The sequence below is a fragment of the Phocoena sinus genome, chromosome 9 (assembly GCF_008692025.1).
Source record: "Phocoena sinus isolate mPhoSin1 chromosome 9, mPhoSin1.pri, whole genome shotgun sequence".
NCBI lineage: Eukaryota > Metazoa > Chordata > Mammalia > Artiodactyla > Phocoenidae > Phocoena > Phocoena sinus.
In genome coordinates, this window is record NC_045771.1 from 100,713,263 (window position 1) to 101,001,620 (window position 288,358).

At 39.5% G+C, this 288,358-nt stretch overlaps 1 protein-coding gene, 1 long non-coding RNA gene and 1 other non-coding gene across 5 annotated transcripts; 1 reads left to right on the plus strand and 2 right to left on the minus strand.

Annotated features, from left to right (window-relative positions):
* Positions 1–9,011: 9,011 nt before the first annotated feature.
* LOC116759934 lies at positions 9,012–9,172 on the minus strand. The gene has a single exon (XR_004351596.1). It is a non-coding gene; the product is annotated as a U1 spliceosomal RNA (small nuclear RNA).
* Positions 9,173–22,236: 13,064 nt separating this feature from the next.
* LOC116759305 lies at positions 22,237–146,697 on the minus strand. Of its 3 annotated transcripts, XR_004351412.1 has the most exons (8): positions 146,424–146,697; positions 141,425–141,557; positions 136,730–136,839; positions 136,326–136,488; positions 129,602–129,690; positions 124,972–125,056; positions 28,826–28,933; positions 22,237–26,469 (listed from the first exon to the last, which is right to left on the minus strand). It is a non-coding gene; the product is annotated as an uncharacterized LOC116759305 (long non-coding RNA). The 3 variants fall into 3 exon arrangements; XR_004351414.1 differs by lacking the exon at positions 136,326–136,488; XR_004351413.1 differs by lacking the exons at positions 22,237–26,469; positions 28,826–28,933 and adding an exon at positions 92,181–93,701.
* A 41-nt stretch (positions 146,698–146,738) lies between these two features.
* On the plus strand, positions 146,739–154,611 carry SEC61G (SEC61 translocon subunit gamma). The gene is made up of 4 exons (XM_032642893.1): positions 146,739–146,854; positions 148,406–148,504; positions 149,801–149,903; positions 154,441–154,611. Exons 2-4 carry the CDS (start codon positions 148,411–148,413, stop codon positions 154,448–154,450), a joined length of 207 nt encoding a protein of 68 aa, XP_032498784.1. The 5' UTR covers positions 146,739–146,854; positions 148,406–148,410; the 3' UTR covers positions 154,451–154,611.
* The last annotated feature ends 133,747 nt before the right edge of the window (positions 154,612–288,358 follow it).

Consider the following 288,358-nt stretch of genomic DNA (forward strand, 5'->3'; position numbering starts at 1 on the left):
GCCTCCCCACTTCCTTGTGATGATTCCTTCTCTTACTATTTCTTGTGGATTTCTCCTTTCTGAAATAACATTGCTTTTGTCTGAGACAAAGTTTGAAAGAAGGAGGAAACTTATTTTGAGTTCTTAATATATGTTTTATGCCCTTCAGCCTCATTTGATGGGGAGTGTCTACCATTTTCTTACTATTTATGAGTGTCTTTTATCTGCAAAGAATATTAACCACTTGTGTTTTACATGGATCACATATGTTCTCTCCTTTTATTTCCCTTTTAATTTTGTGGATAGATTTTTATAGTGTACATAAGATTTAAATTATATATAATTATATCTAGTTATATATAGTCCCTTACCATTTCTTCTAGCATGTTTATTCTTGTTTTTTTTCTTAGACATTTTCAGGTTACTCAGACATTAGTTTAGAGCTGTGTATTCCTCACTTATTTTTGAATGTATTTTTTTGTGTACTAGTGTATGTCAAATGCTGTTTAAACCACATATGTATAATTAAGTAAATGAATAAATAATCAAGTAAAAATATAGTTTGTTATCCCAGATGCTATGCTCACTTTTACACTCTTGGCACCTGAAGGAGAGCCAGGCCTGCCTCAGACGCTCGGTGGATGCTGGTTGAGTCAACAGTGGGTGATCATACTGTACTACAAGGTTTATGGAGGATGTCCTTGCTGTTCTTATAGGTTGGGGAAGAAACTTTTGTTGAGCTGATATGGTAGGCCAGTCAGGCAGTAAAAGTTATCTGTATTCTTCCCGTCTAGCCAAAGAACGCCCATTTTTCATATATGAAGGAGAGAGGCAGCTTCTTTTTCCATTAAGGTTTGTATACAAGTGCCTAAGTAGAAAATGATTTTGTTGGCTTTCATTGAGACTTGTGTTCCTATCTGGAAAAGTCATACAGAAATGAAGGTTTCAGTCATTTTTATATATCCAAAAGGTAAAGTTGGATATTTAGCAAATAAAAATACAGGATATCCAATTAAATTTGAAAAATAGCTCTAACTGCCAAATTTTTGTAATTTATTGGCAAAAGCTGAATACAGGACATTTAGGGCATCCTGATGAAGTCAGTACAGGAAGCAAGAGAAATATGCAGGATGCCTGGCAAACTTACCATGAAGATTACCATCCTCCCTCAGCCCTCCCCTCAGAAAAAGGTCCCATACACAGATGGTCCCTGGCGGCCCTGCTCCTCCCATGCTCTGGGGCAGGCCCTACTAATGCCTGCTTTTGATGCTCCAAGATGGTTCTTTGTGAAGCATTAAGTCAGTCATACTTATTGAAGACTTACTAGATGGGAAGAGCTTGCTGAGCTCTGAAAGATATAAAAATGATGGAGAAATAGTACAATTGTGGACTGCATGTCTATGCCCCCACTACGGGATTAATGTTTTTATGGGAAGAGGAAGAGAGACCAGAGCTTTCTCCCATCTGGAGCACACAGAGAAGAAGCACACAGGGAGATGGTGGCCGCCCTCCAGCCCAGAGAAGAGGCCTCAGAGTGGAACCCACCTCACCATCACGTTGATCTTGGACTTCTGGCCTCCAGAACTGTGAGAAATAAATTTCTACGGTTAAAGCCACCCAGTCTATAGTATTTCATTATGGCAGCCAGAGCTGACTAGTACACCATTACCCTCAACAAGTTTAAAAGGAGACAAGTGTGTAAACACCCTAAGTATCATAAAAATACCATATTAGAGATAAAATGTTGTGTTATGGGTGTACTTATTAATTTAAAAAAAAATTTCCCTTTCCCCACTTTTGCATCTCATAAGAATGTAAGCTCCATGGGACAATGATTTTTATTTTGCTCACAGTTGTAGCTCCAGTACCTGGCACAGAGTAGGCACTGTCCAAATGTTTGTCAAATAAAAGAAAGGCTTGGTGAATGACAAAAAGGAAATGTAACTGAACTCTAACAGAAAGGATTAGAGATAATTCTGTGAAGAAGGGTTATGAAGTTCCATGCAGTGGAGATGGAAGCACGGTTAGTTCCGTCTGAGAGAGCAGTGTAAACAAATACGGGAAGTCGTGAATTTTATGAAAAGTCTGAAACAGGTGATAACTGGCATATATAGACTTAAAAAGTCGTTTGTATTATATTGTAGAGAAACTTGAAAGTCATGATGAAGCTTTTTGAACTTTATTCTATAAGCTACTATTTCTCCATGGAAGCAAGATGATAGTAGGTATTCCATGAAAATGATGCTCTGTAGCACATTAATTTGAAACATATTATTTTTATATGCCTCTCTTAAAGATCAATTCAGATATAAAGGCCCTAAAGACACCTGTAGTAAAACCAACTAACCAACTTACCAACCAAACACGAAAGTCTGTTTACCCCTAGTTAATGCAATCAATTCTCAGACTTATTTGACAATGGAATCTTTATCTCAAGGGCCATTTTTTTTTTAACTTGTGGATTGAATGGTCTGGATTACCAGTCCCTGGAATCTGTGGAGACTTGAATTTTGCTGTGGCATCACCCATTCTTTCTACACTGTCCAATGACGAGCTCATAAAGTAGGGTTTAATGCAGAGACTTGCATTCTAGTCTAGCTTTGCAACTAATTCAGGTTATTTACTCAACCTCCATGAGCATTATTTTGCAGCCATAAAATGAAGAGATTGAAAAAAATCATCTTTAATTTCTATGATTTTATGCTCAATTCCCTTGAGAAGCCTAGATTTCAGCTCAGTGAGAAAAATGTCCTTGAGATCTGAGGACAAGATGACCTCAGATACGGGATGATGTTGCAATTTCCTCAGAGACCTGCTTCCAGGCTATAACTTCTTCCTCTCTGGACACATCATTTATATTCTAACATTTAACAGTTGAATCTGCCTTCCATCCTGGACTTATTTCCCTGGAGAAGCAGGTGGAGCTCTCGGGTATCAGCTTGGTCATAAAATTTTGCCCATTAGTTTGGAACAAAACTGTTGAGGTCACAATTCACCAGATGATGAGGTTTTTCCACACTCTAATCTAATTTGTGGAATCTTTGCGGTTGTTCAGTCCTGATTATTATGATTAACATATAAATATGAGCATAATAAACATTATAAGAAATGGTACTAGACAGTTTGATCAATTGTTTAAAAAGTGACTGATTTAAATTGCTTAAAATAAGCCCTTATGCTTGACCATACAGTCAGAGGACATAAAATAGCACAAGAGCCCTTGTCTGTAATATAATTAAACAAATAATTATTCTCTGCTCCTTATAACCCACCAACCTGGCAAAGTGTGAATTTTGTGTTTATATATGAGGATAAGTCATATTTCCCACCAGTCAAAATTCAAAATGGAAGAAAGGAGAAATCATAACAAGTGTTCTCCCTACATCATCCCTCCAGCTACTTATTTCTCTTTCCAAATAAAACCAATGTTTAGTTTTGCCTTAAGTGAGAGCATCTTATGCTTGTATATACAAACAAATAATTATTTATTGCTCCACTTCTTTGCCCAAATTCTGTCATTTGTTCTGAGCCTTTGGCAATGTGCGTATTGATTCTTTTGAAAAGGTAGCAGTCATGACACTGCAGAGTACCATGCATCTTAGAATTGCCTTGAGTTCTGACCCGTATATCTGTTGACCTACAGGCAGCCTCATACCCTCGGGTGCCATACTAACATCTTCAAATTTTTGTGAGTGTTAGGACTGAAGGAGGTTGAGAAGGTCTAAACAGTACAACGTGTAGTTTCCGAAATCCACCTGATTCTCAGTTGCCTCTTTCTCTGTACAGGTGGCTCCATCTTCAAGCGTCTCCTTCTTCTTTCTTCACGTGTGTGACTCTTACCCCAGCACTAGGACAGCTCTCCCCGTGTCTCCTTCAGGATATACATACACGCACGCCCCAGTCCAGTCGACTTAGGAGTTCTGCCTCTGTGCTCCCATGGCCGCTGAGCCACCTTGTCACATTGTGTTGTCATTGTCCTTTCACCTGTTTCCTCACTAATTTGAGGGCACGAATTAGATTTTTCATATGTGAATTTTTATCTAACTCAAGGCCTGATAAATACAAGGTTACTCAATAAATAAAGATTGAATAAATGGGAATAGAAAATATTAAGTTATCAGTGGAGAAAATGGGTTCCACAATTAATTTATTTGCCTCTAACCCCAAGACTTGTTAGGAAAACACACACACGTACACACCACTGAACAGTACAGTCTAGTGGTTACCAGTGCTGTCTAGAGTCAGATTCTTCTCTTCCCTGCACCGACACTAAGCTGTGGGTCCTCGGGAAGTCTAATTAACCAGTCTGTGCCTCTTTTAAGAAGCATAAAATAAGAATAATAATAGTCCTTAATTCATAAGTGTCTTATGAGGAATAAATGAAAAAAAAATATATGTGTGTATGTGTGTGTGTAGGTGAGAGAGAGAGAGAGAGAGAGAGGGCTTGAATAAGAGTTTAATAAATATTAATTATTATTTACTAAGTAATAATAGGGATTCAGAATCCAGAGTAATTTGGCTCAGATAATTTGACATAATGAACAAATTCATGTATAAATAAATAAATGGCTACTCTTAAATGTGTTCCTTCCATATTTCAGTGAAAAGTCATAACTTACTCATTTGCTCAAGACAAAAATCTGGGGATGATCCTTGACTCATCTTGGTGTCTCACCCACCTCCTCCTTCCAACTAATCTGTCACCCAGTTGTGATGATTCCATCTTTTAAATATCTCACAAATCTCTTCACTTCTCTCCAACCCTCTTGTTAGCTGCCCTATTCAAGGCCATGTTATATCTTCCCTGGACTACTTCCAGAGCCCCTAATCTAATCTTGCTGTTTCCAGGCTTGTTCCTTTTCTATTCTATTTCCATATTGTAGGCAGAAGGGATTTCCAAAAAGGCTAGTTTTAAATTATATCACTCCCCAGATGAAAACCCTTCCAGGATTCTTCCTGAGGTCTTAGTTCCTTAACTTGTATTGTAGGATCTGGAAATGTGTGGGTTTTGCCCATGTCTCCAATTTCCTGTCATTCTCAACCTTGTACTCTACACTTCATCCATACTCTCTGTTGTTGCCTTGGGCTGGACTCCTCTTGAGTCTAGTCTTCTGCTGAAACAATTTATCTTTTCTCCTCCACTCCCTATTCTTCTGAAAACCTCATTGGAATTCTCAATTATATTCACAAGGGTAAAGAGATTCTGATACCAAAAAATTGGATAACTGCTTCCCTAAGGTAGTGACCTGGCCAGGATAACCTAGAGTGAGCCTACAACCAATATGCCTACATGTGCTATAGGAGGTGTCCTGCTAGTCAGAAGGACAGAAACTTCAAAGGTGGCTACCATTAATATCCTCTGAGCGATAAAGTTAATGAATGCATGAAACACATAAAGAGATACTATTAAAAAATAAAGGTGAAAAAGAAGAAGATATTCAAAGTACAAAAAGAGCTCTTAGAAGTTAAAAATGTGACAACAAAATTGAAAGGTAGAAGGAATGAAAGATAGAGCACAGGAACTCTCTAAGACAGCGGAACATAAAGAAGACAAAAGGTAAGAGACCAGAAATTGAGAAGATTTTCTGAGACATCCAACAGCTGAAGAATAGAAATTCCAAAAGAAGGAAGAAACATATTAAACAGAAGAGAGGAAATAATGAAAGCAACGATTCAAGAAATTTCTCAAGACTGAAGGATATGAGTTTCTAAGCTAAAGGCACACCTGAACACCAGTGTGCCCGGCACCAGCATGCATCGTTGCAAAACTTGAGGAAGAAATAGTTTCCAAACAAACAATTAAGAATCAAAATAGCATTGAACTTGTCAGCAGCAACACCGGAACACAAATGGAGCAGTGTCTGGAGGGAACGTCAATATCCTGAGAGAAACAGCAATACTTGAATCTATAATTCCCAGTTGTCTTTATGTAATACTTGATTTTTCTTACTGTTTCCTGGTTCTTTGGTTGCAACAACTAAATAATATAAAGCAGCCAAAATCCTGATGATTAAAGAGAGCAGAAAGCCAACATAATGGAAGGGTAAAGATGACAGCACTGTCCTCTCCAGGGTGGCCTTTATGGAGTTCAGCATTACAGTTAACTCAGGACAGTCTTAGACATTGTATAAAGACACGGTAATGGGATAAACAGTCTCTGACTTACAATGGTTCGACCTAGGATTTTTTGACTTTACAGTGGTGTAAAATTGATATGCTTTCAGTAGAAGTTTCACTTTGAATTTTGATCCTTTCCCTGGTGAGCATGATGCAGTCTGATCCCCTCTCCTGATGCTGGGCTGTGGTAGCCACAGCTCCCTCTCAGCCCAGGATCATGGGGTGATAACCATTCTATACCCAGACAACAATTCAGTTTTTCACTTTCAGTACAGCATTCAATAAATTATTTGAGATAGTGCACACTATATTATAAAATAAGCCTGTGTTAGATGATTTTGCCCAACTATAGGCTAATGTAAATGTCTGAGCATGCTTAAGGTAGACAGGCTAAGCTATGATGTTCTGTAAGTTAGGTGTATTAAAGGTACTTTCAACTTACAATATTTTCAATTTACAGTTGGTTTATTGGGTTGTAACCCCATTGTAAGTCAAAGAAGATTTGTACTTTCAGCTGGTAATCGTTTTTCCTCTTTGTTCAACAGTGAATCTCTATCTAATTAATCCTTTACTCTGGAAGGGACAGGTCATGCATGATTAATTTTTAAATTATATAATAGTTGATTTTTAAAATACATGCAAAATACAGTAAGTAATGAAGCATAGCAACAAGACGAAAAGTTGGGAACCCAGCTGCTAACTTAAAAACTAGAGTATCATTTATACCATTGCATCATCTTTCATACTCTTTCTCAGTCCCATTCCCCTGACACCATACAGAAGTAGCCACTACCCTGCATTTTGTTTTTATTATTCCCTAGTTTTAAAACATCTAAAGACTAAATACCCATATGATACAATTAAGGCATTTTTCTATATCCCATTTCTAAAATCCAATTCGAATTACAAAGAATGAAAATACAGGGAAAAAAACCCACTCATCTTTAATAAAGCAAAGAAGTAGCTATAATAGAACATTAAACACACATTATGAAGCCTAATCATGTGAAATCAAGACCCAGGGAACATAAGGGAGCTGAAACCTAGCACCTAGTGCTTCAGACTTAAAGCAGGAGGCAGTTTCTTTAAGAGTGTTATCTAGGAAGGGTGGCCAAGATGGCGGAGTAGAAAGACTCAGAGCTCACCTCCTCTCATGGGCACACAAAAATCACAATTTTCTGTAGAACAACCATTGATGAAAAAGACTGGAACCTACTAGAAAATATCTTCTACATCTAAAGACGTAAAGAAGGAACCACAATGAGGTGGGGATGAGGGACAAACTTGCAATATAATCAAATCCGACACTTGTAAGGTGGGTGACCCACAAAATAGAGAATAATTATATTGCAGAGATTCTCCCACAGGAGTGAGAGCCTCCCCATGTGAGGCTCCCCAGCTCAGGGGTCTGGCACGAGGAAGATGAGTCCCCAGAGTATTTGGCTTTGAAGGCCAGCAGGGCTTAATTTCAGGAGCCCCACAGGACTAAGGGAAATAGAAACGTCACTCTTAAACTGCACACACAAACTCTCACATGTGCCAGGACTCAGGATAAAAGCAGTAATTTGATAGGAGCCTAGGCCAGACCTACCTGCTGGTCTTGGGGAGTCTCCTGGAGTGGCAGTGGGGTGGCTGTGGCTTACCCTGGGGGCATAGACATTTGTGGCAGACATATTTGGGAACATTAAACCACATGAACACTGCTGCTGGTGGCTACCATCTTGGTGGCTCATTATCACCGAGACCTGACCCTACCCAACAGCCTGTAGGCACCAGTGCTGGGAAACTTCAGGCCAAACAACTAACTGGGTGGGGCTGTGCCAGCAGACAGCCTGCCTAAAGACTTCCTGAACCTAGAGCCAACTCTAGACATGACCCTAGACATGGCCTTGCCCACCAGAGGGACCAAGACCCAGCTCCACCCTCCAGTGGGCAGGCCCCAATCCTTCTCTCCAGGAAGCCTGCAAAAGCCTCTAAACCAGCCTCACTCACCAGGGCTGAGATGCATAGGATGCCTCCTACAGAGGACCACTCCCCCAAGGTCAAGAAACATAACTAATTTACTACAAACATAAGAATACAAATAACAACTTAGACAAAATGGGGTGGCAGAGGAATATGTTTCAGATGAAGGAACAAGATAAAACCCCAGAAGAAGAACTAAGTGAAGTGAAGATAGGCAATCTACCTGAGAAAGAGTTCAGATTAATGATTGTAAAGATGATCAAAGAACTCAGGAGGAGAATGGATGCACAGAGCAAGAAGCTAGAAGTTTTTAACAAAGAGTTAGAAAATATAGAGAACAACCAAACAGAGATGAAGAATACAATAACTGAAATGAAAAATACACTAGAAGGAATCAATGCTAGACTAAATGATACAGAGTAACAAATCAGTGAGCTGGAAGACAGAGTAGTGGAAATCACTGCTGCTGAATAGAAAAAAGAATTAAAAGAAATGAGGACGTTTTAAGAGACCTCTGGGACAACATCAAGCACAGTAATGTACTCATTATAGGGGTCTGAGAAGGACAAGAGAGAGAGAAAGGGCCTGATAAAATATTAGAAGACATAAAAGCTGAAAACTTCCCTAACCTGAGAAAGGTTATAGTCACCCAAGTCTGTGAAGTGTAGAGAGTCCTGTACAGGTTGAACCCAAAGGGGAAGACACCAAGAGTCCATGCAATCAAAATGACAAAAACTAAAGGTAAAGAGAAAATATTAAAAGCAGCAAGGGAAAAGCAACAAATAACATATAAGGGAACTCCCATTAAGCCATCAGCTGATTTTTCAGGAGAAAGCCTGCAGGCCGGAAAGGAATGGAACAATTTATTTAAAGTGATGAAAGAGAAAAACTTACAACCAAGACTACTCTACCCAGCAAGGCTCTGTTTCAGATTTTTTTTTTTTTTTAACCAGGGGAGAGTGTGAATGCAGTCCCCCACTACCACAAATTATGCAGTCAAATTTCCATTTGGGGAACTTGCAGGGGTCAGCACATCCAGAGTACAATGGATAAGCCTTGCCCTGGGAAAACCACCTTCATGATCATGGTATCTCCCTTGTCAGGTAAGTATATTCTCTTTCAGATTTGATGGAGAAATCAAAAGCTTTATAGACAAGCAAAAGCTAAAAGTGTTCAGTATCACCAAACCAGCTTTACAATAAATGTTAACTTCTCAAGGTGAAAAAGAAAAAGCCACAACTAGAAATAAGAAAATTACAAAATAAAAAAGCTCACTGGTAAAGGAAAACATAAAGTAAAGGCAGGAAATCATCCACACACAAAGCTAGTAGGGAGGTTAAATACCAATGGCATTTTTCACAGAACTAGAAGTAATAAATTTACAATGTGTATGGAATGACGAAAGACCCTGAATAGCCAAAACAATCTTGAGAAAGAAGAAGAGCTGGAGGAATTACACGTCCTGACTTCAGACTCTACTACAAAGCTATAGTAATTTTAATTACAGTATGGTATGGCACAAAAACAGAGACATAGATCAACGGAACAGAATAGAGAGTATTAAAAAAAAGAGAGAGAGAGAGAGAGGAGTGGAGAGTAACTCTGAAGTTTGGCTGGAGCAACTGGAGGGCTAGAGTGACCATTGCCTGTAATGGAGAAGATAGTGGGTGTGTCAGGTTTTTTGGGGAAGACCAGAAGTGTGCAGTAAGGTCATAGTGCATAGATGGTATTAGAAGCAAGACCTGGGGTAGAATCACGAAGGGAGTGAAGGTGAGTAAAGAACAAACAGGTTTAAAGATGGAGCCCAATATTGAGAATTTAGTGATATAAAAAAGAACAAACAAAAGAGATAAAAAGATAACCCAAGAGTAGAAAGATGTGCACTCACTCCCTCTTGCGAGAGCACCAGAATCACAACTAAACAATCATCTGAACAATGATTGATGTCATTGATCAATGTCGAGCTGAACAATCATTGACAGGAAGACCCTGGAACTCACCAAAAAAAGATACCTCACATCCAAAGACAAAGGAGAAGCCGCAATGAGATGGTAGGAGGGGCACAATCACAATGAAATCAAATCCCATAACCACTGGGTGGGTGACTCACAAACTGGAGAACACTTATACCACAGAAGCCCACCCACTGGTGTGAAGCATCTGAGCCCCACGTCAGGCTTCCCAACCTGGGGGTCTGGCAATGGGAGGAGGAATTCCTAGAGAATCAGACTTTGAAGGCTAGTGGGATTTGATTGCAGGATTTTGACAGGTCTGGGGGAAACAGAGACTCCAGTCTTGGAGGGCACACACAAAGTAGTGTGCTCATCAGGACCCAGGGGGAAGGAGCAGTGACCCCATAGGAGACAGAATGAGACCTACCTGCTAGTGTTGGAGGGTCTCCTGCAGAGGAGGGGGTGGCTGTGTCTCACTGTGAGAACAAGGACACTGGCAGCAGAAGTTCTGGGAAGTACTCCTTGGCATGAGTCCTTGCAGAGTCCGCCATTACCCCAACCAAAGAGCTGGGTAGTCTCCAGTGCTGCTCAACTCAGGCCAAACAACCAACAGGGAGTGAACCCAGCCTTACCCATCAGCAGACAAGCGGATTAAAGTTTTACTGAGCTCTGCCTACTAGAGCAACACCCAGCTCTACCCACCACCAGTCCCTCTCATCAGGAAGCTTGCACAAGCCTCTTAGATAGCCTCATCCACCAGAGGGCAGACAGCAGAAGCAAGAAGAACCACAATTCTGCAGCCTGTGGAAAGAAAACCACATTCAGAGAAAGAGAGACAAAATGAAAAGACAGAGGAGGACTACGTACCAGATGAAGGAACAAGATAAAACCCCAGAAAAACAACTAAATGAGGTGGAGATACGCAACCTTCCAGAAAAAGAATTCAGAATAATGATAGTGAAGATGATCCAGGACCTCGGAAAAAGAATGGAGGCAAAGATTGAGAAGATGCAAGAAATGTTTAACAAAGACTTAGAATAATTAAAGAACAAACAAACAGAGATGAACAATACAATAACTGAAATGAAAACTTCACTAGAAGGAATCAATAGTGGAATAACTGAGGCAGAAGAACGGATAAGTGACTTGGAAGACAGAATGGTGGAATTCTGTGCTGCGGAACAGAATAAAGAAAAAAGAATGAAAAGAAATGAAAACAGCCTAAGAGACCTCTGGGACAGCATTAAATGCAACAACATTCACATTATAGGGGTCCCAGAAGGAGCAGAGAGAGAGAAAGAACCCAAGAAAATATTTGAGGAGATTATAGTTGAAAACTTCCCTAACGTGGGAAAGGAAATAGCCACCAAAGTCCAGGAAGCACAGAGGTTCCAGGCAGGATAAACCCAAGGAGAAACATGCTGAGACACATAGTAATCAAATTGACAAAAATTAAAGCCAAAGAAAAATTATTAAAAGCAACTAGGGAAAAATGACAAATAACATACAAGGGAACTTCCATAAGGTAAACAGCTGATTTCTCAGCAGAAACTCTACAAGCCAGAGGGAGTGGCATGATATATTGAAAGTGATGAAAGGGAAACACCTACAACCAAGATTACTCTACCAGGCAAGGATCTCATTCATATTTGATGGAGATATCAAAATCTTTACAAACAAGCAAAAGCTAAGAGAATTCAGCACCACCAAGCCAGCTCTACAACAAAGGCTAAAGGAACATCTCTAAGTGGGACACACAAGAGAAGAAAAGGACTTACAAAAACAAATGCAAAACAGTTAAGAAAATGGTAATAGGAAAATACATATTGATAATTACCTTAAATGTGAATGGATTAAATGCTCCAACCAAAAGATACAGGCTTGCTGAATGGATACAAAAACAAGACCCATATATATGCTGTCTACAAGAGACCCACTTCAGACCTAGGGACACACAGACTGAAGGTGAGGGGATGGAAAAAGATATTCCATGCAAATGGGAATCAAAAGAAAGCTGGAGTAGCAATATTCATATCAGACAAAATAGACTTTAAAATAAAGAATGTTACAAGAGACAAGGAAGGACACTACATAATGATCAAGGGATCAATCCAAGAAGAAGCTATAACAATTATAAATATATATGCACCCAACATAGGAGCATCTCAATACATATGGCAAATGCTAACAGCTATAAAGGAGGAAATCAACAGTAACACAATCATAGCAGGGGACTTTAACACCTCACTTACAGAGGAGGTGGAAGATCATCCAGACAGAAAATTAATAAGGAAACAACATAAAATGACACAATACACCAGATAGATTTAATTGATATTTATAGGACATTCCACCTGAAAACAACAAATTACACTTTCTTCTCAAGTGCACACAGAACGTTTTCCAGGATAGATCACATCTTGGGTCACAAATCAAGCCTCAGTAAATTTAAGAAAATTGAAATCATCAAGCATTTTTTCTGACCACAATGCTATGAGATTAGAAATCAATTACAGGGAAAAAAAAGTAAAAAACACAAACACATGGAGGCTAAACAATACGTTATTAAATAACCAAGAGATCACTGAAGAAATCAAAAAATACCTAGAAACAAATGATAATGAAAACCTGATGATCCAAAACCTATGGGATGCAGCAAAAGCAGTTCTAAGAGGGAAGTTTATAGTAATACAAAAGCAAGAAAAATCTGAAATAAACAATCTAAGCTTACACCTAAAGCAACTAGAGAAAGAAGAGCAAAGAAAACCCAAAGTTAGTAGAAGGAAAGAAATCATAAAGATCAGAGCAGAAATAAATGAAGTAGCAACAAAGAAAACCATAGCAAAGATCAATAAAACTGAAAGCTGGTCCTTTGAAAAGATAAACAGAATTGATAAAACTTTAGCCAGACTCATCAAGAAAAAGGGGGAGAGGACTCAAATCGATAAAATTAAACATGAGAAAGGAGATGTTACAACAGACCCCACAGGAATACAAAGCATCCTAAGAGACTATTACAAGCAACACTATGCCAATAAAATGGACAACCTGGAAGAAATGGAAAAATTCTTAGAAAGGTATAACCTTGCAAGACTGAACCAGGAAGAAATAGAAAATATGAACAGACCAACCACAAGTAATGAAATTGACACTGCGATTAAAAATCTTCCAACAGACAGAAGTCCAGGATCAGATGGCTTCACAGGTGAATTCTACCAAACATTTGGAGAAGAGCTAACACCCATCCTTCTCAAACTCTTCCAAAAAATTGCAGAGGAAGGAACACTCCCAAACTCATTCTATGAGGCCAGCATCACCCTGATACCAAAACCAGACAGATACTACAAAAAAAGAAAATGACAGACCAATATCACTGATGAAAATAAATGCAAAAATCCTCCACAAAATACCAGCAAATGGAATCCAAGAACACATTAAAATGATCATATACCATGATCAAGTGGGATTTATCACGGGATGTAAGGATTCTTCAATACACGCAAATCAATCAATGTGATACACCATATTAACAAATTGAAGAATAAAAATGATATGATCATCTCAATAGATGCAGAAAAAGCTTTTGACATAATTCAACACCCATTTATGAAAATACTCTCCAGAAAGTGGGCATAGAGGGAAACTACCTCCACATAATAAAGGCCATTTATGACAAACCCACAGCAAAAATCATTCTCAATGGTGAAAAACTGGAAGCATTTCCTCTAAGATCAGGAAAAAGACAAAGGTGTCAACTCTCACCACTATTATTCAACATAATTTTGGAAGTCCTAGCCATAGCAATCAGAGACAAAAAAGAAATAAAAGGAATACAAACTGGAAAAGAAGAAGTAAAACTGTCATTGTTCACAGATGACATGGTACTGTACACAGAGAATCCTAAAGATGCCACCAGAAAACTAGTTGAGCTAATCAATGAATTTGGTAAAGTTGCAGGATACAAAATTAATGCACAGAAATCTCTTGCATTCCTATACACTAGCAATGAAAGATCAGAAAGAGAAATTAAGGAAACACTCCTATTCACCCTTGCAAGAAAAAGAATAAAATACCTAAGAATAAACCTACCTGAGGAGGTAAAAGACCTGTACTCAGAAAACTATAAGACACTGATGAAAGAAATCAAAGATGACACAAACAAATGGAGAGATATACTATGTTCTTGGGTTGGAAGAATGAATATTGTGAAAATGACTATGTTACCCAAAGCAATCTACAGATTCAGTGCAATCCCTATCAAATGACCCAGCATTCCCACTACTGGGCATATACCAAGAGAAAACCATATTTCAAAAAGACACATGCACCCCAATGTTCTTTGCAGCACTATTTCCAATAGCCAGGTCATGGAAGCAACCTAAATGCCCATCGACAGATGAATGGATAAAGAAGATATGGTATATAGATTCAATGGAGTATTACTCAGCCATAAAAAGGAATGAAATTGGGTCATTTGTAGAGACGTGGATGGACTTAGAGACTGTCATACAGAGTGAAGTAAGTCAGAAAGAGAAAAACAAATATTGTATATTAATGCATACATGTGGAATCTAGAAAAATGGTACAGATGAACTGGCAGAAATAGAGACACAGATGTAGAGAACAAGGTTTCCTTAGTGGGAAATGGGGATTCGAGTGGCCAGTTGAATAAAGTCAGGATTCTTCTAGGCCCATGTATACCTTCTAAGTTAAAAAAAAAAAAAAGGATAAAGAGGAAAATCTTCAAAATAAAAATAAGTATTAATTGTAAAAGAACGTTTATTTAGAATAACACAGCACTCGTGTATCTGTGCTTCTGTGTGTGTGTGTGTGTGTGTGTGTGTGTGTGTGTGTCTGTCTTAGGGAAACAAAGGTACCAGCCTTAGTTAAGGACCTCATATCTTGCACTACTGGGTTGGGTCATTTGTGGGCTGAGGCTGCCCAGTAAGAGGAAGGAGGAGAGCCCAGCTGGGGGCATTCATTCTCTGCCCTTACAGCTTCTTTCAGGATGTTCTTTAAAGGACACATATTATGCTTTTCTTGAAAAAAAAAAAAACCGTAAAGGTAGTTTTCTTTTTGAAATATGATTTTGTGTTTCATAATGCAATAGAGTAAGAATTTTTATCGTCTCATTTATTTATTGCCTTGAAAGGAGCATTCTCTTGCTATAGGGAGCCCACTGTAATTTGACAAAATGTTATCATACATATTTTTAAATTACATTCAGCTTAAGTGTAATACCAAACAATGTATCTGCCACTTTCTATCATGGAATATCCAGCCTCTATGAATCCTGTTGGTGTATATATTTTACCTTTACTTGCATATGAATATCTCCATTTAGTGGTATTCTGAGTTTGCATATGATTTTATATCTTAGTTTTCAAACTTAGTACATTATAAGCTCATATTTATGTGTTCCTATAGGATTTCAAAACTATAATATTGCAGTGCTGCGTTCCATGTTATATTGATCAGATGGGGTTATATGAAGTTCCCCGTGTTTTAATCTAAGTCCCCCATGCCTGCACCCTGGAAAGGAAAGATTGTGAATTCTGCTGAGATGTTTCCAAGATTCAAGACACACCACTACACCAGTGTGTGCTCTGATGGGTGTTTTGTTGTGTTTTGTTTCTCTCGGTTAAAAAAGAAATCAAGTCCGGGGCTGAGTTCAAGGCATTCATGGCTCGGAACGCAGCCAGGCTGTCTTTGGAAGTGGGCTCCTGCCTGGGGAGGGACTGAGGCCCCGCGCGCAGCTCGGCGCAGACCCTGCGCCTTCGGTGCCAAGTCCGCCGCGCTCTCCATTGAGCCGGCGAGGACCCGGCGCAGCTGCTGATGTTGCGGTGTCAGCTCTGACACCGGGTCACCATAGCGACGGAGGCGGCTGCCAGAGAACCCTGGGGGCGAAACCCCGCCTGAAAGGACAGGAAAGTGACACTGGCCAGTTCGTGCCCAAATACCGGTTAGGTAGGAGACAAAGCGGGTTACAGATCAATATAAAAAGAGAAAAAATGCAAATTGGTGTCCTCGAGCGACTAAACAAATTATATTAAACCAACAAATAATTACCGGTCCCCAGTATTTCCAGGCGGGAGCCAGAGGGCAGGCTGGGGAGGGGATGAGGTTGGGGTTTAAATCCCAGCTCTAAGGTTTGATGCAAAATTTGGCAAAGCTACAATGCTAATTTGTAAAGTGCATAAAATAATGTTTACCTTAAATGAAGTGTGGAGAAAATTAATGAAAATATCAGGTGTAAAGTGCTAGGGACTTAATGAACAAGCCAGCACCCCTGGGAAACAAGAGACAGTTAAGAAAGAGATTAAGACACTTCGAAGGAATGACAATCGATGTTCCTAATTATGACCCTCAAAAAGTGTAACAGTTGAAGTTCCCTACGAATCATAACAGAAAAGCTGATTTCTGTTTGTGTAGTTTTGTTATTAGGTTTATTTTACTATGTATTCCTGAAAGGCACTCTATTTGGAGTATACATCCTATCATAAATATTTAATTATCTGAAAAATTAAACCAACCAACATTCTCTATCTTATCCTGGATAATTTACTATTATTAATTTTAATAAAACTACATTCTCTTTTTTCCCCCTGTTATTTCTGATTGTAAAAGAATTGCCCACTCAGTAGAAAATTTGAGAAGCAGTTGAAGCTATAAAAATGCAGAGAAGACAATATCTATAACTCCTTGCCCAGGAAAGCGATTTTAACATCTGGAATATTTTTTCAAGAGTTTTCCTTTATGCATACTTTTGAGTAATTGAATTCATATTGTACATAGTTTAAATTTTGCTTTTGACTTAGTGGTATTTTAAGGCATTTTCCCAGGCCTTTAAATTAAAGGGAAATTAAATTAAATTTTTTAAGTTGCGTTTTATTTCTTTGATATATTATGATTTAATTATCTATGACTATATTTCAGAGAGTTTTAAATGCTTTCTTTTTTTAAAAAAAAACCCTAAGTTGAATATATTTGGCTTAAACACCTGTCCACATTTTAGATTATTTCCTTAGAATAAATTCCTCAGAAGTAGAATTACTGTGTCAATATGTATGAAAAATTACATCATTTTTGTTAATATTGCCAAAATTCCTTTCAGAAAAGTTTCTGCTTGACTCTTGCTAGCAATATCTGAGGGCACTCAATAACTTCTGTTTACTTCATCTTTGTACCTTAACATTTGAAATCATCTCATTTTTAATTGGAAAGTTTTTATAATTAGGAAGCTGATATTTTTCAAATGCTTACTAACCATTTGTAATTTATTTTATGCTGTGGTTTATTGGTTCATGACCTTTGTTTAAAAGATGACTTTGTTTATGTGAAATGGATGGGTAAGAAACTTGGAACAACTCATCCACTAAAAGCAACTAGAAAATGTGACAAAACACCTGCAAGGTAGCATCAGAGACCTAATAACTCAGTGAACCACGGATTCAGGAGACAGGGGAAGAGTGAGGTCAGCTAGACAACCTGAGATTTAATGGTCTTTATCCCTTTGCTGCAACGTGGGCAGGTTCACGGGGACAGAGGCTCCAAGACCTCCCAAGAGAAAGGATGAATCTGGTAACCCCCATCATTTCTGATCGGACCCTGGAAACCTGCTCTCCAGTAGGGAACTAAGAGGCAATAAGACTTACAGGGACTTCAGCTCAGCTGGGAATCACCTCCGTTACTCACACTGGATGAAGGGCAACAGGAGCTAGTGCCCCGTCACCTGCAGAAGCAAATGTAAATCATACTTGGTCCAACCTTGTTTCAACAGACAGTTGTCCAAATATCTGTGTTGAATATTTCTTTTATGTCACTCAAATTGAATGGAAAAAGATGGTAATTAAAAATTGGCTTTTGTTAGCTGCTTTGAAAGCCTGGAAAACAAGACAGTGATATGCTTGTACCAGCTATCATTCAAAGCACTCCGAGATTCCAAGGGTCTCTAAGGCAGTGTTTGTGCAGCCCCTTATCTCCTGAGGGCACAAGGGCCCAGCAGCTAATGGCTAAGGTTGCAGAGCTGCAAAGGCGGGTGAATGAGCACACAGCCTTAACAGGGGTCCTACTGGGAGGGCCCTAAGAGGAAACGAATGGAATCTGAGATCGGGTGTATGTATGTGGATGAGCTCAGAACCCGGACCCCTAGATTCCCCTGAACCTTCCGGGCCAACAGAAGCAACATCCTCCCTCTTTGAACAGGAGCACAGACTCCTTGTGCTTGCAGCCCCCACCTCTTGGAGCCCTCCCCTGAGAGGCACCTCACGAGATGACCTTAGATCCATCCTCACCACCCTCACCATCTCAGACAGTTACAGTCAAATCTCAGCACAGTCTGAGCGAGAAAACCCAGTCCCTGCTCCAGGAGGAATAACTTGGACACAGAAGTAATTGTCCTTGAGTTACATATACCAGCTGCACCTGGGAGGCCCCATGTGGGAGTGGATCTTGAGAGAAGCAAAAGAGAATATGAGACTCAAGAGACTCAATGGGGAAAGTTCACTGGCCTGGCAACACTCTCCCAGGACTTGGGCTCAACCACCTTCCTTGACCACTGCAGCCAGTCCTAGCACACTCCTGGGATGGCTCCTTGAAGCTTGGACGGGAAAATCAGATGGAGCTGCCCCACTGCTTCAGGGTAGTATTGAGGAAGGGATCAAAAAACTCAGGAAGGTGGAAATGAAGAAATGTATTTATCAGGTAAGAGGAAAAGATGTAGCATCTCAGCAGGCTTCCCAGGGGCTCCGTGAGGATGTTCATCTCACTGAGGCAGTAAGGGATATACCGTGAGGGGGAGGTAGCAGCCTCTTTGGGAATTTCCGTGGTGGTTATTCTCTGGAATTGATGGTAGGACGTAGGGGTGCCTAGAATCGGTAGGGAGAGTGGTAGTGTGGATGGAAGGCACTTGGCCACCGCAGGCAGACATGGTGGATACAGCTACAGTAACCATGGTAATTAGCAGCAGTGCTGGAGTGTGATTTAGGACGCCTTGCCTGTAAGAATCTCTTCTGAGGAGAGAGATAGGTGGATAGCTTGATTTTCTCCAAACTGTGAAAAACACCAAATATCCATCAAGTATCAGACGGATGAATAATTGGTGTTAAAATCATATAATGGAATTCTCTTCAGCAATGAAAATGAACAATCCCAGCTACACGCAATAATGCGAATGACTACACTTAATGTTGAGCAATAAAGTCAGATGCAAAGATCACATATTAAATGGTTCCACGTACATCAAGTCCAAAGAAAAGCAAATCAGAATTATGACAAAATAAAGGAGAAAAATACTATGATTATCTCAATAAATGCAGAAAAACCATGTGAAAAAGTGTAACATTCCCTAGCAAGGAATAAATGGAACCTATAGCAATGAACTAATAAATACATTAGTGAAATATTGAAAGTTTTTCTTTTACATTAGATGACCACTACTGTAGGTCTCTAGCCAGTAAAATAAGGCAAGGTAAATGAATAAAATATGTAAGGATTGGAAGGGAAGAAGTAAAACTGTCATCATTTGCCAACAACATGACTGTGTATGTAGAAAATCTAAAAACTTTACAGATGAACCATTGGAATTAAAGAGTGAATTTAACACAATGGCTTGGTAGAATTAAATACAGTAAGTCCGCTACATATGAACCTTCGAGTTGCAAACTTTCAAAGATGTGAACGTGCATTCACACGTCCAATCACGTAAGTTAGTTCACGTGTCTGGCATATGTTGTCATGTGTGTGCATCCTCTGCAAATGGCTGTGCTTTTGTGTACTTTACCGTGTAGTACTGTACAGAGTACGGTAGCACAGTATCTTTATTTCAAGCCCAGGATGTCTGAAAGCAAGCGTAAAAGCAGCGGTGATGTAGCTGGTGCTGCTAAGAACTGCCAGTTGTTGTCCTGTACTACTGTACTTTTCAAGATACTGTCCTGTAAGATTCAAAATGTTTTCTTTATTTTTTGTGTTTGTTTTTTATGTATTATTTGTGTGAAAAGTATTATAAACCTATTACAGTACAGTATTATATAGCCGATTGGGTTAGTTGGGTACCTAGGCTAACTTTGTTGGACTTACGAACAAATTGGACTTACGAATGCACTCTTGGAATGGAACTCGTTCGTTTGTTGGGGACTTACTGTATGCAAAACACAAAACACAATTTTACTCCTATGTATCATCAAGAATTAGAAAATGAAATTAAAATTATACTATTCGCAATAACATCATAAAACATCAAATATCTAGGAGCAAATCTAATATAAAATGCACAAGCCTTCTACACTGGAAACTTTAAATCAGTACTGAGAGAAGTTAAAGAAGACCTAAATAAGTAAAGCAATATATTTTGTTCTTGGAGTGGAAGATTGGGTGTTATTAAGATGCCAATTTTCTGAGTTGATTTAATTGATAAAATCCTTATTTTAAAAAAGCTAGCAGAGTCATGGACATATACACACTAACAAACGTAGTAAGGTAGATAGCTAGGGGGAAGCAGCCGCAAGGCACAGGGATTTTAGCTCGGGGCTTTGGGACAGCCTGGAGGGGTGGGATGGGGAGAGTGGGAGGGAGGGAGACGCAAGAGGGAAGACACATGGGAGCATATGTATATGTATAGCTGATTCACTTTGTTATAAAGCAGAAACTAACAAACAAACAAAAAAAGCTAGCAAGTGTGTGTATATACCTAGGTGCAAACTGATGGGCTAATTCTAAAAAACCATACAGAATTTTAGTCCCAAGACAAATTGGAAGAAGAATTTAAGAAGTTGAAAGATTTATACTCTGGATATCAAGACTTATGATTAAGCTAGAGTAATTAAAAGTTGCATCATTTGTGCAAAGATGGAGAAATGGACCACTGAACAGAATAGAGAGCACAGGAACAAGCTCAATACATGCAGTCACTTGATTCATGACAAAGATATTATTGGAGAGCAATGGGGAAAGGACAATAAATAAATGGTGCTGGATAGGCATAAAACCCGCATATCCATAAGAAAAAGATTTAATCTTAATCTTTAACTCACATTATAAAATAACAGAAACTACACAGATTGGTCTTTGCTCTGCTTCCTGCCACAGAGTTCCTAAAACCCTTGTAATTTCCTATGTGATAAAAGCACCAGGAGCATCTTTTGTTCTGATATTTAGTCTTTGACCTTGGTTCCTGACACAGAGCTCCTAAGTCTCTTGGATTTTCCTGAGTGATAGAGTGTCTTTTGTTTTAATGAGGTGACCTTTGGTGGGCTTCAGGATGGGGGCCGGTCACCAGAAAGACTAAGCCATGATTAGAAGTTTGGAACTTTCAGCCCCACTCCCGTCCTCTCAGAAAAGGAGAAGTGGAGTTAACAATTGATCATGCTTACATGAAGAAACCTCCTTAAAAATTTCAAAAATACGGGGCTCAGGGAGCTTCCAGGTTGGTAAACACATCTATGTGCACCCCAAATCCATGGGGACAGGAGCTGTTGTGCTGGGGACCCTTCCAGACCTCACCCTATATACCTCTCACCCTATATACCTCTTCATCTGGCTGTTTATCTGTAGCCTTCACATCTTATTCTTTATTATATAATAAACAGGTAAACATAAGTGAGTGTGTTCCTGAGTTCTGTGAGCTATTTCTAGCAAATAATCAAGCATGAAGAAGGAGGATTCTTCAATTTGCAGCCAAGTCAGACAGAAGTTGTGGGTAACTGGGGGACCTCCTACTTGCAATTGGCATCTGAAGTGGGGGAAGGCTTGTGGGACTGAGCCTTTAACCTGTGGGATGTGCGCTCACTCTAGTCACTGTCAGAATTGAACTGAAATGCAGGACACTCAGCTGGTGTCAGAGAACAGCCTGGTGTGGAAAACCCGCACATCTGGTGTCACAAGTATTGCGAGTATGAGAGTAAAGGAAAACACAATGAGTTTTTTTCTCAGACACATGCCCTACACAAAAATAAATCCAGATGGATTGTAGAGATAATTGTGAAAAATAAATCAATAACATTTCTAAGGCGATAACAAGAGAACATGTATGTCTTTAGGAGTAGGGAAAGTTTTCTTAAATGTCAAAAGTATTAACCAATAAGAAAAAAAAAGATTACGGAAAGAACACATTAACACTAAGACACATTAAGAGAGTGAAATACAAGCCACTGAATTGGAGAAGATATTTGCAACACATTTAATTGAAAAGAACTTGTATTAAAAACAAAAAACTCCTAAAGATCAATAAGAAAATGACAACCCAATAAAAAAAAAGTGAGCAAGAGATTTTAACAACAGCTTCACCAATGGAAATACAAGTGATTAATAAACATATGAAAAGAATGAACACTCATTAGTCATCTGAGAATGCAAATTAAAACCACAATTAGATTCTGCCACGTACCTACCAGAATCACTAAAATCAAATAGGCTGCCAATAGCAAGTATTCGCAAGAATGGAAAGCTCTCATACAACCCTGGTGGGAGTATAAATGGGTACAGTCACTTTGGAAAACTGTTTCCCATTATCTATTAAAGCTAAACTTACGCATACCCCCGATCCTGTAATTCCACTCCTAGGTTTCAACTCAACAGAAATACATACATATGTGAAAATATGTGTACAAGAATGTTTATTGCATATTATCTTTAATGGCTAAAGACTGAAAACAGATAAAAATTTCATCAACATTATAATGAAGAAATAATATTCAGTGTATGAAATATCTTCCTACAATGGAATGCTATCCAGTAATTAGGATGAATTAATTACAGCTGCACACAATATAACACTATAAATCTTGCAAACATGATGTTGAGAGAAAGAAGCCAGACACAAGAAATGTGTGCTGTGTGATGCCATTATATGAAGTTAAAGTTCAGATAAATCTAATCCGCGATGTTAGAAATCAGTATGGTAGTTACCTTCGGAGATGACTCTAGGAGTACTGATTCCAAGGGGGCTAAAGGGGCACTTGAGGGGCTGGCGTTTTTTTTTTTTTCTGCGGTACGCGGGCCTCTCACTGTTGTGGCCTCTCCCGTTGCGGAGCACAGGCTCCGGACGCGCAGGCTCAGTGGCCATGGCTCACGGGCCCAGCCGCTCCGCGGCATGTGGGATCTTCCCGGACCGGGGCACGAACCCGCATGCCCTGCATCGGCAGGTGGACTCTCAACCACTGCGCCACCAGGGAAGCCCGGGGCTGGCGTATTTTAACTCTTGATCTGGCCTCTGATTTCATGATGTGCTTTTTGTATGTGTGATAATTCATCATGCTTTGCACTTACATAATTCACTTTTCTGAATGTATGTTATTCTTCAGTCAAGGTGTTCCTAAGACAGGAAAGAAAAGAAGTACTTTACTGGTGTAGAAAACTCAAACATTCAGGGGCAGAACTAGCTTCAAGCTCAGTCAGATTTCATTGCTAACAAATCTTTATCAAATGTGCAAGTGTCTTATTGGCAGCAGCGCTAGGATGACAAGCCAGGATATGGCTGAGTGCCTTGAATGTATGCAGTTGCTTCTCCTTCTTGGCCTTCCTTTCTTCTACCTCTACTTCCACCCCATGAGTCATTTCCTCCAGGCCTACGGGGTTAACGCCTGCCTGTGTGTCTAAGTCTGTGCAACAGGTGTTCACTGGGCAGTGTTCAGTCCTATCTAGTTAAGGTGACATTTCACTTTTATGGGAAATAATTTCTTGTAGTTTCCCATTATCTATTACATTCACATGAAATTGCATAAGAAATATTGTTTGGTTGGTGAATGGTCCCATGGATTGCGATTAAGTTAGTTACTAGCCTACCCTCTCCAAGTATGGATCAAATCTATTTCTCTTATCCCTTGAGGACCATTCTTCCAAGCAGTCTAGTGCCCAACCTCTCCTCTCAAGGATGTTTGTATAGCAAACAGCCAGGCTAGGTAGAGATAGTGAACCAAGGGCAGATGTGTTTACTGTCCAGTATAATAGAGATAATGCCTCCCTGGGGAAAAGGGCAGGCAGGTCTTACAGTTGCCTTAATAAAAGATTGGGGTTTCCTAAGCTTGGGGTTCTTTGGCTATGATGAAAACCCATGGCCAGCACAGCAACCTCTTGGTCACTTCCTCATTACCCAGCGGGACTTGGGGGACAAGGGGAGCTGATGCATACATGAAGTTCATGCTGCCTGCTGTGCCCTGAGGAATAAAAATTCTCTGTCTCTGACCAGGAATCGTGTGTCTTCTCTCAGCATCATGAAACTGTGGCAGGCTAACTTATTAGCTTGCAAGTAGGATAAATTCTCAGACCTCTTGTAATTCTTGAAAGAGATATACTTGGCTTCCTCTAGTGTTGCTACTAGGTTTGCAATACAAACCAAAACTGATATTCTGAGTTTAACAGCGTTAAATAATGAAAAGTCAATTGAGTAAAATGTAGAGACCACATTGTCTTTATCAAATGATTCATGAATCAGGCAGGCAGCATCTCATCCAAGTTCTTAAAGGCAGAAAGAGGGTGAAACAAGGAACTTATTAGCGAAGAATGCATTGTTTCCAGGAAGGTCGACCTCCTGAGGGGAACAGAAGGGTCCTATCAGGAGGATCACCTCACTAGTGCTGACCAGTTAAGATTGCATTCCTGAGAGTTTGAAACTGCAATTAGGTTGGGTATTAAGTCTTGGCTTGCAATCGTGGGGCTTAGCACAAATGACTCCATTTTGAATGACTCTAGTTTGGGCCTGTTGTTTTTTCTTTTTAACAGAAGTATCCCAGATAAGTTGCCAAATATAGTAGGCAAAAATTGTGTGAGTTAGATAGTGACAAAATGGTTCAATTTAGTCTAGGGGTGTGGGCTTAACGATATCTCCTCCAAAGTTATCCAGAAGCTTCTTCTTCTTTTTGGGAGTAGTTCATGCCCTTGGCCTGAGCTCGTCTGCAGGAGAGGAGGTTGTGCTGTCTCCCAGACATGACCAGTGTGACCCCAAACCAGACACGCAGTGAGTGAGGGATGAGTCGCTGATTTTCCTCCAAAGATGGCTGGAAGGGTGACTCGCTCTGAGGAATCTTCGAGGCACTCCCAAGAAATGTTTTTGATCAGCTTCCAACACTGAAGAATGGAGGGTCTCCATTTCTTCCTCCCCATAATCTTTCTCCTCAAGCTTTGATCCAATTTCTGACACAGAGAAGAAACTTTGCTCTCCAAGTATGCATCCCAGTCACAGCATTTGTTTCTGTTTTTACCCAATAAACTCACTTCTTGGGTGCGTGGTGAGGGTGTGACAGAGAGAGGAGCCCCTGGGGTGTATTTGAAAGAATTTAATGTATTTCTGTAGCAAGGGAGGATGCACGTACACATCTGAGATGCATTTTCCAGCCGCATTTGTATTTCCAGTCCAGAGTCTTCTTCTGACCTGCGTTCAGCTGCACGGTGCCCCTCTTCACGTGAATCCCTGCAGGAGTCTAAAGCTCACAAGTTGGAAACCAGCCCCTTGTCTCCTCTCTTTGTGGTCTCTGTCCCAGGAATGGACATTTAGTCCCATTCAAAACACAGTGCGGTCAGCTCCTGCTGAAGGAGGGTGATTCGAATGCTAATGTCAGCCCCCTTTGAATCGTCTGAGTACAAGAGGGAACTGAACAACAACTGTGGTCATCAGTGCCCAGAACTTTGTTTTCAGTGACTGAAAAGGAAAGACACCCACAGCGAATATTTTTCCACTTGAGAGGATTTATGCATATTTTACTTATCTCAAGTTTCAACTAATAGTATTTGTGGCTCTTATTGTAATTCTCCTCAGTGACTGTGGCCAGGATTAGAGGATGAGGCTATTTTGATTTTTAGAGGTAAAAGGGAAAGATTTGACATAACAAACATTGTGTTCATCACCACTTATCTCTACTTGTAACTCATGCCATTGACAACATTAAAAGTCACATGTATTTGCAGGTTTCAGGCAAAGAATAGACCTGTTAGAAATTCCACTCCCTAAAATATATTAAGGAATTATCTGCATTGATTTGAATCCTGCCATAAATTCTCTTTTTTTTTTTTTTTTTGCAGTACACGGGCCTCTCACTGTTGTGGCCTCTCCCGTTGCAGAGCACAGGCTCCGGATGCGCAGGCCCAGCGGCCATGGCTCACGGGCCTAGCCACTCCGCGGCATGTAAGATCTTCCCAGACCGGGGCACGAACCCGTGTGCCCTGCGTCGGCAGGCGGACTCTCAACCACTGCGCCACCAGGGAAGCCCACATAAATTCTCATCTTTGAGTGTGGTCAGCATAGTATAAATTGGGAAGGCTGTTTGATCCTTGCCTTTACTAACACTGGCTGATGGACATTGTCTTTGTTTCTGATAAAAGAAAAATCTTTCTGCAAACAAGATATTGTGAATATAAAAAGTGTCACACTAAAGGTGTGCTGGCCTCAATGTAAAGGTGATCAAACAGAAGAGACTGGAGACACATTAGGTCAGAAACTTGTACTTTGCTCTTCAGGGACGAACTCCTATCAAAGGAAAGAAAGAATGAAAGCCAAATAAATTCTACATGGTGATTCCTCTTTCTTAATGCTACAAAAGTCACTCTTAAAATTTTGCTAAAATGTCATTTATAAAAGTTGACACTTCTAACTAAACAGATTTCTTTTTGCTGCATGGAACTTTCTATACTGGTCTTCAAGGTGAGACATTTATAACAGTGTTGGAAGAAAAATGCAAGAGGTATCTCTCCAATGTCATCCTCAACAGCAGAGCACTGTCTGGTACACTGACTTCCTATCCGGTCTCTTATTTTCTAGTTTTAAATCCCTTCAGTTCTTTCTCTATGTGATCACTGAGCTGGGCTTTCTAAATGCAGAATTTACCATGTCACTCCTCTACTTACAAACTGCTGTGAGTCTCCATTGGTCTTAAACTAAAGAGCAGCTCCTTAGTCTGTCACTCAAAATCATTCTCAGTCCAGGGCCAAACTCTATTCAGCCACATCCTCTGACACCACCTCCACCCCACCCCTCTTCATCGCCTCCACAGTTACACATTTGAGTCTAACCTGTCTGAACACACCCCGCCTCGCCTGCCAGCTCTGAGCCTCTGCACCTTTGTCCTGCTGACCTGGATTGCCCTGATCTCCCTTCCTCGGTTACAAACTGTCACTGAAGATCTAAAAAGGCTCAACTCAAGTGTTACCTCTCAGCTAGGTATTCCTCCTCAAAGAAGAGTAAATTTCTCCATCTTTTAACTTCCCTTGAAATTTCGCATTTCCTACTAGTGAAGTGTGTATATCACATAGCATTATTGTCATTTGTCACTTGTTTGTACTGTGAGTTGTGTTTCCCACTGGCTTATAGTCTGTCTCCTAGAAGGAATTTTTGTTTCTTGTTCACAAGGTATAAATTTGTTTTTATATAAAAAAATTTAATAAGTTATAATGCATTTATTGAATATTACCAGACAGAGTCATTCTTCAATCATTGATCTGTCCCTGCTATACTTGGAAATCAAGCTAAGCCTTAGACTGTGTTCGGACTCTACGTTTGTAATGATGGAGAGAATAGTAAGAGTTTGAGACATTAATAAATGAGATATAATATGTGATCGGAGCATGGGTGGAAGCAAAGGAGATGTTAGAAACTTGAAGTTCCCCAGGATAATGGCAGAACACAGAGTGAGAGTAAACTTAAACAAATAAATAAAAGGACGGCACTGGAAAACAGTAAGATACTTCTTCCAAAAAATTAAGCATAGAATTACCATATGATCCAGCAATTCCACTTTGGGTATATACCCCCAAAAATTGAAAGCAAAGACTCAAATCAATATTTGTACACCAATGTTTATAGCAGCATTATTCACAATAGCCAACAGGTGGAAACAACCCAAATGTCCACTGGTAAATGAGTGATGAATAAAATATGATATACACATACGATGGAATATTATACAGCCTTAAAAGGAACGTAATTCAGACACATGCTACAACATTTTGCTAAATGAAATAAGCCAGACCCCAAAGGACAACTATTATATGATTCCACTTATATGAGGTACCCAGAATCGGCAAATTCATATAGAAAGAAAGTAGAATTGTGGTTTCTGGGGACCTGGAGAGGGGTGAATAGGGAGTTACTGTTTCGTGGGGGTACAGAGTTCGAGTTTGGGGTGATGAAGGAATTCTGAGGATGAATAGTGGTGATGATTGTACAACAATGTGAATGTACTTAATGCCACTGAACTGTACACTTATAAATGGTTAAGATGGTAAATTTTATGTTATGTATATTTCACTTTACCACAATAATAAATTAAGGAATACTTCTTGTATCTGGGAGCATATTCTAGAAACCTACTGTATTTAATACACTTATGCCTCTGCTAAATAGTAGTAATGTCTTAAAAAAGTTGGCTTCCTCCACTTATTTTCATTGACATACATCTTCATGGTTGCACTTCCATCTGACTCATTAGCCCAAACCAAATTATCAACCAACATTCATGTTGAAACTACCCTTTTTCTGACAGTATGAATAATTTCTTTGCTGATTAGACAGTAATCTAGCATTTATTCATCATCTGATTTTGTTACCTTGTTCTTGAGCAGTAGAAGTATAGGTTGCATTTTGCAAGAAATAGCAAGTCACACTGAAGTTATAGGTTATGGAATTAAGATAAAGAATATATATCTTTTATTATTATTTGTAAATTATGTGGGCATCTCCTTTGGGTCAGTAAAAATTATACTAAACAGATGTACATATATACTTGCCTACAGTTTCTTTTTGGAGGGCTGGTTGTTAAATATTTTCCACACACCACTGCCTTGGGCCCTAAACAGACTTTCCTAAAAACACACACCACAATAGATACCTGTAAAAGTCTCATTTCTCTGTATGGTAGTTAAGATTACGGGCTCTGGAGTTCAGCTCTGTCATACAAGCTGGCTGACTTATCCGTTCCAAGCTTCCATTTTCTCATCTGCAAAACAGAAATAATAAATACCTAGTTCATATAGTTATTAAGAGAACTGAATGTAAATATTTATGTGTTTATGTAATATATGTAAAATTCATAAGACTATGCCTGACACATAGGGTGTTCTTACCAGATGCTAATTATTATTATAATTCTGTTCCAATAGTTTGGGTTTTATACTTGTTTGGAAGTTATCACAAAATAATTTTATCATAATATATATATTGGTGTACTGCTGAGGAAATCACTCAACCTGATTTTGAATTTCTGTATTAGAGTTTTCTAAATTTTTTGATCATACAATACATTATTAAAAGGAATTTGAGGGGCTTCCCTGGTGGCGCAGTGGGTTGAGAGTCTGCCTGCCGATGCAGGGGACACGGGTTCGTGCCCCGGTCCGGGAGGATCCCACATGCCGCGGAGCGGCTGGGCCCGTGAGCCATGGCCGCTGAGCCTGTGCGTCCGGAGCCTGTGCTCCACAACGGGAGAGGCCACAACAGTGAGAGGCCTGCGTACAGCAAAGAAAAAAAAAAAAAGGAATTTGAAGAGAATCCCATTATGTGACTACTTATTTATAAATTACATGCATATTCTACTGAAATGCATACATTATAAACAAATAAAATAGAATTTAAAAAAGAAAGGTGAATTATATTTTAAATTATTTAAAAGTTTTATATTTCCTAACAATAAATAGCAACCTGTTAGCTTTTACCCCTGTTGCAGGTAGTATTTTCCCAAAGCAGCCATACCAATGCATCCCATCCCATGCATTCTTCTCCAGTTCTACTGTTGACACTCCTTCCAGAAGAAATTTTGTCTGTGTTACCCCCTATTTTTTTTTTTTCCGGTACGCGGGCCTCTCACTGTTGTGGCCCCTCCCGTTGCAGAGCACAGGCTCCGGACGCGCAGGCTCAGTGGCCATGGCTCACGGGCCCAGCCGCTCCGCGGCATGTGGGATCCTCCCGGACCGGGGCACGAACCCGTGTCCCCTGCATCGGCAGGTGGACTCCCAAACACTGCACCACCAGGGAAGCCCTGTTACCCCCTATTGAATCTGGTGGGCCTCTGACTACTGCATGGCTTCCAAGGCTAGATCATAAAAGGTCATAGAGCTGCCACCTGACTCTCTCAAGACACATGTCTTAGAAGCCCTCAGGTGATATTTAAAAGGTCAGCTACGCTGAAACATACTGAAGCATACATGGACAGGCCACAAATATACACAAGATATAGAGAGATACCCCCAAAGCCCCAGCTATTCTAGCCTCCAACATCACCCATCAGAAATATGAATGGGTAAGCCCTTAGATTATTCCAATTCCCAAGCTTTGAGGAACCCTAGCTGACATGGAGTAATGCAAAAATGAATCCCTATGGAGCCCTGTCAAAATGCAGATTCATAAGCAGAATGAACGTTGTCATTAGACACTTAGTTTTGTTGTGATTTTTCAATGCACCAATAGATAACTAATACATAAAAATAAAACTATTATTGCATATATATGTTTTTTATTGAGCACAATGTATATGCTTCACTAATTTTGAAGCTCTTGACTTAAAATCATATGATATTAGGAGACAATTTCCAGAATGGTGGCATAAGGACCTCCATGGACCCCCTCCCCAGTGAAATAACCTACCTGGTAAAAATTAGAAAAGAAACTCAACCATTTTAAATCTCTGGAAGCACACACAGAAAGGAAGAAGCATTTGTTTAAGAATATCTACTTGGTAAGAACAGTAGAAGTCTGTGGCATTGGAGCCGTGACTCGCTCTTTTTCCTTGCTCTAGCTCAGCAAAGTGGAAGCTTCACTCTGCAGAGCTGTAGCCAAGAACATAGTGCTCCCTTTTCCATCAGCTCCCAGTCAAGGGCTGTGGTGCCTCTACTTGAGGGGCAGGCCACCAGCTCAGTGTTGCAGAGGCTGTATTTGAAGCAAGAGCAGTGAGAAGTCTGGGGATCCCTTCCTCCACCTAACTGCTACTCACAGGACAGAAACTACCCAGGCATGGCAGACCAAGAATACTGGGACCCCAGTTGCCTTCACCTCAGCATATAGGCCAGAGTCTGTATCCCAGGGGAGGAAAGCAGAGAAGTCCAGAGGCAGCTGCCCCAGCCCAGTGACCTGTTTGTGAAGCAGAGTATCAGTCTGAGAGAAGTGGGCCACTGAGCTGGTCCCCACCTCCAGAGCAGTGACACAGAGGTTTTGCCCAACAGGATATGTAGGTCATAAGAACACAGAGCTTTAAAGCTCTACCCAAGGGAACTATTTAGAACAGAGTGTGGGGAAATTCAAGCCTAAGGGTGCTCTGGAAAACAATGGAGGTAAGCAGTGATAATAAGCAATTAAAAGGAGGCTGGAAGCTTCATGAGAGCAACAGGCTACAGTGTAAACAAGCTAGAAGTTTATCAGAGAAAGCCAGGGAAAGAGACAGTGAAAAAGAGCCCTCCTGTGGTCAGAACAAACCTCAACAAGTGGGCTCAAGGATTTGGGTCAGAATAGGTAGCATTTTATGCCCAAAAGCTTATTGAAAACAGTCAGCCAGCAATTAATGGAGACTGAGAGCTGGATGTGATACCAAGGTAGGCAGACAGTTTAACATAATCACAGGGAAGGAGAAAGTCAAATGGAACCCTGCTAAATCCACTACAATTGCAGAGTAACTGCACATGCTCCAGGCTGCACCTTCTGAGGAGTGGCATCAGAAGTTGTACACTGCAGGGAATTATACGTCATTACATAGTTCAGCAGTCACTAAACAAACAAACAAACAAAAAACATTAGCAAAGCAACAAGAAGCCTTACAAAGAGTATGGGAGCAGGGTGGGAGGGATCAGCATCCATTGTTGCTAGAATAGTGTGTTCAAAATGACCAGTTTTAAACAAAAAATTACAAGATTTCCAAATAAAAAGGAAAATGTGTTCCATACACAAGAAAAAAAGCAGGCAACAGAAACTGGCTTTGAGAGTGTACGGATTTCAAACTTAGAAAGACTTCAAAGAAGCAGTTAAGACTTCAAAGAACTAAAATAAACAGTGCTTAAAGCAATAAAGGAAGTTATAATATGACTCATCAAATAAAGAATAACAATTAAGAGAGATAAATTATGAAAAGAACCAAATGGAAAATATGAACTTGTAAAATACAATAACTAAAATAAAAATTTTACTAAATGGGCTCAGCGTAGACTTGAGCTGGCAGAACAAAGAATCACTGAATTTAAAGTGAGAGGGATCATGCAATCTGAACAACAACAAAATAATTTAAAAAAAGATGTACAGAGCTTTAGAGAAAGTGGGATACCATAAACTACAACAACATATGTGTAATGGGATTAAAGAGTTAGAGGAAAGATAGGAATAGAAAAATGTTTTTAAAAATAATGGCTGAAAACTCAAAATTTGATGAAAAACAATCTAAAATTCATCCAACTGCAAGTAGTATAAACCCAATGAGATTCACATGCAGACACATCACAGTGTAAGACAAACTCTTGAAAGCAACAACCTTCGTGTTTTCAGGAACTCCAATAAAATGAACAGCTGACTGATCGCTAGAAACAATGGAGGCCAGAAGGCAATGGCACAACGTATTCAAATTCCTAAAAGAAAACTGTCAAAAGAGAATCTTATCTCCACCAAAACCATATTTCAAAAATGAGGGTAAAATAAAAACATTTCAAGATACACAAAGTTTTAGAAAATTTATTATTAGCAGACCTGCTGTGTAAGAAATACTAAAATAAGTTTTTCAGACCTAGAGCAAGTGACCCCATACAGTAACTTAAATTTATACAAAGAAATAAACAGTACCAGTAAAGATAATTATGTAATTGTGAAAGGCAGTATAAATTCATAGTTTATCACTTAATTTATATAACAATCAACTGTATAAAGCAGTATACACATATATGTATTGTTGGGCTTGTAACATATAGAAATGTAATATATTTGACAATACCAGCATGAAAGAGGTGAATGGGAGCAAAGCTATATTGGAGTAAGGAAATGACAGCAGAGAACAATTCAAATGTACAAGAACAAGAAGAGAACCAGAAATTGCAAAAAGGAAGGTTAATAGAACAAACACTAGAAATATATATTTTCTTTCCTTTATTGTCAACTTTAAACATAACATAAAGTTATATAAGTTAATAATTATCACAATGTATTGCAAATTTTGTAGCATATATAGAGGTCTTAAAAAAAGGGGAAGAGGAAAAAGAGGAAAACTGAAATACCATTTCTATATCTCACTGGAATTATTTAATATAAATCTGAAGTACATTCTGACAACTTAATATATATATGGTAAGCCCAAAATACATAAAATAACAAAATAAGAATATTATAAAAGGAATTAAATTTACACAACTTATTAAAGGAATTAAAAGTTACACTAAAAAACGCTTGATGCAAAAGAAAACAGTAAGTGAGGAAGACTGGAACAAAAATGACAAGATACATATAGAAAATAAAATGTGAAATGTCAGACATATTTCTAATTATATCAATACTAACATTAAGTGTGAATAGATTAAACACTCCAATCAAAAGGCAGAGATTGGCAGTGTGGATAAAGAAACACGATCCAGTTTTATGACGCCTACAGGAAACACCCTTTAAATTCAAAGATTCAATTTGGTTGAAAGTAAAAGGATGAAAAAAATATGTAAGCAACAAACATAAGAAAGCTGGAGTGGTTATACTAATATGAGAAAAATGTACTTGAAAACAAAAAAATATTACTAGACATAGAGACATTTTATACATATTAAAATTCTATAAATTTTATAAAAGGACCAATCCAACAGAAAGCTATAACAATTATAAACATACATGCACCTAACAATAGAGTAACAAAATAAATAAAATTGATAACAGAATTGATAAAAGAAATCAACAATTCAATAATAATAGTTGAGGACTTTAATACTCCATTTTTAATAATGGATAAAACAACTAGACAGAAGAACAGGAAATAGAAGACCTCAAGTCTAGTCTACTAGACCAAACAGACATCTGTAGAACACACACTCAACAACAGTAGAACACACATTTTTCTCAAGTATACATGGAATGAACTCCAGGATATACTAATGTGCTAGGCCATAAAACAAGCCCCAGTAGAATTAAAAGGACTGAAGTAAAACAAAATATGGTTTCTGACTGCAAAAAAATAAAATTCAAAATAAAAAACAAATAAATTTGGAAAATTAAGAAATATAGGGATATCAAGCAACACACAGCTAAATATCTGAAGAGGAGATCACAAAGGAGATTTAAAAATACTTTGTGATGATTGAAAATGAAGACACAAAATACCAAAACTATGGAATGCAGCTAAAACAGTGCATAGGGCAAAATTTGCGGCTGTAAATGTCTATACCAACAAGATCTCCACTCAAAAACCTAATATTCCACCTGAAAACACTGGAAAAAGGAGAGCGATCTAAAGCCAATGCAAACACAAAGGAAAAAAATAGCAAAGATAAAGTTGAAATTTATTATTTAGGATATAGAAGACAATAGAGAAATTTTTAAAAAAAGGAATTGGTTTCTGGAAAAGATCAACACTAATAACAAACCTTTAGCTAGACCGGCCAAGGAAAAAAAGGGAGAAGGCTCAAGTTACTAACATCAAGGATGAGAGAGAATATTACTATCAACTTTATAGAAGCAAAACAGAGTATGAGGAAATATTATGAACAACTGTGGTAGTTTCTGACTTAAAGTCTGACATAAATATAGCTACCTTTGCTCACTTTTTTAGTTTCCATCTGCATGGAACATCTTTTTCCATACCTTCAGTTTCAATCTGTGTGAGTCCTTAAAGCTGAAGTTGAGTCTCTTGTGGGCAGCATATAGTTGGATCTTTTATTTTTTAATTTTTATTTATTTATTTATTTATTTATTTATTTGTGGTACGTGGGTCTCTTACCATTGTGGCCTCTCCCGCTGAGGAGCACAGGCTCCGGATGTGCAGGCTCAGCGGCCATGGCTCACGGGCCCAGCTGCTCCGTGGCATGTGGGATCCTCCTGGACCGGGGCACGAACCCGTGTCCCCTGCATCGGCAGGCGGACTCCCAACCACTGCACCACCAGGGAAGCCCTGGATGTTTTATTTTTAAATCCAATCAGCCACCCTATATCTTTTGCTCAGATAATTTAATATATAATTTACATTTAAAGTAATTATTTATAGTTATGGACTTACCATTGCCAATTTGTGAATTGTTTTCTGGCTATTTTGTAATTTCTTTCTTCCTCTCTTTCTGTCTTCCTTTGTGATTTGATGATTTTCTGTAGTGGTATGCTTTCATTCCTTTCTCTTTATTTTTGTGTACTTACTATAGGTTTTTGCTTTGTGGTTACCATGAGGCTTACAAAAAACAACTTACAGTTACAACAGCCAACAAATTAACTGCATACAAAACTATAAAAAATCCCACATTTTATGTTTTTGATGTCACAATTTACATTTTAATGTGGTACAAACATTAATACATTATTATAGCTAAAGTTATTTTTAACGGTTTAAAAAACTTTTATATTAGATTTTTAAGTTATTTTCACACAATTACTGTATCAGAGTACTCTGAATTTGACAATATGCTTTCCTTACAGGAAAAGTGAGTTTTATATTTTCACGTTTTCATGTTGCTAATTAGTGTCCTTTTGTTTCAGCTTGAAGAACTCCCTTTAGCATTTCTTGTAAGGTAGGTCTAGGGGTGATGAACTGCCTCAACTTATTTTGGTCAGGGAACTTCTTTATCTCTTCTTCTTTTCTACAGGAAATCTCTGATGCATAATTTTAAATGACTTGCCTTTGAGTTCATGAATTCTTTCTTCTACTTGATCAAATCTGTTTTGACACTCTTTACTGGTGAATTTTCACTTCATTATGTTCTTCAACTCTTCTCTTAGGTTCTTTTTTAATAGTTTCTGTCTCTTTATTGCACTTCTCATTCTGTTCATGTGTTTTTCCTGATTGTGATGAGTTGTCTGTGTTCTCTTGTAGCTCGCGGAGCTTCCTTAAAACAATAATTTGGAATCTTTGCTGGACCATTCACACATCTCCATTTCTTTGGGGTTGGTTATTGAAATAATACTGTCTTCCTTTGATTCACAATACCAAAGGAGTTTTCATGTTTTTTGATGTCTTGAGTCTTGTCTTGCTGTCCTCACATTTGAAGATGCAGTCACCTCCTCCACTCTTTACTGACTAGCTTTGGGAAAGAAATGCCTTCACCAGTCAGCCTGGTTAGGGATTCTGAGGGTCTCTCAGACCTTCTCTATGGATTCATCTATTCCACACCTCTTGTTCCCTCTGAGGAAGAATTCTTAAGAGCCTTCTTTTGATCCTGCAAAGCCAGACTTGGTGCTTCCTGTTGGTTTTCCTTAAGGTAGTGTCCTGTATGTGGGCCTTCATCTAGTCCTGCTATCTGTGTGAAATATTTGCACTCACTGTCTGCACAGGTGCTTTTGGGGACTCAGCCAGAGGAAAAAGGGAGTGAGGCATGTGGAGTGTTTGGGTGCCCTGGGCCATTTGGGGATCAATAAGAGAGGCATCACAGGTGGATCATGGCAGTCTTCCTGATGGAGATTGCAGAGCAGTTGGTAGGATATGGGCCTCTCTTTCCTACTCCCAGGCTGTCTCAACCTCTCAGCTGTGCTGATCACCTCAGTAATCTGGGAGAGACAATAAAGAAGTGGGCCTCTTGAACAGCACTTCACATGTCTGGGGTAGCTGTGTGCTCACTCAGTATGCTCTCACTTTCCCACATGGGAGACACTGTGGGCCAAGGGGGGCTCTCTTGGCACTGAACTGTGCCTCCTCTGGAGAGAAATTACATGGTTAAAGTGAAACTATCTTTTTTCTTTCTTCAGTGCATCTATTCTAGGATTTCTTCTCTGATGATGTGCTGGAATTTCTCTGCCAAAATCCTGGAGTCCCACAGAAGTGCTCCTGTCCGTGGGTAGTTGTCAAATGTGACACTTCTATGGGGGGATGATGGTAGAAAACTCCTATTCCATCATCTTGCTACACCACTCACAACATCTCTTTGAACTTTCTAGTGGTTGCTCTAGAGTTTAAATGTACATCTTTAACTCATCACAGTCAATTGGAAATTATAAGTTCACATATAGTGTAAAAACCTTACAACCATAAGGTTTATTCTCTTGCATTTTTTGTGCTATATTTGTCATAGATTTTAATTCTCTATATATAATAAACCCCACAATACATTATTTTTCGCTTTAGGAAGTCAATTATCTTTTAAAGTAATTTAAAATAAGGAATAATATACTTTATATATACTCTTGTATTTACCATTTATATTTATAGCACTTTTCATTCATTTCTGTACTTTGGTGTTTTGATTTATTGTCATCCTTATTTGGCCTAAAGAACTTCCTTTATCTTCAGTTTATGTTGTTTTTCTGAAAAATTTTTCAGTGGCCTTTATTTTTGAAGTATATTTTCACTGAGTATAGAATTCTGGATGGATTTTTAAAAAATATTAATACTTTAAAGATGTCAATCTTTGGGTGGGAGCAGAGATGAATAGGCAAAGCACAGAGGATTTTTAGGGCAGTAAAAGTTTTCTGTATGATATTATAACAATTGGTATATATCATTATACATTTGTCTAAACTCATTGAATATACAATATCAAGAGTGAAGCTCTAGGTAAGCCATGGGCTTTGGATGATTATGGTATGTCAGTGTAGGTCCATTCTTGTTTTAAAAAAATGTACCATTCTGCTGAGTGATATTGATGATTGGGGAGGTTACACATGTTTGGGATGGTGGGGTATATGGGAGATCTCTGTACCTTCCTCTTGATTTTATTGTAAACCTAAATCTGCTTTAAAAAAAAATTAAGTCTAAAAAATTAGTAGACCATTTGTTGAAAATCTTGCATGCTTCTTAAAACAAAGAAAGCACTTCAAGAAAATTGTCAGTCCATTGTCTTCCAGGTTGCATATTTTGGGGAAGTCTGTTGTCATCCTTGTATTTGTTTTCCTGTGTGTCATGTGTCTTCTCCTTCCTCTGATGCTTTCAAGATTTACTCTGTATCTTTGTTTTTCAGCAATTTGACTGTAGTGTGTGTGTGTGTGTGTGTGTGTGTGTGTGTGTGTATCCTAATTGGTGTTTGAGTTTCTTAGATTTATATGGTTTTTTTTCCTTAATTTTGGAAGATTCTTGGCCATTATTTCCTAAAGTATCTTTTTTGTCATGTTTTCTCTTTCTTCTTCTTCTTTGGAGACATCAATTTCATGTATGTTATACAGTTTGATGTTTTCTCACAGCTCATGGATACTCTATTTTTTTCACCCTTTTTTCTCTTTGTGTTTCGGTTTGGATAATTTCTATTGACCTAGTGTGTTCACTGATTCTTTCTTCAGCTGTGTCCTGTCTGCTGATAAACCCACTTAAGGAATTCTTCATTTCTGATATTGTGTGTGTGTGCATTTTTCTACCATCTACATTTGAACCTTTTTATAGTTTATATTTATCTGGTAAAATTCCCCTTATTTTCTCTGTGTTGTTTGTCTTTTCTGTTAGATCTTTTAGCACATAAGTCATAGTTATTTGAAATATCCATCTGATAGTTTCAGTGTCTGGATCTTTTGTGGTTCTGACTTCGTTGCTTCCTTTTTCTCTTAAGGTTGATTTTATTTGTGTTTGTTCTGCTTCATAATTTTTGAGTGGATCCTGAACATTGTGTGTAGAACAGTAAACACAAAAGTAAATAGTATTTACTCCCCAAATGGATATACCTATTTTTAGGCCATTGAAACCATACATCTATGTTATTTCATTTTAATAAAAGATGCCAAGCTAACCTAATGAGGGAAAGGGGTAGTATTAAAAAAAAGGTACTGGAGTAATTGGATATCAATATCCAAAAAAAAAAAAAAAAAAGTAACAGAGTGTAAGAAAGAAAGAGAAAGAAAACAGAAGGAAAGTAAAGAAAAAGAAACTCAACACTTACCTTGCCCTACATAAAAAAAAATTAACACAAAAATGTATCATAGGGGCTTCCCTGGTGGTGCAGTGGTTGAGAGTCCGCCTGCTGATGCAGGGGACATGGGTTCGTGTCCCGGTCCAAGATCCCACATGCCGCGGAGCGGCTGGGCCCATGAGCCATGGCTGCTGAGCCTGCGCATCCAGAGCCTGTGCTCTGCAACGGGAGAGGCCACAACAGTGAGAGGCCCGTGTACCGCAAAAAAAAAAAAAAGTATCATATACATGTACCACAATGTTCATTGCAGCACTATTTACAATAGCCAGGACGTGGAAGCAACCTAAATGTCCATCGACAGATGAATGGATAAAGAAGATGTGGCACATATATACAATGGAATATTACTCAACCATAAAAAGGAACAAAATTGAGTTATTTGTAGTGAGGTGGATGGACCTAGAGTCTGTCATACAGAGCGAAGTAAGTCAGAAAGAGAAAAATATTGTATGCTAATGCATATATATGGAATCTAAAGAAATGGTACAGATGAACCTAGTGGCAGGGCAGGAATAAAGATGCAGACGTAGAGAATGGACTTGAGGACACACTGGTGGAAGGGGAAGCTGGGATGAAGTGAGAGAGTAGCATTGACATATATACACTACCAAATGTAAAACAGATAGCTAGTGGTAAGCTGCTGCATAGCACAAGGAGATCAGCTTGGTGCTTTGTGACCACCTAGAGGGGTGGGATAGGGAGGGTGGGAGGGAGGCTCAAGAGGGAGGGGATATGGGGATATATGTATACATATAGCTGATTCACTTTGTTCTACAGCAGAAACTAACACAGCTTTGTAAAGCTATAATACTACAATAAAGATGTAAAAAAAATGTATCATAAACCTAAATATAAGACCTTAAATTCTAAAACTTTAAGAATGAAGCAAATGCAAAAATCTTTAGAAGCTTAGGTTAGGCAAATATTGCTTAGAGCTTGAGCATAATCATAAAATGAAAAATACTGATAAACTGGATTTTAACAAAATTTAAGCTGTGCTTTCAAAACACACTGTTAATAAGATGAAAAGACATATTGGAAGAAAATCTTTAAAAACTTGATATAAGGTAAAAGAATTATACCCAGAATATATAAAGAATACTTACAATCCAATAATAAGAGATAAGCAACTCAATTTTTAAATGGGCAAAAATTGGACACTTCAGAAAAGAATGTATGTGGATGGCAAGTGAGCACATAGAAAGATGCTTCATATTATTATTTATTAGGGAAACGTAAGTTAAATCCACCACTACTACATACCTACTAATTGCCTAAAATGGAAAATATTTTTTAACACTAATTCCTGGCAAGAATGTGGAGAAACTGGAACACCTGTACGTTATCTATCAGAAGTCAAAACAGTACAAATAGATTGGAAAATATTTTAGCAGTTACTTGTAAAGTTAAACATACAGTTAACATACGACCCATCCCTACCCTAGGTATTTACTCAAGAGAAATGAAAACATTTGCCTACACAAAGACCTGTAGGTGAATGTTTGCTTCAGCTTTATTCATAATAGCCCCAAACTGGAAACAGTCCAAATGTTTATCAACTAGTAAATGCATAAACAATTTGAGATACAACCGTCAATGTACTCAGTGATAATAATGAAGGAACTATGGATACATGCATCAATAAGTTAAAAAACATTATGCTAATGGAAAAAAGCCAGATACAAAGGTTACATATTCTAGGATTGATACTGTATGATTATATTCATATGACATTCTGGAAAAGGCACAATTATAGGGACATAAATGAAATTAGTGGTTTCCAGGGGCTGGGATGGGGAGAAGAGGGCTGACTGCAAAAGAGGCAGGAGGAGGCTTTTAAGTGTGATAGAAATGCTCTATATATTTGATTATGGGGGTGGTTACATGACTAAAATTTCATTTAGAAACTATTGTTTATACATATTTTTTAGAAAAATTTTAAGTTTACAGAAAAATTGTAGAGTATGGAGGGTTGCCATCTACCACATTATTAACATCTTATACTAGTGTGGTACATTTGTTACAGTAATAAACTGATATTGAAACATTTTAATAAATAAAGTCTATACTTTTTTCAGATTTCCTTGGTTTTTATCTAATGTCCATTATATTTAGTTGTCATGTCTTCTCAAGCTCCTCTCGGCTCTGATGGTTTTAGAAGTTTTTCAAACAGATTAAAATTTTGTTTCTAATTTCAAGATTTTTGAGACATCATTTCTTTTAATAGAAATCATACATTTCTATTTTAATAGAAATCATACAATAAATAACAAGTAAAAATATGACATAAAATCATGACATACTAACAATTAAAAAACATCACTTTCAACTTTCAAATGAGCTGGTTTTGTAATATACTTACAAATTATCTGCTAGACAACATACTACTCACACAACAATGTATAATGTCATCAAATGCATAACTCATTTTCAATTTTAGAAGTTCAAGAAATACTTTGGCGTGAAATACTTGTGGCAAAGTGTGTATCTGTCTTGCCTAAACATTTTCATTTTCTCTCTTCATGTCATAAATTATTGTGAAGATTATTCTTTGTCTTAAAGGTAATTTTTGTAAAAGTAATGCCAACTGAAAAAACAATTGCACAATGTCTGAGTTGTGAGTTAAGTTTTAAAGCTTTATTTGGGGCAAAATGAGGACTATAGCCCAGGAGACAGCATTTCAGTTTCTGGAGAAACTGCTCCAAAGAGGTAGGGGAAAGGTCAGTATATATCAATATGTGATTTTAGTGAATGGGGAGTATATGCAGTCAGCAGATTTTTTTTTCTCACTGCTGTGGCCTATCCCATTGCAGAGCACAGGCCCCAACCGCACAGGCTCAGCGGCCATGGCTCACGGGCCCAGCCGCTCCGTGGCATGTGGGATCTTCCCGGACTGGGGCACGAACCCGTGTCCCCTGCATCGGCAGGCGGACTCTCAACCACTGTGCCACCAGGGAAGCCCACCTCCAGTGAACTTTTATGCAAAGCAACCATCTCCAGGTTCCTCCTAAAACCTAAAAAGGCTGACTTTCCCTTGGTCTCTTTGGACTTGCCTTTGGCTCCCTGTAGCTTGCATGTCCCGAATTGCAGTTCTTTGCAATTCCCAAATAACTCATCTTGCCTTCTTTAAAAACAAAACAAACAAAAAAAACCCACCAAAAAAACAATGTTATTTCATTTTTAAGGTTGACACATTCAAATGTCTTTATTTGTTCAACATAAATATTTCCTATGTCATTTGTCTTTAAAAGCAACCTTTTATGTAGCTGCTTAAAATACCATATTAATGAATAGTATGGCTGAATATTTAAGTTGTTTCTAATTATTCGTTACTATAAATAATGCTGTAATGAAGACCTTGGTACATAGATTTTGCCACATTCTTATTATCAGACTTTTCTCAGTTTACAGTTTAAGATTGGAGAAGCATCACCAAACTGCTCTCTATGGGACCTCAAAACATATCACCTTATAAGCCCCAAAGTAGCTTTCCTGCATAGTTTCATTTCATCTGAACCAAGAGAATGAAATTACTGATTTCATGCTGGCTAACTCAAAGAGCTGTCTGCCCAGAAGGGAAGGTTGTCCAGCACCAAGACATATTTGTCCAGGCCAAAGTCAGCTCTGCAGTCCAGTCTGTGGTTCTGGTCAGCTCTAATATAGGTGCAAAAAAATTATCTCACCAAACTGCAAGGAGCATTCAAACACAAAAAAAGTTCTAAGGTTAATTCATAGAGCGATATTTTTTACTAACAATATCATTTGATACCATGTAAAATATGTATTCTTATAAATAAGGAAAAACCAAAAATATAAACGTCTGTTTTCCTAGGGTGGAAGAATCATAAAACATTTGAAATAGTATAATAATATAACTTCTAATAAACACAATATATATTACCTTATGTGCTATTATTTCTTGGTAAATTAATTTTTTTCTTAATAGAAAGCTATATGATAATCTTCTGTTGCAACTACTGGTTGATGAATACCTCTGTCATCCAAGAGTAGCCTCTTAGTTTAAAGGAAACCACAAATTAACTTTTAATGGTACATGGTTTATATTAACGATACAGGCAAGCCTTATCTCCATACTGTAGTTCTAGCAGCTGTGTGTACAGAATCAATTAGTCATTTGTCAATGGTAGGGCAATTAGTTCACTGCAGCTTCTAATTCAGTCCCTTTCCTGCTGTCAGAGCTTTGCTGTCCTCAAAATATTTGCAATAGACCTTGAAATCTACCTTATTTTACTTAAATACTGAAACCCAAGAGGCCTGAAGTTATCAGTAAACAAGAAAAGAAATTCCATCTTGTGCCTGGAAGCAAGGTCCTGATTCACGTTTGATGACTCACTCAAAGAATGTTTTGCATTCCCATCCACCCATCAGATGTATATAAAATGAACAGCATGCTTATGTTTGGATCTCTCTCAGAATTTACCATGTTGAGTCTCTATCTGCCCTGTTCGCTGAAGAAAGCCATGTGGTGTGGGGAATGTGGGTGAAGCAATGAACTCAGAATCGAAAAGGTCTGGTGCTTGGCCTGTGAAGAGGAAGCTGGGAGATCTTGGTGAATAACCTCACCTCATTGGCCCTCAATTATTTCACCCAGAAAACAAGCTAGTTGGGCTTCCCTGGTGGCGCAGTGACTGGGAGTCCGCCTGCCGATGCGGGGGATGCGGGTTCATGCCCTGGTCTGGGAAGATCCCACATGCCGCGGAGTGGCTGGGCCCGTGAGCCATGGCCGCTGAGCCTGCGCGTCCAGAGCTCCACAACGGGAGAGGCCGCAACAGTGAGAGGCCCATGTACTGCAAAAAAAAAAAAAAAAAAAAACAAAAAAAACAAAAAAAACAAAAAAAACAAGCTAGTTACGCTAGATGGCCTCTAGGAGTGGGGCCTTTTTAGGTTGACTAGCTTTTGTAAAGAATGACATTGATGAATCCACGATGTGGTCCCAACAGAAAAGCCGTCTTCCTACCATCAGCACCTCAGCCAGCTCTGTCAAAAGTGTACGCCCGCTGCTCTGAAGTGAGCTGGGGGAAAGGGAGTGACAGGCTTATAATGGAACTACTGCAGAAACAGCCTGGCGTACAGGTCCCAACAACACAGGATTAATAACTATGTCCTTATAAACAAAGGAAAGGGTTTGTTTGTTTGTCTGAAACACTGCCTTAATGGAATCTCTGTTTTCCTTTTGTATTAAAGATGGGAGAAACAAGCCTCAAAGATAAACCCAGAATAAATTTACTTCAAGAGTACATTTAAATACATTCAACTTGAAAGAAGAAAGAAGAAGGATTTGTCTTACTAGATACTGACACAGCATTAAAACACAGCAGAACTGGCAAAAGAACAGACAAATAGACCAAGGCGATTTAACAGAGACCTGGGAGAAAGGCATTTGTATAAATGGGAACTTAATATACCATATATCAAATGGGGAAGAATGGACTGTTTCATAGATTCTATTGGGAAAACTGGCTCACTCTATGGAGAAAAACAAAACTGAATCACTCCTTGACACCAGGTGAATTAAAGACCCAAGTGCCAAAGGTAAAATTACAAAGTCAATAGAGAAAAATATAAAAGGATATTCTTTCAACTAGGGACAGGAAAAGTCTCCTTGAACAAAAATTTAAAAAGCAGGCTCAAAGGCAAACATACTGGTGATGTTTTGACAGACGAATTAAAGATTTTCATTCCATGAAATGTAACTATGGGTAATTGGAACATGACAGAATTAGAAAAGCATTTATGATATCTAAAAGTGACATGCAACTTCTGGTTTCTAGTCCAACATATAAAGACGTTGGAAGTCAGAGCTCCCATTCTCAGAACAAGAAAAAGAACTTAAACAAAAATCAACTTTTCTCAGATCTATCAGAGAACTGATCTCAGGGCAAACTAGCATGCCCCAAACTAGAGAGACAGCTGGGCAGATACAGAGAATCACAGCTTACTGGGAGCAAAGCTGCTGTTGGAAAGAGCAGCTGGAAGATGGGAGCTTAAGCCTGGGCCAGCTTGCAAGATAAGAACTCCTGGAGACCCAGCTCTAATTTTACCTCCAGAAGCCCTACCAGGTTCTCAGGGTAAAGATAAGAGAAAAAACCCTCATGCTTCTCGGCAGGGAGAGGAAACATTACCATTTTGAAACACACCCAGGGCATTCCATTCTCCTTAACAAAGAACTGCCCTCAAGAAAAACTATTTTGACAGAGTCTAAGCAACTTGGGTTTTACCACAGCCTAACCAAGGGGGACTGCAGGGGAGGGAAATACCCAACTCCAGCCTTCTCCAGCCTTCCACATCGGGATGGAATATACCCAATTCTACCTCTTTCTAGCCTTCCTGTCTTACTTAAGGTCTTAAGGGTGGGGAGGTGGCAGGAAACTGAGAGTCACTTGTGGAGGTCACAGCCCAGGAGCACAGACTCACAAAAAGACCGAGATGGGATAATAGAATTCTAGAATGCTTTCCCCCCTCCACACCACCACATCAGGTGGCCACATCAGTAGCTCTCTGGTGTAATAATGGGAGTTTACAACTGAACTGGCTGCGAGGCTCAGCCTCTAGAAGGAGTATCTAGGAAAACACAAAGAATACAGGTGAGCAGCTTTTTTCCTAAAAATTCTCAGAGAAGATTTAAGTTTCTGACCTCTACAAACATTAAACACAGTCTACCTCCTACCCAGATAAATATAAAACCTTATATTATATATAAATATACATATAAATATAAAGGCCTGTTAACCTTAGTTCTTTTACCCAGCTATTTTCATGTCCAGCTTTCAACAAAAAATTACACAGCTTGATAAAAGGAAAAAATACAATCCAAAGAGGCAAAGAAAGAATTCCAGACTCAGATATGGCAGGGATAGGGATTTTGGAATAATCAGACTGAGAATTTAAAATAACTATGATTAATATGCTAAGAACTCTGATGGGAAAATCGTCCACATACAAGAATCGGTGAGCAATGTAATTAGAGAACATGTAAACTTTTAGAAAGAATTAAAAGGAAATATGAGAATTAGAAACTCTGAAGCAAAAATAAAGACTGCCTTTCATGGGCTCACCAGCAGCCAGACACATCTGAGGAAAGAATCAGTGCAACAGAAACTTCCCAGGGGACTTCCCCGGTGGCGCAGTGGTTAAGAATCCACCTGCCAATACAGGGGACACGGGTTCAAGTCCTGGTCCGGGAAGATCCCACATGCTGCGGAGCAACTAAGCCTGTGTGCCACAACTACTGAGCCAGCTTGCCACAACTACTGAGCCTGTGCTCTAGAGCCCGCGAGCCACAACTACTGAGCCCGCATGCCACAACTACTGAAGCCCGTGTGCCTAGATCCCATGCTCCGCAACAAAGAGAAGCCACCTCAATGAGAAGCCCGCGCACCGCAACGAAGAGTAGCCCCCGCTTACCACAACTAGAGAAAGCCCGTGCACAGCAACGAAGATCTAATGCAGCCAAATAATAATAATAATAATAATTAATTAATTAAGAAAAAAAAGAAACTTCCCAAATGGGAAAACAAAGAGAGAGAGAGAGAGAAAAACCCCACACATCAGAATATCCAAGGACTGTGGGATAATTATAAAAGGTGTAACGGTGATACACAATTGCTATCTAGAATGCAAAAGAAAATACTGCCAATCAGTAAAAACAGCAATAATAATAAAACATTAATCTCTATTTTCAAGAAACCAGTAAACTCTAGAAACTAGAAAGAGAAGAGGAAAACAAAGCCAAGCTAGGATATGAAGAGATGCTTAAACTCATTCAAAATCATTAAAACAAAAATTTTAAAAAAATGAGGTATCACTTAATACTTCTAGATTGGCAAAAATTAGAATGCTGCATAATGCCAATTGGCAGAGATGTGAGGGTTTGGGAGTGTCCATGCACAAGTGAATGGAGGGTAGACTGGTAGCCACCTTGGGGCCATCTGCTACGTCAGGTGAAGAATGTGTACAGTATGTATACTATGCATCTACCTATACATTCTAAAGAAATTACTGCAAAGGATACAGGGGAGGTGTGTGCAGAGCTCACTGTGAGAGTGAAACAAGAAGAAACAGGGCAGGACACAACCTTTAAAAGAACGACGTAGCCTTGGATATGACATAAACTGGTTAGAACCAACTAGGTCCAAGATGGCAGAAAATTCAACTTCTAGTGGACCTTGAGCCTTATTATACACTCATTGTAATGGATTAACATATGCTAAATAACACACCCACAGGCGCCATGACAGGCCAGAAAGTGTGCGGTGGCCCAATTCCTGGAAGTCCCTGCCTCTTCCCCGAAATAGTTGGAATAATCCTCCCACTCATTAGCCTATGAAATTACCAAGCCCATAAAAACTAACCACGCCATATTTCGGGGCCTCTTGCCTTCTGAGATGGCCCACACTCTGTCTCTGGAGTGTGTATCTCTCTAAATAAATCCACTTCTGGGGCTTCCCTGGTGGCGCAGCGGTTGAGAGTCCGCCTGCCGATGCAGGGGACACGGGTTCGTGCCCCGGTCCCGGTAGATCCCACGTGCCGTGGAGTGGCTGGGCCCATGAGCCATGGCCGCTGAGCCTGCGCATCCGGAGCCTGTACTCCGCAACGGGAGAGGCCACAACAGTGAGAGGCCCGCGTACCGCAAAAAAAAAAAAAAAAAAAAAAAAAAAAAAAAATCCACTTCTTACCTATCGCTTGTTTCTCACTGAATTCTTTCTGTGCATAAAGAGCCTGAACTTTAATAGGTCCTCAGACCAAGTGTGTGATTTTAATTAAAAGACAGTGGGTTCAGGTCCTAATCTGAGTTTTGGCTGGGTTCGAGTCCCGGCCCATGAATTGAAGTCCCCATCTGAGTTGTGGGGTTTCAATAGTAGGAAGCAGGAATCAACCTGGATGGCATCACCAAAAAACAGATGGGAAAACTGCTGTCTGTACCATGCAGAGTCACGCGTGAAACACAGTGAAATATAGTACAGTATTGCTTACCTCAAAACTCACGAGCCCTCGAAAATACATGTCTTGAAAGAATACGAACAAATGGAAATGTATATGTTAAATACATTAGAATGGTTGATCATGGGAAAAGTGGGAGCTGGCAAGTGGCAGTGGAGGATGGAGATAAAAGAAAATTCAAAAGACACAAGAGAGAGAGGACATTCAAGGATCAATGATGGTAATGTGGCCTAAGATGAGCTCTCATCCCTCTGCATCTGTGTTAAGGAGAAAAAAAAGCTAACAAAAAGTTCATGATCAGGACTTCCCTGGTGGTGGTTAAGAATCCGCCTAGCCAATGCAGGGGATACGGTTCGAGCCCTGGTCCAGAAAGATCACACATGCTGTGGAGCAGCTAAGCCCATGCGCCACAACTACTGAGCCTGTGCTCTAGAGCCTACGAGCCACAACTACTGAGCCCGTGAGCCACAACTACTGAAGCCCACGTGCCTAGAGCCCATGCTCCGCAACAAGAGAAGCCACTGCAATGAGAAGCCTGCGCACCACAAGGAAGAGTAGCCCCTGCTCGACACAACTAGAGAAAGCCCACGCGCAGCAACAAAGACCCAATGCAGCCAAAAATAAATAAATAAATTAAAAAAATTTATTTAAAAAAAAAGTTCATGATCAAGGCCATTGAGCATATGGAAAGATTGTGCAAGTGACGGGGTCCCCGTGGTCTGGAAGGGAGCTCGGCCGACTATGTGTGGCAATTCATCTCCCCCCCCCACCTACCTTTTTCTTAATGGGCCAAACTTATAGTGGCCATTTAGGGAAAAGGAAAAGATTAACATTCTCTAAGATTCAGCTATTAAAGCGACTTACTTCAGTGCTATCCAAACTCCAAACATATATTTCCAAGAACCTACTGCCTGTTGTCACATGGATGTCCTGAAGGAACTTCTGATTCAAAAATCAGACACTTTCTCAGCTCTCCTGAAGCCTCTCTTCCCCTGTGCATTGGGGGTGTGCCGCTACCATTGACTCACAACTCTTCCCACTGACCACAATCTCCCACTGCAGGTCACTGAAATCCACCCCTCCTGTACCCTCACTGCCCTGCACTGTCACTGAGTTAGTCCTCAGAGACTCTTCTCTGGATAATTACAACGCATCCCTGTAGGCTTCCTTCCCACACTGTATAAACCAGATCTGCTCATTTCTGCTCCTTGGTTAAAAGCCCTCACTGGGACTCCACTGGCTATGGGTTAGGAGACTCTATGACAGGATTCTATCCCACCTCCATCAGTGCCTCAGTCAGATACAGGCTGGAGTGCTAGGTTCTGCTGTGCTCACAAATCTTAATGGGTGATAGAAACGAAGGTTTATTTCTCACTCACGCTACGTGTCCTTCAAGAGACAGCTGCTGCTCTGATTCATGTCATCTTCATTCTGGAACGCAGGCTGATGGGGCTGCCTCTCGGGATCCTTTCTGGTCAGAGAAAATAGAGAGCAGGGCAAACACACCAACCAGGCTACTAAAGCTTCCCCCAGAAGTGCCTGGAGCCATTCCTGTTCACATTCCATGTGGTCAAGTCTGGCTTTAGTGAGATAGGGAAGTACACCCAGTGCTCTAGGGAGGGACTGCAGATATTCGAGATAAACAGTAAGAGCCCATCACACATAGGTGATTTCCTTTTGATTGGAATCTCTGCCTGGTGCATGCCCAGACATTCTCTAAGGCATATCTTAACTTTTACTTCCTCTGCATTTATATCTCTGACTTTGCGGGTAGAGTTTATTGTTCCTGTAGCATTTGGGACGTGCCTCTACACTCACACGTTCATGTTCTGTGGTAATTGCATATTTCCATGTTTGTCTTCTCATTAGATTTTGAACTCTGTAAATGTAAGGATACAGTCTTTACCATTTTGGGGTTTGGAGCATGTGTACTTTTTTGTGTGCTGAGTGTGGCACTGGGTGCTTAGTTGCTTGATAATTGATTGCTGACTTCATATTTATTGACCACTGTGGTGGCCATGAGACTGTATCTGACAGACCAGCTACAGAACGCGTAACTGACCCAAGGGCTTTAGCTGCCATGCTCTGAAATTTACTGCTGAGTTTTCACAGATGCATACCTCCCATGCACACCTCCCAGCCCATGACTTAGTGCAGGCCGGTTCCTGGGAGATGCTGGACCCCTCTACTGGCCGACGTTGTCTCTAGGACTCCCCAGCAGCCTGACAAAACTTGCAAGTACAGCACAGCATTCTGGGACGCTTCCACCCCTCCCCCCTTCTCCTTCACTTTGAGTAAGACTTGCGTCATGTCTGCCCACACTCCCAGCCGCCCCGCCCCCTCCCCACGTTCTCTCACAGGTGTTTCCCCATCATAACATTCTTGCACGTTTCATCCCTTCTTGGCATCTGCTTCTTAGAGGACTTAGACTAACATAAGAAACGTTCATTGTTATAATCACTAGCGGCAGAATATGATTAAGCTTCTTTGCCAGCTTTAAAGAGAGAAATGCAACAGTTAAAATCAGGAAATTGCTTCCTAGCAGAGGTGGATGTGAATCAGGCTTTGTAAGTGGGTTTGCCTGTGGTGTTGCGGGGGGAGGTCCGTGGGGGGAGGAGGAAGTGGGGTGGGAAAGGGACTCCTCCCCAGGGACATCCCTTCTCATCCCTGCACAACGTGGTGAGTTTGCTTTTGAAATCTCCAGACTCAGGTTTCTTTTAAATATTGGGGAAAGATTCTTCCAGTACACATTAGCTTCTTTTCTTTTCTCTATTTTCCTTTGAGTTATTTATTCTGTTTCTTTTGTGCGGCTTTCTCCTCTGGGGAGGCTGATTATTCACAATTTGGCTTTGCGACTCTCTCTAATACCTTGGTCAGCACTTTCATTCCTTGCCTCCATGTCCTGGGATCACTTCTCAGATTCCTTCCCCATGTCAACAGTAGGACGGTCTGCAGCATCAGATTTGCTGTTCTGTCTCCAACAAACATTTCAGTCTGGCTCTCTTGTGATTTTGGTTTCCATGCAGTCTCTTCTTGCCTCAGCTCAAGTTTCTGTTTTTTTAAGAGTATGGAACAAATATATTTTAAAATGTTCTTCTGTTTCCTGCAGCAAATCTATTTCAGGGAAAGTTTTCCATTCAAGTCCTGAGGCATTGTTCCCCCTCTCTAATGTGGCAGATCTGTCCTTATTGGCTTGCTCTGTGTTGTCCTGCCTTGCTAAGAACGGGGTCTGTAGCTCTGGACCTTGGCTGGATGCAGACAGGAGTCTGTGAAAATCCCCAGAATGAAGTTCTCTTGTTCACAGACGGTAGTGCGGGAAGCCAGCTGGGAAGAGACATGTGAGAAGTCACGTGATGAGATGGGTCCAGCACCACGGGTTAGGAAGGGGGTGTATCCGGTTATGAGCCTCTGGGACAGAAACCAGATGGAGGAGCAACAGAAAGTGGGCAGCGGAGCCTGGAGAGTTCCCCGGAGCCAAAGAGTTTGTCAACAGTGACTTTTCACAGAGGGCTGGCAGCCCTGGCAGGGGCAGGAAGGAAGCTATTAGAAATACCAGTCTTGTCTAGACATGCATGTTGATTATTTAGGTTTATTTATCCGAGAATGAAGAGAAACTCTTCCAGACCTTTTATTTATTTATTTATTTTTTTAACAGTCGTCATACACTGAGTCTCCTTAGCGCCCTCGGAGAGTACGTGGATGTGGCTGAGACCCTGGCAAGTATTAACCACGTGTCTAAGGATCCCTTAAGGCATGCAAGCAGGTCCACTCAGGTCTGAGGGAGGGAGGGCACTGCAGGTGGGCTGTGGTCCAGAGAGACAGAGGCAGGGGAACATTATCCAGGCCGTTTCCAGGCTTTAGAACTCCACCAGGAGCCTAAGCTCCGCCATCCGCCCTCAGCTACACAAAGGAAAGGAGGAGCTTTGCAGAATTGCCCTGCACCCTTTTCCCCACTTGCCTCCCGCCCCCTCCGCCTCCTCTGTTAGTTCAGCTCCAATAATGTCCACGTGGGTCTCTCTTTAGACCCACTGTCTAGTTCTCAGATTGCTTCAGCTCGGTTCTGCTCTTTTAAGAATTTTCCTACATTTATATTGATGGCAGGGTTTTTACGACAGTAGTTTGCGGAGACAAAAAGAAGCCCCAAGGGGCGTGGGCTGGGCCCTGGTTGCCTGCTTCCCAGGGCGGGAGCTGGGGTCGGAGGGACGGGCTTGGTCAGGGCTCCACCTTCTTCCGAATCGGGCTGCTTTGGCTCACGGAGCAAAGCATATGTTATCCATTAATTGTGTTTTTAAATCTGGTCCCAGTGATGATTTATTTAGTAAAATGGCCTCCGATTTTTGGTATGTGTTGACTATTATCCTTAATTTTCAATACTGATGCAGACCTTTTCCTATTTGTTTTCATGAATATTTTAATGGAAATTGAGTGACACCTTTTACTTCTGTTTCTTAGGATTTTTTTTTTTTTTAATGACAACTAAGAAACAAATCTACTGCTTTTGAATTTGGTTTCTCTGAGTGTATTTTTCAAAGAACTCTCAGTGCTTTGTACAATTATATTAGAAATTATTTGAAGGCAAGTGTTGAATCTTGGGCAGCTGACGACTAGTGGAAACACTTCTCGTTATATTAGGCGACCTAATTCTAATCTTTGTTGTAAGACTCTTAACTCTTAGTTTTCTCAAGTAAAGGGTGAAAGGTATGGGATAAAGGGTTTAAATTTCATCTTTTAAGTTTCTCTATCAGACTGGCTGTCAAAGCAACAAAAAGTTAGAGAATATATTTGAAATAAAGTTATGTAATATTCTATTTTTATTATACCTCAAGAAGAAAAAGACCACAGTCCTGTGTACTGATTCTCAAAGTGTGTTCCAGGGAAACTGGGAGAGTCCGGGAATCCTCTGAATCCCCTTCAGAGGGTCCACAAGGTGAGAATAACTTTCATAATAGCACTACGATGTTGTTGGTCTTTTTCCCTCTCATTTTCTCATGAGTGTATGATGGAGTTTTTCAAAGTCTGCATGATGTGTGATATCACAATAGATTAGTGTAAAAGCAGATAAAAGAATCCAGCTCTCTTCTATTAAGCAAGACATTAAAGAGACTTGCAAAATTATGAAACACTACTCTTCTCACTAAATTTTTTTGTTAAAAATAGAGCTTTTAAAAATAAAAATGTTTTTTTATTTTAAAGTGTAGTTGATTTATTATTGATATTTTTAATGAATTAAGTTTATAAAGTTATGCTTTTCTTTTAAATACCAAAAATACCGATAGACATAACCCACAAAAGTATAGGCTCTTTGGAGTCCTCAATAATTTTTAAGAGTGAGAAGGAGTCTTAAGACCAAAAAATTTGAGGACCACTGACCAAAGCGTCAGTCTTAGTATTAAATAGCAGATAGTTACGCAGCCTCCACCCCTTCTAAAAGACCAAAGGCCAGTTCATTCCCATGTTTTAAAAATTAATGTTCATCAGACATCATTTTTCAAAACTAGTTGTTTATAATAACTAAGAGGGGGATGTCTTGTCTTTCAGATAGTTCTCAGGCTCTCTGTGTTTTTTAAAGATTGTGTTTACTTCCACAAATAGTTGTTATTTATTGAGCAGTTATTTTATATCGAACATTTTACATGTGTGAACTCATTTAATCGTCATGACAACAGTCATGAAACAGGCACCACAGCTTTCATTATTTTATATGTGAGAGAACTGAGGATTAGATGCCAAAGTGCCTTGTCCAAGGTCACTGGGCTGGGAAATGGTGCAACCGGGCTTCTAACGAAGGCCTAGTGGGCTTCAGAGCCAGGGCCCATTTCTACCGTTGTATCTTACCTCCTTTAAAGCCAAAAATGCTGATTCTGAATGCCAGTTCATTTTCTACGATCATCGTTTGCCTTTAGACCAATGCCTTGTGCAAATATTGATTAAATTGAATGTTCGTGTTCAATCATAGAAGCGTGGTTTGGCTATTGGCATTAAAGCATTCATTCACTCACTTGTTCCTTCAATAAACATTTACTGAGTGCCTTGCTTAGAGCTGACATTCTAATCAGGTGATGTAGATAATAGACAGTGAACAAGAAATAGTAAAATAGGTAAATTATGTAGGATGTTGGAGGATCTAAATGCTATGGAAATAGCGTGGCAGGCTGAAGGGGCTTTTATGTGTGAGGGTAGAGGTGGTGAGGTGACGTTGGCATGTTTTAACGACAGCGAGAAGCTAGTGGGTTGGATTGGAGTAAGCGAGGAGGCGGGTGGGAGGACATAAAGAAAGAGGTGTCACAGGGAACCCGATGACCTGAGGTTCTCTGAGTGAGATAACAGTAGGGTTTTGAGAAAGGGAATTTACACTTTCTAAATGGAATTACGTGTTCTAAGGCTCATTCTGGCTTGCAAGTTGAGAATAACACAGGGGTAGAAATCTGGAAGACAGTCTGGGGGCTATTGCTGAAGTCCAGGTGGTGTGGACCAAGATTCGAGTTCAGAGCCAGGGGTTTGATTTTAGAAGTGGTGAGAAGTGGCTGCATACTGGATATGTATTAAAGGTAGAGCCATGGCACCAAGTTTCACCAAGGGATAATTCCAGGTATCATAGAGTAATTGATTATGACTAAATCATCCTTGTTTTATGTCACCCACCCTAAAATAAAAGTGAAATGTCTCCTTTCCACTTGCATTGTCTAACTTTCAGAAGTGCTCTACTTGGAATCATTTAAAAGTAGCTAGTCTGGGCTTCCCTGGCGGCTCAGTGGTTGAGAGTCCGCCTGCCGATGCAGGGGACACGGGTTCGTGCCCCGGTCCGGGAGGATCCCACATGCCGCGGAGCGGCTGGGCCCGTGAGCCATGGCCGCTGAGCCTGCGCGTCCGGAGCCTGTGCTCCACAACGGGAGAGGCCACACAGTGAGAGGCCCGCATACCGCAAAACAAAAAACAAAAAAAAACCCAGCTAGTCTGAAAGCAATAGGAACTGGTAAATAGCTTTCAATGAGTCATCACTACATTATTCATGGATTAAAACAAATGTGTGGCTTAGGACAACTTAGCTAGATAGTAAATGACTACATACATGTGATTGCCAACTGACCTAGGAAACATTTCAGTCTGATAAAGCACTTTTCCTAGGACTTAAAATTGAGGTGTCAGCAATTCTTACATCTACTCAAATCCAAGTGAAGTTGTTAGCCCTGTCTAGAGGAACGTCTATTGCTCAATGTCAAAGGCAGTAAATACATAATTTAATTGTTCATCTTTGCTCTGAATGTTTTTAAAGGAGAGCTCCATGTATATTTGAATTAATTAATGAGCATCTCACTTGAAGAGAGGACCTATAGTATGAAAAGTAATATTTAGAATTCCAGGAATTAAACCACTAGGATTTGAATCCTTATACCATTACTGGTTATGACCTTCAGCAAATTACTTAACCTCTGTCTCGATTTCTTCTTCTGAGAAATGGAGGTGCCCTAAGCTGAAAGGACCAAGCCACCCAGCCACATTTTGGTAGTTACAATTCACTTATTATCTGAAAAATTTCCCTATCACCGAGACTATTTTACACATATATTGGAGAAAAAGTACTATTGCAGTCATAACTCTAGTGAGTGTCAAAACAAGTATTTCTTCCATAGGTGGAAAAACCCTTTAGGGAACCTAGTTAATAGAAAAAAAATACAAGAAATTTGCAGAGGCCCATAATTTCCTATGTCATTCTTTTCTACCTAGTTCCACATTTGCTTCCCCTTTGAAAATACTCTTTGCTCAAACCTTGTCAGCTCAAAGTAATATTTCTAGAGAAAACAAATCTTTACAAAGCAAATACAGACTCCTCTTCATATTAGAATTAGTTGTGAATTTTTAAAAGTTTTTTTTCTGGTTGCATAAATATTGTTCACCCCAAACCACAGAGAAAACTCTTAATGAGACCACACGTTTACATATGGTTAAAAAATTTAAATTCCCTGGAAATTCCGAAGTATATATATAACTGTGTTTCTGCTGTAAATATCTAGATATAACACAACATGCTTTGACATGCTTATATATAAGATGTCATTATATATCTAGCAATATTATAGAAATTATTCTGGAATAATAAAAAAGGAAAATAGCTAAACAAAAACAAAAATGACGGTTATGAATGATTAATACACTCACATGGGGCCAAAGAAAATTGCAGCACAGTAAAATCGTGATCAGGAAAGAAAACACACCCATCCTAGGAGACCCGCTGTAATGCAGAACATCACGGTGGAGATCTTCTTTTAATTACTGGTGGTGCCGTGAGCCAAAAGATTCCAAGTTTGTTTGAACAAAGCCACAGAGGAACTGCTGTTGGGAATTAATTTCAGGCCCTTCAAAAGCCAGGAATTCTGTCTCACGCAGGGTGTGGGATTTTGAAGGCATATTTTGTAGTGTGGGAATGGCTGTACACCGAGAAAGGAAATGGGAATAAGTAAAGTGCTGTTGCCTGTCCCGTGCACGGATGGCAACTCAGCACCCGCTGCTCTTACACATCAGTCACACACAGCATCCTGTTCTCTACGTACCTGTCTCTATTAGATGATTAGCCCGCCTCACCAAATGGATTTGAGTTTTAAAATGCAGTAAGTCTTAGGTCAACTCGGTGGCAGCAACCAGGCTTTTTATGTCATCCCAGCCTTGCAGGCAGCCTTGGTTCCTCATTCATCTTGTTGCAGCCAAGCTCTTCTCATTGTGAAAGACCAGCAATTTGAGAGAGGGACGGGCAAACAGTATTGCTTTTGCTAGATGGTTATCCTTTGAAAAAGTCAGTCTCATTTCCAAGAATAGCCATTTCCCTCTTCCTGCAGGGAAGCCTGAGACCCTCCTGGCGCCCTTTAAGTTTTGGCAGACATCCTGGTTTGTTTTGAATCCCCAGTACACTTAGGAAATGGAGAAAAGAGAGTTGAAAGTGTTTCTGTTAAGGCTTCAGCAGACAAAAGCCATAGACTCCCAAGACCTTGTCCTGCAGCCCTCCAGTGGGTGTGACGTGCAAATCTCAGTGTGAATGATTGATTTGCAACGGTTATAATTTGAAATCCTGAAAATGCATAGCATGTGTATGACAGATAAAAAACTATTTTTAAATGGAGTGAAAACTAATTGAGATATTCTAAATGATCATGCATTAGTATACTAGTGACTTTATTTTTTTCCTCTATAGAAATTCTTAGACATTGCAAGTATCTAGGAGAGAATTCGTGGTGTTTCCCCCAAACCAACGTCCTTCTCGTGTGGAGTATCACGAAGGATTAATGCCCAAGGAATATTCTTTGGGAAACACTGTTATCAGAATTCATAACCTTAAACACAAATGAATACCGATGCAGAAATGCACCGCTAAGTTAATCTTTCAAGAAATTAGATATCTCCAGGAGAAGCAGAGTCAAAGCAAGACGTATAACAAAGCATTGGGTTAACTGTGCAAAAAACTCACTTAAAATATCTCTTTCCCTTATGATTCTCTAGAGAACTCAATCCACATGTCTGCCAATTTTATGTTAAATCCTTCCTCTAAAATCACAAACTTTGTATCTTTTTATCCTGAGTTAAGGTGAAAAGTAAAATATTATTGGATGATGGAAGATTGCGCTTCTCAAGGTGTCTCCACCACACTAAGTCCATTAAAATGCTAAGTAAAATATTTGAAGGAACATCTTCAATGATAACATAAAAGCACAAAATAGAAATATCAACATGAAGAAGCAAAATCAAGAATTCAGAAAACGCCATTGTGAACCAGGCTCCTCTTCCTGTCACCTCGCGTCTATACAGACGTTCTTAAATTTATTCTTGTTATCTCTTGGAGTATTAATTTTTAAACTTGAAGTACTAATGATTTTTATTTTGTTTTCCCCACTTTTATTTCAGTTGTTTCAATGAACATTCATTTTGTATAATTGTATGTAGATTGTATTTCTAAGCAACATCATATAAAATGTATATCGTAACAATTTTATATATCTCAGTTAGATACCATATAATATAACAAAAGGTAAATAGTAGCTCTCCATGTGATGGGGATATGATTCCATTAAAAATTTTTTTTGCCATTTTTTTCATATTTTATACATTTGTTTATATTAAATTTTTAATAGGAAAACATATTTTAACTTTTAAATATGTCATAATCATTGTGTGCATGGGTTGTGAAGCCCAGATCACTGGGGTTTGAATCTTGGCTTCTCCACTTCCTTCCTGTGTGATCCCGGGTAAGTTACTTAACCCTTCTGTATCTCAGTTTTAACATCTGTAAAATGAGGGAAAATAATAGAATCTATTTCCATAGGCTAGTGTTTGGGATAGATGAATCAATGTGTTGAAAGTATCCAGAACATGGTCTGTAGTATGAAAATGTTAGCTATGACAGAATTATTATTATTTTAAAAATTTTATTGAAGTATAGTTGATATACAATATTATATGTTATAGTGATTCACAAGTTTTAAAGGTTACACTCCATTTATAGTTATTATAAAATATTGGCTATATTCCCTGTGTTGTACAATACATCCTTATTTTATACACAATAGTTTGTACTATATTGCCCCTCCCCGCTTCTTCTCCCCAGTGGTAACCACTAGTTTGTTCTCTGTATCTGTGAGTCTGCTTCTTTTTTGTCATATTCACTAGTTTGTTGTATTTTTCAGATTCCTCATATAAATGATATCATACACTATTTGTGTTTCTCTGTCTGACTTATTTCACTTAGCATAATACCCTCCAAGGTTATCCATGCTGTTGCAAATGGCAACATTTTATTATTTTTTATGGCTGAGTAGTATTCCATTGTATATATATATATACCACTTCTTCTTTATCCATTCATCTGTTGAGGGACAGTCAGATTGCTTCCATATCTTGGCAATTATGAATAATGCTGATATGAACATTGGAGGGCATGTAACTTTTTGAGTTAGTGCTTTTGTTTCTTTTGGATATATACCCAGGAGTGGAATTGCTGGGTCATATGGTAGTTCTATTTTTATTTTTTTGAGAAACCACCACACTTTTTTCCACAGTGGCTATACCAATTTACGTTCCCACCGATAATGTGCAAGTGTTCCCTTTTCTCCACGTTCTTGCCAATATTTGTTATTTGTTGTCTTTTTGCTGATAGCCATTCTGACAGGGGTGAGGGGATATCTCATTGTGGTTTTGATTTCCATTTCCCTGATGATTAGCAATGTTGAGCATCTTTTCATGTGCCAGTTGGCCATATGCATGTCCTCTTTGGAAAAATGTCTATTCAGGTCTTCTACCCATTTTTGGATCAGGTTGTTTGTTTCTTTGATGTTGAGTTGTATGAGATGTTTATATATGTTGGATATTAACCCCTTATCAGAGATGTCATTTGCAAATATTTTCTCCCATTCTGTAGGTTGTCTTTTCATTTCATTGATGGTTTCCTTTGCTGTGCAAAAGTTTTTAGGTTTTATTAGGTCCCATCTGTTTTGTTTCTTCTTCTTAAATCTCTTTTACTTTAAGAGACAGATCCAAAACAATATTGCTACCATTTGTCAGAAAGTGTGCTGCCTATGTTTTTCTCTAGGAGGTTTATGGTTTCTGGTCTTACATTTAGGTCTTTAATCCATTTTGAGTTTAGTTTTGTATGTGGTGTTAGAGAATGCTCTAGTTTCATCCTTTTACTAGAATGTAGCTGTCCAGTTTTCCCAGCACCACTTGTTCAAGAGACTGCCTTTTCTCCATTTTATATTCTTGCCTCCTGTGTTGTACATTAATTGACCATAAGTGTGTGGGTTTATTTCTGGGCTCTCTATTCTGTTTTATTGATCTATGTGTCTGTCTGTCTTTGTGCCATACTATAAGGTTTGTTTTGTGTGTGTGTGTGGTATGCAGGCCTCTCACTGCTGCGGCCTCTCCCGCTGCAGAGCACAGGCTCTGGACGCACAGGCCCAGCAGCCATGGCTCACGGGCCCAGCCGCTCCGCAGCATGTGGGATCTTCCCGGACCGGGGCACGAACCCGTGTCCCCTGCATCGGCAGGCGGACTCTCAACCACTGCACCACCAGGGAAGCCCTCCAAACAAATTTTAAAATTATTTGTTCTAGTTCTAAGACAAATGCTATTGGTATTTTGATAGGGATTGCATTGAATCTGTAGTTATAAGGAATCTGCAGTTACATATAATATCAAATTTTAGAGTTACCACAATTTCAAGCTCATGAAGCACTTGGAAAATTCCTTGCTTCACCTCCTAATTTAGAAATTACTTCCTGCAGAAAACTGTCCAGACTCCCTGAGCTTGGATCAGGTATCCCCTCTTCCCTGTGGTCCTACAGCTTCCTGATGGGGCACAAATCAATTCATTGCAGTTGCCTACTCGATGGCCTGTGACGCTCTGTGACTGTAAGGTCCAAGAGCCCTGGTCATGATTCTTGGTCCCCACTTGGTTGCACCTAGCATTGTGTACATAATAAATATTTGTTAAATAAAGGGATGCCTTTAACTTCACCTTTAGAAATGAGTTTTCTGTCTCTGCCTTAGTAGTTCTTCAACACTCCCTCACTGAAGCACCTTTCTGTTAACTGGTGGGTCTAGAGCTGTGGTTTGCCAATGGGGTCCCTGCCTGCAGCCTCAGCAGCACCTGTGAACATGTTAGGAACACAGATGCCCAGACTGTGCCACACACGGACAGAATCAAAGCCTCTGTGGTGAGGCATGACAAGCTGCATTCTAACAAGCTCCTCAGGTGACTGTGACCCAGCTGTGGCCCCAAGGACTCTGATTCAGAAGGTCTGCTTGGGTCCTGACTGAGTCAAGCTAACAGGGGTGGATCACTGTGCCACCAGAGGGAAGCAAAGGGCAGCAGAGCAGAGGTGGACCTAGTGGGAAAGGGGAACACCCAGCAGGCTCTGGCCAAGGATGTCCCCGGCCAAGTGCAGATCAGATTCCAGAGGGAGGTGATCCCCAGGGTGGAGCCTGGATTACTCAGATGCCAGGTCAAGCTGGGGACACAGAGTGTAGGTGGATCAGTGGAAGCAGAGGGTGAGGAGTTGAAGAGGAGACCAAATTACACATAGATGTCAGCTAATCAGGCAAAGCACAGTCATGATTGAAGGATGCATTTGGGACCCAAGCCAGACCTGCTACAGCTATCTCTTCAGGGATCAGCTTATGAGGCTCCTAAGACCAGCTGTAGGACCTGTATTTCTTTCTATCTTTTTTTAAGTTTGAATCATTTCCAACATTTTATTCTTAGAACTTTCTTTTTTTAAATTTAATTAATTAAGGTTTTTTTCCTTATTAGTCATCCATTTTACACACATCAGTGTATACATGTCAATCCCAATATCCCAATTCATTACACCAGAACCCCCACCCCTTGCCGCTTTCCCCTCTTGGTGTCCATACATTTTTTCTCTACTTCTGTGTCTCAATTTCTGCTCTGCAAACCAGTTCATCTGTACCATTTTCTAGTTCCCACATATATGTGTTAATATATGATAAATGCTTTTCTCTTTCTGACTTACTTCACTCTGTATGACAGTCTCTAGATGCATCCACATCTCTACAAAAGACCCAGTTTCGTTCCTTTTTATGGCTGAGTAATATTCCATTGTATATATGTACCACATCTTCTTTATCCATTCATCTGTCGATGGACATTCAGGTTGCTTCCATGACCTGGCTATTGTAAATAGTGCTGCAATGAACATTGGGGTGCATGTGTCTTTTTGAATTATGGTTTCCTCTGGGTATATGCCCAGTAGTGGGATTGCTGGGCCATGTGGTACTTCTATTTTTTGTTATTTAAGGAACCTCCATACTGTTCTCCATAGTGGCTGTATCAATTTACATTCCCACCAACAGTGTAAGAGGGTTCCCCTCTCTCCACACCCTCTCCAGGATTTGTTGTTTGTAGATTTTCTGATGATGCCCATTCTAACTGATGTGAGGTGATACCTCATTATAGTTCTGATTTGCATTTCTCAAATAATTAGTGATGTTGAGCAGCTTTTCATGTGCTTCTTGGCCATCTGTATGTCTTTGGAGAAATGTCTATTTAGGTCTTCTGCCCATTTTCGGATTGGGTCCCTTGTTTTTTTAATATTGAGCTGCATGAGCTGTTTATATATTTTGGAGATTAATCCTTTGTCCGTTGATTCATTTGCAAATATTTTCTCCCATCCCGAGGGCTGTCTTTTCATCTAGTTTATGATTTCCTTTGCTGTGCAAAAGCTTTTAAGTTTCATTAGGTCCCATTTGTTTATTTTTGTTTTTATTTCCATTACTCTAGGAGGTGGATCAAAAAAGATATTGCTGTGATTTATGTCAAAGAGTGTTCTGCCTCTGTTTTCCTCTAAGAGTTTTATAGAGTCCGGTCTTACATTCAGGTCTCTAATCCATTTTAAGTTTACGTCTGTGTATGGTGTTAGGGAGTGTTCTAATTTCATTCTTTTACATGTAGCTGTCCAGTTTTCCCAGCACCACTTATTGAAGAGACTGTCTTTTCTCCATTGTATATCCTTGCCTCCTTTCTCATAGATTAGTCGACCATTGGTGCATGGGTTTATCTCTGGGCTTTCTATCCTGTTCCACTGATCTATATTTCTGTTTCTGTGCCAGTACCATATAATCTTGATGACTGTAGCTTCGTAGTATAGTCTGAAGTCAGGAAGTCTGACTCCTCCAGCTCTGTTTTTTTCCCTCAAGACTGCTTTGGCTATTCGGGGTCTTTTGTGTCTCCATACAAATTTTAAGATTTTTTGTTCTAGTTCTGTAAAAAATGCCATTGGTAATTTCATAGGGATTGCATTGAATCTGTAGATTGCTTTGGGTAGTATAGTCATTTCCACAATATTGATTCTTCCAATCCAAGAACATGGTATATCTCTCCATCTGTTGGTATCATCTTTAATTTCTTTCATCAGTGTCTTATAGGTTTCTGCATACAGGTCTTTTGTCCCCCTTGGTAGGTTTATTCCTAGGTATTTTATTCTTTTTGTTGCAATGGTAAATGGGAGTGTTTCCTTAATTTCTCTTTCAGATTTTTCATCATTAGTTTATAGGAATGCAAGAGATTTCTGTGCATTAATTTTGTTTTTCCTGCTACTTTACCAAATTCATTGATTAGCTCTAGTAGTTTTCTGATAGCATCTTTAGGATTTTCTATGTACAGTATCATGTCATATGTAAACAGTGACAGTTTTACTTCTTTTCCAATTTGTATCCTTTTATGTCTTTTTCTTCTCTGATTGCTGTGGCCAGGACTTCCAAAACTATGTTGAATAATAGTGGTGAGAGTGGACATCCTTGTCTTCTTCCTGATCTTAGAGGAAATGCTTTCAGTTTTTCACCATTGAGAAAGATGTTTGCTGTGAGTTTGTCATTTACGGCCTTTATTGTGTTGAGGTAGCTTCCCTCTATGCCCACTTTCTGGAGAGTTTTTAACATAAATGGGTGTTGAATTTTGTCAAAAGCTTTTTCTGCATCTATTGAGATGATCATATCATTTTTCTCCCTCAGTTTGTTAATATAGTGTACCATATTGATTGATTTGTGTATACTGAAGAATCCTTGCATTCCTGGGATAAAACCCACTTGATCATGGTGTATGATCCTTTTAATGTGTTGATGGATTCTGTTTGCTAGTATTTTGTTGAGGACTTCTGCATCTATATTCCTCGGTGATATTGGTCTGTAATTTTCTTTTTTTGTAGTATCTTTGCCTGGTTTTGGTATCAGGGTGATGGTTGCCTCACGGAATGCGTTTGGGAGTTTTCCTTCCTCTACAATTTTTTGGAAGAGTTTAAGAAGGATGGGTCTTAGCTCTTCTCTAAATGTTTGATAGAGTTCACCTGTAAAGCCATCTGGTTCTGGAATTTTGTTTGTTGGAAGATTTTTAATCACAGTTTCGATTTCATTACTTGTGATTGGTCTATTCATATTTCCTATTTCTTCTTGGTTCAGTCTTGGAAGGTTATACCTTTCTAAGAATTTGTCCATTTCTTCCAGGTTGTCCATTTTATTGGCATAGAGTTGCTTGTAATAGTCTCTTAGGATGCTTTGTATTCCTGTGGGGTCTGTTATAACTTCACCTTTTTCATTTGTAATTTTATTGATTTGAGTCCTCTCCCTCTTTTTCTTGATGCTTCTGGCGAATGGTTTATCAATTTTGTTTATCTTCTCAAAGAACCCGCTTTTAGTTTTATTGATCTTTGCTATTGTTTTCTTTGTTTCTATTTCATTTATTTCTGCTCTGATCTTTATGATTTCTTTCCTTCTATTAACTTTGGGTTTTGTTTGTTCTTCTTTCTCTAGTTCCTTTATGTGTAATGTTAGATTGTTTATTTGAGATTTTTCTTGTTTCTTGAGGTAGCCTTGTATAGCTATAAACTTCCCTCTTAGAACTGCTTTTGCTGCATCCCATAGGTTTTGGATCATTGTGTTTTCATTGTCATTTGTCTCTAGGTATTTTTTGATTTCCTCTTTGATTTCTTCAGTGATCTCTTGATAACGTATTGTTTAGCCTCCATGTGTTTGTGTTTTTTACATTTTTTCCCTGTAATTGATTTCTAATCTCATAGCGTTGTAGCCAGAAAAGATGCTTGATATGATTTCAATTTTTAAAAATTTAATGAGGTTTGATTTGTGACCCAAGATGTGATCTATCCTGGAGAATGTTCCGTGTGCCCTTGAGAAGAAAGTGTAATCTGCTGTTTTTTGATAGAATGTCCTATAAATATCAATTCAATCTATCTGGTCTATTTTTTTTTTTTGCGGTACACGGGCCTCTCACTGTTGTGGCCTCTCCTGTTGTGGAGCACAGGCTCTGGACGTGCAGGCTCAGCGGCCATGGCTCACAGGCCCAGCCGCTCCATGGCATGTGGGATCTTCCCAGACCGGGGCACGAACCCGCGTCCCCTGCATCGGCAGGCGGACTCTCAACCACTCTGCCACCAGGGAAGCCCCTATCTGGTCTATTGTTCCATTTAAAGCTTGTGTTTCCTTATTAATTTTCTGTTTGGATGATTTGTCCATTGGTGTAAGTGAGGTGTTAAAGTCCTCCACTATTATTGTGTTACTGTCGATTTCCTCTTTTAGAGCTGTTAGCAGTTGCCTTATGTATTGAGGTGCTCCTATTTTGGGTGGATATATATTTATAATTGTTATATTTTCTTCTTGGATTGATCCCTTGATCATTATGTAGTGTCCTTCCTTGTCTCTTGTAACATTATTTTAAAGTCTATTTTATCTGATATGAGTATTGCTACTCCAGCTTTCTTTTGATTTCCATTTGCATGGAATATCTTTTTCCATCCCCTTACTTTCAGTCTGTATGTGTCCCTAGGTCTGAAGTGGGTCTCTTCTAGACAGCATATATATGGGTCTTGTTTTTGTATCCATTCAGCAAGCCTGTGTCTTTTGGTTGGAGCATTTAATCCATTCACGTTTAAGGTAATTATCGATATGTATGTTCCTATTACCATTTTCTTAATTGTTTTGGCTTTGTTTTTGTAGGTCCTTTTCTTCTCTTGTGTTTCCCACTTAGAGAAATTCCTTTAGCATTTGTTGTAGAGATGGTTTGGTGGTGCTGAATTCTCATAGCTTTTGCTTGTCTGTAAAGCTTTTGATTTCTCCATCGAATCTGAATGAGATCCTTGCTAGGTAGAGTAATCTTTGTTGTAGGTACTTCTCTTTCATCACTTCAAGTATATCATGCCACTCCCTTCTGGCTTGTAGAGTTTCTGCTGAAAGAACAGCTGTTAACCTTATGGGGCTTCCATTGTATGTTATTTTTCCCTTGCTGTTTTCAATAATTTTTCTCTGTCTTTAATTTTTGCCAGTTTGATTACTATGTGTCTCAGCATGTTTCTCCCTGGGTTTATCCTGTATGGGACTCTCTGCACTTCCTGCACTTGGGTGGCTATTTCCTTTCCCATGTTAGGGAAGTTTTCGACTATAATCTCTTCAAATATTTTCTCGGGTCTTTTCTCTCTTCTCCTTCTGGGACCCCTATAATGCAAATGTTCTTGTGTTTAATGTTGTCCCAGAGGTGTCTTAGGCTGTCTTCATTTCTTTTAATTCTTTTTTCTTTATCCTGTTCTGCAGCAGAGAATTCCACCATTCTGTCTTCCAGGTCACTTATCCATTCTTCTGCCTCAGTTATTCTGGTATTGATTCCTTCTAGTGTAGTTTTATTTCAGTTATTGTATTGTTCATCTCTGTTTGTTTGTTCTTGAATTCTTCTAGGTCTTTGTTAAACATTTCTTGCATCTCTTCTATCTTTGCCTCCATTCTTTTCCTGAGGCCCTGGATCATCTTCACTATCAGTATTCTGAAATCTTTTTCTGGAATATTGCCTATCTCCATTTCATTTAGTTGTTTTTCTGGAGTTTTATCTTGTTCCTTCATCTGGTACATAGCCCTCTGCCTTTTCATCTTGTCTATCTTTCTGTGAATGTGGTTTTTGTTCCACAGGCTGCAGGATTGTAGCTCTTCTTGCTTCTGCTGTCTTCCTTTTGGTGGATGAGGCTTGGGACCTTTACTTCTAATTCTTAAATTTATAGGTTATATTGGGGCAGGGTTTTGCCATAATGTTCTGCCCCTGATCTCTGTCACTGGGTCCTTTATTTGGCCATTAGTTTTTCAGCACTAAGAACTGTAAAGTTTGTGAAGAATAAAGAGTACTGGTAATTTGAAATTCTGCATTCTGTACATTAACAAGTCACCTCTCAAAGTTAAGGTACTACTGCTTTTATTACTGCTTTGCTTTTTTTAAAAAATAAATAAATTTATTTATTTATTTATGGCTGTGCTGGGTCTTCATTGCTGTGCGCAGGCTTTCTCTAGTCGCGGCGAGCGGGGGCTACTCTTCATTGCAGTGCACGGGCTTCTCATTGTGGTGGCTTCTCTTGTTGTGGAGCACGGGCTCTAGGCATGTGGGCTTCAGGAGTTGTGGTGCACAGCCTTAGTTCCTCCATGGCATTTGAGATCTACCAGGACCAGGGATCAAACCCATGTTCCCTTGGCAGGTGGATTCTTTACCACTGCACCACCAGAGAAGTCCTGCTGTGCTTATGATATAATGGATGTGAAAATCCTTTGCAAACTGCACACTATACAGATGTAGTCTACTATTCTTTACTAGGGCTTCAGTGACTAGATTTTGTTTACCTATGCCCCCACAATCAGATGATCAGCCTTCTAAAAGATTCATTTTTTTTGTGAAAGGCAGTGTGGTTATTAGATTGTGCCTGGCCTTTGGACTATAATAGGCTGGTTTAATCCTAGGCCAGTTAATTACTTTCTACGTGACCCTGGGATGGTCATTTACTCTTGTTAGACTCTAGAATAAAACTGAGATAACAAAATCCATCACTAGGATTAAATGGTATCATGTACTTGGTAGGTCTGGCACATGACAGGCACACAACTATATCACTTTTTCTTTTAAAGACAAGACAACTCAGACCACGAAAGGGTTCAAAACAGTGGACAATGTGATAAAGTTAAAATATTGCCAATCCTCTGTTCCGAATCCTCTGGTGACTCCCCATCTTAGAGTAAAAGCCAAATCCTTGAAAAGGCCCTTTAAACCATGTCCTTACAGAATCTGGCCCCTGTTATCCCTGCCCTCCTGCTTCTTTCTCCTCACTTAGATGCTGCAGCTACGCTGGCCTCTCAACCTTACTCAAATGGCACATCAGGGGAAGGCCTTCCCTGTCACCTCACTGAAAATTCCAACCCTCCCCCTGCTGTCTACCCCTCCTTCTTGTTTTAATTTTCTCTTTGAACTTCTAATTATCTAACATGAAATTTATTTTTCTTATTCATTTTCCTTATTTTCCTGCTGCCTCATTAGAAGGTCCAGGAGGTTAGGAATTTTGTCTCTTTTGCTCACCGTTCTATATCAGGGGCCCACAATGCTGCTTGGCATGTGGTAGGCACTTATTTTGTTGAATGAAAGAATGAAATACAGTTCTTATGACTCAAGACTAGAACTCTGCTGATTGTAATAATAACTAAGATGTATGTAGCTCTTTGCATTGACAAGTGTTTTACATGCATTATCTTGCTTTATCCAAGGGCAGATGTTCAATTGTTTTTGTACAATTTTGGACTAATTTGGTCTGCAATTTTCTCCAAGACATTTTCTGGTGATGCATGACATTACACTGGTCTTTTTGATGGGAGAAACATGCTTGAATTTCAGGAATAATTAGCAATGGCTGCTGGTGTCTCACTTTGTACTGTAGAGCAGGGTGGGATGTTGACCAAGGACAGGCCCCCAGAACTGATTTGGGAATTGGCATTCACTTGGGGGCGGGTTCAGTTAGCCATATTTCAAATCCCTAACTCTGTCGTAACTTCCATGTAACACCCAGGACACACTGAAGAGTGAGGTAGCTCAGAAGCACGCTCACCTAAGATCCTTCTTGTAAGTCATGAAACTCTACTCCATACCAACCATTGAATTGGTGGTTGGAAACTTCAACTCCAGCTTGGCCTGGATGCCTAATCCATTTGTTTAGGATCTGTGACACCCACCACATGCATGGAAGGGAGGGTAGTGCAGGGCGGTTCTGCAGAGAAGCACTGTCTTTGGGAAACAAGGATGGACGAGCATCCTTCAAGTGGTAAAAAATAAGTATATATTGTTTCTATTTTGAAACATAGAGATTTATTTCAGTGGGAAATCCCCACATATTTAGCTGGCTTTAATCTTTAGCATTATAAAAAGGCAAAGAAACAACTAAAGCAAGACAGACCTCATCACTCTGAACCTGCTGGCACATAGATTATTAGAAACTCAAAATTCATCATGTGCCTGAAAAAACTTCCCAACCCAAGGCAGATTGGGAAGTCAGCTGCCCCCAGTGAACAGGTGTGAGTCTGGGCGTGTCAATGCTGTGAGCCACTGGGGTTTCATCAGTGAACAAAAGAGGTGAAGATCCTTACCCTCACAGAAGCTGGGTTCTATCTGTAGAAATTCTGTGACTTTTAAAAAATATTTTTAGGCAAAGGGTCCTGCTTAGTGCTTTGTGCAAGTTTCATTCAACATCTATTTTTGAGGACTTACTTTGTGCCAGACAAGGTGTTAGATGCTGGGTACTGGAGTTGGCCCCTTGGAACTTCTAGTCTAGTAGAAAGGCAACCAAAGAGATCTCACAAGTGCAATGTCAACGTCTGTAACTTCCATCTGTGATAAATGTTATGAAGAACTGCCGCATGGCATTATGAGACTGTATGATGAAAGGATTTGACTTAGAGAGGGGAGGAGGTGGGAATTGAAATAGGATGTGAAGGTAGAGGCGGTGATGAGGGCAGATGCAGAGGTGTGGATGCAGAGCCTCTGTGTCTGAGGGCAGCATGGCAAGCCTGTGGATGGAGAGAAAGTCCCCTGAGTGGAGCACACAGGGGAGGCAGGAGCCGGGGCAGATGTGGGGCTGAGGGGAGGAGCTCTGAACTTCATCCAAACGTCAGCGTGGGAGCAGGCTGTGTGAAGTGGATAAGGAGATTTGGGTTCTGAAATGACTAAAGGACGTATAGGTAAATCAGTTATGAGACTCTGCCTGCTATTAAAACATTGTCTTTTGCCTCCAAACCCACCTGTCTACACCTTGCTTTTGTGACTTTTGGGGACATGTGCAAACTTTCTCCTTTGCCAGTTGGTCCTCCTAGGTTTTGCCACTGGGGGTCCTAGAAGGGGACCTGGGAAGCAGGAGGGAGCAGAAGGGACTCACTGCTGTGGCTCAGAGGTGACACCCTGGTAATGACACGGCACCCAGGAAGCAGTAGTTGGTGTCGAGTTTCATCTGCTTCCAGCCTTCCCTGAAGCAGCCTCACTTCTGTCCCCCAGAAATCCCAGCCCCGCAGGGAGCCAGACTTGTTAAAGTGGCCTCAACCACAAAGGGCCACACTGGAGAGGCTGACAGGCCATGAGTCTGACCTGGGGTCTCCGCTTTAGCTGCTGCCTGAGTCCTGGGGAGCTTTGGAAAATCCCAGTGCCCGGACCACCTGGGGCCCAGAACCAGACACAGGTGTGAGAACCCCTGCAGCCCTAGGATCCCTCTGCAGCCCAGGCTGAGACGCTCCCCGGGGGTCGCTGGGTCAGGATCCAGGTCAGCCGCCCCTCGGGCCACGGTGAAAGGCACTGTTGGGAGTTTCCCTGGGCGTGTTCTGTGCCGATTCCACCTTGTCTAGACCTGTGGGTGCAGAAACCCAGTTTGAGGAGCCATCAGAGTGAAAGATTTTAGGGCCAGCCAGCATCACCGCAGCAGGAGCTTCCAGAAGCATCCATCACCGCTGCCCTCGTGGCTGGTGATGATCTCCTCACAGACGCAAGGGCTGAAGCCAGTGGGCCGCGTGGAGGGGGAAGCTCACTGCCACCGGGGCCAGGCCTCCTGGCAGTCAACTGGCGAGGTCTTAGCCGCGCTGTGCTGGCTCCAAGCGAGATGCACGTTGTTTTTGGAAAAGAAACACGCCCCTCACTCATCCAGACAGGCACCCTGGCACCCCAGCTTCGGCTTGTGTTCAGCTGGGAGCCCCCACCTGCATCCCTGCCCGTGGTCCACCTGCATCACAACAGGGTCCTCCCCACCCCGTGGGTCATGGGAACCGCTGGGCACCAGTGGGCTGTGACAGGTCACAGCCGTGATCTCTCTGCTTCACTGTGGATGGTCAGCCCACCTCGCTGCCCTTGATTGTACACCTACAGCCCCGCCAGGTGCCGCGAGAAGGTCCCGGGATGCTCCCTGAGCGCCTCCAAGGGGACAGCTCTAAGGAGCAGCTCCTCGATTGCGTTCCCAGGAAGACACTGGACCAGAAGTGGGGATCTGTGTCTATTTCGTTTGAAATAGCACTACAGCTTTTCCTATTGTAGAAGTAAGACATTCTCATTGCTAGAAACTCAATACATAGAGAGGAAAATAATTTGTCATCTCAAATCCTAAAGATAATTTCTGATAATACTTTGTTGTATGTCCTTTCAGATACACATATACACAGAGAGAGAGAGATTTTTAAAACAATAATGATTTAATCCTTTTTTCATGGCGTTTAATTACTATAAGTGATTCCATCTGCTATAATCTTTTAAATACTGTTTTGCAAAAATACTCATGATAGCTCCTAACATCTTTTCTCCTTTATACCTTCTTTTGAATTGAGTCTTTGATGGTTGTGTCCTGTACTTTGACAGATGTGGAGTGTATATATATTTTTAAAAAATAAGTTTTTAATCAAATAGCTTCCGGAAATCATTTACTTGTTTTTCCTCTTGGATTGTTTGCTGGTCAAGTGTTTTCCTTATTTTCTCCTCTTAAATGCATACTGCCTTCCCCATAAATCAATTAAGTTGAGACTATTGAGGAAATCTTTTCTCCAAATTAGTAATGAGTGGTTTCCTTTTTTTTCTCCCCCTCTTCCCCCTTTCCTGAGAGCTCATTTAGTTTCCTGAGTTGTCTGTGACTTTTATTCCCCTCTATCAGAAGAACAAAGAGCAAAAAGACTTAGAATTGGCATGAGACATTTCAGCATTTTAAACAGGCTCCTAGGCTCCCTCTTCCTCACTTTTCTCATTGTGGCAAAATATACATAACATAAAATTTACTGTCTTAACCATCTTTAAGTGTAGAGTTGAGTGGCATTAAGTACATTCACATTGTTGTGCAACCATCGCCACATCCAGCTCCAGAACTTTTCTCATCCTGCAAAAGTGAAACTCTGCCCCAATTAAACAATAACTCCTGGTTCCCCCTTCCCAGCCCCTGCACCCACCATTCTATTTCTGGTTCTATGAATTTGACTCCCCTAGGGACCTCATACAAGTGGAATCATACAGTATCTGTCTTTTTGTGACTGGCTAGTTTCATTTAGCATAATGTATCCGAGGTCCATCCACATTGTTGCATGTGTCAGAATATCCTTCCTTTTTAAGGCTGAATAATATTCCATTGCATGGATATACCACATTTTGTTTATCCATTCACCCATCGATGGACACTTGGCTGCTTGCATCTTTCAGCTGTTGTGAATAATGCTGCTATGAGCATGGGTGTATAAATATCTGTTTGAGTACCTGCTGTCACTTTTTGGGGTATATACTCAGAAATGAAATTGCTGGATCGTATGATATTCCTATGTTTATTTTTTTTGAGGAAACTCCATACTGTTTTCCACAGTGGCTGTACCATTTTACATTCCCACCAACGGTGTACAACTGTGTTCCAATGTCTCCACATCTCACCAACACTCGTTATTTTCTGTTTTGTTTTTGTTTTTTGACAGTTGCCATCTTAATGGGTATGAGGTGGTTATAAGATGTTTTTGAGCTAGACTAGTCTCATCTGTTGAAGTGGGCAGAACATAGATAGCTGTCTAGAGGCTGATGTTAGTTTAAGTCCCCAATCTTGCCGTGTTTTCCTCCTGACCCCTCCAGGTGTCCACTTGGCTCAACAGAAACTGTCTTTGCAGCATCCCCTTCTCTGTTTTACTCCAGGTTAGAATTGGTCAAAAGAGAAATTTGAGTGAAATCCGGAAGGCAAAGTGAGTAGTTTAGCTGTCTGAGAGATGCAGGCAGAGGGGTGGTGGTTCCAGCATGGCCACCCTCGCCTTGGCTCTCAGCACCTCCCCTCCTGGCTGTGGTCCCTCTGAGCAGCAGCCACCAGACCCAGCAGCAGGTGCAGCCTGCTCCAGCCTCTGCCCTTCCAGCCTGGCTCTGCAGCCTGGGGTGGGGGGGGTGGTGGGGGGTGGGGTGGGGTGGGGGGTGGGGGAGGGATGGCTTCCCAGGTGTCCCTGCAACCTCCAACTTGACCACTCACACCAGGGCTTCTGGAGACGAGTAGTTATTTTCCTCTGACCCCACAACTTTCATTTTTGAACTTCCCCAGCTCCTCCCACAATATGTAAAGTCTAATAGCGAATAATAAATCTCTTTTCTGTAATATGCAGTGGATCTATTTCCCTTTCCTCCAGTGACCTTGGCGGAAACAGTATCTCCTTTTTTTAAATTACTTATCTCTCTTGATAAGAGACAAAGGATTAGAGCTAGGCTTTAGGTTGGTGACTCTCAATCCTGTACATGAAAATCACACAGAATGTTTTTAAAAATACTGATGCTGGGCACCATCCCAGACAAACCAAATCAAAATATTTAGGTGTGGGGGGCTCAGGTATAGGTAGATTTTAAATGATCCTTATATGATTTCAATAAGCAGTCAGAATTGAGACCTACATTTTTGAGTTAAATATGTTTAGAACCAAGACACCATGGATTTAAATTCATACAGAAGTAGAAATGATTGACATAAAAATCTTGCTTTGAATGTGGGCTGTGCTGGTAAGTTGGAAGAGAAAAGCATGATTCTAGGGGTCTGGGAGGAAGTAGGTTGGGGACCAGGGAATGTAAAGCAAAGGCTTGTCTCTCTTTTTGGAGATGCTGAATATAGCAAGCCCAGAAATGGATGAAAAAGAAACTTCAATTATTTCTTTATTTCAAGTTTGGACTTGGGCAAGTTCTATTCCAGGCATAAGAGATTATGTGAGGGAAAAATAGTAAGTCAGAGGACAAGAAATACATAAAGTAAAATGAAAGGGGAGAGATTCAGTGGAGGCAGTATTCAAAAGGTTTCAGATTGCTGTTTAGCAGTTCATCCAACGGCTAGCTGTTGGCACCAGACACAAGATCTAAGTTCATTCCACAGGTTGATCTCTTTTGTATGACAAACAAGACTTTGCTAAGGACTTCAAGGCATGTCACTTCACCAGCAATGGGACTCTGTCACAAAAAGCTATAATTTGGAAAGAAATTTGGCTTTTGGGGGAGAAAATTTATGATGAGAGAGTAAAATTGTCCTTAGAAGCAGGCCCCAAATATGTCTCACTGGGTTTGACTCTCAAAGAGTCTCTTTTCTTTCCCAGAAGTTTAGCATCTAAAATAAGTTCTGGGGCTTCCCTGGTGGCACAGTGGTTAAGAATCTGCCTGCCAATGCAGGGGACATGGGTTCGAGTGCTGGTTCGGGAAGATCCCACATGCCATGGAGCAACTAAGCCCGTGAGCCACAACTACTGAGCCTGCGCTCTAGAGCCCGTGAACTGCAGGTACTGAGCCTGCATGCCACAACTACTGAAGCCCGCGTGCCTAGAGCCCATGTTCCACAACAAGAGAAGCCACCGCAATAAGAAGCCCACGCACCTCAACGAAGAGTAGCCCCCACTTGCGGCAACTAGAGAAAGCCTGTGCACAGCAACTAAGACTCAATGCAGCCAAAAATAAATAAATAAAATAAATTAAAAAATAAAATAAATTCTGATCTTTCCCATATTCAACAGGTTTCAACTAGATTGAAAATGTATTGCTTATGAATGTGAGAAGTTCAAACATGGAAAAACTGTAATACTCTCTCAAATGACATATTGAAAGTTACTTTTCTACCTAACATATTACTTCCTAAAATTAATAACTTTCTGACTTACCTAGAAGAATGTAATTTCTTTCTTAACTTTTAACTTTATATTTTTCCTTATCTTATCCAATTTTTTACCTTACCCATCAGATTCATGTCTATCATGGCTAATACCTCCCAAACTTTCTTCTGCTTCTCCTCTCGGCTCTGTTTTGTCTGGGTTTTGATCATTATTTGAATCATTTTCTCATTTGTACAACTTTCACAACATAGAGTGCCTACACGCTACAAAACCTTGTCCCTAATTTCATGGAGGAGGGAGAGGCTGTGAATAATAAACAATGAAATTAACAAGGTGATTTCAAACCATGGTTGGTATCAGGAGGTGGATAAGCAAGGTGACGTGATGAAGAACGACTTGGCAAGGGATGAAGTTTAGATAGAATGGTCTGGAAAGATCTCTGCAGAGGTGGTATTTGAACCAAGAGCTGAAGATAAGAAAGATTCAACCATTGAAGAGGCTTAAACATTTACAGGAATGGAAAGGGGGCCGAGTGGGCTGGAGTGAATGAAGTAAGTGTGTGTGTGTGGTGTGTGTGTGTGTGTGTGTGTGGTGTGTGGTGTGTGTGTGTGTGTGTGTGTGTGTGTGAGAGAGAGAGAGAGAGAGAGAGAGAGAGAGAAGCTGTAGAGACAAGGGCTAGAGAGAGCCTATTATTTTAGGTAAGATAAATGTTTGAAAAGTTTTAAGCTTAAGAATGATAGAACAGAGGGGGTGCCTTCAAGATGGCAGAGGACTAAGATGTGGAGATCACCTTCCTCCCCACAAATACATCAAAACTACATCTACATGTGGAACAACTCCTACAGAACACCTACTGAACTCTGGCAGAAGACCTCAGACCTCCCAAAAGGCAAGAAACCCCCTACGTACCTGGGTAGGGCAAAAAAAAAAAGAATAAACAGAGACAAAAGAATAGGGACGGGACCTGCACCAGTGGGAGGGAACCATGAAGGAGGAAAGGTTTCCACACACTAGGAAGCCCCTTCACTGGCAGAGATGGCAGGTGGGTGAGCAGGGAAGCTTCGGAGCCGTGGAGGAGAGCGCAGCAGCAGGGGTGCAGAGGGCAAAGCAGAGAGATTCCCGCACAGAGGATCGGTGCCGACTGGCACTCACCAGCCCGAGAGGCTTGTCTGCTCCCCCGCTGGGGCGGGTGGGGCTGCGAGCTGAGGCTCAGGCTTCGGAGGTCAGATCCCAGGGAGAGGACTGGGGTTGGCGGCATGAACACAGCCTGAAGGGGCTAGTGTGCCACAGCTAGCCGGGAGGGAGTCTGGGAAAAAGTCCGGAACTGCCTAAGAGGCAAGAGACCATTGTTTCAGGGTGTGCGAGGAGAGGGGATTCAGTGTACCGCCTAAATGAGCTCCAGAGACAGGCGCAAGCTGCAGCTATCAGCATGGACACCAGAGATGGTCATGAAATGCTAAGGCTGCTGCTGCCGCCACTAAGAAACCTGTGTGCAAGTACAGGTCACTATCCACACCTCCCCTCCCGGGAGCCTCGGCAGCCTGCCACTGCCAGGGTCCTGTGATCCAGGGACAACTTCCCCGGGAGAACACATGGTGTGCCTCAGGCTGGTGCAACGTCACACCAGCCTCTGCCAATGCAGGCTCTTCCTGCATTCCATACCCCTCCCTCCCCCCTGCCTGAGTGAGCCAGAGCCCCCTAATCAGCCGTTCCTTTAACCCCATCCTGTCTGGGTGAGGAACAGATGCCCTCAGACAAACTACACGCAGAGACGGGTCCAAATCCAAAGCTGAGCCCCAGCAGCTGTGCAAAGAAAGAAGAGAAAGGGAAATGTCTCCCAGCATCCTCAGGAGCACAGATTAAATCTCCACAATCAACTTGATGTACCCTGCATCTCTGGAATACCTGAATAGACGAGTCATCCCAAAATTGAGGTGGTAGACTTTGAGAGCAACTATAGACTTGGGGTTTGCTTTCTGCATCTAATTTGTTTCTGGTTTTATGTTTATCTTAGTTTAGTATTTAGAGCTTATTATCATTGGTAGATTTGTTTATTGATTTGGTTCTCTCTTTTTATATATATATATATATTTTTTTTCCTTTTTCTCTTTTTGTAATTGTGTATGTGTATGCTTCTTTGTGTGATTTTGTCTGTATAACTTTGCTTTTGCCATTTGTCCTAGGGTTCAGACTGTCCTTTGGTTTTATTTTCATTTAATAGTTTTTAGCTCTTGATATCATTGGTGGATTTGTTTTTTCGGTTTGCTTGCTCTCTACCTTCTTTCTCTCTTTTTTTATTACTTTTTTATTTTTAATAAGTTATTTCCATTTTAATAAGTTTGTTTAATTAATTAATTATTATTATTATTTTTCTCCCTTTCCTTCTGAGCCGTGTGGCTGACAGAGTCTTGGTGCTCCGGCCAGGTGTCAGGCCTGAGCCTCTGAGGCGGGAGAGTCAAATTAAGGACATTGGTCCACCAGAGACCTCCTGGCTCCATGTAATATCAAATGGTGAAAGCTCTCCCAGAGATCTCCATCTCAACACTAAGACCCATCTCCACTCAATGACCAGCAAGCTACAGTGCTGGACACCCTATGCCACACAACTAGCAAGACAGGAACACAACCCCACCCATTAGCAGAGAGGCTGCCTAAAATCATAATAAGGTCAAAAACACCCCCAAAACATACCACCGGATGTGGTCCTGTCCACCGGAAAGACAAGATCCAGCCTCACCCACCAGAACACAGGCACCAGTCTTCTCCACCAGGAAGCCTACACAACCCACTGAACCAACCTTACCCACCAGGAGCAGACACCAAAAACAACAGGAACTACGAACCTGCAGGCTGAGAAGAGGAGATCCCAAACACAGTAAGTTAAGCAAAATTAGAAGACAGAGAAATACACAGCAGATGAAGGAGCAAGGAAAAAACCCACCAGACCAACAAATGAAGAGGAAATAGGCAGTCTACCTGATAAAGAATTCAGAGTAATGATAGTAAAGATGATCCAAAATCTTGGAAATAGAATGGAGAAAATACAAGAAGCGTTTAACAAGGACCTAGAAGAATGAAAGAGCAAACAAACAATGATGAACAACACAAAAAATGAAATAAAATATTCTCTAGAAGGATTCAATAGCAGAATAACTGAGGCAGAAGAACGGATAAGTGACCTGGAAGATAAAATAGTGGAAATAACTACCACAGAGCAGAATAAAGAAAAAAGAATGAAAAGAATTGAGGACAGTCTCAGAGACCTCTGGGACAACATTAAAGGCACAAACATTCGAATTATAGGGGTCCCAGAAGAAGAAGAGAAAAAGAAAGGGACTGAGAAAATATTTGAAGAGATTATAGTTGAAAACTTCCCTAATATGGGAAAGGAAATAGTCAATCAAGTCCAGGAAGCGCAGAGAGTCCCATACAGGATAAATCCAAGGAGAAACACACCAAGACACATATTAATAAAACTATCAAAAATTAAATACAAAGAAAAAATATTAAAAGCAGCAAGGAAAAACAACAATTAACATACAAGGGAATCCCCATAAGGTTAACAGCTGTTCTTTCAGCAGAAACTCTGCAAACCAGAAGGGAGTGGCAGGACATATTTAAAGTGATGAAAGGGAAAAACCTACAACCAAGATTACCCAGCAAAATCTCATTCAGATTCAACGGAGAAATTAAAACATTTACACACAAGCAAAAGCTAAGAGAATTCAGTACACCAAACCTGCTCTACAACAAATGCTAAAGGAACTTCTCTAAGTGGGAAACACAAGAGAAGAAAAGGACCTACAAAAACTCAAAATAATTAAGAAAATGGTAATAGGAACACACATATTGATAATTACCTTAAATGTGAATGGATTAAATGCTCCAACCAAAAGACACAGGCTTGCTGAATGGATAAAAAAACAAGACCCATGTATATGCTGCCTACAAGAGACCCACTTCAAACCTAGGGACACATACAAACTGAAAGTGAGGGGATGGAAAAAGATATTCCATGCAAATGGAAATCAAAAGAAAGCTGAAGTAGCCATTCTCATATCAGACAAAACAGACTTTAAAATAAAGACTATTACAAGAGACAAAGAAGGACACTACATAATGATCAAGGGATCAATCCAAGAAGAAGATATAACAATTGTAAATATTTATGCACCCAACATAGGAGCACCTCAATACATAAAGGCAAACGCTAACAGCTATAAAAGAAGAAATCGAAAAAAAAAAAAAAAAAAAAGAAGAAATCGACAGTAACACATTCATAGTAGGGGACTTTAACACCTCACTTTCACCAATGCACAGATCACCCAAAATGAAAATAAATAAGGAAACACAAGCTTTAAATGATACATTAAACAGGATAGACTTAATTGATATTTCTAGGACATTCCATCCAAAAACAGCAGATTACACTTTCTTCTCAAGTGCTCATGGAGCATTTTCCAGGATAGATCATATCTTGGGTCACAAATCAAGCCTTGGTAAATTTAAGAAAATTGAAATCATATCAAGTGTCTTTTCTGACCACAATGCTATGAGACTAGATATCAATTACAGGAAAAAAATGAAGAAATAAAAAAATACCTAAAAACAAGTGACAATGAAAACAGGACAACCCAAAACCTATGGGATTTTGCACAGCAAAGGAAACCATAAACAAGAAGAAAAGACAACCTCAGAATGGTAGAAAATATTTGCAAATGAAGCAACTCACAAAGGATTAATCTCCAAAATATACAAGCAGCTCATGTAGCTCAATATCAAAAAAACAAACAACCCAATCCAAAAATGGGCAGAAGACCTAATTAGACCTTTCTCCAAAGAAGATATACAGATTGCCAACAAACACATGAAAGGATGCTCAACATCACTAATCATTAGAGAAATGCAAGTCAAAACTACAATGAGGTATCACCTCACACCAGTCAGAATGGCCATCATCAGAAAATCTACAAATAGTAAATGCTGGAGAGTGTGTGGAGAAGAGGGAACCTTCTTGCACTGTTGGTGGGAATGTAAATTGATACAGCCACTATGGAGAACAGTATGGAGGTTCCTCAAAAAAGTAAAAATAGAACTACCATACGACCCAGCAATCCCACTACTGGGCATATACCCTGAGAAAACCATAATTCAAAAAGAGTCATGTACCACAATGTTCATTGCAGCTCTATTTACAATAGCCAGGACATGGAAGCAACCTAAGTGTCCATCGACAGATGAATGGATAAAGAAGATGTGGCACATATATACAATGGAATATTATTCAGCCGTAAAAAGAAACAAAATCAAGTTTTTTGTAGTGAGGTGGATGGACCTGGAGACTGTCATACAGAGTGAAACAAGTCAGAAAGATAAAACAAATACCGTATGCCAACAGGAAACTATATATGCACATATATATGGAATCTAAAAAAAAAAAAAAGGTTCTGAAGAACCTAGGGGCAGGACAGGAATAAAGATGCAGACGTAGAGAATGGACTTGAGGACACGGGGCAGGGTAAAGGTAAGCTGTGACAAAGTGAGAGAGTGGCATGGACATATATACACTACCAAACGTAAAACAGATAGCTAGCGGGAAGCAGCCGCACAGCACAGGGAGAGCAGCTCGGTGCTTTGTGTCCAACTAGAGGGGTGGGATAGGGAGGGTGGGAGGGAGGGAGACGCAAGAGGGAGGGGGTATGTGGATATATGTATATGTATAGCTGATTCACTTTGTTATACAGCAGAAACTAACACACCCTTGTAAAGCAATTATACGCCAACGAAGATGTTAAAACAGAAAAAAAAAAAGAATGGTACAACAGGATCATTATATTTGAAAAAATGGTCCTGGCTGTCTTGTGGATTATCATTTGTGTGAAGATTCACGGTTTACCAAGCATTTTCACATCCATTTTCGATGTGGTCCTCACTGATGGTCCTCATCCTTCCCTCTGAGGTGTTGGGAAACTGAGTGAGAGTGTGGCTGACTCAGCAAAGCTCACGGGGGTGGACCTGAACCCAGTCTTTTGAGCAGAGCGCTACACCTCCAGATGCTCTTGTGTTGATCATTACTTTCTCGCACACACTTATGTTCTTTCTTTCCATTGAAATTTTAGTTGTTTAAGTGAATGGACGGGGAAGGCAGATCAAATGTCTGCTGCGTCCGTGTTAAATACTAGATCGGTACTTGGGTGTGAGATGTATTCCTCCTACTCAGTCTCCCTGTTGTCTAGCTGAGGGACCAGATATATTCCCAAACATAATTAACAATGTGGGGCTAAAACAAAGAGATTAAGGAAGTTACTAAAGGTTTTTTTTTTTTTTACTACTAAAGGTTTTTGAGAGTAACTGTAGGAAGTGAGGGCTTGAGGTCAGCTCTGTAAGATGGGCAGACACAGACAGGTGATGACTTGGAACACATTTGGGGAGATACAGATTCAGTAGCCACACAATGGGATGGAGTGGGAGGGACTCTGGCCTCCCCATCCCTGTACTGCATAATCGTAACAACCGTATGTTACTCTCTACCATGCCTCGAAGCCCCAACAAGTGAAGCTACAACCTAAATAAAACCAATGTGCTACCTTTTCAACTGTAGCTTCAGAATAACTCCTCTGAGAGCAGCCCTCAGCTCTTGCAATCAGATGGCTGTCCCAGAGTTCCCCCTTTTAGGAGATTTGGAACTGCTATTGAACAAGCGGGAATACTCGAAAACAGAGGCACCGAGGCTGGAATTTGGAAGATGGTGAAGCTGACGATGCTCATAAACTCAGACAAGAGACTTAAACTTCCAGAAGGACGTGAGCAGGGCTGTGCTTTAGAAGGGTTAGGGTTACAGCAGGGAAAGTTTGGGGTGTGATAGAGACTGAAATTGCTTGAAGGTGTAAAAATTTTCTAGAAGAATCTGGGTAGTTACAATATGAACAAGGGTGGGAAAGAAAGTACAGATCAGAGGCCTGTTATGGTCATGTAGGGAAGGCCCAGCAGTTACCTGTGCTACCACGGCACTCAGTTTTTCTTTAAGAAACAGCCATGTTAACTGCAGTCTACGGTGGCAACAGCATGTACAGACCCATTTTTATAAGGATTTTCTTCTAGACTTTAAAGGATCATTTTGCCCGGTAATGGGATCCTTTAGAACATCTCTTAAGCAGGATGATGGTAGAAACAATTGTTTGCTTCAGGAAAACTGTGACTTCATTGCGTAGATTATAACTGTTCTAAGTTTTGAGCTTCTTGCCAAGATTTAAGACCAAATCCTAACTTTGAATTCAATGATAGACTGCTATTTGTTTTTCAGGGACCAAGACTGACAGAGCCCTCAACCAAACACTATTAGTATTTTTTTTTAATAAACACACAGTGTGTTTTTCTCTTATTTTAAAACTGTGCATCATCATGCACATCCTGACCTTCATCCTGATATGAAGAGAAATGTGTAGTTTTGGGGGGTGTGATGTGAGGGGAGGGGAGCAGCAGTGGAGACTGTTGGCAGGGTATACCCTAGAGAGAATCTTGAACATGCTGGCTTTTTGGCAACTAGCTGTGCTACCATCACCCAGAGAGTTTAAAAATAGAAATTCAGAGACCCTGGCTCGGTAGGTCCTGGGTGGATTCTCAGAATCTGTACTCATAAAAGCTTTGTGGGCAGTTCTGGTGGGCAGACCTTCTAGAGGGGGCCTGCCCAGCCACCCAGAGTCCCATGGTGATAATACCCTGCCAAAGAAGCCATCCTAAAGGCTTTTTGAGTTTGTTGATCATTTGAGTTTGTTGATCAAGAAACTCTCCTTTCCTATGTTTCTTTAGGTTTGTTGAAACCATTTATTGGTCTAGAATCAAACCTGGCTTTCTGCCTAGGCAAAATTCTGCTTTTTATTCGTGTATTTATTCATTCAGCAAATGTTTATTTAGCGAGGTAGATTTTTTTGTTTTTTTGTTTGTTTGTTTGTTTTTGCCGTACGCGGGCCTCTCACTGCTGTGGCCTCTCCCGTTGCAGAGCACAGGCTCCGGACACGCAGCCTCAGCGGCCATGGCTCACGGGCCCAGCCGCTCCACGGCATGTGGGATCTTCGCAGACCGGGGCACGAACCCATGTCGTCTGCATTGGCAGGCGGATTCTCACTGCGCCACCAGGGAAGCCCCCAGCGAGGTAGTTTTTTAAAGATACAATGGCAAGTAAGACACACTGATCATGTCTTTCATGGAGTTTGTATTCTAGTGGGAGAAGATAATCAGAAAGATAGAGAGAGAGAGATGAGAGAGAAAACAAACAGCCCTAAAGGAGATATATGGCTCAAGGAGAATTTATTTTCAAAGGAAACGTTCACAGAAGCATGTGTTAGTGCAGTATCCCAGCTGGGGGCAGCCCCGCTCTCACCATATGAACCTATAAGGATGTAGGGAGAGCATGATTACTTGAATCCAGAAAGAAACAGTGTTCTGTACAGTTGGCCATTTTCAAAAGAACAGTGCCCTTAGGTAGAGGGATACATCCAGATACAAACTGGGAGGCATATTCTCAGTGCATACATCTGACAAAGGATGTGTATCTAGAATATATGAAGAATTCATACAACTAAATAAGAGGAAGACAAATAACCTAATAAAAATGGGCAAAATGCGTAGCTAATAAATACAGGAAAAGATGCTCAACATCATTACTCACCATATAAATGCAAGTTAAAATCACCATTTGCCAACTAGAATGGCTAAAATTAAAAGAAAAATCTGACAATGACAACTGATAGTGAGGATGTAGAGCCAAAGGAACCTCCCACCGGGCTGCTGGGAATGCAAAAATGGCACAACTACTTTGGAAAGTCGTTTGTCAGTTTCTTATAAAGTTAAACATATATTTACCAAAAGACTCAGCAAAAGTATTTACCACCCACCCCCAAAATGAAAACTCTGTCCACATAAAGACTTAACTTGAATGTTCATGGTAACTTTATTTATAATAGTCCCAAACTGAACACAACCCAAATGTCCACCAATAGGTGGATAAATAAATAAATACCAGCAATAAAAATGAAAAAGAAAACCCTATCAATACATGCAATTCCATGGATGAATGTCAGAAATAGTTTGCTGAGTAAAAGAAGTCAGACATAAAAAAAAGCCTTTAGTCCACAGGACAGGATCAAGCTTTGAAGGGAGATTACGTGGACAGAGAAGACAGTGAGCCTGATATTAGGTCCAGAGTCTAGAGTCCCCCAGTGCTTTCAAACCAAGGAGAAAAGGATCCAAAAAAGGAGTCTGAGAGGGAGCAGCCAGAGGGCTAGGAGGAGACCAGGAGAGAGGGCGTTTTGAGGAGGAGGCAATGTCATCTGTCTGCACTGCTGCTGAGCCAGCAGGGAAACAGGACAGGACCAAGTGGGGTGCACTGGTGACCTGGCAAGAGCTGCTGCCGTGGGGACCTGGGCAGAGGAGGAAGTGGAAACGCCAGTTCTCTTGGATGCGAGCAAGGCGTTTGCTTTCAAGTATTGCAGAAAATGGAGCAGAAGGTGATATGGAATCAAGGGAGGTGAACTTCTTTGTTATTTGCTATGTTTTCTTTGTTTGTTTGTTCATTCTAGGATTGGAGATACCATTCTCTAGATTGGGATGAGGTGGTAAAGAGAGAGAGAAAAAGAAGTAGATTACTCAGGAGAGAGAACAATTGCAGAAGAAAATGGAATGGAATTGCAACAATTTGAGGTTATTGAAAAATACTTATTTTTCCCTTTGATTTATTGATTGCCAACCATTTACTTGTAAATAAAAGTATCGCACCAAGAATCCCTTCATTGCTCATCTATCAGGAAACTGGAATCCCAGGTCCTCCTGGGGTATTCATTCTATAAACACCACTTTGATTTTACTTGTTGGGACAGTCATAGTTTATATTCTGGCATACTCATTCTGGTATATATGGTATATACATATATTACATATATGACTATTATATGAGTATCAGACACCAAATAACGCATCCTCACAAAATTAAAATTACAATGTCCTCAACTGGAAAGACCATGACATTCTAGGTCACTACAATGTCTTATTATTCTGTAAGAGACTGAATATTGCATGAAGAAACATCAAACTGTCATCAAACTATTTACTTGAGAACAGGTAAGAGAGCAAGAGAGTCAGAAAATTAATTAAATGTGAGGGCTCTTATAGAAGTAACAAGGAACAGAGAAGAATATTACCAGAGAAGTAAGCAGAGAATGCCTTTCTCAAGGCAATGGGGAGATAACCACACAAAGATAAGATGTATTAAAACTAGGAGACAGTCATACTCATTTGTATAACAATATTAGCAATTATCACTTGTATAGTATTTTATGCAATGATCAAAATGCAACAAAATTGGAAATTAATAGTTAAACATTTAAAATAGGAAAAGCAAGCAAAAACAAATTTAAATGACAAACTAGAAAAAACATATGGTCCACAAAGGGATAACAAACTTATAAAAGCTATAATAAATAAACAAAAAGAAATGGAACCAACAAGTTTTAATGAATAAAAATGTGAAGTTATTCATTAAAAAGGAAATACAAATAGGTATCAAAGTACAAAAAAAATGGTAGTAGAAACATTATAAAATGAAAAATAAAATGGACAGCTGTTTAAATAATCTTAATTGAGGACATGAATAGAGGGAAAAAGCATTCTTGTCTCTCACTAATGAGAGTATAATTTTGTGTGACTTTTTTGTAGGACTAGTTGCTAATATGAATCAAAAGCTTTAGAATGCCCTTAAAAATTGATCCAATAATTCAACTTACAGAATTTTCCTAGACAAATAATCAGAGAAATCCATAATGATTTTATGTACAGGAAAAAAGGGAGTAAATACTCCAAACATTCAATAAAATGGTGTCAGTTACATAAATTATCTTGTATTAACACAGTGCAAATCTAAGGGTCACTGTGGTAAAATATTCATGTTTATTATGAAGTGGAAGAAGGTATTTCATAAAGCAGTATTTACAATATTACCTCAGTTTAATGTATTCTGCCTATGCTTAGAATAAAAATAAAAAGGATAGGGCTTCCCTGGTGGCGCAGTGGTTAAGAGTCCGCCTGCCAATGCAGGAGACACGGGTTCGAGCCCTGGTCCGGGAAGGTCCCACATGTCGTGGAGCAACGGAGCCCGTGCACCACGGCTGCTGAGCCTGCGCTCCGGAGCCTGCGAGCCACAACTGCTGAGACTGCATACCTGGAGCCCATGCTCCGCAACGGGAGAGGCCACCGCAATGAGAAGCCCATGCACTGCAACCAAGAGTGGCCCCTGCTCACTGCAGCTAGGGAAAGCCTGAGCGCAGCAACGAAGACCAAACTTAGCCAAAAAGAAAAAAAATAAAAAAATAAAAAGGATATACAGCTAAAGGTTAATAATTGTTCTCTCTGAATCGTGGAATAAAGTTATCTTCAGTTAACTGTGCTTTTCATATTTTTCTCTAATGTGTGGCAATCACACAAAATGCTATTTTTAAAATAAATCAATTTGTATATCTATTTTTAAAATCAATCTCTCAAATAACTATTGAGTTAAGGAGGAAAAATAAAAACACAAGAATATACATTTAGAAAATAACAAGAAAATCATACACTTCAGCCTAAATTTTACCAAAATCATAATTCCAAATAAAGAGGAGAAAATAAATAAAACAATCAAGAAAAGAGTGGCAACAAAGAAGTTCTCTTAAGAGAACAGGCATAATAAACCTAAACTAGAAATAATTAAAAATATATAATTAAGAAAAAGCTGTTATTTTATTTTTAAAATTTATTTTTATACATTTTTAAAGGTTACGTTCCATTTACTGTCATTACAAAATATTGGCTATATTCCCCATGTTGTACAACACATCCTTGGGCCTGTCTTATACCCAATAGTTTGTACCTCCCCCATCTCCACCCATATAGTGTCCCTCCTCCCCCTGCTGGTAACCACTAGTTTGTCCTCTGTATCTGTGAGTTTGCTTCTTTTTTATTATATTCACTAGTTTGTTGTATTTTTTAGGTTCCACATATAAGTGATATCATATAGTATTTGTCTTTCTCTGTCTGACTTATTTCACTACACATAATGCCCTCCAAATCCACCCATGTTGCTGCAAATGGCAGACTTTTTTTTACAGCTGAATAATATTCCATTGTGTGTGTGTGTGTGTATATATATATATATATATATATATATATACACACACACACACACACACATCTTTATACCACATCTTCTTTATCTATTCATCTGTTGATGGACACTTAGGTTGTTTCCATGTCTTGGCTCTTGTAAATAACACTGCTATGAACACTGAGGTGCATGTATCTTTCTGAATTAGCGTTTTTGCTTTTTTCAGATTTATACCCAGGAGTGGAATTGCAGGGTCATATGGTAGTTTTATTTTTAGTTTTTTGAGAAACCTCCAATACTGGTTTCCACAGTGGATGCACCAAGAAAAAAATATTTTAGAAGATAACTGAAACAGATAAATTTGAGACAAATTTATTCAGTGAAAAAGAAAATAAATGAGAATTTTTAAATTTATAAATTATAAAACAATATACATAAAATTGAAATTTGCCTGTGTATGCTTGTGTATACACACGAAGATTTGAAAGGGAAAAAACACCAAAATGTTAAAAGTTGTGTGATGGTTTTTATTGTATTATTTATATTTTAGTATGTTTCCCAAATCCTTTAAAATGAGCAAGTATTAAAATAATAAAAAGAATAACTTTATAAAATATTTTAAAATAAAATTATAAGTAAATACTACACAATTATAATGAATTTAAACATTTAAAAGAAATGGAAAATAAAGTTGATTAAAATGTAAAGTATTATATATTAAGAATTATAGATAAATAGACACCAATTTCTTAACAGTATTTTTTCTCTGAGTAGTGAAATTATGGATAATTTGTCTTCCCTTTGCTTGACTTGAATTTTTTAAATCGTACACAAATGGATACATCACTTTTTAACAAAGGGAAATGTATTTTAAGATACTGACACAGCAAGAGGGAAGAGTAAATAATTTCACTTCTTCAAAAAACAACCACTGTCAAAAATGTCAAAATTTTGTCCATTTCCACAAAAGCTACATTTGTATGTGTACAGCTAGGATTGATGGTGGAGGCTCTCAAACTTTCAAGAAATAAATGAACCCAAGCCCATATAAAAAGTTCCCCAGCACAGAAAAAGTTACAATTGCATGCAGTTCAGTTTTAGTAAGTAAATGTTGCAGATATATCAGTTTACAACCTCAGTCATTGCAGAAATGTAAATTTTCTTTGTTTTTGTTTTCCTTTTCCAATTCAGGATGGAAGAATTTTAACCTAAAATTTCACCAGGATTGTGTCTAAATTCTAGGGAGTTTACCAACTGCCACAGTGTCACTCATTCATTCATTCATCTGTGCACCTTCTGCTGCATTCCAGGCATCTGCTGGCGTGTCCGTCCCCCCATCTGACCTGTGATACAGGCAGTTGATTGCGTGTGGGGTCGTTTGTCTTCCCCATCTTCATGAACTCTTGGGTTTGGTGGCTGTCTGCCACTCCACGCTGCTCCTACGTGCTTGGGAATTATTCCTTTCTTCTGCGGGTCTCACTGTCTCTCCAGGAACCCCTGAGTGTCTCAGCTCCACAAATCAGGCGGGGGATTCTGTCATCCGCCTGGGGCTTGGTCTGGGGAGCAGCATGCCGGCTCACTCTTGCTGAGATCTAATGGTATTTTCATTCTCACAGTTTCCCTTCTAACGTTATACCCTTCCCCAAGTCAGGGAATAATCTTGGTAGAGAAGGCTTGCGTTAATAATTTCCTTACCATCTCATAAGAACACTCCTTCTAAAATAATCCAATTTTTCTCTTTTTAGCTATCACATGCCTTTCCTTAGAGTACAGATGTCCTGGATGCACAAATGTGGGAGATGGCCAAGGGAAATGCTGAGAGAACATTTCATATTTCGATAGTTTTGATACAAAAGATGTAACCAAGATAGCCCACATAGGAAACTGGAGTAGACACCACTTAAAGAGGCTGACCTGCTGCAAGTCTGCCTGCTCTGAACACTGTCCAACAGTCATGTCTGTGTTAAGTGACCCTACCCCCATGCCACAGTCAAACCGGGACATTAGATTTCGTGCCAGGAATGTGTAATTTGGGGCTGAGAATCTGGAGACTTACACAGCAGATGTTGCTGTCCCCATGCTGCCTTGGACCCCTGCTGCCAGGACCTCAGTGCTTCCCTGTTCCCTTTCCTCAAGCCTTGGTTATTGAGCTCGTTCCTGGGTTCTGCGAGATATTCCAGTATCTTTCCAATAAATTCTCCTTTTCTCAGTCCAGTATCAGTTTCTATTACTTGCCATGTAAACAGTATTAATAAAAAATCATAGAACCACCTCGCATCTGAAGACAGAATAAAACATCTTAAATGGAAATATTTAAGGACATAACTCAACCAGGTATTAATTGAATTGGGAATTTGGAGTTAACTTGTCAATTTATTGGTGCCTGATTTATTCTCTACTAAAGTCCCACGGAGAGATGTATGGCCATGAACACACACCAGAGAAAAATCAGCAACATTACTTAGAAAATGGAGATTATAATATGCTAAAGTTAGAAAAATTTGAATAACTGCATCATCAATGAGGATAGATAGAAAAATACATTTTGGAGTTATATACTGGACTCTGTGAACCGATATAATGCAGAGAGAGGGTGGCAAAGCTGGTAGGGAAAAATGTTAGCATTTCCCTGCAGGCCCAAATATCCAGGATTCACTGAACAGAAAACTAAGCAGGCACCCCCTACTGCTCAGAGCAGTCCCCAGAGTTGGCCATAACCATGACTTCTTCCACCCATGCCAGCCCCATTGGCCTAGATCTGCCAAAGGGAATACAACTGCCATATTCAAGAAGATGGGTTGGCACAGAATGGGGTGTGGCATATTCCCATCCAAGGATGCCCTTAGGGCCAGCCTTCCGCTTCCAACCCCTGTCAAAGAACTACAGGCTGCCTTGAAATCAGTAGCAGAGTTAGGGACCCTGGCAAAGTGGGGACTGGCCAAGACCCCACTGCACTGCAGCCTACCCAGCCGGGGAGACACACAGCCAGGGAGAGGCACACCGACCTCCTCTTCCCAGTCTCCGTCAGAAGGAAAGAGGCTAAAGCAGCAGTGCAAACGCTGTGCCCATACTGTCTGAGACTCAGGACTGAGACTCCTACAACTTATTTCTAAACCGGGTCACTTTGCAAGTGAAAGGGAGCAGTCGTATTAATTACGGGAACAAGCGGTGTAGCCCGGCACACCAGGACAAGTGGTCAGCCGCTGAGACTGCGCCTGACGGATACCCCTCAGTTCAAAGTCCGTAACAGAAATAAGCCAGTCTGGACCCACTGAAAAGAAGCCAGGAACCAAAGGAAAGGGAAGGGTTACCAACGATGATCTGATCTACGGGAATGCATCTCTGAGGAGGAGGGACATTCTGGGACATACCCGCCTGGAGTCCCCAGAAAGATGCAGGGAAACGTGCACACAGCGCACACCCGCCCCGCTGAAGGCAGACAGGAGAGCGGAGCTAGACGCTTGGGCCCCTCTGGCAGGAAGAGCTGCTTCCTGCTTGACATCAGAGCTGAAAGTGGATACTGTGTTGTCAGCACCATTTACTTCCTATAAACACTGCTACGCATTCCCTGGCAACGGAGTTTCAGGGTGCGAGCTTTCCAATTTCATATCCATTATTCTGTGGTTTACACACGCGCTGGAACTGGTAAAGTTTAGGGCCGTGGACACATGGACAAAAACCAGAGCAAGGCTGCAAGAAAGCTCTATTCAGCTGCTCCCTGAAGGCTCCGTGCTTAGCAGGGGTCACAGACTGACTTCTGCCTGCTACACAGGAAGAAACAAATCTTCTCCCTACACGAAGTTCTCTGATAAAAATGATCCATAAACAAAAAAGAAAGAGTATGTTCTTAAGATAATTAAGGTGACGATGACATTTCAAAAGTGACTGAATCAAGATATCGCTTAAGAAAGGAATACTGGCTTTGCTTTTTTTCTGTAAGTCATTCTCATTCAAGGAGCTCTGCTTTAGAATCCCACAGTAGATATTCAAGATGGCATATAGTTGGTCAGAACGGTAATAGAAATAATTACAATTTTATATATATATATAAAGTAGATACATAGCACTTATTCTGTGACAAATACTGAATTAAGTACTCTACTTTCGGAGCCTCGTCACTCACAATGGTTGTGGTAAGAGTATCTCCATTTTAAAAATGAGTGGACACAAGGCTACCTTCCCTAGTTCACATGGTTAGTGAACGAGAGCTGGCTTGAATCCATGGCCGGCCAATTTGAAGGCCATGGTGTTAATCACCATGGTCAAGTGCCAGAAGAGTTCTCAGCTCAGACAAGCTAAACAGAAGCTCTAGCCCGCAATCTGAAGAATTCCCATACCCCCCCCCACACTGAATACGCAAGTCTGCAGGGAGAAATCTTGTGGTCTGTGCAGTAGGCACTGCAGGGCCCTGTGAAGACGACCACTCATTGGGATAGAACTCCAAAAGCAGTGTGCATTGTAAGTTAATAAATTAGAACTCCATTTACAAGAGTTGACCCAGCACGTGTCCATTGCTAGCTGGCTTCCTGCCGAGAAAGATCATTTCATGAAGTTTTATTTTTTCATACATACGTGCTTTTTCTAAGAGCCTACATCTAATGTTAAAATATTCTGAAGCAGCTGCCAAGCAGTAGGTTCAATAAATCTCTAATTTAAAGGGAGGGTAGAACTTGCTCTGTATTCAGTGTAAGTAAACAAAATACAATTTTCCAATTCTGCACAGAAAATGACTTTTCCCTGCTTCCATGTACCAAGTAGACAATTGATAAACACACAACTTACAGCCACTTTGTGTCTTAGCAAGAGCCGAGATTTAAACTCCAGTGCACGGAATGCACACGTGCTCTCATTCTGCCCTTGGAAGACAGGAAAGGTACACCGCTCTGAGTGCGCTGATCATCCCCAGAAACGTGTTTACACAGAGAATGGTACGGAATGACAGGGGTCACTCAGCCGTTTGGCCTCTTCCTTTCTTTGGTAATGGGAGGCAGCAGGAGCCCAGGTTCTCACGAGCAGCTGCAGCAGCAGCGGGGCAATCCTCACTGGGGCTGGACAGACTAGAAGCAGATGTGGCACCAGCCCCCCCACGCAGTCCTGCGAGCTGGTCTCAGCGCATGTGCAGTGGGGGCTTCCTGAGCTAAGACGGCAGTGAGTCAAAACAAATAGGCATCTTTATTTCAACACATTAAACAAAAGTGCAGGACTTGACAGGGTAGCTGAGAGTCACGGTCACTCACTTGAAAATGTGGCTTTTTGAAGGTGAATTCAAACATCTGGAAATACTTTTAAAAATAAATCACTTCTGCACTGAAGCGCTAAATGGCAATTTTTTGGCAAGTGGTGCATCAGGGTTACTGAGAAATGAACTCCTGGCAAACGACGAGCTTAATGCTCCCCTCATGAGATCAGCACATAATTCACTATATTCTTAGAATGATTTTGCTTGGACTGTTTCAAGAGTTCTGCCTGGCAGGAAATGAGTTTAGGGTGAAGTGGAGACACAGGCCCCGCAGCTTCTCAGAGTAGACATGTCAATTGGTACTCATATGTGTATCTGCGTGGAGTCATGAAGCTTTACAGGAAATTGTTTTCACATACGTGGTTACGAACCTTATTCCCACAGACCCACAGTGTCCAAATCTGTGAAAAACCATATCTGATGAGAGTAGAGAAACTCTACAAAAAGAAACAGGAAAACGCTGAAATGGAATTAAACACAAACTTTTTTTATCTGAAAGAAAATAGAATAATTGTGTCAAGACCTCACAGGATGGAAACCTCCTCTTTGCAGTAGAAACAAAAAAAAAAACCTTCCTGTTTTGAACCTTCATTATGCTTCTTGTACTTCATTACGTTTCTGTATATATAGTCAATTCTGCAGTCATAATAGAAGGCACAATTTCTGCATGTGTATACAAAGAGGAAAAAACAATGAGAAATCATAAACTTAATTATAATTACACTAACAGTGATAAAAATGAAATATATTAACCTCAGTACACCAGTGAAAAGGTACGAATGAACAAATGAACTAGGGCCCTGTAAGAGGTACTGAAACACATTTTATTAAGTTTATTTGTTTGTCTTTCATTTTGTGTATATATATTATTTTATTAATAGCTCTTTAGAAGACCTGAGAGAACCCTTTAGACTAATGTGTATTCTGGGACTTCCTCTGATCAACAAGAATTATAGGCGTTTTCCTGTCTGTGTAGGAGCGTTCCTCCAGGGATTCATGCTGTTGTTTTGGTAGCCTCACTTTGAATTGGTAAGAAAATATTTAAGATGGATAAGAACTCATTTTTTTAGGAAGAAGGAAACATTTCCCCAAACTTGGAAATAGCCATTGGGCATGTGTAAGGAAGTGAAATAATCTTTTACCACATGTGTATACCTGTAAGAGACAAAAATCACAGTCTGTTCTTAGCAAAAGGCAGCAGGTGGGACCCCTCCATCACCTCTGAAGAAACACCTCACGCTCCAAATCATGTGTCCTCCGTGGTACCATATTCAACAGTAAGAACATTAATTGGTATCAACCATAGACACGGTAATCTAACTTTAGAGAACACTGTATACTAATTTGTGTCCTTAAGAACATCTTTATTCTAAAATTCAGATATTATAGCAAGGATGTGAATAGGTTTGCTCCTCAGAATGGCTGGAATTTGAGATTTCACCCATAAGTTCAGAGAATATTTGTCAAGAGGTGATTTTACTCCATGAAGTTTCCTCATCTACCCCTGGCCTTTCAGCAAAGACCACTAAAACTGAGTCAAAAATCTATTTTAAGACATAAGAGAAAAAATGAGTTTGATATAGTCTCTTTCATTAAAATCTGAGTGTGTTATCTAATTTTATGGCTCTCAAACGTCAGTGTGCATCAGAATTACCTGGAAGGTTTGGTGAAACACAGGTTGCTGGGCCCCCTCAATGAGTAGAAGTTCTGATTCAGTGGCTATGGAGTGGAGCCCCAAAATCTGCATTTCTAACAAATTCCCAGGGCATCCTGAAGGGGCTTATCTGGGAACCAGGCTGTGAGAACCACTGAGCTAACTTAATCCTTTTTTTTAGCCTCTCTGAAAGGTAATGGAATAGTAAGTACATATCAGTGATCACAATGTTGTCTGTTTCATTTGGGTTGACTGAGTTCTTCTCTGTCGAGTTAACAGCTAATTCCTTGAAAATCTTCATCCATAGAAATATTAACTAGCATGTATCGAATGCTGAAACAAAGGATATCAAAGTTACTCGAATTGAGTATTAAATTTAGCCAAGGCAAAAGAGATACCACAATACATTTATAATGCTCATTGCAAGGTTAAAAACATCTTGAAGGGAAAAAGCATTTTCCTGGCCATATTCTTTAGAAAACCACTGCCATACGAATTTCGTGTTCAACAAATATTTGAGTGCCTTTTTTTTCTTTTTTTTTTTTTTTTTGAGTGCCTATTTGTACCAAGTGCTGTTGTGGGTGAAGAAGGCCCAGGTCAATGTACAAAACAGGTGAAACTCCAGTCCTCTTGGATTTTTGTAAAGGGCGAGAGATGACAAACAAACAATAAAATATAAAGAATGGCAGATGAGGATTAGTGCCATGGAGAAAAGTCACAAGAGAAGCAAAGGCACAGGTGAGGGTATTAGTTTCCAGGACGGTCGACACGTTGTCAGCAGGGAGGTGACATTTGAACAAGATCGTGAGGATTTGAGGGAGTGAAGCAAGTCACATCTAGAGGAGCGGCATTTAGGACAGAGGAAGCAGCAACTGGAGGCGCTTGAGGTAAGTACTGCAACATGAGGTATTTCCACTTGATGACCTTCCACACTAGGTACATGGCAAATCCTTACAGGGAGTGAAGAGTAGAACTCCCTATAAGGATTTGAATGGTACCGAGGTCACAGGAGTGAGGTGGCTGGAAAAGCCAGACAGACAAGGGACAAGTGAGCACAGTGAGCGATACTGAGCTAGTCCCTGGGGCTCGGTCCCGCTGCTGACCCACCCGCACAGAGCCTGTCTCCCTAGACCAGGGCTGGGCCTTCGCCCCCTGACCCCTGTCCCCAGGGGTTGGGGACCCTCCATGTCTGGGTTCTGTGAACAGACCTCCTCAGCTTCAGAGAGACACTGGTGTCAACAGGAGGTGGGACCGTGACGCAGGTGTCCACCTCCAAAGGGAAGAGTCATTTGGAATTTCTGGTCCTTGAGATTTTCAACAAACAAACAAATGACAGACAACATGAATGCATAGTTGACGGTGTATTAGGACAATTCAGGAACATGGACGATCAGCCAATTACAGCTAAGTCAAAGGGTCATAAGGACACTCACAGGCAAGGCCATTTTAACTTTACACAAAGAAATTTGGAGTTTGTTTAAAAACCAAGAATGCTTTCTTGAAGTCAAACTTCTATGTTGCTGAACGTAGAGGAAACAATTTCACTTGAGAAGTTTTCCAAGAATCTCAGTAGGCTGTTAGTGTTAGATAGCATTATATTTTCTCCAACATCTCAGTACAAGACCCTTAAAAAAATATACCTATTGGATTCTGTTTGTTAGTATTTTGTTGAGGATTTTTGCAACTATGTTCATCAGTGATATTGGCCTGTAGTTTCCTTTCTTTCTGACATCTTTGTCTGGTTTTGGTATCAGGGTGATGGTGGCCTTGTAGAATGAGTCTGGGAGCGTTCCTTCCTCTGCTATATTTTAGAAGAGTTTGAGAAGGATAGGTGTTAGCTCTTCTCTAAATGTTTGATAGAATTTGTGAAGCCATTTGGTCCTGGGCTTTTGTTTGTTGGAAGATTTTTAATCACAGTTTCAATTTCAGTGCTTGTGATTGGTCTGTTCATATTTTCTATTTCTTCCTGGTTCAGTCTCAGCAGGTTGTGAATTTCTAAGAACTTGTCCATTTCTTCCAGGTTGTCCATTTTATTGGCATAGAGTAGCTTGTAGTAATCTCTCATGATCTTTTGCATTTCTGCAGTGTCAGTTGTTACTTCTCCTTTTTCATTTCTAAGTCTATTGATTTGAGTCTTCTCCCTTTTTTTCTTGATGAGTCTGGCTAATGGTTTATCAATTTTGTTTATCTTCTCAAAGAACCAGCTTTTAGTTTTATTGATCTTTGCTATCATTTCCTTCATTTCTTTTTCATTTCTTTCTGATCTGATCTTTATGATTTCTTTACTTCTGCTAACTTTGGGTTTTTTTTGTTCTTCTTTCCCTAATTGCTTTAAGTGCAAGGTTAGGTTGTTTATTTGAGATGTTTCCTGTTTCTTAAGGTAGGATTGTATTGCTATAAACTTCCCTCTTAGAACTGCTTTTGCTGCATCCCATAGGTTTTGGATTGTCGTGTCTCCATTGTCATTTGTTTCTAGGTATTTTTTTATTTCCTCTTTGATTTCTTCAGTGATCACTTCATTATTAAGTAGTGTATTGTTTAGCCTCCATGTGTTTGTATTTTTTACAGATCTTTTCCAGTAATTGATATCTAGTCTCATAGCATTAAGATCATACACCATGATCAAGTGGGGTTTATTCCAGGAATGCAAGGATTCTTCAATATACGCAAATCAATCAACGTGATTCATCATAATAACAAATTGAAGGAGAAAACCCATATGATCATCTCAATAGATGCAGAGAAAGCTTTCGACAAAATTCAACACCCATTTATGATAAAAACCCTGCAGAAAGCAGGCATAGAGGGAACTTTCCTCAACATAATAAAGGCCATATATGACAAGTCCACAGCAAACATCATCCTCAATGGTGAAAAACTGAAAGCATTTCCACTAAGATCAGGAATAAGACAAGGTTGCCCACTCTCACCACTCTTATTCAACATAGTTTTGTAAGTTTTAGCCACAGCAATCAGAGAAGAAAAAGAAATAAAAGGAATCCAAATCGGAAAAGAAGAAGTAAAGCTGTCACTGTTTGCAGATGACATGATACTATACATAGAGAATCCCAAAGATGCTACCAGAAAACTACTAGATCTAATCAATGAATTTGGTAAAGTAGCAGGATACAAAATTAATGCACAGAAATCTCTGGCATTCCCATACACTAATGATGAAAAATCTGAAAGTGAAATTAAGAAAACACTCCCATTTACCACTGCAACAAAAAGAATAAAATATCTAGGAATAATCCTACCTAAGGAGAAAAAAGACCTGTATGCAGAAAATTATAAGACACTGATGAAAGAAATTAAAGATGATACAAATAGATGGAGAGATAAACCATGTTCTTGGATTGGAAGAAACAACATTGTGAAAATGACTCTACTACCCAAAGCAATCTACAGATTCAATGCAATCCCTATCAAACTACCACTGGCAGTTTTCACAGAACTAGAACAAAAAATTTCACAATTTGTATGGAAACACAAAAGACCCCGAATAGCCAAAGCAATCTTGAGAACGAGAAATGGAGCTGGAGGAATCAGGCTCCCTGACTTCAGACTATACTACAAAGCTACAGTAATCAAGACAGTATGGTACTGGCACAAAAACAGAAATATAGATCAATGGAACAGGATAGAAAGCCCAGAGATAAACCCACACACAAATGGTCACCTTATCTTTGATGAAGGAGGCAAGAATATATAGTGGAGAAAAGACAGACTCTTCAATAAGTGGTGCTGGGAAAACTGGACAGGTACATGTAAAAGTATGAGTTAGAACACTCCCCAACACCATACACAAAAATAAGCTCAAAATGGATTAAAGGTCTAAATGTAAGGCCAGAAACTATCAAACTCTTAGAGGAAAACATAGGCAAAACACTCTATGACATAAATCACAGCAAGATCCTTTTTGACCCACCTCCTAGAGAAATGGAAATAAAAACAAAAATGAACAAATGGGACCTAATGAAACTTCAAAGCTTTTGCACAGCAAAGGAAACCATAAAAAAGACCAAAAGACAACCCTCAGAATGGGAGAAAATATTTGCAAATGAAGCAACTGACAAAGGATTAATCTCCAAAATTTACAAGCAGCTCATGCATCTCAATAACAAAAAAACAACCAACCCAATCCAAAAATGGGCAGAAGATCTAAATAGACATTTCTCCAAAGAAGATATACAGATTGCCAACAAACACATGAAAGAATGCTCAACATCATTAATCATTAGATAAATGCAAATCAAAACTACAATGAGGTATCTCCTCACACTGGTCAGAATGGCCATCATCAAAAAATCTAGAAACAGTAAATGCTGGAGAGGGTGTGGAGAAAAGGGAACACTCTTGCACTGCTGGTGGGAATATAAATTGATACAGCCACTATGGAGAACAGTATGGAGGTTCCTTAAAATACTACAAATAGCACTACCATATGACCCAGCAATCCCACTACTGGGCGTATACCCTGAGAAAACCATAATTCAAAAAGAGTCATGTACCAAAATATTCATTGCAGCTCTATTTACAATAGCCAGGAGATGGAAGCAACCTAAGTGTCCAACATTGGATGAATGGATGAAGAAGATGTGGCACATATATACAATGGAATATTACTCAGCCATAAGAAGAAACGAAATTGAGTTATTTGTAGTGAGGTGGATGGACCTAGAGACTGTCATACAGAGTGAAGTGAGTCAGAAAGAGAAAAACAAATACCATACGCTAACACATATATATGGAATCTAAGAAAAAAAAAAGACGGGAATAATGACACAGACCTACCAGAGAATGGACTTGAGGATATGGGGAGACGGAAGGGTAAGCTGTGACAAAGTGAGAGAGTGGCATGGACATATATACACTACCGAACGTAAAATAGATAGCTAGTGGGAAGCAGCTGCATAGCACAGGGAGATCAGCTCGGTGCTTTGTGACCACCTAGAGGGGTGGGATGGGGAGGGTGGGAGGGAGGGAGACGCAAGAGGGAAGAGATATGGGAACATATGTATATGTATAACTGATTCACTTTGTCATAAAGCAGAAACTAACACACCATTGTAAAGCAGTTATACTCCAATAGAGATGTTAAAAAAAAAACAACAACAAACCTAAAGTAGTGGTCTGTGCCGCCGTGTAAGACGAGTTAGCTGCTGTTTTAGGTTAGAAGACCCGACCCTGGGGCTCTGTCCTCACCCCTCTTCTGGTCTCTGTCTATAGTCACACAGTTGGTGACGTCTCTCCTGTGGAGCCACATGACTACTTATTTGACAGTTCCATGTGGGCGTCTAATGATCAGTGTCTCCAAAACTGAGATTCTGAACACCCATCCCCAAGCCCACCCCACCCCCAGTCTTCCCAGTCTCGGATGCTGGCAAGCCCATCCCTTGCATGGTCCGGGGACCCCTCTCGTTCTGTCACAGCCCACATCCAACCCACCAGCAAGGCCTGCTGGCCCTGCTTCCAATAACCCAGAATCTGCTCCCTTCTCAACACCCCTACAACTGCCAGGCCTACCCACAACGTTCAAAGAGAGGCTCACAAACATATTTCTCAATATTTTAAAGGTATAAAGCAAACCATTAAACTTAAGGAGTCTTCTTCCTTGAGAAATACATCTTCCAAAGGATGTGAAGGCCCAGAGTTTATAGAAGTCCGAGACTTCTTGGATCTCTGTGATAGAATGCCATCAGCTGAGGGTGGCAGCGGTAGCCCCAGCCCTGACCAGCTCCCCTCCCCACCCTGGTCCCTTGTGTACACGCATGCACACACGCGGACACAGGTGGACATACACAGGCTCCACCCATACGCGGTCCCAACAGCTGCCCTGGCCGCTAGCAGGCTCCTGGCGTGGACCCCGCCTGCATGCGCTTCCTGTGTTATGGTTGCTATGGAAAAGTTTGTTTCTTTCATCTTATTTCACGTGTTCGGTTTGCTATACTTTATTGCTCTTTTCCTCCTCTTTTTAATCTTTGAATAGATCAAAAGTTCTCTGCTATCCCTGAAAGTTATACATTCTTCTCTTATTCTACTTACATTTACATCTGACTTTTTCAGAGTTTCGCTTAAGCTTTTATTACCCTATCACTGTTTCAAGGTTATGATTATGTCTTTTCTCGGGATAAGTGAAGAACTTCAGCATTCTCTCATGTGGTGGGTAAGAATCCAGGGATTTGGGTTTGGGGTGATAGATTTGTGCTTCTAGTCTTTGGAATGTGTGCATGTGTGTGTACCAAGTATTCTACACTGGGGGGTGTGAGCACCCCAAGTTCCATGCCAGCCTATAAGCCCACGGAAGATTTTGTCAGTGCATAGGATGGGGTGCTAGCAGTCCAGCTTTGCCTGGGCCCCAGCTCTCTGTACCCAGGGAGCAGCTCCTGCAAGAGGCCTGCTGCAGGTGGAGTGAGGGTCTGCAGGGGACACGGAAAAAACTCAAGTCCACTCCCTGCAGGACCTCTGCCTCTTCTACTCAGGGACCCCTTCTCTTCCCAAATTGGGATCCAACCACTTCTAGTTCCCACCTTATTTTATTGGCTTATTTTAGGAAAAGAGCAATGCTCTGAATTTATGAAGTGTTGTCTCTCTCTCCTGGGATCTCCAGAGTTGGGTCGTAGGGAAAGAGGTGGCTATATTACTTTCATATCTCTCCCACATGAACACTTTATAAAACAAATGTATGTGACCCACAGGGTACTGGGGATGAAACCATTAAGTAGCAATACCTTCAAACTACTCTGTCAGTGAGGGAGAATTTAATGTCACTATCCAAGAAGTATTACGACAATCTTGTCCTGAGAAATCTATTTCAAAATCAGACTTACTCAAACGACATTAAAACGTCCACCCCCGCACCCCGTCAGTTTGATGGAGAAGATGCAGGAAGGGGCGCCCTGAGATGACAGACTGGACCTCAGCACAGCAAAACACGGATCCACTCAACCAGCAAATGCGTGGACTCATTTTGCGGGAACACAACGCCTTCCTGGAGGTATTATTGATAAGGGTACTGATAAGGGCTACCCTAAATAGATCTCTGGGGAAGTATGTAGATATGCAAAGACTAAGGACTTTCTACAGATACTGCCCAAATGTTTCACTTTTCCTCACTAAGTCAAGAGTTAAAACAAGCAAACCTCCCAGGTCATACATCTGTCTGGACGGGCAAGATCCGCCCACCTCTTGGAATCCTAACTTGGGAGGTCCAAGCAGCCCATCTTCAAGAAGGTTGTCTTCACAAAGCCATTCAGCCCGGGTGTGTCACGAACCCTAATGCAGGGCCCAGCAGCGAGCATTTTGATTAAAGTGCAGAATTCCATGCAGCAGTGAAAGGGATGGTGTTGAGATGAACAGAGTAGCTCTTTACTGTGGACGCTGGAGAAAGGTGTGGACTCGTCTCTGCCAATTATAAGAGTGCAGAAAAATAGTACAGGAAACATAAAGTCTGTTGCATAAATGAGAAAGCCTGTTTCTGTTGTGATTTGCTGTCATATTCAAATCACAGAGAGGAGTTTGTCGGAAGCGCTCCCAGCTGAGACTGGTTTGTCTCAGGAGTGACCGTGTGTGTTGGGAGGCCCTCAGCTGGACACCGTGAGTGGGCATCTCGGGTGGGACACCACGCACAGGGTCATGGAGCCCAGTCACACTGGCTCCCAAGCACCAACTGGTAAATACGCAGGAATTCTGTGACTGGGTTGTTAAACTGTTTGTAGCTTGACATTGGCCATGATTGGAATATTTACACCACAGAAATCAGCAAATGCTACAAATCAGAGCTTCTTCTTTTTTTTTACTCCCGAAAGCCCATGTTTTCACGTGAACCAATATCTTAGCAATAATGCCACGACATTTCTCCCTTAGAAAGAAATGAGCTGCAATGAATTTAAGTGAACAATAAGAAAAGTTTAGATATGGAAAGACAGCTTGCCTTTCGTCCTGCTGCTTCAAGAACTAAAAGTACACAGTTTAATATATTTTGTACTTACTGTACAAGATTAGATTCATTGACATATTGTAGTGAATTCTACTAATTCCACATTACTAAAGTCCATGATGTTTTATTATGAAACAGATCTACCCATTATCATATTTTAAATAGCATATTTTCATTTGATGATTCTCAACCACTTATTTAAAAAATGTTCATTTATTCTACAGCAACAAACTCCAGGAGAAGAAATGTAAAAGCTAGAGAATTATTATGGGATGACCATATTTTTCAGGGGAGGTAAACGAAAGGGAATAAATACATCAAACTCATCACCTTCAGTTTATTCACCACACAATAAAATGCCATGAGAATTTTGGAAAGGTGCCTGGTAATGTTTTCAAGTCTACAGATGTGAGGATTCAGATCTTATATTGAACTGAATTATGAAATTGGATTATAATTGGATTATGAAAGATCCTGCATATTTTTATAGATTATTTCAAAATTATGGCAATAATTTTCAGCATAAGTATTAACCAGCCAACGTTTGGTTTCCTACTATTTCAGAAAAACTTTCCACAAAACCTAATGTGTTTTCAAAGTCCTTCTCCACTGGAGAAGCAGACCCGAAAGCTGCTGATCTGAGTTAGCAGAGAAAGTTAGAAAGGCCTCCAGCAGCCTTGCAGGACGTGCTCGTCAGCCTCCTAGCAGCTCAGACTCAGCGAGGGGCAGGAGGCACCAACCCAATAGAGCATAAGGACAGGCTAGTAATTGGATAGGGAAAGAACAAGGGATAGGGAAACTCCCCAGTTAGCAGTTTCCCAGCTGAGATGTGAGTCAGTGAAAGACAGAAACCCGCTCCTCTGACTCATCTACAGCATTTTAAGGCCACAGCACTCACTCTACTGAATGCAAGTTGGATTTAGCATGGAGAGTAAATTGGGACACAAAAGCACATATAGGAGTTTTTCCCACTTATCATTTCACAAATTATCCTGGTCAGATAGACCTGGGCATCAAAAAGCCTACACTCAGAAGAAAGGTGCAGTCAAAATCACAAGGGAGTGAATAAAATAGATTTACTGACTTCGTAACATCAGGAACGGTCCTAGACCCAGATAAAGATGTAGAATAATTATCTGAGCAAGAAAGCTGCACACCTTAGACTGAGTGAAGGGCATCAGGACTCCAGTTACAATCCCATGGCAGCTGCAAGAATTAGGTTAAGTGTTCAAGTAATTTTATTCCTGGCATAAATCTTTACATACCGAGTAATGTCTGAAAGAACATTCCAAATTTATTCTAGAAAAAAAAGGAGTTTTGTTTAGGTGCAAGGAAAGTTGCAGTAAGGGACTGGAGAAAAAAGAGCAAACACAAATGTAAAAGAGATGTTCAGAAAAGCCTTCACGCTTGCACCTTATCCTGTGTGGACTGTCAGCTGAAGGTTACTGTGTTCTGTCTGCTGATGAGGAAACTTAGTCTGATCTCAACAGTTTTCTAATTCATATAAACTATTCCCAGTGTGCTAAGGCCACAGCACCCTATGATGGAGGCAAGTGATAGAGTTTATATTTAGTGCCAGACCTGCTGTGGGTTTTCTCTCTCTGCTTTTTACATTTTCTGGGATATTTTAAAGGTAAGTTAGAAAGAACAAATAACATGCTGTTTCCTGCTCCAGATTACTCCCATGAAGTCCACTACAAATTTTATTTCTTAAGAAATAATACCTGATTCAAAAGGGCTTGGAAGTGTATTTATATTCTGCACAGTGTGACAGAGCAAGTAACACTGAAGTTGATTCACAGTTTCAAGTGAGAAACTCTTAAGTCACACCACCCTAAGCTTCAAATGGTGTTAGGTTTACATACAGGAAGTTGAAGGGAGAATGGGGTTTTGCAGACGTTTTTTGATCATTTCTGTTCCAAGAGGAAACATATTTTTCTATGTCCTGATTGCAAACAACTGGGCTGAAAACTCAAAATGTACCATCCTCGTCTGTCCTAGAGATAAGATATCACCTGAGATGACGAGAAAGTGTTAATATTTCATCAACTCAACAAAATACCGTGGAACATCTGTTTTGTGACTGTCACCCTGCCAGGTGCTAGAGTTACATAAAGAAAAGAAACATATTTACTCCTCCCAGGGACTTAGTGACTGCTGAAGAGACATCTGAAAGAATTATTACAATATAGTCTGTGTTAGTCCAGTACAGCCTGGAGAGTGCAAGGCTCAAGGTGTGCACATAATGATGAGGTGTGTGTGTACTTACTTGACGTACCTTTTGCTCAACTGCAGAGAAGTCTAGGAGCCAAGGAATTAGACAAGAATAAAATCAATGATTTGATTACTCTTAATTGTGTCAATCTGGAGGGAAAATAATAGGAGAGGTTTTTAAAATTTCATAAGTCCGTATACAAAAAGCATCCTGGGAATATAGAGGGAACCCCATGTGGTCTACAGAAGTTCTGGGGAGAATGTTCTGGAGAAATGATATTTCTATTAAGACTTAAAGTGGGAGTTTGCCAGAGAACTGAGGGGGAAAATGGTCATGGGGCAAGATAAAAAAAATGTAAAGTTGTTTGAAATGGTCTGGCAAGTTGGGGATGACAAGCAGTCCTGCTGCTAGATCACAAAATGCAAGGCCTTGCCCAACAGCAGATGGCAGCCTCTGAATGAGACAGGACCTGGAAGCCAACCAGGCCAGGGACCAATCCCACCTATGAGTCCATCCACAGTAGTCAGCCCAGCCACAACAGAAGGGCCAACCCAACCCACACAGGGTTGCACCTGTAGAGCAAATAGCGCTGGTGACCAGGGGGGAGTGTGCTGCTGGGCCCCACAGGACATCTCCTATATAAGGCCACTTCTCCAAGGTCAGAAAACATAACTGACCTATACAATGTAAACTAATAAACACAGAGAATTAATCAAAATGAGGCTACAAAGGAATATGTTCCAAATGAAGGAACAAGATAAAACCCCAGAAGAGCTAAGTGAAACGGAGATAAACAATCTACCCCCAAAAAAGTTCAAGGTAATGACCATGAAGATGTTCAATGAATTTGGGAGAAGAATGGATAAACACAGTGAGAAGTTTACCAATGAGTTAGAAAATATAAAGAAGAGCCAAACTGAGTGAAAGATACAATTACTGAAATAGAAAATAGGCTAGAAGGAATTAACAGTAGATTAGATGATGCAGAGGAACAGATGAGCAAACTGGAAGACAGAGTAGTGGAAATCACACAAGCTACACAGGAAAAAGAAAAAAGGATTAAAAAAAAAACTAAGGACAGTTTAAGAGACTTCTGGGATAACATCCAGCATACTGACATTCACATTATAGGGGTGCCAGAAGGAGAAGAGAGAGAGAAAGGGGCAGAGAGCATATTTTAAGACCTAATAGCTGAAAATGTCCTTAAACTGGGAAAGGAAACAGACATCCAGGTTCAGAAAGCACAGAGAGTCCCAAACAGGATCAATCCAAAGAGCACCACACAAGACATATTGTAATTTAAATGACAAAAATTAAAGATAGAGAGAAAATATTAAAAGCAACAAAGGAAAAGTGACTAGTTACATGCAAGGGAACTCCCATAAGATTGTCAGCTGGCTTTTCAGCAGAAATTTTGTAGGTCAGAAAGGAGTTGCATGATATATTTAAGTGATGAAAGGAAAAAACTTACAACTGAGAATACTCTACCCAGCAAGGTTATCATTCAGATTTGAAGGAGAGATAAAGAGTTTTACAGACAAGCAAAAGGTAAAAGAGTTCAGCACCACGAAACTGGCTTTACAAGAAATGTTAAAGGAACTTCTCTATGTGAAAAAGACAAGACCACAACTAAAATATGAACATTATAAGGGGAAAAATCTCATTGGTAAAGGCAAATATATGGTAAAGGTAGTAGATCAAGCACTTATAAAGCTAGTAGGAAGGTTAAAAAAAAAGTAGTAAAATCATCTATATCCACAATACAAAACAAAATAACACAACACAAAACAGAATAACACAAAACAAAAATATGTAAATATGATGTCCAAAACATTATTTTGGGTGGGGAATAAAGATGTAGGGTAGTTAAAATGCATTTGAAATTAAGAGATCAGCACTTAAAATAACTATATATATATATATATATATATATATATATATATATTTTACAGATTGTTATACATAAACCTCCTGGCAACTGCAAACCAAAAATCTGTAATAGATACACACACAAAAAAGAGAAAAGGATCCAAACATAACACTAAAGATAGTTATCAAATCACAAGGAAGAGAGCAAAAGAAGAAAGGAGCAGTGACAAAAAAAGGCTATAAAAACAACCACAAAATAACTTTAAAAAATGGCAATTGGGCTTCCCTGGTGGTGCAGTGGTTGAGAGTCCGCCTGCTGATGCAGGGGACACAGGTTCGTGCTCCAGTCTGGCAAGATCCCACATGCCGCAGAGCGGCTGGGCCCATGAGCCATGGCTGCTGAGCCTGCGCATCCGGAGCCTGTGCTCCGCAACGGGAGAGGCCACAGAAGTGAGAGGCCCACATACCACACACACACACACACAAAAACAGCAATAAGTACATACCCATTAATAATTACTTTAAATGTAGACAAACTAAATGCTTCAATCAAAAGACAGACTGGCTGAATGGATACAAAAACAAGACCCATATATATGCTGCCTAAAAGGGATTCACTTCACATCTAAAGACACACACATACTGAAAGTGAGGGGATGGAAAAAGTTATTTCATGCAAATGGAAATGAAAAAAAAGCTGTAGTGGCAATACTTATATCAGACAAAATAGACTTTAAAATAAAGACTGCTACAGGAGACAAAGAAGGACATTACATAATGATTGAGGGATCAATCCAAGAAGAATATGTAACAATTTTGTATATATATATATATATACACACACACACACACACATACACCCAACATAAAAGCGCCTAAATACTAACACAAAGAAAGAAATTGACAGTAACCCAATAATAGTAAGGGGACTTTAACACCTCAATTACATCAATGGACAGATGGTCCAGATAGAATATCAGTAAGGAAACAGTGGCTTAAAAGGACACATTAGATCAGATGGACTTCATAAATACATATAGAACGTTACATCCCAAAGCAGCAGAATACACATTCTTTTCAAGTGCACATGGAATATTCTCCAGGACAGATCACATACTAGGATGCAAAACAAGTCTCAAATTTAAGAAGACTGAACTCATATCAAGCATCTTTTCTGACCACAATGCTATGAGACTGGAAATCAACTATAAGAAAAAACCTGCAAAAAAAAAAAAAAACCCCAAACAAACAAAAAACTCATGGAGCATAAACGAGATGCTACTAAATAGTCAATACATCACTGAAGATCAAAGAGGAAATTAAAAAACACCTATAGAAAAATAAAAATGAAAACACAACTATCCAAAATCTATGGTATGCAGTAAAATTATTTCTAAAATGAACATTTATAGTGACACAGGACTACCTCAGGAAACAAGAAAAATGTCAAATAAACAACTTAGCCTTACACCTAAAGGAACTAGAAAGATAAGAAAAAACAAAAAACAAAAGTTAGTAGAAGAAGAAACAAAGATCAGAGCAGAAATAAATGAAATACAGACTAAAGCAAATAGAAAAGATCAATGAAATTAAGAGCTAGTTCTTTGAAAAGATAAATGAAATTGATAACCCTTAGTTAGACTCATCAAGAAAAAAAGAGAGAGGTCCCAAATCAATAAAATCAGAAATGAATAGGGAGAAGGTACAACAAACACCACAGAAATACAAAAGGATCAGAGAAGATTACTATGAACAACTGTATGCCAATAAAATGGACAATCTAGAAGAACTAAACAAATTCCTAGAAATATACAATATCCTAAGACTGAATCAGAAATTAATAAAAAATATGACCAGTAAAGAAATTGAATCAGCAATTAAAAACTCCCAAGAAACAAAAGTCCAGGACCAGACAGCTTCACAGATGAATTCTACCAAATATTTAAAGAATTAATGCCTATCCTTCTCAAACTATCCCACCAAATTGAAGACGTCTGTACTCATTCTAGGAGGTCAGCATCACCCTGATACCATAACCAGACAAAGACACTACAATAAAAGAAAATTATAGTCCAGTATCACTGATGAACATAGATACAAAAATCCTCAACAAAATATTAGCAAACCGAATTCAACAATACTGTAAAAGGGTCATACACCATGATTAAATGTGATTTATCCTATGGATGCAAGGAAGTTTCAATATTCACAAATCAGTGTGATACACCATAGTAACAAATGAAGGAATAAAAATCATATGATCATCTCAATAGATGAAGAAAAAGCTTTTGACAAAATTCAACATGCATTTATGATAAAAGCTCTCAACAAAGTGGGTATAGAAGGAACATACTTCAACATAATAAAGGCCAAATATGACAAACCTACAGCCAACACCATACTCAATGGTGGAAAGCTGAAAGCATTTCCTCTAAGGTCAGGAACAAAACAAGGATGCCTCCTCTGGCCACCTTTATTCAACATAGTATTGGTAGTCCTAGACACAGCAGTCAGACAAGAAAAAGAAATAAAAGGAATCCAAATTGGAAAGGAAGAAGTAAAACTGTCACTATTTGCAGATGACGTGATAATATACATAGAAAATCCTAAAGACGTCACCCCAGAACTATTAGAAATACAATTGCATCTAAAAGAATAAAATACCTAGGAATACATCTAATTAAGTAGGTAAGAAACCCGTATTCAGAAAACCATAAGATGCTGATGAAAGAAACTAAAGACAACACAAACAAGTAGCTTTCTACTTGTCATGGATTGGAAGAATTAATATTGCTAAAATGACCATACTACCTAAGGCAAACTATAGATTCAATGTTATCCCTATCAAAACACCAATGGCATTTTTCACAGAACTAGAACAAATAATTTTAAAATTTGTATGAAAACACAGAAGACTTTGAATAGCTAAAACAATCTTTTTTTTTTTTGCGGTACGTGGGTCTCTCACTGTTGTGGCCTCTCCCATTGCGGAGCACAGGCTCCGGACGTGCAGGCTTAGCGGCCATGGCTCACGGGCCCAGCCACTCTGTGGCATGTGGGATCTTCCCGGACCGGGGCACGAACCCGTGTCCCCTGCATCGGCAGGCAGACTCTCAACCACTGTGCCACCAGGGGAGCCCCAAAACAATCTTGAGAAAGAAGAACAAAGCTGGAAGTGCCATGCTTCCTGATTTCAAACTATACTACAAAGCTATAGTAATCAAAACAGTATGATTCTGGCACAAAAAAACCAGACAAATAGATCAGTGGAACAGAATCAGAGAACAGAACAGAAATGAACCCACACTTTTATGGCCAATTAATCTATGACAAAGGAGGCATGAATACACAACGCAGAAAAGAAAGTCTCTTTGATAAATGATGTTGGAAAAACTGGACAGTTACATGCAAAAGAATCAAACTGGACTGCTTACTCACATTGCACACAAAAATAAACTCAAAGACTTAAAGACTTAAATGGAAGGCCTGAAACCATAAAACTCCCAGAAGAAAGCATAGGCAGTATATTCTTTGATGTCAGTCTTAACAATATGTTTTTGGAATATCTCTCCTCAGGCAAACAAAAACAAAAAGAAACAAGACTACATCAAACTAAAAAGCTTTTTCACAGAGAAGAAAACTATCAACGAAAGAAGGCCACTACTGAATGGCAGGATGACATATCTGTTAAGCGATTAACATCAAAAATATGCAAAGAACTCATACAACTCACCTTCAGAAAAAAAAAAACACCTGATTAATAAATGGGCAGAGGACCTGAATGGACATTCGTCCAAACAAGATAAACAGATGGCCAATAGACACAAAGAAAGATGTACAACATCACTAATCATTAGGGAAATGAAAATCAAAACCACAATGAGGTATTACCTCATACCTCAGAATGGCTATTATCAAAAAGACAACAAATAAAAAGTGTTGGCAAGGATGGGGAAAAAAGGGAACTCTCATGCACTGTTGGTGGGAATGTAAATTGGTGCAGCCACTATGGAGAACAGTATGGAGCTTCCTCAAAAAATTAAAAATAAAACTACCACACAATCTACCAATTCCACTTCTGGGTATTTTTCCAAAGAAAAGGAAACACTAACTGGAAAATATATATGCACCCTTATGTTCATTGCAGCATTACTCACAAAGTACAGAAATAACCTAAGTGCCCATCAATAGATGAATGAATAAAGAAGATGTGATATATATATATATACATATATAGAGGTATATATATAATGGACTATTATTCAGCCATAAAAAAGAATGAAATCTTGCCATTTACAACAACATGGATGAACCTACAGGGTACTATACTAAGTGAAATAATAAGTCAGAGAAAGACAAATACATATGGTTGCACTTATATGTGGAATCTAAAAAACAAAACAAATGAACAAACATAAAACAGAAAGTCATCAATACAAAAAAAAACAGGTGGTTTCTAGAGGGGAGGGAAGTAGCTAAGGGCAGAGCCTTTATTGTAGGGACTTTATTATCTGATCTTAAAGAAAATGTGAAAATATGCACAGATGTAGATATACAAAGTTAGGGGACAGACATTTGAAAGTAATCATGCCTCTTGTTCTCAACTTCCTTTAAGAGGTAGGATGGAAAGTAACCTGCTAAATTGATAAGGGCTGTTGAGAAGGAGACTTAAGGAGAATAAATGCAAAGGAAAAGTTCCTGAAGGAAATTAAGTGTTACTCCAGTGAACACGTGACTCATAAGAAAGCAAAACAGCCTTACTGCTGATATGGAGAAAGTTTTAGTGGTCTGGATATAAGAAAAAAAACAGCCACAACATTCCCTTAATCCAAAGGCTAATCCAGAGCAAGGTCCCAACTCTCTCTTTGATTCTATGAAGGCTGAGAGAGGTGAGGAAGCTGCAGAAGAAAAGAAGAAAAGTCGGAAGCTAGCAGAGTTTTGTTCATGAAGTTTAAGGAGAGAAGCCAACTCCATAACATGAAAGTGCAAGATGAAGCAGCAAGTGCTGATGTAGAAGCTGCGGCAGGTAATCCAGAAGATCTAGCTCAGATAATTCACGAAGGTGGCTACACTAAACAACAGATTTCCACTGTAGACAAACAGCCTCATATTGAAAGAAGATGCCATCTAGGACGTTCATAGCTAGAGAGGAAATGTCAATGCCTGGCTTCAAAGGACAGGCCAACCATCTTGTTAGGGGCTAATGCAGTTGGTGACTTTAAGTTGAAGCCAATGATCCTTTACCATTCCTAAAATCCTAGGGCCCTTAAGGATTATGTACTCTGCCTGTGCTCTATAAATGGAACAACAAAGCCTGGATGACAGCACACATGTTTACAACAAGGTTTACTGAATATTTTAAACCCACTGTTGAGACCTACTGCTCAGAAAAAAAGATTCTTTTCAAAATATTGCTGCATTGACAATGCACCTGGTCACCCAAGAGCTCTGATGGAGATGTATAATGAGATTAATTTTGTTTTCATGCCTGCTAACACAACATCCATTCTGTAGCCTATGGATCAAGGATTAATTTTGACCTTCAAGTCTTATTAGTTAAGAAATGCACTTTGTTAGGCTATAGCTGCCATAGACAGTGAATCTTCTGATGGACCTGGACAAAGTCAACTGAAAACGTCTGGAAAGGATTTACCATTCTAGAGGCCATGAAGAATATTAGTGATTCATGAGAAGAGGTCAAATTATCAACATTAACAGGAGTTTGGAATAAGTTGATTCCAACCCTCATGGATGATTTTGAGGGGCTCAAGACCTCAGCGGAGGAAGTAACTGCAGATGTGGTGGCAACAGCAAGAGGAATAGAATTAGAAGTGGAGCCTGAAGGAATGGTGACTGAATTGCTGCCATCTCATGATAAAACATTAATGGATGAGGAGTTGCTTCTTATGTACGAACAAAGAGAGTGGTTTCTTGAGATGGAAACTACTCCTGGTGAAATGCTGTGAAGATTGTTGAAATGACAACAAAGGATCTAGAATATTGCATAAACTTAGTTGATAAATCAGTGGCAGGGTTTGAGAGAACTGGCTCCAATTTTGAAAGAAGTTCTACTGTCAAGAAAATGCTCTCAAACAGCATTGAATGCTACAGAGAAATTATTCATGAAAGAGTCAATCGATGCAGCAAACTTCATTGTTGTCTTGTTTTAAGAAATGGCCACGGCCACCCCAGCCTTCAGCACCCACCATCCTGATCAGTCAGCAGCCACCAACACCAAGGCAAGACCCTCCACCAGCACAAAGATTATGCCTCGCTAAAGGCTCAGATGATGGTTAGCATTTTTAAGCAATAAAGTATTTTTTAAGATATGTTCGTTGTTTTTTTAAAGCATAATGCTATTTCACACTTAATAGACTTCAGTATAGCATAAAAATAACTTTAATATACACTAGGACTTGCCTTATTGCAATACTCACTCTACTGCAGTGGTCTGGAACCGAACTCACAATATCTCTGAGGTATGTCTGTACTCAGTCACTCAGATTTGGAATAGAGAGGACAGATTTGAGCATGGATACATGACTAAATTCTACCAGGCAGGTGTTGAGTGAAGACAGGAGTGGGAACCAAGAGTGCTGTTGATCTAGTGTGAATGAAGGAGGAGGGGGCAGGCCAGGCCTATGAGCCTTGGGAAACAGAGATTTAAGATATCTCTAGGAAGCTGAAGCCCTGGAAACTGAAGGAATAAAACCTAGTATTTCAGAGGTTGACTAGTTCATAGTGATAAGTTACAGTGTGTGGCCATGAAAGTAAAGAAAAAAGGGGATAGTGGTTATTGGAGTTGAGAATTATTCAAAAGAAAACGCTTATTTTCTTCCCTCTCCTGCTCACATGAGAAGGGACAGAACCCCTCCTTCACCCTCTGGTAGTGAACAGGAGTAGGGTGAACATTTTGGTCCCTTTTCCTTTTCCTTACTCACTGCTCTCTTTGGGAGGAGGAATCTTATTTGATCACTGAGCTCAGTGGAAGCTAGGTTCACTGGTCCATATTTCCAGGGGCCGCCTTGCTGTCTTGTGATGTGGGTGACACTGGCCCATGTTCTCTGCTTCGTGCTCCCTCGTGCTAGGTGACAGTGCCTGCGCTTGGGTGAATAGTCAAGACTGTGCTCATGCCAAGGTCTGCACTTGTGGGGGAAGACAGAAGCCACAATTTAACCTCAGTTCCAAACTGCACTCTCCCCCTCCCACACCCCAAGCCTTAGTCATAACAGAACAAACATATCTTGACTCCTTATTGTTTAGAAACTCCTGCTGGGAAGGGAATGAATGACTTATGTTCCCTACGTTTTAGTAAGGAGGTCAAGGCATTTTGAGGCTAGGATCTGGATAGGTTACCCATCTGAGTGGTGGTGGGTACTGATAACCCAGAGTGATGGCAGGACTTTGGGAAGAAAAAAAAAAACACTTGGAGCCAGATACCAGATTTTCTATAAATGCAGCAGAATTACTAGACATTTGATAAATGGTAGAAATGAGGTGGGGCAAATATGTTGGTTATGAGGGGCAAGACCCTCAAAGGAGCAAAAGTATCTACGAGAATGGGCAGTAAATGACCTTAAGGTGACACTGGGGATGCTAGGGACTCTTCATCCTCAGGAGAGAGGCGGGTTTCAGGGAAGGCCAGAGGGTGTCACTTCTGCAAAGAGTTTCATGATGCAGAAGAGTTTGTTTACCACATTTGTGGTTCCAGAGGGAAGAGTGAAAAATTCAGAATTATAAATTCTTACCATTTTTATATCCTTGAGAGCAGAGGGTATGAATTTTTATTGTATTCCCACTGCTGAATAGAGTACCAGACATATAGTAGGCACTAGTGAATATCTGCAGGATGAATGAATGAGTGAGCCTATGATTGAAGAGCGATAAGGCCATCAGACTACAAATAGAGGAGGTGACTACAGGTTTACACTAAGAAAGGAGACCTAAGACGTGTGACACTAAAGACACTAAGAAATGTGAAGCACGGTCGGGATTAATTTGGCTCAGTGTATTAAGCACAATTGAATTAGAACTGTCTTGGTGTGAGTAAGGAGAGGCCCAGGGAAAGTGACTTTCTCTGCAGGTGCTGAGCACAGGCTCAGCTCTGGGGTGGCTGAAGGTTCCAAGCTCCCTTGATAGTAAGAGGAACCCCAGGGCTCCAGCCTCTGTTCTAGGAGTCACACTGGGGAAGGGCTGGCCAGTAAATAAAGGCCTAAAGCAAAGGTGAATCAGAGACCATATCCCAGACAAAGGGAGGCTGTGTATGTAGCAATGTAGAGCATCAAGCCCAGAGAAGTTGAAACAGGAATTTTAAGTAAAGGAAGGCAAAACTGGAATCAGTGGTTTGAGGAGCCAGGAGAGTTTCCCTTGACCAGTACCCCTTTTTTACAGGTCAAGAGGAAGTGGGACTGCTGGTCTTCAGATCACTGCTTTCCCAGTAGACTGAGTCCTGGTCAGGCATTTCATTGTTAGCGTCCACACCCCCCAGAATACAAGACAGTACTCCCCACTCCACTGACACTACAGTAAGGATGTGTTGCAGGAAAGGAGGAGGGTTACTAAAGTTAGACAAGCCCCCAGATGTGAGAGTCTCATTACCTGAAGAGCCCCCAGGAGTTGCCCAGCTGATGTGAGAGGTGGTATGTCAATGCCTGGAGAAGAGCCAGAAGGCATGTCTAGGTCCAGAGGCCGGTCAGCACGATGCCTGTGCTGTTCCTTTCCAGGTGGGTCGTACGAGGGAAGCCATACTCAGTGGACTGGTGTGAGTGGTGCTAGAGCTTGGGGCTTTTGTTTGAGCAGGAGAGTGGGAGCCAGAGCTGGAAGGGATGGAGCGTTCCAGGTAGAAGGATTGGAGAGCTGTGTCTGAGTTATGATGTGGTAAGAGAGATGGAGAAATGGCAGCACAGGGGCTCTTTAGGTGACCGAGTGGTAAATCCCACTGGATTTGGGGCAAGAGACACTAAGAGACCTTGAAGAGAAGGAAAACGAATGTACGATTAGGAAACAGGTATCCAGGGGCAGAAGGTCTTGTTGGCACATGGTTCAGAAAAGACTGAAGAAGTGGATAAGGAGTAGGTGAAATAGCTCAGTAGGCCAAGCACTCGCCTTGGGAAAGGATTCTACCACTGTTGCTATCAGAAAGAGGCGTGGTTACACAAGGTGAGTGGACTGAAGATAAAACGAGAGTAGCTATTTCACAGGAAGTTGTAGAAAATCCAGGGCAAAAGCTGGTCCCTTGAAATTAATCAAGGGGTTCTAAATTAAAATTTTGCCTTGGAATAATGGAAAACAACATACGGAAGCAAAACTGTTTGAAAAAAATGGGTGTAAAAACAGAAAAGAAGACTGAACGTTATGATCCATCTTCAACCACTTGAATGTTTTTGGTCAATGGTGTTTATGTATGAGGCGGAACCAGGCAGAGGCATGACAGAATGTGTTAGGATTAGAATCCTCTTGCCTCCATAGCGGTATACTTTTTAATGGGCTGAGTTCATTGAAAATATTTCCTTCCTTATTTGAATTCCACCTCTCAACTTAGGCAGTTTTTCCATAGTTGATTCATAGCTAAAAACTTTTTTTTCTTCATTTTCACCAAGAACTTTATTGAACAAGTTGTTTTACCCTTTTGTTCCACTACCTTCTGCCATTTTTTCAGGCAACTTCATAATTCCATCTTCCCAAAACTTTTTACCTTTTTTGAGCAAAGAACTGGTCTAGGTCATAGCTAAAAACTTTTATCTATGATTGTTTCTTCTTTTATTTGGGGTTATCTTCCAAGCACTAAGTTGCCTGATACACAAACAACAATTTCATTCTATTTGGCCACCAAAAATGTTCTGAAAAAGTGGTGAATGTGCGCAACCAGACAGAACCTAATTGAGAATATAAAATGTCTTCTAGCCACTTATCCTATAATATTGTGATGTAATTCAAGCCATTTCTTGTTTTATGAGCTATGGTTATACAACATGTAACAGTCTACCCCTCCTATGAGAGAAATTCAAGATCACTTCTTTGAGGTCAGCGACTCCTCTTGCTTTTTGGTTCTTAAATTGAAGGCTGAGTAAAGTTCAGAGCTGCCGTCATAAGGGAAGAAAGTAAACCAAGTTCAGAGTTCAGTGACTGAGGAAATAGTCCAGATTCTACCGAGTTCAGATTCCTTTCCACAGCCTTCCAACCTAAAGTGCTGACTTTTGCCCTTGTATGTGAGAAAAAGGCCTGGGCTTGGGAAACCTTCTCCTCTGGAAACATCCCCCCAACACCTTGTGCTAAGTCAGGAATTCATCGAAGGGTAGACATTTCGTAAATGCGAATGCCTTGCCAGTAAGTCTAAACCTGCAGTTACCACCTCAACGTGAACAAATCAATTAGAAGTATGAGCGTTCTTTCTTCCTAACAACTGCTTGAGATCCATGGGCTCAGGGGGAGGAGACCCAAGCAGAGCAGTAACCATCCTGCGTGGCTGAGAGGAGGCTTCCATCATGGAGGGCAGCACCCACCCCTGGGGCGGGGGGCGAAGAGGAAGCGACGGGGAAGCAGGACAGGGGCGCAGGATGCTGGGGAGGAGGTGCCGCACAAATGCTTTCCTGTAATTTGCAATCCTGCTCCGAGGGCCCCGTTGGCCACATGTCATAGTACAGGTGTGACTTAATATGGGAATTTGTCATTTTTCTATTGGCGTAGTCCTACAATTCATTGTTTTTAAAAAAGTGATTTTGGACCTATGTGAGAACAAAGCTGAATTATCGGGAGCTAAAATCGCATTGAACACTTCGGTGTGCAGTGGCCTCAGAGGCCTGCGTGCCTGCCTTGCGAAGTGTTCTCGGGCCCCCCCGTCCATGAACCCCTGACTTTACATGGGACAAGGCACGCTGCACATCCACCTTCTTCCCGCTGGCAAGAGGACCCTGGGCAAAGATTCAAAATACTGGAATGTTTTCTCAGTACCTCTATACTCCTCATGTTTCCCTCCCTTGCCACTCAGGCAAGCTAGGCAGCTCTTGGTCTGGCAGCTTCTTGCGTCTTGACCCGATTTCAGTGGTTAGCATCTACCTGGGTCGGGGCAGAAACATACCTTGCCTTGGTACCGTGCTGTCCACCCACCCAGAGCTCCGTTCCTTCCATTAGGGGCTTTCTAATTGGCTATTCCCTGAAGTCTGGTGCTTGCTGTTGCCACTCGTGGTAAGGACATGTGGGCTGGATGAGGTAAACTCTCCACTGTAGGTAAGCTACATTTGCAGAGCCTTTTCTGCCAAATATCTCCCTCATTCTTTCATTCACTCATTTTGAAAACTTTAATTGAACACCAGCTTTGTGTCAAGCCTGGGGGATAGAAAGATACACAGACAGTGGTCTCTGCCTTAGAAGGCATCGCAGTCTTCTAGGGGCAAAGGTTGTAGTGACAATACTCCCCATTTGTGTTTGTGAGTGCAGTCTGATGATTCTGGAGGAGGCAGCCGGTATCTCTCCTGATGCTCCAGCACAGATGTTTGGTGGGGACGGTTGCTGGTGCACTGACTGGGGCAAGGAAGTTAGTAGATATTCCGACAGTGTCTTAAACCCCCCTTCCAGGCAGAAACGGTAAGAGGCAGGCATCTGCCTCTGTTGAGGAATGGGGAGTAAACTTGCAGCTTTTAAAAATAATCAGTGATAAAATAATCAGTGATAGAAAATGGAAAAATAGAGGCGCTGGAATGCCATTCTGGCTTGCATAATTCTGGAAAAACAAAATGAAAAGTTTCTAGAACTGTGTTCCGGCATGTTTCCTTAATAACACAGTCTTGTTTATGAAGATTATGTCTAGAACCTAGACCCTAAAGCAAGTAAAAGGAGTGAATAACCATAATTACCTGCATGCCATTGGCCAAATACGTATCCTAATATTACACCACTGTGTCTATGGGAAAATTTAAGTGTACCTCTATCAATTCAAATACAGGACTTTTTACAGATCTACAAATGTAAGGTGATATACTCAAGCCCAGCGTAGCCTCACTGAGACAGAACTCTGCAAAGGACATGGCTTCCTAGGTTCCAGCCCCTCCAGACACTGAGAGCCTCACCCCGATGCCACTGACAGTGAAAAAACTTAAAGTGGGTGCTCAGCACAGCTCTCCTATTGGTGTCCCTGAAATGGGTGTTGGCTTTGTCCAGCACTTTTCTAGAGGAGATGGCTAAGCGCGGCTTGGGAAGGAACAGAGAAGAGTGGAGGCCCAGACCTACCTCCCCAGAGGCCGATGGCAGGCCAGTGTTGTTACCTGAGCCCCCCTTGGGTCTCACCCCATGGCCTATCAAAGGATCTCTTCCAACAACATAAGACTGTCCTGAAAGGCTTTTTGCCAGTTTTCCAGTGATGCATTATTGCTCACTAATGATTTAATGAGCCGAAGGAAGGGCACCACAAGCTACTTAATCCAACACTGATGTGAAAAGTAATTTTCTGTTTGGAGACAAAGCTGAAAGCAGACCCTCTGCTTTCTCAGTGCCTTGGTGAGTCTCAGGTTACACCACTAAACAACATTCTGTCTCTAGTAAAGAGGCACAGAAGTAGCTCTGGGAATTATTCTTTAGTCATGTCATATCCAGATTATCTAAACATTGAATTAAACAGTGAATTTTATGGTGCACTTAACATTTTTCAATATTTTCTCATTTCAAGAAAATGATGCTTTTCACAGAGCAGAATCTCCAAGCACATTTGTGGGTTGATTATTGAATCAAACTCTTCATTCACATTTTGAAAAGAAACATCCAAGAATGAGGTTTGCTACTGCTTTAAAAGATGTAAATCAATGTTTCCATGACTATGGAAAATTATAATAAAGGTACTAGAAAATACACTCTCACCTTTGTGAGATGTACAAGGAAATGCACTTTACACTCAAAATCTCAGAGATCTCCGTGCAAGGTGGGGATGGCATGAGTGAACAGAGCTAAAGAAGGAAAAGCACGGGGGCTATAGGGTCAGCCACACGGGGCCCTGCTCTTGGAGATATGTGGTCTTTAACCACCAAGTGCACATCAGAGTCTGCTGACAAATGAATAAATGAGTTTTTCAGGGAAGTCCTAGTCAGCATTTTTAAGTGCTTACAGAGAACTGAGGAAGAACAAATGGCTTCAAATACAAGAGAAAAGATTTCATTCAAAAAAAGTGATTTGAGAAAAATGCTGGAGCGTGGCCTTCCGGGTTTAGGGTACGTTTGAGAAGAAAATGCACATCCATCTGTGATGGTTTGAAAAAGCTGTCTGCTTGAGGACAAAATAGGCTGAAGGAGCCCATCTCCTCAGGTTCCTCTGGTATTAAGGTGAGCTTAATCCTTGTTAACTGGCGTTTTATTTCTGCAGCTTTCGGTGGTAACAAACACCTTCCCGCGCTGTGAACAGCACTGACGTGGAAAATATCTTAACCTGCGAAGCGCCAGCCCCAGTTCCCTGAGAGCAGGGACAGTGCATCAGCAGGTGCCCAAGGGGTGGCCTGTGCATACAAACTTAGAGGCTTAGGACGTGGACTTTTCAGAGACCTTGAAACCTGGAAACTGTTTACAAAACGCAGTGCCTTCGTATCCCCTTTTCAGAGGAGGGGATCAGTCTCAAAGATAACTCTGTAGCCACTGCCTTGGGGAATTCTGGCACAAACCCTGTGTTCTAACTATCTGATGGCTCCTAGGACATCACAGCCTCTTAAACCTCTACATCTTTGCTGAGGTTGGGAGGGTCTCCCAGGGCCCCCGGTGCGACTTTCCCAGGACGTGCGTTCCAGCCTGCCGAGCAAACGAGGGACAGTCCCATTCAGGACAAACTCTGGAATCCCCTCTGTCAGGCTCCCTAGTCTACCACTTTGGGGAATTTCCAAAAAAACACAGGCATGGTGTGGGGTTAAATGGCCACTACTTTCAGAGTCACACCGAAGCCAGCCTTGTGTTTTCTGTCTGCTTCTCTCTCTCGATTATGTTGGCACAACTGACTGAACAAATAAAGGGTTTGGGGGGTTTGTGTGAAATGATGCAATAAAGTTCTAACATGAAGCTAGAGGGTAACACTGTGATGCATTCACGTTGACGGGTGTAAGTCAGAAAATGGTGACGCTGCCAATGTTTGCTATTTTATTAGAATGTAGAAACCCATTAAACTGATTGCACTGTAAGCATGGCTTGCTGCGTCTATGTACTTTACTCTGACAGAGAGGGTGTAAACATAAAGTCTGATTCTAAATGGAGACTTGCAATGACATTTACTTTCCTGACCTGCACAGCCAAGTTAAAGTTTATGTAGTCCTCCCTTAAAGCCCAGAGAAATATAGGTTTGAGTCAAAATGGCCTTTATGACTCTCATATGAGGAGCTCTGGCTGAGTTCATAAAGTCGAGGCATGTCCCGGGGGCACTGTTCTTAAATATGGAAAACTATTATCAGCCTTGGTTCTTCCTCTTCTCTTCTTCCCCTTGGTAGCTGCAGCCTCTTTTTTGTCCCGCCCGACCACCGCCAGGGCTGGGTGTGATTCCCTTTCACTCTGATCATGAATTACTTCATGTGCCTGGTGGTGACCGGGATCCTACAGGTAGACTTACTCCTCAGGCGCGAATGGGGGCAAGTGGGTGGGTAGTGGTGCGACAGCCAGGGTGATGACCCCAATTGTCATGGAAGCGGAGGACGGTTTCCGTCTCGGGCAGGAAGTCAGAGAGTGCCCGCGGTGGCAGAATGGAGCCCGTGGGGACATTCCAGACGGGGAAACTTTTCCCAGTGGTGTAACACTGGGTGGCCCCTAACATCTCCAACCTTCTCAAAGCTGCAGACGTTGCTCGCTTTTGTGAGACCACGCAGACCCCTCACTGAGCCCAGCTGCAGCACTGTTTCATAGCAACGAATTCCCTCAACGAATCCCCTGGATGAATTCCCAAAGGAGGGGTGGGAGCGGGGACGGGCAAGAGCTTCCTGTGAGCTACACTGATTTCATTAATTTCATCCTCAGTACTTGTATCATCCACTAGAACAAGTAAATCAAGTTATAAGGATGGCTGTCTCGATTCAAGACGTAAGGAAAAAAAGAAGCAAGTGTTCCACGTTACAAATAGAAACAAAGGGGCAAGAATGACGCTTTAGAAGAGGTTGATGATTTTAACACCTCCAGGTCTATACTCATTTACTCAGTACAGCAAACCCTACTCGGTAAAGTAAGACAAAAGAATGTCCTGTTAAAGAAGCACACAAAACATTTGCATTTGAATGAGTACAATCCCCAAACCTCAATGCTGAAAAGCAGCAGCTGGGGTGCAGTGGAAGGAACTTCTGGACCAGGAGCTGAGAGAACTGGGCTCCAGGCCGGCTCTGCCATTCAGCAGCTGCCTGACTGTGCCCAGCTCAGCCGGCCTGAGCTTGGGTTTCCTCTTCGGTAAATGAAATGCTGGACTAAAGGATCTCTACAATCCTGTCGAGTGGCAATCTCTCTTACTGTTGTCTGCAGTAGACACAAATGAATGGCCACTCCTGACCACCTCTGCCCTCCCCACCCAGCTCACAGCCAGGTGAGTCTGGTGGTCCAGGGATTGGCAATGTACGATGGTTTATTTACCTATATTTCCCCCAGTACTTCTCTTAAATAATTGATAGTGGCTGGAGAATGCTTTCAAACTTAGAAGTCACTGGGCAGAGATGAGAGGTTGACCCTTAGACTGATTTTATTTAAAGACCACCAAAATCTGCAAACCTTCTATACTTTCCTTGTTGTGTGTGGCAAACTTGCTTTGCAGAAGCTGAAGTGTCAAACAACATTTTGTACGTGGTCCTGCCCTGTCTAAGGTAAGGGTGACCTGCCTATAATTTCTCTCCATTACAGACACTCCAGGCTCCTTTAGGAATGGCTATCAGCACTCTTCCTTGACAGATAATGTGCATTTCTATAATTATTTCCTTAAGCCATTAGTTAAAGCTATTATTGATATTTTACTTTTCAAGTGCAGAAGTGCTGTGCCTATAAGTATTAATAGCTATGATCTGATGAGAACCTACCACATGCAAGTTTCCAGGATGGAAACTTTATATACAATATTATTTAACTGTCAAAATACCCCTTTGAGCGGAGATATTCCTATCTCCAGTTAACAGATCAGGAAAAGCTAAAATCACGCAAGTATCTTGCCCAGTGCAAACTGATCGTGGGGCAGAAATCTGACCCCAGGCCACTCCAGCTGCGGTTTCCCAGAGGGTTTCCCATCCCCCTTCTGGATGCCAGGCTCACAGCTTTCATTCCCATGGTTTTTATTCCCCAATTCTTATAAATTCTTTATATTAAGAAATATCTGCTAGCATCATTTGCGTTCATCCCAATATATTCCCTATAATTTTAGCATAATCAACTTAGAGCCTTATTTATAGTGAAGAGGTCATGCTTCATACAAGAGGGCTTGAGTGGACCTGAGGCAAATCCTCAGTAAGAGACCTAAGGATTCAGCACTGCTGCCTCCCAGTGGCTGTGAACCTTGAGTGACTACCGAGCTTTAGAGAGACCTGCGATTATGGTGATTTGGGGTAGAATGAAGATGTAGAGGAAGGAAAAGATAGGAAAGGTTCTAAGGAAATATATACTACGAGGCTTGATGACTGGGTATGGAAAGTGGTGGTAAGTGAGAGAGGTTGGAAAGTAGATGATGTTTATCACAATATTGAAATGAAATCACAAAGGGTTTGGTGGGGGACAGAGGGACTTGGAGGCCAGTGAGAAGACCAGTGGGTTGAATGTGGAGTTTCACTAACGCTTAGGAGGTGATCACAGCAAGAAAACAATCAGTAAATAGTCCGAGAAGGAACAGGAAGAGAGTAGAATAGCAATGGGGAAAGATGATGTTGAGGAGAATTTTAAGGACTAGGCAGCCAAGGGTGTAAAATGTCAGAGTTTATGATTGTATTAAGCTAATTGATAGTTTAAGAGAATTGCTTTAAAATTACTGCAGCAGATTACTTGACTTGTAGAAATACACAGCGAAATAACTTGTGTAATTTCTCCATTATGTGTCATTCTTTAGTCCCTAAGAGCCCTGAAAACAGATATTACACTGGTAGAGGAAAATGACCCCAGAAATGGGTCACGGTAGAGCCTGCAAAAGATTTGTTTTGCCTACTTTATAGATCTTTATCAACATTATGAAAGTAAATCTTATTAATTTTAAGAGTCAATAATATCTACCCCAAGGATTGACATTTATGAAATAAGTAAAACTAGAATGCTGACTTAAACCCCAGGGAACCTTGTTATAATGAGAAATCCTCAAGACCTGAATTTAATCAAGAGCTTGATGAGGATTTTACATTGTGCTATTAGTCATACTCCTCAGGATTTAGCTCATCGTATACTCTTCCTTCATTTAATAATTTTTTTCTAACTTTGCTGATTTAGAAGCAGTCCAGAAACTGATCACGACGCAACAAGCATTACCAACAATGACCCTATTGTAGTGGAAATGACCTCATTATCACTCTTGTTGCCAAAAGCAATCCAGGGCAGATGTGGTCTTGGTTTGAGATGAAGAAAACAGTCTTAGGATGAAACAGAGACACTGGGAAGATGTCTCCCCCCAAATCCCGATCTGTTCCTCTTACAAAAATGATCATGAAACTTTGGTTCCAATACCAATGAATGCACCACTGATTTAAGAGACAGTGCACGTCAAGCTGACGATTAGAATTCTATAAATGAGGTATGGACAGCATGACGTGAGCTTGGCTGTGTATTTAAGAGCAATAGCTGGAGTCACAGCAGTGACTGCCCTGCACCTGTGGCTTCTGCTCCCAGTTACAGCACTGCCGTAGATCCAGACATCTCCCCAGCAGGCCTCTGTCACTACCGAGACATAACTTCAAGTAAATATGGCCTTTCCTTCTAACTTTCAGTTCCTTTTTTGGTCATTTACTTCATCATTTCTCATGCTATTATTCTTTTATTCATTCAACAAATTATTTTTTGTTTACCTTTCTATGTGCCTTTCCATGTACTGTTCTAGTGGCAAACAAGACAGACAGCATCCCTGGCTCTATGGGGAGACAGAGCCGATGGGCCCTGCTGCTCAGGCCCTCCCCACTTCTGGTGGCTGAGCAGAGAGCTTGGGAAGGAGACCTGAGCCAGTTTAACAGAAGGACGGGCTAATTACTAGTTTCCATGACCTGGAGCATCCTCCTTTCGATCAAAGCCACTTCCCCAGCCAGGGAACTTACGTGATCTCAGGGATGTTCTCTGACCCTGTCCCTCATCCACAAAGTACTCAACGCAAATGTATGGAACATTGCGGGGGACTGTCCTTCTTCATTGGTACCTTGGCCATGGGACATATCTACACCCGGCCTAAGCTCTGACAAGTAACAAGGGTCAAGGAGATTCTATCTGCTTCTACTACTTCTCTGAAGGTTTTTCTCAATAAACTCTATATCTGAACTGGATGGTATTGCAACAAATAAATAGACAGAGATACAATTTCCGATAGTGATAAGTGCTGTGAAGGAAGCAGAACAGTGCAATTGGATCGAGGCTGGGTCAGGACCAACCTAGGCAGGACAGTCAGGAAGGGCTTCTTGGAAGAGATGGTAACAGAGTCAAAGCAGGAGCGATAAAGGGCAGGCAGCCCAGCAGAGAAAGAACATTCAAGCACAGGGAACAGCAAGAACAGTGGCTTGGATGAAAGGATGAGATTGAAATGTCTGTGGGACAGAAAGAAATCGAGCACCACAGTGAATGAGGGAAAGAGTATTAGGGGTGACTTCAGAGAAGCAATCAGGGGACTGGTAAGGAAATGAGGTTTTGTTCTAACCGGAATAAGTTACGGGAAAAAAGAAAAAAAAAGAAGAAGCTATGGGAGAAGTTAAAGTGAAGGATTAATAAAAATTGATAAGCATATTTAATAGTTTAACTCTTGGATCTGGAGGAGAATGGCATGCAGGTGACATGGAGGGAAGCAGGGAACCAGTTAGGAGGCTACCACCGTGGTCCAGGGGAGTGGGGAAAGGTAGAGGGGCAAAGACTGCTTAGTCTAATTACGGGACCTGCAGTGAGTGTTGGTGGGATGGGAGAGGTGGGAACAAGGCGAATCACAGATAATTCCAGAGTAGAGAGGGGCTGTAGCCCTTTTAAAAGCTGGTGCACACGATCACTCAAAGTTCTGTAAAATTAACCACCAAGAAGAAAGTAGGAGGCCACAGGAAATAAAGATGAACAAACACTGGAGGGTGTGGGGTGACAGGAAGCTGGAGACAGGCAGTGGTTCTGAAACATTCCCGGGAAGTGCTAACTCCTGCAGTTCCTTACAGGCAGCTGTCATCTGAGGGCTTCTTTTAGGGGGTCCCGCAAGCTAGCACTCACTGCAAAAATGTGGCAGATTATTCTTCAAACCTGCATTTTAAAAGGGGGATGAGAAGATAGACTAAGCTTGTGAGAAGCTTTTTTCTTTTCTCACGGCCCTTTATAAAAAAAAAAGTTCAGGACCAGAGTCTCAAGCTGACTGCGAGGCTGGCCACCAGACTTTACCTCAGAAATTGAGAATTAGTCACAAGACTCCCGTAAGCCACAAAAGAGAAGTGGGAAGCAGACAGCACTCACCGAACTGCGATGTGCCAGGCCCCGTACACATCATCCGTTAATCCTCAGAAAGAACCCGTGAGAAAGGCGTGCTTTCCCTCAGGATCTGCAAGAACAAACTGAAGCTCAGGGAGGTTTATGAACAGCTCAAGGTGTCCCCGACGGTGGCAGGGACGAGCCCCGGGCTTCGCCCCCTGGGCCAGGTGTGGGGCTGCTACAGGTGAGGGCACCTCCCCTCACACCATCACCGTGCCCGCCCTGAACTCTGGCCTCTGCCTTCACTATCACGAGGTTCACCCCTGGGACCGGGGTCTGCCCTCAGGGGAAGAGTCATAAAAATGGGAAATTTACCAAGTGACCTCTCTCCTTCCATGTCCACCCCCCTGCAGAATCTGCCTGCTTTTCCTCTCTCTCCTACGTCTTCATGTTTAAAATATATTATGTCGAGATTATAGTTATCTTCAGGAGAGTTCCTCGACACTCTATTACTGAGAAATCATGTTTTAAACAAAAAAATTCTGAATCAAATAAATGGTTTCTAGAAATGTATTCATTTTCTTTTCACCCTTTACTCTGATAGAATGAATGCTTTTTGGTGCTCACTAATCATCTCATTTTAGTCTCCTTTTGTAGACGATCTAGTTGGTTCCTACGCTAAACCCGGTGCCCATAGAGTAATAACCACATAATTCCACTGGCGTTTTCCACATTGCATTTTGGTATCTTATTTATGTTTCTGTACCGCCCTCTAGTGGCTGACTGTCTGAAATACAAATCAAAGTACAGCAGGCCCTTTGTATCCATGGGGTCTGCGTCCGGGGATTCGACCAACCACGATCCAAAATGTTCAAAAAAACAAATTCCAGAAAGTTCCAAAGAGCAAAACTTGAGTTTTCTGCAAGCTGGCAACTATTTACAAAGCATTTATATTATATTTATAAACAACTATTTACATAACGATAGCATTTACATGGTGTTAGGTACTATAGGTAATCCAGAGATGATTTAAAGTATAGGGGAGTTTGTGTGTAGGTTACATGCAAATACTTTGCCATTTTATATAAGGGACCTGAGCATCCCTAGATTTTGGAGTTTGGTATCCACAGGGGTCCTGGACCCAATCCCCTCAGATACCGAGGGATGACTGTATTATTTTCGAAATGCAGGCACTTTTTCTAGAGGTAAGACAAATCTCAGACAGTTCAATTGGTTAGTAACAACTTCTAGCAGACATAAATCTTCCTAACAACAATCTTATTGATTGTGAACTATTTCAATTTTGGCTTTGACAACAATAGAAAAATTTTTAATGCTTAGAAGAACTTTAAAAGTTCTGGAGATATTTAAAGAATCTGTTGGCATAGTTGGAATGTAGACAATAATTAAGTATATTGGAAAAGACCCCTGAAAACCCCTGGAGAAGAAAGTGCTGGGCCTAGAACCTGATTTGAGAGGAGGCTGGGGGAGTATATGCTTTCTTGGAGTAACATCGCCATCTTGCGTCTTTCTTAGATACTGCTGATAAAAATAAGCAAACCCTTACTTCTTTTAGCACTCCTAAATGTTCTCTAATTAAAGAAATTTGAACATTTGTTTCAAGGTTCAAACAGAAGTTTTATTTATTTAAAGAAGAGTTTTTTAAAAGACTGTATTGAGGTATGATTTACACTCAATAAAATGCACCCTTTAAAGTGCACCAGTTTTCAATGAGTTTCAAAAATGTAAACTCCCAGGCAGCCACCAGAACAATCAAGTTGCATAACATTTCCATCATCTCCCAGAGGTACCCTAGTGCCTATTTACAGATAACCCCATGCCCAGCTGTTGCCCCGGGCAACCACTCATCTGCTCTCTATCATTAGAGATCAGTTTTGATGTTTAGAATTTCATATAAACGAAATCATACAGTATGTACTCTTCTGTGCCTGTATTTAAGTATGTGCTTTTTTCCTTCATCATAACATTGTTAAAATCTGTTCATGCTTTTGCATCTATCAGTAGCTCATTCATTTTTGCTCCTGAGTACTATTCCTTCGTGTGACTACTCCTCTATTTACCATTCTCCTGTTGATGGCCACAGCTTGTTTCCAGTTTTTAATTATTTTGAGTAAGACTGCTCCGAAAGTATGTGTATAAGAAGTGTGTACAAATGTTCTCATTTCTCTTGGTAAATACTTAGAAGTAGATGGCTGGGTTTCAGGGTAAATAGATGTTTAACTTATATAAAGCAGACAAAGTATTTTCTAGAATGGCCTTACCATTTTATTTTCCCAGAGCAATCAATGAGAGTTCCAGCTGAGTCATATCTTTCATATTTGGTGTTGTCATTCATGTTATCCATTATGATGATTTTAATTTGCATTTTCCTGTTCACTAATACTGTTAAGCATCTTTTCATATGCTTATTGGTCATTCATATATATTGTTAAATGTTTAATTAATTTGCTTCCCTCTTTTTATAAAGTTGGGTTGTCTTCAATTATTGAGTTATAAAGTTCTTTGTACACGCTCTGTATGTCTTTTGCCAAATACATGCATTGTTAGTATATTTTCTGAGTCTGTGACTTGCCTTTTTGTATTCTTAAGTGTCCTTTGAAGAGCAAACATTTAAAATTTTGATGAAGTCTAATTCATCAATGATTTTTTATAGGTATAGCTTTTTGGTACCTATCTAAAATTTCTGCCTATACTGAGATCACAAAAATTTTCCCCTATGTTTTTTTTCTAGAAACCTTATAGTTTTAATATTTATATTTTGGCCTATGATCCTTTTCATGTTAATTTTTGTATATGATAAGAGGGAAGTACTGAGGTTTCTTTTTTCCTAGATAGATACCTAAATGCACCAGCACCTTTCCTTAAAAAGACGATCCGTTCCCCTTGGCCCCTTTCTTGAACATCAATTGACCATATTTGTGTGGGCATATTTCTGGACCCCTTATTTTATTCCTTTTATCTGCTTATCAAAACTTAGACTTGTCCTGATTACTCTCATTCTATAAATCTTGAGATCCTCCAAATGTGTTCTTGTTTTAAAATTATTTTGGCTACAGTATGTCCTCTGCATTTCCTTATATTGGGTTGGCCGAAAAGTTTGTTTGGTTTTTTGCCCTTAGTTGTCTTTAACTTCATTTGAAACAATTTTGTTAGATTGTACTGTGATAGCTGTCATATAAACGTGCATTTAAAAAAAAACATCAAAATTGGTGAATTTTTGTGTAGCCATTTTAATATCGAATATGGAAAAAAAGCAGCATTTTCCGCATATTATGCTTTATTTATTTCAAGAAAGATAAGAACACAACTGAAACGCAAAAGAAAAAAGATTTGTGCCACGTACGGAGAATGTGCTGTGACTGACTGAACGTGTCAAAAGTGGTTTGCGAAGTTTTGTGCTAGAGATTTCTCACTGGACAGTGCTCCACGGTCGGGTAGACCAGTTGAAGTTGATAGTGATCAAATAGAGTAATTGAGAACAATCAACGTTATACCACACGGGAGATAGTCGACATATTCAAAGTATCCAAACCAAGCACTGGAAATCATTCGCACTAGCTTGGTCATGTTTATCACTTTGATGTTTGGGTTCCACATAAGTTAAGCGAAAAAAACCTGCTTGACCGTATTTCCGCATGTTATTCTCTACTTCAACGTAATGAAAACGTTCCATTTTTAAAACAAATTGTGACAGGCGATGAAAAGTGGATACTGTACAATAACGTGGAACGGAAGAGATCGTGGGGGAAGTTGAACCACCACCAACCACACCAAAGGCCAGTCTTCATCCAAAGAAGGTGATGTTGTGTATGTGGTGGGATTGGAAGGGAGTCCTCTATTATGAGCTCCTTCCAGAAAACCAAACGATGAATTCCAACAGCTACTGCTCCCAATTAGACCAAGTGAAAGCAGCACTGGACAAAAAGCATCCAGAATTAGTCAACAGAAAACGTAATCTTCCATCAGGATAACACAAGACTGCATGTTACTTTGATGACCAGGCAAAAACTGTTCCTGCTTGGCTGGGAAGTTCCGATTCATCCACCATATTCACCAGACATTGCACCTCTGGATTTCCTTTTATTTTGTATTTACAAAATTCTCTTAATGGAAAAAATTTCAATTCCCTGGAAAAGGCACCTGGAACGGTTCTTTGCTCAAAAAGATGAAAAGTTTTGGGAAGGTGGAATTATGAAGTTGCCTGAAAAATGGCAGAAGGTAGTGGAACAAAATGGTGACTACGTGGTTCAATAAAGTTCTTGGTGAAAATGAAAAATGTGTCTTTTATTTTTACTTAAAAACCAAAAGAACTTTTTGGCCAGCCCAATACATTTTAGGATCTGCGTGTCAAGTTCTACAAAATAGCTAGCTGGGATTTTGATTGGGATTGGCATTGCATCTATTAATTTGGGGAGAACTAACAACTTAACAATATTGAGTCTTTCAATCCATGAACACGTCTTTTTCTTTACAACTTTAATTTCTCTCACCAATTTTTTTATAGTATTCTGTGAATAGGTTTTGCAAATATTTTGTTAAATTTATCCTTAAATATTTCATGATTTCGATGACAGTATATAAATATAATGGTATTTAAAATTTTCATTTTCTAATTTTTCAGTATGTACGAATACAAGTGGTGTTGTATACTGACCTTGCATCCTGTGGCCTTCTTAATTCACTCATTAGCTCTAACGTAAGTTCTGGAGATTCCTTAGGAATTTCTACACACAATCATGTCATCTGCAAATAAAACAAATGAACATTTTTGTTTCCAAGACAAAAAAAAGCCTTTTATTGCTGTCTTGCTTTCTTTGTACTGGCTAGCCTGGCAAGGACTTCTTGTGCAAGGCTGAATAAAAGTGATGGGGATGGAGCCTGATCTTAGGGAATATGGATTCAATCTTTTCTGTTGACTGTGATGTTAGCTGTACATATTTTGTAGAAAAATGTCTTTTATCAGTTGCCTTTTATTCCTATTTTGGTGCAAGTTTTTGTAATAATTGCAGACTAAATTTTGTCAAATTCACCTTTTCTTCTCCTCCCGAAGCAGGAAAACTTATTTTCCCCTTCTTTATTCTGTTAAGGTTGAGTTACATTAATTTTTCATATGTTAAGTCAACCTGGCACTCCCAAGAAAAATTCCACTTGGTCATAATATATTATGCTTATTACACATAGTTAGATTCAGTTTGTTAATAGTTTATTAATGATTTTTGCATCTAGGTTCCTGAGAGATATTGGTGTGCAGGTTTTTTTTCTTTGACGTATTTGTCTGGTTTTGGTATAAGAGTGATGTTAACTTCAAAAATTGAGTTGGAAAGGGTTCCTTCTTCTTTATTTTCTGAAAGAGTTTGTGAATATTATTATTTTTTTCTTCTTAAAATGTTTGGTAGGGCTTCCCTGGTGGCGCAGTGGTTAAGAATCCGCCTACCGATGCAGGGGGGTTCAGGGAGATCTCACATGCCGTGGAGCAACTAAGTCTGTGTGCCAGAACTACTGGGCCTGAGCTCTAGAGCCCATGAGCCCCAACTACTGAAGCCCGCGCGCCTAGAGACCGTGCTCAGCAACAAGAGAAGCCACCGCAATGAGAAGCCCGTGCACTGCAATGAAGAGTAGCCCCCAATCACCACAACTAGAGAAAGCCCGCACGCAGCAACAAAGACCCAATGCAGCCAAAAATAAATGAATAAAATAAATAAATTAAAAAAAAAATGTTTGGTAAAATCCACCAGGGAAGACATTTGGGCTGGGAGTTTTCCTTGTAGAAAGATTTTTAATTATGAATTCAGTTTACTATATACATGGCTATTCAGATTTCCTATCAATTTTTATATTACAAAGAATTTGTCCATTGCTTCTAAGTTACCAAATTTAACAGCATCAATTTATTTGTACTATTCTCTTTTTATCCTTTTAATGTCTGTAGGATTGATAGTGATGTCTTCTCTTTCATTCTTGGTATTAGAAATTTGTATTTTTTTCTTTTTTTTATCATCTTAGGTATAGATTTACCAATTTTATTGATTTTCCAAAGAATCCTTTGGTTTCATTGATTTATCTCTATTTTCTACTTAAAAAGGTGGTAAATGTTTTCTGTTCGTGGCCAAATAAATATTTTAGGTTTTTCGGCCATATGATCTCTAAGGCAGCACTAGACAACAAGTAAATGAATGAGTGGAACTATGTTCAAATAAAACTTTATTTACAAAAACAAGTGGTGAGCCAGATTTTGCCTGCGAGCTGTGGTTTGCCGACCCTTGGTTTATTAATTTTAACTCATCTTTATTTTTTCTTCCTTGTACTTTGGAGTTGATATTCTCTCATTTTCTAGCTTTGTAAGGTAGAAATCTTAATCCTTCAGTTCTGAAGGACATTTCCAATGAGTTTAGAATTCTAGGTTCACTCCCCCAACCAGCACCAGTAGTTTAAAGATGTGATCGGTTTTAGATGAAATGCTTGCTCTTGGTCTTTGTTTCTGTGTATTGCTTCCTTTGGCTACTTTTAAGATGATCTTTTTAATCACGATTTTCAAAAATTTGATTATGATAATGATACACTTTGCTGTGTTTTTCTGTTTCTTCAGCTTGGTTATTTGTTTGTTTCTTTGTTTAGCTTATTGGATGTGTGTGTTGGTTTATAATTAATCAAATTTGGAAAATTTTGTGTTCAGTGATGTCACATTGGTACCTTGAAATCAACAATAGTGTGAGTATTTACATCATAAAAATTGGCCTATGCTATATAAATCAAGTCTTTTTTCCCCCATGGAGCTAGTTGTTAAAATTTACTGCCTACAGGTCACTAAAATTTGGTTCTTTTGAATTTTTTTTCTTTATGTTTTTCTATTATGGTAGTTTCTGTTGCTATGTGCTCACATTTACTGATATTCTTAAGTTTTCATTGGATGCTATCCTTATACTGTAAATTTATTATTTAAGATACTGTATTTTTCAGCTGTAAAGTTCTGTTTGGATCTTGTTATAATACCTTCCACTGATCTTTTCATGATGTTTTTCTTTGAATCCTTGACTATATATATATATATATATATATATATATATATATATATATATATTTGCTGCGTTGTGCCTTTGTTGCTGTGTGTGGGCTTTCTCTAGTTGCAGTGAGTGAGGGCTACTCTTCATTGCAGTGTGCTACCTTCTCATGGCAGTGGCTTCTCTTGTTGCAGAGCATAGGCTCTAGGTGCACGGGTTTCAGTAGCTGCTGCACGTGGGCTCAGTAGTCATGGCTCGAAGGCTTCAGTAGTTGTGGCACGAGGGCTCAGTAGTTGTGACTCGCGGGCTCCAGAGCACAGGCTCAGTAGTTGTGGCCCACTGGCTTAGTTGCTCGCGGCATGTGGGATCTTTCCAGACCAGGGATCAAACCCAAGTCCCCTGCACCAGCAGGTGGAATTCGTAACCACTGCACCACCAGGGAAGTCCCTTGACCATATTTTTATTTTTTTATAAATTTATTTATTTTTGGCTGTGTTGGGTCTTCGTTTCTGTGCGAGGGCTTTCTCTAGTTGCAGCGAGCGGGGGCCACTCTTCATCGCGGTGTGCGGGCCTCTCACTGTCGTGGCCTTCTCTTGTTGCGGAGCGCAGGCTCCAGTCGCGCAGGCTCAGTAGCTGTGGCACACGGGCTTAGTTGCTCCGCGGCATGTGGGATCTTCCCAGACCACGGCTAGAACCCGTGTCCCCTGCATTGGCAGGCAGACTCCCAACCACTGCGCCACCAGGGAAGCCCCGTATTTTTAATAATCGTTTCAAAGTAACTCATTGTTAACTCCCTGTTATTGCTGACAGGAACACTGTCAACTCCTGTCTGGCTTCGACTGCTTCTTCCTTCCCTCTCTTCCTCTCTGTGTTTACTCTATGGCTCATTTAGTACTATTACTAAGGTATCACCCTTCTGAGATTTCTATTAAATGTTCCATATAGTTGACAAAGATTCCCCATTTGGCTGGTCAGAACTTGCATGTTTCCTAGATCTTGTGTCCTCTGGGAATGATTCATCTGAGGGCACCTGGTCATTGTTAGCCCAGCCTGGTGGAGTTTTACCTTATGTTAGCATAGCTTAGTTTTTATCAACAGACTCACAGAGAACCCTGAAGATTTCTACAGCTCTTTCTCCATTTAGCTCCCTCCTCTATGCTGCTCTGCCCCAGAAATTCCAGCATCTCAGACTTCGTGATCCCTAATAATTATCTCCTGAACTCAAGACCACTGCAAGGGATCCTCCCCTCAACCCTGAAGCTTTGCTTTAGACAGTGCCCTTCAGGCAGAAGGCTGGCGTGATTTTAAGACTCAGTGTTTGAAAGTGGTTATTTCACATATTTTGTCCAGTTTCATTTTTTTTAAACAATGGGAGGACATGTCTTTTTCCAGTTTCTCCATCATGGCTGGAAGCTGAAGTTCTTATGCATGCTTGACCAAACCAGTAATCTTTCTTCATCTGGTATATTCAACCCCTTTGACAGAGGTCTTAATAGCACTATCAGTCTTAAGTGGTATGCATTATGAATAATAGAAAGGGAGGAGATATTATAATCCACTGAGTCAACACCAGCTGTAATGGAGGGAGCCGGATGTTGTGGGTAAATAGAGGTCCTCTTGTGCAGTGAATAAATTATGTCCTTCCTTGGTACTTAATCCTTAGGTTGGGTTGAACTAACCTAAGGGCTAAGTGTTAAATTTCTCATTTCTTAAAACAGCTAGAAAGTAACAATCTGAGGATTCACTATGGGGCAGTAGAGAGAGATAAAATGCAAAAATAATTCTTTCCTGGGAGTTAGGAAGCTTGGCTCAAAGGCCAGGACTCTGCATTTATAATCCTCCACACTTCCTTCCATTTCTATCTGTAAACATGGGCAATTGAACTCTTTGTCCTTTAACAATCCTTCTGGCTTGGCGATTTTTACTACTGTTCTGTTTTCTCACCATTATTCCTAGTATTATCCCATGTTAATTGGTGTAATATCATAGGCTAGAACAGTTACCTTCTTAAGGGTTAAATTATTTCTATTGCATCAATTAGTAAAGGTAACAATAATTATTAGCACAGCGAAAATTTCAAGAGCAAGAACCAAACAAGGAAAAGCATACAACTTCATGCCATAGACTTCAATAAGTAGTGAAAAAAGAAAAAAATATATTCTGGCATGGCTTGGCATAGCTTCCTAGCCTTAACCCTAAGCTCCAGAAAGAGAGGGAATGAAATGTTGAGAATTTCCACAATTATTTCTTACTTTGGAGAAAAGTAGTTGGAGGGTTGAATAGGAAGCTCAGGTAAAATTCAAAAAGAAATTGTAATAGGGAAGAACAAACCTGATTCCATATTGGATGTATTTCTTTTACTTTAACCTTTGTTAAACATGCATAACAGCCCATCTCCGGGAACGCCACCTCCTATGCCTGAACATTAAGCTAAAATCCCTTTTTTCAGCTCACAGGAAGCATCCTGACCAGTCCCACCTGTGAATGGTTGCAGGAAAGAAGAAATTGACTCACCCCCTTGGAGTCTGGCGGAAACCAGGAAATATTTGCAACAACTTATCTTTTTAATTTTACCTCCTCACCTCCCACCTCTCTGTTCCATAAAAGAAACTAGCACCCAAACCTGGGCAAGATGGGTCTTTTGGACACTAGTCCACCATCTTCTTAGTCTGCTGGCCTTCTGAATAAAGTCATTATTTCTTATCCCAACAACTCATCTCTCAATTTATTGGCCTGTCATGTGGTGAGCGGTATGAGCTTGGGCTCGGTAACAAAATCTTCAGGAGTAAAAGCATCTACAGCAAGACGCCCTGGAGGGGCAGAAGAGCTATAAGACCTGTGTGGGTTGGAAGAACAGTCTGAGAGCAAGGGATCATCCACACAATAACTGGGTGCACTTTGGGCCAAGCGAATATTAAGATAGGGCACTGGGTCAGAGGAGAAAACAGAATCCATATCCTTAAGCAAAGGAAACATAGCTGGAGCCAGGCCTATGCCATTTCCCTGCATCCTCAGGCTACAGAGAAGGCAACAGGAGCGATCCTCATCTTCCGAGCTGCAGTTCTAAGGAAACAATCAGGACTCTGAGTATGAAGGACACTGAGGAAAACTAGGCCGCACTATAGAGAACAAAGGGCAAGTCAAGCAGAGTAGCCTATGTTCTGCATACGCAAGATGAAAAGAAAGGACATAATTAATACCATTCCCTGTATTTTTGTGGCTTTAAATTTTTTATAGTAAATGTTTTTAAAGGATTGTTTAAATTTAAATTATACAAGCATACTACTGAAAGGTAAATACAAGGAGATATGAAGATAGCATAAGAAGACATCTTAAGATGTCTCAAAGAAACAGAAGGAAACTCTCTACAACTTTTTGTGACAAAAGAACCTTAATAAGGACATGAACTCCAGAAAATAATTACTCGTCAGTAAAATTTTAAAAACAGAATAAAAAAGACAAAACTGTACTACTAAAGAAAAAAATTGAGAACAAAATAATATCAGGGAATGAATTAGAAACAGCAAGAAACAGAATAAAGAGTTAAAAACTGAAATAATAAAGTACAAAAAGGCTTGAGCTAATCACAGTGAACAGAGGAACAAGCAAGGTAAAACAATTAAGAAAATATGATATATAAAGAAAGAAGAAAAGCTAACAAAAGGTCATTTCCTTAAACAGATACCCCAGCAGACCAAGCAGAAAACTTACTACAAAATTTCCCTGAAGAATCAAATAGTCTATGTAAAAAATTATACAGAATATCAGTTTTTATTGAGAGTTGTTTGCCACTGAATTTCAGGAATAGAGAAAGAATTCTTTAATCGCACAGAGGGGACAAAGTAAGATGGGAATATTTCAAGCCAGTGTCAAATTTCTCCTTAGTAACACTTAGTGCTAGGATATAATGGAGCAATTAATTTCAGCCAAATTTTTAAAAATAATAAAGTGACAATTTTATACCCACCCATTTCACTAAAATATAAAGACAGATATATTCAAACATGTGTGAACTCAGGAAATGTACTGTCTATAAGAACCTTTAAAAAAAATAAAACTACTTGACAAGGAAATTTAACTGATCAAGAAATAATTTTGAAAACATAGTTTAAAATCTGCAATCTTTCTCAATATAAATTTTCACAAAGCTCTATAAACATCTTCCTAAAAGGTTAATTCTACAGTGCAACAATAGTAAACAACACTTAATGGTTTTTATATTCTTGCGATGTTACTGTGTCCAAAAATTATACTTGCTTGTATATTTCTTTTAGAAAACAGGAAGAAAAAAAAGGCAATAAAAACTTGCCCCAATTTGCTAGAGCTGCCATAACAAAGCACCACAGACTGGATGGCTTAAACAGAAATTTATTTTCTCACAATTCTGGAGGCCGGAATTCTGAGATCAAGATGTCAGCAGGGAAGGGTTCTTGTGAGACTGCTCTCTTTAACTTCAGATGGCTGTCTTCTCACTGTATCTTCATACCACCTTCCCTCTGCACCTGGGTCCAAACTTCCTTTTCTTACAAGAACATCAGGCACACTGGAATAGGGCCCACAATAATTACCTCATTTTAACTTAATTACCTCTTTAAAGGCCCCATCCCCAAATACAATCACATTCTAAGTCCTGGGGCTTAAGACTTCTACATGTAAGTTTTGGGGAGACACAATTCAGCCCCTAACACCCTCCATGGCTCGATGTAAAGAAAGTGCAATTGAATGTCATCATGCTCCATTATTTAAGCCCCAGGGAATGCAATGAAAAGGTCAGAACCCCTTACCTTCTTGAAATAAGTCAACTGGTTATAGCTAGGTTTGGGATCAAAGTCATCTCATCCACTTTGTCTTGGGAGAGGTGCCGGACTTCTTATCATCTTGGGGGAAGAAAAGACTGACCGGTAGTAGAGGGAAAGAGCACAGGACACTCAGTGTTGTTTAACAGTGGTTTTGATAAAGCATAAAGAAAACAGCAGAATGACTAGTTTCTTCCCATTTCCTAGTCTTATTTTTTATTTTCACTCACTTTACTGTTTAAGGTTTACAGAAAACATTGAATATAAAGTACAGAAAACGACTACACCCTCCCCCTCCCACTCCCTCTGCAGTTTCCCCTATTGTTCACAACTTGTACATCTGTTACTATTGATGAATACATTATTAACCAAAGTCCATCACTTACACGAGGTATCACTCTTTGTGTTGTACAGTTCTATGAGTCTTGACAAATGTATACCATCATGTAGCCACCATTGTGGTTCATTCACAATCGTTTGCAGGCACTCAAAATCCCATGCTACACCTAGACATTCCTTCTTCCCTGTCCCCATACCCCAGGTAACTACTAACTTTTTCCTGTCTTTACAGTCTTGCCTTTTCCAGAATGTCATAGCTGGAAGCATACAGTGTGCAGCCTTTTCAGATTGTCTTTTTTCACCGAGAAATACGCATTTAAGGTTCCTTCACGTCTTTTCACGGCTTGATAGCTCTTTTTTTTTTTTTAAAAAAACACTGGACAACATTCTATTCTATGGATGTATCACAGATTTGTTTATCTGTTCATCTACTGAAAGGCACCTTGGTTGCCTCCACATCTCACAATGATGAATAAAGCTGTTATAAAAATCCCTGTGTACGTTTTCAACTCATTTGGGTTAAACACCAGGGAGCGTGACTGCTGGATATTATAGTCAGATTATGTTTAGCTTTGTAAAAAATGCCCAAGTGTCTTCCAAAGTGACTGCACCATTTTGCACACCGACCAGCAATGCATGAGAGCTCCCGTGGCTCCACATCCTCATTAGCACTTGCTGTCAGTATTTTGGATTTTAGCGATTCTAATAGGCACATCTCATTGTTTTAATTTGCAATTGCCTGATGACGTGATATTGAGCACTTTTTCGTATTTGCCATCTGTATACCTTTTTTGGTGAGGTATCTTGTGCAGATCTTTTGCCTCTTTTTGAATTTTTTTAGTTGCTGACTTTCAAGAGTTCTTTGTATATTCTGAATACAAGTCTTTTATCAGACATGCATTTTGCACATATTTTCTCCCAGTGACTTGGCTTTTCATTCTCTCAACAGTGTCTTTATGTAGAGCAGAAGTTTTCGATCTTGATGAAGTCACACTTATCTTTTTCTTTCATGGATCATGCCTTTGGTGTTGTATCTAAATACATCACCAAACCTAAGGTCACCTCTGTTTCTCTTATGTTATCTTCTAGACATTTTAGAGTTCTGCATTTTACATTTAGGTCTATGATCCATTTTAATTTTTGTAAAAGGTCTAAGTTCTGTGACTGGATATCCAGTTATTCCAGTACCTTTTGCGGAAAAGGTTATCTATGCTCTTTTGAATTGCCTTGCAGGGCAATTGCAGGGAACACGGTCTATTTCTGGATTTTCTACTGTTCAATTGATCTATTTATCTCTTCTTTCACCAATACCATATTGTCTTGATTACTACAGATATACAGTAAGTCTTGAAGCCTAGTAGTGACAGTTCTCCAACTTTATTCTTCAATATTGTGTTGGCTACTCTTTTGTCTTTCTATAAACTTTAGAACCAGTTTGTTGATACCCAAAATAATTTGCTGGGATTTTGATAGGAATTGTGTTGAATACCAAATTGGGAAATACTGACATCTTTAAAATATTGAGTCTTCCAATCTGTGAACATGGAATATCTCTCCATTTATTTACATTTGTATTTCTTTCAACAATTTTGTAGTTTTCTTAGTATAGATCTTGCACATATTTTGTTAAATTTATACCTATGTCTGCCTGCCTCCTTCCTCTTTTTTTTTTTTTGGTGCTAATAAAAATGATGTATTTTTTATTTCAAATTTATGCCTATGTCTGCCTGCCTCCTTCCTCTTTTTTTTTTTTTGGTGCTAATAAAAATGATGTATTTTTTATTTCAAATTTATGCCTATGTCTGCCTGCCTCCTTCCTCTTTTTTTTTTTTTGGTGCTAATAAAAATGATGTATTTTTTATTTCAAATTTATGCCTATGTCTGCCTGCCTCCTTCCTCTTTTTTTTTTTTTGGTGCTAATAAAAATGATGTATTTTTTATTTCAAATTTATGCCTATGTCTGCCTGCCTCCTTCCTCTTTTTTTTTTTTTGGTGCTAATAAAAATGATGTATTTTTTATTTCAAATTTATGCCTATGTCTGCCTGCCTCCTTCCTCTCTTTTTTTTTTTGGTGCTAATAAAAATGATGTATTTCTTATTTCAAACTTATACCTATGTCTGCCTGCCTCCTTCCTCTCTTTTTTATTTTGGTGCTAATAAAAATGATGTATTTTTTATTTCAAACTTATACCTATGTCTGCCTGCCTCCTTCCTCTCTTTTTTATTTTGGTGCTAATAAAAATGATGTATTTTTTATTTCAAATTTATACCTATGTCTGCCTGCCTCCTTCCTCTCTTTTTTTTTTTTTGGTGCTAATAAAAATGATGTATTTTTTATTTCAAATTCCAATTTGAAAGCAATTGACTTTTGTATATTAACTTGGTATCCTGTAATCTGGCTATAATTGTTCATTAGTTCCAGGATATTTTTTTGTTGAGTTTTTGGGATTTTCTACATAGACTATCATGTCATCTGTGAAAAAAGACAAGTTTTTTTTATTCTCCATCTATATACGCCTTCCCCCCCTCCCCTTTTCTATGTCATGAGTAAGGACATCTAGTATGATGGTTAATAGGATTGTGAGGGTCTTACAATTTTTACTTTTCTTATAATTTTTACTTTATTGTTTTAAAAGAATTAAAGTGGGCTTCACCAAGAGATTAATTCCTTGAGTAGGGACTATTCCAATACACTAACAGAAGTTGGAGGGGAGAGGAATAAGGAGGGAGGAAGTGTGTTAAATTTCTCATCATAGCATGGCACCAATTTTACGAAAATTAAAACATTTCAAGAATATATACCTTATAATAACTCCAACCTAATGTTTTCTCTTAATCTAAGAGTTATAATTAAGGAGCAATATAGCATGTGGTAAAGAAATGTTTATCATCTTACATTCAGAAATTTGGAAATTATTTCATTTTCATTTCAGTTCATTTGTCTTCTGTTAAACTCAGATAAAGTAAACTTAATATTTTAAATATAATTTTAATATGATCATATTTTTATTATATATCTGTATACTTTTTCTAGCTATTTACCTAGATATCTTTCAACCTGTATGTTTGCAGAGAGAGAACTGGAGTGGGGTTCATCTGTTAACAAAGCATTTTACTGAATAAAGGATAGTGGTTGATTTTTAACATTTTCTTTGTACTTGTCTGTACTGTCTGAATTTAAAAAATAATTAGCATGTATTATTTTTGATAAAAATGTTATTTCAGGGGCTTCCCTAGTGGCGCAGTGGTTGGGAGTCCACCTGCCGATGCAGGGGACGCGGGTTCGTGCCCCGGTCCGGGAGGATCCCACATGCCGCGGAGCGGCTGGGCCCGTGAGCCATGGCCGCTGGGCCTGTGCGTCCAGAGCCTGTGCTCCGCAACGGGAGAGGCCACAGCAGTGGGAGGCCCATATACCGCAAAAAAAAAAAAAAAAAAAAAAATGTTATTTCAAAAATATAATCACAACTGCTTAAAAAAGATGTACTCAACAACCAAAAAAATTAAGATAACAGCTATATGTCCAAATATGGATGGAATTTGCTCTAAATACATACTATAGTGTTAGATTTTGACATCATGTTTACACAGGTTCTACCCTCTGAAGCAGTACCACATAACTTAGGGGGTTAGGTAGCAATCACTGTCTTAACCTTTCCCATCTGCCTCTACATGAGGGATTAAAATGCTACATCAACCAAAAACTGCACAACCACAGACTTAATTATTATGCAGAATCTACTTTATGAAACAACTAAATTGGTGGACTATCCTCTCCACTCCCCAATTAGCAAGTCTTATTTCACATACCTTAAAGCTTAGGACAATAACAGTATCATTCCTAAATTGTTAACAATAATTTTTAATATTATAATTAGTGTATGTATAAAATAGCAGCTTGTTTATTGAATCAAGATAAATATAAGCTGTCATAAGTTAATATGCTTTTTAGATATATTTGACTCATAGATTCTTTTACTCTTGCAATTATTTTAGAAAACTAAGTCATCTGTGGAGTTTTACTATCTCTTGTTTTATCAAATATCTTATTACCTTAAAAAACAGGACTTAAACATTTTTTAAAAATTTAAACTAGTAAAAATTGTCAATGGAAAAAAATTTAAACAGTATCAAACCTAAAGTAGCAAACGTCATCAAATCTATATCAGATCTATATCTTTAAAGGCTTTCCCTTAGACATATATAAATACATAGATGTTGTGATATTTACTATAATGTAACCCAATGTGGTACATATTTACTATTTTGTAACCCAATATAGAACTAGCTCAATTACTGCAATGAGAATATAATTATTAAGAGAATTACGTTTTAAAGCAGGCATACCTCATTTTATTGCACTTCACTTTACTGTGCTTCGCAGATACCGCACTTCTACAAATTGAAGATCTGTGGCACCCATGTGTTGGGCAAGTCTACTGGCACCATTTTTCCAACAGCATTTGCTCACTTCCTGTCTCTGTAACACAGTTTGATAATTCTCATGACATTTCAAACTTTTTCATTATTTTTATATTTGTTATGAGGATCTGTGACCAGTGATCTTTGATGTTACTATTGTAATTGCTTTGGGGCACCACAAACCACACTCATGTAAGACAGAGAACTTTATAAATGTTGTGTGTGTCCTGACTGCTCCACTGACCAGCTGTTCCCCCATCTCTCTCCCTCTCCTCAGGCCTCTCTATTCCCTGAGACACAACAATATTGAAATTGGGCTAATTAACAGCCTCTAAGTATTCAGGTGAAAGGAAGAGTCAACTCATGTGCCAAACTTAATTGCTGTCTTTACGGAGAAATGGCCACGGCCACCCCAGCTTTCAGCATCCACCACCCTGATCAGTCAGCAGCCACCAACATCCAGGCAAGACCCTCCACCAGCACAAACATGACCACTCACTGAAAGCTCAGATGATGATTAGCGCTTTTTAGCAATAAAATATTTTTTAAGTAATGTACACTTTTAGGCATAATGTTACTGCACACAACAGACTACACTATAGTATGAACATAACTTTTATATGCACTGGGAAACCAAAAAATTCATGTGACTTGCTTTATTGTGATATTTGCTTATAGCACTGGTCTGGAATTGAACCCACAATATCTCCGAGGTACACCTGTACCCATTTTGAAAACCTATAGAAAGAAGATATAGAGGTACAATTTTTTTTTTTTTTTTTTTTGCGGTACGCGGGCCTCTCACTGTTGTGGCCTCTCCTGTTGCGGAGCACAGGCTCTGGACGCGCAGGCTCAGCGGCCATGGCTCACGGGCCCAGCCGCTCCGCGGCATGTGGGATCCTCCCGGACCGGGGCACGAACCCGCGTCCCCTGCATCGGCAGGCGGAGCGCCACCAGGGAAGCCCTAGAGGGTACAATTTTTAACTCTCAGAGAAGCACAGAGATCTTGCTTGTTAGTAAAATAAATGTAAAAAAAAAATCATATATCCCATTTTCAATTAAAGATTATATTTTTCTACTTTAAGGAACAAAAGACTAGAACTCTGGGTAAAATATTACTTAACCTACTTGGAGGGTGTATTATTTAAACTTGGCGTTTTTTAAAAAAATCCTAAATCTATACAAGGGTTTTTAAACTTTCTTACTTCAAGCAGAGATTCAGGAATCTAAATGGAGCATTAATTCAGCTTATCTCAAATAACACTATCAATATTTCACTGACATTTTTAAATTGAGGGGCAATTTAAAATTTCTACTATGTATACTTACAATTTATAGTCGACATTATTTATGTCAAAACAAAATTTTAAAAACTTGATTTAGTGATGTGCGTATAGATCTTTTCCACATTATGAAAAAATTCAAACATACATAAAAGTTGAATTGTTCAGTGAATACCCATACTACTACACCTAAGAATCTTTCAATGACTGTATACTTGTACCTGTACACTTCACTCCTGTCAGCGGTTATATCATTTAACTAGAGCGAGAGTTCAGTGTTTGTGTACGGTGTTTTATTTTTTGAGGTAAACTTCACATGAAGAATACAAACCTTATGAGTACCATTGGATGTCATGTGAGAAATGCACACACCTGCTGCCATGACTGAATGTCTGTACGCCCCACATTCATTTGCTGAAGTGCTAATGTGATGGTGCTTGGAGGTGGGGACTTTGGGAAGTACTCAGGTGACGAGGCTGGAGCCCCCATGGTGGGATTAGCATCCATGTGCAGATGCCATGAAGACAGCCGTCTGTAAACTGGGACCACACTCTCTACTAAGAACCCAACCACGCTGGCACCCTGATCTGGAAGTTCTATCTTCCAGAACTGTGAGAAATAATTGTTTACTGTTTAAGCCATCCAGTTGATGGTATTTTATTACAGCAGTCTGAACTAAGACTCCTGTGTAACCCTAATCCTTGTCAAGTTACATTATTTTCACGCCTGAGTTCTCTCATCCTCTGTCTTAATCCCTATGCCCAAACACTGTTTTCAACATATATTAATTTTGCCTTGTCTGGAACTTCTTACAAATATTATTTACAGTATGCGGTCTTTTGCATAGACTTCTTTCACTCACCACAATGTTTCTGATATTAATCAATGGTGTTACATAAATATATATATATATATTTTTCCCTTAATTGTGGAATAGTATTTCATTGTGGAAATACATCTTTTTGTTCATCCATTCTTTGTTGATGGACCCGACTCACTTTTAGTTTTTTGGCTATATCTTTGTACAAGTCTTTTGGTGAATATATTTTCATCTCTTCAGTAAATACCTAAAATTGAAATTGAGGGATTATAGAGTGGTATACACCTAATTTTATAAAACTGCTGGGTACCATTTTACACTCCTGTTGACAATGATAACAGTTCTGACTGATCTAATATTTATACCCAGATTTGATGTTGTCAACCTTTTTAAGCATTCTCAGGGTGTATAGTGATATATTGCAGTTTGATATACTACATTCTCATTATCATTCGGTTCAAATAATTTTCCAATTTCCCTCTTGATTTCTGCTTTAACCCTTTGAATTATTTATTTAGAAGCATGTTATTTAATTTCCAAATACCTGGAGATTTTTCTAAGTATCTGGTTGTTATAGATTTCTAATTTAATTCCACAATGGTCAGAAAAAAATGTATGATTTGAAACTTTTTTAATATAAGACTTGTTTTATGACCCAGTATATGTTCTATCTTGGTAAAGTTACCATGTGCACTTGAAAACGATGTGTATTTGCAGTTTTGGGGGGTAGTGCTCCACTTGTAGACTAATCAGGTCAGGGTAGTTGACAATGTTGTTCAGATCTTCTATTTCTTTGTTGATTTACTTTTTTGTCTAATGCTGTAAGTTGCGGAATGAAGACATAAAATCCCCTACTTGTTTGTACAGTGGTCTTTTTGTTAATTTTTGTTTCCTGTATTTTTAACCTCAGTTACTAGGTGAACACAAATTTGATTGATATACCTTCCTGATGAAGATATTATGATTGATATACCTTTTATCATTATGAAAATGCTTCCTTTTTATCTCCAGTAATTCCTATGTTAAAGTCTATACTATCTAATATTATCTGATATAAACAAACCCCAGTACCAAATTCTGACGTCTTCTTATTGTTTGCATTTCCATCTATTTACTTGCAACCTATGTCTTTATACTTAAAGTGTACTTATATAATCAGCATATAGCTAAATCTTTGTTTTTTTTCAATCACTTTGACATCTGCTTTTTAAGGGGAGTTTTTAAACATAAAAATTACATTTGGATGTAATGAAATTACAGATGTGGTTATATTTAGTTCTCCTGTTTTGTTTGTTTGTTTGTTTGTTTTTCTCCCTTCCTCCTTTTGGGTTTTGGGTTAATTGCGTATTTCTCTGAATGCCATTTTAATACGTGATTGTTTTTTCAGCTATATAGCTTTGCAGTTTTTAATTTTTTTCTTTAGTGGTTGCATTCTTAACATAGTCTTAATACTATACCACTTCATGAAAAATATAAGAATGTTGCAATAGTATAGTTCCATGCACCCCTTCCATGGTAAAAGGCTGTACTCTGCTTGTAAGACATTTGGCATTTCCATATCTATGTCCATAAGTTCAGAACTCAAGGAGAAACTCTATAATTACTCAAGTGTGGATATACAAATATAGTCTCACCTAAATATCAAGGACATAATGGTTCAATGTGGCGTCCACAGAGCTCAGCGGTCTGCTGTAATATATATATTGTCAGGGTGATGGACATCACTTGTTTTCTAGGTAAGAACCTAGGTTTTCCAAATATGTGATGATACGATTATGGGTTTTTGTCTCATGTCAAGGCAAAATACTGGAGCCTGTTAATAGTTATTGCACAGAATATTTGACTACAGGATGTGTTGGGAATGAAGCAGAGTAAAAACTTTTCCAAAGCCCAGAGGTCTGTAAAACATACTTCTTCTCTCTAACAATGGAGCATGACAAGGGTACCAGAGGAATAAATGTAACTCAGGAGCAGCTGATAGAGCTGAGTTCAGAGACAGGTTAGAACCCTCAGTGTTGTGATCTTCAGTACCTAAACACTCCAGCTAAGTTTAAAAAAAATGTAGGTTTCTAATCCCTAAATGACTAAATATTCTGATTCAGTGGGATAGAGGTCAGGAATTTACGTTTTTAACAGTTTTCATACACTGTACTGCAGGTGGTCCATACGTATTGTAAAGTTCACATGGGTACTTGGCCTTAGTTTTAAGAATTTTAAAATTCTGGACAGATTGGGGTGTTTAAATAAGTCTTCACCCCTAGGCCTTTAGCTCAGGTGACGTGGCCTTAGAGTCCTACAGTGATCATCCAAAGGAATGCTGTCTTTATCCCACCGTCCTTTATTTTTTTCTCTCTTCACAACACACTTTTTATTTGCCATATAGTATTTTTACTAACGTATATTTTGCTTTCTTGTCTGTTCCCTTTCCTACCCTGTAAATTCCCTTACTAGACCATAATAAGAGGGTATGACATATCTGGCTCATTCATAGCACCTAGTAAAGCGTTATACACCTTAGGTGCTTGATAAATAATCGAGGACACACTGATTCATTCCAAAAACGTAACATCACAGCACCATTTAGCACCAAATGTCTGGGTTCATAATAGTCTCAGCAAAACCCATAGTCGGATAAAACGTATACACTGTACCATGTCCCCACGGCAAACCCAGATCATGGCCTCAATTCCTGGGGAATTCCAAAGATAGACACTGAGGAAGGCCAGGTTTTGCGGGTGGGAGACCGTTTCGAGGGAGGTCGGTCACAAAACACTATGCTGCTTATAAGGTTCATTGCTGACGACTACAATTAAATACGTACAAAGGGACGGGCAGTCAAGAGGTCACCGCTCAAGACGAAGCCTATCAGAGCCTGTCGTCCGGACCGGTCCAGCAGAGTTGACCCAGCTAGGGAGCTCGGGTGAAGAGCGCGGCGGGGAAAACGCCCCGCCCACGCCGCGGAGGGGCCCACGCCGCGCAGCCCCGCCCACGCTGCGCAGGGGCCCACGCCACTCCCCACGCTCTTCACGGAACTACCCAAGCCGCCGCCGACACCATAGACTTGCACTCCGCGAGCCCGTTCCGGAAGCGGGGCCGAGACGCACGTCGGACTGCGCCTGCGCGCCGACGTCTTCCCGAAGGACCAATGAACGGAGGGGTGGGCGGGCAGTAGGCGGTTTCCGGTTCCGGTCGGCGCCTGTGTGTTGGCTGTTGTGCTACGTGTCTTGGACTGGGACAGTGGACGGCGGGCAGGTGAGGCTGCGTCTGGTGTGGGCTCCGGGCTACCGTTTGGTCACTCACGGAGGTGGCGGACGTGGGCGAGTCCGCCGGCCGTCCGCCGGCTGCCCGCACGGCGTCGGGGGAAGCAGACCCGGGGCCGCGGCCCGTGTACCCGATGGAGAAGGGCTTCCAGGGCCTCTGTCCTTCGGGGCCGGCTTTGCGGCCGCGCGGGCTCGGCCACCTTGCTGGGAACGCTTCCGCCGTCTCGGTGCTGTGGTCATGGAGGGTCTCTTCGGTGTTGGCTTTGGGGCCGTGTGTGTGGAGCGTGTCTCGGGGAGCTCCTCCCTGTGCTGTGAGGGTGAAAGGGTTAATCTAGAGTCTGGATCAGGAGGCCATAGTGGGTTATTGGATCCCTTCCCCTGACGTTCAGTGCAGTGTTTCGGGTGTTGCACGGGTTTTTTTGTGTATTTCTTTTTTTTTTTCCTGAAAGGACCCTTCGCATTTATCACGACATCTGTAAAGTTTAGGCTCAGTGGATTTGCAGAACAGAGTTAAGTGCAAGACTAAGGAAACAGGCGTTACTACCTGTGTGTTGCAGGGGCCTAGCACACCTGGCCTGGGACGTTTATACAATTCCGGACGTCCTTTCAGTGTTCCTGGGTGAGGAACCCGGGGCTTAGAGAGGCTGCATTTCATACAAAGGGATTTGCACCACCACCTCTTGCGGGGGGCATTAGCTCAACAAAAGCTTATCGAGTATCTGGGTGCCTGGCCACGGTTGTAAGCACCTGAAATACAGTAAAGTCCAAGTAGCGAATCGGCTTCATTGGCTGTTGTACCAGTGACTGTCAGAGCCAAGGTTGGATGACATTTCTACTGTGTGACGGGTTCCACAAGAGAGCCCATCGGTAACATACATATAGCCCTTTTCCTTAAAAGGTGTGTCCAGACCTAAAGGTTCAGACTTCAGCAGATAGCTTCTGAGAGTCAGGGTCTTGGTTTAGCCAGTTTTTGTGGTTTTGAAAATTGTACAGATGATCTGCCCCATGCAGAGAAACTCTTTTCTTAAAATGTTGTGTGGCCATGGTTTGGAACAGTCAGATGGAAGTCCACATTTACCTCTACTCTAGGCCCTTGAAGCATCACAGTTGGCATTCACTGCACGGGACACTGGGGTCTGGGGAGTTTAAAATAAAATATAGCAAATATTTGTTGGGTCCCAACCCTGTTGATTCCTCAGCAGGAGCAACGGGAGGACTGCAGGGTGGGTGAGGAGTGGATCTGTTGTCAAGTGCTTATTAGACTTTTCGTAGTGAGAGCCCTTTTATATTAAGAGCTTGCGTCCTTTGTCAGTGATAAGAACACGGGAAAACCTGCGGTTTTCTTATTGCCTTTGTTTTGATGATTGGCTGGAGATTGCAGAAAATAATGTCAATTTACTCTTGGAGTCTGTGTTTTTTTTTTTGTGAGATGATATCGACCCACCCATATCAGGCTGGTCTCATTCACATTTTGGTATAACTCAGCAAGTCCTTGCTCTATAATAAATAACATCAGTGAGTATCTTTTTTGTTTTTTAAATAGGCATCATGGATCAGGTAATGCAGTTCGTTGAGCCAAGTCGGCAGTTTGTGAAGGACTCAATTCGGCTGGTTAAAAGATGCACCAAACCGGATAGAAAAGGTAATAAATAGTTTTGGAATGAGAGAAAAAAATTAAATCTTTGCATTCTCTAAGCCCTTTATTTGATTAATGTCTTCCTGTTTAATAATTGCTGCAATTCTTTCATCAACATTTTTATTGATTTATTTTACTTTATTGTTTTTTAACATTGTTATTTTTTCTAAATTTTGTATACTTTTTACACACCTCGTAAGTTTTTCTCTTATATGTATTTTCACATCATATAAGGTTATTCGTTACAGCCTTATTTTCCATGTTGCTTTTGCCTTAGTCGTATTTAATGACTTTAGAGTTTTTAGTATCTTTCACATTTCTACTCTGGAAAATCTTTTGGAGCTCTTCCTGCGGTGCCACTCCCTCCCCAAGCCTCCCCCAAGCAAAAAAGGCCTTAACGTGAAATCAACAGCATAGTTGGTGCCAACCTAGGAAGTTTAACTTCTTATTTATCACAATTCATGTGTTAAAAGGTGTACCACAATTTGTCTGCTTCTGTTCATTTATTGACTGCTGCCTGAGTTAGGAGGTGGGAATATAATACAGACTATAATATGATGCATTATAATACATATATAGCATAATATATAAAAATATACAATAGGGAGCAGTCCTTGCTTTTATGGACCTTAGATTCTTTGAGAGAAGATAGTCATAAATAATGACAATTACAATTTTTAATTACTGTTGTGGTAAGTATTATGGAAGGTAAATAGAGGAATATTTGACAACATGTAATAGGAGGACTGACCAAGTCAGGAGGTCAGGGAAAGCTTCCCTGAAGAAATAACATTAAATGGAAAAATTACCAGGGTCTGGGACCTTTACATAAAACTGTGCTCAACCCAGTTCGGTTTTTCAAGCCTTATTTTTGGCTTCATTATAATATCAAAGACAGGTGACCTATTATAAAAAGTTATGTTCTGTGCTTTTACAATTAATACTTTTAGCAATGTTACAAAGTTTTTAAGACAGATACTGTGTATTCTGTCCATGTTTCATTTCTTTTTGGTATTCTGGTCATTTGCTAGGAAGATACATATGTCACTGTTGGTTGATGGAATCACTAGCCTGAACATGCAATTTATTTTTATATATCATTAAGTATCGATAAAATATGACAGTTAAAAAATCTGTCAAATACCTTATTTACTATTAATACTGTCATGTTTTATGTAAAATTATATACTTATTATCAGGAGAAATGTACATCAGTAAGTTTATGTCAGTGCTAATTTTTTTCCCCCTATACTTGCAGTGACAGTGCAAAAAATAATGTAAATTTTGTGTTTTTAAATCCAGAATTCCAGAAGATTGCCATGGCAACTGCAATAGGATTTGCTATAATGGGATTCATTGGCTTTTTTGTGAAATTGATCCATATTCCTATTAATAACATCATTGTGTAAGTAAACTTTATGAAATCGACAATATCTAGGATAGAATGAAAATGCAAACCATTTGAGTTAACAGCCTGCTATTTCGTTAATACACAGGTATGTTTCTTGACTTTTTAATGTAGGTACAGTCTACTGCTGTTTACTGAGTACCAGATAATTCAAAGTGACTAAATCTTATATAATTTTTATAGCTACTCTGTGAGATAGGCACTAATTTTTTAATAAGTAAAATTTTAAAGGATCAAGGAAGTGAGTTAAAGGCACTCAGTATGAGACAAAACAAGTATTCAGTGACAGGACCAATATTCAAATCCAAGTCCTCTTTCTGCAATATATTAACTTGTCTACAAGATTTTTAAGGTGCAGAGAAAATGCTCCCCATCTGAAAATCACTACAGCGATAGAGTTCAAACCCTGGACCAGGTTGCTTAGGTTTAGATTCTCTTTCTTGTTACTTAATAGTTGTCATGACCTTGGACAGCTTGCTTAGCTCCTCTGTGCCCAGTTTATTCAATAAGGATAATAGTTCTTAATTAGGGCTATGGAAAGATTAATGACTTAGGTCATGTAAAACCCTAAAAAATAATTTGGGTAAGAACCTAAATGGAAGTTGTGGTTATTGTAATGAGCCATTGATACTAATATACTTTTAGGTATATTAGGAGGAGAAAAGACAGAGGAACACTGGGATTACTTTATTCTATTTTAAATGCTTTTGCTTTTTAGATTCATTACAAGATTCATTACAAGTTGTTGGGAACACCTTATGGCAGTGTGCAATTAGAGCAGTCAGTTTTAGGCCATTTTGTTTGGTGTAAAGAGTTAGTATGAGTTGCAGTACTTCTTTGCTCTGTGATTTTGTATTCACCTAATCTCTGAGCCTTACCTGCCAGTGAGATAATCATGAGAGAAGCCTTTTAGACTTATTTTATGGGGTGGGGATGCTTTGTAAACTATAAGTCTCTGTAAGTACTAGATATTTTATTATAGATGCTGGTGGAAGTTGTCTTTTAAATGACGAGACTGGATGAGTATTGTCAGGTGGCTTTCTTAAGTAGGTTTTCATAGCTATTATGCAGACATGCCTCAAAGGGGTATTTTAGGATCACAGAAAGTTAGACCTGGAAAGGACCAAGTCTCTCAAACCTCCTCCATCAGTTCAGAAATCTCTATTATATTCCTAGTGAGGAATGCCATTTCTGGAATAGTGGAATCACAGAGCGAATCCTGAAGTAGAATTAGGAAACCTGAGCTCAGTGTCTCTGGGCTACAGCCCCTACCTAGTTAGTAAACGGAGGAGGTAGGGTGGAGTCTGTGACATAAGCTCAGTGCTTCTGCTCTCCTGCTCCCCAGTCCATTGTCAGACAGGTATAACTGACAGTTATTTCTTTAAATTGTTATGAAGTTTAATTAATTGGTAAGGTAATATTAATATGTAACTATATATATATATATATATATATATATTCTGTAGTTTGTGTGTGTGTATACACTACAGAACCTAGTCCAGTGTATTCTTGTACACATTGAAAACACTTGAGTATGTGTTGAATTAAGTGAACAACGGCAGGTTCTTAACCTTTTTCTAAGGATCATGATGGTAATAATAATTGCTAACATTTATTGAGCACTTGCTGTGTGCCGAGGACACACAGCTTAATGTGAGCTGACTCTTTTAACCCTCATGACAATTGTGTGAGGTAGTAGTATTATTATTTCCATTTTATAGATGAAGAAACTGAGGCATGGAGAGTAAGGAAGTACGTCGCATGCCTATAAGTGGTAAAGCAGCATGTGAAACCCAGGCTTGGGAGCCTGTGTTCTTAACCGTTGTATAGGCCATCTCTCATTCCGGCTCAGTTTCAGACCACTACTCATCCTGAGTCAGGCGCCTCACTTCAGGCTCCAGTTTGCATTTTATTAAGCCCTCTTAAAATCCAGTGTTTAGAATCCAGTGCTTACTGTGGGTGTTTTCTTGCTAAAGGCTAAAATCTTCAGTTTCTCACAGATAACGGCTACAATAAACTTCCTTTATCCTGGGTTTACATAGTTGGTGTGCTTTGTTTTTAGCCTAAGAATGGAACATTACCCCTTGTTAAGTTCCTTTTTGCTAGATTCCGTTATGGAAGGCTTTTGCATTTTTAATCTGTTCATCATTGTTATTTATCCTAGTTTTGTGTTCAGACATCTTTTATTTCATTATCTGAGTTGTGACCTAAGTACCTTTTAGGACAGTGTACTCTTAGCACACCCTTTCGGGATTGAGATTCATTAGTCCAGTTGTTCCCAACAGGTCTTTGAAACAAGTGTTAAAGATTTGTTTTCTTCCTTCCCACTAGCTATCTATTTTAGGGAGATCAGCTTGGTGCTTTGTGACCACCTGGATGGGTGGGATAGGGAGGGTGGGAGGGAGGTAGATGCAAAAGGGAGGGGATATGGGAACATATGTATATGTATAACTGATTCACTTCGTTATAAAGGGGAAACTAACACACCATTGTAAAGCAATTATACGCCAATAAAGATGTTAAAAAAAAAAAGGCAAGGGAGTTAACAAACGTTCAGTAATAATTTGAATTGTTGAGAAAAAAGGATCCATTTATTCACCGGCCAAGGCTATTTCTGTTAGGTTGATTCCATCCAGTAAAATGTAAATATTATTTGTCACTGGATAATTAATCAGCATGTGGTATTAGTGTGCTTAGATCCAAGGATTAATTATCATTATTTAGTATAAAAAATCCTTTGAATGAAGTTGTCTTTTACATGGAAAATGCACGTTATCAGTGGTCTTTTGCCTTGGTCTCACTAGACTATACAGGTGCTATGCTGTGTATGTTTCCTGACTGAGATGAATTTTAATTTTTGCCAGAATGAAGGGCACAGGGAAACTTACAGATAGCAAGTCAGAGAAGAAAAACAGTATGTCCTTACTTTTATGCTTGCTCTTTGCTTTTTTTTTCCTCTTAGAAACCTTGGCTTGCATTCAAACTCTGACCAACTAATTAAAAAGAAGAAAATTTAAAAAAATTTGCTTTCTCTTAATTCTTATTTCTGCAGCAGGCACAATATTTTTGTCAACCTTGCCAACCTTGCTAGTCAGAGATTGTTGAACTATGACCTTTTGGAAGCTAGTTGCTTAGAAAACTTTTCTTCTAGTAACACAATTGTTTTCAGTGTTTAAAGAGTTAAAAAAATATGTCTCTAGATAGTTTTTACATTAAAATGAAGCCCAAATAAAACATTTTGTGAGAAAAGCTATCAGAAAACTTTAAGTTTCTTCATGATATGCCATGACAGCTGTAAAACTAAAAGAAATCTTTTTTTCCTACTTGAAAGAGCATAAAATCACTGTTTAAATCATTTTGAGGCAGTAGCAAGTGAAGTATAAACACAAGCTTCTCTTTCACTAGGCTGAATTATCACATGTTTTTCCTTATGATGAAATTTTTTCTTCTATACAATTACAGTAGTCAAAATTAATATCCACAGGGTTATAATTTAAAGGAGTTTTATAGTTGTGGGTATTTTAGTTGCAGCAATACAGTTTAATGATAAAAGCACTTAAAGCACTTCACGTTAAAGTATAGATGCAGGAGTGTTTCTTTTAGGAGTATAACTTTCATCTAGTACTGGAATTATTCTCTTTCTTTAACATCACAGTTTTAAAATGTATATCTCAGTATACAGTTTTAATGTTTATGCTTTTGAAACTTGGAAGGTCTTCTGTAGAAAAGGTGATTTTTATTTTCATTATGAATCCAGGTTTTTGAGTGATTATGGGAAGATATAGTGGTTGAGAACCAGCATACTGCTCTGCACTCTTGATTTTCAAATGGCTGATTGTACATCAAATTGAAAAAGTTCTCAACTAACCGCCCTGTTACATAATTCATATTTTTCGTCTTGTTGAGAAAGATGTTATGCTAGACTGTTAAGCATGTTTTCCAAATGAGGATTCTTTTTTTTTTTTTTAATTAATTAATTTATTTATTTTTGGCTGCGTTGTGTCCTCATTGCTGCGAACTGGCTCTCTCTAGTTGTGGCAAGCGGGGACTACTCTTTGTTGCGGTGCACGGGCTTCTCATTGCGGTGGCTTCCCTTGTGTGGAGCACGGGCTCTAGGCACGTGGGCTCAGCAGTTGTGGCTCGCGGGCCCCAGAGCGCAGGCTCAGCAGTTGTGGCGCAGGCCTAGTTGCTCTGCGGCATGTGGGATCCTCCCGGACCAGGGATCGAACCCGCGTCCCCTGCATTGGCAGGCGGACTCTCAACCACTGCACCACCAGGGAAGCCCCCAAATGAGGATTCTGAGGTTTAAAAGATTAAGCCTGTTCCAGCAGCCACGTCCTCTGTAAGGACCTTTTCAGTTCCAAGATTTTAAAGTTCAGTTTCTTCCCTTTTGTGCTATTTTGGAGTAACGTAGGCGTGGTTCTCAAATAACTGGTTTTGGTTCCGTAAAATTACAGCATATTGCATTTCAAACTTTTCTTCTTATTAAAATCTTATGTACACTCAAAATTGACCATCTTTTTTTCTTTTACAGTGGTGGCTGAATACCTTTTTAGAAAAGTGTTTTTCGTCTTGGGGATTGGTGAACAAGTGAGGATTTGAGACGCTCATGGACTAAAAATTTGCCTATATGTTTTGTGTTTTTCTTTCATTTTTTTCTTCCAAGATGTTTTCTAATTGTAAATTAAAATAATTTCAAAATAGACAAATTTCTCTTTTTTCCATCACAGATATTTGTCAGATTTTAGTGGTAAAAAATAATGGGTTCTTTTCCCTTCTTCCCTTCCTTCAATCCTTTATATTTTGGTTTACAGGAGAAATTAAAGGGCACAGTGGAATATTGCACTTTCTGAGTACTCCTCTATCAGATCAGTGTTTTGCCATCATGGAGGAAGAAACAGCAAGTAAAGGATGGTAGAGATAGAGAGAGCTTGAAGTTGGGGTAGGAGTTTTGGCCCTAAACACTGAAGGTGTAAGTAGGTAATCAGACCTATATACAAGTTTATGTGCTACTTGAAATAGCTTCCTGAAAATCATGGTTAAAAACTTTAAAGTGAGAGCTCCTCTTCAGGTAAACTATAATTTGTTATACTGTCATAAACATTGGAGTTCTAAATATTTTAAAGAATTTTTTTGATAATTAAATGTGAGATGAAAAGGTGCCTTGTCTTCTTTCCCTTTTAAAAAAAATACTGGTATAAAATTGAGACAGTCTATTCTCAGTTTTATTTATAAAACTATTAATCTGTTCATTCAGTGTTTAGTTATTGAACTTTATTTCTCAAGTTGTAATTAAAAAAAAATTGTATAGCAGCACACATTTGGTAGGTGTCCTCTGATTCTTAGCAAGTAAGGTAGACAGGTGTCTAACTGGTATTGTTTGGCAGTATTCCTCAGTTTTGGGATCCATGGTTCAGAGAGCAAAGTCTGTGGTTCAGAGAGCAAAGTCTGTTTTCATAGTGATGATAACAGATTTTCTGCCTATTTTTGAAATACTGATAACTGTTTTCAGTCTTGAATGAATTGATGTCTTCAAGGAAATAAAGCCTTGGCCATCTCTGCTCTTAAGAAGACCATATAGCTATGTTTGATAGTTATGTAGCTCCTTAAAGGCCAGAAGTGTGTGTGTTTACGTGCATGTGTGCATATGTATGTTTGTCTCTATGTTTACACAAGCACTCATATATAGTGTGCCTATACACATATACACACATTTACATATATACACATATGTATTGAGTACTTATGGTAGAAATCTAAAATGTACACTTGCTAAAATGTCAGACTTGCTTCTGGCAAATGTGTATTTTCTTGTAGGATAAAATCTGTACATAAATATTGACTTGATGTAAGATAATTATGAATCTCTATAGCCTACATTTGTGCAGCTCATTTTTTATTTTTCTGACTTACTGTTTCCTGACACATGGGTACGTAAGGCATGACATAAATATTTTGTATTTATAAATGTGAAGTGAGGGCTGACCAAGGATTGTGGTGATAAAACAGAATAACCTTCACACTCAACAATTGAATTCTTAAATAGGAAAGAATAAATAACTAGATTTTTCTTACTAACCATACCCCTAGTATATCTAAGATATGCTCATGTGTTTGTTTTGTAAAACAGTACTTCTTAAACTTCAGCAAGTTTAAGAATTACCTGAGGGAGTTTCTTCCCAGCCTGAAGAGTGTTGAGTGAGCAGGTCTGGGTGGGCCTGAGAGTCTGCATTTCTGTCTCCCTGCTGATGCTTCTGGTACACAGAACACACTTTCAGTGGCAAGGTTTTAAAGCTCTTGATAATTTTCTGGTGTCTTAATACCTGCAGCAAAACATACTAATGCCCTTGTGGCAGTTTTGGCATTTCCATGAACCCCTACACCTTACAACCAAGTGCTTGGCCACCTAGACTAAAACCTGCTGTTAACAACAGAAACACACGTCGAAGAGGGAGGCAGTTAATGGTCCAGACAGGATGGCAGAGTCTTGATAGGAGAGGGTAGGAAGTAAAGCCCTGTTTCTATTTCAGTGTCTCTGTTACTGCTGGAAAGCAGTGCTTTGCTCCAGACTCTGTCCCTCTTGGGGCATCTGTCTCCCATTTATCTGCCTGGAAGGAAGGGTACTTAGTTTCACCTGAGTGTGGGAGGCACCATGGTGCTTCATGTTTAAAGGGTGCACCTCACATTGGAAAGCTCCTGCTTAACAGCAGCTGCGATCTACTGCAAGTTACACATGTCATAGTGTGCTCTAGAAGTTTTGTGGCAGATTTTCTAGATTCTGTGGATGCAGTTTTGTAAGGCTTATTGTACCTGTAGCATCTCTCACTCCCTAACCACTATTATAGTAATGTATATGCCTATCTCATGATCTTGAGGTCCTAATAGAGCTTGCTATTTTTTTAAATCAGCCTTGCTTGTAGCTTTTCTGTAGGCTTTTTAGACGACACCTAGAAGAGGCTCCTGAGATAGCTTGGTTCTAATTTAGTAAAGTTCATTAAAACAGAACATCAGACACTTCACTAACTACAGTTTAATCAAAATGGATTTGCATTCTCTTCCCACCAAATACTTAATGAATTTCTAAGTGAACAGTATCACAAGTGTTGACTCAGTAGTAGAGATTGGAACATATACTTTATCGGTTTAATGAAATTTATGTAAGATTTTATTGTTTTCAAACTAATGTTCCTTCTCACTTGATCCTCTCAATAACCCTGTGTAATAAGTAACGTAGGGATTGTATTCTTCAAAATATATCTACAATTTACTACTTAGCCCTCCACCCTTCCCACTGCCACCACCACTACCATCCCACCTGCATATTTTTTTTTCTTCCAGTTTTATTGAGATATCACTGACATACAGCACTGGGTAAGTTTAAGGTGTACAGCACAGTGATTTGACTTACATGCATCATGAAATGATTATCACAATAGTTTTGGTGAACATTCAACATCTCATATAGATACAAACTTAAAGAAATAGAATATTTTAGTTTGTAATGAGAACTCAGCAATTTTTATACATAATGTCCAGCAGTGTTAATTATATTAACCGTGTTGTACATTACATCCCTGGTATTACTTATAACTGGAAGTAGGTATCTTTTGACTGCTTTTTTTTTACCCCTCCCCCTTACCCCTGGTAACCACAAATCTGATCTCTTTTTCTATGAGTTTGTTTTTGAAGTGTAAATGACCTACAACACTATTAGTTCCTGTTACACAACATAGTGATTTGGTATTTGTATGCATTTCAAAGCGATATTTTACTTCTTTATTGTCCGCCCCACTAGAATACAAGTGCAGGGAAAGGCAGACATTTTTGTCTGTCTTATTTGCTGCTGTATCCCAAGAGCCTAGGGCAGTGTTTGCACGTATTCGCCACTGTTATGTTGACTGAGACTGAAGTGCCCGTTGCTGGTTTGTAAGTACAACACAGAACATGATAACTTAAAACACTGGCTTAGTAGACTACACTAAGCAAATTCTCAACTTTTTTGGTGCTAGTAAGCTAGTATCAGAACACTAATATTGTGTGTGTGTGTGTCTTGGCTTTTACTTGCACTCTTGGGACAGTAGCAGTTCTGGACTTGTAACTTGCTGTGCCTTCTTACCCGCCTCCCTCTCACTGGCCTCCATAGAAAAGTATTTCCTCCTTCAGTGGTGTTATAGGGTTCCCTCTTGTGTCTCTGTAGGGCAAAGTAATTTTAAGTCTTTTCATCAGTATAATTTACAAGGCTCTTTCCCTGCGTTAAGGGCTGCACGTGATGTTCCAGGGGCCACCTGTTTAGGTGGCTCAGGACTGACTAACCTTGAAAGAAAGCGTTTACACTTGGAAAAGATGATTCTGAAACTAGCTAGGGTAGCACTGCCTTTTCTTGAATGTCTTCGAGGCTTTGTGAAAAAATAAGACGAAAGAAATAACACCCCTCCCCCACCCCCTAAAACCTAGATTGGAGGAGCAGAAAAACCAGCAACCCTTCTGGCATTATTCTCTCAGGTGTAATGGGAGTAAAAGGCCCTGCCCTACCTAGTAGAGAGTGTTACCCTCATGGATGTAAGATGGCTTTGGAAGCTAAAATTGTGCAGACATGAAACAGACTTGTTTCTGCCATGTATTTTGGGAAGGTCAAGGGGACAGAACCAAGTGAAAATATGTCAGGACGTTTGTCACAGCAACCGAGGCAGTAACAAAGCCAGCTGATTTTTCTCTCAGGGAAGAGCAGCAGTTGTTGCACAAACGGGTAGCGTGTTACGTGACGTGTGGCTGTGGATGGAGAAAACGCACGATGCGACAGCTGTGAGTTAAGTTTTATTTGGGCCTCACTGAGCACTAGCCCAGGAGGCAGGCTCTCAGGTAGCTCTGAGGAACTGCTCTAAGAGGTAGGGGAGAAGCCAGCATATATTCCAATGTTTTTGGCTGGGAAATACATGTAGTCAAGCATAAAAAATCTCACTGCTAATCACAGAGAACAGACATCTCAAGTTAATGATTTTAGTGCTGTTTTTTTTTTTTTTCCTATGTATGTATAGGAAGTTGCAGGAATCTGGGGTTATTGAAATTCTTCCTTACACATGCATCTTAACCATCTGGGGGCCATATAGCCAAAGCACCGAGTGCTTCCTGCTTTTTCTAACCTGAATTCCCCCCCGAGGTGCACTGTCGGTGGGCAACTGCAGTGGATTGCAACTTAATCCTTCATCCCACCATTCCTAGAAGTGGAATGGTGGGCGACATTCTTTGTTTACGTGGCCTTAGGTTAAGCTTCCTTAACCCATGTGAATTTCGGTCTCCTCATCTTCAAAATAGGGATATTAATGCTCAGTTTTCAGTGTTGCTGAATTACCTTAGGTCTGAAAGTATGTGTGCATGAAGCTGGCCCAGAGCCTGGAACATAGATATTTTAGTGTTAGATCTTATTTTTCCCTGACCCTTTCACCTCAGCAGCAGGGTTCCCTGGCACAGGTGGAGCTCTGATTATCTTCATATGGCATTGTCCCTTGTCCCTGCAGCTTGTCCACAGTCCTGTTAAAATTTCTCATATCATCAGTTTCCAAACCTAAAGATGGCTTTCAGGGAAGGGCTTTCAAAGGCAACATTAGGGGTGAGAGTTGCAGGGTGTGTGATCTGCTTGTGGACTTTCTTCTGATTGGTTTGTGGTGAGGTGACAGGAATCTTAATCATCAGCCTTCTGGTTCCAGCCTGCCTGGGATCTACGTGCTTGTGCTCAGCATGTAGTCACCATCCTCTACCCGGGCGGGGGTCTTCTTAGTTTCTGCAGAACAACTCAAAGATACGCGTCAGGTTGTTACGTTTATCTCTTGAGGAAGAACTAGGACTCTGTCTTATTGATGAACTAGTGTTTAAGCTACCATTACTTTTCTTGGTGGATTGCTTTTCCTTTGTTTCTACATTCCCTCACTTTCCTAATTGGTAACTGCTAGAGTCTCCTCTTTGGAACTTAGGGAAGGCCTAGAAGACTAAAGCCTTTTTTCCACAAACAAGAAACAGGAGACACAGCGGGGGCTTTTGTACCTGAGAAGGCCTCACAGAGTCCTGCTCTGTTTTGGTGGTAGCAGGAAGGTAACTAAGGTATGCCTTCTTTTTTTTTTTTTTTTTTGCGATACGCGGGCCTCTCACTGTTGTGGCCTCTCCCCGTTGCGGAGCACAGGCTCAGCAGCCATGGCTCACGGGCCCAGCCGCTCTGCGGCATGTGGGATCTTCCTGGACCGGGTCACGAACCCGTGTCCCCTGCATCAGCAGGCGGACTCTCAACCGCTGCGCCACCAGGGAAGCCCAGGTATGCCTTCTTAAGAAGCGAGAAGAATGTGTCTAACCTCCCAAGTGTGACTGTATAAAGAGGGTGCAGAAAGTCCTATTGGTAGCAGTTTATTCTGACCACTTCCCTAATCAGCCTGGGGTAGAAAGAATTACATCCACTGTAGGCAATAGAAAACGCATGATTAGTCGTTTTAGGAAGCTGCAAAATAGTCGCCTCAAGACATCTAAAAATTGTGCACGAGTCACTACCTGTTTAGTCTCTGTGAAGAAATTAGAGGCGATTTCTCAGGTGTCTCTTAGTGTTGCTTTTCTGTGATCTGGCGTATTCAGAGGAGACTAGGTTATCTGAAAGTGTCCCCACCCCACCAAAGCTGGCCTTCAGTTCAGGGGCACTCCCTGGATCTGTAATGGTTTTCTTTTAACACCAAGTATGTGTCACTTTTCCACCCCAGTTCTCCAGTTCTCCGACCAACTGAGTGTCCAGCAGTTGAACTCAATCCTAACACTGTCTCGAGTAGCCTCAGATCCCACCTGGTAAAGGCCTCAGTCCCATGTGACTGCCCCACTTCAGACGCCAACTGCAAGTGGGGTCCCCAGATGACCCCTACTTATGACAGTTGGCTACAAATCGGGGGGTTTCTGCAACTGTCCTCAGGTTCAGTAACTCACTAGAATGAATTACAACCCAGGTTAGTTAACGATTACAGTTATATATGTGTGTGTGTCTATATATATATATATATATATATATATACATAAATAATACGTGTGTATTTATATGCTATATGTTTAAAGAAATACATGTTGACTATTTTCAATATTACATATTGGTCTTTCCCCATTCCATTGTTGTTCAGTAATAACATGTTTCATTTAAAAGATTTTACAGATAACCTTAAAAGCACATAAAGTTAGAAGGAAAAATGGTAGAGGTTGAAAAGCACAGGAGATCCTCAAGTCCTTCTCCTTTTATAGGAGTGGACACTCCCCTACTCCTGGCCCTTAGAATTCTACTCTGAGCAAGAGTCCTGCCTTATTCAATTTTCTATTTACTTGCTTTACTTGGACTCATTGATTCATATTTTTCAATGGTTTATGATTCATTATTGTCTTTAAATTTGCCATTATTAAAAATTGTACTAAAAGCAAAAGTAATAAATCCTGAAAACTCATCTCTTGCTAAATACTTCTTTTTTGGCCTTCTGCACGTGTTGCCTTTACCTGACCTGGATTGTCCTGATTAGTTTCAGCACAGTTAGGGTACCTAGGAGGCTTGGCTTCTTTCTCTCATCTATGTTTTATCTGTCGATATTATAGGTCTTAATGTTGAGGTGACCTGAACTAGATTAAGCCTTTGTTGGAACCAGCAGTCGCAAAACTACACTTGTAAGCTAGGCTGTTATCTGAATGCTCTGTAACGAGACAAGATATTTAGAAAAGAAGTCAGTAAGGAGCATTGTTCAGGGTCAATAAAAAACACACACACAGGAGTCCATGAACACACACGAGAAAGGAAAGGGTTAGGTAACAGTACTTATCCTTTCACTGTGCATTCTTACATTTTCTATTAAATGTATTCCGTTCCATTTTTTAAAAAACAAAGGCTTGCACTCTGAGGTAGAAGTGCACAGGGTTACTGCTTTCTGCCTCTAGAGGGCTGAGGGGTTAGATGATGAACTTACTGACAGCCAGCTGGATGGACCTAACGCCAGGGAGACTGTGATTGCTGAAGGCTTCGTGTGCCCTTAGGGCCTGTGCAACATCGGGCCTGGGGGGAGGGTCTTTGCAAACCACTGAGGCTGAATTCCTGACCACCTGTAGGATGGGATCTTGGAACAGATTAACTTTTATTAGAGGAGAAAATGTGAATTTCTTGCATCCTAGTCTATGGTGTAAAATTCATACCTGGGTATTCTGTAGCTTAAACCTTTGCAACTCTCACACATGTACATTTTATCAAACTAATAAGAAGCAAGACTTTCAAGTGTTACAGAGGCTTATAAATAACATCGACCTTTTCTGTTCCTTCAACTTGGCAGTCCCACTCTCTAGAAGCATACTCTTTTATTTTAGCTGTTTCTTCTGATAATCTCAAAATCATAGAAATTATTTCTAGATTCATCTATTTAGATATACTCTTGATATTCTGTTATGATAGGTGATACTTTAGCTCACATACCTGCCACTTTTTCTTTTCCATCTTCCTAACATAGCTAAACCACTATTTTTAATTGCTCTGACTACCTTTGTATCTTTAAATAATGTATTCACACCTCTATTTTTCTAACAAGTGTAGAAGGTATCTTTTCAACTCCCCATCGTGAGGATGAGGATTTTGTGGACTTGCTTTTCTCTTCAGTTGGCCCCTCTCCATCACCTCTCATCTCTTGTCATCTCAGCTTTTAATTTTACATTTTCAGACTTGATGCTATGTCCTTTTTATACAGGTAGATTCTAAAAGTTAAAAATTAATAGCTGGGGTTTACATTACTATAACAAGTAAATATTGCTAATTTTCTGGCCAAGTATTATACCACGATTACATTCCTTTTTTGACCAGTTGTATGTATTTTGTGTGTTGATGTTTTTATTTCTGTTTTCCTTAACGTGGCCTGCCTTGTCACCATCTCTCAAGGAATATCGAATGTATGGCATTTTCCCTTTTCTGCATCCCTCCCACCTCCCTCTAAAGCCTGTCCTCCCATTCCAATTCAGACTGATCATTTTCTTGTCCTGATGTACAGCTGTCACCCTGGGATCTTTCTTCTCTTGATTCTCTTCCACTTTCTTGCTTTGTTCTCTTATTTTACTGTAGTATATCACCAAATAACTTCCTAAATAAAATGTATGAGGTTAAAATATCTTTAGTCTTATATCGTATTTGATTGATAGTTTAACTGCATATAAAAAACTAGGTTCTAAATAACTTAAATATTTTTCCCTCAGAACTTTGAAGATATTGATAATTGCCTTTGACAATACACTGCTTTTGATATATTTTCAGTGTGATTCTCATTTTTTGTTGGTTACTTTTGTTATTATAGTTGTAATTATTACTATTATTGTTGATATTATGAAAGCTTTTAGGGGCTTTCCTTTACCTTGATAAATTTCACAAAGAATTGCCTAGGTGTGATTTATCTCTTGTGCTGGGCACTTACTAGACCTTTTAAATCTGAAGACCTGTGTCTTTCAGTTCTAGGAAATTATTTCTGAAAATGTTCTTTCCTCTGTTTTCCCTGTTTTCTTTCTTTTTCTTTTCCAGAACTCTAGTTAGTCAAATTCCTTGTCCTGGAGTTCTATTTCCTGGGAGAGTTTAATCTTCCAAATTTAAATTTTTAAATTTCAGCAATGATTTAGTATTTTTTAAGCTTTCTTTTTTGTTTTGATTTTTTAATAGCATCATCTTATTGTTCCATGGATGCGATAACATCTCAAGTCTTTTTGAGAAGAGAATTGTTTTCTGTTTCTCATTTTAAGAACGTTTGTTTTCCCATTCTTTGCGTTATCTTTCCTGCTGGGTCATTTTTTTTTTTTTTTTTAGCTCATATTTAAGGATAGGGCATAAAAATTATCATTGAGAGTTCTTTGGGCCAATCATTTACCTGTTTGCTCTAAGATTCATCCTAGTGGCTGACTCTGCAAACTAGATTTCCAGACTGTCTTAGTGACTGGTTTCAGCCATAGAGAGGCACTGGCTGGAGGAGGGAAGAACCTAGACTGTTTCTTCTTTTCTCTTTCAGCTCCAGGTAAAGTTTGCCACAGTGCTGTGTTTCCCTTCTGGTTTAGGCTCCCGGACATTGCTCCGACTGGTGGCCTTGGCACCAAGCCTCAGGGAACACCCCTTCTCCCATTATTCCTTCAGACCTACACATGGTAGTGGCTTCCTTTTACTAATTTGGGTGTTTTCTCACCATTCCCGCTTTCCTTTTTAACTTTACAACTTTGAAACTAGCTCCTTATATTAAATTTTCTGTCTGTGCTACATGGAGTATCTTTTCTTGACTGGATTCTTACTGACAAATATTTGGAGCTTATAGACCAACAGAATTTACCTATGGTGGCAGGTAGCTGGCCATTATGTTTGGAGACTCCTAATCACCAGGATGGGAAGTATTCTTCTGGGACCAGTCCATCTTTGGAATAAAGTTATTTTATTATTATTTTGTCTGGGGAAAAACACTTGTCTGCAATTTTTCCTGCCTATAGTGAGAAAGGGGAACAGGACTCTTTATTTTCAGCATCATTCTTCAATCCAGGGTGCATATTAAATTTGTTTTCCTCATATATTATCCAGTATTTCTTTGCATTTATAGTGTGAGGTGTCTGCATTAGGTCAGTCCATCTTGTTGCTGGGACTAGCTAGAATTTCATTTTAGAAAGACCATAGTAGGAGTAGTGCAGAGGATATACTGATTGGGGTAATAACAGTGAGTAAAACTGAAAGCAGAAGGTAGTTTGCAGTCTAAGGTTCTAAGAGGTGATGAGATTATCCTGAGTGAAGAGCACTAGTCAGAAGGAAAGGAGAGGATGGGAAATGGATTACAGGGAGATTGAGGAGGTTAGAGTTGGAAGGCACTGGAGTGTAAAGGGAGGCAACTTCAGTACTTGCCAGTTGTGTCATCTTGGATAAATCATATTGTCTCTGTGTACCTGATGCCTTCATCTTCAAAACCGGGTGCTTGTGAAGGTTGCATGTAAAGTGCTTGGAAGTGTTCCCAGCACAATAATAACGAACATTATGAGAAAGGGGATATCAGAAGACTTCAGGGTCAGAAGACTTCAGGGTCAGACTGGTTCAAATCCTGCCCTGGGCTTTCAGTTAGCATAAGGACAAGTTTGTGTTGTTCACTAATCTGTAAAACAGGGAGGAAATACCTGCCATGCAAGGTTGTGGTAAATATTCAATCTATTATGTCAAGTTTATTTCACAGTGGGTGGAAGAAAGTAGATGTTCAATAAATGGTGATTATTATTTAAACATTGATGTTAATCTTATATTCAGACATAATATACCAAGTGATTCAACAGTTTAAAGAATAATAACACACATACCCATGTTCTCTACCCAGTTTAAGAAATCAAATCCAAGCAGAAGTATCCTATATGCTCCCTAGTTGTATTTCTCTCCTTCCACCCACACAGAGGTTATAACCATCCTCAGTTTTCTTTAGGCTGTACACGACATACATGAGTGCATAAACAATATATTGTTTAGTTTGCCTGTTTTTGAGCTTCATGTAAATGGGAAGATGCTGTTTGTATTCTTCTATGATTTACCTTCTTCACCCAAAATAGTGTTTTTGATATTCATGTATATTGATACTTAGCTGTAGTAGCTGTAGTCCGTTTATTCTCAGGGCTGTGTAACAAACAGTCCCTTGTAAAATTATTCCACAACTTATTTACTCATTTTACTGTTGATGGACATTTGGATTGTTTCTTTTCTTTCTTTCTTTCTTTCTTTCTTTCTTTCTTTCTTTCTTTTCTTTCTTTCTTTCTTTCTTTTCTTTTCTTTTCTTTCATTGCTATTAAGAAGAACGCTGCTAAGAGTTTGCTTATACATGTACCTGTACAAGTGTTTCTTTTGGGTCATACTTTAGTGTAAAATTACACACTCAAAAGTATGTCCACACTCCACCTTGGTACTGGCCGTCATTTTCTGAAGTGACTGCTAATTCCTCCTCACACTACCCACAAGAGACTCTCCTGCTCCACATCCTCTGGTGTTAAATGTTGTCCCTATCTTCTGTTTGTAGCAGGCATTTACAGTAATTTTATCATATCTTTGGTTGAAAGAATTCTTAATGGTGATATCTTTGAATATATTGATAAATTCATTTAACATTTGTACCTCCTGTGTCTGTTTACTGTTATTATTAATTTGTTGGATTCTTACAGGATTACCCAGTGTTATCTTCAGACACCAATGCTTTCCAAACTTTCCTAAATACTAAGACTCACCTGGGTGTCTGTCAAAAATATGGACCCTGGGGCCCCACTTTACGTCTTCCAAATCAGAATCTGTAGATGTTGGTTTGGGCTGGGGATTCCCTCCTTTTAAAAAATGTCCTTTGATGGTACCAACCTCAGTCAAGATTGAGAAATGCTGCCCAGCCTGTATGGCTCATCTTTCCAGCTGAAACCCAGAGCTCCCCGCTGGAAGTCACCACCTTGTTGTATTACAACTTCTGTAGTAGAAAAAAGTGTGTGAATGGATGGGTGTGACTTTCACATAAGAACTCGGTAGTATGGACGGCCATATCTAAATAAGGACACTTCTAAAGTAATTACAACTGCACAATTATCACACTGAGTTTATTAAATGCTTAGTTCAGGTAACCATGCAGAGGGCAATGGAGGTCAGTAAAATAAAAATTTTTGAAATTTAGATTTTTTTTTAAGGCAACAGCGAATGCATTATCTACCTCAAACCTTTCCTGTCTCCAATGAGGAATTGATTCCAATTGAAAATCATGCCCTGCCAACTTAATTTTTTTTTTCTTTATTTTTGCGATACGCGGGCCTGTCACTGTTGTGGCCTCTCCCGTTGCGGAGCACAGGCTCCGGACGCGCACGCCTAGCGGCCATGGCTCACGGGCCTAGCCGCTCCGCGGCATGTGGGATCTTTCCGGACCGGGGCACGAACCCATGTCCCCTGCATCGGCAGGCAGACTCTCAACGACTGCGCCACCAGGGAAGCCCCCAAGTTAAATATTTTATATTTCAATCCCAAGGGACCTGAAGACCACATAGACATCAAAATAGTTCTCCTTTTTGAACAATTATATACAAATCCTGGAGAATCACTCCCATACAAATATAGGCCTGATGAGGTTGCAGTTAATAAAATGGGGATGATTAGGATAGGAGTGGATTTGGAGAATAATTGGGAGTTTGGTTTGGGGCATGGTACTTTGAGATGCCCATTGGACAGTTAAATGGAGATGTTGAGTAGGCAGTTGGATATACTAGTCTGGTGTTTCCGGGAGATGTTCTGCTAGAGATACAAATTTGGGAATCATCAGGGTAGAAATGTTTTTTAAACCTTGAGATGGAATAAGATCATCAAAGGAATGAAGGTAGCAAGAGAAGAAAAGAAGTCCTGGGGTAGCATCTTGGGAACTGCAATGTTGAGGACTCAGAGGGAAAAACCAGTGAGGTAGGAAACAACCCTGGGGGTCATGGCGTTATGGAAACCAAGTGAAGAAAGAGCTTTAGAAAGCAAGTGACCACTGGGTCAGTGCTGCTGAGAGGTTATGTAAGACGAGGGTTGAGATATGACAAATCTGGCAATGTACAGAGTATTTGTGACCTTGATAAGGGCAGTTTTAGGAGAGTGTTGGGACAAAGGCCTGACTGGAGTGGGTTAGGGGCTAGGGATACAAGAAATGAATTATGGATGAGTCTTTAGAGATTTCTGTAAATTGAAATCTCTATTGAAAGGAGTAGTGGGGTCAAGAGAGGGTTTATTTTTAACATGAGAGAAATGGTAATGTGTTTTCATAGTGGTAGGAATGGTCCAGGAGAGAAGGGAAAATTTTTAATGCTGGGGTGAGAAGAGAGGGGATCTACTGCCCAAGCAGTGGGACTGCCTCATCCTTGCTAACAGAAAGAAAGAACATATGCATATAGAATTGATTTTTTTTCCAGGTGAGGAAATAAATAGGCAGGTGGTTTGAGGGTACTTGTCAGAGAGTGATATAATGATGTGCCATGGGATTTAAGCCGGTGGGAAATAGAGGACAAGTGTTGGATGAGGGACAATGGATTATGGGTCCCAGTGAGTTGAAGATTTGTTGAAATTAAGGTCTTGGAGGGAGTGAACTAGAAAGATAGAAGTTTGTGATTGAAAAGTAGAATGCTTGAATTTAAATTATGGAGGTTGTGTTGTTATTGATAATGACCAGTCATAACACTGGTCACCGTGGGAAACAGCAACTAAGGTAGGGTGAAAATCCAGATCCTTGGAAGTGAGGAAGAAAACAAAAAGCAAAAGTATTGGAAAGATTATTTTTGTGGATATTAACATCACCAAGAATTACATTAGAAGTAGAGGGGTGGAGAGAGCAAGCCAGGAATAAAGTCTTCCAGGAATAAGGTGGGAGGGAGGAATGACTCAAGAGTATACCAACAGTGTATGCAAGGGTTCCCTTTTCACCGCATCCTCACAAACACCTGTTGTCTCTTGTCTTCTTGATGATAGTCATCCTAACAGGTGCGAGGTGGTATCTCACTGTGGTTTTGATGATTAGTGATGTGAGCATCTTTTCACGTGTATGTTGACCGTTTGGATGTTCTCTTTGCAAAAATGTCTATTCTTCTGCCCATATTTTAATCAGATTGTTTCTTTTTTCGTTGTTATTAAGTTAACTGAGTTCTTTATATATTTTGGATATTACCTCATTATTTGATATATGGTTTACAAAATTTTTCTCCCATTCTGTAGGTTGTCTTTTCATTTGACTTTTTTTTTCTTGTGTGCAAAAGCTTTTCAGTTTGATGTAGTCCCATCTATTAGTTTTTGCTTTTGTTGTTTGGGCTTTTGGTGTCATGTTAAAAAAAGATCATTGCCAAGATTAATATAGATGAGCTTCTTCCCTACCTTTCCTTTTAGAAATTTTATGGTATTAGGTCTTATGTTTAAGTCTTTCATCCATTTCAAATTAATTTTTGTGAGTGGTGTAAGATAGAAGTCTGATTTTATTTTTCTTCAAACATTTCCCTAGTTTTTGCAGTACCATTTGTTGAAGAGACTATCCTGTCTCCATTGGATATTCTTGGTTCACTTGTGAAATATTAATTGATCATATATACTGGGATTTAATTCTGGGCTTTCTATTCTGTTCCATTGATCAGTATGTCTATTTTTGTGCCAGTACGAAACTTTTTATTACTATGACTTTGTAGTATAGTTTGAAATCCAGAGGCATGATATGTTCAGCTTTATTCTTTTTTCTCAGGATTGTTGTGACTATTTAGAGTCTTCTGTGGTTCCACACAAATTTTAGGGTTTCTTCTATTTATGTAAAGAATGCTTTTGGTATTTTGATGGGAATGGTGTTGAGTCTGTAGGTGGCTTTGAGTAGTATAGCCATTTTAACAATGTTAATTCTTTCCATCCATGAACATGAATGTCTTTCCATTTGTTTTTGTCTTCAATTTCTTTCAGAAAAGTCTTGTAGTTTTCATTGTATAGCTTTTTCACTTCCTTGGTTAAGTTTACTCCTAGGTATTTTATTTTTTTGATGCTATTGTGAATGGGAAGATTTATTTCTTTTTCAGATGTTTCATCATTAGTATAAAGGAATGGAACTGATTTCTGTATGTTGATTTTTTATCCTGCCACTTTTTTTAGATTGATGATTAATTCCAACAGTTTTTTTGACTGACTCTTTGGGTAAATTAAAAAATTGTATGTATAAGATCATATCATCAGCAAATACTGATGATTTTACTTCTTTTTTTCTAATCTGGATGACTTTTATTTCTTTGTCTTGCCTAATTGCTCTAGCTATGATTTTCAGTATTATGCTGAGTAGGGGTGGTGAGAATGGGCTTCCTTGCCATGTTCCTGACTTTAGAGGAAACACTTTCAGTTTTTCTCCATTGAGTATAATGTTATTGTTGGGTTCATTATACATGACCTTTATTATGTTGGGGTATGTTCCTTATATACACAATATGTTAAGGGTTTTTATCATGAAAGATGCTGTATTTTGTCACATGCTTTTTCTGCATCTGTTGAGATGATCATGTGATTTTTAACTTTCATTTTATTGACATGATGTATTACATTTACTGATTTACATACGTAGAACCGTTCTGACATCCCAGGGATAAATCCTACTTGGTCACGTGCAGAATCCTTTTGATGTGTTCTTGAATTTGATTTGCTAACATTTTATGGAGAATTTTTACATCTATATTTATCAGGAATATTGGTCTACAGTTTTCTTTTTTCTGGTATTTTGATATGGTAGTGATATCAATGTAATGCTGGCTTCATAGAATGAGTTTAGAAGTGTTCCCTCCCCCTTGATATTTTGGAAAAGTTTGAGGAGGATTAGTGTTAATTTTTCATTAAATGTTTGGTAGATTTCACCAGTAAAGCCATCTGGTCCTGGAGTTTTCTGTGTTGAGTGTTTTAAAATTACTGATTCAGTCTCTTTATTCATTATTCGTCTCTTCAGATTTTCTACTTCTTTCTAATTCAGTCTTGGTAGGTTGTGCATTTCTAGATATGTATCCATTTCTTCTAAGTTATGTAATTTGTTGTCATAAAATTGTGTACAGTAGTCTCTTACAATTCTATGTATTTTGGTGGTATCAACTGTGTCTCCTCTCTCATTTCTAATTTTATTTATTTGACTCTTTTTTTTCTTAGTCTAACTAAAGGTTTGTCAATTTTGTTTATCTTTTCAAAGAACCAGCTCTTAGTTTTGTTGATTCTTTCAGTTGTTTTTCATGTCTATATTTTATTTTCACTATGATCTTTCTTATTTTCTTCCTTCTGCTAACTTTGGATTTAATTTGTTCTACTTTTTGTTTCCCTGATGTGTAAAGTTAAGTTGTTTATTTGAGATCTAACTTCTTAATATATGCATTTATTGCTATAAACTTACTTCTCAGAACTGCTTTTGCTGCATCCCACTATATTTAATATGTTATATTTCCATTTTCATTTGTTTCAAGGTAATTTTTTATTCCCTTTGGATTTCTTTTTTGACCCAAATGCTGGTTACAAGTGTGTTGTTTAGTTTCCACATATTTGCTGATCTTACTTTCTTCTTGTAATTGATTCTAGTTTCATACCATTGTGGTCAGAGAAGAGATTTGGTATAATTTCAGTCTTTGTAAAATTGCTAAGATTTGTTTTGTGGCCCATCATATGATCTATCCTGGATGAGTGTTCCCTATGCACTTGGGAAGAATGTATTCTGCTGCTGTTAGATGGAATATTCTATATACGTCTATTAAGACAATTTGTTATAAAGTGTGGTTCAATCCCAATGTTTCCTTGTTGACTTTCTGTCTGGACAATCTCTCCATTGCTGATAGTGAGATATTGAAGTCCCCTATAATTACTGTTTTATTATCTATTTCTCCCTTAAGATTTGTTATTATTTGCTTACTATATTTTGGTACTTGGGTGTTGTGAGCATATATAAATATAAATTTATATATTATATATATGATTGTTATATCTTCTTGACGTACTGACCCCTTTATCATTATATAATGACCTCTTTGTCTCTTGTTACCCTTTTTTGGCTTGAAGTCTATTTGTCTGATAAAAATATGGCTACACCTGCCTTCTTTTGGATTCCATTTGCTTGTAATATCATCTTATATCCTTTCACTTTGAGCCTATGTGTGTCTTTAGAGCTGAAATGAGCCTCTTGTAGGCAGCATATAGTTGGGTCTTGTTTTTTTAATCCATCCAGCCACTCTGTCCTTTTGATTGGTGAGTTCAGTCCATTTACAGTTGAGTGATTATTAATATGTAAGGACTTACTACTGCTATTTTATCTTTTGCCTTCTGGTTATTTTGTCTTTCCATTGTTTCTTTTTCCTTTTGTTTCTCTCTACTTTTAAGTTGGTGGTTTCCCATGGTGATTTGCTCAGTCTCCCCTTTTTAATGTTTTGTGTCTCTTCTCTATCTTTATGCTTTGTAATTACCATCAGGTTTACATAAAACATTTTATAGATAAAATAGTCCTTTTTCTGCTGATAGTAATTTATCTTCATTTGCCTATAAAAGTTTCATCCTTTTACTCTTTCTCTTTTGTATTTTTGATGTCACAGATTATCTCTTTTTACGTTATGATTTTGTTATTGAATTGCAGTAGCTATACATATTTTAATGCTCTTTTCCTTTAACCTTTGTGCTGTAGTTAAGATTTTAATATACTATTCTAAAAAAGAGTTACAGTTTTCTAATTCTGACTATCTACTTATCACCCTGATCAGAGTTTTGTGTACTTTTTGTTTCAGATTGAAGATCTCCTTTCAACATTTCTTGTTAGGCAGGTCTAATAGTGGTGAACTCTCTCACTTTTGTTTGATGGGAAAGTCTTTATTTCTCCTTCATATCTGAATAATAACTCTGCTGGATTGAGTATTCTTGGCTGATGGTTTTTATCTTTCAATACTTTGAATATGTCCTTCCACTCTACTAGCCTGTAGAGTTTCTGCTAGAAATCTGCTGATAGCCTAATGGGGGTCACTTGTAGGTTACTGTCTTCTCCCCCAGGCTGCCTTTAAAATTCTTTATCATTGACTTTTGACAGTTTTAATATAATGTGTCTTGGAGAAGGTCTTTTGCATTGAGATAAAAAGGTTTTCTATTGGCTTCATGGGCTCATATATTCAGTTCCTTCCCCAGGTTTGGGAAGTTCTCAGCTATTATTTCTTTAAATACACTCTCTGCTGCTTTCTCCCTCCCCCCTTCTGGAATACCCATTATTCTTATTTTGGATTTTCTAATGGAATCAGATAGTTCTTGTAGAATTTCTTCACTTTTTAAAAATCTTAGCTCACTCTCCTCTTCCATCTGAATCATTTCTAGACTCTATCGTCCAGCTCGCTAACTCTCTCTTCCATCTGATCTGATTATTTCCAATGTGTTCTAATGCATTCTTCATCTATCTCATCTATTGAGTCCTTCAGCTCCAGAATTTCCGTTTGGTTCTTTTTTAGAGTTTCAATATCTTTGGTAAAGTACTCCTTTTCTTCATTAATTTTATTCCTGAGATCACTGTATTAGCTTTATGAGTTTTCCCATAGCTCACGGAATTTTGTCGTAACAGCTCTTTTGAGTTCTTTATCAGTTAGATCGTGATATTCTGTCTTTGGGTTTGGTTGCTGGAAAATTGTCATTTTTTGTGTGTGGAACCAATTACTATGCTGCTTGCTGAGTTTTTCCTTTGCTGCTACATTTGAAGTAGTGAAAGCCTTTCTTATTCAGGTAAAGCTTTATTTTGATTCTAACAGTTCAACAGGCTGCTGGCAGTTAGGAGCCTTCCTTTTGTTTTCCAGAAGGTGGCGCTGTCCACAAGTTTTTGGTTTCTCTTAGAGGAGCTGATGAAGCTAAGGTCAGAGCATGGTAAAAAGAAAGTCTGGGGGCAGAGTGAGGGGAGGTGTGTACTTAGCATTTGGAGCTTTGGTGGGGGAGGGGGGTCCATGTCTGGTAAGGGATCCTCAGGTGGGGGCGTGTTCCAGAGGTCTGGGCCAGCATCCGGGGAGACAGCAGGAGAACTTCCCTTCAGATCTCTTTGCCTACTTCCCTTTCCTTTCCCTCACCCATCACCAAGTCTCTCCTCAGGGAGAGCAGGTCCCTCCAGCTGCAGGACACACAGCAGGACAGAGCCCCACTCACTGCCTCACCTCCTCTGCCAGAAAGGTCCTGCTGTCCCACTCTGCCTGACCCAGCACCACGTCTGCTGCCACTCCCCTTACTTTGCAGCCTCTGAGGTCCAGTCTGCCCACTTTTGAGGGCACAGATGGATGGATCTCTCAGGTGACCTGGTATTGACAACAGATTTTTGGGTCTTAATTTTAAAATTCTGAGCTAATTTTAATCCCTCTGCAGCTCTGAATACCAAGCTTAAGCCTACTTTTATCTTATAATGGGTCAGAATCTTAAATGAAGCCCTCAAAATCAGTGGAAAGAGCTCCTTCCCTACTGCATATCAAGTAAATTTGGATTAGCTTCTTGATTTATTCAATACATATTGAAAGCCAGGCTGCCCCTAAGAGTAGAAGGAAAACCTGTTCAGAGCAGCTGCTTGAGGGCCTGAGTGTTTCTGTAGGGCCTTTGGCTGTTGGCAGCATTGAGATAAGGGTCCTGTCAGGTGGGAGAATCTTAATTGTATAAGATGCCACACACATTTGTATAATTGGGGCATGTGTAATTATATATGATGGAGATCACTAGTTTGTGGCCTAAATAGAAAATACTTACAGACATCTAGATGTGTTTGGTTGTTTTTAAAAATTTAATTCATTTATTTATTTATTTTTGGCTGCGTGGGGTCTTTGTTGCTGTGCGCGGGCTTTTCTCTACTTGCAGCGAGCGGGGGCTACCCTTCGTTGTGGTGTGCGTGCCCCTCGTTGCAGTGGTTCTCTTGCTGTAGAGCACAGGTTCTAGGCATGCGGGCTCAGTAGTTTTGGCTCGTGGGCTCTAGAGCACAGGCTCAGTAGTTGTGGTGCACGGGCTTCGTTGCTCCACGGCATGTGGGATTTTCCCGGACCAGGGCTCAAACCTGTGTCCCCTGCATTGGCAGGCAGATTCTTAACCACTGCACCACCCCGGAAGTCCCGATGTGTTTGGTTCTTGAGTCAAATTCATTAAGACCACATTGTCACTTGAGGAAGAAGTGGTTTCAGCACTCAGATATTCCAGCCCTGACTCCCTGGTCTCCTGTAAAGTCAGTCTGTCAACATTAGCACTGCAAATTTAACATAGTCTTTACATGGAAGTCCTGCTTCTCCTGTCATTTGTAGTACAAACAGGTCTTCTGTCTTTCAGCCTTCTCATTCTGGCAAAATAGAAACCCATGATCCCTCTTCTAATCTAATCTGTTTGTCACAAACACATCTTATGTTAATCAGTCTCTTTCATTACTGCAATGTTTCATCTTGATCCTGTCTTGTAGCATTCCCAATGTCACTTTAGTGTGTAAAATATATGCTGAAGTTCTAAGATTTGCATACATGATGAGACACTTGTGAATGTTTAGTGAAAAGTACTGTTATCTTGATGCCACCATCTCTGTATCAGGAAATTCGAATAATCACCTTTGATTTAAGTCCTTGAAGAATTGCTTAAAGGACTGTTTTGATGCTTGAAACTTATGCTAGTTTAAAATTTAGGTTCACTTCTATTTACTCAATATAGTTTTGTTTTAAAAGGAAGGTATTTTACTTCTTTTCATGAGTTGGTAGAAAGTGTAACTATCGATATTTTATTTGCGTTTGAGCTTCAAGAATTACTGTGTGTGTGTGTGTGTGTGTTTGTTCATTGTATAGCTGCCAGATTCTTGGTTAATAATTAAGTCCAGATAAAATTTCTAATATGTACTATGGATAAAGGAAATAAAATTTGTATAATCCTTCATTATTCTTCTAGTTATTTAGTATTATATAGATATAGCTTACATATCTGCTTTTCAAACCAGGAGAAAGGTGTGAGTGTCCTACTGGACTAGCAGTAAAGTTTTCTATAGTAATGAAAAATTGTCCACACTTTGAAATCCATTGCTTATGAGCCATCTGACTTTCATTTATGCAGTATTTTCTCAAGATACTACAATATTTTATATTTATCTAAACTCATTTAAAATCTATATTTACAGTATTTTTCTTCCTCTCTGTAGTGTATACAGATGAAGACATTTATTACAGCCTTCAATTTATTTGCTGTTTACTTAATAGCCAGGTTCACTTAATGTGACCCTTATTAGATAAAAAGGAAAGAGTGTATCAGTAGATTTCTTTCATCAATTGGATGCAATTACCTGAGTGATTATTTAATGAAAGGATAATGTCAGAAGAACTGTATTGGAGGAGCTATTTTAAGACCAAAGGACAGTTTTATGCAAAAAGTTCACACAGAAGGTAGGGTTATCATCAACATGGGCTTAACAGTGAGTAGCAGCCAATTTTCTTCTCTTTTCTCTTATTTCATGCTTTAGCAATCAACACAAATGATATGGATGATAAATGTACTTTATCAAACAAGGAATGTTAAGTTTAGAGAATGCTTCAGTTTGTTACCTTTTAGGAACTTTGCAGAAATACAGCAGTCACCCAGAATAAAGCTGAGACCCACTTCCCGTTCAGTATGAGCCCTGCCCAAGGTGAGAACATCCACACACCTGACACATCGTTTGGACAGTTCTATTGAGATGCATGGAAATGGTTTTATTTCCTTGATCTAGACATTCATAAAATAAAAACGATTGTGCTATAATATGAAATGTGTTTTTTATATTTGTAATAAAATAGGTTAATTTAGAATTTTTTCCATTTTCTCTAAAACTTAGAATGAGAATTTATGAACTGCCAAAAGCAAGAACAATTACAGTCTTCGTGGTGATTATTGCTGAAGCCTTTGTTTGGCATTGGTTCTGGAGGGGTGTTATTTCTTTTATTTCAAAATGCCAGATTTAAGACACATCAGTAAAGAACTGTATTTACTTGAATGTGAAAAGAAAGCCCTTGGTGGGTTTCCTCAGCTGGAAATCTGTACGTTATATTCTTCCTCTTCTTAAGAAATTCTGAGAAGTGATGCACATATAATAAAACCAACCTCAAATTCAGCAAATCTTTTCAGAAACCAGTTGGCAAAGTCAAAATGATTAACTGCTTACCTTTCAACCCAAGAAAAGACCAATGCCTCTGAGTTTTAGAAGTTTTTAAAACTTCCAAATTGTTTAATTAAATTCAAATTTTTTCTTTTAGTCATGTTACCTTAAAGACAGTCATTCTACTTTCTAGAAATTTTCCCTTAAAAATTAAAAAATGTAATTTTTAAGTAAGTGTCCAATTCTCCCCCGCTGTCTCCTTCAGTGGCACATCCAATCACCGTTTGTTAGCCAAGTGTCTCAGTTATTTATTGTTAGGTAATAAACCATTTCCAAATTTGGTGGCCTAAACAACACAGTTTATTATTTCTCACAGTTTCATGGGCCAGGGCTCAGTTGGGTGGTTCTCTGCATAAGGTCTATTATACATATGCATTTAGCTGAAAGCTTGGTCGGGGGGATATCTAAGGTGTCCTCTCCTTCTACAGGGCCAAGCTCCATTTAGGGTTCTGGTCTGGGCTTCCTTACATCCAAATGGCTGAGCCTTAGGAGAAGAGTGTGGAAGTTGAAATCCCCTTCAGGCCTGGGCTTGGAGGCCCCAGAACATCACTTCCACTGTTTTCTATTGGACAAGTCAAGTCACAGGACCACTCCAGATTCAAGGGAGGGAAGACAGATTTCCTTTGTTGATGAGATGAGAGGCATACATGTACACGAACAGAAGGAGTTAATGGCTGCTTTCATTAACACGATCTATTACCCTAGAGTGGTAATATTTGTTTATTTCTCAGATAGCAAACATTTATTCAGCCCTGGGAGACAAAATGGAGATGGAGTCCATAAATTGACATGGTTCCTATCTTTGTGATAATTATCGTGTTGTAGAAAAGATCGACAATTAAACAAGTACACAGCACCTGTGTTTTTGGCAACATGGCAGATTAAATAACACAGACAAAACATAAAATATGCAGAATAAACTTTGACAAATTTTTGAATGCATAGCCAGGAAATTTCCAGTGACACAAATAAAGAGGATAAAATTTAAAGCACGTTAAGTGTGTAAAGTGTTGCTACGGTGGTTTATAAAGACATCCAACAGGATATAAGCTTTAAAGGCTAGAGGCCAGGGTTTGAAGGTGTCCAGGGAGAGGAAGGGTGGAGAATGGAAACAGACTGCTGCATCTTTCATGTAAAGAGTCTAAAATTTCTACCTGAACAACCTAGTGAAATATTGAAACACTAAACCTGGGCAACCAATGGGCATGGAGCCAATAATTTGTAAGAAAACCAAAGCTGAAAAATGAAAACAAAACTGTTATATCTGTAAAATCCTTGGGATATCAGGCAGAAATTAACACAAATCTTCTCCGTACGGGCACCTCACATTTATAGGGCACAGAGTGCCCACAGAAAAAAAGTAACCCCAAAAGTTGAGCTAACAATAAAACATTAGTCACCATAGATGGTAGTTTCCTAAGGCTGCTCACCAACATTTCTGGGTTTTTCCCGTTATGTATTCAGTATTAATGCATTTCCCCATTCCCTCGAATGCCATGTGAATGGCACGACTGGCTAACAAATTGTGAGTGGAGATTACATGTGTCATTTCTTGCTGGGAGCATTTCAGAGTGTGTGTGCTATTATTTGTAATACTCTCATTCTACCCTGGTGATTGATTGTGAAAGCATATATGTTGATGCAACTCTGAGCCCTCATACTGAGGACACTGTCTTAGAGAGTAACTTGAACCTGAAGCCTGATAGATAGGCATCTTAAAATCATTTAAATTTGGAGATTATATGCTTCCATGGCATAACTGAGCATATCATAATTAATAAAGTGTACAAGGAAATAAACAATTCAAAATATAGCACTTAAAGAACTTTAAATAAAGGATAATCTGAAAGTCAAATAAGTATAATGTTGATTACTTTATTTTAAAACTCTATTTTTAAATAATTATAAATGTAAAAGAAGGAAAAGACATTATAACCAAAGAAAAAGACAATGCAAAAAACAGAGATTTAAAAAGTAGCCAATGGGATTTCTAGAAATGCAGAAATGTAGTTATTTAAATAGAAAATTCAGGCATTCAAACAAAATCACCAGGCATGTTGGGAAACAAGGTCAAGTGAGTGAGAACTAAAAGTAATGTCAGACAGTAAAAATAAAACCATAAGTGATTGAGACATTGAACTTATTAGGTAAAGATTTTACAATAACCATGGTTAATTTCCTGTCACTGTGGAGGGATGGCCATTTCTCAAGACAGCTGCAAGTTCTCCAGACAGGAGCAGAGATAGCCCTACCACAAGAAGCAGAAATGTGACTTGGAGTGACCATCAACCAGCACAAAGACCAGCCTGCACGGCATACTGACAGTGTGGAAGCAGGCAGCAAGAAGTAGCATCCTCTAAGGCATGTACTCACCAACTTAGAGTCACCAATGTGGTCTGTAGGGGTTCCAGTAGTGAGCTATGTTAAGATACTGGGGAAGAGTGCTATGCTCAGTTGGTACGGCAATACCCAACAAAGAGTCTTCTTCTTAAGCTCAATTAAACATTCAGACTCACAGAATTACCAAAGGCTACTCTTAGAACATAATTACTTAGAAAAATATAGGACAAGAAGCACAGCCTGCCTGGGAAGGCAATCTGCTTTACTCAGACTACTAATTCAAGTGTTAACCTCGTCTGGAAACACCTTCACAAATACCCTGCAAAACAGTGTTCAACTGGGCACCCCATGGCCCAGTCGAGTTGACACATAAAATTAACCACCACGTCATCCTTGAACAGAGAGAGAGTAAGTGATAAAATTTGGGAGCTGACCACATAACGAACCCTATGTCTGGTTCTATCCAGGGGAACCTCTTAAGCTAATTATGGAGCAGAGTGGGATGAGAATGGGGCATGCACACCTGAATGTCAGACCACAGACAATGCTGTCGAGGAATTAATAAAGGCAAGTCATGTGAGAAGGTTGGGGGAAATCTGGTTGGGAGCTACTGGAGGATGTAACTTTTCCGGCTATAACCCAAGCTCCTTAGATATACTAAAAATATCAGATTTTGAATAGAGGGACAAGCCACATGGTATAATTTTGGCCATGTTGTTAAAACAATGCCAGAAGCATAGAAATGAGATGACTGAATCATGATTTTGGAAACAGAATACTGTGTGATCAACCTAAAGTTGGAAAGATTTTTCTAAGATGAATATCATGTATTCCTTGTTTAAGCCATAGTACCTTAGATTCCTTATAGTTTTTGTGGACCACGTTGTATTATTAGAACTCCATATTTATAGTTACTTCACAGAATCTCTTATAAATTTTTCTTACTTTGAATGCAGCTGCACACATCTTTAAACAAAAAGTTCATATTTATATATTTTTTCATCTTAACTGAATTGCTTCAGCACTGTAGAGAAATATTGATTTTCAGGTCCTATTAAATGTCTATTATTGCTTATTAGGAAATGCTCCCTCATCCTTGCCTTGGTTGATGAATATCTGCTCTCTTGCTTTTGCTCCTTGTGATTTACTTCTCTCTCAGTGCAGCAGGAGGTACATAATTAACACTTCATACGATAAAGAACTTTGCTCCCCCAGAGTTCAGGAGAATCTTCCTTGGTGCCAGTGAAGTTCTGAGTTATTTTCTGCTCCTATTTTCTGAGGGAACGGGGAACTTGAAGAGATTGTAAATCTTAAATCCAGTGTCCTTTGAGTGACCTTGCAGGTCTCTCCTGTTCCCAAGCCCATTGGTGGTACAGTGTGTCCAGCAGAAAGGCGCCAGCTGGGGCGTCCACTGGTCAGAGCTGGGGGCCTTGGCACCGAGCAGGATCATCCAGGAGGAAGGGGACACTTCTAATCCATCCACCCAGGAAGGCCACCGTGTGCTTTCAGAGTCTTGTACATTCTGGCCCCGCCGTTTAAAGTTAATATATATTTTTTCAACTAGCTAGTTAAATGTCATAGTAATAAAACCATGGACTTTAGAGGGAAAACCATACATGTTTGAATTTTGGTTTTACCATTAATCACCAATTTGATTTTTGTTACGTTAGGGTAGCTGCATGAGCCCCTGTTTTCACATCAGTTTTTTCTTTTTAAATTACGAAAGTTATTCATACTCATGGAAAATGAATAAACACACCAAAAAAAAAGGGGTGATATCTCAGAATTCCACTGCAGGGGGGACTTGGTGTGACTACCTTCAAAGTTTTTTCTCTGCCTACACATGAAAATTAAAATTAGAATCAGAGTCTATATGTATTTACTTGCTTAAATTACAAATATTTTAATTCAACTTTATTTTCTTGACTGCATCTTAGGAATGTACCGGAATTTATTTCACTAATCAGCTATTGCTTTACATAGATGCATATTTATGCACATTCATGACTTTTTCCTGCTAAAGATAGTTTTCCAAATGCCTTTTTCAAATTTATGTCTACAACTGTCATATGTGAATAGTATATAAGAAATGTCTATTGCTATATATTATCATCCTTTCAAGAATGTACACCTTTTTGATAGATAAAAATTATATATTTTTTGGTTGCTATAATTTGCTTTTCATTGAATAACATAGGATTGAGCTTGTTTTTTATTTGTTTACTTGCATTTGTATTTATTACTTTGTAAATTTCATGATTCTGACTTTTCCCTACCTTTCTATTCTTAAAAAATATTTTTCTTCTTGGTTTGTAAGAGCTCTTTATATATTTTTTACAAAGTTAAACTTTTCTATGTCCTGTCTGTGTTTCAGGGGACTCCACACCAAAGATTAGACGAGACTGCCTTCTCAGTTTATTCATTGAGTCTCTGTAACAGCCAGAGAGAATTCAAGAGGGTGACATTAGTCAGAAGAGGTTTTTTTTTTATTATTATTTTTAGTTTTTAAGTCCCCTTTACTTTCTGGACAAATAGTATTTATGATTGAGTACAATCTGCAGTGGTTCTACAGCTTTCTGTTGGCAAGGTATATTTCTTTGATCTGTTTCCTAGATCCATTGTATCTTAGGAGATGAGGACAAAGATGAGGCTGGTCAGTTGTTAAACCTTTGTCGACACAATCTAGTCACTACATTTTCCCTGGATGAAGGACGCACCTCCCTCTTTAGTTTGTGGGATGATTGCCAGTGATGGCATCCAATTACAGCTTTTCCGTTCTTGACTGGGTAGAAAGTTGCACTTCCTTTACACTCCAGCAGAAACAGCAGAGCCAGCATGAGAACATTTTCTGATACAGAGCAAGCTATAATTATTTTTACCTCATACTTCTGTTTTTTCTGTTGATTATAACTTCTATATGAGTCTGTTGGAACAGCAGTCCTCTGATGTCAGTTTCCAAGTTTTTTCCTGGAGGAAGGAAGGACAAATTTTTCTTATGGTAAATGGCCAAAACTTTTCATGCTAAGGCAAGATTTCTTTTGGTTCTCTGGCACAGTAAGTTGCAAATAAAATTTTTCAGCGTATAATTTGCCTTTTAATTTTGTTTACAGTGTATTTTTCCAAAACTCTACTGTTAATATTTTCAAACATCCAGAAGCACTGAACTAACACAATGAATACTTGTATAGTCTCTACCTGTCTTCACAACTGTGAACAATTTTCCCTATTTATTTGGTGTGTTCTCTCTATAGTTCCCTAAACCATTGGCAAATGAATTTCAGAAATCATAATACATCACCCCTAAATACTTCCAAATGTATCTGTAAAAATATTGAATTATATAAATAAAACGTATCTATATATAACCATATACCATTTGCTACACTTAATAAAATTAACAACAATTTTATATCACCTAATATCCAGTTCAAATATGATGTATTTTTGACATTCAAATTTTTAAATCGTCAAAACTATCAGTCTTTTCCTTTGAGCTTTTTTCTTTGATAATATGCTTTAAAATAAGTTCTGTATTTCAAAAATTAAAAATATTTTATTATACTTATCTGTATTCTTGCCCTTGTATGTTTTTTTTCCATTTGAATTTCTAATCTATTTAGGATTCATTTAGATGAATTTGGTTCTAAGGGAAAAAATCAAATTTAATTTTTCCACACTGTTAGATGATTATCTCAGCATGATTGATCAATAATATTTCCCCCACTGATTAAAAATGACACCTTTATACTCTACAGGAATCCACTGTGTATTTGGTCATTTCACTGCTCTGTTTATTCCTGTGCCAGTGATGCCTACTTACAATTATTATAGCTTTTCCTGAGTTTTAATATTAGATATCCATATGTTCATTCCAGAAATCCTCAGTTACTTCTATCTACACCCCCTCATGGCCTCCAATCTGGTTTTGTCATCCTTGTACTTAGTGACTAGATTTCATTGAATACAAAATGTCAGTAAGAAACCACACTGCACAAAATGTTAGAGGCACCCCATTTATTGTGACAACTACAATTACCCATGCAGATTTCAAAAATGCCACCTAGGGGTCCATTTGTGATAAGTTAGTTTAAGCATCATTTCATTAAGAAATGTCTTGAGATTAGGTAAGCACTCCTGTTATACATGCCAGAGCACATCTGAACTCTCTTCAAAAAATACTTGTCTTGTTCATCAGCACCTATTACATACAGTGCCTGCCACTTGGTCCATGATTAATAAACATTTGTTAAACGGCTTAATGAATAGAATGGCCAGATATAAAGTGTACTGGAAAAATAACAATGGCAGCACAAGCCCATACTATCCAAGAATAAGAAATGTGTGAGTAAAAATTATTACTAAAAAGAATAAGACAAAGTGAAATAGATAGTTTATGGCTGAAAATATGAAATATTATAAATTAGACACCACTATCATTGGATCTAAATGATTTGTTGGTTTAATGCAATTTGAATCTAATTTTAACCATGACTCAATATTTCTAAAGGCCTTTGGAAAATAAACAGATGAGACTAGCTAAGGCAATATTAAAAATTAAAACAATAAGATGGTAGTACAAGAACCAGCAGACAAGCTACTGTAACGAAGCAGACCTAAAAGAATCCTGGTTTATATAAGTACTGTGCATAAAACAAAAGATGAAGAGAGAGGCTATTCAGTACAGGGATTTGGAAAAACTGGCCAAGTATTTGGACTAAAAAAAGATAGATACTCACTTCTACCATACACTGAAATAATTTTGATGTGGAATAAAGAACTAAGTGTAAAAAGAATAAATACATATTTTATTTACAATCTACGTCTTGCCTTCTGATGAAGTGGATGCAAAAGAGAGATAGTTGGGTGACGGCTGCATTTGATGGTGAAATTAGAGCATTCAACAGGAAATAAAATCGCCATATGTATGAAGAGAGGCAATGAGAATGTGTGTGTGTGAGAGAGAGAGAGAGACAGAGAGACACACAGAGAGACAGAGCGACAGAGAGAGAGAGACAGAGGGAGCAAAGGAGATACCAGGGCAAACAGAACTATGAAGCTGAGGATGAGAAATCACTAAGTCACTGAAATATTAAAGAGAACTTATTTTCAGGGAAGTTTTTTGTTTATCTGAATATGTGAACTGGTTCATTTCTCTCTTCCTCTATATCTGCGTGCTCCCACCCCGGCACGCACACACTGTCGTCCGATCTCATTGTCACCCACCTGAACACCATCACCTCCTGCCAGGTCCCCCACATCCTCTCAAGCGTGAGGGATCCAGACATCCCGTGTCCTCACGTAACTGCTGTGGAAGGAACTGGACCAGCTTCCCATCGCTCTTAAATGGCCTCCAAAGTCCCCCCAAGGTCTCCAAACTCAGCTCGCGCTGCTCTCCTCCTTACTCTATGTGCTCCGTCATATCTGAAGAGTTCTCTGTCCCTCAAAAGTGCGTCCTTTCCCCTACTTTAGTGCCTTCACCACATACTCTCTTCCACGTGGAACACTCTCCCCCAGCCAACGCCTCCTCTTCAGCCTCAGATTTGACTCCGAGTTTTCCCTGGACTTTCAGCAGCATCATGTCCCTACACTTCATGCTCCCCCGACCTGCTGTCTTTTCAAGTGAAGGGGAATTGGGTTTCTTTACAAGTGTTCTGAATAAGCTGACGTAAGCCCTCAAATTTGCCCAAAGAGATCAGAGTCGGTTGCTTTACTCTGCACCTATTTGGAGTTATTTTATGTGCCCATAAGTTTTGTGACTCAGTGACTCATTCAGCCACTTCATGATTCACTCACATCTGCTCAAAGGTTTCAACAGCATCATCACTCCAGGTGTCCCACCTGGCAATCATTAATCAATGCTTGATTAAAATATGACCTTTTTCATTTTTTAAAATAGTGGTATTTCAAAAAAAAACCCCTATAGCACACAGCTTCACATGGCCTTTCATTGTTTTTGGTTCACAATCTATAAACCGTTATACGAATTTCTGGAAATACACTTCCAAAGCACATGAGTATCCTAAATTATTTAAAAATTATTATCGAAGTAATATTTTAATTGACTTAACGAGGTGCCAAGATAACAAAGAGTATCTTATAAATGTTATACTTTCCTTAGAAAATCAGAACTTACTTGGCTGTAGGGTGACAAAACATCTTGGTTTTCCTGGGACTAAGATTTTGCTAGGATCTTGGATTTAAATGCTACAGTCAGGGTAGTTGTCCCATGTCCTCCACTATTGTTTCATTTTTCCACCTGCCAGGCATTGTCTTGGTGGAACCAGCTTAAGTCAGCGCAGACCAAAGCAGAGACGAAATCCACCCATCCTGTGGGACCTGGACTCTGTTTACGCGCTGGGGATTCGCTCCAGACATCTGTGTAGCATGTGTCACAGCAATGTTCATTTCTCCCCTGCCCTGTTTATCTAATGATTGTATTAGATTCTAATTTGATTCTAACCTTTATGACCAGACTCAAATTTTGGTTTAAGTGCTTAACAATCCAGTTCCATGTTGGGAGTAGATTAAAACTCTTAATATCACTTAGCTTGTCTGGGCCCTCAAATCCTATGTAATTCCTGCCAATAATTCTGACAATCAAAAGTCCTCCTCTCTGGATCTCTCCACTACCAGCTGTGAACTATGGTCTTGCTATGACTATATCAATCCTAGGAGCCATGTAAGTATTTATATGTGTTTCCTCAATTAATAGGGACAATTATTTTTCCTTGAATTTCTTCTTCTACCCAATTTGCCTAATTGAATCTCTTCCTCCACCTCAGTGGTTCTCAAACAGTAAAAGAATCTTATGCTTTACTCTACTTATGCAAAGCTTTAGTGCAGAAGAATCTCCAGGAGAGCTTTTAACACACAGTTCTCTGGGCTCTATCCCCAGAGATTCTGATTCAATAGGTCATGGAAGGGTCCACGTATTTGTGTTTCTAAGAAGCTCACAGGTAAAACTGATGCTCTTGAATCAAGTACTGTCCAGAGGGGGCACCTCTCCGGTACCCAGTTGCTTTTCTTCCAAACCTCTATCAAGCTCAGTTCTAACTTTCTCTCCTCCTTATCAGTTCATTTTGGCCACCGAGGTGCTTGCACACCAAATGACTCAGACAAAGCTGCTGGCAGACAGGCTGGAGTGATCGGCATCCCTGCTGACAGTGCCTTTAGCATATCCTTTTACCTCACAAATCACAGAGCCTATTTCAACTTTTACTTCACTGTCTAAAGAGGGGTGCGCGTTTATCAGATTAAGTCAGCAGCTGAAATAAGATTTAAATTCATTTAATGTTCCTGTTTCCTCAATGTATATTTACTGGATCTAACAATGTGAAGTAGGATCAAAATATAAAAATTTGCCCCAAGTAGGTTCTGGCTCTGAGGCACAGTCTAGAATGCCTTAGTGGATTGAGTGTGAATTTAATAAAATGGATATTCAATAAGTCTCCTGAAGTATTTTCATTTCCCCTCTCAATTTGAATTGTCAGAGTATGTATAAGATAAAAAAAAAACAGCATAAAGCTAACATTATGGAATGGAAGCATGTATTATTTAAAAATATCATATTATTTTATTGGTTATATTGTCAGCTATGGGGAATTTTAGCCAGGATCTTGTTAGCAGTGAAAGATAGGAAACAGCTATGAAGCTTGCTGAGGTAGGATTTCTCGTGTTTTTCTTCCTGAGAACAGATTAATAGGGACTTTGATGACTTGGGACTTTTCTTTCATGGTTCACAGAGTGAGAAATGCATATATAGAATAGCTGAAAAAAAGATTTAAGATTAGAAAAAGAGGTGATTTATTCACTGGTTCATATTTATGATGGAAAAGAAGGAAAAATTCCTAAATAGCTCTTTGGTCAAAGAGGAAATAAAAAAATATAATCATAACTTACTGAGAAAATGAAGTTAATGAAAAGACTGTATAAAAATTTATCTGATTTGGTCTGATAAATCACGTATGGTCTGAACCCTAAAATAATTGTTTTTGTTTTTGTTTTTTTGTATTTTAAGACTTTTTTTTTTACAGAGTTGTTTTAGATTCACAGAAGCATTGAGAAGATAGATTTCCCATATACCCTCTTCCCACACACAGTCTTCCCCATTAACATCCCCACCACAGAGGTACATTTGTCACAATTGGTATCGACATGTCATTATCACCCCAAGTTCATAGTTTACGTTAGGGTTCACTCTTGGTATTGTATATCCTATGGGTTTGGACAACTGTGTACTGACACATCCACCATTATAGTATCATACAGAGTGTTTCATTATCTCTCCTTCCCACCAACCCATAGCAACCAGTGATCTATTGTCTCCATAGTTTTACCTTTTCCAGAATGTCATAGAGTTGGAGTCATACAATATGTCACCTTTTCATACTGGCTTCTTTCCCTTAGTAATATGCATTGAAGATTCATCCATGTCTTTTCGTGGCTTGATAGCAAATTTCTCTTTAGCACTGAATGATATTCCATTGTCTGGATATATCACAGTTTATTTATCCATTCTCCTACTGAAGAACATCTTGGTTGCCTCCGAGTTTTGGCAATTATTAATAAAGCTGCTATAAGTATCTTTGCACAGTTTGTGTGTGTGTGTATGTAGACATAAGTTTTCAGCTCCTTGGTTAAATACCCAGGAGTGCTATTACTGGATCATACTGTAAGACTATGTTTACTTTTGTAAGGAACTGCCAAATTGTCTTCCAAAGCAGCCAAACCACTTTGCATTCCCACCAGCAATGGATGTTCCTGTTACTCCACATCCTCACCAGCACTTGATGTTGTCAGTGGTCTGGATTTTAGCCATTCTAATAGGTGTATAGTGGTATTCCATTGTTTTAATTTTCATTTCCCTGACATAATGTAGAGAACATTTTCGTATGCTGATTTGCCATCTGCGTATCTTCTTTGGTGAGGTGTCTGTTAATGACTTTGTCTCATTTTTTTTAATGAGATTTTTTTCTTGTTGAATTTAAGAGTTCTTGGCATATTTAAAATAACAGTACTAGGCTTCTCTGGTGGCACAGTGGTGAAGAGTCTGACTGCCAATGCAGGGGACACGGGTTCGAGCCCTGGTCCAGGAAGATCTCACATGCCGTGGAGCAACTAAGCCCATGTGCCGCAACTACTGAGCCTGCACTCTAGAGCACGTGAGCCATAACTACTGAAGCCTTCATGCCACAACTACTGAAGCCCATGCACCTAGAGCCCATGCTCCGCAACAAGAGAAGCCACTCCAATGAGAAGACTGTGCACCACAACGAAGAGTAGTCCTGCTTGCTGCAACCAGAGAAAGCCCACATGCAGGAATGAAGACCCAACACAACCAAAAATAAATTAAAAATAAATAAATAAATAAAATAAAATAACAGTACTTTATCAGATGTGTCTTTGCAAATAGTTTCTTCCAGTCTTTGGCTTGTCTTTTTATTCTCTTGACAGTGTCTTTTGCAGAACAAAAAATTTTAATTTTAATGAAGTCCAACTTATCAATTGTTTCTTTCATAGACTGTGCCTTTGGCATTGTGTCTAAAGAAAAAAGCAATCACCAAACTCAAGGTCCTCTGTACTTTTTCCTATGTTATGTCCTAGGAGTTTTATAATTTTTCATTTTACAAATATGTTTGTGGTCCATTTTGAGTTAACTTTTAAGAAGGTTGTAAAGTCTGTGTCTAGATTAATTTGTTTGTTTTTTACATGTGGGCATCCAGCTCTTCCATCACCATTTGTTGAAAAGAACATCTTTGCTTCATTGTGTTGCCTCTGATCCTTTGTCAAAGATAAGTTGACTATATTTATGAGGGTCTATTTGTGGGCTCTCTAGCTTGTTTCATTGATTTACCTGTCTATTCTTTTGACAATACTACACAATCTTGATTACTGTAGCTTATACTAGGACTTGAAGTTGAGTAGTGTCAGTTCTTCAACTTTGCTCTTCTACTTCCATCTTGTGTTGATTATTTTGGGTCTTTTGCCTCTCCACATAAGCTTTAGAATAAGTATATCTATATTCACAAAGTAACTTGCTGGGATTTTGACTGGAATTTCATTGACTCTATAGATCAAGTTGGGAAGAACGGACATCTTGACAATAGAGTCTTCCTTTCCATGAACATGGACTATTTCTCCATTTATTTAGTTTTTTGATTTCATTTGTCAGAGAGTTGTAGTTTTCCTCAAATAGATTTTGTACATATTTGGTTAGGTTTTTAACCAAGTATTTCATTTTGGGGGTGCTAAGGTAAGTGGTATTGTGTTTTTAATTTCAAATTCCATTTGTTCATTTACTGGTATATAGGAAAGTGATTGACTTTTGTATGTTAACCTTGTATCCTATAAGCTTAGTATAATTACTTATTCATTCCAGGAGATTTTTGTTGATTCTTTTGGATTTTCTACATAGACGATCATATTATTTATGAAAAAAAAGTTTATGTCTTCCTTCCCAGTTAGTATACTCTTTAGTTCCTTTTCTTCTCATATTACATTACCTGGGACTGCTTTTGTTTTTAAACAAAGAGATGAAATCAATAAACCAAGTGTTTATTCAATAAGTTAGAATAGATAAGGAGATTCTGGTCAAAGTGGAATATTTGGTGCACTGCATATCCTCAACCCAACACAATAATAGATAAAATGTAAAAAGACAAAATAGAGCAATGTTGATGGCAAAGGTTATTGGACTGTGGCTATGAGTATAACAATAGTGGGGGTTTAGCACCTATTGGGTAAAAATTCCGGAACCAGGCTCACAGTTTGAAGCCAGATGAGGGGTGAACCCTCTTCCTCATGAAAGAAGATAGAGAAATACAAATAAAGTTTCATTATAGAAGATCTTGGCCTGGGAAGGCAGCTGAACAAAGACACAGTTTCACATCTACACCTGAGCCAAGGTAACTCCTGGGTTAATAGCATTGACAAAATAGCATTGTCCCCAATATGAATATGGACTAAGAGTCCTAAAACTACCTTTCTCTAAACTGGTATCTGGAAGACAACGTAAAAATCTCTACATAGGAAGAAGTATACAGGAAAAACAACAAATAGAAAATGAAAGCCAATTAAAAAAAAGAAACTGAAAAATTCCCCAAACACAAGCTTACAAAAATTTATAAAATGCATAAAATATTTAAGGATAAAAAGAGAAGAAAAAAATCAAGAAGTGAAATATTAGATTACTTCAGATAAAATTATCTGGAGTTGTTCTCTAAATATTTGCAATAATCACATTTAAGATGTAAAAAGATATAGGAAGGAATGGCATCTATAAAAATGTGACCAATATTATGTTAAAAAGTAGAAAAGGTAAAAGCAGCAAGATATAAAGAAGAATCAATTAATCAATCAGTTAGAAATATAACTATTTTAAAAAGGTAGATGGGAAGGATTTTAGACCAGACACCATTGAATAGTGAGGCAGTGAACAGAAGTTCATACTGAGAGATTGTCTCAGAGTGCTGCTGAGAGAGCTGGAGCCCAGACTGTGAGATAATAGTAATGGGACCTGGAAAATGGACAGAGAATACACCATATGGATATGATGAGAGTTCCAGAATAAGGAAATAGAAGGAATGATGAGGACACAATATTTTAAGCATTGAAACAAAGCCACTTGAGACCTGAGATCCAGGGAGCAGCTCAAGCTCTCCAAGCTAGATAAAAAAACAAATCCACATCCAGACACATAACCTACTGCAGAATATAAGACTGTAAAGAAAATCTAATATGCATCCTGAGGGCAATGACCAATAGTCTACTGATGGCAATGGTAGGCTTGGTAAACAGGGATCGTACTTTCAGAGTGCTGATGTAGCTACTTTTACCTGTGTGCTGGGCAAGCCCAGATGGGACGACAACATAATTGCAAGTTTTCTTGCTCTTCCAACTCCTTTAAAATATTGTCGGTGAGGGAAGTCATTTCTCTCTCTCAGAGTGAGCAGGCCCATGATGCTTCTGAGCACTCGTAGGTTAATAAAGTTTTATGAGCACTTTAAGCTGTGAAATACATTCAAACCGAGATGTCCGGTTCCATCCCGTAGTTAAAGTTCCTAATTTCTCTTCATTCAAAATTACTCTGAAGTTGCTGGAGAGGGGAGGTCAGAGAGGGGAACAGGAAACTTTCCCTGGACTTGATCAGAGCTGGCTCTGCACTTTCTGGGCCTGAGTAATGTTGGAAGCTGGCTTGATTTGCATGGGCCTGACCCACATGACTTGTGGTGTTCTTTACCCTCTGTCCTCTGGTCTCTAAGAATCCAGTGATCCACCTCCAGCTTCTGGTGCTGAGACCCCCTGCCCACTGGAAGCCAGACCTCAGAGGACTCACGCCAGTGCTCTCAGGGTGCCGCTCACATTTGGTCCATGGGTTAATTGCATGCTTCCCTTTGTCCTGACAAACGCTGGGGGTGCTGGCTGGTCCCACCACGGTCCCCTCTCCCTCAGCAGCTAGACTGCTGTCTCGAGCTCTTCAGATTTCACAGGCAGGATTCAGAAGCCAGTTCGCCGTGTCCACCATACTTCACAGCCCACATATGAAACTCTCCACGTCACCCAACTGGAGCTCGATCTGAGGAGTTGGCACCACTGACCCCCCACCATTGCCGGGGGTATGGAGGGAGGACACAGTGAAGCTCCTCCCCACTGTTTCTCGTGTGATATTTTAAAGGTTTTCCAACCATTGTTGAGCTGTTTCCTGTAAAACTGTTCACATCTTAAAGGGTTATCTGTCTTAGAACCCACTTTGTACATTGGTACCTTGAATTTTCCTACTGAATATCCTATTACACCAACTAAATTATCATTCAAGGTAACTTAGACATTTTTAGATATAAAAAGACTAAGAGGTTTGACAATTGCTAAAACGTATCGAGATGCATTTCTGTAAGAAGAAAAATGAACTTGGAGGGAAGGTATGGATATAATGTGTACAGAAATTATTTAACTATGAGACTATATTTACTATTACATTTATTTATAGTTCTTGTTTTATCAAAATCATGCAGGCACATAATTTAAGGAGTCAAATAATTCTATAGGGCCTTTTGAAAAATCCAACAGTTTCCAACCCTTCCAGCCCCCAAGATCCCTTTGTTCATCTTATCCAGTCCCATTATTTAAAAAAATCAAATCTACACCATGAACTTACCAATGGAAGTGTCCAGTGCAGATCACTCCCCTGAGCTCTGGACACGTGTGTCTGGCTGCCTACCTGAGCACAGCACTTGGAAACCTAACAGGCATCGCAGATTAATAGGATTCAACTGAACTCTGGATTTTCACCTCCAAACCTGCATCTCACTCCATATTCCTCACATCTGTAAAAGAGAACTTTAGGATACCAGATGATCAGACCAAAATAAAAATCTCTGTCTTTACAAATCCTACCTCAAATCCATCAGTGTATCCTGTTGGCTCTATCTTCAAAATATTCCCAGAATCTCACCATTTCTGTCACATCCCCATGGATCTCACTATTCCACTCTGGTCCACTCATATCGCCCTCCCTGCCATTCCTCGAGCATTTCCTGCTTCCCTTAGCATGTGCTGTTCCTTCAGTCTCAATGCTGTTCCACCTGGAGAGCCTTCTGGCTGCCTCCACACTCCTTTCAGGCCACTGCTTACCTGGTGCCTCATCAGTGAGCTTTATCCTGACCACTCGATGCATAGGGTCACTTCTCCTGGCACTGTCCTTTTATCTCCTCTTGTGTACTTCACTTGTATTCAATATCTACCACCATTTCACTCTCTCCCACTCATTATCTCTCTGTCTCTTTGTTTCTGTCCCTGTTTCTACACACACACTCTCTCTCTCACACACACATCTTGTTCATTTGCTTTTGTTTATTAGTTTATGAAATATCTTCTTTCCCTAGAATGTAGGTTCCATGAGAGCAGAGACTTTATTTTACTGCTGGACCTAGAATAATGTTTGTCACATAGTAGGGCTTCAAGATATTCATTCTTTAGTTTTTTTTTTTTTACTGAGTTATGAAATACATGCAGTAAGGTGTGTGAGTCTTGTGTACAGCTTACTGAATTTTTACATATGCACGGAACCGCACAGAACCACCGCCAAGATACAGAGCATGTCTGTCGCTCCAGAAGATTCCCTTGGCCCTTTCCACTCAATACTCCCTCCAGGAGGTACCGCTGATCTGATGTCTGTCACCATGTGTTAGTTTTGCCTGTTTTTGAACTGCGCATGCATGTGTCTGCCTTCTTTTGCTCAATATGATGTCTGTGTGATTCATCCATGTTGTTGCTCTACTACTAGTTCGCTCTTTTATTTTCATTGCTGGGATGTATTCTATTGCATGAATATACAACAATGTATTCACTCATTTTCTGGTTGGTGAAAATTTGGGCTGTTCCAGTTCTTGGCAAATGTGCATGTCTTCTGGTGGACACACTCATGTCTCTTGGGTATATGTCTAGGAGGGCAGGGCGATGTCATGGACTTCAGTAGATACTGCCAAACAGTTTTCTAAAGTAATTGTACCATTTTACACCCCCACCAGCAATAACTACTGGTTATTTCCCCCTCATTTTTCTACCCTTACCCTTTCAGGAAAGCGAAATTGCTTGTCTGATTGGAAGTCATCACTTTAACATTGTAGGAGCTAAACAATCTTGTATCCAGACCAAATTCAATCTAACATCTTCAGAACTAACTCCCTCACTATGGATGCCAGCCCGTTACAAGAGGGCCAGAGCACAGATGACTTGGGTCTCCTATTTTTCTACAAAATTGTCAACTGATTCCAGTCAAGGTCTATTGTTCCATGAGTATGTGATCTACCAGAAATCAAGGCAGCTATTTCATCTATTGATACCTGTTTGGGGTTGAAGTGTGTCCCTCAAAGACATGTTCCAGTCCTAACCCCTGTGCTTGTGAATATGATTTTATTTGGAAATTAAATTTTTTGTAGCTGTAATCAAGTTAGGATGAGGTCGTAATGAATTGGGGTGGGCCCTAATCCACTGACTGGTGCCCTTATAAGAAGGAGAGATTTGGACACAGACACACAGAATGCCATGGGTGATGGTTGATTTTAGGTGTCAAGTTGACTGGGCCACAGAGTGCTCAGGTATTTGATCAAACATTATTTTGGGGTGTCTGTGAGGGTGTTTTGGATGAGACTAACATTTAGGTAGGTAGGCTGAGTAATGTAATGCCCTCCCCAATGCAGGTGAGCCTTGCCCAATCAGCTGAGGCCCTGACTAGAACTAAAAGGCTGTCCCTCACCGAGTAAGGGGGAATTTTTCATGCCCGATTGCCTGGAATTGGGACATTGGCTTTTTTCCTGCCTTCAGACCCAAACTGAAAGTTAGGCTGTTCTGAGTCTCAAGCCTGCCAGCCTTTAGTCGATGGACTAAACCATCGACTCTCCTGGGTCTTCTTGCCAGCCTCTATAATTATAGGAACCAATTCCTTATAATAAGTCCCTTTATGCATATATATCCTGTTGGTTCTCTTCCTCTGGAGGACTCTGACTACTGCACCATGTGAGGATGGAGCCAGAGATTGCAGGGGTGCACCTACAAGCAAAGGGATGCCAACAACATTGGCAATCACTAGAAACTGGGAGAGAGGCATGGACCAACCCCTTCTTCAGGGGCTCAGAGCCCCCAGAGAGAACTAACCCTGCCACACCTGGATGTCAACCATCTAGGCCCCAAAACAATGAGAGAACACGTGTCTGTTGTTTCAAGCCCTGATTTGTGGCCTTGTGTTACTGCAACCCTAGGAAACCAATACAGTGCCTTTGCCCAGTGAGTCCCTGTTGATAGTTTGATCATCAGAGCCCACAGGTGAAAAATAGAAAGTTCAGGGCTTTTTTTCCCCTTGAACTATGTGAATTTTCTACCAGGTATTTTTAAAAAATATTTATTTACTTATTTGGTTGCATTGGATCTTAGTTATGGCAGGTGGGCTCCTTAATTGCAGCTTGCTGGCTCCTTAGTTGCAGCACACGGGCTCCTTAGTTGTGGCATGCAAACTCTTAGCTGTGGCATGCATGTGGGATCTAGTTCCCTGACCAGGGATCGAACCTAGTCCCCTGTGTTGGGAGCGTGGAGTCTTAACCACTGTGCCACCAGGGAAGTCCCTCTACCAGGTATTTAACCATAGAAGCATCTTAGTAGGTGTCCTATCACATGAGCCACATTAGCAGGTATTGTAGAGGTCCTCACTGTGAGAGACCTTCTAGTTCAAGACGTTCTCAGCCCTCTTGCCTGGTGGTTGCTGCTGCAGAGAGAATCCAGCAGCCGGATGGCAGTACCTACCCCACAGCAGCACCTGCGTAAAGCCAGCCCCACTCAGTGGGCGCTGGTCCAGCCATGGAATGTGGAGTTGGTGGTGTAGTAGTGGGGGAATCTTCTCCTAAAACCACTAGTTATATTCTAAGCAGAGAATCACTACTCGAGTGCTGTGATTCTATTTATTTTAGTTTTAATTTTTTTCTTCCAGTTTTATCGAGATATAGTTTACATACAGCACTGTATAAGTTTAAGGTGTACAGAATAATGACTTGACCTGCAGGCTCACGGGCTCAGCCGCTCCGCGGCATGTGGGATCTTCCCAGACCGGGGCACGAACCTGTGTCCCCTGCATCGCAGGCAGACTCTCAAACATTGCGCCACCAGGGAAGCCCAGGATTTATTCTTTTGACAACTTTTACATATAGCATACAGCAGTGTTAATTATATTTATTATGTTGTACTTATTTACCTTATAACTGGAAGTTTGTACCTTGTGACTGCTTTCATCCAATTCCCCCTTCCCCCAACCTCTGCCTCTGGTGATCACAAGTCTGATCTCTTTCTCTATGAGGTTGTTTGTTTGTTTTTGAAGTATAATTGACCTATAACACTATGTTAGTTTTTGTTACAAAACATAGTGATTTGATATTTCTATACATTTCACAATGACCACATGGTAAGTCTAGTTACCATCTGCCACCAAACAAAGGTATTATATCGCTATTTTCTTCACATGGCACATTTCATTTCTGTGACTCATTTATTTTTCAGCTGCAAGTTTATACCTCTTAATCTCCCTCACCTATTTCTCTTCTCCTTTCCCTCCTCTCTGGAAACCACTTGTTAGTTCTCTGTATCCATGACTCTGTTTCTGGTTTGTTATGTTTGTGCATTTGTTTTGTTTCTTACATTCTACATGTGAGATCATACAGTATTCGTCTTTCTCTGTCTGAATTATGTCACTTAGCATAATACACTCTAGGTCCATCCATGTTGTCACAAATGGCATTATTTCATTCTTTTTTATGGCTGAGTAATATTCCATTGTATATATACACCACGTCATCTTTATCGATTCATCTATTAATGGACACTTAGGTTGCTTCCATACCTTGGCTATTGTAAATAATGCAGCAATGAACATAGGGGCACACATATCTTTTCTAATTAGTGTTTTCATTTCCTTTGGGTAAATACCTAGGAGTGGAATTGCAGGATCATACAGTAGTTCTATTTTTAATTTTTTGAGGTATCTCCATATGATTTTCCAAAGTGGCTGAACCAATTTACATTCCCACCAACAGTGCACAAAGGTTCCCTTTTCTCCACATCCTCACTAACACTTGTTATTTGTTGTTTTTTGATAACAGCCATTCTGACAGGTGTGAGGTGATATCTCATTGTGGTTTTGATTTGCTTTTCCTGATAACAAGTGATGGTGAGCATCTTTTCACGTGCCTGTGGGCCATCTGTATGTCTTCTTTGGAGAAATGTCCATTCATTTTTCAGTTGGGTTGTTTCTTTTTTTGATGTTGAGTTGTATGAGTTCTTTGTATTAGATTTTGGATATTAACCCCTTATCGGATATATTGTTGGCTGTGATTCTATTTGATACACACCTGCAGCTCCTTGCAGCCCTGCAGGTGGCCCTCCGGGGTGTCTGGTAGCCTTGCCAGCAGCCTGGCCCTGTCAACCTGCCATCCCAGTAGCGCTTACGCTCTGCACGGTCAGGCCCAGAGGTCCTAAATGGATTTGGGTCCCAATCTTGATTTTGGAGGCAGTACTGGAAAGATAGCTATCCCAGGGGAGAACAACAGTAGAACATAGATCAATGAGAGAAAAGCAAGCACAAAGGAGACAGATGAAAGCAAAACGAGGAGCTCTGCTGCAGTGCCCTGATGATCTTGCTGTCTCCACACGGTCACACGGAAAGGGAGGCTTAGCCACGGCTAGACTCACGACTCGCGGGACGCCGGGTAACAGCTCTGGAGCACAGGGAGACACGCAGCCCTAAGCAGCTGTCAAAGGCAGTTGCCCGTCTCCCTCCCTACCTCGCGGGAGGTGCGTGGCATCTGCACCCCGGTGTCACTAAAGCATTGGAATTCCTCCGTATGCCCCTTGGGTACAGCTGCAGCTATAAACCACGTGGCTGCAGTTAGAAATGGCTCTTCGGCGGCCAGTGACCCGCATGCTGCTTGTCATCTGGACCCTCTGGTTCAGTGTCATCCGTGGAACTAAGGACGTGGGGATCTGACACCAGACTGTTTGGTTTCTGCTGTAAGTGATAAACCGTGCGAATCCACGCAGGCAGGTGGACCTAGCAGGTACAAGGAGTGATGCTTGCAGCTCTGTTCATCCCTCATGACTGCCTGCGGTCTGCTGACTGCATGTTATCAGTGGAAGAAACATAATCTCCCGAAGCAGAAATAAAGTTCTGATAAGTGCATTGGACGACTTACTCCACTGCCCTGAGCCTTAACTTTCTCTTTTGCCAAATAGGGATTGTAATACCTATTTTTCAGAGTGGCTGTGAGAAGAGCATGAGAGACTAAATTTACTGGGTTTAGAATAAATTCATAAAATCAAAGTCCTCTACCTGGAAGTAGAGAACCAAATGATGTGAGATTGTTTTGTGCTAAAACATTTTCTTAAAACACTGTAAAATTTGAAGTGAGCTATGATAATCTAGTTTCAATATAATTACATCCATTGGGTGTTTATATCATTTTTACACTATATTTTTTGCTATTAAATAAGTGAAAGATTCTTAGCTATTGCTCTAATTAGCATTTTTGGTTATTATTTAGGATCATATTCTCTCATGTTTTGTTCATTATTTGTAAACCTCTATACAGTTTTGTGTGAAATATTTTAATCTTTTCCCAGATATCTAATGGGATTTTAATATAAAGATCAATTAAAAATATAAAATTACATTTAAAAAATATGATTCTTTCCCAATTGTAATATTAAAAATGTTTTCTAATCTGTTGCTTTTTAGGGTGTTTTGTGTTCTTCCTTCTGTAGCTTGTAAATATTTTATGTTCAAATACACTAGTTTATCCCACTGTGATTTCTTCTACTGCTTCAAAGCTGAGATTGCTCTCATGATACAGATCTGGTAAATATTCTATTACTTGTAGATTTTCTTTTTAGATTTTTAAAGTTTTATTTTTGTTTGATTTGGAAGTTATCTTGTTTGGATGTACCTTAAATATTTTTACACAGTTGATAGGCATTAAAAATCTTATCATATCAATGATATTTCAATATATACTTGTTCTTGACCCTCCTGATCAAGTCATGTGTTTTAATGTACAGTTACACTATTCATGTCCTCTCCACTTGTTTTTCTTTGTTGCTAGTATCTGAGATCAAACATTTTCCTATTGTTTGTTCACTGTATTTATTTGACCTATTTAAAAAATAAAGGGCATTGCTTTTTATCCCAGTTACAAAAAACAATAGATTCTCATTTATAGATGTGCAAAAAATACAAAAAAGTAAAAATAAGAAAAACTCATAACCTAAAACATAATCCTTTTTTAACATTTGTTATATTTCAATTTTTATTATATGTATTTTTAGTTTATGAAGTTCCAAAATCTATAAGATTGGAGCAATACTTTACCTCCTCATAGAGTTGTGAGGATTGAACAAAATTAAATGTATGAAGCATTGAGCAGTGTTCAACATACAGTATTTAATGGATATTAGCTATTCTTTTTTTATTTACATGGTTGTAAAATTTTGCGCTTTGTTTAACTTTATATAAGACTGTATACTTTTCCCCATTCAGATATAAATATTTTTAATCAAAAATTTTAAACACAGTCTTAACTGGGTTTATAGTATTTCCATCATATGTGAATATGTCTGTGTATGTTTGTGTGTGTGTGTGTGTGTGTGTGTGCGTGTGCGTGTGATTCAACCTGCCATTTTCCTGTTATATATTTTTGATTTTTCCTGTTAGTATATTTTGGTTTGCATTGTGAGAAAACATTGTCTGTTTTGGAATTGGGTGCTTAGTGTAGAAAGCTAGAGCTGAAGTTGTTCAATCAATGACTAGGAATGATGGGTGTGTATATAGATGTCTGTGCTTATGCACACAAACGCATACACGCACATACACACACAATGTATATATATACTTTCAAAAGGCCTCATTCCAATTTTTACTCCAAAGATTTTTAAGTTACTGTTTCATTTCAATTTGTCCATATATTGTCTTATTCTTTATTTTACTAATTGTACACTGCTTTTCTGTTTTGCTCCTATCTGAGATTGGGCATTTTCCCATGTGCTTGTTTACTATATCATATTCTTATAAAATATGAATCACTAGGTTATGTCTTTTGCCTATTTATCTAATTTCTTTCATCCTTTCATGGTCTCTGAATATAGCAAGTTCTGTCTCCAAGGACCTAATAATGTCCTACTCCATTTCCTTTTGTAATATTTCTATGTTTTCCTTATACTTTCTTCATTATGAAAGTGCTGGTGGAGAAATTTGGAAATCACTGATATGTGAAAAGATGCAAAAATAAAAAAAACCCCATATATTCCAATAATAATAATAAATATGTTGATATTTTTCCAAAAAATTCTATTCATTTTTCTTTGCATATTTGAGCTTTATACATTATTTTTATGCATTACTAATATTATACTATAAATGAGTCTAATTTCATAAAAACTATCTGCAAATCTCATTATCACATAGGTGTATTATAATTACTTTAACACTTAATTTAAATATTCATTTTCTCACAATTTTTGCTTTTGCAAATAATAATGTATCTTATTATGTAGATATTGTTCATGTTTCTAATAATTTCCATTGTGAAATATGTTTAAATGTATAATTATTTGGTAAAAATTTTCAGTACTTTCCAAGGCTCTTAAAACATAAGGCAAGTTGCTTTTAAGGACTTGGTCTATGTCAGCATCCAGTTATTGTGTTTGATCTTTTGTGGGTCACTTTCAACCTGGAGTCTCATGCTTTTTAATTTTGGAAAAGGTGGTACCAATATATTTATTTAAATTTATTTTAAATTATTCATAATTCTAGATGGAGAAAAGTGAGGAAACACAGACCTCTTGTAATAGAGCTCAATGAACTATACTTTAACTCATTAATGTGCTAGTATATTTTAACAACTGGTTTTCTGAATAAGAAAAAAGTGTGCATTATCTATGTACAAAAGTTTATTATAGATTCTATTGATATAAAGGATGTGTAGCATTAATTTACAAATAATAATAGAGTGTCCAGTATTCTGTATTGTAAATTCCAGATAGTCAATTGACTCTCACAGAAGGGTTTTACTGATAATTTGCCGAACTACTGTGTCAGCAGCCAATTTACGTTTGCAATTGACAAGTGAGCATAGTTGTGACGTGAATGTTGGTTGATCAGTTTTCATTTGTGTTAACAAGTAAGTCGAATGTGAAACAGTGAAGTTGTGTGCTGGAACTGCCCTCATGGGGGTTTCTTTGAAGAATTAAATAGTAGTTTTCAAATACTGGATGAATATTTCTTAAGACATTTTGTGCTGTTTACAATATAACAGCTACAGACAGGGCAAAATTTAACTTTTCATTCTTAACATGTTAGTCATCAATTTATGATGTTTAGACAATAAAAATGCCATAAATCAAGCTCTGAAATGAAGTATCTGCTAATTTACATGCTGTGAATACTTCCACCAGGGCCAGTTTAGACCGTCAACGTGACATCAGGAGTGAGGAGCTGGGCAGAGATGCTCTGTAGCAGAGTTTCCGTCATCAAGTCAGACAGACATAAATAACCCCAAAGTGTACCAGGAGTAAAGCATACCAATAGTAAAATAAATAGGAAGTGATGAGTTCTAAGTATTTATTACCTTTTAAGTATAATTTATTTACATGTAAGTTTAAATAATTCACCTTTTAATAATGGCTGTTTACTAACTGGCATGCCAGATTCTGGAAGATGTAAAATGTAAAATTATGAAAATGTAAATATAAACTTGAAAGTGTAAGTCATGAAAATGAACCACTACAAGGCGCTCTAGCATAGCTGCTTAACCCCAAATGTAATGAAAAATTCATCTGCCTGCATATCAAGTAAAAGTGTTGTAATGTCTTATAAAAAACAGTGGTACTTCATCTTACCTCTTCCCTCCACTCAGACCTGTTCCCAAGATGTGATCCACTTCAACTCCTCTAGCCGATTCCACTGGTATTTTTTATTTTTTTAATTTTTATTTAAAAAAATTTTTTTATTGGAGTATAGTTGCTTTGCAATACTGTGTTAATTTATACTGTATAGCAAAGTGAAACAGCTATACGTATACACATATCCCCTCTTTTTTAGACTTCCTTCCCATTTAGGTCACCACAGAACATTGAGTAGAGATCCCTGTGCTATACAGTAGGTTCTCATTAGTTATCTATTTTATACATAGTTGTGTATATATGTCAATCCCAATCTCCCAATTCATCCCACCCCTTCTTCCCCCTTGATATCCATACGTTTGTTCTCTATGTCTGTGTCTCTATTTCTGCTTTGTAAATAAGATAGTCTATACCAATTTTTCAAATTCCGTATATATGAGTTAATATACAATATTTGTTTTTCTCTTTCTGACTTACTTCACTCTGTATGACAGTCTCTAGGTCCATCCATGTCTCTAAAAATGGCACTATTTCATTCCTTTTTACTGCTGAGTAATATTCCATTGTATATATGTGCCACATCTTCTTTATCCATTCCTTTGTGGATGGACACTTAGGCTGCTTCCACTGGTGTTTTTTTAAAAATACTTTATTCTTTTTCTTGGTTTATTCATATTAGATCTAATGTGTGGACTTCATGTATTGCTCTCCTACACACCACATCACCTAACATAGTTACATTATAATTTATGGTTAAATCAACATCAATATTATATTACAAATATTAAAAAATTGAAAAAATAAAAAAAGTACTTTTGAGCCATATGGTTAAAAATGTCTCCTTTCTTATAAAATCCTTAACATATTGTTAGTGTTAATTACCCTTCACTTCTGATTGATGAATTGATTTCTTTATCTATTTATTTCTACCTGATTTTCTCCCACATATGCTAATATCTTTACTCCATGTATATTAATAGTATTTTTTGTACATGTAATAATATCAGTTTATTTTATTTTATTTTATTTTAATTTCCCTGTACACTTCTAAAACAACCACACTTCAAGATCTCCTAGTTAGTTTCCACTGGTCAGGAGCACAGTGGTGGCTCCTTTTAGGGTCTCCCAGGCTGCAATCAAGGTGTTGGTTGGGCTGTGTTCCTTTCTAGAGCTTGGGGTCCTGTCTAAGCTCACGTGGTTGCTGGCAGAATTCAGTTATGAGGGTGTGTGTGTTTTACTGGGATTTTTCTCTCTTTGGTATATCTTTCTTGTTTTTAAATAATTTCACTTGGTAGTTAGCAAAATATATATTATCTAGAAGTTTTCTTTATTGTGCTCTTAATTTATCCTTTTTCTTAGTTAACTTTCCTCTCACTGTTGTGGCCTCTCCCGTTGCGGAGCACAGGCTCTGGACGTGCAGGCTCAGCGGCCATGGCTCACGGGCCCAGCTGCTCTGCAGCACATGGGATCCTCCCGGACCGGAGCACGAACCCATGTCCCCTGCATTGGCAGGCGGACTCTCAACCACTGCGCCACCAGGGAAGCCCCTTAGTTAACATTTTACTATTTCATCTATAGTTCAGAGGTATCCTTGACTCCTACTTATTACCGGTAGAACAATTAATCATCTGATTCTGCCTTCCCCTCTCTCTTTCCATTTTAGCCACATTCTTTCTACTTTGTTAAAACATATGACATTAACACACCATTCTTCCACCGGAAGACTTAACTCCCCTTCCTATCTCTTCTTTCTCTTCTCTAGCATGTCTCCAAGAGGCACCACCCTTTTCCATGAAGCTGATTCTCCCACGGAAGTGCTGATTCTTTATGGCTACTGTTCTAGTCCCAGTCATTCTAAGCCTTTCTCTGTGGTTTATCAGGTCCTGACAGTTCTCAGTACTTTGTCACTGCTTTTGGTGATTTGTTCTGCTTTTCTGCATCCCCCATGCTCCTCTCTGCTTGTACACATTCCCTTATCACCCCTTCCATGCTTTCACACTCGAAGGCTTGGTGGTGGTGGAATTTGGAATTTGGTCTGAAGGTTGTGGCAGTCTCTGTTTCCTAGTGCTGCTGAAGGTGTAGCTCCTGTGTGCTTTTAATTGCTCATGTGTGGGAGGGGGTGTGGGAAGATTTGAAATCGGGCAGCTGCTGTTTTCCTACAGACCTGAAAGTTGAGTCAAAATGGTATTATTTGTTCAATAATGTCCTCTCCACTGTCTAGATTAGTCCCTGATTTTCCGCCTTTGATAATTTTAGTCTCTGTTGTTGTTTTGATCTGCTTTCTGGGAGTTTCTTAGACTTCCTTGTCAATCCCTTTGTTTTAGTCAGTTCAAGCTACTGTAACAAAAATACCATAGACTGGGTGGCTTAAACAGAAAACTCAATTTCTCACTGTTCTGGAAACTGGTGTCCAAGGTCATGATGCTGGCAGACTGGCAGATCTGGTATTTGATGGTCAATCTCTTTGTGGTTTGCAGACAGCCATCTTCTTGCTGTGTCCTCACATGGTGGGGTGGGGGGAGAAATAAGGCTCTGGTCTTCTTCATCTTATCAGGACACTAATCTAAACCCCTCATGGCCTCATGTAAACCTAATTTCCTCCCAAAGCCACATCTCCTAGGACCATCATATTGGGGCTTAAGGCTTCAACCTATGAGTTTTGGGAGGATATAAACCTTCATTCCATAGAATTGAATTCTTTGTTTTACCTATCATGTTTTCAATTTTAAATAGTTTTGCCTTGCTTTTTCTTTTTATCATAGCATCTGGTTCTTCTTTCATTTTATAGTATATTTTTGTATCTCTCTGAGAGTAATTATAACTTTTTGGAAGTTTTTGCCTTGATCCCTGAGTTGTGTTTGTTTTTCTGTTTTTCTATTTCTGTCTCTAGCCATTAAGTCCTAGTGCAACTACGATCATTTCTTGCCTGAATTAAGGCAATTGCCTCTGTATCCATCAAGGTCCAACAGGACGATAATAATTACTCTAAATATTTCAAATAGAGGGACTTTTATACAGGAAATTGTTTTCATAGCGATGGCTGAGAAGGTGAATGGGATCGTGGGGAAATGCCTTGAGGGCTGCAGGCACAAATGGGTGAGATGATGCTTCCAGACTCCGAAAGCCAGTGTAGTAAGAAAAACCTAGAATCATGCAGCGTCTGAACAGTGGATTCTGGCTGCCTGGAAGAGATAAAGAGGGAGAGGAAGACCTAGCTTCTCCCTCGGCCTGTCCCCGTCTTTCCTGGAGCCTCTCCTGGCTAACCCTGCCAGGAAGCAGCAAAGCTAAACCTAACTGAAATCCTGAGCAGCTACAAAGCCCAGGCCTCCCAGCCATCCCTCTTAGGATAGAGAGCAGAACAAAGAGTATCAGTGAACCAACTTGGGAGACAAGAAGAGAGTCTGTCCCCACACACTGGCAAGAAGGAGCCTTCGAACATGCAAGTCCGATCCTCTCTGTCCTCTGCTTAAATCTCTCGAGTGGCTTTGCAGCTATTTCAAGAACAGCAAAGTGGTTTATCACCTCCCAAAAAGCCAGGTGCCCGGGGCCCAACTCGTCCTCACACTCACCTTCCTCTTGCCTTGCTGGCCTGCTTGTAGCTCCTTGAATCCCTCATACAAAACATACTCCTTCTGTGCTGTGCCCGCTTTATTCCTGTACCTTTCTCTCTCCAGCTGCCATTTTATCTTTCTGTTGGTTCACTTTTGGGGGGACAAGAATATAAGCTACATCAAAGGAGGAACTTTATTTATTGCTTTATCCACAGCACCTAGAATATCGTAGGTAACCACTTAATGCTTGTTGGATGAACGAGTTCATTAGGCAATTATTCAACAAGCATAGGGAACAAGGCCAATGCCGGGGGCACGCATGCATTGTGCGAGGACCTTCTGCTGCGTTATTCTCCCACACTCAAGAAAGCAGGGACATGAGGGGTGTCCTGACTGTATTTTTTCAAAACTTATAAAATTTATTGAAGTGGAAACCTACAGGCTTATCTCTCTCTGGTATTGCTCCCAGAGGATTCAATTTCAAAGAGCAGTCAGCAAAAATTCCCAAAACATTCCTGCAGAAAGAATAAATACTCTCAAAATGCAGAAATAAGAGAGAAAGGAACCAATTAGCTGAATGAACAATAGAGATCATTTGCCCAAAAGCTGCCTCAACCATTTTGTGAGCTGATCCTGAAAAAATTACTTTGAATTTTATTTCTTATATGTGTTGCATAAATTAGGAAAAGGGAGAGTAATCCATGGTGTAGCTGGCTTCACTACAAACTTTCTCCAAAGCACACAGAAAAATAAGTTCTAGAAAAACAAGCCAACAAGTTCACAAAAGTCACTGCCAGAGAGGTCAATTACTCTGAGAAAATTATGGTTTGCAATTTTTGTTTCTTTCTCTTTTGCTCTTGTTTTCTCATGTTATACTTCACCACAGAACTCCTTCAGTGTATCTACACACACTCACACACACAGCCATGCTCTCATAGGTTTTGCTGTCTCCCTAGCACTCAGAACTGTGCCTTCCCCCCAAAATAAGTTGGGTTACTAAGAGAGGGGTGATAAGCAGGGTCAGTCAGAAGATTGGCAATAACATTAGCCTTCTGCTGCCCAGGACCAAATGCCCTGGTGTTTAGCACAATTTGCCCACCTGTTTTCCTACTTCCCACACATGAGTGTTCTGTAAAGGGCCTCTGGTAGCTGCCTGCATGGTGACTCCAGCCATGGGGAATTTTCTCATAACGCTGAACTTCAAAAAAGAAGAAAGAGATTTTCTCTTCCGTTTCTCATAAGAACTCTCTTGGCCCCTTTACAGATTTGCCCGTTCTTCTAACTTTTACATTGTTATGAGTGAGATTTTCCTAAAACATTTTAGAGCTATTTCTTAGTCTGTGCTAAACCAGAAACAAAATGTCTGTTCCAATGTTCCTCTAAAACAAGAACCTGAATTACATCTAAATAATGACAAGGGAAATACAACTGATTCTTCTCGACGCGATTAAGTGTCTCATGCACAACAAATACAGGTGGATTTTGACTTTCTCATGCAAAAAAGTTACAGTTTACTGAGCCTATGTTACATATACACACACACACACACACAGACATATATTTATTTTACAAAAAGTCAATCATACTATTTCTAACGTTTCATGAACCAGTTAACCTGATTTTTGTAAAGTTAGCAATGTACATGATGTGTTTTTCTATATAATAACCTTGACCTATAGCATAATTTTAATGTCATAATATTGTATTCTATAAATGTGCCATAATTTATTTGAACAATTTTCTATTTTTGGAAACACAGCTTGTTTCATTGTTTTGCAATAATGAATAGTATTGCTATGACCAGTCTTATACAAACATCTTTTAAAATAGCTCCAATTATTTTCTTTAAAAAATTAGTAAGGGTGAAATTACACCAGAGGATTCTGGGAAGAGGGTGGTGTAGGAAGCACCAGAATCTGTCTTCCCACCTAGACAACAACTGCATTGGCAGAATCTGTTTGATGTAACTACTGTGGAAGTCTGGAGTCTATTAAAGGTTTTCACCTTCCAAGGGAAGACTTGGACCAGAAAGCACAGTTAATATTAGTCAATTTCAGTGCTTAGTACAGTAGCAGTCACCCACGCCCCCTCCCCAGCCACATGGCAGGCTGCTGTGCACACATTCCTGAAGCAGCTTGCACACAGCTTGCAAGAGCCAGGGGTGGTGAAAGGACCCCGTCCACAGACATCAGGTGTCTGTGCTCTGATTGCTGATTGTTCCTTCTAATCACAGAGGTAAAGAAAAAGAGGGGGCAGCTGTTTGTTGTATCTCCCACCACTGTTGTGAGCCCCTTCTCTTACTGAAGTGAATTCCAGAATATTTAAAGACCAGAACCCTTTCCACTCCACCCTATCATTTCTCTCCTTTTGGGAACCACACACTAAAGACGGACATTCAAAAGAACCTGCATGTACAAGAAAAATTAGAAAGTAACTATACATGCCCAGAAAGGCTAAGAGAAGACCTTGAGTTTACACCTCAGACTGATCCCAGCACAGAGACAACCAACAGCAATTAAATAGCAAAAACAATAACAGATAACAATGAGCATGGAGAAGGCAAAGAATCTGATTTCCAGAGTAACATTATTAGATTCAAACGTTCAGTTTTCAACAAAAATATCACAAGGCATACAAAGAAATAGGAAAATATGGCTCACTCAAAGGAAAAAAATACATCAATAGCAACTGTTCCTGAAAAGAATCCTGATGGCAGATCTATTTAGGTAAAAACTTTAAAACAATTACCTTAAAGATGCTCAGAGAACTAAAGGAAGATATGAGAACGTCAATAAAATAATGTAGGAACAAAATGGAAATATCACTGAAGAGATACAAAACTTAAACAGAAACCCCAAACAAATTCTGGAGCTGAAAAATACAGTAACTGAAATGACAAATTCACCAGAGGGATTCAAAGACAGATTTGAGCAGACAGAAGACATAAGCCAGTGAACTTGAAGGTAAGACAATAAAATTGATTAAATCTGGGGAACAGAAAGAAAGAAGATTGAAAAAAAGTTAACAGGGCCTGAAGGACCTGCAGGACATTATCAAGGGCACCAACAGACATGTTGTTGGAGTCTCTGAAGGAGAGGAGAAAAAAGAACAGAGAGAATATTTGAAGAAATAATGCAAGACAACTACCCAAATTTTATGAAAAACATTAATATAAACAGCCAGGAAACTCAACAAACTCCATACAAGGTAAATCAAAGAGACCTACTGGTACAAATTATAATCAAACTTTCAAAAGCCAAGCACAAAGAGAAAATCTTGAAAGCAGAAAGAGAAGTGAATCATCAATGCAAGGGGTACTTGACAAGATTGTCAACAGATTTCTCATCAGAAACTTTGGAGGCCAGAAACCAATGGGCTGATATATTCAAAGTTCCAAAAGTAAAAAAAAAAAGTCAACCAAGGATCTTACATCTGGCAAAACTGTCCTTCAAAACTGAGGGAGAAAGTAAGACATTCCCAGATAGATCAAAGCTGAGTGAGTTGACCACTAGACCTGCCCTGCAAGAAATGCTCAAGGGAGTCCTGCAAAATGAAATGAAAAGACATTAGACAGTAACTCAATGCAGTCCCTATCAAAATCCCAATGATGTTTTTTGTGGAAATAGAAAAACTCATCCTCAAATCTCAAGGGACCCTGAATAGCCAAAACAATCTTGAAAAAAAGAATAAAACCAGAGGACTCATACTTCCTCATTTCCAAACTTACTAGAAAACTACAGTTATAAAAACAATGTGATATTGGTATAAAGACAGACATATAGACTGATGGCATAGAATAAAGTCCAGAAATAAGCCCTTGCATATTAGGTCAAATGATTTTTCACAAGGGTGCCAAGACTATTCAGTGGGGAAAGGACAATATTTTCGACAAACAGCGCTGGGAGAACTGGATAGCCACATGTAAAACTATGCAGTTGGATACCTAGCACTATGTACAAAAATTAACTCAAGGTGGATCAAAGATCTAAATGTAAAACCTAGAACAATAAAACCTTCAGAAGACTACATAGGACAAAAGTTTCAGCACATTGGATCTGGCAATGATTTCTTGGGTATGACACCAAAGGCACAGATAACAAAAGGAAAAATAGACAAATCATCTTTATTGAAAAATTTAAAACTTTGTCCTCAAAAGACACTATCAACAGAGTAAAATGGCAACCCACTGAATGGGAGACAATATTTGCAAATTAGGTATCTGACAAGTGATTAATATCCAGAAAATATAGAGAACTCCTAAAGCTCAACAACACAAAAACAAACAACTGATTCAAAAATAGGCAAAGGAATTGGATAGACATTTCTCCAAAGTAGGTATACAAATGGCCAATAAGCACATGAAAAGATGTCCAACATCACTATTTATTAGGGAAATGCAAATCAAAACTACAATGAGTTGCCACCTCACACCCACTATGATAGCCACTATCAAAAAACAGAAAACAAACGTTGGTGAGAAACTGGAATGCTTGTGTGCTGTTGGTGGGAATGTAAAATGGTATAGCTACCATGATAAACAGCATGGTGGTTTCTCCCCCAGAATAAAAATATAATTTCCATGTGAAAGCAGGGTCTCAAAGAGATATTTGTACACCCAGGTAGCATTATCACAGTAGCTAAAGCATGGAAACAACCCAAGTATCCATCAATGCATGAATGGATAAGAAAATGTGGTATATATGTACAATGGAATATAATTCAGCCTTAAGGAAGGTAATTCTGAAACATGTTACAGCATAGATGAACTTTGAAGATATTATGCTAAGTGAATTAAGCAAGTCACAAAAAGAGAAATAGTGTATGATTCCAATTCATAGAGATAGAAAGTAGAGTGATGGTTGCCAGTGACTGAGAGGAGAAGAAATGAATGAGGAGTTACTGTTGAATGGTTATAGAATTTCAATTTTACAAGATGAAAAGGGTTCTGAAGATGGATGGTGGTGATGGTTGGACAACATTATGAATATAATTAATACCACTGAACTGTACACTTAAAAATGGTTGAGACTGCAAATTTTATGTGTATTTTACTACAATAAAACACAATGAAAAAAAGTAAAATTGCTGGGTCAAAATATGTGCATACTGCCAACATTGTTGGTCTATTATCAAATTGACTTACAGAAAGTTTGTACCTATTTACTGATGGGAGGGGTCATTTTTCCTTTAGGAAATTTATATGCTAAAGTACCTCTCTCATGTGTGTCTTTCCCACCCACTCTTTAATTATGTCCCCTGAGAGCTTGTAAAATGCTGCTACCTTCTAAAGGTAGATACGATTATCAAAGTTTTAGGAAAAGAGCATATCTCTAACATCCACTGTGGAGGGGTGTGCTTTCATGGCTGTCCTTCATTGGCTATGGATGCTCATGAAACTAAAATGGTCCCTGGTTTCAGGAGGTGTGGAACATGCTGAGATGGCAGAAGCCAGGTCACAGACCCATCTAAGGCATGAGATACGGGAAGCAGATTATGGCTACCATATTAGATAGTAGAGTGCATTTTTCAGAATGGTCTGATCACAGAGATCTCTGGAGCTCTACTTGCCATTCCATTCCTGATTAATAGTTTATTGCCTTTGAATGATTGGATTGTAGGTTTGCTAATTATTATAGCATTATATCATTAGCAAGGTGAGAGCATCCAGTAACTAAGCAACTCTCAGTGGTGCTGATGTGGCTTCGTCTTAGCCAAATGTTTCCCCACTTGTCGGAATGTTCTTGGCTTATCTTCTTATGATCAAGAGATTGTAATTATTTCACCACCCCTTTCTTCTTATCTTGCCTGTTTCTTTTTACTAATTAAGCTTGGCTTCCTAAATTCACTGATATTTTATTTTCTCTTTCTATAAGCATAATATACAGAATGCTTCCAAGCACGTACTTATTCAGTATACTCCAGTTTTCTTTTTTTATAGTTTAATTTTACTCTTTAATCCATATCGAAATGAATTTTGAGTGAGCGTTTTTTCTAACTAGTTAATCAATAATCCAATTACTATGCATTAAATAATTCCTATTTTCTCCATTGATCTGAAATACAAACCCTATCATATACTAAGTTATCATATTCTTCGATAGATTTCTGCATTTTCTCTTCATTTTCATCAATGTGCCTGCCTATTTTGATAATGATACAATATTATTAAATGTATTGTAACTTTGCATTATCATGCCTGGCAATGAAAGTAGCCTTTTATATGCTTCCTTCTGCATTTCGTGTGTGTGTGAGGTAAGGTTTGGATAATTTTTTCTCCACTGCATGTTTTTCAAGATGACCCTTAGCTTCATTTTGTTGATTTATGAAGTGTCTATCTAGTATTTTGTATAGAGCTACCTGAAATTTAAAAATCAACTTTGAAAAATTGATTTCTTTACAATATTGCTTTCTCCTTCTCTTCCCTACCTCTGCTCCAGTAGGAACATAGTATGCTTCTCAGTTTATATGATTTTTAGTATTGCTAAGTAATTTTGTTGTTTTATTCACCTATGACCTGAGTTATCCTTCCTTCTCAAGCTTGTTTCTATGTATTTTATATTCTTGTTTCAATATTTAATACTAATATCTAATAACAACTGAGTACTTATAGTGGCCTAACCCCCTCACCTACTTTATTTCACTTATTTTTCCAAAGTGCCTTATGATGTAGGTATTATCATTGTTTCTTTTTTGTAGATAAAGTAATTGAGGCCTAACTAGGTTTAATAACTTGCTCAAAATCACACCATGTGTCCTTTTATTTACTACATCAGGGAACATAGATTTTAGAGAACAAAAGAACTACCTGGGGGTCTGTTTATAATAGTTTAAAATTTCAGAATCCTTGGCCTATGCTCTGAGATTTTGAGTCAGGAATCCTGGGGGTCTCAGGAATCTGTACTCCTCCTCCCCTAGCCTGGTGTGGGTGACATGATCCACACCATGGGAAGCACTGCACTGAGGTAGATATCATGAGAATGGTATATTTTTCCATACTATTTTCCTACTGGTTATTTTGCTAGAATATTAATAGGAAACCAACTGATGTCTGTGTATTTATTTTATATCTTGCCACCATCTAAGCCATCATACATACATACAAAAAGTTTTCACTTCATCCTTTTGGGATAATGAGATAGATGATCATAGCACCTGGTACAATGTCTCAAGAACTATTAAATAAATGAGTAAATTACCTGAAAATATTGTAAATTTCCTTTCTTTGATGGTGTTTATATTGACATCGATGGGGCATTTTCTACTAGCTAGGACTTCCAGACAATATTAACTAACAGCAACACTTTGTTCTTTGTTGTTCCTGCTTTTTAACATTCAGCACAGACAACAGAAGGTAACAAGGAATTCTGATAGGTTATATTTATTTTCCTAAATAACAATTGAGCTATTATCCATTTTTTCTGAATGTAATTAATTTTTGTAAATATTTTTATATTCTTAAAATATTCTAAATATTTATGAAAACAGATCTGGAGATTTACTTGAATGTTGAAATTAAGGCAACAGTGTCCATAAAGTATTTTGATAAGACAAATCATGGAAAACTCAAATACAAGTTAAGGGAAAAAAAGAGAAATATAGTCTAAAAGATTTGTTTTAAATGTTACCTAAGGTCTAGCTCCTGAGGTCTTAACGCCCTTAACTTCCTACTAAAAGACATAAACTCACCACACTAAAAATTAAGAGCCACAGAAAGGTCATTTTCAGAATTTGGGAAGAATCTCAACTGCATGAGATCCATAGGGTCAATTTCTATAGGTTTTACGAGAAACCTATAGCAACATGGAGCTCACTGGTGTGGAGAGGACAAAAATCTGATTGGCGTGGATTTTGGAGAGAAGTGAAAGAGAGAAGTTGGAAATGGCAAGTGTATAGTAGCAAGAACTCTTTAGAGTAGATTTGCTGTCAAAGCGAGCTGAGAAGTCAGGCAACAGGGGGAGGCACAGTGGTGTCAAAAGAAGGATTTCTTTCGATGGGAAGGGTAATAAAGTGTTTGCAAAATTAGGAAGTGACCCAGCAGAGTGGGAAAAACTACTGATGCAGGGGAGTGAGAGACAAAGAGACAGACAGAGAGAGAGAGAGAGAGAGAGAGAGAGATAGTAAGCAAGAGGGAATGAGATGTGGTGAACAAGTTGAGATGTTGGCCTCAATGTTGTAATCGGAGAGAAAGCAGGGAGTTTGTGGGCACAGATTCAGGTGGGCGGGTAAGTGTGAAGAAGGGGGCTGTGGGCATCCTCCCTTAATTGCTTTATTTTCTAAGTGGAAGGGAACCAGGTGACTACTGAGAAGAAGGATGGGAGGAAGGCATGGGAGGTGTGAAGCAACACAGAGAGAATAGTAGTCAACAAGGAGAGAGGGAGAGTAAGTGCGTGAAGGAAGTTCGGCATTACAAGGGCCACTGAGGCTGTGGTCATGACCTTGAAGGAGACAGAGCAGTATGGTAACATGCTGTCTCATCCAGCTGAGCCGCATGGCCTCAAGTGCAGAGTAGTCCTGACAAAATAATGATGACATTAGACATGTGCATAAGGATGTCCCCTGTCCTCCAGCCTCCGAGACTACTTCTTCCCTTCTTTCCACCTGACGAGACACCTGCAAAGGAGCTGCACTGACTTCTCAGTGGATGAAGAATGGGGATGTGTCCAGGGGGTGAGGGGAGAGGAAGGGGAAGGCACTTGCCCAGGTAAACAATCTTGTTCCTGTCACTAATAAAAGAATGAAACATCAACAGAGACAGAAAGCATTAAGACAAATGCGAAATGCGGCCAACTTGTTATATATGAAAATCAAGGTGAAGATGATTTGAAATTGATCAAAAGCTGAACTGGTCACACAGCAGAGCTGTTCTAGGTTAGTAGTATTAAGCATACAGTATTCATGCAAATGTAAGCCTCTCTGTATGTACGTTCAACTTGAGCCCGCAGCTGGGGTTATAAAATACTCTCAAATAGTATATCAACGACATTGCTAATTATTTTTTAACGGCTCCTATAAAATCTCCATACTCTTTGCCTCCATTCTGTGATTTTCTAAAAAGTAAACTTGTTTCATTAAATGTTCTGAATAACCAAACAAACTTAACTTGTTCTTTCTGGGTAAATATCTCAATTTTTAAGGAAAGCTAACTGTTAGGCCAAATGGTCCCCAAGGTGTGTCGTAACTCCCAGGCAATGGTGCTCTGGTCAGAGGAGGGGTCTCTGAGGCACAGCCGTTCAGAGCCAGCTGAGGGGCAACTGCCGTCCTCACAGGCCTTGTGCAGCCGCCTGGGTGTGCTCACCAGCCGCAGCAAGAGTTTGGGGCCAGCCTGGAAGAGATGCCCGCACTCCTGCCCCGTGACCACGCTTTTCTGCCAGTTTGGCTGGGAACCCCTGGAGGGAGCCAGTTCCAAGGGTGAAAGCAGCCTGGGAGAGCCAGTCTCCACTGTACTGCCACTGCTGTGGTGAGACAGACCCGTTGTGCATGTTTTAATTTTAACTCGAGCTTTGGAGTTAGCCCCCTGACACACATGCCAAACTGCTCTGTGGCTGTCGGCTTCCTCCTTCTGATTTTATCCATTGAGGTGGACTCTGTCTAGAGATCATGAGGTCTGTGAAGTACAAGGCTTCATAAGAGCACAAGCCTTTGGGTGCCTGTCCTTCAGGAGACTTTGGGGTCAGAGTAGGTGGGTGGTTTTGCAAACAGAGGAGGCTTAATTGAAAAACAAAAATTCAAGAACCAGCCCCTGACGTGAGAATTGCAGCAAGTGGGGTGAGTCTAAAAGTTCTGGTGCTCGTTCTAGTTATTCATCCCGCTCCTGGATCAGTGAGGAGACCCGAGCCTCCATCTCAGGCAATAAACTGACAATCACTTGTAAAGAAATCATTGCCACTTCCTCACTTTGCATAAATTTAATGTTTTCGATTCTCTGGCGTAGCTTGCTAAAGATGTGCATAGATGGATTTCAATGAGATTCCAAATTCTCCAAATTCTATACGAAGCATAAATCTTACAGGTACAGATCTGGGGAAGCAAACAAGCGGACAAAACTGTTACACAAGCATTAGTGTCCCAACTCTAATATATTCAGTAAAGCTCATGTGACTAGTCAAACGCAGACAGAGGGAAAACAGGAAAACCCTGAATGTGATTTCACACATGCTTACTGAGCTCTCCCTACACCAGAGGGGGGAGGCTGAGCGAGCTCCCTCTTTTTTCTTTGTTGGTGCTGTTTTTATTCCAACTTCTCTTTACAAGAAAGATTGTTGTTTTCTAATCTTCTTAGCACTCAGACATCCTTTATCGTTGCTAGCTGACTTGCCAGGACCAAATAAGGGGAAGGCGTCCTCCAAGTGTGCCTGAGTTTTGTTATTCTGTCTAAGGCTGCTGTACTGATTCACAGCAAGAGACAAACCAGCTCTGGAGAAGGGAAAGAGCCAGTGTTCGTATGTCAGGAAGCTTTGTGCCTCTTTAAAAGATAGCAGAACTTCCCCCCACATTATAAAAATCACAAGCTCCATGTGGAAAATTTGTAAAATGAAATAGAAAAATATATACTTTTAAATCTGCTGCTTAGAGATAGTCATTGCTAATGCACAGGGGTTTTCATTCCAATTTTTTATAAATTTAAATCATTCTGCCATTGGTTTTGTACCATGATGTTTTTTTTACCCATGTAGTCATTCTCGTACTGGTAGATCTATCTAGTCTGAAGGTTGTTAAGGGCAGGTTAAGGGGCAACATTCCTCAGTACAATTTCTAGTAGGGAGCAGACATTTAATAGGGGCTAAAGAAGGAGCAGCTGTTATTATTATTGCTGAAATGCAATCTTTTCCTACTCTACAGCCTGGTTCTTTGATATAGTGAGCAGATAGAAAACTTGAAAAACTCTGATGCCTGGTAGAAATTCCCACATGGCATCATTCTATGTCTAATCTGCCTGTAGCATTTGGCTTATAGGGGCCACAACTCCCAAGATTCAAGGTATCATTAACAGTCTTCCCCACAGGGATGCTGCAGGGGCGTGTGACCTGGACAGTGGTAATGGGCCCCTCTCAGAAGCGCCCACTCTCAGAAGGGTCCTGTGCTTGGTTTTATGCTCTACTGCTGCCATCTTGAGATTCTTAAAAATTTATCTCTGAACTTGTATTTTGTCAGTGAAGTCCTATGGGCCAATGGAGCACACTTGCGAGAAGAGGAGATACACAGGGTCTGTGTGTCTGTAGTTCCCCCTCCCAACCCCACAGAACGTTAGAGTCCCCATGAGCACAGAAGTCCCAGGGACCCACCATGCTGGGACTTCAGTGGGACTCAGTGAGTTACAAAGTGTCAAGCATGTTACCTCTATGTCTGAGTAAGCAGGGTACAGACAGCCCCAAGAGGTTACACTTTTTGTCTGATTTAGAATTTGCTTTGAATGGAGAAAGAATGCATTTGCACTTTAAGAAACAGGAACAACCAGGGAAGCCTTTCTTATTCTTGTTACTTTCGGACGTTAGCCAACCACTTACGCTGCAAAAGAAAAAAGAAGGAAATGGAAATATAATTCCTCTTCCTTGAGCCCTTCTTTGTCATCAGCAAGCTAAAGATAGGGAGTATTGGTAGCATGTCAAGAGATGAAATAAAAATAGTAGGGTTTTGTGTAAGTTTTCATTGTTCTAGTAAGAACAAAATACATATACGTGGACAAGCTAAGAGATAAAAATGTGTGGATCTTGGTTACTCAGTGGGTGTTCCACGTGGCTTTTTCTGGTAGTTGCTACTTCCAATCAGGCACCCTGGTCTCCAGGAGGGAGATCACCAACAAAGCACAGTTTTCGTTTTAAGCCATGGGTAGTAACTTGTTCTCATGGCCATGCTGGGTTCTCTGCTTGGGGTCCGTTGTGCTCTCTGAGCCAGGCTCTGGTCTGGGCACAGCACGTACAGAAACTCCGTACTCCCAAAGGAACTTGTTGGGAGCCTTGGACCACATGAGAAACGTTTCTCTCAATGCCCTTTCACCTCTGCAGCAATCTTGCTTCCAGGTCTAGCTGGATACCTACTGCTCCATCTCTGGATTTTGATAATTTGATATTTCCAGTATGAGGTCTGGAGAACAAAATATGATATAATCCTTGTAACTTATACTTTACTTACTTTTCTATCTTCTCTATTTGTAAAGACAAAGCTCAGAATCTCCCTGGTGATACATACCTTATTATATGCCAGGGCATCTAAAGCATTTTCAATCAATAAAATGGTACACCCAAAACCCTTGGGGGTTTTTGATGCTACCTTGTTGAAGTGCCACAAAAAGTGAATTTGGTCTCTAATGTGTGATATACAGACTGTATAAAAACATCCACTGCCCAAAAATATAGTTGAAGAGCTGCACTTACTTAATTTCTTTCATTATTCAAGCCACAGCTTTAGATTAACAGGTGCCTGATACAGCTTTGTCCAGAGAGTGAACTGGAGATGCCATTCTTATGGTTACTGCACCTTTTAAAACAACTTGAAAAATGTACAGCCTGTAATCCTAACTCCTGGGGGAAGTTAGGGTTTGTGTCTATGTGTGCGTATGTGTGTGCGAACGTGTGTACGTGTGTGCGAACGCGTGTATGTGTGTGCATTCTCTAAGAACAGAGTTCTCTTTCGGTGAATCCCGGTTCTTTGTAAAACTAGCATTTAAAGAAACGTTTTCCGCCATTAGAAGTGATTAATCCACCCCCACTTTTTCTCTCATCAGTGAATTACATTAACACGGTGTGTTCCTTCCTTTGAGAGATTAGCAATGAAAACTGTACCACCTGTCCTCATCAACACACACCTGAGAAATGGAAATCAGTGCCTGTTCATATTTGTCGCTGCTGTGTGGGCTGTTCGTATGAGGACCTTCAGCCCCTTTTCTGTCCATGCATTTGCCTTCGTCTGAAGAGTCACTTCAGATCATCTTCTAAGGTTTTCAGAGACACCAGATCCTAAGCTTTAGTCATCATCAAAGGAGTTAAAATAAATGCACTCCTACGAATGTATTCATATTCAGAACCTACAAAGAACACTCATTTCTTAATAGAGGTATGTGTTTTAAAGAATGAAGAGCTGAATTTTAGATCAGTGCTTTCTGCTTAAGGCACTGAATAAACTAGGCAAAAGAAAAATAGAGAAAAAGAATCCGTTTGCCTTGCCTCCTTCCCTCACTGGGCATTTTCTTGTTATTATTAAGGAATCCTGGTCCCTCAAATGGCCAGGTGCTCCTGTGGTGGCTTCTCATAGTGATGTTGCTGTCTGCCATCCAGATCTGAGAAGTGATACTTAAAAATGGGAAACTCTTCCTACTTGCATTAATGACTTACTATTTAACAAAATCTTTGGGCTGCCAATGAGAATGCTCCCATTTCAAATTAATTTTCCTAAAATTAAAACTCCATGAGTTTTGCCTATGGATGATGAATTCAGGGAATTGGTGGTGAGGTACATCTTTGAGGATAGAGCATCATAAGGCATCCTCCAAAGTGATAGGACCATTTCAGATCTCTGAGTGGGCTTTTTTTTTTTTTTTTTTTCCGGTACGCGGACCTCTCACTGTTGGGGCCTCTCGTGTTGTGGAGCACAGGCTCCGGACGCGCAGGCTCAGTGGCCACGGCTCACGGGTCCAGCCTCTCCGCGGCATGTGGGATCTTCCCGGACCGTGGCACGAACCCGTGTCCCCTGCGTCGGCAGGCGGACTCTCAACCACTGCGCCACCAGGGAAGCCCTGAGTGGGCTTTTTACTTGGACATCAACTGTCTGCTTGATGTCTCCACTTGGAGATCTCCAGGTTAACTTGGTCTCAATGTATCCTCATGTGAAACCATGATCTTCCCATCCAAGGCTATTGTATGAAAACGCAGTGTTCCCTGTCCCAGGACGGCACCATCTCTTCATCGGAGGACCCTCACCCCCCAATCTTTCAGGTCCCAGCTTAATGCTTTAGAGACTCCATCAACACCCAAGCTAGGTCTGTCTTTTTACTTTCTTACATTGTCCTGTACTTTGTAGGCATATTATTTACTAAATTAATCAATTACTATTACGTGGGTGGTTATTTGTGTGACTTCTCTCCTGTGTTAGAATGTTAACACCAGGTAAGCAATGACTGAAACAGTTTGTTCACCATTGCATTCCTAGATCCCTTTCCCAGCTCTAAGCAGGCACTTAGGAAGTGTTTGGAATACGAATGCCAAATATGTTATGACAGTAAGTAATGTATGAGCATCAGGAAGATTCGACAATGTAACAACCCCTGCCCTGCCAGCCTTGCAACACACAAATCCATTGACAGTGCTGTATTCTACTAGTACTGTTGACAGGACCTTTCTTCATATCTATATGGCCTCTGCAGAGTACGAAATTCTCATTCCCATTTATTTGCTTTATTACATATCACCTGTAAGCTTCTAGAAGGAAGCAACTAAAGGAGCTCATCTGGGATTATTATAAACAGTGTGGCCAAGGTCTCCAGAGCTCTCTGAGACCTGTCTTTTTTGTTTTCCTGGAAACACAGAAAAACGGCCTCCCAGAGCCCATGCAGTGAGTTGGGTATTGACTGTGTTCTGGCCAGTGGGATGTGGTGGGCATGATGCCAGCACTTCTGGGCTGCACATACAAAGCAGCTTCTTCTGCAGCGGCAAGCTTGGAGGCTGTATGTTGAATATGGAAACACCACAGATAGAAGGAGCCTGGGTCATTGAGTCACTGCTTGGAGGAGAACCAGCCAACTCTGACTGGACTGTGATATGAAGAAGAAAAACATTTATTGTGTTGAGCCACTGAGATTTGAGAATTGGTACAGCAATTAAATTACCGGGACTAATATAAAAATATTCGTACTCTGAAAGGTTATAATAACAAAAATCTGATGTCTGACCTTGACTTAGAGTCAGGTGGCAAGAAAGATGGTGATCTATGAGAAAATATTTAGTAAAATTATTACCTGAAAATCTCTTTGGAAGTAAATTGTTGCGTCTCATGGTTTGGCAACTCTAGCAAAAGTGGTTGGAAAAAAATCAAAGTGTTAGTGTGGGTTTGCTACAATTGGCTGTGTTGGCACACCGTTAAAAGAAAGAGAACTCGGGAGAAAACTGGCTAGTTTGTAAGCAGAGGGTCCAGAAACTTGAGTCCATGAAGAGTTGGAAATTCCGACTGCTTCTGGAACACAAACAGTAGGAAATGAGATATTGGAATAAAAAAGCCTTTAAGCTCCAAAGCTGTATTATGACAGCCTCATGGCGATGATCAAATTAAGAAACTGTTACAGGCAGTTAAGCTGTTATGTTAAGCTGATATAAGCAAGGGTATGGGAAAGCAAAAGAAAAAAAAAACGTAGATTTGCAAATCTGGTGTACAGAAATGCTTAGGGTGTGGTTACAACCATATGGAACTGTTTGGAAGCAAATATACCAGAAACCTTCTAAGGTTCTGAGGAAATTATATTGCCAAAGAAACTACAAAACTAGTCTAAAAAGACCAGGTGATGGACAGATAGAAAGTGGGATCCAAAGCCTATATAGAGCCTCTGAAAGAATACCCACCCCGCTCCAACACCCAGGTCAAATAAAGAGCACAGTGTAGAGAGTAAGGACTACCAAGGAGGAAGATCCAGGGCAGGGATCCCTGAGAAGAACAAACCTTGGAACTTCTGACCAGGGGCCCCCAAACAGGGCAGAGACGTGAGGTTGCTTGTCCTGCAGAGTCCAAGTGTCCCTGTGGGTCAGTGACTGGTGTGTCTCTGTCCTTTCCCCAGGGGTGGTGTTTACTGCAGTCATCCTGTGCTGTATATAGAGTGGGAGGAGAGCCTCACGAGTCTCTCTCGTTTGTGAGTTACGGCACCAAGAGCAGGCACACGGGGCCTGATGGAGCGGAATTGCTGGGAGGTCTGCGCCCTTGTATGGGATGCAGTGTCTGTTGGAACTCTGGGCAGCCTCTCTAGGGAGGACCCGAGAGTGTTCCACAAATGGGAAGACAAACATTCAGGTGTCTGAAGGGTCTGGCCAAGTCGGCTAGAGTCCACTGTATGCCTTTTGTCCTCTGCGGGGGAACACAGCTAAACACGCCCCCAATGCATGCGCATTAGCTGGGCTGTGTCTCTGACTGCCAGTTACCTACCATGTCCACAGAACTACGCCCCCTGAATCATTCCTTTCTCCCTTAGGCGGTGAACTTGGAGGCCACATTTTGAAGGTGGCACAAAGATGGAAGAGCCTGTGCCCCTAAATCATTTCTCGGAGTGTTCCATGGGGTATGTGAGAAAGGAACGCATTGTTTCAAGCCACTGAGATTCCGGACTTTTCTGTTTCAGAAATTAGCCTAAGTGTACGGGTCAGTGGACCCCAGCTGACGACCGTGCTCGACCTGTCACAGCCTTGGTCACAGGGCTAGACTGACAGGAGACTCTCCGATCTCACTCGGGAGGGAGGGCTGCCCTTTGCTCACACACTTGCGGAGAATCAGGCGGTATAGACTTTCCATTGGGCCGAGCAGTCTGCCGACCGAGCACGTCTTCTGTTTGATTTCTTTCCTCAGCTGGCTCCTCTCTGTTTACCGATCACCCTCTTCCTCCAATCCAGCTGAGACAGTCTTTTTCATGGACAGGCGCTTGTTCCCCTGGAGGCGGTGTCCCGGCCCCGAGCAGCGCAGGTGCAGGTGGCGGTGCCGGCCAGGGACCAGGCGCCCAGAATCCAGCTCCTGCGTCAAGTGTCCGCCCGCAGCCCTTACGAGCTCTGTGTTTCCCACTTTCTCTGCGTGGGGATTCTCCCTTGCAGGACAGGCCAACAGGACAGGCCGTGGGCAGAACCAGTTCACACTTGCCAAGAGCCCGGTGTCCGCAGGTGCGGAGCATCAGGAAAGCGTTCTCCTTACCCAGCGCAGCGCTGGCGTCCTGCGGGGGGGGGGGGGGGGGGGGGGGGGTGGTGGTCCGCGCAGCTCACTCTAGGCGTCCAGAACCTGGCCTTTGAGACCCTGGGCATTGTGCTCAGCCTCTTGAACTCTGTCTCAGCTGTGAAAGGCACTGTAACGTCTGCTCTCAAGCGGTGGGAGGGGCAAAGATTCAGCACACATTAATGGAGCGTCTGTCAGGTCCAGAGCCACCTGAGAAATTCCCTTCCCTCTGTCCCCTCCTCCCCAGACTCCATCTAAGTCACCCTACCTTTTACCTCGGACGACAGCTTTCTAACTGGTGCTTCTGCATCTGCTTTTACCTCCCTTCAACCTGTTTCTACAGTGTAGTCAGTGACCTTTTAAAAATGCAACTTGATACTGTTTGAACCTTTTTATATCCTCCTGTTGCCTTTAGAATAAAATGGCATCTGGGGTATGTTCTACAGGGGTTGTATGATTTGGTCCTAACATTCATTTTACATTTCTCTGCTCATGCTTCCTTTATTTCACTCTCCACATTCCTGTTTGAGGTTTTTCGTTTTTTTTTTCTTTTTTTTTTTGCCAGTTTCTGGAAATCTGCAGATTTTTCTTGCTTCAAGGCTGATGTCTAGACCTGGATTGTCCCGCACGCATAGTTTACTCTGTTTCAGTGTTCATGCCCGGTCTTGACTCGTCAGCCTCTCTCCCACAACCCCCTCTTAGTGCAGTTTTCCTGAGCCCTCACCCAAACTAAGTGAGCCCCTTGTGTTGTAATACAGCCCAGTTCTCTTCTCTGCAGCAAGCACCACAAATTATTCTTTCAAGTGTGTCTTCCTGCTGGGTGGTAAACTCTGGGAGTCCAGGGTGTGACTCTTTGTCTCACAGCTCTGACTCCAGTGCCCCCTGCCTCTCAGGCACTCAATCCCTGTTTGCAGAGTGAATTTATAAAGTCAAGGTCAAGGTAAGTACCTGGCTCCTTGCTGAAAACAGGCCATGGCTTCCAGCGCCCTAGGGATACAGGCAAACTGCTGGCCTCTCCTTGGAGGTTCTAAGCGATCAGGGTGCCCTGCCCCCTCACATGGGTGCGGGGGGTGGGGGTGGGGGACGGGGAGGCGGGGCGTGGAGGTCCAGCCCCAGCTCCTCGGAGTAGCCAGCCTGCTGGCCCAGGCCCCACCCATATTGCCACCCACTCCTTAGGCCCTTACCCTCCCTGCTTGGTGCTTGGGGGCAAAGGAAGGAAGAGCTCTTTAAAGGATCTAGATATTTTGTTCTTTTTGATGCATGGTAAATGGGATTGTTTCCTTAATCTCTTTTTCTGATCTTTCATTGCTAGTGTATAGAAATGCAAGAGATTTCTGTGTTCTAATTTTGTATCCTGCAACCTTACCAAATTCATTGATAGCTCTAGTAGTTTTCTGGTGGCATCTTTAGGATTCTCTATGTATACTATCACATCCTCTGCAAACAGTGACAGTTTTACTTCTGTTTTTCCAATTTGGATTCCTTTTATTTCTTTCTCTCCTCTGATAGCCATGGCTAGGACTTCCAAAGCTATGTTGAATAATAGTGGCAAGAGTGGACATCCTTGTCTTGTTCCTGATCTTAGAAGGAATGCTTTCAGCTTTTCACCATTGAGAATGGTGTTGGCTGTGGGTTTTGTTGCATATGGCCTTTATTATGTTGAGGTAGGTTCCCTCTAAGCCCACTCTCTGGAGAGTTATTATCATCAATGGGTGTTGAACTTTGTCAAAAGCTTCCTCTGCATCTATTTAGATGATCATATGGTTTTTATTCTTCAATTTGTTAATGTGGTGTATCACATTGATTGATTTGCATATATTGAAGAATCCTTGCATGCTGGGATAAATCCCACTTGATCAGGGCGTATGATCCTTTTAATGTGTTGCTGGATTGGGTTTGCTAGTATTTTGTTGAGGATTTTTGCATCTATGTTCATCAGTGTTATTGGCCTGTAATTTTCTTTTTTTGTAGTATCTTTGCCCAGTTTTGGTATTAAGGTGATGGTGGCCTCAGAATGAGCTTGGGAGTGTTCATTGCTCTGCAATTTTTTCAAAGAGTTTCAGAAAGGTAGGTGTTAACTCTTCTCTAAATGTTCGGTAGAATTCACCTGTGAAGCCCTCTGGCCCTGGGCTTTTGTTTGTTGGAAGATTTTTGATCACAGTTTCAATTTCAGTGCTTTTGATTGCTCTGTTCCTATTTTCTATTTCTTCCTGGTTAGTCTTGGAAGGTTGTATCTTTCTAAGAATTTGTTCATTTCTTCTAGGTTGTCTGTTTTATTGGCATATAGTTACTTGTAGTAACCTCTTATGATCCTTTGTATTTCTGGGTGCCTGTTGTAACTTTTCCTTTTTCATTTCTCATTTTACTGATTTGAGTCCTCTCCCTCTTTTTCATGATGAGTCTGGCTAACGGTTTATCAATTTTATTTATTTTCTCAAAGAACCAGCTTTTAGTTTCATTGATCTTTACTATTATTTTCTTCATCTCTATTTCACTTATTTCTGCTCTGATCTTTATGATTTCTTTCCTTCCACTAACTTTGGGTTTTGTTTGTTCTTCTTTCTCTAGTTGCTTTAGGTGTAACATTAGGTTGTTTATTTAAGATTTTTCTTGTTTTTTGAGGTAGGATTATATTGCTATACACTTCCCTCTTAGAACTGCTTTTGCTGCATCCCATAAGTTTTAGATTGTTGTGTTTTCATTGTCATTTGCCTCTAGGTATTTTTTGATGTCCTCTTTGATTTCTTCAATGATCCATTGATTATTTGGTAATGTATTGTTTAGTCTCCATATGTTTGTGTATTTTATTGTTTTACAAAGCTACAGTGATCAAAACAGTATGGTACTGGCACAAAAACAGAAATATAGATCAATGGAACAGGATAGAAAGTCCAGAGATAAACCCACGCACCTATGGCCACCTAAGCTATGACAAAGGAGGCAAGACTATACAATGGAGAAAAGACAGTCTCTTCAATAAGTGGTGCTGGGAAAACTGGACAGCTACACGTTAAAGAATGAAGTTAGAACATTTTCTAACACCATACACAAAAACAAACTCAAAGTGGATTAAAAACCTAAATCTAAGGCCGGATACTATAAAACTCTTAGAGAAAAATACAGGCAGAACACTCTTTGATGTAAATCACAGCAAGATCTTTTTTGATCCACCACCTAGAGTAATGAAAATAAAAATAAAAATAAGCAAATGAGACCTAATTAAACTTAAAAGCTTTTGCACAGCAAAGGAAACCATAAACAAAATGAAAAGACAACCCTCAGAATGGGAGAAAACATTTGCAAATGAAGCAACTGACAAGGCATTACTCTCCAAAACATACAAACAGCTCATGCAGCTCAATATCAAAATCAAACAACCCAATCAAAAAATGGGCAGAAGACCTAAATAGACATTTCTCCAAAGAGGTCATACAGATGACCAACAAACACATGAAAAGATGCTCAATATCACTAATTATTAGAGAAATGCATATCAAAAGTACAATGAGGTATCACCTCACACTGGTCAGAATGGCCATCATAAAAATTCTACAAAAAGTAAATGCTGGAGAGTGTGTGGAGAAAAGGGAACAATTCTGCACTTTTGGTGGGAATGTAAATTGGTACAGCCACTATGGAGAACAGTACGGAGATTCCTTAAAAAACAGCATAGAGCTACATGACAACAATCCCAGTCCTAGGCATATATCTGGAGAAATAGTTTTCTTTTGCCAGTTGCTTTGATGATGTCCATAGAAGGTGCTGGAGAGACATTGCAGAAGGAAGGGATTTCCCTTCCTGGCTCTCAAGGCTCATTGCCAGGTCCTGCAGGACAAGTATCTGGTCATGTCTTTACTGCTCAGCAGTGCCATTTCTCCAGGGTTATGTGCATGCATGGTGTGGCTCTCTCCAGCATTCTGTTTCTGCTTGCTCTCCAAAGCTGTTGACGTGGGCAGCACCTGTGCAGTCAGGAACTACAGATGGCATAGGACGGGACCACCCTCCAGGTTGCTGCCCCTTGTGGCATCTCCTTAGCCCTGCACATGGGCACACTGGGCTGGCTGCCTGCCTGAACTTTGTCCCTTGGAGGGGCCCAGTGCTGCCCAGGCCCAGGCTGTGCACAGAAGCGTGCTGGAGTCCTGGCATGGAGGTCTCTCCAGTGCATCCACGTGGCACCCGACTCTGCCTGCTTGCTGCCTGTCAGCCTTGGCTTGCCTGCGTCCTGGGGGTGGTTTCCTGTGGCCCTCCTGACATGACCCTGTATGCTTCGGACCTCAGTGCACCCTCAACTCTCCCTGCCTACCCACTGGGCTCAGTTTGCCTGTGCCCCAGAAAGAGGTTCCCATTGGTCCAGTGACTGTGGACCAGCTCTGGCCCGAGAAGCCCAGCAAAATCCTCTCCCACCCAGTCGGTGCTGTCCTACTTTCTTCATTGAGGTCTGAGCACCTTCCACTTGTGTCTGTCTTTGGGTCCTCTCCTGCAGCTCTAGGGTGCCCTTGAGAGCTCTCTTTCTGTCTCAACAATTACCCCCCTGTCTTATTTCCTAAAAATCGCTTAATGTTTTTTTATATTAAACTTCCCTTGTTTAAATTATGTTGTGATTTGCATTTCTTGGTTGGACCCAGATTGATATAGAGTGTGTGTGTGTGTGTGTGTGTGTGTGTGTATGTATGTATGTGTGTATATATTATATGTATATATTGATATATGTATATATATGTATATGTACATATATGTATATGTGTGTATATATATATATAAAACAACATATTTTGATATAAATTTCAGATGATTTAGGCAAATATGTGATTTGATCCAGATTACTTGATAAATATGTGAAAAATGCACGTGTTTTGACTTGTGGTAAATGACCTGGACGCAGCGGAGAGCATTGTGCTGTATTCAGGGCAAGGGAGCAGCTGAAGTCTGGGGCTCTTGCTGGTGCTGAGCACCTGGTGTCCTCAAGAGACCATCAGGACCCCGTCTGTCCCCTCTCACAGCCCTGTGCTCCACTCCCAGACACAGCGAGGTATGAGGACTCTCCTCCCCAGGATCACCCAAACTTCCTCTCCGTGCTGCTCGGCTCACCCCTTTTCTCACCTAACAGACACTCACCTGTTTCCTTGAGCCCTCCCACAGGCCCCTGGACTCTGTCTCTGTGGTCCTCACCAGCATCATCACAATGTTTCCACCATTCCATCCTCACTCCAGGCAGGTGCTAAACATCCAATACGGATTATTTCATTAAGCCTCATACGTTCACTACATGATAGATTCGATTTTACCCTCATTTTATGATAAGGAAGTCGACACTCTGAGAGGCTGAGTCACAAACCAGGTCAAGAGTGGAGCCTGGGTGTCAGGTTACTGTCTGTGCTCCAGACAAGCACTGTCCAATTCTGCAGCCCCTAGTCATGTGTGCTAGTTAAATGTATTTAAAATTAAGTAAGTTGGAATATTGAGGTCCTCAGTTACAGGAGCCACATCCCCAGGGCTCAGTGGCTGCATGTGGGGTTGGTGCAGGAAGGGAGCGTTTCTGTTGTTGCAGAAAGTTCTGCTGGATGGCACTGCTCCACACAAGTACTTTCTCAAGCTATCTGTGGTGAAGAGCCTGGTTCTTTTCCCATTCAATTTTATTTTCAGTCCCTTCCATATGGACACTTTTGTAAGATATAATAAAAATAAATTACAGAGCGAGAGATGCGAACAGTGATGGCTCAGGCGACAGAGCAAGATGGCAGCCCCAGAGCTGCTGACAGGCTGCTAAGCCAGCACCCCAAAGCAGCCTCCCAATTACAGACTTGGAGGAAATAGCAGATTAAGGTCCTTATTCGTCATGAAGGGGATCCAAGGAAAGATTTTCTCTCTAGGATCTCCTTGGGATCATCCATAGAATGAAGGTGCTGAAGGTGCTGAGTAAAGGGATCCGATCCTTCACTCATTCGTCCCGTGGGGTGAGCATCCCATTTGGTGAGAAGGTTAAAAGTTTCTTTTAAGTCACCACTGAAGCTTCACCTTTTGCCGCCCCTCTCTTGTGTCTTCCAGTGTGTTGAATAATATTCTGCTGCTTCTGGGGGCTGTGTGAGAGCCTGGGAACAATGTTATGGACCCAGTTTTGTGCCCTTGCAGGGAAACATTTGGCTCCAAAACTCCTGACACACTACGAAGCTCTAAACCTTTCACGAGGAAGGTTTTTGTGCCTTCCTTGTACTGTTCCCTGGGAAATGGTGAAGATCCCTTCTCTCCATTCTCCCAAATATGCCTTAGAATTTTCTGCCTCTAAGAGGTCCTGCCCCAAATCAGGTCAAGGACCCATCTGTTGAGAGATAATTCTCCATAGTCTGTGGTTTATGCATGTCTCATGAGCAAAGGATATTGAGAGCTTTGTTCAAGGATGTTTGCATGAGACAGGCTTGGCAGTAGAAAGACAGAGCCTTCCTCAGAGAGGAACATCTTTCCTTGGAGAAATTCCAGAGCAATAAAGATAATGTCTCTCTCCAGAAGGGAGGAGGACCAGGTCTCCTAGCAGCTCCTACCCATGCAAGACCAGAATCACGTAGCCTTGGAGCTCCTTGAGTGTGACACACATCCTTTGTGGGTGTAGCACTCACCTGGCCTCCACATCACACTCTTAGGACTTTGGGGGAAAAGGACCCAATGCTAACGTGAGACTGCTGCTGCCTGCTGTGTCGGGGCAATAACTCATTTAACTCCATTTGGGCTCTTTGTCTCATTCTGGACTGAACATTGGAAATGTGTGGTTAGCCCACCCAGCAGCTGCAGGAGCCTCCAGCCCAGGAGCTGCTTGGCTGCCTGACAGTCTCTCTGGGCCCTCCTGACTTTTGTGCTCTCATCACATCTCTCCATCTTTCCCTTTCTTCTTCATTTCTATGTCCTGATGAGTTTACCCATGGGGGTCATTCAGCCCTCATTCATCCAGCAAATGTTGTTGAGACCTCACCATGTGTCGGGCACTGTTCCAGGTGCTGTGGATACATCGGTGATCAACACAGTCATTATTCCTACTTTCCCAGAGCTACATTCTGGTTGGAAAGGTACAGGGAGGGAGCGCTTTGGAGACGACAATAAACCAGCAAGTACTGCAAAAATATGAGATCGAGTAAGTGCTATGCAGAGGATTAAGGGGGCCTGGTGAGCAGATGGGAACTGCTCTCTTTGGCTGTTCAGATTGGATGGCCATGGAAGGTCGCTGGGGAGGTGATGTTGAGATTTGAATAAAACAAGAACCAGTCATGGGAAGACCTGAGAAACAAGTTCAGGCAGAGGAAATAACTAGAGCAAATGCCTTGAAGGAGGACCAATTTGACAAGTTTCAGAGAGGCTGGAGCTTGGGGTGGGGAAGGAGATGAGGGGCATTCCAGGGTAGAAGGCACCAAAGCCAGGGCAAGGGGTTTATTAATCTCCATCTTCTGTGGTCCAGGAAGTCACTGAAACGTTTGAAGCAGAAAGAGATGATTTAATTCATATTTTTGAAGATTATTCAGATTTACGCTGGAGTCATTGTAAAGGAGACTTGGAATGAGATAGGATTTGCTTTCAAAGTAAGGTTAACAGGATTTGCTGATAGGTTAGATGTATGTGGTAAGGGAAAGAAAGGGGAAAGTCAAAATATCTTCTAGATTTTTGCCTTGAACACATTGGACCAGTAGCTAGGATGCTGTTACTGAGAGGGAAAGAGAGGTAGATGGAGATTTGTTGGGGTGAAAAGATTGAAATGTGCACTAGACATCCATGTGGACCTGTCAAGTGGGCAGTTGAATGCGTGGGGCTGGGGAGCAAAGAATTTACCAGGGCTAAATATGTAGAATTGAGAGTCGTTGGCAAAGAGATGGTGCTTGCAGCCCTGGCGCTGAATGGGCTTCCTTAGGGAATGTGTGTCGATAGGGAAGGGGACCCAGGGCACATTTCTGTGGTCTTTCACCACCTAGAGTTCTAACAGAGGGAGTGAAACTAGCTAATGACTCTGAAAAGGACTGACCAGTGTGGTCAGAGGTAGTCCAGAGAGTGAGAGGTCATAGAAGCCGAGACAAAAGAGTATTTCTAAGTAAAACTTTCCATAAAATTCATTTGGCAGCAGGAAAATTCCATAGCCCTTTGCAGAGGGACCTCAGTGGGAGAGAAGGAGAGACAGAATGCTGACTGACCTAGACTAACAGATGAGAAGGAACAGCGAGGGAGCGTAGACAATCCTTTACAAAGTTCTGCCGTGCGCGGGACGTGAGAAACGACGTGAGGGCTGGAAGGTGATGGGGATGGTGGTCACGGGAGGGCTGTCATTTTAGTAGAAGAAACAAGATAGTATTTGTCTGTTGATAGAGATGGTTCTTTAAAGAAGTAGAATTTAAGATACAGGGAAAAGAAGGGCACCGAACATCATTTTCTTATCGGGCTTAAGGCTTTGGGAAACAAAGAGAAAGAGAGAGAAAGTAACAGACTATTTCTGATTCCCCTGAGGTAATGAGCCCGGAGAGGATCATACACTTAAAATTGACAGGGTTGGGGGCTGGGGGAGAAGAAATAAAAACTGATATTTTAAAAATATTGCCCAGACACGAGTATTAAATCCATCCACTTCCTTCCTTTTCGGCATCACCACCGTTGTTCCGTCACCCTCACCTCCCGCTGGGACTGCACTGGGCTCTCCCACGTCTGCCGCGCCCCCGTCCGCAGCCCGTTCCTGTGCCCCTGCGCACGCAGGGCAGCTTCCGTCCAGCTGTCAGAGGAGCTGTTTTAATTCTTAAACTCAAGTATGTTGCTCCTCCAGGTTGAGTGTTTTAGCTGCTGTCTGCTACTTGTGAAATAAACCCATTACCCAGGCTTCCAAGGCCCGCTTTGATCATGATTGGCAGCTGACCAGCTCCCCTCGCACAGCAGGTGCCCTGAGCTGTGATGCTCTAGCCCAGCTGGCCTTGTTCCACTTCCTCCAGCAAGCCAAGTTCTCCTCGCTCAACGTGACTGCACATCTGAAACCTGCCCGGAAAGGTCTCCTCACCCGGGCTAGTTAGACTGGACTTGATCTCCCCCAACCCAGCCCTCTATCATAGCTCTCTCTGGATTTTATTTATAGCAGTTATCAGTTTTTGCAATTATTTATTAGCTTATTTTTTTCTTCTTTACATCATTCCCCGACGAGAAGGCAAGAAGTCTTCTGTATTTGGTTCACCCAAGTACATTCAGCATTTCACTGCCTCTGGCACATGGTAGGTTCACAATGACTGTTTTCTTTTTTTTTTTTTTTAACATCTTTATTGGGGTATAAATGCTTTACAATGGTGTGTTAGTTTCTGCTTTATAACAAAGTGAATCAGCTATACATATACATATGTTCCCATATGTCTTCCCTCTTGCGTCTCCCTCCCTCCCACTCTCCCCATCCCACCCTTCCAGGCTGTCACAAAGCACCGAGCTAATATCCCTGTGCCTTGTGGCTGCTTCCCCCCAGCTATCTACCTTACTACGTTTGTTAGTGTGTATATGTCCATGACTCTCTCTCGCCCTGTCAAAACTCACCCCTCCCCCTCCCCATACCCTCAAGTCCGTTCTCCAGTAGGTCTGCGTCTTTATTCCTATCTTACCCCTAGGTTCTTCATGACATTTTTTTCCCTTAAATTCCATATATATGTGTTAGCATACGGTATTTGTCTTTTTCTTTCTGACTTACTTCACTCTGTATGACAGACTCTAGGTCTATCCATCTCATTACAAATAGCTCAATTTCATTTCTTTTTAAGGCTGAGTAATATTCCATTGTGTATATGTGCCACATCTTCTTTATCCATTCATCCGATGATGGGCGCTTAGGTTGTTTCCATGTCCTGGCTATTGTAAATAGAGCTGCAATGAACATTTTGGTACATGACTCTTTTTGAATTTTGGTTTTCTCAGGGTATATGCCAAGTAGTGGGATTGCTGGGTCATATGGTAATTCTATTTGTAGTTTTTTAAGGAACCTCCATACTGTTCTCCACAGTGGCTGAACCAATTCACATTCCCACCAGCAGTGCAAGAGTGTCCCCTTTTCTCCACACCCTCTCCAGCATTTATTGTTTCTAGATTTTTTGATGATGGCCATTCTGACTGGTGTGAGATGATATCTCATTGTAGTTTTGATTTGCATTTCTCTAATGATTAATGATGTTGAGCATTCTTTCATGTGTTTGTTGGCATTCTGTATATCTTCTTTGGAGAAATGTCTATTTAGGTCTTCTGCCCATTTTTGGATGGGGTTGTTTGTTTTTTTGTTATTGAGCTGCATGAGCTGCTTGTAAATTTTGGAGATTAATCCTTTGTCAGTTGCTTCATTTGCAAATGTTTTCTCCCATTCTGAGGGTTGTCTTTTGGTCTTGGTTATGGTTTCCTTTGCTGTGCAAAAGCTTTGAAGTTTCATTAGGTCCCATTTGTTTATTTTTGTTTTTATTTCCATTACTCTAGGAGGTGGGTCAGAAAGGATCTTGCTGTGATTTATGTCATAGAGTGTTCTTCCTATGTTTTCTTCTAAGAGTTTGATAGTTTCTGGCCTTACATTTAGATCTTTAATCCATTTTGAGCTTATTTTTGTGTATGGTGTTAGGGAGTGATCTAATCTCATACTTTTACATGTACCTGTCCAGTTTTCCCAGCACCATTTATTGAAGAGGCTGTCCTTTCTCCACTGTACATTCCTGCCTCCTTTATCAAAGATAAGGTGTCCATATGTGCGTGGGTTTATCTCTGGGCTTTCTATCCTGTTCCACTGATCTATCTTTCTGTTTTTGTGCCAGTACCATACTGTCTTGATTACTGTTGCTTTGTAATATAGTCTGAAGTCAGGGAGCCTTATTCCTCCAGCTCCTTTTTTCGTTCTCAAGATTGCTTTGGCTATTCGGGGTCTTTTGTGTTTCCATACAAATTGCGAAATTTTTTGTTCTAGTTCTGTGAAAAATGCCAGTGGTAGTTTGATAGGGATTGCATTGAATCTGTAGATTGCTTTGGGTAGTAGAGTCATTTTCACAATGTTGATTCTTCCCATCCAAGAACATGGTATATCTCTCCATCTATTTGTATCATCTTTAATTTCTTTCATCAGTGTCTTATAATTTTCTGCATACAGGTCTTTCGTACCCTTAGGTAGGTTTATTCCTAGATATTTTATTCTTTTTGTTGCAATGGTAAATGGGAGTGTTTTCTTGATTTCACTTTCAGATTTTTCATCATTAGTATATAGGAATGCCAGAGATTTCTGTGCATTAATTTTGTATCCTGCTACTTTACCAAATTCATTGATTAGCTCTAGTAGTTTTCTGGTAGCATCTTTAGGATTCTCTATGTATAGTATCATGTCATCTGCAAACAGTGACAGCTTTACTTCTTCTTTTCCGATTTGGATTCCTTTTATTTCCTTTTCTTCTCTGATTGCTGTGGCTAAAACTTCCAAAACTATGTTGAATAAGAGTGGTGAGAGTGGGCAACCTTGTCTTGTTCCTGATCTTAGTGGAAATGCTTTCAGTTTTTCACCATTGAGGATGATGTTTGCTGTGGGCTTGTCATATATGGCTTTTATTATGTTTAGGAAAGTTCCCTCTATGCCTACTTTCTGGAGGGTTTTTATCATAAATGGGTGTTGAATTTTGTCGAAAGCTTTCTCTGCATCTATTGAGATGATCATATGGTTTTTCTCCTTCAATTTGTTAATATGGTTTATCACATTGATAGATTTGTGTATATTGAAGAATCCTTGCATTCCTGGAATAAACCCCACTTGATCATGGTGTATGATCCTTTTAATGTGCTGTTGGATTCTGTTTGCTAGTATTTTGTTGAGGATTTTTGCATCTATGTTCATCAGTGATATTGGCCTGTAGTTTTCTTTCTTTGTGACATCCTTGTCTGGTTTTGGTATCAAGGTGATGGTGGCTTCGTAGAAGGAATTTGGGAGTGTTCCTCCCTCTGCTATATTTTGGAAGAGTTTGAGAAGGATAGGTGTTAGCTCTTCTCTAAACGTTTGATAGAATTCACCTGTGAAGCCATCTGGTCCTGGGCTTTTGTTTGTTGGAAGGTTTTTAATCACAGTTTCAATTTCAGTGCTTGTGATTGGTCTGTTCATATTTTCTATTTCTTCCTGATTCAGTCTTGGCAGGTTGTGCATTTCTAAGAATTTGTCCATTTCTTCCAGATTGTCCATTTTATTGGCATAGAGTTGCTTGTAGTAATCTCTCATGATTTTTTTTATTTCTGCAGTGTCAGTTGTTACTTCTCCTTTTTCATTTCTAATTCTATTGATTTGAGTCTTCTCCCTTTTTTTCTTGATGAGTCTGGCTAGTGGTTTATCTATTTTGTTTATCTTCTCAAAGAACCAGCTTTTAGTTTTATTGATCTTTGCTATTGTTTCCTTCATTTCTTTTTCATTTATTTCTGATCTGATTTTTATGATTTCTTTCCTTCTGCTAGCTTTGGGGTTTTTTTGTTCTTCTTTCTCTAATTGCTTGAGGTGCAAGGTTAGGTTGTTTATTCGAGATGTTTCCTGCTTCTTAAGGTGGGCTTGTATTGCTATAAACTTCCCCCTTAGAACTGCTTTTGCTGCATCCCATAGGTTTTGGGTCGTTGTGTCTCCATTGTCATTTGTTTCTAGGTATTTTTTGATTTCCCCTTTGATTTCTTCAGTGATCACTTCATTATTAAGTAGTGTATTGTTTAGCCTCCATGTGTTTGTATTTTTTACAGATCTTTTCCTGTAATTGATATCTAGTCTCATGGCGTTGTGGTCGGAAAAGATACTTGATACAATTTCAGTTTTCTTAAATTTACCAAGGCTTGATTTGTGACCCAAGATATGATCTATCCTGGAGAATGTTCCATGAGCACTTGAGAAAAATGTGTATTCTGTTGTTTTTGGATGGAGTGTCCTATAAATATCAATTAAGTCCATCTTGTTTAATGTATCATTTAAAGCTTGTGTTTCCTTATTTATTTTCATTTTGGATGATCTGTCCATGGGTGAAAGTGGGGTGTTAAAGTCCCCTACTATGAATGTGTTACTGTTGATCTCCCCTTTTATGGTTGTTAGTATTTGCCTTATGTATTGAGGTGCTCCTATGTTGGGTGCATAAATATTTACAATTGTTATATCTTCTTCTTGGATCGATCCCTTGATCATTATGTAGTGTCCTTCTTTGTCCCTTTTAATAGTCCTTATTTTAAAGTCTATTTTGTCTGATATGAGAATTGCTACTCCAGCTTTCTTTTGGTTTCCATTTGCATGGAATATCTTTTTCCATCCCCTTACTTTCAGTCTGTATGTGTCTCTAGTTCTGAAGTGGGTCTCTTGTAGACAGCATATATAAGGGTCTTGTTTTTGTATCCATTCAGCCAATCTGTGTCTTTTGGTGGGAGCATTTAGTCCATTTACATTTAAGGTAATTATCGATATGTATGTTCCTATTTCCATTTTATATATTGTTTTGGGTTCGCTACTATAGGTCATTTCCTTCTCTTGTGTTTCGTGTCTAGAGAAGTTCCTTTAGCATTTGTTGTAAAGCTGGTTTGGTGGTGCTGAACTCTCTCAGCTTTTGCTTGTCTGTAAAGGTTTTAATTTCTCCATCAAATGTGAATGAGATCCTTGCTGGGTAGAGTAGTCTTGGTTGCAGGCTATTCTCCTTCATCACTTTCAGTATGTCCTGCCACTCCCTTCTGGCTTGTAGGGTTTCTGCTGAGAGATCAGCTGTTAACCTTATGGGGATTCCCTTGTGTGTTATTTGTTGTTTTTCCCTTGCTGCTTTTAATATGCTTTCTTTGTATTTAATTTTTGACAGTTTGATTAATATGTGTCTTGGCGTGTTTCTCCTTGTATTTATCCTGTATGGGACCCTCTGTGCTTCCTGGACTTGATTAACTATTTCCTTTCCCATATTAGGGAAGTTTTCAACTATAATCTCTTCAAATATTTTCTCAGTCCCTTTCTTTCTTTCTTCTTCTTCTGGAACCCCTATAATTCGAATGTTGGTGCGTTTCATGTTGTCCCAGAGGTCTCTGAGACTGTCCTCAGTTCTTTTCATTCTTTTTTCTTTATTCTGCTCTGCAGTAGTTATTTCCACTACTTTATCTTCCAGGTCACTTATCCGTTCTTCTGCCTCAGTTATTCTGCTATTGATCCTATCTAGAGTGATTTTAATTTCATTTATTGCATTGTTCATCGTTGCTTGTTTCATCTTTAGTTCTTGTAGGTCCTTGTTAACTGTTTCTTGCATTTTGTCCATTCTACTTCCAAGATTTCGGATCATCCTTACTATCATTATTCTGAATTCTTTTTCAGGTAGATTGCCTATTTCCTCTTCATTTGCTAGGTCTGGTGGGTTTTTATCTTGCTCCTTCATCTGCTGTGTGTTTTTCTGTCTTCTCATTTTGCTTATCTTACTGTGTTTGGGGTCTCCTTTTTGCAGGCTGCACTTTCGTAGTTCCCGTTGTTTTTGATGTCTGTCTCCAGTGGCTAAGGTTGTTTCAGTGGGTTGTGTAGGCTTCCTGGTGGAGGGGACTAGTGCCTGTGTTGTGCTGGATGAGGCTGGATCTTGTCTCTCTAGTGGGCAGGTTCACGTCTGGTGGTGTGTTTTGGGGTGTCTGTGGCCTTATTATGATTTTAGGCAGCCTCTCTGCTAATGGGTGGGGTTGTGTTCCTGTTTTGCTAGTTGTTTGGCATAGGTTGTCCAGCACTGTGGCTTGCTGGTCGTTGAGTGAAGCTGGGTGCTGGTGTTAAGATGGAGGTCTCTGGGATATTTCCACCGTTTAATATTATGTGGAGCTGGGAGGTCTCTTGTTGACCAGTGTCCTGAAGTTGGCTCTCCTACCTCAGAGGCAGAGCCCTGACTCCTGGCTGGAGCACCAAGAGCCTTTCACCCACACAGCTCAGAATAAAAGGGAGAAAAAGTAGGGAGAATTAGTAGAAGTATGAGTAAAGAAAGAAGGAAAGGAGGAAAGGAAGGAAGGAAGAAAGAAGCAAAGAAGGAAAGAAAGGAGGGAGGGAGGGAGGGAGGGAGGAAGGAAGGAAGGAGGGAAAGAAGGAAAAATGACAGAAAGAAAGATGATACAGTAAAAATAAAATAAAGTATAATATAGTTATTGAATTAAAAAATATTTAGTAAAAAAAAAAGGGACGGATAGAACCTTAGGACAAATGTTGGAAGCAAAGCTATACAGAGAAAATCTTACACAGAAGCATACACATACACCTTCACAAAAAGAGGTAAAGGGGGAAAAATCATAAATCCTGCTCCCTGAGACCACCTCCTCAATTTGGGGTGATTCGTTGTCTAAAGGAGGGAAGGAAGGAAGGAAAGAAAGAAAGAACGAAGGTAAAGTATAATAAAGTTATCACAATTAAACTTAATTATTAAGAAAAAGAATTTTTTAAAAAAAAGTCATGGACGGATAGAGCCCTAGGACAAATGGTGGAAGCAAGAGTATACAGACAGGATCTCACACAGAAGCATACACGTACACATTCACAAAAAGAGGAAAAGGGAAAAAAATCATAGATCTCGCTCCTAAATTCCACCTCTTCAATTTGGGATCATTCCTTGTCTATTCAGGTATTCCACAGATGCAGGGAATATCAAGTTGATTGTGGAGCTTTAATCCGCTGCTTCTGTGGCTGCTGGGAGAGATTTCCCTTTCTCTTCTTTGTTCTCACAGCTCACAGGAGCTCAGCTTTGGATTTGGCCCTGCCTCTGCGTGTAGGTCGCTGGAGGGCGTCTGTTTTTTCGCTCAGACAGGACGGGGTTAAAGGGGCCGCTGATTCGGGGCCTCCGGCTCACTCAGGCCGGGGGTTGGGGGATGGGGGTAGGAGGGGCACTACGTGCGGGGCGGGCCTGCAGCTGCAGAGGCAGCGTGACGTTGCGGCAGAGGCCGGCGTGATGTTGCACCAGCCTGAGACCCACCGTGCGTACTCCCGGGGAAGTTGTCCCTGGATCCCGGGAACCTGGCTGTGGCGGGCTGCACAGGCTCCGCGGAAGAGGGGTGTGGAGAGTGACCTGTGCTCGTACACAGGCCCCTTGGTGGCGGCAGCAGCAGCCTTAGCGTCTCCCGCCCGTCTCTGGGGTCCGCGGTTTTAGCCGCGGCTCGCGCCCGTCTCTGGGGTTTGCGCTTTCAGCCGCGGCTCGCGCCCGTCTCGGGGGCTCGCGCCCTCAGCCGCGGCTCGCGCCCGTCTCTGGGGTTCGCGCTTTTAGCCGCGGCTCGCGCCCGTCTCTGGAGTTCCTTTAAGCAGCGCTCTTAAACCCCTCTCCTCGCGCACCAGGAAACAAAGAGGGAAGAAAAAGTCTCTTGCCTCTTCGGCAGGTGCAGGCTTTTCCCCGAACTCCCTCCCGGCTAGTCGTGGTGCACTAACCCCTTCAGGCTATGTTCAAGCCGCCAACCCCAGTCCTCTCCCTGAGCTCCGTCCAAAACCAAAACCCGAGCCTCAGCTCGCAGCCCCGCCCGCCCCGGCGGGTGAGCAGACAAGCCACTCGGGCTGGTGAGTGCCGGTCAGCACCGATCGTCTGTGCAGGAATCTCCCCGCTTTGCCCTCCGCACCCGTCGCTGTGCACTACTCCGCGGTCCCGAAACTCCCCCCTCTGCCTCCCGCAGTCTCCGCCCGCGGAGGGGCTTCCTAGTGTGTGGAAACTTTTCCTCCTTCACAGCTCCCTCCCACTGGTGCAGGTGCCGTCCTTATTCTTTTGTCTCTGTTTTTTCTTTTGCCCTACCCAGTTACGTGGGGAGTTTCTTGCGTTTTGGGAGGTCTGAGGTCTTCTGCCAGCCTTCAGTAGGAGTTCTGTAGGAGTTGTTCCACGTGTGGATGTATTTCTGGTGTATCCGTGGGGAGGAAGGCGATCTCCGCATCTTACTCTTCCGCCATCTTCAAGGTCCCCCCTAGTAATTAATCGACTGTTTTCTTGAGTGATAAGTTAGTTGCATTTTATATCCACAATATTATCATGGAAACATATTTTGAACAAATTCAATATTATAATGAATTATTATGATGATGGCTGTCATCACGGATGTTTCCTTTTATATTTTTAGAGCCTTCTGGCTTTTTGACTCAGGACTTTAGCCAAACTAGTCGCAGTAATCAACCTTATGTGATATTTGTTTCCATGACTTCATTCTGACATTTAATAATTGATGGTCCTGCTGCTAATCCCTGTGCTAATCATGATTTATGTAGACAAATGGTGATTTAAAGCCAACATTATCAGTATTGGTTTTCAGTTATTCTCAAGCCTGCTATAATTATATATTTGATGTGGAAATTGAGTTTGTGGTGATAGCAGAAATACTCTTGTTGGAAGCCACCATTTGCCATAAAATTTATGTAAGTATAAAAGCCTATGCTATTATTCTCTATTTCTTATTTTCCATTGTGTCACACTTATCCCTCAATGTAGAAAATGCATGCTGCTTTCATTAAAAATCAACCCAGCTGTCTACATTATCAGGAGCTTCCTGAAGGCCTTATGGGCTGAGGCCCAGGACGGTGACCACAAAAAGAAAAACTGCCAGTAGTTTAGTTTAAAACAGGGATCACACTGAGTCTGTGGCTGTAAGTAGGTCCCCTTATAAGAATGAGTTCAGTTTTATGAGAAGCTGGTCTTTCCCCAGGCTTGATGAGATGCAACGGCTAAGACCTCAGAGAGCCTCTGCCCCCTGAGAGCAGGTGAGAATCGCAGGTCAGCTGTCTGAGAAGGACTTATCCATTTTCCACTAAAGTACCTGACAAGGTTGGATCCTTGTGGATTAAAATTTCCCTAAAGACAGAAGAAGGCAAATAAGATGTTGCTGTGTCCTTATCTGTTGGCTATTACTGCAATGACGACTTAATATAAATTCAATGCCGTTTCCTCAATTGTACAGATACTTTACGATATGTTAATGAAAAACTAGAGTACAGAGTGATGTGTTATAGTGTTGACAGCATGACACAATGAACTTAGAAAGATGGACATGAACCAAAATGTTAGATTTAATTGGGGTGGGGGCGGGGTAAAGCAGGCACAGTTGAGGTTGATCTCCTACCTTAATGCATTTTAATGATGCTTTATTGTCAACTCTATGAATAACAACCGTATGCCAGAAGATTAAAAATAACTCAATAAAAGAATAGTTTATGCTTCTGAAAATTAATTTATATACACTTTAAGAACTTAAAAAAAATAAGGTGATAGAAATATGAACTTGTAAATTTGTTTTATTGATTTTTTTCCTTTCAGTATTAATTGTCTGATTAAATTTCAGGCTTCTGTGTTCAGGATACTTGTCTCTATGTGCTGATAATGTGATATTTTGGAACAAGGTCACAGAGATGCCAGCAGAAAAAGCTCAGGAATAAATTATTCCTACTGGAAACATGTGAGAAAAGGATAATTTTTAAAAACATTAATGTCTATGAAAGCTTAGAGCAATCTTCCTGTCTCAAAATGCATTTAAAAAAATTATACTGTGCAGTTGAAAACTGACATTTTATTATTTAATCACGTCCCATTTTAGGTGATGTGCAAAGAGGACACATTACCACGTACATTTTCTCACTATTAAAGGCATTAAAATCATCAAATATAGAATTGAGAGATACTTTAAGAATCATCTTGTCAAATACCCTGATTTTACAGAAGAGGGAATGGAGGCTCAGAGGGTTCAAAGATCAAGCAGTCCAATGGTCCTGGGACAGACAGGTTCTTTCCCAGACACCTACCCTCCTTTAGGAAAATCAGCCTCATATTGTTACCAAACTTGGGTTCAGCTGCTCATGACTCAGGAATCCAATACTGAGAGACAAGTGTTGGGTAAAAGGAAAGAGAGCTTTACTGAGGAAGCTGGCAACCCTGGGTATAAGGTGGACTTATGTCCCAAAGGACCAACTCCCCACTCCTCATGTTTTTCTCAGGGATTACATAGGGAAAAGAGGGAGGGGCTACGTGCTGAGGAGGGGGTTGCAGGATGCGTGATTAGCTCATGGACATTCTTTTCTTTTTTTTTTCATGATTTTTATTTATTTTCTTTTAAATTAAATTTAAAAGCCTTTGTACAGCAAAGAAAACCATAAGTGAGACGAAAAGACAACCTTCAGAATGGGAGAAAATATTTGCAAATGAAGCAACTGACAAGGGATTAATCTCCAAAATATACAAACAGCTCATGCAGCTCAATATCAAAAAAACCAAACAACCCAATCAAAAAATGGGCGGATAACCTAAATAGACATTTCTCCAAAGAAGTCCTGGACGTTCTTCTGATTAGCTGGTCGTGAGGTAACTGGGAGTCAACATCTTCAACCTCTGATTCCAACAAGTCTGGGGTCTATGTCCTTGCAGTTAGCCTACAGTTAACTTTGTCCACCTGGTAGGGCTTTCAGTATCTGCAAGACAGCTTGAAGGATGTGGTCCAGAATATTATCTATAGCCCTTGAGGAGGAACTAAAGGTCCTTGACTTTGTTTAATGACTCAACTATTATTATTTTGTCCTGTTTGACTGTTTTTCTTTGCTTCTGCATTTTTCAAAAAATTTCTCTGATTAGAATTATTCTTTGGATAAAGTTTTTCTAAGACAAAAGGCAGGCAGAGGACATGGGGGAAGGGCCATAGGATCCACATGTCCTTCCACACCCTACATGCTCTGCCAAATGCTTCCCTCCACTCTTTCCAGCCCTGCTTCCTACTGTTCCTGGTCCCTGTACAACCACAAGTTGGGTGTAGACCTCTAACCCTAACTGCAGAAATGTTAAAGAAGGTAAGACAACAGAGAAAAATGTTGTCTATGGTTGTCTAATTTTATCAAAGTGACACCACAATTAATCTGATGCCTTTTTCTGCTAACGGTTATTTTGCTGCATGCTAATAATAACTTAATGGGAAAAATAGGATACGGACATATAGGAATAAGATTTTATTTCTATATCTTTAGAATGCATTGAAAGTATTGTTGAGAATTCTTAGTAAAGAATGAGCTGCATTAACACTGAACCTTTCCAAAGGGTAGATTTAGGAGGCTCTGCTCACTCTGAAGACCCAATTCTTGACTCTGAGAAGGAGCTGGACTGTCCAGGTAGTTATTTGCATTGTAAATATTTAAATTTTTCTGTATATTATGATGTTTTGATGTCTTGAAAATGCCTTCTGTCTGGAGAGAGACTGACCTCCTGGGCTAGCCAACTTAGAGATGGCAAAAGGTCCAGCTGGGAGATTGCCTTTTATTTGCAAAAATTCCAGAGCCAGACCCCCACCATCTGGCCTGTTCACCCCTGCAGGTCATATTCTTCTGCCTTAATCATCCCAGGGCCAGGTGCCAGGCAATTAGGGGCCACCCTTACAGCTTTGAGCCCATCAACTAGCCAGTCCTAGGCTGCTGTTCACCCTGCCTTGCCTTTCCTGCAAAGACCCTGAGGCTGTGGCCTAAACCTTCCCCTTGCTCTGACTTCTGTCTCTTAACCACTCAGATGTCTCCCCTGAGTGGCCCTGTAAGGCTTGCTGTGCTCCTGCCTCTAGGAGCTGTGAGTATCATAAACTTTTTTTTCCTTTAGCATCTCTTGAGGCCACACCTGACGCACCATCTCATAAAAGAATACAAAACTTAATTTTATATAGTATTTTATTATATATGTGTATTAGATATAGATATAGTTATATATTTTATATAATTTTATTTATTTTATTATATATTTTATACAGTTATTGTAGCTGCTTATCTTAGAACTTCGTGAAAATGGTACTTGCTGAAAACATTTTTACCCACATCCTGGAATATGAGCTATCAATTTATAATTTTACTATATTTGGTTGAACACAATAAAATGTAGATAATGGACAGTAGCTCTTCATATAATTGTCTGGTTCCTTTGCACTCAGCAGATGTGGTCACTCCTGTGATGAGCTAACTTGCGTTGCCTTCTGTAAATTCCTCCTGTGATCTGTTTTCTGGTTTCACTAGAATGGTGGTTTTTAGCATTATAGCTCTTATTCTGATCTGGAACTCAGAGAATCGGAGCCTTTGACTGTTGTCTCTTGAAGGGACTTCCCAGGACAGCAGCCCTCAGGCTCTCTGTTCCAGGGCCCCTCCCCTGGCTCTCCTCTGTCAGGATTCTTCAGCTCTGGAAGCTGCCTTCTTTGTGTTTCTTTTGCTATGGGAGGAGTTTTCAACATCTTTTGCAGAAAAGAGCATTTTAATTTGAAATCTGAATGAAAAGAATGTTTCCCTTCCTCAGAACTGGCACAGCTCATGACACTCCTGTGAAACTTTGAAGTGATCCTTAGGTCAGAGGATCTGAGGGCCAGGCTGCTTCTCGAGCTGTGCTTGGACCATCACACCTAGTGTTGCACCACCTGGGAGCATCTTAGAAACACAGAATCTCAAGCCCCACCCAGACCTACAGAATCAGAATTATTAACAAGATCTGCAGTTGATTTGCATGCATTCAAAGAGAGAGAGAGAGAGAGAGTCACCATCCCAGTGGATTACTACTTGGTTTCTTTAAGCCCTTTATCAGAGCCATGAACTGTGAGGATTAAGTACATGTGTATTAAAATTAATTAAATCACCAAAAAAGTTAATTTGAAACACACATAATAATGTACAAAAACTTATTTCACAGTGTAGTGGTTAGACTCATGATAAAATAATTGCAACAAGTATTAATTGTGTAGTCATATTATGTATTTCTCTCCCTACTTGGCTTATATATTTAGAATTCTCATTGGCTTCAAATGGTTATTATAGTATTAGATGTTTTTTAGTCATTGCCAGAAAGCTCTTACCCACACCAAAGATAAAAATAAGACTTTAAGAAGTAAATTGTAAGAATGGATTTTTTTCTTATTCAGGAATATGCCTTATGCTTTGTAGATACTCAATAAACAGTTTTTGTTTTCATTGACAAAAGATCAACTCCTCACTCTCCAGTAGTTGGAATTCTTTTTTTTTTTTTTTTTTGCAGTATGCGGGCCTCTCACTGTTGTGGCCTCTCCCGTTGTGGAGCACAGGCTTCGGATGCGTAGGCTCAGCGGCCATGGCTCACGGGCCCAGCCGCTCCGCGGCATGTGGGATCTTCCCGGACCGGGGCACGAACCCATGTTCCCTGCATCAGCAGGCGGACTCTCAACCACTGTGTCACCAGGGAAGCCTAGTTGGAATTCTTTATTCAAATTCTCCTTGGCTTTCCCTAGAGTTCAGATTTATATCATACTAGGGTCCTATTGCTCATTAGCCCAGGCATCCATGAAAAGATGTTTTTGAATTTCCTTAATCTTTATTAGAGCTGCAGGTATCATTGACATAGTAAAAGTGGTTAAAGATATGGTAGAACAATCAAGATGAGAAGAGAAAAACGTGGGATGATTCCACCACGCTGTAGAACAGAAGTTCATAGCCAGGGACAGTTTTGCCTCCAGGAGATAATGGAGATACCAGGAGATGTTTTTGGTGTCACATCTCACCTGGGAGACAGGTTGCAGGTGCACTGGCATCTAGTAGATGGAGGCCATGGATGCCACTAAGCATCCTGCAACGAACAGGACAGCCCCACAGCAAAGACCGCCTGGCCCCAAATGTCATGGTACTGAAGTTGAGAAGTTTTGCTGGAGAAGCAAACCAAATTCCAGTTAGGCTGGTGATGTAGCTAAGGGAAAAGGGTCCAGGTAAATTGGCTTCTGGGGTCACAGCTGCTCGGCCTGCAGGAGCAGAAAGGGGAGAAAGGAAAGAAAGTCATGGAAGGTGACCAAACCAGTCTCCTGTTATCTTTTTTTGTCTTTTCACACCTATCTTGGCCCCAGAGGTACCTAAAGCAGGGATAGTTCTGGCATATTATATCCAACACAATGGAAGCCTCATCTCAATCCTGCTAAGCATATTTCTTCTCCTACACATTCCAATAATACATAAACTTGCCTAATTCCTTTAACTTCATAATCCTGGACACATGGCTTCAAGATTCAAGCACCCAAAAAGATGTTAACAGATTTAAGTCCAATGACTGAGGAAGACTTCAGATTCTTAGATTCTTCCTTAGCTGTTACCACAGACATAGAAGAGGACAGAGAGGCAGTCTTAGGAAGAGTTGGGATGTTTCAGAGTCGGCCAGCAGATAAAGAGAAGTGAGGCACAAACAAACAAGGAAAATAAAACAATACTCCTTGCATTTCCTTACTGCCATTACACATAAAAGCAATTTAAAGGCTTTCTGTAGAGAGGTAAAAACCATTATAATAATCGGCAACAAACTGTCAACTTACTTTTATCTGCTGACTGGTGAGATCAAGCCTGGCAGGACTGCAGGCTGTTCCTGCTGATGGTTCAATAGTCTGTCTGGATCCTCAACTGGGGAAGGGAGGATTTAATGACTGTCAAATTATGGACTTTATTACGTTAATAACAGTTGCATAGTGCTTTCAACAACATTCAGGTAGATGGAACAATAGCCTGATAGAAATCGAGAAGAAATAGGCCTTAGGCAAACTGCAGAATTTGTTGCATAGGTAGTAAAATTAAATGAAGCCTGAGGAAAATTAGGCTGTATAACTTTTAAAGGGAAGGTGTGAGGGGGTTGATGGAAAGAAAAAGATTGATTTAATGGGAAATATCATATTTAGAGTGACACAGAATAGCATTGCTTAAGTGAGAACTAGAAATGTTCTTGGACATAAAATGGTCATCTCTATGTGCTTTTCTCATATTTATTATTCCAAACTTGGTTTCTACTGGGAGAAAACAACATATTTAAATATTAATAATTCTGAACAACCAACTCCTGATTCAAAAAACCTGGCAACTATTAATAGAAGAGATAATGAGCCACTTTTTATGAAATCTGTGAGCAGACTGATTAATATGTTTCGCGTGTTCATTGAGAGAGATGAAAGGAAAGAAGATAAGGACTGCTGATGAAAGCGCACTGCTGAAGAATCAGTGATTACTTTCATTTCTTTTCATTGTTGGTTTTTCCCCTTGTGACGTTAGTACCCAAATAAACAAAATACAAATGTGGAGTGTAATTGGTGAAAAAAATATGCAAGTTGTGTAAAATCCTTCCTTTTTATTTTTATACCTCTTCCAGAGGTTTCTCTATTTTGTAAAGAACCATTTCTAGGGTTTATTGACCTATTTTAGCGCTTGGGTCTGCAGTCTATTTCATTTTTTTGTGCTTGGATATTTATTATCTACTTCTCCCAAAAGACCTCAGGACTTTTTGTCTGTAAATTTTCATGTTAATGGATTATTTTATGAATTTGTTAGTTTAAATAACGTTTATTTAAGATTATGTATTCACTTAGAGTATCCCAGAGAGTTTGATTTTGCTCATGGCCTCATAACAGAGAAAATCATAAGTCAAGACCCCATGAACCTCTCACCTTGTTGCAACAATTCTCAGTGCTTTGCCTATCTTCTTTCATGTATCCCAATTATTTTTCCTTGCAAGATATGATATAATCTTAATCACAAATACTCCAGTTTTACAATTAACTTAATTGATTCTTTGACACAATATTATTTGATTGTTAATGTTTCTCTTACTCAAGTAAATTTTATCTATGTTTACTAAGGTGTTTAAAATGTTAATGTAGGCATTGCACATTTTATTTGATTTAGTCATCATATCTATTTATTGCCTCTGTCATTGTTAATGATTTCTAACTGGTGATTGCTAGCTCATAGGAATGTTATCCATTTTTTCTCTTTGCATAATTTATGGTTTTTAAAATGTTACATATGTTTTGTGGAATTTATTAAAGTAGAGAAAATGTAAAGGAGCTAAATTTTCTTACTTCAGACATAGTAATAATTAATGTTTCACGATATATCTTTCCCAACCATTTTATATAAATATATATTCATATGTATACAAATATATATTTATTTATTTATTGAAGTCTAGTTGACTTACAATATTGTGATAGTTTTTGGTGTACAGCAAAGTGATTCATTCATATCTGTATATATATATTATTTTTTAAGATTTTAAAAAATATTTTAAGATTAAAAAAATTTTAAGATTCTTTTAAGATTTTTAAGATTCTTTTCCCTTATAGGCTGTTACAAAACAGTGAGTATAGTTCCCTGTGTTATATAGTTGGTCCTTGTTGGCTATATATTTTATACATAGTACTGTGTTAGTGTCAATCCCAAACTCCTAATCTATCTGCCCCCCCAGTAATCATTAGTTTGTCCTCTATGTCTGTGGGTCTGTCTCTGATCTGTATAGAAGGTCATCTGCATCATTTTTTTAAGATTCCATATATAAGCATTGTCATACGATATTTGTCTTTCACTGTCTGGCTTACTTCACTCAGTATGATAACCTCTAGGTCCATCCATGTTGCAAATGGTGTTATTTCATTCTTTTTTATGGCTGAGTAATATTCCATTGTATAAATAAACCACATCTTCTTTATCCATTCATCTGTCTATGTACATTTAGGTTGTTTCCATGTCCTGGCTATTGTAAATAATGCTGCTGTGAAAATTGGGGTGCATATATATTTTTGAATTATAGTTTTCTCTGGATTTATACCCAGTAGTGAGATTGCTAGGTCATATGGTAGCTCTATTTTTAGTTATTTAAGGAAACTCCATACTGTTCTCCATAGTTGCTGTACCAATTTTCATTCCCACCAACAGTGTAAGAGAGTTTCTTTTTCTCCACACCCCCTCCAGCATTATTGTTTGGAGATGGTTTGATGATGGCCATTCTGACTAGTGTGAAGTGGTACCTCATTGTAGTTTTGATTTGCATTTCTCTAATATTGAGCATGTTTTCAATGCTCAGTATTGAGCATCTTTTCATGTACCTTTTGGCCATCTGTATGCCATCTTTGGAGAAATGTCTATTTAGAAATTCTGCCCTTTTTCTTTTTTTTTTTGCAATGCGAGGGTCTCTCATTGCTGTGGCCTCTCCCGTTGCAGAGCACAGGCTCTGGATGTGCAGGCTCAGTGGCCATGGCTCATGGGCCCAGCCGCTCCGTGGCATGTGGGATCTTCCTGGACTGGGGCACGAACCCGTGTCCCCTGCATCGGCAGGTGGACTCTCAACCACTGCGCCACCAGGGAAGCCCTCTGCCCATTTTTTGATTGGGTTGTTTGTTTTCTGATATTGAGCTGCATGGGCTGTTTGTATATTTTGAAGATTAATCCTCTGTTCGTCGCATTATTGGCAAATATTTTCTCCCATTCTGTAGGTGATCTTTTCATTTTGTTTATGGTTTCCTTTGCTGTGCAAAAGCTTTTAAGTTTAATTAGGTCCCAGTTGTTTATTTTTGTTTTTGTTTTCATTACTCTAGGAGTCAGATCAAAAAAAATATTGCTGCAATTTATGTCAAAGAATGTTCTGCTTATGCTTTCCTCTAGGAGTTTTATAGTATCTGATCTTACATTTAGGTCTTTAATCCATTTTGAGTTTACTTTTGTTTATGGTGTTAGAGAATGTTCTAATTTCATTCTTTTATATGTAGCTGTCCAGTTTTCCCAGCACCACTTATTGAAGAGACTGTCTTTTTTCCATTGTATGTGCTTGTCTCCTTTGTCATAGATTAATTGAACATAGGTGTGTGTGTTTATCTCTGGACTTTCTATCCTGTTCCACTGACCTATATGTCTATTTTTGAGCCAGTACCATAATGTTTTGATTACTGTAGCTTTGTAGTATAGTCTGAAGTCAAGGAGCTTGGTTCCTCCAGCTCTGTTCTTATTTCTCAAGATTGCTTTGGCTATCTGGGCTCTTTTCAGTTTCCATACAAATTAAAAAATTTTTTGTCCTACTTCTGAGAAAAATGCCATTGGTAATTTGATAGGGATTGCACTGAATCTGTAGATTGCTTTGGGTAGTATATTCATTTTTACAATATTGATTCTTCCAATCCAAGGACACTGTATATCTTTCCATCTGTTCGTGTCATCTTTGATTTCTTTCATCAGCATCTTAAAGTTTTCGAGTACAGGTCTTTTGCCTCCTTAGGTAGGTTTATTCCTAGGTATTTTATTCTTTTGATGTCACGGTAAATGGGATTGTTTCCTTAATTTGTCTTTCAGATCTTCTGTTGTTAGTGAATAGAAATGCAACCGATTTTTGTGTATTAATTTTGTATCCTGAAACTTTACCAAATTCATTGATGAACTCTAGAAGTTTTCTGGTTGCACCTTTAGTAATTTCCATGTATAGTATTATGTCATCTGCAAACAGTGACAGTTTTACTTTTCCTTTTCCAATTTGGATTCCTTTTATTTCTTTTCCTTCTCTGATTGCTGTGGCTAGGACTTCCAAAACTATGTTGAATAAAATTGGTGAGAGTGGGCTTCCTTGTCTTGTTCCTGTTATTAAAGGAAATGCCTTCAGCTTTTCACCATTGAGTATGATGTTGGCTGTGGATATGTCATATATGGTCTTTATTATGTTGAGGTAGGTTCCCTCTATGCCCACTTTCTGCAGAATTTTTATCATAATGGGTGTTGAATTTTATAAATAGCTTTTTCTACATCTACTGAGATGATAATATGGTTTTTATTCTTCAGTTTGTTACTGTGGTGTATCACATTGATTGTTTTGCAGATATTGAAAAATTCTTGCATCCCTGGAATAAATTCCACTCGACTATGGTGTATGATCCTTTTAATGTGCTGTTGGATTCTGTTTGCTAGTATTTTGTTGAGGAGTTTTGCATCTATATTCATCAGTGATATTGGCCTATAATTTTCTTTTTTTGTGTGTGTGGTATCTTTGTCTGGTTTTGGTATCAGTGTGATGGTGGCCTCATAGAATGAGTTTAGGAGTGTTCCTTCCTCTGCAACTTTTTGAAAAAGTTTCAGAAGGATAAGTGTTAACTCTTCTCTAAATGTTTGATAGAATTAGAAGCCATCTGGTCCTGGACTTTTGTTTGTTGGGAGTTTTTTTAAATCACAGTTTTAATTTCAGTACTTGTGATTGGTCTGTTCATATTTTCTATTTCTTCCTGGTTCAGCCTTGGGAAATTGTACCTTTCTAAGGATTTGTCCATTTCTTCCAAGTTGTCCATTTTGTTGGCATAGTAGTCTCTTATGGTCCTTTGTATTCCTGTGGTGTCATTTGTAACTTCTTTTTCATTTCTAATTTTATCAATTTGGGCCCTATCCCATTTTACCTGTTGAATCTAGCTAAAGATTTCTCAATTTTGTTTGTCTTTCGAAAGAACAGCCTTTTAATTTCATTGATCTTTTCTATTGTTTTCTTCATCTCTATTTCATTTATTTCTGTTCTGATTTTTATGATTTCTTTCCTTCTAATAACTGTGGGGGTTTTTGGTCCTTCTTCTTCTTCTTTCTCTAGTTGCTTTAGGTGTAAGTTAGGTTGTTTATTTGAGATTTTTCTTATTTCCTGAGATAAGATTGTATTGCTATAAACTTCCCTCTTAGAACTGCTCTTGCTGGGTCCCATAGGTTTTGGATCATTGTGTTTTCATTTGTCTCTAGGTATGTTTTAATTTTCTCTTTGATTTCTTCAGTGATCTATTACTTATTTAGTAGCATATTATCTAGCCTCCATGTGTTTATATTTTTTTGTAGTTGATCTCTAATCTCATAGTGTTGTAGTCAGAAAAGTTGCTTGATATTATTTCAGATTTTTAAATTTACCCAGGCTTGCTTTGTGGCCCAACATGTGATCTATCCTGGAGAATGTTCCATGTGCACTTGAAAAGAATGTGTATTTTGCTGTTTTTGGATGGAATGCTCTATAAATATCAATTAAGTACACCTGGTGTAATGTGTCATTAAGGCCTGTGTTTCCTTATTGATTTTCTGTCTGGATGACCTGTCCATTGTTGTAAGTGGGATGTTATGTCTATTATTGTGTTAATGTCAATTTCTCCTTTTATGTCTATTAACATTTGCCTTGTATATTGAGGTATTCCTATGTTGGGTGCATAAATATTTACAATTGTTATATCTTCTTCTTGGATTGCTGCCTTGATCATTACGTAGTGCCCTTCCTTGTCTCTTGTAACCGTCTTTATTTTAAAGTCCATTTTGTCTGATATGAATACTGCTACTCCAGCTTTCTTTTGATTTCTGTCTGCATGGAATACATTTCTCCATCCCCTTACTTTCAGTCTGTATGTGTCCTTAGATCTGAAGTGGGTCTCTTGTAGACAACATATATATGGGTCTTATTTTTGAATCCATTCAGCCAGTCTATGTCTTTTGGTTGGAGTATTTAAATTCATTTACATTTAATGTAATTATATGTATAATTACATTATATATATATTCTTATTGCCATTTTGTTAATTGTTTTGGATTTGTTTTTGTAGGTCTTTTCCCCCCCTTTCTTCTTTTGTTCTTTTCTCTTGTCATGAGGATTTATTATAGCAGTCTATATATATACATAATGGTTTTAAATTGCTGATCACCTAATTTCAAATGCTTTCCAAATATCCTGCATTTTTACTCTCCTTCTCTCACAATTACTAATTTAGATATCATATTTGTTTGTGGATGATTTCCTACCTTTACTGTATGTTTACCTTTACCAGTGAGCTTTCCCATTTCATAAATTTTCTTGTTTCTAGTTTTGGCCTTTTCTTGCTGGCCTAGAGAAGTTCCTTTAGCATTTGTTGTAAAGCTGGTTTGGTGGTGCTAAATTCTTTTAATTTTTGCTTGTCTGTAAACCTTTTGATTTCTCCATCAAATCTGAATGAGAGCCTTGCTGGGTAGAGCATTCTTTTTTTTTTTTTTTTTTTTTGTGGTATGCGGGCCTCCCACTGTTGTGGCCTCTCCCGTTGTGGAGCACAGGCTCTGGATGTGCAGGCTCAGTGGCCAGGGCTCACGGACCCAGCTGCTCCGTGGCATGTGGGATTTTCCCAGACCAGGGCATGAACCCATGTCCCCTGCATCGGCAGGTGGACTCTCAACCACTGTACCACCAGGGAAGCCCTGGATAGAGTATTATTGGTTGTAGGTTTTTCCCTTTCATCACTTTAGATATATTGTGTTACTCCCTTCTGGCCTGCAGAGTTTCTGCTGAAAAAGTCAGCTGATAACCTTATGGGGATTTCCTTGTATGTTATTTTTTGCTTTCAATATATTCTGTTTGTCTTTTAATTTTCTCAGTTTGATTACTATGTGTCTCAGTGTGTTCCTCCTTGGGTTAATCCTGTATGGGACTCTCTGCACTTCTTAGACTTGGGAGACCGCTTCCTTTCCCATGTTTGGGAATTTTTCAGCTATTAGATCTTCAAATATTTTCTCAAGCCCTCTCTCTATGTCTTCTCCTTCTAGGAATCATATAATGTTGGTCTGTCTGATGTTGTCCCAGATGTCTTTTAAACTGTCCTCATTTCTTTTCATTCTTTTTTTCTTTACTCTGTTCTGTGGCAGTGATTTCCAACAGTCTGTCTTCCAGCTCACTTATCCATTCTTCTGTCTCATTTATTCTGCTATTTATTTCTTCTAGTGTGTTTTTCATTTCAGTTGTTGTATTCCTCAACTCTTTTTGGTTGTTCTTTATAGTTTCTAACTCTTTGTTAAAGACTTCTTGTAAATTCTCACTCTGTATATCCATTCTTTACTGAGTTCTAGGCTATTTTTACAATCATTACTCTGAACCCTTTCTCAGGTAGTTTGCCTATCTCCACATCACTTAGTTGTTCTGGGTTTTATATTGTTCCTTCATCTGAAATATATTCCTTGGCCATCTCATTTTGTCTAGATTTCTGTTTGTATTTTTATGTATGTGGAGGGTTAGTTATGTTTCTTAACCTTGGAGAATTGGCCCCCTGTAGGGGATGCCCTATATGTCCCAGCAGTATACTCCCCTCTTGTCACTGAAGGGCCAGGGGCCAGCTGGTCCTAGGGTGGGTTCTGATATGCATTTGAAGACTGGGTTTCACAGGGTGCCAGATCATAGTATTCTTGTTTCTGGTGTCTGCCCCCAGGTGAGTGATGCTGGTCTACAGGCTTGTGCAAGCTTCCTGGTGGAAGGGGTCGGTGCCTGTCCACTGGTGGGTGGAATTGAGCCTTGGCCCTCTGGTGGGGAGGGCCATTGAACTGGTGTGTCTAGAGGTAGCTGTGGGCTCAGGAAATCTTTAGGCAACCTGTATGCCGATGGGTGGGGCTGTGTTTCCTACCCTGTTGGTTATTTGGTCTGAGGCATCCGAGCACAGGAGCCTACAGGCTGTTGGGCAGGGCCAGGTCTTCCTGCAAAAATGGCAGCCTCCATGAGAGCTGACGCCAATAAATATTCCCCAGTACCTCTGCCACCAGTGTCCTTGTCCCCACTGTGAGCCACACCTGCCCCCTGCCTCTCCAGAAGACCCTCTAAGACCAGTAGGTAAGCCTGGCCCAGGCTCCTATGAAGTCACTGCTTTTGCCTTGAGTCCCAGTGTGCATGAGAATTTGTGTGCACCCTCCAAGAGTGGAATGTCTGTTCCCCCCCAGTCCTGTGGAGCTCTTGCACTCAAGCCCTGTTGGCCTTCAAAGCCAAATGCTCTGGGAGCTCCTCCTCCCAATGCCAGACACCCCAGGCTGGGGAGCCTGATGTGGGGTTCAGAGCTCTCACTCCCGTGGGAGAACTTCTGTGATATAATTTTTCTCCATTTTGTGGTCGCCCACCCATGGGGGCTGTGGGATTTGATTATATCACAAGTGTGCTCCTCCTACCATCTCACTGGGTTTCTTCTTTATGTCTTTGAATACAGAATATCTTTTGGTTAGGCTCCAGTCTTTTTCTTAATGATTGTTCAGCTGTTAGTTGTGATTTTGGTGTGCTTGTGAGAAGAAGTGAGCTTAAGTTCCTTTTACTCAGCCATCTTGTGAGAAATCTGCCCAGCCATTTTTCTATATCTATTTGGAATAACACACTGTATGTAGCATTGTGTTCAGGTTGAATATCAACTTACAGTACATCATAATCATAACATCTCTTTGAAATTGTACTCACTGAGGTCATTGATGTTGTCTTCATTCTGAAATATTTTTGGTATTTTTAGGGCCCCCTCTATGCAAATTCTTTGATACATGTGTTGTCACCCTTGTCCAAGTTTGAGTCTCTCTGGCTTCCATGAGTGAAGATGACTTAAGGGACATATGGGACAACCTCAAGTGGACAAACATTTGCATTATAGGGCTCCGAGAAGGATGCAAGTGAGAAAGGGGCCAAAAAGTTATTTAAAGAAATGATGGCTGAAAACTTCCCTAAACTGGGGAAGGAAACAGATATCCAGCTCCAGGAAGCTGAGAGAGTTTCAAATAAGATGAACTGAAAGAGACTCACACCAGTACACTTTCTAATTAAATTGTCAAAATTAAAGACCAGGAGAGAAACTTAAAAAGTGACAAGAGAAAAACAAATTGTTATATACAGGGGAACCTTCATAAGACTATCAGCTGATTTTTCAACAGAAATTTTGTAGGCCAGAAGGGCGTGGTATGATATATTCAAAGTGCTGAAAGAAAAAACCTGCCAATCAAGAACACTCTACTTAGAAAAATCATGCTTCAGAACTGAAGGAGAGATGATGAGTTTTTCAGACAAGCAAAAACCGAAGGAGTTCATCACCACTAGATTGGCCTTAAAGACATGTTAAAGATCCTTCTTCAAGCTGAAATAAAAGGACTAATTAGTAACAGAAAAACATGTGAAAGTATAAATCTCACTGGTAAAGGTAACTTTATAGTTAAATTCAGAATACCCTTATGTTGTAATGGTGGTAGTAAATCACTGAAGGTTAAAAGACAAAGGTAGTAAAAATATCTATAATTACAATAATTTGCTAATGAATACATAAGGTAAAAAGATGTAGCTTGGGGCTTCCCTGGTGGCACAGTGGTTGACAGTCCACCTGCTGATGCAGGGGACACGGGTTCGTGCCCTGGTCTGGGAAGATCCCACGTGCCGCGGAGCGGCTGGGCCCATGAGCCATGGCTGCTGAGCCTGCACGTCAGGAGCCTGTGCTCCGCAACGGGAGAGGCCACAACAGTGAGAGACCCGCCTACCGCAAAAAAAAAAAAAAAAAAAAGATGTAACTTGTGACATAGAAACAAACAACATGGTGGGGGGGGGAGAGTAAAATATAGAGCTTTAGTATGCATTTGAACTGGAGTTGTTATCAGTTTCAATACTCTTATAAATATAAGCTATTTTATATGAGTCTTATGGTACCCACAAAGTAAAAACCTATAAGAGATACACAAAAGATACAGAAGAAGGAATCTAATCATACACTATAGAAAATCATCAAATTACAAAGGAAGAGGTAAAAAGAAGAAGAAAGGAACAAAGGAATTGTAAACCAACCAGGAAATAATTAAGAAAATGACAGTAATAAGTCTATACCTCTCAATAATTACTTTAAATAAAAGTGGGCTAAATTCTCTAATCAAAAGACATAGAGTGGTTGGATGGATAAAAAAAACAGACCAACAATATGCTGCCTACAAGAGACTCACTTCTGCTCCAAGGACACACACACACAAACTGGAGGGATAGGAAAAAAAGGAAACCAAAGGAAACCAGGGGTAGCTATACTTACATCAGACTAAAGTCTTTCAGCCAAAATCTATAATAATAGACAAAGAAGGATGTTATATAATGATGTAAAGGTCAGTTCATCAAGAGGATATAATATATGTAAATATTTATGTTCCCAACATAGGAGCACTGAAATATATAAAGCAAATATTATAGACCTGAAAAGAAAAATAGACACAATACAATAATATTAGGGGACTTCAATATCTTATTCTCAAAATGGATAGATGATCCACACAGAAAATCAATATGGGAACATTGGATTTAAACTACATGGTAAATTAGATGGACTTAACAGACATTTACAGAACATTCCATCCAGCAGCACCAGATCCTGTGTTGAGAAGCTGGAGCTGGTGTATTGAATTAAAAATATGCAGCTTATGGCCTGCTGAATGAGGGAGCACAAGCCAGCCACACAAGGTCATCAGGCCTGTCCCTCAGCATCTGAGCTCCCACTTTTGGGAAGTGAAATCCACAGGGTTATTTTGATTGCAGGCATTGTTTCAGTATACTCACACAAAGGAAATAGAGTCACAAGATTTATTACTTACAAATCCCAGAAGTAGTGGGGAATGGGGCACAAGGAGATGGAAGAAAGGCAATCCTCCATCCCAGGTCACCAGTGAGCAGGAGATAGACAGCAGGGCAGCAAGCACCTATTATTTATAAAGTGGTTGGAGGCAAAGGTCACTAACTTTTCACAGAATTAACTCTAAGTGGTTATTTTAAAAGGTGATCTGGGAAAAGCAAAGTGGGAATTCCTGAGGTGGGAATCCTAAACTCAAGTCCTTATCTAAATGCCCAGCTCTGGGTGTGAGCAGGGTTATCATACTGTAAAATGCCTAGGCAGCATCTCAGGAAAACTAAAGTTATTTTTCTCATCACAAATACTAATTCTTCTCTAGTGCACATTGTACATTCCCCAGAATGAATCATATGTTAGGCCACAAACAAGTCTTAATACATTTAAGAAGATTGAGATCACATCAAGCATCTCTTCTGACCACAATGGTAAGAAAACTAGAAACCAATTACAAGAAGAAAACTGAAAAATTTACAAACATGTTGAGATTAAACAATATGCTCTTGAACAACCAATGGGTAAAATAAAATTAAAAGGGAAAGCAAAAAATATTTTGAGACAAATGAAAATGAAAGCACAACATTCCAAAACTTATGGGATGCAGCAAAAGTAGCTCTAAGACTAAGAAAAATAAAGAGCTCAAATAAACAACCTAACTTCACACTTCAAAGAACTGAAATAAGAAGAACACACTATGCCCTAAGCTGGTAGGAAAAAGGACATAAAGATCAAAATGGATATAAAAGAAATAGAGACTAAAAAGATAATAGAAAAGATCAATAAAACTAAAGGCTGTATTTTTGAAAAGATAAACATAATAGACAAACAGTATGGTATTGGCATGAAAACAGACACATAGATCAATGAAACGAAATACAGATCCAATAATTAAACCCGTACATATATGGTAAATTAATTTATGACAAAGGAGCCAAGAACATACAATGGGAAAAGAATAGTGTCTTCAGTAAATGGTGTTGGGAAAATCTGGATATCACACGCAAAAGAACAAAACTATACCACTATCTCACACCACAAATAAAAATCAACTCAAAATAGATGAAAGAGTTTAATGTAAGACCTGATACTATAAAAATCCTGGAAGAAAACAAGGTAAGCTCCCTTGACATTAGTGTTGGCAATAATTTTTGGATTTGGCACCCAAAGCAAAGGCAATAAAAGCAAAAATAAACAAGTGGGACTACATCAAACTGAGAGACTCTGCTCAGCAAAGGAAACTATCAAGATAAAAAGGCAACCTAGAGAATGTGAGAAAAATTTACAAATCATATATCTGATAAAAGGTTAATATCCAAAATATATAAAGAACCCAGAGAACTCAAGAGCAAAAAACCAAACAATCCGATTAAAAAATGGGTAAAAGAACTGAATAGATGTTTTTCCAAAGAAGACATACAAATGGCCAAGTACATGAAAATATTATAAACATCACTGATTATGAGGAAAATGCAAATCAAAATCAGGATGAGATATCAACTAAAACTTCTTGGGATGGCTATCATCAAAAAGATAAGAGAGATGTCTTGGCAAGGATGTGGAGAAAAAGGAAACTTTGTGCACTATTAGTAAGAATGTAAACTGGTACAGTCACTATGGAAAACACTATGGCGGTTCCTATAATAGCTGAACATAGAACTGCCATATGGTCCAGCAATTTCACTTCTGGGTATATATCCACAGCAAAAAAAAACAGGATATTGAAGAGCTATCTGCACTCTGATACTCATTGCAGCATTATTCACAATAGCTAAGATATGGAAACAAAATATCTTTCAATGGAAGAATGGATAAAGAGGATGTGAACAGAATATTATTCAGCCATGAGAAAGAAATCCTGCCAGCTGAGACAACATGGATAGATGTTAAAGTTATTATGCTAAGTGAAATAGTTCAGAAAGAGAAAGATAAATAATACATGGTATTTCTTACATGTAGAATCTAAAAAAAGTCAAGTTCATAGAAACTGAGGGTAGAAAGTCGTTGTCAGGGTCTGGGAATAGGAAGAGATTGGTAAAACGGTACAAACATTCAGTTCAGTTATAGGATAAATAAGCTCTGAGGATCTGATGTAAAATATAGTGACTATAGCTGATAATGCTGTATTATATAACTAAAATTTATTGAGTGTAGAACTTAAATATTCACATGCACACATAAAGGTAAATATGTACGGTGATAGACTGTTTAATTAACTAGATGGTGGAAATCTTTTCACGATGAATATGTATTACAAATTACCATGATATACACTTAAATATCTTACAATTTTATTTGTCAACTATACTTCAATAGTGCTGGGGAAAAAGTTATGTATTCAGTGTAAAAAATAGTATTTTAAAGCAGCCTTTACAAATCTTCCACTAAAATATCTGTGAAAGCAAGTAAACAGATGCAAACTCATTACTACATCAGACTAATGGGGAGTTTGATGCCAGAATATGGGAAAAAAATCTCCCAGATGGACATGCATTCTAAACAAACTTACTCATAGTTCACCTCTCTTGGCACACCCAGGCTTCCTCATGATAGCGAGGACATTGGAATCAAGATCAAGAGGACTGACAATTTCTCCCCTACTTACTTCCTGATTTAGAGACTCAGAGTCTTGATTAGCTCAGAAATTATATCCTCATCTCTGTATGGCCAGAGGAAACCCTGATCACCCATGACCTCCCCTGAGCTCTGCGCCTTTGTGATTCCTTAGCACTTTCTACAGCTCTTTAAAAAAATACTTTGAATCCTTGGTCACTTTATGTTTTTTTCCTCTATACAATATGCTCTTTGGGGACACTATTTCTTAATTATCTCTGCATTTCTACTGCCCTAGCATATTCTTTATGACACAGGAAGTTCATAATAAATGTTCGTTGAGTTGAAATCATGCAGTTCAAATTGGATTACTGTCTGTTATTATATGAAGTATTGTCATGCATTACCACAGAAAAAACAGAAAAACATTTACTATGATTCATAAATAGATGCTTTCAATATATATTATTTTTCTCAAAGTACAAGTTTCCAGAAAATAAACACATTCATTCAGATTTATAAGTAAAAACAATGCAAAACACATCTGTACCTGGCTGTGCTACAGATTGCTTAATGTAATTCCTAAATTAATGTATCATCTCTCTGAATAAACAAGCATCCCTTTCTATAGTGCTGGTTTCTGTGAATGGTAAGACTGCTAATGCAATTTCTCAAGTTGAACTCCTAGAAATCTTTTTATTTTCTTGTGCTTACAATGCCTTCTCATTGCTGAATTCCATTTTGTCTTTTAATTTGCAGAGTTATTATCTTATTGCAGAATTTCCTCTTTTCATATTTAGGGTATAGCAATACCCTATTAACCAATTCTTCTGCCTTCTGTTTCACTTCTTTGGCCTTTAGTTCAGTCTCCATACTATAATAAAATGCATGTATGGCTAAATCAATGACTTGATTAAAGTCCATTGACAGCTCCCATCACTTAGACTCCTTCTCACATAACTCTCCTGACCCGGCCTTGCCTATATCCTTTTAAATATTAAATGCCATTCCTGCCCTCTCCCCTCAGAATAATATTCTAAGAACTCTATACTTCTTCAAGTCATCTAAACTTTGTCTTCAATCCAGTCATATCAGCTGATCACTTCAACTGATATACCTTCTTCCTTTGCTCATCCCTGACATGTATTTTCTCCAGCAGAATTGACTAGTTAGTTATTCATTTCTGTGTGGTATCAATATAGAATTTGCATACTTCTATTATTTTACTTATTATATTCTATTACAATTATTTATCCACATGTCTGTCCCTGCTTCTCTTCTTTATCTCCCTGCATGCAAGCCAAGAATCTTATTGGTCTCTAAATCTACAGAATATGGAAGAGAAGCTGATATGTAATAAACTCAGAATAAGGATTAGTTGGGTCAATGACCTTTAGTTTTTAAGACAGGAAGACCTTATTTAGCCAAACATTTGGATTTTTGTCTCCTCTGACTCTTCTGTGATTTTAAACAATAATTGTGAATGATAGTACTCAGCATCTGTTGGTCAAATATGCATTTATGTTCATATTTTGCATAAGACAATAATATAAAGATATATTATAAAATCACGTAAAACAATTGTAAAGATGAGAAAATCTTTTCTATTTTTTTCCGTGTCCTGACTGAATCATCTCAAATAGTTTTGCTGCTCAATATCTTACCTATCCTAATGCAGGGGCTATTGCTACTGTTGAAATGACAGAAGAATCAATTTCCATCGTATGGGTTTTTCTGTTTTTATTTATTTTATGGAGAGCATAAACTTGAACTGTTATTTCTTCACCGCATGAGAGGAAAGAAGAGAACTTTTTTTTAGTTTTATAGCTACAGTAAAATTTGAAATTCTTGAAGGTACATGTTTTATATACTATTAGGGAGTGATTTCATGAATCATTAAAATGGACAGGTTTAGGAATTACTATTAAGAAAGGTAATCACCACAGAAAAGAACTTTTTGTTGAATTGTTTTTAGATGATTTACCTGTCACTATATGTTAGCTAGAGCTGTTTTGTTGTTGGAATCATGACACAGATAAAGATAAAGCCTTCAACCTGTACCAAAGATAACATAAAGGACCATCAAGATTCCATTGCTTGAACAGACCCTAATTCAGACAGCTACTACTCTTGAGCAAAGGTGAGGAAAACTAGCTTTACAAGACTCTCCCTGCTTAGAGGTCAAGTTCTAGGGAAGAAATAGGGACCTAAAAAAAGAGTTGTCTGGTAGTACTTCATAGTGACGGGGGGATGCATACTTTCTCTCCCATGTAGGTGGGCTCCTGTTGAATAAATGCAATTTCTATTGCCTGACTTCAGAGGTTTGATAACAATGGGAAGAAAGCCAGTTTGGAGACAGTATTTGTGATGAGGTCCTGGCTATTCTGTCTCCTCCCAAATGCTCATTAAAATGACTGACAAGATTTGTTAGTATTGGGGGAAAGCTTCAGCAACTTTGGAAATCAGAAATAAGTGTCATCTCGGGAAGGTGAAAGAATCTCTGCTCCCTTACTGCTGGTGGAGTCAAATTGAAGGCACCCAGAGCTGAGGAACAAGCCCCTTCTAAGAGAAGATAATAAGCCTGAGGAGGAGGTGGAGAGAAAAGAAAGATGGGGAGGAAGCCCACAGGCTCAGCTAGGGAGCTCTGGGCGCATCCCACGTGGGGCTGACAGTATCAATTCTGAAAGAAGCATCTGGTATAAATAGCATCATGAAACACAGGAGTGTGGTACCTTTGTGTGTACCACACCCATGTTGATACGCAGGGAAAATCCCTAGAAAAAGTGCCTCCCAGCCCCTTCAGACACGCGAACGGAGGTGGCTGCATTTATTTTTCTATATTTCTCCTACTAGATCAAGAAGAAACAATAGGAACACTATGAGAATCTGCATAGGACTCATTAACTTGATGTTCTCAAAACACTTTAAATTCCTACTACTATAAGCTCAAACTAGGTAAGTATAAATCTATGTTTCTGACAGTAGATTAAAGAGAAAAAGCATGGAGCACAACAAAATCAAAATAGAACACTGCCATTTCTCTGAAACATCAGGTCTTTGATAGCCTCAAGTTACTAAAAACAAAAGGTAAAATGTAGAAAACACATGATTCACGTCCTTGACAAAATTTAAAAGGAACCAGAATCTAATACATTGTTTCTCAGCATTTATTGAATGAAAGAATCCTTTTAGAATCTTGTGAAAATTATGGATATCTATCCAGAAAAATACATATGCCAACATTCACACAGAAAAATATTTGCAGAAAAGTTTAGGAACTTTATAGGTTCCCTCAAATCCACCTGTTTATCCTAGATTACCTCTGTATTATTCTGGGCTCTCCAGAGAAACAGAACCAATAGAAACAGAACTGGTTCATATACATATGAATTAGCTCATGCGACTATGGAGCCTGAGAGCCATACTACAAGGTCTGCAGTTGGCAAGCTGGAGACCCAGGGGAGACTGTAGTGTGAGTCCCAGTCCGATTCCAATTCCCAAGGCAGGAGAAGATCCCTACCTCAGTTTGAAGACAGTCAGGCAGGAAAAAGAATGCTCACTTACTCAGCCTTTTTGTTCTATTCAGACCTTCATCTGATTGACTGAGCCCTGCCCACACTGGGGAGGGCCACCTGTGTTCCTCAGTCTACCAACTCAAATGTCAATCTCATCCAGAAACATCCTCCCAGACATCCCAGAATGATGCTTAACCAAATATTGGAGCACTCCGTGATCTAGTCAATTTGGCACATAAAGTGAATGACCATAACCTCTGATCAAGAGAAAGGTGTCATGAGAAAGACAAATATATGATATCCTGTATATGTGGAATCTAAAAAATGATACAAATGAGCTTATTTATAAAACAGAAACAGACTTACAGAGATAGAAAACAAATTTATGGTTACCAAAGGGGAAAGGGGGGGAGGGATAAATCTGGAGTTTTGTATTAGTAGATGCAAACTACTACATATAGAATGGATAAACAACAAGGTCCTACTATAGAGCCCAGGGAATTATATTCGATATCTTGTGATAAACTATAATGGAAAAGAATATGAACAAGAATATATACATGTATAGATAAAACTACATCACTTTTCTGTACACCAGAAATTAACACAACATTGTAAATCAACATACTGCAATAAAAAATTTTTTTAACTAAAGAAAGAGAAAGATGTCATGAATATAGTCTGATCTGAGATAAGTTAATATTTACGCAAATATCAAAAGTCACAGAGCATGAACTTTTGAGCTAAACAGACTGCTTTCAAAATTCTAGCTCAATTTTCCCCACTGGTTGTGTGATCTTGAATACATATCACTCAGCATGTTGCCTGAATTTGGTGAGGAGCACCCAAAAAAGGATGGGTATGGCCGTTATGTTCACAGAGTTAAAGAATATGATTCTTGAATTTAAAATTGCAATGTAAGCAACGAGTACCACACTGTACCTTGAAAAAATTAGAGACAAACTTAAGAAAATAAATTTATTCATATATCTAAAAAAAGAAAAAGGAAACAGATTATACATAAAGAAACAGAAAACAGATTGTACTCCTAACTCCCCAAAACACCAAAGGTGGCACTGGCAAGAAAGCCACACATCTTAGAAGGAGGAAGTGTTAGCAGGTAGCAGCCAGGGAACAATTGTTTGTGGAGAAGACTATAAGAATATTTTCAAATGCTAATCAAGTACCAAATACATAGTGTCCTTCATGAACAAGGATCTGAATTATTTTCTCAGGAACTATAAAAATGAATGAATGTGCCAACAAAAGAATGAGAAAATTATGACCAGAAAAGCCAAAAGCATGGAAATCAGTCAAAATGTAGAAATATCAAAGAATCATCCTAAATATAGCTACAGGATTGATTATAAAATATTTTTGTTTGAAATAAATATCTATATAATTTTAAAATGGGGCATAAAAGCCCAGATTAAATGTTTAAAAATTAGGGCACTGGAAGAGAGGATGTCTAATAACCCATCTTTGAAACTAACATTTAAAAATGACTGAAGCACTGGGTAATAACTTCTGGTAGAATTAGAAATCTGGTCTTCACATTACTCCAAAAACTGACACCAAACACAAGAACCTATACAGGTCCACAAAAGAAAGGAGAAAAAAAAAGTGCAAATAGTTAAAATTCTCTTTTAATTAACATTTTAATTCTCTTCTCTTTTGGGTGATTGAACAAATTTTTCAGGAAGAGCCTTAGTCTGATAAATTTTTTAAATTCTTTCATACCTCAAAATATTTTTCTGTTACCTTGACATGATAATACCATCTGGTGAAGAGCTCCAGGTTTACGTTATTTTCAGGTTTACATTATTTTCACCTCACAACTCTGAATAATATTACCTATTGTCTTCTAGTGTTCATACTCATGAAAGAAAACTCTTAAGCAAGTCTGATTTTTGCACTTTTTTCATCAGTGTTCTCCTCAATTATTCCAAGAGATGGAGTGTGAAAAGGATATAAAAGGAATCACAAGGACATAAATTTACCTGACACAGTGGAGTGTCTTTTTAGACCCCTTGTGTGGCCTCCTCTCCTCCGCCCCGCCTCCCCTCGTGTTGGCCTCCAGACTTGGATGAAACCAAGCTGAGAGGCATAAGAGCTGGTTTTCTGATAAATCCTCTCTCTTTTTCAATCTTGCATGGACTGCAAGGTACATTTCCTTATTTCAATGAAGAATTTCTGTGTTTGGAACAAAAACGTTTGCTGAGGACTCTGCCCTGTCCTCCTTGGCTCCTGGCCCCAGGATCGTCCGTGCGGTGGTGCTGACTTTGTGTTGCTGGGCTTTTCCCCTTGTCACCCCTCAGCTCTCACTCCCACTGCCCTGAGACAACTGTCTTCCTAATCAGTTGTGAGCCTTTCATCCTCGTCTCAGGCTAAGCTAACTAGTGAATGACTTTATGGAAATGTTAGTCCTCATTGGCAATTTTTGAAACAGGTTATCAATCAAGTTGTTAAACAATCATGATAATTATTATTTTTTAAATTTAATTTAATTTTATTTTGTGGTACATGGGCCTCTCACTGTTGTGGGCGCTCCCGTGGCGGAGCACAGGCTCCGGACGCGCAGGCTCAGCGGCCATGGCTCACAGGCCCAGCCGCTCCGCGGCATGTGGGATCTTCCCGGACCGAGGCACGAACCCGTGTCCCCTGCATCGGCAGGCGGACTCTCAACCACTGCACCACCAGGGACGCCCCATGATAATTATTTTTAATTCATCAGACTAAAAAGTATTTTTTTCCCTTAAATGATGGAGCTGTGATAAGAGATGATTTGATTTAAAAAAAAAAAGCATTCATATGCATGCTAGGTAAAAGTGCAGTTTAATTCAATTTTCCAGAAAACAATTTGTCAAGAGATTTAGAAATACTTCTATCCTTTTAGTCCATAAGGCCACATCCTAGAAAGTGGTCTAAGAAAGTAAATAAGATAATAAAAAGCTTGATGCACAAAAATGTTTATTTTAGCAAAATTATTAGCAGACATATATTAGGAAGGGGTCAAATATCAGATGTTTGGCAAATGAGAACTAAATAAATTTGAGTTGATAAGAATATTATTTTACTAATGTATTTACAAAGAATTTATAACACGGAGAAATTCTGCTTTATAACATTAACTAAAAAATAATAATCAATAGCTTACCTGCATATATAAATAGAGAATCTAGCATTTAAAGTGGAGAAAAATATTTCAAAGAAACATACTAAGATATTAAAAGTGGTTGGCCTTGGAGGATAATTGTGTTTTTTCTTTTCCATTTTTACTTGCATAGCTCAAATTTGAAATAAAAGAAAATACATTTATTTATAATGAGAAACTTATAACTGGATAATTTAAATGTGCAAAGTTGGACAAGACAGATATAATTTTTAAAAGAAAATCTAACTCAGCATTCTGGTTTTTCTGGATCTTTGGAGTTTTATTTGACCAAGTGCCTTTTTCCTTTTATGAAGTTTTCTTCAAAAGTGTAATATTTGGCAACGTGGAGGAAAGACCCACCACATCCCCTGATTCTGTGTCTTTGAATTTATTCCTTTAACCTACAGTACTAATCAAGAAAAATTGATGTGAAATGTCTGTGTGAAGTCAAGAATAAAATTGTTAATATGTAAGATTAAAATGTTCTTGAAGTTCGGAATGCCAGAGGGTACAATACCCACAGACTAATAATGCAGTGAAAGTTGTGTGGTGGAATTTAATCCAGCAATTTTTTCTGCCCACAGCGAACAGGAGAAATAGTAAATAATGATAAACTATATACGACGTTAAGATTTGTGGAAAGCAATCGGTAAAGCTGCAGGAGAGAAAATCATCTTTGCTTCAATTGATTGGCATCCTCATGTATACATTGCTGACCAGCTCTTCTGCCCCCTCCTGCTCTTAGGAATGTCTTTAGACATGTAAATTAATTCTTTCACGTTTGACAAAGGAAAATGGTGGATTGAGACTAAAGTCCTTAAGCTAACAGCTTGTCACAGATCTGGGCAACCTGATAATGTTACTAAAGTTCACTGAAAAATCCAGAGTTGCTACGTGTCACCAACGTTTCTTCATTGAGCAAACTTCTGATAGGATTGAACTATATTATTTTACTATTGTGTCCACCTGATACAATGCCTATGTCTCCCCTCAGCTTTGCTTCCCACCTCCTCTGCATTGCCCAGAAACACCAGAATGTCACCCAGCTATTTCTTATTAGTTCCAGGGTGTTTCTCAACTGCTCAGTCAGGAAAAGTAGACTTTGTAACTCCCCTTCCTGACCGGTTGCCCCACTACTACCAGTTGAGGGCATCGTATCCTAGTGTAAGGAAATCTTCAGAGGCCACGTCCTATCGCTGCCCATTTGCAAATCCTGGTGCTATCTGTGCATCTTCACCACTGCCAGGCATCTCTGCTCAGGACATATCCGCCATCACGTGCCTCTGTCCTGCTACCTGCAAGCTCTACTGCCTCTACCCAGGTGCTGAATACCACAATGTGCCAAAATTTGCCAAAACGTCAAGATTGTCATTGTATTTCTGGAACTTTCAGTGAAGTTGAATGAACTTGCAAATGAAGCCATGAAGTGCTCTGTGCTGACTGGGAAGAATTCTCTCTTGAGGGGTAGCACGTGATACTGGCTTGGACACTAAGTTCTTGCATAGTACAGAGTGAAAATAGCAATCTACATTTTAAATTACATGGCCCCGTCTCAATGGGAGTCAAATAAGAGCCTTTGATAGGCTAGGCTGGTTGATTATTGTGACGGAGTCCACACAATACTCAGAATTGCCTTTCTTCACCACCTGCTATGTTTTTATTTGTAGGCTTTTCTAACCAGCTTTCTTTCTAGAATTAATTCTGTCCTAGGAGGCCTCCTTTTGCAAATAGACTCTGAATACGCCCCCTCACTAGTATTAAGTATGTGTGAGCTCAACTTGGATTCACGCTGATAATCCTAAAACATAGCATTAGACGCAAGATCTAACTTTTCATGCTGCACGCTTCTTAATCGTATGTGGATATAGTTTTGGATTAATATTTTTTTATCAATCAGAAATACAAATTAGAATTCAAACACAAAATAAAGAAGCTTACTTTAGGATATATCTATACATAAAGAGGATTTTGCATTACTTTCCAATGCTGTCATAAAAACATTACCACAGGGTAGGCCCTTTCAAACAACACAAATGTATTTTGTTACTGTTCTGTAGGTTAGAAGTCCAAACAGTTCCCACTGGGTTAAAATCAAGATGTCAGCTGGGCTGTGTTCTTTCTGGGGTTCTAAGGAAGACTTGCTTTCCTTACCTTTTTGAGTTTCTCCGGGATACTCACACCCTTGGCTGGTGGTCTCTTTCTCCACCTTCAAAGCCAGGAGTGGCCTGTTGACTCCTCACATTGCCTCACTCGGATCTTTTTTTTTTGTTGCCTGTGCCACACATCTTGCACAATCTTAGATCCCCGACTAGGTATTGAACCTGGAGCCATGTCAGTGAAAGTGCCGAGTCCTAACCCCTGGACTGCCAAGGGAACTCCCTTGGATCTTCTGTGGCTGCATCTCCCTCTGAATCTCTTCTGCTTCCCTCTTCCACTATCAAGGATTCTTGTGATTAAGTGGGCTCACCTCTATAATCCAGGAAAATCTCCCCAATTTAAAGTCAGCTGATTAGCAACCTTAATTCCATCTACAGCTGTGATTCCCCTTTGCTATGTAAGCTAACGTATTTACAGATTCTACATATAAAGATGTAGATATTTCAGGGGATGGGGAATAGAGGAGCATTAATCTGCCTGTCACAGAAGTGTGAGTTTGTTTTTTAACGGGTTTGATCTTGTGTTTTTCATTTGTATCCCTCTCTGACTCCCCACACCTTACTGTCATGTACACAAGGTTAGTGCCCACCAGGGAGCTGGGCATCCCTCCCTCTACTGGGCATCAGTTGCTCCTTGAGGGTGCTGTCCCTGCCCACTGACTTCTCTCTCCTCTAACATTTTCTTCATTATATGTCTTCTTGCAAAATTTCAAGGATTATAAAATCCTCAAAACAAGAAAGAAAACGAGACCTGCGATGGCTTGCTTCATCTTGAGATGAGATGTGGGAATGTGTGGGAGGCCCCCTACTCCAAACCACCACTTAGATTCCATAAGGCTGCTGACAAAGACAGACCACACCCCTCTTTCTACCTTTGATCCATTTCCTGAGTTGAGGGTCTGTGTACTGAGCTGCTACCAGTGCTGAACAGTATACAGAGTTTGTAAACAATTTTTTTGCAAGAAATAAATAAAATAAGAAAATACGTTTGTATATGTTGTATTTGCAAAAAGAAACATGGGTCAAAATTTAAAAATTAATAAAAGTAACTATTTGGGGGCAATGAATAAAGAATGAGGATTGAGAAAGAGTTGAGACTGAGGTTTTAGAATGCATAACTTTTTATAAATGTGTACATTGTTTTGAATTACGTGAGTATATCATTAAGAAAGTTAAATTTAAAAGTTTAAATAAAGTAGACAAATTCCTAGAAACATAATTTACAAGGATGACTCAAGAATATATAAGATTTGAATGGTCAATAACTATTAAAAATATTGGAACAGTGTTTGAAAAATCTTGTTAAAAAGAATACAAAAACTCAAGATGGTTTACAGAAGAGTTCTACCAAATGTTTCAGGAACAGATAATTTCAGTGTCTTACACATTTCCACAGAATGGAAAACATAGAGAATACACCATAATTCATTCTAAGACTTAAGCTTAGCCTTTATATCAAATCCAGAAAGTCCATAAAAGATATATTAGAAACCAATTTTAATTAAAGCGTAAATGTAAAATTGTGCAACAAAGTATTAAAAACATAACAGACAAAATATACAAAGAATACAAAATGAAATATCATGACCAAGTTGTATATGTTCTACGACTGCAAAGATTATTTAACATCAGAAGGTTCATCATATAATTCATCAAATTTTTGATTTTATAAATATACGTGAAAAAGTATTTGGTCAAATTAAAAATGTATTATGATAAAAATTCTTTGCAAGCTACAAAGGGAAGGAAATTTTCTTAATTTGCAAAGAATATCTAAAAACATACCAAAACATTCTGTGAAATTTTAGAGGCATTCCCTTTAACAAGAATCATATCCACTATCACCAGTACTATTCCAAATTTTATTGGAGATACCAGTCAGTGCATTAAGATAAAAAATAAATAAGTGGTATGAATCTTGAAAAGGAAGACATATAGTTGTCACCATTAGACTGTTTGTTTAAAAAATAATCTATAGGGACTTCCCTGGAGGTCCAGTGGTTAAGATTCTGAGCTCCCAATGATGAGGGCATGGGTTTGATCCCTGGTCTGTGAACTAAGATCTCACATGCTGCATGACATGGCCAAAAAAAGAAAAATCTATAGACAAATTATTAATATTAATAAGAGTTTTATTCTTTGGTTTATTCTTTGGTAAAGTTTACAAGATTAACTTTCAGAAATCAATTATATTTCTGTATGCCAGACACATAGTGTTAGAAATTTATTTTTTAAAGTTGGCATAGAGAGTAGCAAAACAATAAGAACAGAAAGATGCTTAGAAAAAAATTAACAAAACATGTTCCAAATTTGTAAGGAGCAAATTTTTTTAAAAACATTCTTATTGGAGAATAATTGCTTTACAGTGGTATGTTGGTTTCTGCTTTATAACAAACTGAATCAGCTATACATATATCCCCATATCTCCTCCCTATTGCATCTCCCTCCCACCCTCCCTAACCCATCCCTCTAGGTGGTCACAAAGCACCGAGCTGATATCCCTGTGCTATACGGCTGCTTCCCACTAGCTAGCTATTTTACATTTGGTAGTATATATAAGTTCATGCCACTCTCTCACTTCGTCCCAGCTTACCCTTCCCTCTCCCTGTGTCCTCAAGTCCATTCTGTACATCTGTGTCTTTATTCCTGTCCTGCCCCTAGGTTCTTCATAACCTTTTTTTTTTTTTTTTTAGGTTCCATATATATGCGTTAGCATACGGTATTTGTTTTTCTCTTTCTGACTACGTCACTCTGTATGACAGACTCTAGGTCCATCCACATCACTACAAATAATTTCATTTCTTTTTATGGCTGAGAAATATTCCATTGTATATATGTGCTACATCTTCTTTATCCATTCATCTGTTGGTGGACACTTAGGTTGCTTCCATATCCTGGCTATTGTAAATAGAGCTGCAATGAACTTTGTGGTACATGACTCTTTTTGAATTATGGTTTTCTCAGGGTGTATGCCCAGGAGTGGGATTGCTGGGTCGTATGGTAATTCTAGTTTTAGTTATTTAAGGAAGCTCCATGCTGTTCTCCATAGTGGCTGTATCATTTACATTCCCACCAACAGTGCAAGAGGGTTCCCTTTTCTCCACATCCTCTCCAGCATTTATTGTTTGTAGATTTTTGATGATGGCCATTCTGACTGGTGTGAGGTGATACTGCATTGTACTTTTGGTTTGCATTTCTCTAATGATTAGTGATGTTGAACATTCTTTCATGTGTTTGTTGGTTATCTGTATATCTTCTTTGGAGAAATTTCTATTTAGGTCTTCTGCCCATTTTTGGATTGGGTTGTATTTTTTTTTAATATTGAGCTGCATGAACTGCTTGTAAATTTGGAGATTAATCCTTTGTCAGTTGCTTTGTTTGCAAATACTTTCTCCATTCTGAGTGTTGTTTTTTCATCTTGTTTATGTTTTCCTTTGCTGTGCAAAAGCTTTGAAGTTTCATTAGGTCCCATTTGTTTGTTTTTGTTTTTATTTCCATTTCTCTAGGAGGTGGGTAAAAAAGGATCTTGCTGTGATTCATGTCATAGTGTTCTGCCTATGTTTTCCTCTAAGAGTTTGATAGTGTCTGGCCTTACATTTAGGTTTTTAATCCATTTTGAGTTTATTTCTGTGTATGGTGTTAGGGAGTGTTCTAATTTCTTTCTTTTACATGTAGCTGTCCAATTTTCCCAGCCCCACTTATTGAAGAGGCTGTCTTTTCTCCATTGTATATTCTAGCCTCCTTTATCAAAAATAAGGTGACCATATGTGCATGGGTTTGTCTCTGGGCTTTCTATCCTGTTCCATTGATCTATATTTCTGTTTCTGTGCCAGTACCATACTGTCTTGATTACTGTAGCTTTGTAGTATAGTCTGAAGTCAGGGAGCCTGATTCCTCCACTCTGTTTGTCTTTCTCAAGATTGCTTTGGCTATTCAGGGTCTTTTATGTTTCCATACAAATTGTGAAAATTTTTGTTCTAGTTCTGTGAAAAATGCCAGTGGTAGTTTGATAGGGATTGCATTGAATCTGTAGATTGCTTTGGGTAGTAGAGTCATTTTCACAATGTTGATTCTTCTAATCCAAGAACATGGTATATCTCTCCATCTGTTTGTACCATATTTAATTTCTTTCATCAGTGTCTTATAGTTTTCTGCATACAGGTCTTTTGTCTCCTTAGGCAGGTTTATTCCTAGGTGTTTTATTCTTTCTGTTGCAGTGATAAATGGGAGTGTTTGCTTAATTTCTCTTTCAGATTTTTCATCATTAGTGTATAGGAATACAAGAAATTTCTATGCATTAATTTTGTATCCTGCTACTTTACCAAATTCATTGATTAGCTCTAGTAGTTTTCTGGTAGCATCTTTAGGATTCTCTATTTATAGTTACATGTCATGTGCAAACAGTGACAGTTTTACTTCTTCTTTTCTGATTTGGATTCTTTTATTTCTTTTTCTTCTCTGATTGCTAAAGATTCCAAACTATGTTGAATAATAGTGGTGAAAGTGGGCAACCTTGTCTTGTTCCTGATCTTAGTGGAAAAGGTTTCAGTTTTTCACCATTGAGAATGAAGTTGGCTGTGGGATTGTCATATATGGCCTTTATTATGTTGGGGTAGGTTCCCTCTATGCCTACTTTCTGGTGAGCTTTTATCATAAATGGGTGTTGAATTTTGTTGAAAGATTTTTCTGCATCTATTGAGATGATCATATGGTTGTTATCCTTCAATTTGTTAATATGGTATATCACATTGATTGATTTGTGTATATTGAAGAATCCTTGCATTCCTGGGATAAACCCCAATTGTTCATGGTGTATGATCCTTTTAATGTGCTGTTGGATTCTGTTTGCTAGTGTTTTGTACAGGAGTTTTGCATCTATATTCATCAGTGATATTGGTCTGTAGTTTTCTTTCTTTGTGACTTCTTTGTCTGGTTTTGGTATGAGGGTGATGGTGGCCTCATAGAATGAATTTGGGAGTGCTCCTCCCTGTGCTATATTTTGGAAGAGTTTGAGAAGGATGGGTGTTAGTTCTTTAAATGTTTGATAGAATTCACCTGTGAAGCCTTCTTGTCCTGGGCTTTTGGTTGTTGGAATATTTTTATCACAGTCTCAATTTCAGTGCTTGTGATTGGTCTGTTCATATTTTCTGTTTCTTCTTGGTTCAGTCTAGGAAGATTGTACTTTTCTAAGAATTTGTCCATTTCTTCCATTTTGTCCATTTCATTGGCATATAGTTGCTTGTATCCTTTGTATTTGCTCATTGCTTGTGATCATTTGTATTTCTGCAGTGTCAGTTGTTACTTCTACTTTCTCATTTCTAATTCCATTGATTTGAGTCTTCTCCCTTTTTTTCTTCATGAGTCTGGCTAAAGGTTTATCAATTTTGTTCATCTTCTCAAAGAACCAGCTTGTAGTTTTATTGATCTTTGTTATTGTTTCCTTCATTTCTTTTTCATTTATTTCTGATCTGATCTTTATGATTTCTTTCCTTCTGCTAACTTTGGGTTTTTTTTTTTTGTTCTTCATTCTCTAATTGCTTTAGGTGTAAGGTTAGGTTGTTTATTTGAGGTGTTTCTTGTTTCTTGAGGTAGGATTGTATTGCTATAAACTTCCCTCTTAAAACTTTTTTTGCTGCATCCCATAAATTTTGGATTAGCATGTTTTCATTGTCATTTGTTTCTAGGTAATTTTTTGATTTCCTCTTTGATTTCTTCAGTGATCGCTTGGTTATTAAGTAGTGTATTGTTTAGCCTCCATGTATTTGTATTTCTTACAGATTTTTTCTTGTAATTGATATCTAGACTCATAGCCTTGTGGTCAGAAAAGATACTTGATATGATTTCAATTTTCTTAACTTTACCAAGGCTTGATTTGTGACCCAAGATATGATCTGTCCTGGAGAATGTTCCATGAGCACTTGAGAAGAAAGTGTATTCTGTTGTTTTTGGATGGAATGTCCTATAAATATCAATTAAGTCTATCTTGTTTAATGTATCATTTAAAGCTTGTGTTTCCTTATTTATTTTGATTTTGGATGATCTGTCCCTTGGTGAAAGTGGGATGTTAAAGTCCCCCACTATTATTGTGTTACTGTCGAGTTCCCCTTTTATTGCTCTTAGCTTTTGCTTTATGTATTGAGGTGCTCCTATATTGGGTGCATAAATATTTACAATTGTTATATCTTCTTCTTGGATTGATCCCTTGATCACTATGTAGTGTCCTTCTTTGTCTCTTGTAATAGTCTTTATTTTAAAGTCTGTTTTGTCTGATATGAGAATTGCTACTCCAGCTTTCTTTTGATTTCCATTTGCATAGAATATCTTTTTCCATCCCCTTGCTTTCAGTCTGTATGTGTCCCTAGGTCTGAAGTTGTTCTCTTGTAGATAGCATATATATGGATCTTATTTTTGTATCCATTCAGCCAGTCTATGTCTTTTGGTTGGACCATTAAATCCATTTACATTTAAGGTAGTTATCGATATGTATGTTCATATTACCATTTTCTTAATTGTTTTGGGTTTGTTATTGTAGGTCTTTTCCTTCTCTTGTGTTCCCTGACTAGAGAAGTTCCTTTAGCATTTGTTGTAAAGCTGGTTTGGTGATGCTGAATTCTCTTAGCTTTTGCTTGTCTGTAAATGTTTTAATTTCTCTGTCCAATCTGAATGAGATCCTTGCTGGGTAGAGTAATCTTGGTTGTAGGTTTTTCCCTTTCATCACTTTAAATATGTCCTGCCACTCCCTTCTGGCTTGCAGAGTTTCTGCTGAAAGAGCAGCTGTTAACCTTATGGGATTCCCTTGTATGTTATTTGTTGCTTTTTCCTTGCTTCTTTTAATATTTTTTCTTTGTATTTAGTTTTTGATAGTTTGATTAATATGTGTTTTGGCATGTTTCTTCCTGGATTTATCCTGTATGGGACTCTCTGCACTTCCTGGACTTGATTAACTATCTCCTTTCCCATATTAGGGAAGTTTTCATCTATAATCTCTTCAAATATTTTCTCAGTCCCTTTCTTTTTCTCTTCTTCTTCTGGGACCCCTATAATTCAAATGTTGGTGCATTTAATGTTGTCCCAGAAGTCTCTGAGGCTATCCTCTATTCTTTTCATTCTTTTTTATTTTTTTCTGGTGTGTGGTAGTTATTTCCACTATTTTATCTTCCAGGTCACTTATCCATTCTTCTGCCTCAGTTATTTTGCTATTAATTCCTTCCAGAGAATTTTAAATTTCATTTATTGTTTTGTTCATCACTGCTTGTTTGCTCTTTAGTTCTTCTAGGTCCTTGTTAAACATTTCTTGTATTTTCTCCATTCTATTTCCATGATTTTTGATCATCTTTATTATCATTACTCTGAATTCTTTTTCAGGTAGACTGCGTATTTCCTCTTCATTTGTTTGGTCTGGTGGGTTTTTTCCTTGCTCCTTCATCTGCTGTGTGTTTCTCGGTCTTCTCATTTTCTTTAACTTACTGTGTTTGGGGTCTCCTTTTCACAAGCTGCACGTTCATAGTTCCCGTTGTTTTTGGTGTCTGCCCCCAGTGGGTAAGGTTGATTCAGTGAGTTGTGTAGGCTTCCTTGTGGAGGGGACTAGTGCCTGTGTTCTGGAGGATGAGGCTGGATCTTGTCTTTCTGGTGGGCAGGACTGCATCTCGTGGTGTGTTTTTGGGTGTCTGTGACCTTATTATGATTTTAGGTAGCCTCTCTGCTAATGGGTGGTGTTGCATTCCTTTCTGGTTAGTTGTTTGGCATAGGGTGTCCAGCACTGTAGCTTGCTGGGCATTGAGTGGAGCTGGGTCTTAGTATTGAGTTGGAGATCTCCGGAAGAGCTTTTGCCTTTTGATATTATGCAGAGCCAGGAGGTCTCTGGTGGACCAATGTCCTGAACTTGGCTCTCCCACCTCAGAGACACAGGCCTGATACCTGGCCGGAACACCAAGACCCTGTCAGCCACACGGCTCAGAAGAAAAGGGAGAAAAAAAGAAAGAAAGAAAGAAAGAAGGATAGAAAGAAAGAAAGAAGAAAGAAAGAAAGAAAGAAATTAAAGTTAATAAAATATATATAATTATTAAAAATAAAAAATTAAAAAATAATAAAAAAATAAAAAAGAAAGAAGAGAGCAACCAAACCCAGAAACAAATCCATCAATAATAACAAGCACTAAAAACTATACTAAAAAATAAATGAAATAAAAAATAAATAAAAACGGACAGACAGAACCCTAGGACAAATTGTAAAAGCAAAGCCATACAGACAAAATCACACAAAGAGGCATAACATACACACTCACTAAAAGCGAAAAAGGAAAAAAAATATTTTTTTGATCCCGAAGTCCACTGCCTCAATTTTGGGATAATTCATTTTCTATTCAGGTATTCCACAGATGCTTGATACCTCAAGTTGATTGTGGAGATTTAATCCACTGCTCCTGAGGCTGCTGGGAGAGATTTCCCTTTCTCTTTTTTTGCACAGCTCCTGGGGTTCAGCTTTGGATTTGGCCCTGACTCTGTGTGTAGGTCGCCTGAGGGCATCTCTTCCCCCTCCAGACAGGACGGGGTTAAAGGAGCAGCTGATTAGGGGTCTCTGGCTCACTTCGGCCAGGGGGAGGGAAGAGTATGGAATGCAGCACCAGCCTGTGGTGGCAGAGGCCAGAATGATGTTGCAACAGCCTGAGGTGTGCGGTATATTCTCCTGGGGAAGTTGTCCCTGGATCAAGGGACCCTGGCAGTGGCGGGCTGCACAGGCTCCTGGGAAGGGAGGTGTGGATAGTGACCTGCGCTTGCACACAGGTTTCTTGGTGGCAACAGCAGCAGCCTTAGCATTTCATGTCTGTCTCTGTTGTCCATGGTGATAGCCATGGCTCGTGCCCATCTCTGGAGCTCATTTAAGCAGTGCTTTGTATCCCCTCTCCTCGTGTACCCCGAAACAATGGTCTCTTGCTTCTTAGGCAGGTCCACACTTTTTCCCAGACTCCCTCCTGGCTAGCTGTGGTGCACTAGCTCCCTTCAGGCTGTGTTCACACAGCCAGCCCCAGTCCTCTCCCTGGGATTTGACCTCCAAAGCTGAAGCCTCAGCTTCCAGACCCCACTTGTCCCGGCTGGCAGGTGAGCAGATAAGCCTCTTGGGCTGGTGAGTGTTAGATGGCACCCATCCTCTGTGCAAAATTCTCTCTGCTTTGCCCTCTGCACCCCTGTTGCTGCGCTCTCCTCTGTGGCTCTGAATCTTCCCCTCCAGCCTACCCCCCATCTCCACCAGTAAAGGGGCTTCCTAGGGTGTGAAAACGTTTCCTGCTTCACAGGTCTCTCCCAGAGGTGCAGGTCCTATCCCTATTCTTTTGTCTTTGTTTTTTCTTTTGCCCTACCCAGGTATGTGGGAAGTTTCTTGCCTTTTGGGAAGTCTGAGGTCTTCTGCCAGTGATCAGTAGGTGTTTTGTGGGAGTTGTTCCACATGTGGTTGTATTTCTGATGTATTTGTGGGGAAGAAGGTAATCTCCAAGTCACCCCTCCGCCATCTTGAAGCTGCCTCGAGGAGCAAATTATATTAGTTAATTTAAGATTAAAGAAGGTTTAAGTAAATGGAGTTGTTTACAATATTTATAATAAGAAGATGCATTAATGTAAAGATTTAATTTTTCTCAGGATAATCTACAGATAATATATACCTCCAATGAAAGACCTCAAAGAGTTTTTCAAGTCACTTGACAGGCTGATCCTAAAATTAATATGAAAAAAATCAAAGAACTGAAAATAGCCAGAGTATTCCTCAAGTTATAAAAGACAGTTGTTTTTCCAGATTATCGGAGTTTATATAGACGTAGAAATTAAGATAATGCAGCCTTGGTACAGGTAGAGACAAACTGACCCATGGAATAAATAGGCCATATAAATAGATACATACATCCTTATTACATTTGCTATATCTCAGGTGTGGCACTACAGACAACTGCGGATAGAATGAACTGTTCAGTAGATGGAGCAGTCACAGCTGTCCTACGAGGGGAATGAAGTCATATCCCACATTGTATCACATATAAATATCATTTTCTGATCCAAGTCTGATTGTGAACTTTAAAGAGAATAGAGGAAATGTGACAGGAAGAATTCTGCATTGGCTGACAAGATTCCTTCCTTCCTCCCTGGCATAATCCTGTCTCCTTGACTATGGGTGGGACCTGTGTGTATGATTTTACTCTTGTGATTAGGTTACTTGATATGGCAAGGGTGAGAGATTTTTGTAGGCTTAATTAAATTTCCTAATGAGTTGACTTTTGTAGGCTTAATTAAATTTCCTAATGAGTTGACTTGTGTTAATCAAAAAGATTATCCTGTGTAGGCCTCACCTAATCAGGTGAGCTGTTTAAAAGAAGGCCCAAATGTTTCCTGAAGGGAGAGATTCAAAACATAGACACCCTCTTTCTGCTGGTCTTTAAGAGGCAGACAGCCATGTGTGAACTGTCTATGTAGAGGGGCAGCCTCTGGAGCCAGCAGCCTCAATCCTACAGCTGAAAGGAAATGGGTTCTGTTGACAACCTAAATGAGCCTGGAAGGGAACTCCAAGGTGCAAGTGAGAACCCAGCGGGGCTCACCCTTACATTTCAGCTTTGTGAAACTGAGCAGAGGACACAACTAAGCTGTGCCAAGATTCCTGCCCTGCAAATGGAAAAAATAATATGTGTTGCTTTAAGTCAATTAATTTGTGTTAATTTCTTATGCAATAATAGAAAATTAATGCAGGAAACTATTATTAAGAATCTTAGGAAGAGAGAGGCTTGTTAAATGGGACATGGAAATTATTACTGTTACATAAAACAATGATTAAGTTGATACTACATTAAGATTTCATGTTTCACTCATGGGAAGATAGAGCAGATGTACTTTCCCCTATTTCTCCTGCTTAGTACAACTAAAACTCTTGGACATCTTATATAAAAGAAACATAAGAAACTTTAAGAGGTGGAGAGAGAAAGGCAGACTGCAGGTGACATGGGGACCCAAGAAATGTCACACTGTTGAGTTTCCTAGATTTTCTTTTCATCTTGTATATTTGAGACTTGAAGCTGAAGAGCAGGCAGCGCAGAAATGCATACATGTACAGACATAAAAAGCTCCAACAAAAGTTTGCTTTCCCTAGTTAAAGGACCAGGAAAAAGACAGCCAAATAAGAGAAAACATTTTGCCAGTAATATCTCTAACTCCAGCTAAACACCACATGAGGGGTGGGGAACTATGGTCCCGTCTCTATCCACATCAAAAAAGCCAAGTGGTGCACCTAGACTTCCACCCTCCCAGGCTGTAATGTCACCCTCCTGCCAGTTCCCTCTGAGTTGGTGTCAGAGAAGTCTGTGTGGGGACCTGAGACGTTTATCCACTCTCTACACACATACACTCCTTTGAAACAAAGGAAAAAAGATTTAAATAAGGGAGAGACATATCACTTTCATGGTTTATAAGACTCAACATCATAAAGATGTCAATTTTCCCTAACTAGATACGCAAGTTTAATACAATTCCTATCAAAATCACAACAATTTTTTGGTAGACATAGATAAGATTATTCTAAAATTTATATGAAAACCCAAAATAATTAGAATTGCTAACCAATTTTGAAAAAGAATAAAATAGGAGGAATCAGTCTACTTAATTTCAAGAATATTGTCACAGCATTCAGACTGTGTCATACTGGTGGAGAGAGAGACACAGGGTAATTGAACAGAATAGAGAACCCCAAAATAACTGTACACAAATATTCCCAACTGACTTTTGATAAAGGTGCAAAAAAAATTAAGTGGAGAAAGGATAGATTTCTTTTTTTTTTTTTTGCGGTACATGGGCCTCTCACTGTTGTGGCCTCTCCTGTTGTGGACCACAGGCTCTGGATGTGCAGGCTCAGTGGCCATGGCTCATGGGCCTAGCCACTCCGCGGCATGTGGGATCTTCCCGGACTGGGGCATGAACCCGTGTCCCCTGCATCAGCAGGCGGAATCTCAACAACTGCGCCACCAGGGAAGCCCTAGATATTTTTTTCAACAAATGATACTAGAGCAAGTGGACATCCATAGGCAATAAAAATAAACCTCCGGAGGGAAAGACAAGATGGTAGAGTAGGAAGATCCCAGGCTCACTGAGTACACATAAAGAAACTATCTCTGAGAATGACCTGAAGAGTGAGAACTTCAACAAAGAGATAGAAAATACCATACATAAAAAAGAGCCAATCAGATCTGAAGAATACAATAACGAAAATGAAAAATACACCAGAGGGAATAAACAGCAGATTAGATAATGCAGAAGAAATGATCAGCAATCTGGAAGACAGGCTATTGGAAATCACCCAATCAGAGCAGCAAAGAGAAAACAGAAACAAAAATATGAGGATAGTTTAAGGGAACTCTGGGACAACATCATGTATACTAATATTTGAAAAATAGTTGTACCAGAAGGAGAAGAGAGAAGTACAAAAAAACCTATTTGAAAAAATAATGGAGATTTGTTCAAGATGGCAGAGTAGAAGGATGAGAGCACTGGAATCACAACTAACTGCTGAACAATCATTGACAGGAAGACACTGGAACTCACCAAAAAAGATACCCAACATCCAAAGACAAAGGAGAAGATACAATGAGATGGTAGGAGGGGTGCAATCACGATAAAATCAAAACCCATAACCTCTGGGTGGGTGACTCACAAACTGGAGAACAATTATATACTACTGGAGTGAAGGTACTGAGTCCCATGTCAGGCTTCGCAACCTGGGGGTCCAGCAACTGGAGGAGGAATCCCCAGAGAATCAGGCTTTGAAGACCAGAAGGATTTGACTGGGAGACTTCGACAGGACTGGGGGAGAAAGAGACTCCACTCTTGAAGGGCACACACAAAGTATTGTGCATTCCAGGACCCAGGGGGAAGGAGCAGTGACCCCAAAGAAGACTGAACCAGACCTATTTGCTAGTGTTGGAGGGTCTTCTGCAGAGGTGGGGGTGGCTGTGGTTCACCATGGGGACATGGACACTGGCAGCAGAAGTTCTAGGAAGTACTCATTGGCGTGAGCCCTCCCAGAGTCCACCACAGCCCCACCAAAGAGCCAGTAGGCTCCAGTGCTGGGTCACCTCAGGCCAAACAACCAACAGGGAGGGAACTCAGCCCCACCCATCAGCAGAGAAGCAGATTAAAGTTTTACTGAGCTCTGCCCACCAGAGTAACATCCAGATCTACCCACCACCAGTCCCCCCCATCAGGAAGCTTGCCCAAGGCACTTAGATAGCCTCATCTGCCAGAGGGCAGACAGCAGAAGCAAGAAGAACTACAATTCTGCAGCCTGTGGAATGAAAAACACATCCACAGAAAGATAGACAAAATAAAAAGGCAGAAGACTATGTCCCAGAGGAAGGAAAAAGTAAAACCCCAGAAAAACAACTAAATGAAGTGGAGATAGGCAACATTAAGAAAAAAGAATTCAGAATAATAATAGTGAAGATTATCCAGGACCTCAGAAAAAGAATGGAGGGAAGCATCAAGAAGATGAAAGAAATGTTTAACAAAGACCTAAAAGAATTAAAGAAAAAAACAAACAAAAATAACTGAAATGAAAATTACACTAGAAGGAATCAATAGCAGAATAACTGTGGCAGAAGAACGGATAAATGACCTGGAAGACAGAATGGTAGAACTCACTGCCACAGAACAGAATAAAGAAAAAAGAAAGAAAAAAAATGAGTATAGCCTAAGAGAGCTCTGGGACAACATTAAACTCACCAACATTCACATTATAGCAGTCCCAGAAGGAGAAGAGAGAGAGAAAGGACCTGAGAAAATATTTGAAGAGATTATAGTCAAAAACTTCCCTAATATGGGAAATGAAATAGCCACCCAAGTCCAGGAAGTTCAGAGAGTCCCAGGCAGGACAAACCCAAGGAGAAACACGCTGAGGTACATAGTAATCAAACTGACAAAAATCAAAGACAAAGAAAAATTATTAAAAGCAACAAGGGAAAAATGACAAATAACATACAAGGGAACTCCCATAAGGTTAGCAGCTGATTTCTCAGCAGAAACTCTGCAAGCCAGAAGGGAGTGGCATGATATATTTAAAATGATGAAAGGGAAGAACCTACAACCAAGATTACTCTACCCGGCAAGGATCTCATTCAGATTCAGCAGAGAAATCAAAAGCTTTACAGACAAGCAAAAGCTAAGAGAATTCAACACCACGAAAAAAGCTCTACAACAAATGCTAAAGGAACTTCTCTAGGTGGGAAACACAAGAGAAGAAAAGGACCTACAGTAACAAACCCAAAACAATTAAGAAAATAGTAATAGGAACATACATATCAAAATTACCTTAAATTGAATGGATTAAATGCTCCAACAAAAAGACACAGGCTTGTTGAATGCATACAAAAATAAGACCCATATATATGCTGTCTACAAGAGACCCACTTCAGACCTAGGGACACATACAGACTGAAAGTGAGGGGATGGAAAAAGATATTCCATGCAAATGGGAATCAGAAGAAAGTTGGAGTAGCAATACTCATATCAGAAAAAATAGACTTTAAAATAAAGAATGTTATGACACACAAGGAAGGACACTACATAATGATCAAGGGATCAACCCAAGAAGAAGATATAACAATTGTAAATATATATGCACCCAACATAGGAGCACAACAATACCTAAGGCAAATGCTAACAGCTATAAAAGAGGAAATTGACAGTAACACAATAGTAGTGGGGGTCTTTAACACCTCACTTACACCAATAGACAGATCATCCAGACAGAAAATTAATAAGGAAACACAAACTTTAAATGACACAATAGACCTGATAGATTTAATTGGTAGTTATAGGGCATTCCATCCAAATACAACAGATTAAACTTTCTTCTCAAATGCACACAGAACATTCTCCAGGATAGATCACATCTTGGGTCACAAATCAAGCCTTGGTAAATTTAAGAAAACTGAAATCACATCAAGCATCTTTTTTGACCACAATGCTATGAGATTAGAAATAAAGTACAGGGGAAAATTGTAAAAAACACAAACACATGGAGGCTAAACAATATGTTACTAAATAACCAAGAGATCACTGAAGAAATCAAAGAGGAAATAAAAATACCTAGAGACAAATGACAATGAAAACATGATGATCCAAAATGTATGGGATGCAGCAAAAGCAGTTCTAAGAGGGAAGTTTATAGAAGTACAATATAACTCAGGAAAGAAGAAAAATCTCAAATAAACAACCTAACCTTACACCTAAAGCAACTAGAGAAAGAGGAACAAACAAAACCCAAAGTTAGTAGAAGGAAGAAATCATAAAGATCAGAGCAGAAATAAATGAAATAGAAATGAAGAAAACAATAGCAAGATCAATAAAACTAAAAGCTGCTTCTCTGAGAAGATAAACAAAATTGATGAACCTTTAGCCAGACTCATCAAGAAAAAAAGGGAGAGGACTCAAATCAATACAATTAGAAATGAAAATGGTGAAGAAACAATGGACACCACAGAAATACAAAGGATCATAAGAGACTACTACAAGAAACTCTATGCCAATAAAATGGACAACTTGGAAGAAATGGACAAATTCTTAGAAAAGTACAAACTTCCAAGACTGAACCAGGTAGTAATAGAAAATATGAACCAATGAATCACAAGTACTTGAATTGAAACTGTGATTAAAAATTTCCAAACAAACAAAAGTCCAGGACCAGATGTTTTCACAGGCAGATTCTATCAAAAATTTATAAAAGAGCTAATACTTATTCTTCTCAAACTCTTCCAAACAATTGCAGAGGATGGAACACTCCCAAACTCACTCTACAAGGCCACCATCACCCTGATACCAAAACCAAAGATATCACCAAAGAAGAAAATTAAAGCCAATATCACCGATGAGCATAGATGCAAAAATCCTCAACAAGATAGTAGCAAACCGAATCCAACAACACATTAAAAGTGATCAAGCAGAGTTTATCCCAGGGATGCAAGGATTCTTCAGTATATGCAAATCAATCAATGTGATACACCATATTAACAAACTGAAGAATAAAAAACATATGATCATTTCAATAGATGCAGAAAAAGCTTTTAACAAAATTCAACACCCATTTATGATAAAGAAACTTTCCAAAAACTGGGCATAGAGGGAACCTAACTCAATATAATAAAGGTCATATGTGACAAACCCACAGCAAACATTATTCTCAATGGTGAAAAACTGAAAGCATTTCCTCTAAGATCAGGAACAAGACAAGGATGTCCACTTGGGCCACTCTTATTCAACATAGTTTTGGAAGACCTAGCCACAGCAATCAGAGAAGAAAAAGAAACAAAGGAATCCAAATTGGAAAAGAAGAAGTATCACTGTTTGCAGATGACATGATACTATACATAGAAGATCCTAAAGATGCCACCAGAAAACTGCTAGAGCTAATCAATGAATTTGGTAAAGTTGCAGGATGCAAAATTAATGCACAGAAATCTCTCACATTCCTATACACTAACAACAAAAGATCAGAAAGGGAAATTAAGGAAACAATCCCATTTACTATTGCAAAAAAAAGAATAAAATACTTAGGAATAAGCCTACCAAAGTAGGCAAAAGACCTGTATTCAGAAAACTATAAAACACTGATGAAATAAATCAAAGATGACACAAACAGATGGAGAGATATATCATGTTCTTGGATTGGAAGAATCAATGTTGTGAAAATGACTATATTACCCAAAGCAATCTATAGATTCAATGCAATCCCTATCAAATTACCAGTGGCATTCTTCACAGAATTAGAACAAAAAATTGTACAATGTTTATGGAAACACAAAAGACCCCAAATAGTGAAAGCAACCTCGAAAAAGAGAAACAGAGCTGGAGGAATCAGGCTCCCTGACTTCAGACTACCCTACAAAGCTACAGTAATCAAGACAGTATGGTACTGTCACAAAAACCGAAATATGGAACAGGTAGACTGTCCAGAGACAAACCCATGCACCTAATGGTCACCTAATCTATGACAAAGGAGGCAAAAATATATAATGGAGAAAAGACAGCCTGTTCAATAAGTGGTGCTGGAAAAACTAGACAGCTACATGTAAAAGATTGAAAGTAGAACACTCCCTAACACCATATACAAAAATAAACTCAAAATGGATTAAAGACCTAAATGTAAGGCCAGACTCTATCAAACTCTTAGAGGAAAACATAGGCAGAACCCTCTATGACATGAATCACAGCAAGATCCTTTTTTACACACCTCCTAGAGAAATGGAAATAAAAACAAAAATAAACAAATGGGACCTAATTAAAAGATTTTATACAACAAAGGAAACCATACACAAGATGAAAAGACAACACTCAGACTGGGAGAGAATATTTGTGAATGAAGCAACTGACAAATGATTAATCTCCAAAATATACAAGCAGCTCATGCAGCTGAATATCAAAGAAACAAAAAACCCAATCCAAGAAGGTGTGGAAGACCTAAATAGACATTTCTTCAAAGAAGACATACAGATGGGCAACAAACATATAAAAAGATGCTCAATATCACTAATTATTAGAGAAATGCAAATCAAAACTATAATGAGGTATCACCTCACACCAGTCAGAATGGCCATCATCAAAAAATCTACAAATAATAAATGCTGGAGAGGGTGTGGAGAAAAGGGAACCCTCACGCACTGCTGGTAGGAATGTAAATTGATACAGCCACTATGGAGAACAATCTGGAGGTTCCTTAAAAAACTAAAAATAGAACTACCATATGACCCAGCAATCCCACTACTGGGCATATACCCTGAGAAAACCATAATTTAAAAAGACACATGCACCCCATTGTTCATTGCAGCATTATCTACAAGAGCCAGGACATGGAAGCAACCTAAATGTCCATCATGTATACAATGGAATATTACTCAGCCATTAAAAAGAATGAAATTTGGTCATTTGTAGAGACATGGATGGACCTAGAGAGTGTCATATGGAGTGAAGTAATTCAGAAAGAGAAAAACAAATATCGGATATTAATGCATATATGTGGAATCTAGAAAAATTGTGTAGATGATCTTATTTGCAATGCAGAAATAGAGACACAGACGTAGAGAAAAAAATGTATGGATACCAAGGGCGAAAGGGGGAGTGGGAAGAACTGGGAGATTGGGATTGACATGTATACACTATTGATACTATGTATAAAATAGACAACTAATGAGAGCATAGTGTATACCACAGTGAACTCTATTTAGTCCACTGTGATGACCTAAATGGAACGAAATCCAAAAAAGAGGGGATATGTGTGTATGTATAGCTGATTCATTTTGCTGTACAGTAGAAACTAACACAACATTGTAAAGCAACTATACTCCAATAAAAATTAATTTAAAAAGACATTTCCTATTGATGCTTATTTGGCATACTTTCGTTTCTTTGCATGTCTCATAATGTTTGGTTGAATAGTGGTTGTGTTAGATAATATATTGTCACAACCCATATACACACATTGTTCCTCCTGGCAGTTATTGTTTTTTGTTTGTTTGATAACTGGCCTGTACTAAATTATACAGACTGTGTTTCTCCCCATCCACATGTCCATCCTCATATCTCTGCTTACTTTATTTCCCTTGATTATATTTTTATGATTGCTTTTCCAGGGTGTGCCCCTGTGTTTACAGAGCTTAATTTGTGAGAGGTGAGGCTCATACCCAACTATTTTCAAATTGCCCCCAGCTCTTATTTTCCACCGGACTCTCTTGTATCTTGCCCGTAAACGTCAATGCCCAGGCTTCACTGGCCAAGGCTGTTTGGATGGCTTGGGTTCTCTGCCCTCTCTACTGTGCACATGCAAGCCTCCAGTCTGTTAGGACTCGACAGTTTCACTGCCGTGGCCCAGGTTCAATCCCTTGTCGGGGAACTAAGATCCCTCAAGCTGTGCAGTGTGGCAATCAATCAATCAATCAATCAGTCAATAAAACTTCTCATTAAATCCCCAGCTAATATTCTGGGCTGTCTCTGGCTCCAAAGAGAACCTCTCCCTCAGGCAAGCTGCTGGATCTCCCTGTCTGCTTGCCATGGAGAGGCTAGCTGTAACTGTGCTCCCAGCCAAGTGAGGCTCCCCCAGCAGTGGCATCAAAAGGCTGGTTTCAGTCTGCCCTGTCCTGGTCGAACAACCACTGACAGAGCTGCTGGGAAACAGATGGGAGCATCTCTAGGCAAGGATGCCAGAGACTCATATTGTTCTAACCTAAATTTGAGTAGTTTTCATGAATAGATTGTGCTTAGTTTGGTGTATGTCTTTGGTCAATTTCCAGTGTTGAAAGTGATGTTTCTGACAGTTTTGTCCCACTTGAAGAGTAACTTTTTAGGACAGAGGATATGTTGAACTCCATATTCTATCATGCTGGAAAGAAGAACCGTGAAGCAAGAATTTATAACAAGCTAAAATTTCAAAGACATTTGAGCATGAACAGGAAGACATATCTGACAAAGGAGTCAGAAAATAAACAGCCTATGTATCATCGTTTAACATATAACATGTTTCAGGCAAAAGAGATGTCAAAATTTAGAAGTCAAGAACAGAAAAGTCATGAAATAAATAGACTTGTAGATCTTTCTTGTCCAAGTTTGAAAATCAGATTCAGAAGTTTAATTGTTAGTGTGGTCTGTCTCCTGGGTTATTTTTCTGGGGCATTTTTGCTTTGTTGTGGCTGATGAACAAATATGTCTCTCTAGTGCTTCTTTCATACAGTTTTTATTCCTCTGTTGATTTTGCTCCTTTCCTGGAACACTGGATTCTATTTTTCCTGTCATGACCATCACTTGTCGGTCCTGAAGTCATTTCTTGTCCATTTAATACAAAAGATGGTGTTCTTTTTCAGAATATTCTAAAAATGACAAAATTATTTGCATAGTTGGCAGCTTGTACCAAGGGACTTAATTTTATAAAGATATTTAACTTTACTCTGCCGAGCAGAATTACGTAAAAAAAATATAAAAGCCATTTTTACTTCTAATTAACTTGAATAATTTTTTTCTTGCCTTTAAGAGTTTATATTACATGAGTCACTTTTTAAAAAAATGTGACAATGTCTTCCAAAAACCCTTCTTTATATCTTTTTCCCTCTAAGGTGTATGAATAGCCCTATATTAATAGAGTTACAACATAGAACTTACATTCTCTGAAGCTGGGATGAAGTGAGAATGTAGCATTGACATACATACACTATCAAATGTAAAATAGATAGCTAGTGGGAAGCAGCCACATAGCACAAGGAGATCAGCTTGGTGCTTTGTGATGACCTAGGGGGTGGGATAAGGAGGGTGGGAGGGAGGCTCAAGAGGGAGGAGATATGGGACTATATGTATACATATAGCTGATTCACTTTGTTATAAAGCAGAAACTAACACACCATTGTAAAGCAATTATACTCCAATAAAGATGTAAAAAAACAACCATAATGGAAAAGAATATGAAAAAGAATATATATATATAACTGAATCACTTTGCTATACAGTAGAAATTAACACATTGTAAATCAACTATACCTTAATATAAAAAATATTTTGTTAAAGATTTCTGTTAAAGATTTTACATGGAAAAAATAACTGCTAGGAAATATATTAAAATATTTGCCATTTAAAAATCCATGTCTGGCTTGCAGCCTATGCTTTACTTTTCCCATCCCTCACTTAAAAACCTTAGAAAAACTAGGAAAAGATGAAAATTCATAATATTGAAAAGTAAAAGTAATAAAATATTTCAAGGGACTAGGAGAAATTTACACCATATAAAAGGCATATGGAGTCGAGTTGGAACTCACAGTCAGTATCCGATCTTGACAAATACTTCATGCCTGAGCAACTTTAAGAATGTGTCTTCTTCACAGGTTCAGAGACTGAAAAATACATAATGTTTAGAAACTTAGGCAATAGGACAGGAACTATTTAAGAAAACGTCCCTATTAATAATTTTCTTCCAGCCTATCTGCGACTTTTTACCGGGATTGTCACATAGGCAGAGCAGAATGAAATCATGGTTGAATATGAAGCCAGGAGTACGAACTTGAGCAGGGAGTGTTTGGGGAGGAAAGAATCTGGGGGCTAAGCTTTTTAATTTGCACACATCCAACCTCC

Coding starts and splice junctions, on each gene's coding strand:
- SEC61G (XM_032642893.1), top strand. CDS start 148,411: ATGGATCAGGTAATGCAGTTCGTTGAGCCAAGTCGGCAGTTTGTGAAG. Junction 148,505..149,800: donor CACCAAACCGGATAGAAAAG/GTAATAAATAGT, acceptor TTTTAAATCCAG/AATTCCAGAAGATTGCCATG.